The 235,685-nt window shown below is 41.1% G+C and overlaps 8 protein-coding genes across 15 annotated transcripts; 3 read left to right on the top strand and 5 right to left on the bottom strand.

Moving 5' to 3' along the window:
- The first annotated feature begins 15,312 nt into the window (after positions 1-15,312).
- ATP2A2 (ATPase sarcoplasmic/endoplasmic reticulum Ca2+ transporting 2) lies at positions 15,313-73,535 on the top strand. 2 transcript variants are annotated; one of them, XM_045534853.1, is made up of 21 exons: positions 15,313-16,098; positions 16,823-16,840; positions 16,931-17,013; positions 23,580-23,684; positions 27,919-28,057; positions 47,371-47,451; positions 49,150-49,235; positions 50,856-51,320; positions 55,224-55,312; positions 56,155-56,257; positions 57,083-57,214; positions 62,848-62,970; positions 63,053-63,271; positions 63,933-64,268; positions 65,171-65,391; positions 65,789-65,991; positions 67,422-67,507; positions 67,733-67,866; positions 68,473-68,590; positions 68,680-68,800; positions 72,736-73,535. In XM_045534853.1, exons 1-21 carry the CDS (start codon positions 15,981-15,983, stop codon positions 72,747-72,749), a joined length of 2,994 nt encoding a protein of 997 aa, XP_045390809.1. In that variant the 5' UTR covers positions 15,313-15,980; the 3' UTR covers positions 72,750-73,535. The 2 variants fall into 2 exon arrangements, with proteins under 2 accessions (XP_045390809.1, XP_045390808.1); XM_045534852.1 differs by lacking the exon at positions 72,736-73,535 and having other exon boundaries at positions 68,680-69,786.
- An 11,429-nt stretch (positions 73,536-84,964) lies between these two features.
- Positions 84,965-105,516, bottom strand: ANAPC7 (anaphase promoting complex subunit 7). 2 transcript variants are annotated; one of them, XM_045534850.1, is made up of 11 exons: positions 105,315-105,516; positions 102,071-102,257; positions 99,304-99,423; positions 95,392-95,503; positions 94,930-95,083; positions 93,887-94,029; positions 92,318-92,435; positions 91,227-91,423; positions 88,324-88,548; positions 87,512-87,662; positions 84,965-85,816 (listed from the first exon to the last, which is right to left on the bottom strand). In XM_045534850.1, the coding sequence occupies exons 1-11, from the start codon at positions 105,413-105,415 to the stop codon at positions 85,627-85,629; spliced, it is 1,698 nt and encodes a 565-aa protein (XP_045390806.1). In that variant the 5' UTR covers positions 105,416-105,516; the 3' UTR covers positions 84,965-85,626. The 2 variants fall into 2 exon arrangements, with proteins under 2 accessions (XP_045390806.1, XP_045390807.1); XM_045534851.1 differs by having other exon boundaries at positions 102,071-102,187; positions 105,315-105,385.
- Positions 105,517-117,552: 12,036 nt separating this feature from the next.
- ARPC3 (actin related protein 2/3 complex subunit 3) lies at positions 117,553-126,764 on the bottom strand. The gene is made up of 7 exons (XM_045534849.1): positions 126,655-126,764; positions 124,408-124,507; positions 121,400-121,476; positions 119,743-119,811; positions 118,773-118,899; positions 118,350-118,444; positions 117,553-117,860 (listed from the first exon to the last, which is right to left on the bottom strand). Exons 1-7 carry the CDS (start codon positions 126,658-126,660, stop codon positions 117,798-117,800), a joined length of 537 nt encoding a protein of 178 aa, XP_045390805.1. The 5' UTR covers positions 126,661-126,764; the 3' UTR covers positions 117,553-117,797.
- A 2,933-nt stretch (positions 126,765-129,697) lies between these two features.
- GPN3 (GPN-loop GTPase 3) lies at positions 129,698-140,109 on the bottom strand. Its single transcript, XM_045534845.1, has 8 exons — positions 139,963-140,109; positions 136,629-136,737; positions 133,120-133,287; positions 132,133-132,257; positions 131,120-131,235; positions 130,875-130,971; positions 130,570-130,698; positions 129,698-129,892 (listed from the first exon to the last, which is right to left on the bottom strand). The coding sequence occupies exons 1-8, from the start codon at positions 140,008-140,010 to the stop codon at positions 129,830-129,832; spliced, it is 855 nt and encodes a 284-aa protein (XP_045390801.1). The 5' UTR covers positions 140,011-140,109; the 3' UTR covers positions 129,698-129,829.
- A 487-nt stretch (positions 140,110-140,596) lies between these two features.
- FAM216A (family with sequence similarity 216 member A) lies at positions 140,597-149,464 on the top strand. Of its 2 annotated transcripts, none has more exons than XM_045534847.1 (7): positions 140,597-140,853; positions 142,350-142,390; positions 145,128-145,180; positions 146,317-146,450; positions 146,547-146,711; positions 147,272-147,354; positions 149,101-149,464. In XM_045534847.1, the coding sequence occupies exons 1-7, from the start codon at positions 140,762-140,764 to the stop codon at positions 149,217-149,219; spliced, it is 687 nt and encodes a 228-aa protein (XP_045390803.1). In that variant the 5' UTR covers positions 140,597-140,761; the 3' UTR covers positions 149,220-149,464. The 2 variants fall into 2 exon arrangements, with proteins under 2 accessions (XP_045390803.1, XP_045390802.1); XM_045534846.1 differs by having other exon boundaries at positions 140,601-140,853; positions 146,317-146,446; positions 146,528-146,711.
- An 870-nt stretch (positions 149,465-150,334) lies between these two features.
- VPS29 (VPS29 retromer complex component) lies at positions 150,335-159,257 on the bottom strand. Of its 2 annotated transcripts, XM_045534843.1 has the most exons (5): positions 159,105-159,257; positions 156,689-156,700; positions 154,267-154,458; positions 151,099-151,334; positions 150,335-150,851 (listed from the first exon to the last, which is right to left on the bottom strand). In XM_045534843.1, exons 1-5 carry the CDS (start codon positions 159,105-159,107, stop codon positions 150,734-150,736), a joined length of 561 nt encoding a protein of 186 aa, XP_045390799.1. In that variant the 5' UTR covers positions 159,108-159,257; the 3' UTR covers positions 150,335-150,733. The 2 variants fall into 2 exon arrangements, with proteins under 2 accessions (XP_045390799.1, XP_045390800.1); XM_045534844.1 differs by lacking the exon at positions 156,689-156,700 and having other exon boundaries at positions 159,105-159,209.
- A 23-nt stretch (positions 159,258-159,280) lies between these two features.
- RAD9B (RAD9 checkpoint clamp component B) lies at positions 159,281-182,347 on the top strand. Of its 4 annotated transcripts, XM_045534840.1 has the most exons (12): positions 159,281-159,447; positions 161,503-161,573; positions 162,330-162,479; positions 162,689-162,803; positions 165,267-165,366; positions 168,137-168,243; positions 170,902-171,008; positions 171,102-171,166; positions 171,707-171,829; positions 173,030-173,270; positions 181,065-181,173; positions 181,846-181,850. In XM_045534840.1, exons 1-12 carry the CDS (start codon positions 159,411-159,413, stop codon positions 181,848-181,850), a joined length of 1,230 nt encoding a protein of 409 aa, XP_045390796.1. In that variant the 5' UTR covers positions 159,281-159,410. The 4 variants fall into 4 exon arrangements, with proteins under 4 accessions (XP_045390796.1, XP_045390795.1, XP_045390794.1 ...); XM_045534839.1 differs by lacking the exon at positions 181,065-181,173 and having other exon boundaries at positions 181,846-182,347; XM_045534838.1 differs by lacking the exon at positions 181,846-181,850 and having other exon boundaries at positions 181,065-181,632.
- Positions 182,348-183,628: 1,281 nt separating this feature from the next.
- PPTC7 (protein phosphatase targeting COQ7) lies at positions 183,629-224,022 on the bottom strand. Its single transcript, XM_045534842.1, has 6 exons — positions 223,516-224,022; positions 199,873-200,052; positions 194,341-194,539; positions 190,581-190,704; positions 188,565-188,694; positions 183,629-187,502 (listed from the first exon to the last, which is right to left on the bottom strand). Exons 1-6 carry the CDS (start codon positions 223,736-223,738, stop codon positions 187,444-187,446), a joined length of 915 nt encoding a protein of 304 aa, XP_045390798.1. The 5' UTR covers positions 223,739-224,022; the 3' UTR covers positions 183,629-187,443.
- Positions 224,023-235,685: the final 11,663 nt, after the last annotated feature.

The following is a 235,685-nucleotide window of genomic DNA, read 5'->3' as shown; positions in this document are numbered from 1 at the left end:
TCTCCTTGATCTTTGGTCCGGGTGTTGGACATTCGGTTCCATCAAGTTTTCTCCAGATGGAAGCAGAGAGGACTTCGGAGCCCTGCAGGTTAGGGAAGTGGCTTCAGGACTGGACAGTAAGACCTTCCCTCAGACTCTTTTTTTTTTTTTTTTTTTTGTATTTTGATATTTTAATTTGTAGCACTGCCCCAGTGAATTTCTCCTTGTCTCAAAGCATTTGGAAGAGACAAAGAAGTAGGGAGGAAAAATCTTCCAAAAGATGGAGGAGACTCGAATAGCACTGAGTGGGTCTAAGAGGCTTTTCTGATCTGCTCAGTGTATACAATTTGAAGCTACAAACCCAAATGAAGAATATCATGTAATCACAAATTCTCAAGGGAGATTTTTTCACCCTCCTCCACAAAGTGCCAAGTTCAGAGACATTTTCCTCACAGTCCCCAGCGTGGGTGGCGGGCAACGCGGTTTTACAGCTTAACCGTGCACTGAGGGTTTAACCTGTTCAGATCTCAGATTTGTTTAGGGTCTCCTGGTAGACTCCGCCCATGCGTGCGCAGGCCCTGGACTTTGAGCCCGGTACTCTAAGCACTAAGGAGCTGTGAGAAGATAAGTTCAAGTTTAGCAAGTTTGGCAAATTGCCTCAGTGCTGGTTCAGAGGCCTCTTAAGCCTCTCAGTCTCACTTGCTGATCTAAATATCACCTACTAAATCTATCCAGCTAATTGATACAGTTGCAAAGTTTTTCTCAATATTTAACCCTTTAGACTTTGGGGTTTTGTTTGTTTGTTTGTTTGTTTCTTCAGGATGCCACCTGACCAGTAAGAGGAAGAATAATAGTACAGCTTTATAAAAAAATATTTATGGTATAGCAAGATGACATGCTTGCTTGCTCATCTGGGCATTCTTTTCCCTCCTTTTCCCTTTGTTACTGAGTGCTTACTATGTGCTAAGCATTGTGCTAAATGACTTTAAATATGCTATCATCTGATGATCAAAAGAGGCCTTTGAGGCCGAGTGCGGTGGCTCACGCCTGTAATCCTAGCCCTCTGGGAGGCCGAGGTGGGTGGATCGCTCAAGGTCAGGAGTTCGAGACCAGCCTGAGCAAGATCGAGACCCCCATCTCTACTTAAAAAATAGAAAGAAATTATCTGGCCAACTAAAATATATATAGCAAAAAAAAAAAAATTAGCCGGGCATGGTGGCACATGCCTATAGTCCCAGCTACCCGGGAGGCTGAGGCAGTAGGATCGCTGAAACCCGGGAGTTTGAGGTTGCTGTGAACTAGGCTGACGCCACGGCACTCACTCTAGCCCGGGCAACAAAGTGAGACTCTGTCTCGAAAAAAAAAAAAAAAAAAAGAGGCCTTTGAGAACATCCACTTTTCTGGCAATACAGTGGGCAAGTACCTTAGCCACTCCAGACTCTTGATGTGCATAACTCCTGTGTGTTTTTACATCAAGATAGTGTCTTCAACTCTATTCCCTATTATGAGTCCCATTTCAAAAGGCCCCATTCTGTTATTCTAGCATATCTCAAGTCCCAGCCCACCAGGGTTGTGGGAGGGTGTTCCACGCCATGAAAATGTTGGAGCTTGTGAAGGGACAGGAATTATGAAATGCATCAGAGAGCTAAAGATGGCACTCCACTTAAGCTGGTAGAACTTCCGTAGTGTCATCAACAAGAGTGTGTTCTCTGGGTAGAGCAGAAATTAGAATTAAGGAAATAAAGATGGAGAAACAATGGTTCTGACCCTTAAGGGGGCAGCAAGATAAAAGTGGGCTGAAGGCCAAGTAAGTGGTCACTCACAGCATTATGTGAATTCAGAGGTGGGTTTCCCAGGTAGCCGGGAAGGCTTCCTGGAGATAGCTACTTGAGGTGGACCATGAACGCAAGACGTAAGACTTCAACAGTGGCCTCTTGGAAACACATTCCTGCAGTGGGTAAGGAACAAGCAAAAGCACAGATGTGGAAATGCAGCTGGCACATTTAGGAATTGCCAGATCATTCTGGCTGCTACAGAGCACATGTGTGGGGTACTGCTTCAGGCAGGGTTCTTTGAAGCCAGGTAATGGTAAGTAGGGTGTTATTAGACTATTTTTCCCTACTTTTGTCATGTTTGAGGATTTCTGTACTAAAAGCTTTTTTTTTTTTTTTTTGAGACAGAGTCTCACTCTGTTGCCCTGGCTAGAGTGCCGTGGCGTCAGCCTCGCTCACAGGAACCTCAAACTCCGGGGCTCAAGCCATCCTCCTGCCTCAGCCTCCCGAGTAGCTGGGACTACAGGCATGTGCCACCATGCCTGGCTAATTTTTTTCTATAGAAATTTTTAGTTGTCCAGCTAATTTCTTTCTATTTTTGTTTTTTAGTAGAGATGGGGTCTCACTCTTGCTCAGGCTAGTCTCGAACTCCTGAGCCTGTCTCAGCCTCCCAGAGTGCTAGGATTACAGGCGTGAGCCACTGCACCTGGCCTATAATAAAAGCTATTAAAAAATATTAAGCTGCCAGGATGTGTATAGGATAAACCAAGATGGGGAAAGATTAAGGGGAAAGGGACCCAGTAAATGTATTGTTACCTTTTTATGGAGGTAAAGATCAATGGAGATAAAGATCCCATTATCTTTCTCTATTCCCAGTTCTCCAACTGGATGTCTTTTTGGTAGAAACTTAGGATCCACAGAGGTAAATTAGGCTCAAGAATCCCCTTTAGGAATGACACCTCATTTTTCTAAGATTGACTCAGAATAGGTCAGTTCATTGGTACAGGTTTCAGCCTGCGCGTGTTTCCACCAGACATAGCCTCAATAAGTACTTCACTCAAGAATTCTCAGGCTGAGAGGTAGACCAGAATTTTTAGAACCTTTTCATTCTACTCTGTCTGCAACTCTATCCATCACTGAAACCAGAAGGTCAGGTTCCAGCAGGCAAGAATATGTCTGCAGGTCTTTGCCACCCTCCCCCACAAGCCTACGATGGACCTCTGGACACTAACAGATCAAATCTCTGGCTGAAGCGGAATGAGACAGGCACAGGTGGGAAGGAAGCTGCAGGTCTGGACTGACCCTGGTTAGAAGATGATTCAGGAGTCGCCAGCTCAGGACCAGCAGTGAGCCAGCTCGCTTGCTGGTGGGGAGGCTGTACAGAAAAGAAATAGACTCTAACTTTCTGGTCTAAGGTGGCGTGTCAAGGGAAGATCTGAGCAAGCGCTGCATCTTCTGTGACTTGGGAACTGAATTGTGCACAACTCTGGGCCTTTCCCTTTAAGAGCTCAGTGCTGTTGAACCTTAGAGCCACAGGTAACCCTGAGGGGCAAGAGAACTGACAAGTTTCTACAGTTTAGATTCTGTGCACTTGGGCCTCTGAGAAACAGTTTTATCCTTTTTAGTGGACTCAAGAACAGAATGACAGAATGAGGTCAACAGACTCTGTCTGACAGTCACATCTCCCTCCTTAAGAAAGAGGAGGAAAATAAGAAACAAGTGGCAATGCTTTGCAGTTTTAGAAAGTGAGAAATAGCTGGTATGGAATCTGAGCCTTCCTCTGGAATCACCCTCGGAGGCCAGGCCACGGGGGCTGGACGGGGTGCAGCTGCCAGAGCCCACAGTGCCTAGTGTAGCCAGAGTTGAATCACAGGACAGAGAGCAAAGGTGAAAGGCGAAAGGTGGGCTTGTCAAACTGCGGGGTTGGGTAGTAAAACTTAGGAGCAAGACAGTGTAACAAAGGAGGTGGGTACCACCACTGTTGGTGGGAATGTAAAACAATACGGAGGTTCCTCAAAAGGTTAAAAATAAATCAGGTGTTGTGGCTCACGCCTGTAAACCCAGCACTTTGGGAGGCCGAGGCAGGAGGATCACTTGAGGTCAAGAGCTTAAGACCAGCCTGGGCAACATAGCAAGACCCTGTCTCTACAAAAATTTAAAAATTAGCTGGCCATAGTGGCTCATGCCTGTAGTCCCAGCTACTCGGGAGGCTGAGGTGGTAGGATCACTTGAGCCCTGGAGTTTGGGTTGAGCTATAATCACACTACTGTAATCCAGCCTGGGTGACAGAATGATACTCCATCTCTAAAAGAAAAAAAAAATTAAAAATAGAATTACCATATGATCCAGCAATCCCACTACTGAGTATATATCCAAAGGAAATGAAATCAATATATCAAAGAGATATATGCACTCCTATGTTCACTGCAGAACTATTCACAGTAGCTGAGAGGTGGAAGCAACCTAAATGTTCATCAACAGATGAATGGATAAAGAAAATGTGACATATATACACAATGAAATACTATTCACTCTTAATGAAGGAAACCCTGTCATATGCTACGACATGGTTGAAACTTAAGGATATTTTGCTAAGTGAAATAAGACAATCACAAAAAGACAAATATAGTACTGCATGATTCCACTTAGAGGAGTCGTAGTCAGACTCCTAGAAGCAAAGTGGAATGGTGGGGCTGGAGGGAGAGGGAAAAGAGTTGTTCAGTGAATATACAGTTTCACTTTTCTAAGATGAAAAAGTTCAAGAGGTCAGTTGTGCAACAATGTGCATATAATTAACACTACTATACTATAAGTTTTAAAATGGTTAAGGCCGGCCATGGTGGCTCATGCCTGTAATCCTAGCACTTTGGGAGGCGAAAGCCGGATGATCACTTGAGCCCAGGAGTTGGAGCTTGCAGCGAGCTATGATGATTCCACTGCACTGTAGCCCAGACAGCAGAGTGAGACCCTGTCTTAGAAAAAAAAGGTTAAGATGGTAAATTTTATATTATGTGTTTTTGACCACAAACAAGGGAAGTGAATCTTGGTAAGTAGGGGGTTATTATACTATTTTTCCCTACTTTTGTCATGTTTGAGGATTTCTGTAATAAAAGTTTTTTTTTTTTTTTTTTTTTTTTTGAGACAGAGTTTCGCTCTCTTGCCCGGGCTAGAGTGAGTGCCGTGGCATCAGCCTAGCTCACAGCAACCTCAGACTCCTGGGCTTAAGCGATCCTACTGCCTCAGCCTCCTGAGTAGCTGGGACTACAGGCATGCACCACCATGCCTGGCTAATTTTTTCTATGTATATTTTTAGTTGTCCAGTTAATTTCTTTCTATTTTTTAGTAGAAATGGGGGGGGGTCTCGCTCTTGCTCAGGCTGGTCTCGAACTTGTGACCTTGAGCCATCCTCCCGCCTCAGCCTCCCAGAGTGCTAGGATTACAGGCTAGAGCCACCACGCCCGGCCAAAACAATACAGTGTTTTCATCATTGTTTATGGATCTATATAGCTGTAGTAAAACAATAAAAATATTCATGAGAATGATAAACCAAACCCCAAGTTCAGGATAGAGGTTACCACTGGGGAAGGAGGAGAATAAGTTCATGGAGCACCCGAGGAACTCCTGCTGTACCCATAATGTACACCAGTTATTTCTAAATGGCGGGTATATGGGTGTTTATTGTATAATAATATTATTGTGCTTTTTCCTATGCCTGAAATATATCTCACTAAAAAAAAGAGGGAAGATATGAAGCCTCCATATCCTCAGTAATGTTAATGGATGTATTTGTTGTTGTGAGATTAAACCCAGTGGTTTGTTTTAGGAAATCTGGGCCTTAAGATCAGCCTAAGGTAAAGGTGTGTGCCACATCTCTCTACTGCTTTTACCAGGCGTGTGCATGAGAAAATAGGGTCACAGGTTAAGTAGCTTGCCTAAGATCATACAGCCATTACCTGGTGGCTGCAATTCTCTGAATTTATTTTTGCACAATTTCCAAGAGTGATGTTTTGAAGACTGTGATGACACTGAATCATGTAGCTGGAAGAACAGGACAAATCCCACCTACTGTGTGACATGTGGAAAATCCTCTCTGAGGATTATCATGAGCCTGAAGTTTGGCTCTAAAGTACCATACTAAGCCCTTTCCCTCCCTCCCCACCTGACTCTTTTTAATTGACATTTAGTTGCCTGCAGTCAGATTTTGTCCAATCTCTGTGCTTTTGGGCCGTCATTTGGGGGAGTAGGAGAGCTAGACCTATCTTTTCTTGGATTTCCACTGACTTCTCATTAAATTATTATTCCTGGGTACAATGGGCTCTGTGTGCACATCTCGTTTTATTTTCCCTGTAAAGCACCCTGCTTTAATTGGGCAAGCATAATGCCTTTCTCCCATTATTGTTGGTAGGGAAGTAAGTAATCAAACTTTCAATTTTAAAACTTCTGTAAAATGAGGTCAGCAAGATGTGTGGGTATTGAGATGGCACCCAGCAAAGGAAAATGACTCTCGGTGGCTCACATTGTTGTGGGGCTTGTTTGCGTTGCCGTGCAGTTGTAATGGAAAACGAATAAAAATAAAAATCCCGGGGCCCTTTTTGGCCAGCACTTGGGAAGTTAATCCCACTGTCCTGGCAGAATTCCAGCTCAGGTCACTGCATTCTGGTGGCGGAAGCCTCCTCGTGCAGCTTTCAGTGGCTGTAACCCTGCTTTGCGTCTCTTTCTCAGCGCCACATGCTGTGAATGAAACAGCTGTCCTTCCCCACCCTGGAGAGGGCTACGCTTCAGTGGGACTCAGAAAGATCCTCTCTCCCCTTATCACGGTGGGGAGTATGCCCAGCCCTCCTAAAACATAACCACTCGGTTTAATGTCGCAACAACAAACACATCCATTAACATTATTGAGCATATAGAGGTTTCATATTTTCTCTCTCTTTTTTTTAATTAAGATACATTGTAGGCACAGAAAAAAGTACAATAATATTATAATAAACACTCATATACCCACCACTTAGAAATAAAACAGCATTGGTAGAACAGGAGTTCCTTGTGTGCTCTTTGAACTCATTCTCCTGGGATCAGGAAATTAAACTGGTCCAAGGACCAGCCAAGGAGATATTTGCTACAATCAAAATCTTTGTGTGTATGTGTCTCTCTCTTTGAGTGTTTCTACAGAATCACAGATTCCTAGCATTAAAAGATTTTTCAGGAAACATCTAGTTTATTTCTAAAACTTCATGTATATATTCCCTCCGTTTGTTTTATAACATTTTATTATGCAGATTTAAAGTGTTTCTATATCTGAAACACTGAGAAATTTCTCTCTCCTCCACACCTATATGCTTTTGTTGCTTCTTTTAATTGCTTTACAGATCTTTTTTTTCCTAATGTTTAACTCTCTTTCCCATAGGAAATTTATTGCATTTCATGGTGTAAGGAATGGATCCAAGCTAATTCTTCTCCATACAAATAATCGTCTATTCCCAACAATATTTGCTGAATAGTGATTTCTAATTGTGTGACTTCAGCAAATGGCTTAACCTCTTTGAGAATCAGCTTTCAGTATCTGGAAAAATAGGAATGATAATGACACCTACCTTGTCCTAAGGATGGAATGAGACAACATGTGAAAAGTTCCTGGCAAACGTATGCATGCCAAGTATATGTCTAATAAATGGCATCTTCTGTTTTATCTCTTTTCCTTCCTTTTTATCTGCATCAGTGTATTTTTTTTCTAGAACGTTGTTAGGTACCAATGAAATCCAACCTTGCTGGAATGGTCCAGAGGTTGTCTATCCCAGGTTTATATTGGGAAGCTACTAAGTATAACAGAAAGGTTAGGGAAGGGGAAGGGGGTGAAGGCACTTCGTGGGAAAGACCCACCCTAGGGACACATGTACTGTAACTGCACCCCCCCACCCCCCTACCCCCGCCACCTCAGGTTAGAGAATCCTAACTCCCCTCCCCAAGTTGCCATGTTAGATCTTTGGGGGAAATCTGATTTCTGAGGACAAAGCTCTAGGTGTGGGTTGTTTTATTTTGGGGATTGGGTGGGGGTAGGAGTTGGCCGTGGGTTTGCTGCATTCCAGGAAGAGGGAGGACTGCTCTCCTCTGATGAGTCATGGAAGAGAAACGTCTAGTGTTTGCAAACGTCCCCAGCCAAGCCTCTGCTTTCTTGTACTCCACCCATCCCCCACCCATGCACATTGGACCCACCTGAGAAGATTTAAATGTTAAGCTCCAAGGCCGCACAAGAGGCCATGGCTCTACCACCATCTGAGGCGGGAGGCAGCTCAGAGAAGGGGAACAGTGGTCTTGTACCTCTGGACTCCAGCATGTGAGACACAGGACAGGACCTTACAATGGGTGTATCTGTCTCCAAATCAGGACATACTGTGGGCGGTGCAGGAGGATCAGGTGAAAGAACTGGACTTTCACAAGGGACCTGACATCTGCAGAGGGCTGGGAGAGAAGCCATGGTTGGAGAAGGAGCAGAGGGGACTGCAGAGAAGAAGGCAAGGGCTAGGGAGTGAGGGGAAGTCTTGCAACTGGGGGAAGCTGTGAGCTGCTTCTTTCAGGGGAAGATGAAAGATGAGCGGGCCTGGAGGGACGGAGCAGGTGGGGGTGTGCTGCCATGGACCGCCAGCCTCAGCCTCAGCAGAACGCTGGAGCCAGATGGGGCTCGTGATGCGTCCTCCCAGATGGAACGGATCGGGCATGTCAGACATGCTTCTCTTAGGATACACGGTGTCCCCCTCACTCCCTCGCTCCGAAATCAGGAGAGAATCACAAGGTGACTTGGGAGGGCAGCCAACCCCCTGGGATCTTTTGTGAACTATCAGGTAACTACAGCAGGATCACAATCAGAGACCTAAACATGCCTCCACCGCCCCCCCCTTTTTTTTCTATTGTGGGACATCAAGGGAGTGAACTGGTCAGCTTGGGAACAAAGATCCTATTCTAGGAATTTGTCCACAGCAACCCTATCCGCTGCATGCACCGTCCTTGGATTTCTGCCAGACTGAAACTCGACCTGCTCAAGGCTGCCCCCACTACCGCAGAGCAACACCCTGGCCCGGGCAGCGAAGGGAGAATCAGAGAATCTCATCATTTAAAATTCAAATTGCATTTAATCACTCTTCATTTTTCCAGTAGGCTCAGGAGGCCATGTCATCTCTGCATTTTAAGTATTTCTCTGTTTAAGGTCTAAGCACCTTGGGGGGTGAGGAAGAAGGGCAGCTGAGAAGAACTTTTGAAATCTTTCCACAAAAATCAAAGAACAAACTGACGGGAGGGAAAAATAGCTGCTATATTTAAACTACATTATCCCATCAGGGAGCTATGGTTTTGAGAACCATTCCGCAGTACTTTGCTTGGCACTGCTATATGGGTTTCTCGTTTTTATTTCTCTCTCTTTTTTTTTTTTAAGATGGCAACCATTTTTTTTTTTCAGAGCAGTAATTGCAAAGGAAGTACCGGGCTTCACTAATTAATTTGGTAGATATTGACTGAGCATATGCTGCATGCCTGGCACTGAGCTAGGCTCTGGGGACACAAAGCAAATAAGGGAGCACTCAAGGTCCTCAATGCGAATAATCATCATGCATTTATTCAGGAACTTTTTACTGTGCACCTTCTAAGTGCATGTGATCCCTGTTCTCCCAGAGTTTGTAATCTGGTGGAAGAAGACAGACAATAAGCAAGTGATTTAGGGTGATAAGTGCTATGAAAGAAAGAAAGAGTATTATTCATACGTGCATTTGCCCATTTGCTCTTCCCTCTGCCCAAAATGCTGCTCTTCTCAGCTCTGAATATTCAAATGGTTCCATTTTTATCCTTGGCTCACTTCTCGGGGGGAGGTGACCACCAATACTGGCCCCCCTCCTGTCACCCTCGCATGTGAGTCTGTAACCCAGTCAAGTGGAGATGGCAGGTGCGCAGCTGGATATGTGAGTCTGGACACACAAATGTGCATGTCATCAATATGTAGGTGGGGTGTAAAGCAGTGGGCCCAGGGAAAGACTGTAGATAGGGAAGGCTACCATGTCCTGAGCCCCGGGACACTTCATATTTAAAGTTAAGTAGCAGAGGCACAAGAAAAGAAGGTTGAAAAGGACCAGCTGGAGAAGAAGGAGGAAAACTGGAGTTACTATACTAGCGTTAAATAATATACAAAGTGCCGTATGAGACACAGAAGCAGTGGCAACTGATTTCTAGGGTGGTAAGGATGGAAGTGATGGAGAAGGCCCTATCAAGGAAGGCTTCCAGGGAGAGGTGCAATTTGAGCCTTCATCTTGAAGGATGATAGGGGTTCACCAGGCAGATCCAACAGCCTGAGCAGAGGCTCAGAAGAACAGAGAAGAGTTCAATGTGATAGGAGCTTAGGATTGAAGGGGAGGTTGTGTGGATATATGGCGGATGAAACTGAAAACTGCAATGGAAGAATCTAGGGCACCTCCAAACAAGGTTTCCAGTGTTCTGTGCTAGTTATTTCTGCTTCCTGCAAAGCAGTTATATCTTTGCCTTTCCTGTGAAGTGAACATCTTTTGTTTGGAAGATTTAACATTAGCAGACCCTTCTGATAACAGCACCAGGGTTTTCCTCTGGATCCTTGTTTTCCAGGATGTGGGTTCTGAACTAGCAGCATCAACATCGCCTTGGAACTTGTTAGAAATGCAAATGCAAATCCAGTAGGCCCACCCCAGACCTACTGATGAGAATTCTGGAGATAGGGCCCAGCGATAGGTATTTTCAGAAGGCTTCTGGGTGGTGCTGGGACATGTCAAAGTTTCAAAACCATTGCTGTAGGGAACGACTTCCCCACCGTGGATGCATGCAGTTCAGAGACTGACCACAGTCTCTGCTTCCAGGGATGGGCACATGACCCAGAGAAAATCTAAGGTCTTTCTCTCCAACAAAAGTGCTAAACCGGTGAATTGTAAACTGGAGATGCTGGGAGCCATGTCCGCCACCTGGACAGAGCCTGCCTGAGAGTAAAAAGCAAAGGAAAGAGACAGCACCAAGAGATGCCCAGTGACTTTGAGCGCCTGCATCAAGCTGTTCTGAATTTGGAGTATACTTCCAATGAGTCTCTTTTTTTTATAAGCATTAGATACTGAGTTGATGAGCCTAGGAGTTCAAGACTAGCCTGAGCAACATATGGAGACCCTGTCTCGACAAAAAATAGACAAATTAGCTGGGTGTGGTGGCACCCACCTGTAGTTCCAGCTACTTGGCAGGAGGATCACTTGAGCCCAGGAGTTCAAGGCTGCAATGAGCCATGATGATGCCACTGCACTCCAGCCTGGGCAACAGAACAAGACCCTGTCTCAAAAAAAAGGGGGGGGAGGTGGGTTTTTAACATTCAACTATCAAAAGAATGCTTATTTAATGCACAACATGGAGGAAGGCAAATTCTAGCAAAGACGTTAAGTTTGACAAATTCTCAGATGTTAAAGTTATAGTTTATAGGCATGTAGAAAATTGGTGGTCACTAGGGGCCAGTGTGTGTTCAGTAACCCAAGCCATGCCCCAGTGCACACATTTCCACAAAAAGATCACTAGAATGTGGATTTGGAGACTGTTGTAGACAATGTATCTGAACTGTATATAGTCCTCTCAGTAAGTTCTTAAGGACAAAGTAGAGAAATATGGGCTACATAATAGTGCAAGAGACTAATGTCTGCAGAATGACCTCAGGTGAGGTCATTAGACAAAGAATTTAAACAGTGCAGGCAATCCTGCCCATCATTTTACTCAACAAGCATGTGTCCCAGAGTAAGAGATGACAGATGTGACTTTGTTGGACAGCCTTAGTTCTCACCACTATCTCATTGTAAGCATCTTACTGTGCCAATTCTGATTCTATACAGAAACAGGTATTTTTCATATAGCATGACCCTTAAATGAAGTTGACTACATCAGGTGCTCAACCAAAAGAAGAATGATCTATTTATTCCAACACTGTATAATAAAGTATTATGGGAAATAAGGAGGCAGGGAGTACTTTATAAGATTTTCACTTTACTGACTTTGGGACCTGGAGTCAAGTTGATTTATAACAGTTGAACAAGTAAATCTATTTGGCTGGTTATTTTCAGTCTGGAATGAATGTGTAGAAGTTCTATTGGATAGAGATATAGAAGTCACGCTTATCAAATTTGTATGTAACCCAAAGCTGGGATGTATGGCTAAAATGCTTGAAGATGAAGACTCCAAAAGGCCAGAATAGACTCTCAAAAATGAGTACGAGACCATTCAATTATAGGCAGAGTTTGGTGCCTGGGTTAAAAAAAAAATCAACAGTGCAAGTACACGATGAGAAGATTTAACATGACTGCAGTTTATACTAAAAGGACTCAGTTTTAAGTTGATAACATAAATCAGCAACGTGCAGGGGAAAGGATCCAGAACAGAGGTGGACAGTGAAAAACTTCACTGCAAGACTGTGCCCAGACTTTGGTGCTCAGTATCGGGTGCCTCTAGAACTGAACAACAGAGATGCTGAGGGATCGCAGACTCATCCCATGGGGAGAGCAGCTCAGGGACTGAGCTGTTCTTTTCTAACTGAGAAGAGAAACTTTTAGCACAATAGATATCTTGAAATACTCAAAGGGATCTCACACAGAAGAGGAATTAAACTTGTCCAGAGTGGTTCCAGAGGACTGACAAGAACCAATGTATAGAAGAAGTTAGCTAATGGGAGGTGGATTCAGCCCAGAATGAGGTGGCGTTAATGATCAGAGCTGTCCAAATATGGAACAGACTGCCTTTTGCCATCTCTGTCACTTTACAGGAGGGCTGCAGAGGGTCGGGAAGTTGGCTGGGCCTCCTGCAAGTCACTCTTTTCCACTGGCCTTTTCTGTCTGACTAGCTTTTTGAACTACCTGCCTTTTGGCAGCTAATGTCCCCCTTTATTAATGCCTTTGAAGTTCTTTGATCAAATCGTTCATCCTTCTGAATCCATGGTTTCTCTTCTTTTTCTCTTCCTATCCTCAACTGATTGAATGAATATGACTGCAATCCTTGCTGAAAAATACTATTCTTACTTTTAAGAACCTTGTTAACAAGAAGCAAGTAAAACATAATGCATAAAATAAAGTGAATCCAAGTTTTTTCTACATATGAGAAACTAGATATTTCTGCCTTTGGAAGGCTGGGTTATGATACATTTTGGCAACCTATAAACAACAGGTTTCAGAGACATCAAAAGGTTGAGGAACCAAGGGCATAATTATTATGATAATGTACAAGGGGCCAATTCTGGGCTAAAAATCACACTGTTTCAGTCAAAGGGAGTATTCCAGCTTCCAGTAAATAGCTTGCAAAGATCAGTCAAGGAGGGCAGTGGCAACGTGGTAACAGCACCAGTGTGAACTTACACCTTTCTCATCTCTGAGAAACCTATAATGCTGTTTAGCTTTGATTTTGTCTGTTTTAAACCTAATTGTCACCGCCATTCTCATGAGGCAAGTAGTTCTGAGGCCTTCTAGTTTATTTCACAAATTGGAAATCGATGAACTTGAGTTCAGCAAAAATTTCCTGAGGCCCTCCTGTGGGTGAGGCCTTTTGCAAGTTACTGATGGGTTGGGTATGGTGGGACTCATTCATTCCAGCAGCAGGTATTCAATACATGAGTGTATACCAGGGACTGTTCTTTGTACTGAGGATGGACAAGGTAGGCAAGCCCTTGTTCTCGTGGAGCTTACAGCCTAGTCCTCCAAGAGACACCAGGAGACAGGCAGTTAACAGCTGAACAAAAATGCACCATCAGAGGTAAGTGCTGTGAAGAAAATAAAACTAATGTGACAGAAGGGGAACTGGGGAGGGTAGCCACTTTAGATAGCCAGCAAAGACATCTCTGAGGACGGGGCAGTAAAACGAGATCTGAATGAAAAGATGGAACAACACCTGTGGAGATCTGTGGGAAGAGCATTCTGGAATCGTGCAAAGGCTGAGGTCAGGAACTCCTCCAGGAGCTCAGAATTGCACCAGAGGTGCTTACAGCCCCTAGCAGAGACTGGGCCACAGAATAGAGATTCAAAAATCAAATGTCTAAGACAATTTCCAGGCTGAGAAAGGTGACAATCCTCCTCCTGCCTGCAGAGCTTCTATCCATGCTGAAAGAGCGAGGTGAGGTAAGGCCGTAGAAGCGGTAAGAGGTGGTGCAGAGCTGGTCTCAGAGATAAAAGAACCGCCAGCCCTCCATGACCACACCCCCCATGCAGTCACGTGCCGCTCCTGAAGAGGCTCTGATCCTGTGACCTAACCAGTTTGCACCTTGCTTCTCTTAGTGCGTTGCCATACACTAGAATTTTTTTTGTTTGTTTCGTGTAGGGTTTTGTTGGTCCTTTTCCAAGTATCAGTCAAAACTACATGCCAACCTCCACTCCTTGGAAATAATTAAATGGCATGACTGATTTTTTTTTCAGCCGGGTGATGCACTATGATTTGCATCTGTGAAAGGAGTTTATCTTAAGTCGTGAGGCTGAGCCATCGGGGACAACTGAGCTGATTTTTTGCTCTGCTTTTGCTCACGTGGATGGTGCACTACTGCTAAACACAAGAGTGAACTAAATGCTTCGTTCTGCAACCTATTGATTAATACTTAAGCTGCCCTTCTTTGTGAAGCGGATATGTTCACGTTTGGTTCATGAATTCGATGCACTGTCCCTTCCCCTTGTTAAGTAGTATGACTTCTTTATATTGGTAGAATTCTCTTTATCTTGCTGGGACCTAGGCTTTGTACAAACCTCTCAAGCAGAGCAAATTATCTGTGGTTTAAAAACAGGTTTTGGATTAAAGTCCTTTTTTCTCCTGTTGGGGGTGGTGGGAGTCCATAAATCAACCTTCATCTTAATGCCACAGCGAGGCACCTCCTAGCACAAGTCTAGCTGCTATCCAGCAGCTACAGTAGCATAACCTGTGACTTCTATGCAGACATGTATCAAAAGCTGTGTGGGCTATTAAAAATGAAATAAAACCGCCTCCCTCCTCCCTGTAGAGAAGGATTCCCTCAGTCAGGGCGCAGAACCCGCTGGGGAAGAGCTGGTGTTGGCGTGCGAAGCAGCTCTGGGCTTGGGGGTGTGGGATGCGGTGTTCCTGAGGCGACAGATGAGGGATTTTGGCTGCGTGGGAAGGGAACTGCGGAATTCCTCCTCTCGGTTCCTGAGGGGGGCTCTGAAGGAGACAGATTAGGATGCAGAGCGCGGCCCGGGCGACTGAGGGCGAGGAGGCGAGCCAAGGACACCAGCACGAGCGCGCTTCGGGGACGCCCCAGGCGGACTGTGCCCAGGTTCCTCGGCCTCGCCTTCCAACCACCCAGCCTGGTCCCAGGCAGACCCCGAAAGGCAGGCAGTCTCTGGGGGCCCTTCACCCCACGTCCGCTGACGGACGGCCCAGAGAACCGCACCGCCAGAGGAGGGACCCAGCATCCCCCTCTGCTGGCCCCGGCGCCGCAGCGCGCACTGCACGGGCGCGGCGCGCGCGGCCTCGATCCGGGTTCCTGGGGGCGGCGCGCGGGAGGGGGCGGGGCCTGCTCGGCGGCGTGGGCGAGAGGCGCGCGGGAGGGAGGGCGCCGGGGGGAGGAGGCGGGGCCGCGCCGCCCGCGCCGCGCTGGGCGCTCTCGGCCAATGAGCGGCGTCCACATGCCGCGGCGGCGGCGAGAGGGGAGGCAGCGGCCGATAAATGCTATTAGAGCAGCCGCCGCGGAGCCGTCCCCGACGCCACCTCGTTCTCCTCCGCCGCAGTTTCCTCCGCCGCTGTCGGGGGTGCGGAGCTGAGGGACCTGGGCGAGCGCGCTGCGCACCGCCCCACCGGCTGGCCTTCCTCGCTCCGTCCCGCCCTCAGGGCTCGGCCGTGCGCCCCCTCCTCCGGCCCGGGCGGGGCCGCGATTCACCTCTGGAGAGCGGGGAGGGGGCTCGGGGCCGCGGCCTGCGCTCCCGGCGGGCGGTTGAGGGCGAAGGAGGCCCTCCCTTCTGACGAGGGGAGGGAGGGTCGGGAGCCCCCCCACCCACCCGGCAGCCAGGGCCGGGCTGCCAGAGGGGCGGTTGTCTGGGGGAGGGGGCGCGGGGTGATTCAGCGCCCGGCGAGGCGGAAGCGGCCGGAGGAGGAGGAGGAGGAGAAGCCAGTCCGCGCCTGGGCGCCCGGGGTGGCACGAGCCCGCGGCCCGAGTGCGAGGCCGAGGCGAGGAGGCCGCGGGGACGGGAGGTGAGGCCGGTCCGGCCCCCCGAAGCCATGGAGAACGCGCACACAAAGACGGTGGAGGAGGTGCTGGGCCACTTCGGCGTCAACGAGAGCACCGGGCTGAGCCTGGAGCAGGTCAAGAAGCTCAAAGAGAAATGGGGCTCCAACGGTAGGTGCCCGGCGCCGGGGCTGCCGGGGCCCCGCGCGGCCCGGCGCGAGAGCCAGAGCCAGGGAAGATGGCTGACCGGGCTCCACCTCGTGGGTCTCGGCTCCGCGCCCGCCGACGGCTGCGGGCGGCAGACAGGGCCCGCGAGCCGGCCCCGCGGGAGAGAGGTTGCAGGCGGGGGGCACCGGGGTCCGCGCCTCGCCTCCCTTCCCCTCGAGCTCCTCGCGTCTCGAGCCCGTGACCTTCCCGGCGCGCGGCTAGCTCGGCGGCTTCCCCAGCAGCAGCCGGCCCGGGTGGAAGGAAGGACGAGTCTTGCAGCTGGGTCGAGCCCGGCGAGACATTTTCTCGTCCCCAGTCGATTCACAAATCGACTCATAAGGCGTCGTTGTAGTTGAGAAAGCCTCTGATCGTTCTCGTACTACCCAAAGTTACACATCTGGCAGAAGTGATGACATAGCTGAAACGACTCCTTGTTTCAGTAGCCCTAAATGATCTTACGCTCCGGGCTGGAACCTAAAGCCATTGATTACAAGAAATAGTGCATATTTTCTTGAGGTATCGTTTTTGTATGCTTTCTTTAAAAAAATTGAACGTTCATATAACTAGGTGTGTTTTTCAAAGACATTGTTGCTTATAATTTTAGCAGTTCTTTTTGGAAAGACAGAATACTAATTTTTTTTTTTTACCTCTCTCGACACGTTGCCTGACAAATTTCTGCATTCTACAGAGTTACCTGCTGAAGAAGGTAAGTAATCTTAACATGTTCTATCCCCGCCCCCCATTTGTGTGCTGATGTTAAGATGACAATTACAACAAATATGTTTGTTTCTGACAGGAAAAACCTTGCTGGAACTTGTGATTGAGCAGTTTGAAGACTTACTAGTTAGAATTTTATTATTGGCAGCATGTATATCTTTTGTAAGTATAAAAAATTTATTTCCTTTACCCCAGTAAAGCTGAAAATATACCATAGATAAATCAGAAATCATGCTGTCCCTTGGGTGAAAACATATTTGGAGATAAAAGCTGTATTTACATGTTTAAAATCGAACAAGACAACCTAGATATTTTAAAATTGTAAATAAAATAATTCAAGCCATTCATGTTCAGAAAATAGATGCCTCACATTTACCATGCAGTTAGAAATTGTTCCCGAATGTATTGGGGTCTTATAAATTTTTGTGGTTTGTGATTTTAGTATCAAAAAGTTCTTCATTGGAACCCTTTTGTGTTTTGGGTTCTTCCATTGTTATCATGTTGTAAGATCATACTAAGATGATGTTGGGCTCTTTGTAGTCTGTAAATAGAACTTACAAAAGGAATATTCCAGTTGCTTTCCCTTCCTGGTAATGGCAAGGTGACAGTTGTTCCTGACAGTGACAAGAATGATGACGGCAGTGATGGCACCACTGTTGACCAAATTTGGTCACTGACCTTTAGGGTGGTATATTTATCTAAATTGGACCCCTCTCTTGAGTGATTCCTAGGTTGAGAGAACAAGGTTTAGTACAGTTGGTTCTAGATCTTGAAAGGAAAAAAAAAAAAAACAGCATAGTGTTTTTTTCTTGTTCTCTATGTGCTTACCCGCTTGAGTCGTGTATGGTTGCTAAGAAACTAGTGAAATGCAAAGAACTACCTCAGAAAAAAGGTGATGGGGGTGGCCAGGATATTTCTAGGTTATTAACATTTTTTTTTTCTCTTCAGTATTAATTTTGTTGCATTTTTTTCTCAGGCAATAGATTCCTTGGTAGTTTTCCTAAAAATGGTCATGAATAGGACACAGATGTTCTTAATCCTAACAGCATGAGATGCCTTTTGTTCTTGAATTACAGCATTTTGTTTTTACAGAAACCACTGTGGGAAGTGGCATTTACCTAATGCAGTACTACTGTCAAGTTTCACAAAATTGACACAGCTTCTAAGTTTTAATTTTGTGTGTTTATTATATATGCAAGTCCCAGGGATCTACCTCAGTTTTTATGACAACCATACCATGGACAGCTATTTTGAGAGTTAAACACAGCAGTGGGCATTTATTTAGTTCAGGTGAGGGAAGGATTAATTTCATACCCATCTTTTAAGCAGTGTCAGCAAGAGGTAAACTTTTGGAGTAATTTTTACATAAATTTTGCCATAAGACTTTACTATGTCATACTATGTTAGCCAAGTGGTTATGTAGCCATTAGTAGTTCATTCTCCAAGAATCTTTTCTGTGATTTTCATTGAATAAAATTAAGACTTTCATAGCATACCATTCAGCATACTGAATCAATCGCTCCGCACCTCTGACATGTCTGCCTGTCTTTGATTAATTAAAAAAAATTTTGCTTCCAGTAAATGGCTGCTGTTTTACCAATTAAGATAAATGAGTAGAGCTGTTTGATTAACTATAGTTTCAATACATTGCTATGGGGGAAAATAAGTGATATATTTGGAGGTAATATAAGATTTATATTTAAGCTGTCTGCATAATTAGTTCCAAAATAGTCTTAATTTTGGCAGTTAATTGTTGGAATGCAAAAAGGTGATCAGTGACTAGTGTATACAAACCAGAGGTAAAGTAAATTTTTACTGAATTCTGTGTTGCAATTTGAAGCAGTGTTGGAAATAATGCCACTGATGTTAAAATAAACAAGATGTTGGCTATTTGGGTTGTATAGGGTCTCTTGATTTGAGTGACTTTATATTAGCATTTTGGATTAATGATGTGTGTGGATTTTTTTTTAACTTGGAAGTAATTAGGAATTTATAATTTAAAGGCATTTTCAAATGGATTTTAAAATGCTTTAATTTTGTTGTAATGTAGGGCATTGGCTTTTTAGAGAATTATAGAGCTATATTTTGGAGCTGAAATTGGAGTTCCTTTTTGGTAACTACTTGGAGTTATTGCTCAGGAAATGAACTATGTTACATTTTTATTTTATGGGTTGCGAAATAGAAAAAGTGTTTAGGGAGTGCTTTTGCTATAGAATTCACTTAATTTGCTTTGGTTTGTTTGGCCAAGAAATTGCGGATATAAAACCTGTTCAGTTGATTTTCTTCATGTGGCATTGGCACGGCTACTACGTTGTACTTGACCTTTTCATTCCTCATTTCTTTATCCTTCAAAAGAAAGAGCACTGAGTCTTTTTTGTGGTAGCCAGTTTATTCCTATTGGCTTAACAGGAAAAACATGGTAGAATATTCAAGTTCTTTTGGAGAATTGACAGTTCTTATAATGTATACATAATGCATCATTGGGTCATGCTCAAGTTAAAAAGAATATTAGTGATTTATTTCAAATATCAAACTGACTAGTAAACTGTTAACCATAGTTAGTATTCTGCTCTGGCAGAAAGTAGAAAACTGCATTAATGTTTTACTCTTGTGACTGTAGGGATGAAGTTTAATTTGTAATATTTGCCAAAATGTTTTTTTTTAAAGGTGAATTGGATTGGATGCAGTGAACTTCTCCATCTCCCAGTGCATATGAACATTAGAAATTCCTTAATTTGACAGTCAAGTCACCCCTCTCCCCGAGTATTTCACTTTGTCTTTCCATCCTCCTCTTGGTTACCAACTTTGCCCCAAATGTAGCACATCATATGGTTGCCTGACTGGAATGCCGGCTTCATTAGGTATACCTGGAGGATGGTGCTGTTGAGAAAAATCAGGGGGGCTTGGAAATAAGGGAGTACAATTCTCAAATAGGGTGTTCAGGAAAGTCCTCAAAGAAGGTGACATTTGAGAAAAGATGCAAAGGGGGATGAGCATAAGGGTCATGTTGGTCTCCCTCCCGTCTGTCTAAATCATAAAGTCTTCTCTGATAACAATTTGCTTAGGTTTCTCTACTATCTACCCGTTTCCTACCTCAGCTACTTAGATTGACCCTAAAATGCTAATAAAACATCTTAAGCTTTCAGTTACATTTGAATAATTGTGTATATGTCTTCCTACTGAACCTTTTGAAAAGGATTCTTTATTCCTTAGAGTTAGTGCTTTTGATATCACATATGTTCGGGTGAGTTTGTTTTGATAGCATTTTCAAAATACATGGGATGTGTTTACTTTGGTTTTCTCAGAATAGTACATTAAGAAAGTATTTGATACTGCATTTTGTAGTGGTTTAAAATTTTCTAATGTCTGTTTTCTGTTAATATTTTAAAAATGGGATAAAATGGGCAATTTACTGATTATTTAGAACTTTTCTTAAAATAATGGTTCAGAAGATGAATTTTTCAAATACAGTATATATTACTTACACTGTACTTTTTTAAAAACGATTGTATTCAAATTTGAAAACATTGAACAATGTTTTTACATAAACTTTGTGTCTGGATCAGAAACAATGAGTTCTAATCCATGTTGTTTTTAATGGCTGAAAGGATTTTTATTTCCCACCCCAGAAATTGCCATAACATTTGTTGATAATCTTTTGTATCATTTTTGTGAACTGTTTAATTTACATTTCCTCTTTTTAAAAATTTTTTTTATGTAAGTTTCTTCATTTATTGAGCAAGTGTTTGAGTGCCCAAAGGCACAGTACAAGTTTCTGCGAATACATGGAGAAGCAAAATGTGCTTATTATCTTCTATTTTCTTATTATGGTCTTGTTAAGAGCTCAGTCCATTATCCCAACATAGATAACTGAGTCATAGTATCAAGACTGTCTCCCAGTTTTACAGCAGAACATGCCTTTTTACCTTGGATTAAAATTTGCTCTATTGTAGTTCCTATCAAAAGTTAGGAGTGCTGTACAAGATTAATCATGTGGATAATAATTGAAAGATGCCCTAAATTGAAGTTGAGTGTTCATTAGCAAATGGTTACTTTGAATAAGATTGGCAAATTTGAAACTTTGAACTTCTCTGAGCCAGAAAACAGTTACTGTATTAGTGCAAAGCAAAGGGGAAAAAGAAACACTGTTTATGTTTTTAAATCATTTGCAGTAGCCTTTTCTTCCACCCTCCTTTGCTATTTATGAAGTTGGTTACCTTTTTGCTCCTAATGTTTAAATTCATGTACTGCCACTTAGGGTCTTGTATCTTAGAAGTCATATGAGATTTTGTTTCATTAATTTATGCATTTGTTCAATAAATATATATTGAGTATCAACTATGTATCAGAAGCTCTAGGCCCCTAGAGATACAAAGTTGAACAAAAGGCAATGTAAGCAGATAATCCTTTATATTCAACCTGTTGTCAAGATTTTTAGAAACATTTTCCCTGTCTCCTGTGTAGGTATACTTTGTGTAATTTCTGGTAAATTAATTATGAACTCGCCTTATTACAGTGCTAATAAGGCATCTTGCCTTTTGGTAACATCACTCATCCAGTTTTCCTCCCCTTTCTTCACCCCTCTCCCCATCTCATGGAGTCTTTTATTTGTCAGCAGTCATCTTCCCACTTAATGTGAGGACTCAAGAGGTTTTCTTATCCATAGAACAAAACCATGAAAGACTGCCCACCATGATATGACATGGTTGCTCTTAATTTGGGGCTGTAGTATTTAATTCTGTGGGTTATTTGTGATTTCAAAATAGACATTTTTTAAAGTATTCAGGAAATTAGTGATTGTCAATTTTAAATAGGTTTGGGCAGCATCTAAGATATGCCCACTAGTTTTTCATCAAGCGGTAATTTATTTGTAGAACCTTCAAATAACAATACGAATGCTTATGTTTCTTACACATAAACATTTAAAGTAATACAGAAGAAAAGGCTACTACATTGTGCAAGTTAGGATTCGTACATTATTGATGAATACTTGTGAAAAGGAACTGCACGTTTTCTTGAAAAGTAGAGGTTTGCTCTGATAGTTATGTCACTGCTTCCTTTAGTCCTTTCCTTTGCTCTGGCTGTTACAGGATGTTGCTTTAAGTTTGTTCCCCAGGCTTGGCTGCCAAGAGGGAAATTCATACCCACTTTAATAAGGTGTGAAGCTTATCTTACAGTTGCTAATGCCTCACTGACCTTTTGGAAAGGTCCTAGTTACTCTTGAAGTTGAGCAGTTTTTCTCCCCCAAAAGCTAATTAAGTTTTTTATTTCTGATATACTCTCCTTGGCAAATGTTTGAAAGGCTAGTATCAGAGCAGCTGTGATCCTGCATCTTTCAAAATTTATAACTTCCTAGAGAAGTTTTCATTCTGGCATTAGGCCTGGCCTTAACACTAAGAATGCCCTGTTGAAAGCTTGTAGCAGCATTTGTCATATTCATTGTGGTTTTCTACTTAACTCTAGTTCACTAGATGTCAGTGGTGATTGACATCTGTCAGGACCTGGTCCTGGTGTCTCCCTTTTTTTTTTTTTTGTTTTTTTCTCCCCTTCTCCCCCTCAAATTGTTAGTTCTTGTTAATTCATTGTTACCCTCTTGCAAGATTCATGTTGGGCCTTGCCTTAACGTCTTTCTTATTGTTTGCTTTTTGTGTAAAAGCTCAGTTTATAGTATTCCACTAAGTGCAGATATACTCAGATGGTTTCACTATTGCCATAAGTCATATCAAAAAGAGTACTTTCATTGTTGACTAGATAGATCTTTTAAAGAAAAGATTTTATTATAAAATATGCAAACATTTTAAGCAATGTTTAAGGAAAAAAATGCAAATCCTGCCTCCTAGATTAAATCCTTAGATCTGTTTAACACCATTTCTGGATTGGCAAGTTTCCACAAAAATTGGTTGTTAAATTTTTAACCATTTAGATTACTCTTTACCATTTTCTTTAAGATTCATTGTGTTGGGTTCTCTTTTTACCACCTTTGACAGTTGGTGGATTGTGAAGTACAGTGTGGCCCTTAATTTATAGCTTCTAAATCTTAACAAGGTTAGAGTTGTATGAGCTAAAGTTTAAATCCTCTGCTCATTTTTCTTGGAGCAGCATTCTGTATCCAGTTATATTTTTGGACTTACCTCTGAAATGCTATGGTGCTGTAGTAGATATCATATGGAAGATAACCTTCAAGATAAACTCCTGATCTCAGAACAGCATTGGAGTAATTCTGAGATGACCTTTAATAATACCACTGAAAATAAATGGGGGATTAACAGTTTATGTACTCTAAAATTTGAGTCCATAGTCAAGTTTTACTGTGAATTTATATACTACATATGGATATTATTTGATATGAATATTAGCCAAATCAACATAGCTTTGATGATCACTTTTTACTTAAATAAAATCAGGAATTTAAGTTTTACTTTTTCTCAATATATACATATAAAATGAATGGAATTTAGTTCCCCCAAAAGTATTTTATTTGGATTCTAAAATGGAATTATGATATCAAAAAATTAACTCTTAAGGGTATTAAGTATAGTTTTGACTACCAAGAATTACAAACAGAACGTAAGTTATTTGTGTCATTATATTTTGCTGCCATTTTTTCTAGAGAAGGTAACAGAATAGATTTTGTCTATTATAATTCCTTTAGTGCTGGCCACTTTTGTTATCAAGTGGTACTAAGCCTGAAAACATAATAATTCTAACACATGGCATTTTTCTTCTAGGTTTTGGCTTGGTTTGAAGAAGGTGAAGAAACAATTACAGCCTTTGTAGAACCTTTTGTAATTTTACTTATATTAGTAGCCAATGCAATTGTGGGTGTATGGCAGGTAAGCAAAAATTCTTGCAACACTAAATTTTAGTAACTGTAAGTGATTTGAATTGCTTTAGTCTTTCTGTTTTATTTCCTGATGTACTGAGGAAATATGTGGAAAGTCTACATGCATTTTTTTGTTTTGTCCATTAATTTATTTATTGCAGAATTTTAGACCTCACACATGTAAACTTTGCTGTTAAATTGCTCAGCCTTCATTGCAAGGAGTTAAAATAGATGAGAGAAACTACTTAAGGAAACCAGAAAATGTGGAACCAGCATATATTGTCTTTATATTTCTTAGTTGCTTCCTGTGACGTCATAAACTAAATTTCATGTTTATTCTCCTTGGATTTTTTTTTTTTTAGTGGGATTAGCTGTAAAAACTATTTAAGCCCTAAATTGTTTTCCCCGTAGTGCTTACTCCTGGCTGTGTTCCCTCAATTGCCCAGGCTTTTGTTATAGAATGAAAGCTAATTTTACTACAGAAACATAAGGGTATCTCCCATTCACATAATTGTTCTGCTGCTACGGTCCCCAAGCCCCAGGCTTCGGACCAGTATGGACCAGTATCTTGCTGTGGACCGTTAGGGACAGGCTGCAGAGCTCTGCGCGGCACACCCCCCTCATCCCCATTGGAAAAATTGTCTTCCATGAAACTGGCCCCTGGTGCCAAAAAGGTTGGGAACTGCTGTTCTGCTGCAGATATCTAGTTGAGGACTTCAATTTTTTTTAGGATCATCGATCTGTTTGAGGTTTTTTTGGATAGATTTTAACAGACTCTGACACTAGTACTTGAATGAATTTGAAGTACTGATCTTTTAGGTTTTTGATGGATATAGTCACCCCTTTGAGGACTAAAATAGAGTGTGCCTGTTGTTCTTAAAGTGGAAATGTCTTATAAACACACGTAGTCCTGCTGGAATTGTAAACTAATGATCTTGGTAAGTGTGAAGGTCTTTATGTGGTAGGTTCATATAGAAAGATGGCGTTACTTAGAAGAAATTTTTAATTGTGCTATATATTCCTCTTATTTTTTTTTGAGCAGAAATTACCCCCTTATGAATAGGCAAAAGAAACAAAATAATACATAGCATTACGTTTTCCTTATTTTCAAGCTAATTTGTATTTTTTATTAAATGATTTATGCCAGTTACCATGGTAGGTACTTCACATACATTCCTGTTTATTTCATCCTTACTGTGGTCTTGTAAGGTAGATGATATTCCCCTTTGATAGATGTGATATTGAGGTTCAGAGTGATTAAGTGACTTATTAAAGGCCATACAGGTGAACCCAGGCCCAGGTTGATCTAAATTCTAAAATAATATTTCATAATGGTTTTCACGAGACTTGTAGATTTGTCTTAGCTTTTTTTTTAAAAAAAGAATAGCATTCTTTTTTTTTTTTTTTTTTTTTTTTGAGACAGAGTGTCGCTTTGTTGCCCTGGCTAGAGTGAGTGCCGTGGCGTCAGCCTAGCTCACAGCAACCTCAAACTCCTGGGCTTCAGCGATCCTACTGCCTCAGCCTCCCGAGTAGCTGGGACTACAGGCATGAGCCACCATGCCCGGCTAATTTGTTTTTTTTCTATATATATTTTAGTTGGCCAGATAATTTCTTTCTATTTTTTTAGTAGAGACGGGGTCTCGCTCTTGCTCAGGCTGGTCTTGAACTCCTGACCTTGAGCGATCCACCCGCCTCGGCCTCCCAGAGTGCTAGGATTACAGGCGTGAGCCACCGCGCCCGGCCTAGAATAGCATTCTTAAGTCTTTTTTTTGAGACAGAGTCTCACTCTGTTGCCCAGGCTAGAGTGTCGTGGCATCAGCCTAGCTTACAGCAACCTCAAACTCCTGGGCTCAAGTAATCCTCCTGCCTCAGCCTCCCGAGTAGCTGGGACTACAGGCATGTGCCACCATGCCCAGCTAATTTTTTCTATATATATTTTTAGTTGTCCATATAATTTCTTTCTACTCTTAGTAGAAACGGGGGTCTCGCTCTTGCTCAGGCTGGTCTCGAACTCCTGAGCTCAAGCAATCCGCCCGCCTCGGCCTCCCAGAGTGCTAGGATTACAGGCGTGAGCCACCGCACCTGGCCCAATCTTAAGTCTTAATTCTATATCCATAGTATACTGAATAGTCTGACCAATTTTAGAGGTTTCTTGCCTCTTCAGAGTAAGGAAAATTCTAGTTACAGTGTAAGGTAGTATGGGGGAACATTATTTCTGATCAGTGTCATCAAGAAAGGCTTAGAAGCGGTGATAGGCAATTGGGAACTAGATACAGAAGTGGAATGTTGTGGGTGGAAGCTGGAGAGATCATTCCAGAGAGGAAGTGGCACGAGCAGAAAGGTATGAAATGTGTTTTGAGGAATGATGAGCCAATTCAGGTTCAAGTAGGAGATGTAACTGGGGGTTGGGGGTGTATGTGAAAACTTTCAGAACTAAAGGAAACTTCAGAAATCGTGTAAGTTATCCTTTTGTTTATAGCAAGCTAGGTATATTTGTATTTCCCCAAGTTGACCTGTTTGTGGTGTAACCTATTTAAATTTATGATTATTCAATTCCTTTTCTTAATCCCTACACTCTATTCCGTTTCATAGTTTGAATTGAGCGGGGCAGTGAAGACTTTTTCAGTGGTTTTAATTGTCATCTTTGTCCTCGGGGTCTGAGATAGTTTAAGTGCATGCTTCTAATTTAAATGTGTCTTGGCTGGTTTTTAGTAGGAGCAAAATACAGTGCTTTTGGGACATCTGCTTAACTTTGAGCAGTCCAGTTAAATTCTACCTGACATGACCTTGAAGAGTGAGAAAAGAAAATAAAACTGCTATGATTCATAAGTTTACAGGGGGGAAATCCTATGGAAAAAGAAGTTTATTTTAAATTTGGCCGAGTACCAACAATGCCCAAGAATGTATTCTTTCTCCAATATCAGTAACATTTGAATTTATTCCAAAGGACCTTTATAGTAGTGACATTAATTATGATTAAATATCCTAGTATTTCTGCTAATTATAAGGTGATGCAGATAAATTCATTCTTTAAGTACATCTGATACGGGATTGAAATTAATGTTATCATGAATTTATCAAATTTAAGATGGCCGATACTTTTTCCCAGGGTGCGTACATCAAAATTGAGACTCACATACTATTAGCTTTCAGTTTTGTGGGAGTCAGGTTTGATTCTGTTATACATCTTTGATTTTAAAATTGAGAGGAAAAACCGAAGTCTTGATATGTTCATATATGATATGCTACGTATAATTATGTGACTGGCAGTGCTCTTGAGATTCCAGCTATTCATTGGTCTTTACCACTGGTGAGATAGTTCTTACAATTTGTGAGATATAACTTGATTTACTTAATTCATCACTCTAGCATTTACTGTGTGCCAAAATAGTCTAAAGGCATTTTACAAATAACTTATAATCCTCACAAGCATTGAGGTAGGTGCTATTAGTGTCTTCATTTTATAGGCAGTAAACCTATGTGTTTAACTTACCCACGGTCACATAGCTGTTAAGTGGAAGAGCCCAGATTGAACCTAGGCAGCCTAGCCCCCCCTCACTGTTAAGCTGTACTATCTTTTATGCGAGACAGGATCGATTTAAATGCTGTGGGTATGTGTGGCTGGAGGTATATGTTTAAGGATAGCAGATTTTTTTTTTTTTTGAGACAGACTCTCACTCCGTTGCCCTGAGTAGAGTGCCATGGTGTGGTGTCAGCCGAGCTCACAGCAACCTCAAACTCTCAAGCAATCCTCCTGCCTCAGTCTCCCAAGTACCTGGGACTCCCAAATTAGCTACGACGCCTGGCTAATTTTTCTATTTTTAGTAGAGACTGGGTCTTAACTCTTGGCTCAGGCTGGTCTCGAACTCCTGAGCTCAAGCAATCCTCCCACCTTGGCCTCCCAGAGTGCTAGGATTACAGGCATGATCCACCACGCCTGGCCAGGACAGCAGATTCTGTAACAGCTTTTCCTTATATGGTTCCCAACTCCCCCCCACCACCTTTCTTGGGGGTGCTTATCTTTTCATTTTTAATACAAAATCATAAGTGCCCTTATAAAGTGTTTATTGCCTTAAAATGTGAGTTTAATACAGGTGTTATTAGTGTGCTACTTGCTCGCGCTCTCCCTCTTTCTTTTTTTTGTTGTTGTTTTTAAAGAGTAGAACTCTAAAATTTTATTCCTTGGGCTAGAAATACTTAACGACAGGCAGGTGTTTACTACTCTTCTGTTTTCTTTTATACAGGAAAGAAATGCTGAAAATGCAATCGAAGCCCTTAAGGAATATGAGCCTGAAATGGGCAAAGTATATCGACAGGACAGAAAGAGTGTACAGCGGATTAAAGCTAAAGACATAGTTCCTGGCGATATTGTAGAAATTGCTGGTGAGTTGAGTTTGTCATTTCTCTTGTATTCTAGATTGTATTTCTGAATGCCGTCCTTTTCTCAAGGCTTATAATTATAAAATGATTGTCTTTGTGTATCAATTATACTAACACATTTTAGTGCCATTCGTACAAATCTTATTTTTGGTAAAATTTTGAAGTGTTTCAGTACCTCCCTTCATATTGTTGGTAATGTTTTTTGTTGTTTTTAAACAGATGTTCTGAATTCTTCTACTTAACTAGTTTAGGTACATTGTAAAACACTAGTGCTGGAGAGGTAAAACTTAATGTCTATTTGACAGTTGTGAGCAATTTGTTAGAATACTGGTTAATGGCTACACAGTGTTTTCTATTTTGGGTACTTGGTACAAATGTTAAGGCATACTTGTAGTTACCAAATTGAGTTGATGGTTAAGAGTCATTTCATGAGTCTAAAAGCTATGCTTAAAAATACTTTTACATCACACTGAGCCGTGTGTCCTTACCTGGACTCCAGGGATCAGTTTCAAGGAGTATGTGAATCTACTGCGAGTCCTGAGCTCTCCACAGACCTCCCAGGGGTCAATATGTCACTGCTGTAGATCACTGCCATATTTCTGAGACCCCAGAATTGGAGTACCCCTGGGACCAGCCAGAACAATCTAGATGGTTTTTTGGTTTTGGTTGTTTCACTTATGAAGATTCATTACATAGGATTATTCAGATTATCATGGCTTGTCATACCCTTCTGAGTTTAGTGTACTCTTTCTTTTTGTAAATTGTCTCATAGTAATTAATGCTTTTCACTGTCTTGGGGGAGGTATGCTTTGTCTTTATTGTCTTACTCATTTGAATGAAGAGAATTCAGAGAGCTGCATCTGATAGCCTGTCTTCTATAGCTTTGGCCTCTGAAAAGAAATTGCCTTGTCATATTCTTACCTGTAAATTTTGTTCTTCCAGAAAAAAAGGATAGTGTTGCATATATGCTAGTAAGTTGATTATTTGGGGCTGCTGTGTGTGGTATGTGTGCGCAAATGACTTAATAGCTTACTTAAGAATAGCGTTAGCCGGGTTGATGGCTCACGCCTGTAATCCTAGCACTCTGGGAGGCTGAAGTGGGAGGATTGCCTGAGCTCAGGAGTTTGAGACCAGCCTGAGCAAGAGTAAGACCCCATCTCTACTAAAAAAAAAAAAAAAGAGGAAGAAGAAGAAAAAGAAAAATTAGCTGGGTACAGTGGTGTGTACCTGTAGTCCCAGCTACTCAGGAGGCTGAGGCAGGAGGATCGTTTGAGCCCAGGAGTTTGAGGTTGCAGTGGGCTATGATGACACCACTGCACTCTAGCTGGGGTGACTGAGTGAGACTCTGTCACAAAAAAAAAAAAGTGTTAACAAAAGTACAACTCAGAATGGAAGTGTTCTGGCTATGGGAGTTTTGGTTTGGTGTAGTGTGTGTGTGTGGTTGGTTTCTTTTTGTTTTTTTTTTTTTTTTTTGAGACAGGATCTCACTTTGTTGCCCTGGCTAGAGTTCACTGACATCATCATAGCACTCTGCAACCTCAAACTCCTGGGCTCAAGATTCTCCTGCCTCAGCCTCCTGGGTAGCTGGCACTACAGGTGCATGCCACGACACTCAGCTAATTTTTTTTAAGTTTTGTAGAAATGGAGTCTTGCTATTTCCCAGGCTGGTCTTGAACTCCTGGCCTCAAATAATCCTCCTGCCTCGGCCTCCCAGAGCGCTAAGATTACAGGCATGAGCCTATACCACACCTAGCTTAGATTTTTTAAACTCTTTATTTTGACATAATTTCACACTTGAAGAGAATTTCCATATAACCTTCACCCAGATTCTCCAAATGTTAACATTCCATCACACGTATATTATCATTGTCTTTCATTCTATGTCTATGTATGCACATTTTTGTTTGAACTATTTGAGAGTATGCTGCAGAAATGATGCCACTTTACTCCTAAATACTTCAGTGTTTATTTTATAAAGTCAAGGACATACTCTTATATAACCCCAGTGTAATTATCAAAATCAAGAAATTGATACTGTGAAGACAGTATTCATTATTCAGAATTTACCAATTGTCACTTTTTTTCCTTTTTTTTTTTTTTTTAAAGAGGACTGAGCCAGCCAGGAGCCAAACTGTCACTTTTTTTTTTTTTTAATAGCAAACTTGAGTTAGGGAATTCTGATGGTGATGTGGAAAATATAGGTCAGGATGGGGAAGGCTGGAGGTAGGAAGGCTATTTTAATAGTCTAGGCAAGAATTAATGAGGGCAGTAGCATTAAGGATAATGAAGGAAAGATTTTGAGTTTATGCATAGTGGTTGTCAGGCAGGGATGCACATCGGAATCATCTGGGGGCACTCTTTAAAAGTTTTTACCAGGTCTCAACTCAAAAGATTAACTCTGAATCTTCCTTGGGTATGGAATTCTGGTCATGTGTAGTTTGAAAAGTGAGCCTCTGACTTAGATGCAAAGCAACAGATTTTGTTAAGTGAATGGATGTGGGGGTGGATAAGGGTAGGATGTAGAATCAAAGATAACTAGTAGTATTTCTAGTTTAGGTGATTGGTTGTGATGGTACTAGTAACTGAGGATGGAAATATTGGAGGAAAACAGTTTGTCTTTCCACAAATGTATATGTGGTAGGTGGGGTTGGAGATGATATCACCTAAATGTGTATATGAGATTCTGTTTGACCTTATGTTTATCATTGCTACAGCTTCATCTGGTAGTATACTCTTTAGTTTCTCAAGATTATTTTAGGCATTTTTAGGCTAGTTGGGTTATTTTATTTTTTATTGGTTTTCCCTCTCCTCCCCCTCCCTAGTTGCGTTATTTTAATGTTTTGAGTCTACTTAAAGCCTTAGAGAAATTACCCCCAAAGTGTTTGTCCTTAGTTTGCATCAGGAGATGGCAATGGTAAACAGCCTCAGAGGAAATCATAGCCTTGATACCTTAAGGCCTTATCCCTTTTAGAGAGATAAACTAAGTCCAGCTTCTCTTGGTGGTTTTGGTTTCTGTTTTCCTCTGAGTCCTGGTTCTTGCCAGTCTTTCCCATCTTGGTAAGTTACTCTAACAGTTTTTTCTTTTTTTTTTTTTTTTTTTCTTTTGAGACAGAGTCTCACTTTGTTGCCCGGGCTAGAGTGCTGTGGCGTCAGCCTAGCTCACAGCAACCTCAAACTCCTGGGCTTAAGCAATCCTACTGCCTCAGCCTCCCGAGTAGCTGGGACTACAGGCATGTGCCACCATGCCCGGCTAATTTTTTTTCTATATATATATTTACTTGTCCATATAATTTCTTTCTATTTTTAGTAGAGACGGGGTCTCGCTCTTGCTCAGGCTGGTCTCGAACTCCTGACCTCGAGTGATCCACCCGCCTCGGCCTCCCAGAGTGCTAGGATTGCAGGCGTGAGCCACTGCGCCCGGCCCACTCTAACAGTTAATTACAAGAAACTTGGAAGTCATCGTGATTTTTCCCTTTCTTATCCTCTAATTTGTCTGAGATCATTGATTCTGTCTCCAGAACAAAAGTTTGTTAACTTCACTGTTTCCTCAGTCACCACACCAGTCCAGCTATCATCTCACACTTTGGCATCATGTCCTAACTAGGTTCTGGCTTCCTTTGTTGTCTTCTTCCAGTCCATTCTCCACACAACACCACAACAGCCAGAGCTGGTTCTTTTTTTTTTTTTTTTTTTTAATCAAATCAGGGTCTTGTTCTGTCACCTGGGCTAGATGGAGTACAGTGGCATCATCATAGCTCACGGTAACCTCAAACTCCTAACCTCAAGCAATCCTTCCACCTCGGCCTCCCAAAGTGCTAGGATTACACACATGAGCCACCATGGCCAGCCACTTTTGCAGTTTTCAGTACCACCAAACTCACCTTTTTTGTAAGGGTAGGGAAATTTTAGGGAGTTTATTAATTTTCCCAGTGCACAGATCTTGCAGTGATGAAGTTTTGGTTATAACCCTGATCTGCCTGGCTTTTCCTTTTCCCCCATGCTATGAAATTTCATTCCCTATATTGTGCAGTTTTGTATGTTGAATTTGATAGTTTAGGAAGGACAAATGATATTTGATCTATAGTGTGTGTGACCTAAGATTTGCAGTCTTCTGGAGTTTCCCTTTCTTATTATTTATGTTGTAGAATATACATAACATAAAATTCACCAGGCTTTTTTGTTTTGTTTTGTTTTGTTTTGTTTTGTTTTGTGTGAGACAGAGTCTCACTCTGTTGCCCCGGGGAGAATGCAGTGGTGTCATTATAACTCCCTGCAGCCTCAAACTCCTTGGCTCAAGTGATCCTCCTGCCTCAGCCTCCTAAGTAGCTGGGACTACAGGTGTATACCACTGCACTCAGCAAACTTTTCCATTTTTAGTAGAGATGGAATCTCACTCTTGATCATGCTTGTCTCAAACTCCTGAGCTCAAGCAATCCTCCTGCCTCAGCCTCCCAGAGTACTAGGATTACAGGCGTGAGCCACTGTGCCCAGCCAAAATTCACCGTTTTAACCATTTTTTTAAGTGTGCAGTTCTGTGGCATTAAGTACATTTACATTGTTGTGCAAGCATCATCACCATCCATCTCTAGAATTTTTTCATCTTCCCCAACTGAAACAGTTTTTTTCCTTAAACACTAACTTCCCATTCCCCCTTTTTCTTGTCCCCTGGCAACCATTCCTTTTCTTTTAATATTAAAAAACAATAGCTGGCATGGTGGCTCACACCTGTAATCCCAGCACTTTGGGAGGCCAAGGTGGGAGGGTCACTCGAGACCAGCCTGGGCAATATAGCAAGACCCTGTCTCTACCCCCCCAAAAATGGAAAAAATTAGCTGGGCATGGTTGTGGTGCCTGTAGTCCCAGCTACTAGGGAGGCTAAGGCAGGAGGATCGCTTGAGCCCAGGAATTGGAGGTTATAGTGAGCTGTGATCAGGCCACTACACTTCAACCTGGGTGACAGAGTGAGATGCTGTCTCTCAAAAAAAAAAAAAAAATCCCTCATCTCATAAATATACCACTACTGCTAAGTAATACACGTATTTTAATCCATTTCTCTTTCACCTATTTCTGAATCCTTCATGGGTAGTGTTAACAGATCCTGATAGTTATTTGCCACTTTTTTCCTCCAGCTCTTTGCCCATAGTATACTAATTGCTAAAAAACATATATAGTGCTTTGACATTGGGCTCTCATATACTACTCTGTCTTTAATTTCGACCATTCTGAGGGATCTAGTACAGAGGTGATAATCTAGGTTTAGATAGATACAGACAGCCCAGGTGTGGGTGACTCATGCCTGTAATCCTAGCACTTTGGGAGGCTAAGGTGGGAGGGTTGCTTAAGGCCAAGAGTTCGAGATAGATAATGGACATTTTATTAAACACTCTTATACTACTAGGCAGTGAGCACCTTAAGAGCAGAACTCTGTATCACGTTGACTATTGTAACCTTCTTGCTGAGCATGTCATAAGTTCTCCATGAATAAAGACTGAAAACTTGAAATCAGAAATATGGGGTAGATTCAGCTAATGTAAACATGCTTATTGTGCGACATGCTGTGCAGAACATTTGGAGTCTGTGTGTGTGTGTTCAGTAATACCTAAACTTACAATGTATGCCAGATACTGTGATAATCTTTCAGATGTTTTATTTATATATATTTTTAAACCATCAACCATTTTAGATACATACTATTACATTTTTACAGTTGAAGGAACTGAGTCTTTGGGATTTATTGCCTCTGGCTTAAACTATAATTAATTTGCTAGAGAACATACAATATACTTTATAAATATATACGTAGCATGTGTATCAGTCATAAAGTCCACTTGTCTAATATTTGTTGCTTGTGCTTTGGTGTCATATCTGTGAAAGTGTTGCCTAATCCAAGGTCACAAAGACTTTGTATATGATGTGAGGTAGGGATTCAGCTTTATTCTTTTGCACATGGATATCCAGTCATCTCACAGCATTTGTTGAAAAGATTTCATTGAATTGTCCTGATACTCCTATCAAAAATCAGTTGATACAAATGTAAGGATTTATATCTAGATTCCCAGTTCTATTCCATTGGTCCCTATGCTTGTGTCAGTACCATACTGTCTTGATAGCTATAGCTTAGCATTAAGTTCCAAAATTGGGAACTTGGAGTCCAACTTTGTTGTTTTTCAAGATCATTTTTGGTCCCTTGCATTTTGATACAAATTTTAAAATTCAGCTTGTCAATTTCTGCAAAAACATGCTGGAATTTTGGGTAAGAATTGTGTTGAGTCTATAAATCAATTTGGGGAATATGGCCATCATAACAATATTAAGTCTTTGGATCCATGAACATAGGATCTGTTTTTTTTTTTCCTTAAATCTTTCATTTCTTTCAGCATTTTGTAGTTTTCTGTGTACAAGTCTTTTACTTTTGTTAACTTTATTCCTAAGTATTTTATTGGTTTTGGGGGGAGCTATTTGTAATTGGAATTTTTTTTTTTCATTTTTCAGGTTCTTTGCTACTATATAGAAATATAGTTGACTTTTGTGTATTGATCTTGTACCTTGCAATCTTGCTGAACTCATTTGTTAGTTTTAGTAATGTTTTAGGAGTTTCTTAAGATTTTCTAGGCTGAGTTCAGTGGCTCACGTCTATAATCCCAGCAATTTAGGAGGCCAAGGCAAAGGGATCACTTGAGTCCAGGAGACCAGCCTGGGCAACATAGTGAGAAACTGTCTCTACGAAAAAATAATAATAAAAATTTTCTATATACAAGATAACACATGTGCAAATAGAAATATTTTTACTTCTTTTCAATCCGGGTATCCTTTATTTCTGCCTGATTTCCCTGGCTAGAATCTCCAGTACAGTGTTAAATGGAAATGGTAAGAACAGATAATCCCTGTCTTGTTCCTGATCTTAAGGGGAAAGCAACCAGCCCTTCACCATGAAGTATGATGTTAGCTGTAGCTTTCATAGATGCCCTTTATCATGTTGAAAGCCTGGTTTATAGTTTTCATTTTTAGGTGGTTAATATGCTCTGTTTGGTGACATTACATGGTGTTTGTGTACTTACATACAAATTAGAAATGATAGTTAACTAGGTTACTAAGACCATTGAATTGGATAGGATGTAATCCTAAGGCATTTACAATGAATTATATGGAATATTTTTGAAAAACATATTGTGGCTATGTGATCTGGGCCAGATAAATAGGTGTTTATTTTATTAATAAGACTTTTAGGGTTATACATGTTGAGGCTTTTAAACTTCTATTTTTGTTAGAATTAGTAATATAATTGACCCTGCAATTTGGCCTTTAGCCCAATAATTAAGTTCTGTGAAAAGTATAGAATTGAACTTCAATTCTAAATTTTTCTTAATCTGAATTTTTTGTCAGTTGAAGTCTTAATTGTCTGCATAGTCTGAAAGGATATATGGCATGAATTGTGCTTTTAGACATGGTAACTTTTATGTTTTTATTTAAATTGTGAAGTTGGGCATGAAGGGGTCTTTCTGATGTTTTGGAAAACTAGAAAATATCATAAACTATTTTGAAGTTGAAAACAAGTACTGACTTAATATTTTGATACTTTTACAGAAAGGAACAGACCTTTTTGTGGTCATTGGAATGTAAGGGTCAGGTCCTGATTTTAGGTGATAAAGTTCTTTTTGTCAGCTTTTGGAAGATATTTGGTAGGATAAGTTCTCCTGAATGTTCTGAAGGCTAAACTGGACTAGGTGGGTTTTTGAGGGAGTGGTGGAAGGAGTTAAGGAAATTAAATTTTAGATGTTGTTGTACCAGCTTATAACCTTTCCAAAGGGAAATGATGTAAGCATACATGGCAAATGCCTGTGTAAACCTTAAAAGTATCTAGAACACAAGAGCTAAATAAAATTGATTTGGCAAGTAAGAATATGGTAATGATGACCCACATGTTCACACTGTGAAGCCACAGTAATTTTACATTATCTTAATGCTGGGAAAATACTTCTCTAGATAGATGGAAATCAGGAGAAGTAAAATTGTGTATAATCTTATGTTAAATGAATGGCAGTGTTTTTAAGCTTTCTCTGTTATCTGCTTTTATTATGAAGGAGAATCAGGCTATGATAACCATAAAAGTTTTAATTTTAGAATCTTAGGGTTTTTAGTATGTGCCCCAGGGGGGGTTACTTATTGACTTCTCAGGGGCACTTGTTTTCAGGATTGTTTAAAACAAACTTCATGTATCTTGGTAACCCAGGGTTGACGGAATAGCACAAGGACATAAATATCCTCAGATGACTTCTGTCTTGTAATATACTCTGAAGCAAATAAGTATTTTAAGATTATGTAAGTGATGGAAATGACACAATCTTAACATAAAATTTCATTTGCTTTAGAGTGTCCATAAAAAATTGATATTTTTATTTCCTAAAATGAAGACTAAATATTCAACAGTAGTGCCAGCAATTTCAAGATTTATTCAAGAATAAAAAGAATAGGCCAGATGTGATGGCTCACACCTGTAATCTCAGCACTTCGGAAGGCCAAGGCAGGAGTACTGCTTGAGGCCAAGAGTTTGAAACCAGCCTGGGCAACGTATTGAGACCCCCATCTCTATGAGAAAAAAAAGCATGGTGGCATATGCCTGTGGTCCCAGCTACTTAGGAGACTGAGGCAGGAGGAGCGCTTGAGCCCAGAAGTTTGAGATTACAGTGAGCTATGATGACACCATTGCACTTTAGCCTGGGCAGAATGAGACCCTGGGCAGGGGGAGGAAAAGTACAGTTCTTAAACTTGATGGCTATTTAAAGGAAGGAAAGATTCAGTTTTGATAGTCAACTTTTGATAGTAATGAGATTTTCCAAGCAGTTGAGTAAAACGATAAGTTGTGAAATAGATGACTCAGTTCGTATAAGAAAACCTATATTGGCTGGTCCAAAGGTAGTGAGTTATCTCACTTGGTTGTTTGCAGTCACAGGTTGAACTCCTTGTTCTACTACTTTCCCCCTCCTCCCTACTGCACTTGACTAGTCAAAAAAAGAAAAAGAAAACCTAGATTATTTTCCTAATTCTGCATGACATTGGACAAAGTAAATTAACCTCTACAGAATCAGGTAATTGGAGTAGAATTTTTTTTCTTTGTAGAGATGGGGCCTCACTATGTTGCCCAGGGTGGTCTTGAACCCCTGGCCTCTAGTGATCCTCCCACTTCAGCCCCACACAGTGCCAGGATTAGAGTCATGAGCCACTGTGGTTGGCCAGAGTAGACTCTTCTTCAGGAATCTTCTCGCTGTAACAAATGTTTGATTCAGATAGTGTGGCTATGAGTCCATATGCGTGTCTTTTGCCTTTTAGAAAGCTGCTCAATGTTCAAAGGCAGTCTGCTCCAACAGCACCAAACGTTTAGTCCTTACCTCCTGAGCTCCCTAATACAAATATTAGATAAGTTAATTCTGTGTTGTAGAGCAGAGGAGTTGGCAAACTGTTATTGGAAATGTCCAGCTAGTAAATAATTTTAGGCTTTGTGGACCACAACAGTCTCTGTAGCAAAATCTTTTTAATAGATAACCCTATTAAAAGTGTAAAAATGGGCCAGGCGTGGTGGCTCATGTCTGTAATCCCAGCACTTTGGGAGACTGTGGCAGGAGGGTCGTTTGAGACCAGCCTGGGCAACAGTGAGACCCTGTCTCTACAAAAAATAAAAATTAGCCAGGTGTGGTGGTTTGTACCTATGGTCCCAGCTACTCAGGGTGATTGCTTGAGCCCATGATTGTACCACTGCATTCCAGCCTGGGCAAAAGAGTGAGACTCCATCTCATTAAAAAAAAAAAAGTGAAAAGTAAAAATGAGGACCTTTTTTTTTTTTTTTGAGACGGAATCTTGCTCTGTCACCTGGGCTAGAGTGCCATGGGATCAGCCTAGCTCACAGCAACCTGAAACTCCTGGGCTCAAGCAATCTTCCTGCCTCAGCCTCCCAAGTAGCTGGGACTACAGACATGCACCACCCATGCCCAGCTCATGTTTTGTATTTTTAGTAGAGATGGGGTTTTGCTCTTGCTCAGGCTGGTCTCGAACTCCTGACCGCAAGCGATCCTCCTGGCCAGACTTTTTTTTTTTTTTTTTAATGGCCTTAATGATTGGCCAGCAATTTGTACACTGCTTAGAGCATTGCTTCTCTAACTTCATGTGCACAGGAATTGCCTGGGGATTTTGTTAAAATGTACATTTTGGTTCTTTAGGTCTAGAATGGGACCTGATTATTCTGCATTTCTAACAAGCTCCAAGGTGGATTATGCTTTGAGTAGCAAGGCTCTAGAGCAGTTTTTAATCATTTCCAGATCACGGTCCCTTTGAGAATTAATGAAATCTATGGACTTTCTCTCCAAAGATGCATATTCAAAATCTTGTATACAATTCCAGGAGTTTCATTTGCCCTCCTTTCCAGAGTTCTACCCCAAGATTCTAGCTATTTGGTTTTAAAAATTGAAGTATGGTTTAAAAGTATAATTACATAAAATACTGTCTGGGTTAAGCAATTTACATAGTGTTGATGTGTAAATAGTTTTTACCTGTTCTTAAAGTGATAGACATAGATTAGAGAAGTAGAAGGAAAGATGTGTGACCAAATAAGGTGTTCACCATGTTTGTTCTTTTTTGTCTTTTCCCCTTATGTGTTATTGTTTCACAGAAAGGAGAAGGATAAGAGAACAACGGCTAATTAGAGATGCAGGTCAGAGACATCTATCTTTAGATAACAGTAGAAATCATTCTTTTAGTTCCTGTGAATCCTGGAAACTGTATCTCTTTTCAAAACAGATTTGTTTGTTTGTTTGTTTGTTTTTGAGATAAGGTCTCACTCTGTCCAGGCTGGGAGTGCAGTGGCTCACTAAAGCTTTGAACTCCTGGCCTCAAGCGATTCTCCTGCCATGGCTTCCCAAAGTTGCTGCAATTAACAGGTGTAAGTCACTGTGCCTGTAAATTCTTAATTTTTAAGCTTATATGTAGGCAGAAGAGCAAAGTAGTCTAAAACAAAAATCAGTGTAGATGTACTAGAAGCAAAGTTTTGAGACCTGGTGCCCTTTAGCACTGTCAGGATAGCTAAGAAACAAAGAACTATTAAGACATGAGGGACTCTGAGAGGTCTTCCCAACCATCAGACTATGATGGACCTGTTGATCTTGAAGCCTGACTTGATTTTTGATTGGGCTGGCATTCCCTGATTTCCTGTAATCAACTCCTCCCCACCTTCCATGACTCAGTGGTAGTCACAATACAAGTAAGTGTCAACCTTTCTATTCTTGCCACTGAGATTAAGATTTTGGAAAAAGTAGAAGAAACCACATGGCCTGGGATCACCTTTCCTAAGTGTTATAAAAAACTACCAAGATTGACAGCTTTGAGTATGAACAACTTTTATGTGGAAGATAATAGGACTTTTGGAAAATAATCAAAGTGCTTGGCATTATCAGTGCTCAGAAAAATACAAGATTGAGAGTATAAGGAAATGGCAGGGATATAAATTTGGTGGGAGTGTACATTTGTAGGGAAGTTTTGCTTCTATGAATCTATTTTCCAGAAGTAAAAGATTTGCAATGTAAGAGGAAAAATTAGAATCACCTTAGATGGCCGTGAAAATGGGGAGTGATTGAGTTCATGTATGGCTTTAAACTACTGTGCCCTTGAACAAGTAGCTTTCAGTGCCTCATTTTCCTCATCTGTAAACAGGGAATGAAGATATTAGGGCAGCCACCTTTAGAGCTGTGAGAGCCCTTACACAGCGGTACCTGGTACAGAAGTAGTAGTCTCCAAATCGTAGTGGTTATTATTACTGTGCAGCCATTAAAAAAGAATAAGATTGATCTGTATATACTGATGTAAAAGGAGGTCTGATTTTGTTTTAATGAAGTTTTAGTAAGTGTTACTCATAAAGCTCCAAAATACAGATACTGTTTCCTGTGTATTTGTTGAATGAGGGGGAAAGGAATTTGGGTTTCACTTTTTAAAATCATGTTTTACTTTGTAATTAAAAACAATCTGTATTGGTGGGTATTGTTATGGTCTGAGATGTGAGAAATGACCACCTAAAGATTGAATTGAGCCAAATTAGGAGTCTTTATTAGCTGGCCAGTGACTGCTCTCTGTACTGCCAAAGGTGGTGGCACGGAGAGCAGCCTTGAGCCTTTGAAGCAGAAAGCTTTTATTGTGGGTGAAAAATTATTGGGGCAGAGCAAGCATGATTACAGGGGCAAAAAGCAGCATTATATTACTCTTATGTCCTGGTGCAACAGAATTTGGGCAGTTTAGGGCTTGGTCATGTAGAACGTGGGTGTTTTATTTCTACACTTGGGGCACTGTCTTTAGCAAGTAGTTTTCCAGAAGCGAGATAGCAGGTTAATGATTTTTTTGGCGCGAAATTTACACTGTGACATTACAGAAATAGCTTTGACAATGTTAAAATTTTAGTCTTTAACATTATATGGCCAAAAGTTATAACAGTCAGTAGTCTTGAAGCTTTTGGCCCTTAGCAGGTATGCCAAATATTGTGCCCTCTAACCTTGCTTAGTGCATGGTTGCCTCTGCAACACCTAATAAGTGGTTATATTGCTGCTGCTTATACCTCTAGTAACTGGAAACTTGCCTGCTTAGGACCAGCGTGCCATTTTTAGTCAGTTTTATTATAAAATATTTGTTGTGAGCTAAAATATACTTTTCTGTTCTGTATGATAGCTTTTTGCTTTGGGGCCACATAGAAATTTGATTCATCACCATTTTAGAGCTGGATGGGAGCTCATGAGACCTTATTTTAGAGATGAGGAAACTAAAACTGAGAGTTTATAACTTGTCCAAGAGCATGTGGCAGTTTGTAGTAGAATTGGGAGTGTCAAGGGTTAATTAACATTGTGGTGTATCCTAAAATTTTTTCATTTCCTAGTTAGTCTTAGATCTTTCAGTTGATTCAAACCCTTTACCATCTTGGTAATTCCTTTTTGGTGCTCAGATTGAATGCAGTTATGTAAATGGAGTCTGGTTGACATTCTAGACGCATTTTGTCTGCTTTTACAGACTAGAGAAACTTCTTTGGCAGCCTTAATTGTAATTACTCTACCAGCTAAAACCCTGGAGTCTTTCTCAAGTATTCTTCTCCCTTGTGCCCCCTCCCATCTCTAATCCTCTACTAGCATTGATGTTTTTTTGGTTTTAGTCCAAATGTAGAATTTAAGCATCTATCATTAAACCTCAGCTCAATCTTCTTGTGTCCTGATTTTGCATTGTTTCTAGCTTTGTGATATCTGATGCTTGTATATTAAAGGATATACGCATGCCAAGTACTTTATTTATTGACACATTTTATTTGGCACCCACTGTGGGCCACGTACAGTGCCAGGGGCTAGGAAATCAGTGGTGACAGAGTGACTTTGCCTTCCTGGAGCTTTTGGTCTAGTGGGGGAGACTCTATCAAGTGTGAGTAAGGCCAGGCGCAGTGGCTCACACCTGTAATCCTAGCACACTCTGAGAGGCTGAGGTGGGAGGATTGCTTGAGCCCAGGAGTTTAAGACCAGCCTGAGCAAAAGTGAGACCCCGCCTCTACAAAAAAAAAAAAAAAGTGTGAGTATAAGGAAAGGACAAGATGTTCTGTGGGCACGTTGTAAGGAATACCAGCCTAATCTGGGAGCTCAAGAAAGGCCTGGCTGTTTGTGGGAAAAGTGAGGGTATGTGAAGGCCCAGAAAGAAAAAACAATGTGTGCAAAGCTCAGAGGGAGATGAGAGTGGTAAGAGGCCAGTACCTAGTGGTGGTTGGGTCAAGGAAGGTTGTTGGTGGGATGCCAAACCTTATTTCAACTCAAGTAGGAAGAAGCTTTTGAAAGATTTTAAACAAGACAGTGATATCACATTTGCATTTTTAAAAGATCATACTCCTCAAAATGTAGTATGGCATTCTATAGTGTCCTTCCTTGCTCACCCTGAGACCTGGAAATAGTTTTAAGTAGGCAGGTAGCACTTCTCAAGTGAAGAATTCATTCATTCTCCTAGAGTACAAAATTTATGACTCAAATTGGAAACAGTGAAAACGTTTGAGTCACAGTTACTTGTTTAAGTGTTTTGCGATAATTAATTCTATCATGGCTTGCTTTTCCTAGGAACCATTTAAACTCAAAAACAATAGTGGTATTTAGGAGGCAATCTCTTTTTTCTTTTTTTTTTTTTTCCTTTTTTCCCAAGGCTATTCCATTCAGAGCAATTTCTGATCTTACATAGTTTTGTCTTAGAAAAGATTCGAATAACTCTCTGGTGGCCTTTGCCACAATAAATTAGATTTTAAAAGTTTATACATACAAGTGAGATTAATAAAAAGGATTTTCTTGAATAATGCTGATTTTAACCACCGGTATTTATATTTGACATACATGGTGCAAATAATGTTTAAGTATCATGGCTCATAAACACTCCTTATAAAGAAAGCTTACATTTCTAAAGTGTGGCAAAGTGATAATTTCTTTTAACTGTCTCTTGCACTCATGGTGAAGTAAACTCTGAGGATTGTGTTCAGAGTGGAAATCTTCATTGTGATAGCAAATTAAAGAGCTATGGACTTAGGGAGCCAAGAGCTGAATTTGAAAAATGTCAGATATTAAACAAATGGAAGGTAGTCTAACAGAGTTTATTCTTTTATAATACCTGCCTCAACCCAAAGACTCAGAGGAAAAAAAAAAATTGGAAGAAAAGATTGCAGAGCATCCCCTTGGCAAGTGTAAGAATTTTCCACTACTACTTGCCCTAAGGGCACTGACATGCCTCATCAGGGAAATATCACTGGATGTGATCATCGGAACAACACTGCCTGCTCCTCTCGCACAAAACCCTCTGTCTCGAATTCACAGAAGCCTGTGGACAAAGGGAAATTGTTATGTCTTCGTTTGAAAAGTATTTGGTGGATCTTTACTGTCCTTGTATCTTAACTCCTTAAGAGAACCTGCTTCCTAATAGTGTCAATCCTAAATTGACTCGGTTACAGACAAAAAGAATGAAGCTGAGTCACACAGCAGGTTAAACAAACTTTTTCATTGCTTATGTTTCCTTAGGTAAGACTCCTTTTACTTCCTGGCCTGAGTTCCTGTGTGTAAAATGAAGGGATAATGGGTTGGTCAAGATAATGTGAAAGGCCTTCTAGCTATAAAACCAGTTTGGATTTATGCTTGCTTAGTATCTTTATGTGAAGAGATCAGTTGCTAATGGAAACGAGTTAAACTCACAGTTTTAAGGTAGCAGCACATTTCCCAAGTGTTGGGGGGCTTAGGGGCCTGTTAGCTCAGAGCTAGGGTACCTGGTACGTGAGAAACAGCACAGTGTAAAGGCTGCTCTAAACAAGCTTTTCACAAGATCTGTGACTCTAGTTGTTTTTTACCCCTTGCATTAACTTTTTTAGTATATTTGGAAAATGTTTTTAAAATGTGGATTCCTAGACCCCACTCCAAATGCATCAAAACGTACTCTGAAAAATTGGGTCCTGAAAACCTATACAAGGCTCTCAGATCAACTCTTCTGGTAATTCCTATGTATTTAATTACCTCCCAATTAGAATGGAAATTGTAAGATGAAAGAAAAGTTAAGAGCTTGAGGCCAGTTTTTAGGGGCTTCCCAAGCCATTTATTCCTCGAGCATTTGACATTTGAGGTGTTCCTCAATATTTGGCCAACAATTAAGTGTTTTTGTACAGCAAAGAGATACCCTTCATATATTTCAGCAGACTTTTAGGGAAAGAGTCTCTGTTGGTTTCTTTATAATGCCACTATAAATACAACTTTTCACGCAGCATACATACAGCATTGGTCCTACCTTACACTAATAGATATAGGTTGAGTATCCCTAATCTGAAATGCTCCAAAATCAGAAACTTTTTGAACACCAACATGACATTTAAAAGAAATGCTCACTGGAGCATTTCAGATTTTGGGTTTTTGGATTACGTGTGCTCAACTGGTAAGAAGATGGAGCAAATATTCTAAAATCCCAAACATTTCTGGCTCCAGGCATTTTGGATGAGGGATGCTCACTCAACCTATAATTCCTGTGTTACCTGGGAAATTTAACCTTAATATTTATTGCCTCAAAAGTACATTTTCTGTTCATTTTAGATCCTCAGAGCTTCCACTGAAACCCAGCAGAATAAATGCCAAGACATTGCCTTTGCATCCTCTTATAGGTTGTGCTCAATTTGAATATGAGATTTGTTGACCTTTTAAAACAGTCGTGTGAAAGTATGAGCTAAGGTTTACGTGTGAAATTGTTTAAATAGAATTACCGTGTATGTTCAGCATTTGCAGTGCAGAGATACGATTGAGGGGCGTCTGTGCCACATTGGGCAGAACTCTTACCTTCTACTCCCATACAGTCATGACATAAATCGCCTCAGACATCAAAGGAACATTTGCAAGTAAATTTTCCATTTAGGATCATAACACTCAGCATTGAATTGTGCTCTTTTCAGAATGTTTAAGGGCATGTGAGATCAGGTTAATTATGATAAGCAGAAATAATAATACAGTATAGGGCATTTAAGCTATTGAAGACCACTAAAGTTTAGAATATGGTTGCTTTGTCTTAATCATCTGTTAGATGTCTTCCCTTCAGTGTATTATGAGCAGAGATATTCAAGTGAAAGGTTCTATTTTGTTCAGTCAGAATATTGCTGTTCATTGCATAAGCATTTCCAGCAGGAATTTCACCTTAACTTAAATGTCCCTGCAGTCAAATGCAGGGATGATCATTGCCTCTTGAGATTACATATTGACAAACTCTTTCTGTGCTGCCTCATGACCACATTGCCTACTTATGCTATAGAGTTGTTTCATGCACTAGAGTTAAAAAAGCAAAACCATATTCTCCCTAAATTTAAAAGCTCTGAAGTGCAGAAAAATCAGAACTAAATTGAAAGTGGAACAAGTTTAACGTTTCCTTCTTGGATGGGATGGCTAGTGGAGACTGGGTCTTGCTGTGTTGCCTAGGCTGGTCTCAAACTCCTGGCCTCAAGTAATCCTCTGCCTTGGCCTCCCAAAGGGCTGAAATCACAGGTGTCAGCTACCTTGCCCAACTGCCATTTCATATGTAACTGGTTACAATTCAATGTGCAGAGGAAAATGAAGATTGGCTTAAAAATACTGTCAGCAGTTACAGGGACAATTTACGTATTCTAATTTTTAGCTACCCCCACCTAAGAGTTCCAAAACCACCTTAATTACCTTTCAGGAAATAATGCAAAGCTGTTTATACTTACTTTAATGTCCAGCTGCTATAATGTGGATGTATACTCATTCAGCAATATTTGAAACCAACAATGGTCTGGGCACTGTTCTCAAGGTACATGTGAAACATTGGCTTTACCTGTTACTAGGTCTATGTTGTGGCATTTTACTTTATACACCTCAAGGAAAGGGGCTGAGATGTGGACCCTTCAGGGGCTAGTAAAGGAATTCATTGGCCCAGGAAAGAAGGCTCAGTTGACTTAAAGATTATCTTCAGGTTATGGAAGAGGTTTATTCATTTATGTGATAATTCAAATTTTAAAAGGTACCAAAGGGTATAAAGTGAAAAGTCTCCCTCCACCCATGCCCCACCTAGCCAGCGTTACCAGTTTGTTAACCTTCCTGGAGGTATTTTATTGTAGCTTTAGTAGCCCCGTATAAGTGATATTTCACATCTTGCTTTTCACCTGACTTAATACACAGTGTATCCTAAGAAATTTTCACTTCAGTATGAAGAGTTGTCTCATCTTTCTGCTGTTAACAAAAAACTATGCTGTGAATACATGTTGTATGAACCTATCTATAGAATAAATTCCTACTAGTGGAATCTGAGGGGTAAAAAGATTATGCCTTGCAGTTTTGATATATTGCTAATTTGCCTGTTAGAGTTTACAACTGTTGTTACTTTTATATGTACGCAGCAGCACGTATGGGAGTAGTAGACACAAAGTCTGGAAGCATAGGTAAACTATTAAATGGGCTGTTAGCATTCCATGATATAGCATAGTTAGTGATGTTACATTAATCTCTGCACATGTACCTGATGAGTTGCCTCCAGTTATGTGTACCTCTGATTTTTTTGTTTTGAGACAGAGTCTCACTCTGTTGCCTCGGCTAGAGTGCAGTAGTGTCATCATGGATCGCTGCGACCTCACATTCCTGGGCTTGAGCGATCCTCCTGCCTTAGCCTCTCGAGTAGCTGGGACTACAGGCACATACCACCATGCCTGCCTGATTTTTCCGTTTTTGATAGAGACAGGGTCTCGCTCTTGCTTAAGCTGGTCTTGAACTCCTGACCTCAAGCCATCCTCCTGCCTCAGCGTCCCAGAGTGCTGGAATTACAGGTGTGAGCCACTGCGCCCAGCCTGAATTTTTTTAACTTTAACTGATTAAAACTGCAACATTTTCAAGCCTTGTGGTCATGCTGTTTAAGAATTCCTGTTTCTCTGATATTTGTACTCTTACTAAATAATTTTTAAAAAAGAATTCCCATATCTATACATCGTTGTCAACTGGGTATATTTTCTCAATTCTTGTCAATTTGATAGTTTCTAAGAGTAGCATTTCCATGTAGTTTTATTTTACATTTGTTGTGTGAGGTTAATTCATTATCTTTTAAAAGATATGTTTCATGTTCATAGTAATTTAGCTATTTTGGTGGAATGAACCATGATATTTGCAACTTAATTCCCCTCACTGTGCCTCGTATGTATGTAGTAACCCTAAGAAAATGTTACACCGAACTCTTTCTTTTTCCCTTTCTTTTTTTTTTTTTTAAGTGACAAGGTTCTCTCTGTCACCCAGGCTAGAGTGCAGTGGCGTCATCATAGCTTACTGCCGCCCTGAACTCCTGTGCGTAAGCAATTCTCCTGCCTCAGCCTCCAAGGTACCTGCAGTTACAGGTGTGCACCACCACACCCAGCTAATTTTTAAAAAATTTTTTGTAGAGACAGGGTCTCGCTGTGTTCCTCAAGCTGGTCCGGAACTCCTGGGCTGAACCAATTCTCCCACTTTAGCCTCCCAGAGTGCTGGGATTGCAGGTGCCATCCCATCGTGCGAGGCTCAAACTCTTTAGAATAATGTGTACTTAGGTTTTCCTAAACATCATTGTCTTCCTCCTATGTAATTCAAATCTTGGTATCCATCCACAGTTTTTCTGACCCTGAGATAGGTGTGTCACCTTGCTTGTTTTAGCAGAATTTGATATATTGGTGCTATATACAAGTTACTTACTTTCTTTAAAAATTGTGTTTGATTTACAGACAAATTCATCTGTAGGTTGCAAAAGTTGCTTATTTTAGTTGCCTTTTTTCTCCCAATTAGTTGGTGACAAAGTTCCTGCTGATATAAGATTAACTTCCATCAAATCTACAACTCTAAGAGTTGACCAGTCGATTCTCACAGGTAAATATTATATATTGGAAGGTCGTTGAATTTGTGAAGCCCCCTCATATCCCATGCTAATAGTTGACTCTTCCCCCACTGACCCTTTACAATATCATACCAGCTTAATCCTAAGATTCTTATTTCTTAGTGCTTTATCAATAAGGTTTTTTGCCAATACGGGCTTTAAAGCCATGATTTAGAAACAAACTTGGCTTTTATCTCATAAGGCCCCTATTTATCTTTTTAACTTTAAGAAAACATTATAATTTTTATTTTAAAATAAAATCATTATGTTTTTATATTCTTAAAAAGGTTACAAATTCCTTCATTAGCAGAGGTAATAATCTTAAGGTTGAAGTGTTGTCTTTCTGTTTTGTGGAAAGTGAATTACTTATTCGGTGTTTTTTTTTCCAGGCAGAAAAATAGATTCCAGTGCTGTAATTTTTTTCATTGGAGGAATGTTAATCTTGCAGCTATTGTACTTTACAATAATAAAATGTACAATTAACAAAAGTTAATTCCCCTAAGAGGTGAATGTTTTGCTACCTGGAGTTTGTGCACACTCAGATTTTAAATTGTTTGAAACATTTTCCCGTTTTTGTGTGATAAAGGCACAGTCTAGGGTGGAGGGTTCATAGTAACTGGAAGTAAGGTTGTCAGAAGATTAACAACAAATACAATGCGAACCTAGATTAAATAGTGAGTAAATGTAAAACCTAAAGGCTTTATCTGATTATCAGTTTTGAAAAGCAGCTAATGTCTTGGAGATAGTGATCTGAGTAACCTGGGCTCTATACTTTTTAATTGTTTCTTTTTGAATAGCTTTATCTGTTAAAACTCCCATTAGCAACAACAAGCTGAAAACCAATGAAGCCATAAAATGTTGGGGAAGTGATCGGGTTGTATATATGAAATTCTTAATGGTGTGCCTACAAAAATAAGTTCTATTTTAAAATTTTATGAGCTTCTTGAATGTCCACATCTTTTTAAAATTAATCATACTGTGGTTTTAGGCTAAATTGAGGAACCAAGTTTTTGGGTCAAATACTGAGAGTGAAGTTTGCTACCTAAATTAACAGTTGCAGACATATTTCACTTTGCAGATTGACCCTGATAATATATCTCTTCGGTGACATTAAAGTTGAAACTAAATTCAACAAGACGTTTTAAAAGTTCTGAAAAGTAGTTCTTTATGCCATGTGATCCTTTTAGTACAATTACTAATTTTTTAAAATTTTGCTTCATTGAAGCAGAGTGGTCTGATTAATGCATGCAGACATTTCTGACACAGTGCTTTCGTTTCTAGTCTTTGGCATTATTGAACAAAACAGGTTTCCTGGTGGATCATCCTCATAAGTGCACTACAGATATATGTAAATATATATTCATAGTATCAGAGTGTAAAATGATAGCAGAAAATAAATTAATTTGAATAGTTACTCCAGAAAATATAATTGACTAGGATTTCACTTGAAAATTTTAGTTTATGTTGAAATGGATTGATTTTTAATCCTAACATTCTTTGTACTTAATGTCCATTACTAAATTTTCCTAGTTTACCTCTTTTGAGGAAACTAGGTAATTGGGCCTTTTGTCCATTTTCCTATACTGAAAATACCCTGAGAGTGGTAAGAGGTTGGCACAGATGAAGAATTCTAGGTTCTAGGTGAGAATCACACAGATCTAACCATTTCTTTTGTCTCACAACCTGCTTAGGTGAATCTGTCTCTGTCATCAAGCACACTGACCCTGTCCCTGACCCACGGGCTGTCAACCAAGATAAGAAGAACATGCTCTTTTCTGTAAGTACTTTATCAAACTTGTTTTATTATCTTTTTTCAAGAGACACGTTTGCACTGTGCCAGCCTGGCCTCAAACTCCTGGGCTCAAGTGATATTCCTTCCTTAGCCTCCCAAGTAGCTGGGATTATATGCACGGGCCCCCGTGCCTAGCTCAAATGTATTTTTATTTGGATGCATTCCCACAGTTTTAACGTTCCCCAGATTGTATGTTTTTCACTGCCTACCTTCAGTGGGCAGACTTTAGAAAGTATTGGCTATTATTGCAAAGAATAATTCATACTCTTCATGGTCAGTCTGTCAAAAAACATAAATACCATGTAATGGTGTAATACATGACTTAGATATCTTTGTTGTTTTTTTTTTTTTTTTCTTCCTGAGACAGAGTCTCATTCTGTTGCCCAGGCTAGAGTGCTGTGGCGTGAGCCTAGTTCACAGCAACCTCAAACTCCTGGGCTCAAGCAATCCTTCTGCCTCAGCCTCCCGAGTAGCTGGGACTACAGGCATGCGCCACCATGCCCGGCTAATTTTTTCTATATATTTTTAGTTGTCCAGATAATTTCTTTCTATTTTTTTTTAGTAGAGACGGGGTCTTGCTCTTTGCTCAGACTATTCTCAAACTCCTGACCTTGAGCGATCCACCCACCTCGGCCTCCCAGAGTGCTAGGATTACAGGCGTGAGTCACCGCGCCCAGCCAATGTCTTTGTTTTTGAGGGTTAAAAAAAAATAAGGTCAAATATCTTTAAACTATATAAACATAGTTGAAAAGTAGATTTGTTTAGAAAAGCCTTAGCCTATAAAGGATGATGTGGATATGTAGTTCACAATAAAAAGGTATGTGTTTAGAGAGAGCAAGCAAATGTGGCAAAACATTAATAATAGTGAGTCTAGGTGAAAAGTATATGGATGTTTATTGTACTGTTTCACTTTTTCTGTTGATTTGAAAAATTTTTTGAAGAATGGAGTAAATGCATGGATTTTGGTTGTTTGGAATCTAGGATGATTTTCAAGTTGTGGGCTTTTGTGGGTTGGTATGAGAGCCTAACTACCTGTAGTAAGTAAATAGAGGTACAGTAAAAATAATGAAGCCATATCCTTCCAACATAAGGAATTAAAGTGGGGTGGGAAGAGAGCACTCAAACTTGATTTCATTGATTTTGAGTGCTTGTGCTTGAGTAGAGGTGCTCAAAATAGCCCATGGGGCTGGTCACCCTTCTTATAGCTGACAAAAATAGGGAGGGCTGAGCTTTTGGAGCCAGAGGTAGAGAGTGCTTAGGGTTGAGGCTGTATGGAGTTTGAAAGATTGCAAATGCAGCTGGTGTGTGAGCCAGGCTCAGTGTTATGAATAGAGACCCAGGTGAGTCAGTATAAAGCTGCTCTGGGTTAAGTAGGTACTCCATGGAATCAGAACTGGGGAGAGATGTACCACACTGCCTGTATGAGGTATTGGTGGTTGTCACCATTGTATGGCTGGTTGCCTGAACAGTAAGTAGCTACTGGAAAGGTCTAGTAGGATGTATGTGGTGAGAGAATCTGGGTGCCCTGGTCAAAACCCAGTATATCAGTATTTAAGTATGGATATGCTGTTAATCTTGTGACCAGTTGTCTACTTTCTGTCCTAGGGTACAAACATTGCTGCTGGGAAAGCTATGGGAGTGGTAGTGGCAACTGGAGTTAACACTGAAATTGGCAAGATCCGGGATGAAATGGTGGCCACGGAACAGGAGAGAACACCGCTTCAGCAGAAACTAGATGAGTTTGGGGAACAGCTTTCCAAAGTCATATCCCTTATTTGCATTGCTGTCTGGATCATAAACATTGGGCACTTCAATGACCCAGTTCACGGAGGCTCCTGGATCAGAGGTGCTATTTACTACTTTAAAATTGCGGTGGCCTTGGCTGTAGCAGCCATTCCTGAAGGTCTGCCTGCTGTTATCACCACCTGCCTGGCTCTTGGAACTCGCAGAATGGCAAAGAAGAATGCCATCGTTCGAAGCCTCCCTTCTGTGGAAACCCTCGGTTGTACTTCTGTTATCTGCTCAGACAAGACTGGTACACTTACAACAAACCAGATGTCAGTCTGCAGGGTAAGAGGGAGAATCTTTCCTGTGGTTGTTCTTTGTTTATCCAACCGATATACCTTCATGCCTTGAAACCTTTGATTTGTAAATATGATACCCTTTTGTGGGTTGTGTGGATAGCCTGAGCTCAATTTCTAGGATTTCAGATAAATTAATCATTTAAGTTCTAAAAACTATTTCATGAAATGTAGGATATCTACACAGCTGATCTACTTGTGTTAGGGAGCAAGCTGGAGGCATTCTGTACATGTGTCATGGACTGTGCTTCCTTTTCTACTTTCCTGATCCTCTGTCTCAAGGTGTATGTATGTTAACACACAATTTCTAGAGGAAGCTGCTAACCTCCCTTCCCGACATCCTAATTGGTGTTTCTATAACATGTTGAATGAAGCATGCTTTCTTCCTGAAAAGTAAATACAGTTGTCCCTCAGTATCAGTGAGGAGTTGGTTCCAGGACCTCCCTCAGACACCCAAGTCTGCAAATGCTCAAGTCCCTAATATAAAAAGCAATGTGACCTGTGTGTATCCTCCCATATACTTTAAATCATCTCTAGATTACTTATAATATCTCATATGGTATAAATGCTATGTAAATAGTTATATTACTATATTGTTTAGGGAATAATAATAACAAGGAAAAGGTCTGTACAGACACAGTTTTTTCCACCCAAGATTTGGTTGACTCCACAGATACAGAAGGCCAACTGTAGTTGTTTTTAATATGCTTCATTCTGTGTGTTCATCCTTCCTGTTATTGTTTGATCACCATTTAGTAAAAAAAAACTTTTAAACCTAACTTTAGAATAATAAGAACTGAAGAAATAATAATGATCCAACTGAATTAAGTTTTTTTTGTGTAAATCAGTTTCCCTAGGTTGTACTTAAACAACTTGGTACAAGTATCAAAGTATAGTTTTCCATAAGGCACACATGACTCATGCAAATATAGAATGGATAGATTGTATTCAGCTCATTTATCAAGGGAATCTATAAAACTGGTTATAAGAACATTTGAGGAAGTGTTGAATATTAGGATTGGATTGCTGAATTAGTTTACAAAACTGGTTAATGTCCTATTTGGGAAATAAAATTAGTTATTTTGCAGGACACAAATCAACTTGACATAAAATGAGCCCTTATTAATACATAGCACAATGTTATGTTTTTCTAGAGTGGGCCTGTCAACTGATACTTCTGTATGACACTGAAAGGATACAGTCAGCCCTCCTGGCCTTATTGCCAGGTTTTAGATAATTTTTTTTAGCATTGGAAATTGTTTTTGTTTTAATCAGTTAAACCCTATGAATCTTTCTTTATCTTGCCAATTTTAAGTTCATGATGATTTATGGATACAGACTCCATTCTCTCCAAACTACTAGTGAAGTCCAAACCCAGATTTAGATTTGATGGACAGCTGTTTAAGACAAATTGGGGTGTTCCACATCTCAAGCGGTAAGCTTCTAGGTTTCTCTCAGGTTTCTCCAGGAGATGAAGTATTTGACTTGACTTACCTAAGTTCTCACTCCTTGAAACCAAAAGGTTGGATGAATTGGCTAAAAGCTAGTTTTGTCATACTGGTTGTTTAGGGAAGAGAGAGGGAATTTCACATTTATTTAGTTTCCTGCCAGTAAATTATTTAAACTTAGCCTGAAAGCTTTAATTCTTCAGAATAGTCGTTATGTCCATCAAAGTAAGCAGTGGCAATATGTGAAATTGTATTTTTTTAAATTTTCATTTCCTAGTTCATTATAAAAATTTTTTTTTTGTTCTTGTATTCTTTTATTCTCCTTTGAATGGCTTGATTTAAAGTATTTTCTCATAGTGAAGAAAAGGCCTGCCTATAGGCATTCCAAGTGTTTCACCTCACAATAGAAAGCTGATGCTAATTGGTATTCCACAGGAGGCTTCCTGCAGTGGTATTGCGTAACTACCCTTGACAGGAAAGTTTTCATCCCGCAGATACTAAGTGGTTGACTTGCTCACAATCTAAAATGCCCAAGCACATTTAGATTTAGCTAATGTGGATTAGAATTCTCAATGTCTTTTAGAATATTTTAGACTTTGGTATAGACCCAAAGAATTTTACATTTATAAATATAGTATCAATAAATAGCATGGTATGTAATAATGATACCAGCTTGCTTTGATATTGCTTAGTGCAGTTAATTTGTTTCCCACGTGACTTTAAATCATATGGCAGTCCTGCTCAAGAAGTTAAAAAACTGAGACTCTGAGAAGTGACATGTTTGAGGGTCACACAGCTTTTCATAAAAAGTAAGGTAGGAAAGATTGGTAGTTAAACCTGGTCCTCTCTCTTTCATTTTTTGACAAACTTGATTTTTTAGGTATTGTATCTGTTGGGAAGAAATTGTAGGAGTTGAGGTCTTACTGTTGGTCACAAATCTTGTCCTCATTTGACAAACAGTATTTGAACTAGAATCTTTTGTCAGGAGTCGTCACTGTTTTTAGTTTATTTTTTTAAAAACTGTTTTATAATGTCTCACTCATAGCTTTTTAGTTCTGTTCCGAGGTTGATTTAGTTCTGAGTATGCTTTTGAATTTAAAAGTATTTGCTATATAACAAGCAAATATTGTGAGACAAAAAGAGGTTATTTTAAAATAAAGATTTTCTTACTGAATGTGAGCCGAATTGCTGAGATGGTGTTTTTAAAGTATAACATGGCCTTTTTGACTTGTTTTAGATTTTAAAAATTGCTCATATTTCAGAGAGATTTTGGCATTCAAAAGTATAATTGAGATCACTTTTCATTTTTTTGAGTGTTTTTCTTTTTTTTTTTTTTTTTTAATGAGAAGTTGTACACGTTTCCATCTGTAATCGTAACTGTAAGTCTAAATCTTACTCTTCCAAACTGGACTTCTGAATTATAATTTGTGAAAGCAAACCAAAGGGGGAAAAAACCATCTTTAAGAAAGTAGCTCATGTCATTTTATTCTTCTATAAAATTAGAAGTTCTTTCCTAAGCATGCTTCTATCTGTATTGTCTAGGGAACATCAGTTCATTCAGCTCTGCAAGCTCCTTACTGTATACGTGTAGTTATACAGCTTCATAGAGAATGAGCTATTGCCACAAAAATAAGTGGGAAGGATCAGAGAAGCAGTTTGTCTCATTTTACTCAGGGAATGTTTATGCGACTCTAAAATGTGAGTTTATTCTTCCCAAGCTTTTATGCTTAGCTCTAAGGACTTCCTAACATCCCTTCCTCAGCCATCCATTGAAATTCGTAATTCTGATCATTCTATAGAGTAACCTGTCTTTGGAATTGATCTTTTGCTGACCCAGCATCCTTAATACTTGGGTTTCGAGCAGGTTGTCGTCTGTGTCTTTGGTACCACTGCTCATTATTGATTCAGCAGTATGACAGCTAGTCAAAATAAAGGATAATACTTTGGATCCTGAACCTCAATGAGTTTTATTAAAGTAGTTTTCTTGAGTTCTTCTGCTCAACTACCCCTCGGTGGGAAAGTTCAGGCTGAACATTATGAGGCACTGCCTCTAAAGAGGATGATCAGTACATTTACGGCAGGGGTTTTGCGCTCAGTAGTTCAGAGGCCCTTGGGTAGACTATGGACTGACAAAAGCTGTGGAGTCTTACTGTAATAGATAAGAATCAAGGCCCTGAAGTTGCCACAAGGACTAACAGCAGGAGGACTTGCCTAATTCATGCCTCAAGAGCACTAGGGAGTCAGTGCAAGTGGTATCTGAAACCTGTAGAGCAGAAAGCAATTAAGTCCTAATTGCCAGAAAAGCTTCAGATCAAAAAATGCAAATTGTTTTTATTTAAAGATGGTGAGAAAGTGTTTTCATTAAAATATATTTTAAATACCAAAAAGTTGTTTTCTAAATACTATTATTTTGCCTAAATACTCTTATGCATTTTCCCCTATAGATGTTCATTCTGGACAGAGTTGAAGGTGATACTTGTTCCCTTAATGAGTTTACCATAACTGGATCAACATATGCACCTATTGGAGAAGTGTGAGTAACCCTCCTTATTTAAGGTCCATTGTGGCAGTTTAGTATTTATATAGATTTGCAGTTTCTTTAAAGTTTAGATAGTTTTCTGAATGTGGCTCAAGTCAATACTTACTATAGTAGTCCAGTTTTTTTTCTTTTAAACAAAAACTTTGAAAGAGAAAGGTTATAAGCCAATCATCTATTAGTTCCCTGTTAGAGCCCAGGTTTTCAGTGCTTTCTGTTCTTTACTGATACCAGTGGTGAAGGAATTTCAGTGAGTAAGAATTTCTGGTCTTTTACTGATTAATTCCTAAGAGAAGTGCATTTTCTGTTTTATTTTTGTCTGATACTAGCTCCAGCAGCAGATTTTGAGTAGCCATCACACAAATTCTTTTTTTCTTTCTTTCTTTTTTTTTTTTTTTTGAGACAATGTCTTGCTCTGTTGCCCTGGCTAGAGTGCCGTGGCGTCAGCCTAACTCACAGCAACCTCAAACTCCTGGGCTCAAGCAGTCCTCCTGCCTCAGCCTCCCTAGTAGCTGAGACTACAGGCATGTGCCACCATGCCCAGCTAATTTTTTCTATATATATATTTTTAGCTGTCCATATAATTTCTTTCTATTTTAGTAGAGACAGGGTCTTACTCTTGCGCAGGCTGGTCTCGAACTACTAAGCTCAAGCAATCCGCCCGCCTCGGCCTCCCAGAGTGCTAGGATTACAGGCGTGAGCCACCATGCCTGGCCTACACAAATTCTTCCGAACACTTTCCAGTCTGTTGTCCCCCGAATTCCATTTTCATTATTAAATAGGAAAAAAACCAAAGAGATGACTACACTTTGCTCTAAGAATGTTTTCTATTTTGACAGGCATAAAGATGATAAGCCAGTAAACTGTCACCAGTATGATGGTCTTGTAGAATTAGCAACAATTTGTGCTCTTTGTAATGACTCTGCCTTGGATTACAATGAGGTAAGGCTCTTCATAAATGAGAAGAAATGGCTGTTCCTAGTCCAGGGGTGGAGTAGTAGGTGGAATGAAAATCCAGCCTTCTTCCTCCCTTACAAAAGTTAAGGGTTCCTGATTTTTATTTCCCCTTTCTCTTCAAGAGCCTGTATCAGGTCAGCATGACCTAGCCAAAGAAAGCTGAGAGCCTTTCATACGTCGTCTGTGACTGAGCGTTGTAGTTACGTGACTAAGAGTTGTAGTGTATGTGATGTTCTTGCTTGTTACAGCACGACTGGCTACTCTAAATGAACAAAACCCAGGATAGAAAATGTTTACCTGAAAGTGTAGGGGATTAATCTTGCTTAAGATGGAATAGCATTATGTCCTTGAGGGCAAGTTATGGCTTAGAGGGTCATTTTGATGGTGATGACGATAAAATGATAACATAAAACTTAACCAACAAAAAACCTTTTTTTCCTCTTCTTTATAATTAGTGAGGTAAATTACTTGGTTTCTACCACAAAGGCAAGTCCCATACCCTGTCAGAGATAGAATGTTAACTCTTCGGAATGATAAGCAGTGATGTGGAATTACAGATACTATTTGAAAGCTCTCTTTGAATTAATAAGTACTGTGATCAGTGGATTCTTAAGGGAATTGAAGAGCCTAATTATTAGAATAAGACAACATGCCCACTTGTACTTCTAGGGTCATCTCCAGAATAGGATATAAATTGGCCCATAGAATAATGATGTAATTGAGGACAGGTTGTTCTTCTTTGAGAAAAAAATAGAAATTTACCTGTTTACTTTTCCCTTATTCTGCTTTCTATGCTTTTACCCAATACAGGCAAAGGGTGTGTATGAAAAAGTTGGAGAAGCTACGGAGACCGCTCTAACTTGCCTGGTAGAGAAGATGAATGTATTTGATACCGAATTGAAGGGTCTTTCTAAAATAGAACGTGCAAACGCCTGCAACTCGGTCAGTGTTTGAGTTTGGTATATGGTTTGTGCTGTCCATTAGTCATGTATACTTAGTCCATGCACTCACTCACCTGTCCTCTTAGAAAAGTAATTATGCCTTATCTCCTCAGACTTGCAATATCTCCTTCCCCATAATCACTCTCACATAAAATGATATTGCTATCTGTTTGACCAAGAAAATAAAAGCACTCAATGGATAATTTCCACGGCCACCATCTATACCCACAAGGCTGCCTTCTCCCCTGGTGCTATGAATGGACTGTCCTTGCTCCTAGCACAAGCCATGTCTATCCTGTGCTGTTTCTATCTTAAAACTTTCTTTTGACCTTATTTCCCCTTTCAACCTCCACACTTCTTTTCCTGAATCTTCTCCAGTCAAGCTCTTGCCTCTACCAGTCTATCAGAACCTCTTGTCCAAGTCATCTGTGACCTTGTGCTAAATCCAATAGTCAGATCATTAAAGTACACGAAGCAAAAATTTGCAGAAATAAATAGACAAGTTGCAGAGTTTAATACACCTATCTCAGTAATCAGTCTAATAAGATGAAAAAATCAGTAATATAAAAGATTTGAACGACACAGTCAGTATATACTCAACATTTGTATTTCTGTTATGCTATTTGCTATGCTTTTCAAATGCATTCACCAGTGTAGACTATTTTGCTGGTCCATGAAGCAAGATGCAACAAATGGCAGAGGATTGAAATCATACAGACTGTGTTGTTGACTGCAGTGGAACTAAACTATTAATAACTAAAAGAAAACTAGAAAATTCCCAAAATATTTGAAATGTAATATTTTAAATAATCCATGGATCAAAAAAGAAAAACCGTGGTGGAAATTAGAAAATATTTTGAACTAAATATTGAAAATACCATATTATGCAGAGGCATCATTAAAGGGAAATTAACAGCTTTAAGTGCACTTATTAGAAAAGGTTAAAAATACAAGCTCCCATCTGAAGAAAGTAATAGGATCAGATACCATTTATGAGCAAGTTTATAACAATAAATTTGACAACTTAGGAAGAATAGACAAATCCCTTCAGTAACCAACTTTTAATGAATCTGTTAACTTAAACTCCTCCCACACAAAAATTCTCCAGGCCCAATTCTGCCAAACATTTAAGGAATAAAACCCATTTATGCAGACTTAGATAATAAGAGGAAGAGGAAAATTGAAGCATTTGTCAACTCATTTGATGAGGCCAGCATAACCCTAATACCAAAAGTCAGTCGATGTGGTGGCAGAGGTGGAGGGCACAGGCATTGTCTGGGAGTCTGCTGAACCAAATGAGTGGACTCTGAGCCCCTTTCCTCTTGCCTCGCAGAGGCTTTGAGGCAGGGCTCACTCAGCCAGCATCACTGGGGCGAGGCCAGTGGCAAGGGTAGGAGCCTCCAGAGTTCGGCCTGAGCCTCAGCAATCTGGATGAGGTTGCTATCAAGGAACAGTGGCTCACCCCTCCCCTGCAAGACCACCATACTTGATCTGTCCTGCAACGCTATCCTTAGATTTCTGTGGCCTCACAAGCCAGGTGAGGCTAGACCCGAGTAAAAATAGTGTGCAACAGCTGCTGGCAGACACTAGCCATCTGTTCGGCCTCCAGCACCTGGATTTCTTCAGCAACAGACTGGTCACCCTGCCTGTCCCTTTGCTCAGTTTAAGAACCTGAAGCTGCTGGATCTGAATGATAACTCCAAGTGGTGGGTTATTGCTTGGATGATAAGTGGCCAGACAAGATAGCACGCATGAGGGCTTCGTGGGTCAACCAGGAGCGTAAGTGGAAAGGGGAGTGGGAGAGAAGCAGCATGAGGCTAAGAAGCAAGCTGTGGAAGCTCAGGAATGGGAACTGCAGAAACCAGAGAAGATGTGTTGGAGGAAGGAGTGTGGTGCCCTCAAAGCAGCCGAGGAGCAGGAGAAACTTAAGGATATAAGTCAGGCCACAGGCCGGGCATGGTGTCTCACGCCTATAATCTTAGCACTCTAGGAGGCCGAGGCGGGAGGATCGCTCGAGGTCAGGAGTTCGAGACCAGCCTGAGCAAGAGCAAGACCCCGTCTCTACTAAAAAATAGAAAGAAATTAACCGGACAACTAAAAACATGTAGAAAAAATTAGCTGGGCATGGTGGCACATGCCTGTAGTCCCAGCTACTCAGGAGGCTGAGGCAGGAGGATCACTCGAGTCCAAGAGTTTGAGGTTGCTGTGAGCTAGGCTGGCACCATGGCATTCTAGCCCTGAGTAACAGAGTGAGACTCTGTCTCCAAAAAAAAAAAAGTCCGGCCACAGAGTCTCATCTGGCTCCTACCAGAAGCCATCACCAGAGAAACACACCCAGCCCAAGCAGCTGCTGCTTTTCTGTGTGGCAGACAGGCTGGTTGATTGTTGGGCCACAGAGCTGTTGCTGCCCCAGAACCCCTACACTACACCAATGTGAATACCCGCTATCTGCAGTCCAGGGTCTGCACAACCATGAGACCCTGTAGTGGGTTCTCCAGACCAGTTGCCAATAGAGAGCTTGTCCTCAACGCCGACTGCTTCTGAGCCTTGGAGCTCACATTCCTATGGAATTGGGCTCTGCTGGACAGAGCCCACCTGCCTGTTGTCACTGGGTGGCTGCTGATAGGTACTTGAGGCCTCCTTGTAGAATTTCTTAGTAACTTAGTGTTCCCTGGTGGAATAAAGAGAAATGGGAGAGTGGAAAGACAGTTACTGCATGCCTAAAGGAACAGGTTTGAGGGAGGGGAGAGAGAAAAACTGAGCCTTTTCTAGTTCTATAAAGCTATGTAAAGGCAAGACTCACTTCTACTGAATGGTCACGTGTCGCTGCACCTCCCTGGATAACCAGGACAGATCAGGAGGCAGCACCACTGAACAAGTACACCCTAAGCTGGGGGAGGGAGCACCCTCATTTTCTTAAGGACCTCAGAGATTCAAGCACTTGACTGACCACACAACATGTCAGGCTGTGAAAAGAAATTTAAGATCATCCCGTCTGATTTGCAGGAAGGGACACGGACACCAAGGCCTTCCTTGACTTATGTGTGGTAGACTACACTCCCACTCCACACCCTTTCTTTCCTTGAGACAGTCTTACTCTGTCACCCTGGGTAGAGTGCAGTGGCATCATGATAGCTCACTGCAGCCTCAGACTCCTTGGCTCAAGTGATCCTCCTGCTGTAGCCTCCTGAGTAGCTGGGACTGCAGTCGTTGTACCATAATGCCCAGCTAATTTTTCTACTTTTAGTAGAGACGGGGTCTCGCTCTTGATCAGGCTGGTCTCGAACTCCTTAGCTGAAACAATCCTCCTGTCTCGGCTTCCCAGAATGTTAGAATTACAGGTGTGAGCCACTGTGCCCAGCTGCACCCTTTTCTTTACACCATTTTGCCTTTATAATGTCCTGAGAAAACAAAATTCACACCAGAATTGGCGATGTCTCAGCTGAAGTATAGATTCTGTGATTCACAAATAGCAGTCTCAAAGCCATGAAGGCCTTGGGAAGCTCCTGTGCTTTCCATGGAATAGGCCCTTGCCTCAGTTTCAGTCTATTCACTCCCCAATTGCCAGCAAGCAAGGAGGGTGAATCCTTGCAAAGCCACATTGTCTGTGCCATCTCTGTTAGTGGGTGTAACTTAGTATCTCAAAGGCAACCTGAAATCTCAGCTTCGCAGTCTGAGGGTTAGATTCGCTGGATTCTAGACCTATAGCTGTACCTACCTGCTCAGTGAAGGGAAACAGGTAGCATCAGGGTCTCAAAAGTGATACATTAACTGGTGACCAGCACAGAGAAATCTATCTTCTCATCTGCGAGATGAGGCATCTCTTTGCTCTGTGGCTCCTTTGCCTCATTTCGTGTCAGCTTGGCAAGGGGATCAGAAATGCCATGGTGCTCGTTCACTGAGAGTCCCAAACTCATGGCCCTCTCTCCCCACCTCAGAGCAAGAACCTCTCCTCATTGAGAGGCAGAGCAGGGCCCAGCATTTTAGCCCTGTGGCCCATGTGGGTAGGACAATCACTTGGCCAGCCTGGGACTGGAAGAAAGGCCCTGTTCTCTCCCCGAAGGACATCTCACCTGTGTAGGTCCACATGTTACTCAGTACACGTTCCTTTGGTACAAACACTTGATTAAAGACATGTAAGAAGTACGTTTGATTCAGATGCTGCACAGCTGTCAGCACAGCACTCAGACCCCTGTTCCTCTGCGCCTGAGGCAGCTCCGTGGCTGACAGGGTGGCCTCAGTATGTTGAGCCCAGTCTAGCAGCTCAGCAGACTTCAGTTTCCTAGGTTGGATGTGAAGATTCTTTGGGATTTTGACAATTAAGTATGTGTTCGAGTGAGAGGAAATCAGTGTTATTCACCACATTAACTAGATAAAGGTGGAAACCTGTAAGATCATCTCAGTAGATACAGAAAAGACACATGATAAAATTTTATCTCGGCCACATCAGACTAGGAATAGAAGGGTACATCTTCAAGCTGACACTATCTACACATAGCCCACAGGAACGTCATGCTTAATTCCCACCCAGCATTTCTACTCAGTACTGTACTGGCATTCCTATCCTGTGCAAGAGGCAAGAAAAATATAAAAATGGTAGAGGAAAGGGGTATCTTTATTTGTAGCTTAACAGTCGAAAGCTATAGGTTCTCACTCCTCATCTGACCTGACCTATTGGTTGGTGGTGTTGCTCCCTCCCTCTGAAATACTCCTTCACTTGGCTTCCACGGCCCCATGCTTGTTCTCCCTCCCTGGCCTCTACTTCAAGGTCTCCTTGGCTGGATGTTTCACTGGCTCTGGGAGGTGGAGGCCCCAGGCCTCACCCTCAGCCATTTCTGTCTGCAGGTTACCCCCATGATTTCCGGTCTCTAAATACTGTCAAGGTGCTAAAAGTCTAATACAGTAGCCACCAGCTACCTAAAGCTATTTAGAATACTTAAAAACCATTCCTTAAGTGCCCCAGTGACATTAATTTCAAGTGGTCAGTGGCCATGTATGACAGCTACGTGGATGGTGGCCACAGAGCAATGCCATCCTTGCAGAGTTCTGATGGACAGGACTGCTTTGGACTGACCTCTCCTCCTCCAGTGCCATCACCCACATCGAAGTTGCCATTGTTGTACTAAACGGGGTTGTCTCCCTTCCGCCTGTTAACACAACAGAGCCTGAAACCTGCCCCTGTCTTTTCATTTCACTTGTTAGAAGAGCCAAATGCCCCCCAGTGACTTGAGATCCTACAACCTGTCTCACCTTTTTCTCTTGTAAACATTGTGGCAGCCAGGCTGCCCTTCTGTCGTCTCTGCCTAGTGGGCCACACTTGCACATCCTTCAGGATTTTACGCAAGTGGTGCGGCCTTCTGACCACTGTATGTAACAACGCAATCTGTATGTACCCAAATGTGATGTCCCCCCTCCCTGCCTCATCCTCTTCTCCACAGCACTTTTATTTTACTTTTGCATCCTACTCTTGGAGAAACTAGAGGACAGGTTTCGTGAGGGCAAAAACTTCTCTGTTTTGTTTATTGCTATAATCCCCAGTATCTATCATGTAACAGGTGCTCAGTGAATAGTTGCTGAAAAAGAGAAACACGTGCAGAAGTTGTCACCCAGTAATATCTCACATTTTCTTTATAGGTCATAAAACAGCTGATGAAAAAGGAATTTACTCTAGAGTTTTCACGTGATAGAAAATCAATGTCAGTTTACTGTACACCAAACAAACCAAGCAGGACATCGATGAGCAAGATGTTTGTGAAGGCAAGTACAGCAAATTAAGATGTTCTTACCAGGGTCCCTGTGGGCTGATGAATAAAATTGATCTAAATTTGTACCATTCCAGGGCGCTCCTGAAGGTGTCATCGACAGGTGCACCCATGTTCGAGTTGGAAGTACCAAGGTGCCTCTGACCCCTGGAGTCAAACAGAAGATCATGTCTGTCATTCGGGAGTGGGGTAGCGGCAGCGACACCCTGCGATGCCTGGCCCTGGCCACTCACGACAACCCGCTGAGAAGAGAAGAAATGCACCTTGAGGACTCTGCCAACTTTATTAAATATGAGGTTAGCGAGTGAAAAGTTTCTTCATCCACACCCTGTGTGTTGCATTGTGTTGAAACAGTACTTCTCCAGTAGAAAGGTCAAATGTTCTTGCTTTTGCCAAGAAAGAGGTGTGGTTATTTGTTTTTCTGCAGGCCAAATGCGTCACTCTTAAAATTAGGTTGCTGCTTCAAACATACGTAGTTACCAATTTAATACAGGTTTCTTACTTTCAAAGTAATCAAAATGAGCTTAAGTAAACTTGTAAAACCCATTTTGCAACTCATGTAAATTAAGATTTTCTAAAAACTGGGGATATTTTTAGACTATTCATTAGTTATTGAAGGTTAAAATGTCGAAGTTGGAGATTCCTGCCACTTTGCTTACCTAAAGTAGAATTCTTTCATCCTAAAGCTTTGAACAGAAGGAACAAGCCTTGGTACTGTGAGCCACTCGAGTGGCCAGTGTCATAATGTGCTTATTCCTCAGTGTGTTTTTCCCCATTTCAGAATATTATTGTTTTGAGAGTCAAAGAATGATTTGGTATCAAAGGTGTAGTGACTTTTTTTTCTCTAATAAGAAAATTATAAGAAACCTTTCCTTATAACGTATGACTGGCCATTTTTCAAACTAGAGGAAAAAACAGAATTTTCTGCCTTAACTTAAAGTGATCCTCTTACCTTAGACCAACCTGACGTTCGTCGGCTGCGTGGGCATGCTGGACCCCCCGAGGATTGAGGTGGCCTCCTCCGTGAAGCTGTGCCGCCAGGCAGGCATCCGAGTCATCATGATCACAGGGGACAACAAGGGCACTGCCGTGGCCATCTGCCGCCGTATCGGCATCTTCGGGCAGGATGAGGACGTGACGTCAAAGGCTTTTACAGGTCGGGAGTTTGATGAACTCAACCCCTCAGCCCAGAGAGATGCCTGCTTGAATGCCCGCTGTTTTGCTCGAGTTGAACCTTCCCACAAGTCTAAAATCGTAGAATTTCTTCAGTCTTTTGATGAGATTACAGCTATGGTGAGTATGTTTGGACAGATCCAAGTGATTCAGATGATATAAACACAACAGATTCTAATTTTGACCATTGAATTTTTAGTAGCTGCTCCCTAATTTGGAACTTCTTTTGTAATGATCTGGGCTATTTCTCTAGAATTGTGTTGATCAGTAGTAGGCATGCTGCATACAACTTGTAGAGAAGACCTAGAAGGGCCTTCTAAGTCAGTCACAGAGGAGCTATTTGGTGATATGTAGTCTTTGTCTTGGTTAAAGTAGACATGTTTGTATCTTTAAGTTTTCTAAAAATTGGTTCAGGATATAATCCGTCAGTGGTTTATCACCCGGTGTTTGGATAGTCCTTTAAGTTAGTGTTCTTTAAGAGCTAGATATTTATGAAGCATTTCCAGTATTACTCCCCTTGTCTGATTTTCTTCACCCAGATGTGTTAACATTGTGTTTTGCTTTCTGTCTGTAAAACTTCGTTTTAAAGGTACTACAGGTGTTCTCTCCTCCCTTTCTCCTCTTCCTCCCTTCTGTTTTTGAACTTTATAATGTATGCACTTTTGCAGTCTGTACCTTTTTCTACTTGAGATTTATCCATGCTGGATATAAGTACTTCATTCTAACTGCTATCTAGGTTGTATTTTTGGTTTTGATAAAATATAAACAAAATTCAGATAAATTTGAAGTTCCCTGGGTTCCACTTCCCTCTGAAGTCTCTTCGGTAAGATCATTTGGCAGTTTTGCATTTCCCAGATAAAATGTGTTTTATGACACCAAATTATAAAATAAATTCTATAACTCTTCACCAAGAGTCCTGCAGTTCTATTTGTTTTCCTTCTGCTTCCCATTCAGTGAGCCTTTGCTCAGGGGTGGGAGTGTTCCCTGGAGTTGCCTGAACCAACCTCCGCTTTCCTTTTCAGACCGGCGATGGTGTGAATGATGCTCCTGCTCTGAAGAAAGCCGAGATCGGCATTGCTATGGGCTCTGGCACTGCGGTGGCTAAAACTGCCTCCGAGATGGTCCTGGCAGATGACAACTTCTCCACCATCGTGGCTGCTGTCGAGGAGGGGCGGGCAATATACAACAACATGAAGCAGTTCATCCGCTACCTCATCTCATCTAACGTGGGGGAAGTTGTCTGGTGGGTCTCTGACAGTCTGGCCTAAAACTGCGGGTGGTGATGGCCAGTTTTCCCAGTTTGCTCTCTCCATGTCGCAACAGCTTGGGAGGGTGGGGTGGACAAGACACGGGAATCCCTTGTGAAGGTAAATGGTACTTGGGCCCCAAGGAGGGTTGTCTGCGGCAGCCGCAATGTGCAGAGAATCCTATTTAATGTAGAAATGAGTTTAAATTAACCAGATAAAGTCACATAAAATTCTTGGCCCTCTAAAAGTTAACTTTAATTCAAAACTGAGTGTAAATGTTTTATGATCACCAAAAGTTATTTCAAGTCATTGAAATGAGGGGGTGGTAATGCGATTTAAGTAGTGGCCAAAAATCATTTGGGATCTTTGTCTTCTTTCCCTGGGTGGAAACAGTATTTTCCTGACAGCAGCCCTGGGATTTCCTGAGGCTTTAATTCCTGTCCAGCTGCTCTGGGTCAATCTGGTGACAGACGGCCTGCCTGCCACTGCACTGGGGTTCAACCCTCCTGACCTGGACATCATGAATAAGCCACCTCGGAACCCAAAAGAACCGCTGATCAGTGGGTGGCTGTTTTTCCGTTACCTGGCTATTGGCTGTGAGTACAGTTTTTTATATTGCTGATTTTTAAACTGTGGGCCAAAATTTTGTAAATTCATCCCTTAAAAGCTTAATTTCTTTTATCTGCATATTAGGGTAGCACAATAGAGGTTGTCTTCTTGCAGCTCAGTGAACTGTACACCCAATTGACTAAAATCTCTTCATGGTTGTGTGGCTGGTTTTTGCATCTTGCCCTTCTTGGGCTGTTGTGAATGTGATTAAATGTCAGGGTTTTCAGCTTTAGCCCTTTGTGCAAAAGGACACGAGGATGACTCAGGCTGGGTCCTGCCTTCTGAAAGCTCACGGGTGGGACTGAATAGATAATTACCACCAAGATAAAAAACTAAGTCCCCGTTGCCTTAAGAGAAGGGCACTGTGGCTGGTGCACGCACAAGGGCCCGCTGTACCTACATCACCTCTGACCTCATCCTCCTGACCTGGGTGCCAGTTCTTCCCCATTCTGTACATCAGGAAAGTGAGGTCCAGAGAAGAAATCATTTCTCTAGGACCCCATAGGAGGATATGGTGTTGTTTTAGTAATATGTTCACACAATTTAATTAAAAAGCACAAATGGTAATGGTATGGAATGGAAAGGCTCTCGCTAGTCACTTTGCTCCAGTGTTGATGGTTTCTTTTATCCCCCCCCCCCTCCCCCAGTACCCTTCGAGAGATGTTGTGGCATGCTGCGCTCACCTGCATGCTGACCTTTATCTAACCACAGGAAGAAGTAAAGACAATTCTGTATCACTACATATCTAGCTGCCTAAGGCACCATTGTAGTTCCCGGGTTAGCGGGTATATGCACTTATGGATGGATGCTACCATGTGGGGACATTCTCTTATTCTGAATTCTGTATTCTCTACCACAGCTTGTTGCTGTTTTAATAAACTTCCTCACGTCAAAGCTAATAGAGAGAAGGGCTTAGTCCCAGAATATGCTTTGGGCCATGGCTTGTCGCTCGGTGTTTTGCACTAACTGCTCTGATGGCGTTTCCATAAAAAGATTCTGCTGGGCCTTTCATGGAACAAATATATTCATATAGTACAAGGTAGCATCAGTTTGCCTAAAAGTCATGGTGTGATCTGGTCCCATACCACTGTTTGGCCTTATGTGGGGAACACAAGTGCCTGCAGGCTTAAAGCTTTCCCTCACTAATTAGAGAAGGCACAGCTAGTCAGCAGTGCGCAGGGTTCAGTAGGTTCTCACTCATTCTGGAGGAAAGGTTGGCCAGTTCTATACCAGAAATGTCCCTGTCCTAGCTGCTTGGGTTGCTGGGCACGAGCAGTTGGGTAGGAGCCCCTCAGGCTCCAGTTACCATTGACATCAAGGTCTTTGTCCTCCTGAGGATTGGCCCCCAGGCATCACCAGCAGTGCGTGCCATGGGGCACTTCCCCAGGTGCATCAGCGTCATCGTGTTTGTTCCCAGGTTATGTCGGCGCCGCTACCGTGGGTGCTGCTGCGTGGTGGTTCATTGCTGCTGACGGCGGTCCAAGAGTGACCTTCTACCAGCTGGTATGTGGCCACTGTTCTTTCTGTACCTTAGATGTGAAGTGTCTGTCAAATAATCTTAAGGTTCAAACAATAAACAGTTGCATCTAAGACTATTCTGAAGGACAGGCTTCTCTGGGAAATGGGGTAAACCCTCACCTGCTCTGCACTTGGGCTGGTCTGTGTTCTGGGCTTGGTGTGGAATTGGTGCCTGGACTTGATCAGAATTTGATTGGATTTTTGTTGCAGAGTCATTTCCTACAGTGTAAAGAGGATAATCCAGACTTTGACGGAGTAGATTGTGAAGTCTTTGAGTCTCCGTACCCCATGACCATGGCGCTCTCTGTGCTAGTAACCATAGAGATGTGTAACGCCCTTAACAGGTTAGTGAGTCTTCCTGGCAGGCTGAGGTGAGAATTCTGACCACCAGGGCCCTGGGGGATTAGTGTGTGTCATGGTTGATTGAGGATCACAGGAAAGTTCTTCCCTTTCAAAAAGAAAGGAGAACAGGCAACACCGGTTTTAGAAGCACCTTCAGGAAGTAGTGGGAGTGCTTAGCCACGTGTTTAAGAGCGCCTCCTTAAAAGAAACAGTGGAGGCCAAAAATAGGAACCTTGGTACCTGTATGCTAGTACCCACAGGGAAGGAGCCCTCACCTTTAATACTGAGACAAATGGTATCATCCAATTAAGTGACAAAAATGGAAATTTCTAAATAGCCTAAGTGTCCGGGGCAATTGGAAACAGCTTCGAACCTGCTGGGATGGGATCTGCTGTGCTGAGCCGAGATGTAAAATTGGCAATTTGTCCTACATCTGAACATCCTTTTCCTTACCTTTGCCACTGTAGAAACTTTAGTCAGAATTAGGTCAGTGGAGAGTGCCAGGTTAGCGGCTGCCTCACTGAAACGTCCGGCACGGTCTCTGACTGCCCCTTGCCACACAGCCCTTGCCTTTTGGGTGAGCTCACGTGCCTTTCCTCGTGCTGCAGCTTGTCTGAAAACCAGTCCTTGCTGAGGATGCCCCCTTGGGAGAACATCTGGCTCGTGGGCTCCATCTGCCTGTCCATGTCGCTCCACTTCCTGATCCTCTACGTAGAACCCTTGCCAGTAAGTGGTCGTGGGACCAGGGCTGGGACCGACTGCCTCCTTCCTGGCAGGTCTCCAAAGCAGCATGACGAGGCTTCTTTGTGTTTCAGCTCATCTTCCAGATCACACCGCTGAATGTGACCCAGTGGCTGATGGTGCTGAAAATCTCCTTGCCTGTGATTCTCATGGACGAGACGCTCAAGTTTGTGGCCCGCAACTACCTGGAACCCGGTAAAGAGTGTGTGCGTCCTGCCACCAAATCCTGCTCGCTCTCGGCATGCACCGATGGGATTTCCTGGCCGTTTGTGCTGCTCATAATGCCCCTGGTGGTCTGGGTCTATAGCACAGACACTAACTTTAGTGATATGTTCTGGTCTTGACTGACAGTTTTCCATAAAGAAGATGTTTAACTTAATCAATTAATTTTTTATTGTTTAAAGCAACTGTCTATTTCTGCTGAATTTTCACATGAACATATTGGCTGGTGACGGAGGTTTCATACTCTAGATTTTGTTTTGCTTTTTCTGACTCCAGTGGGGCAAGATTTTCCTTTTTTATACACATAATTAAAGTGGCCATTGACATGTACAGAGAACTAACACTATTTTATGCAAATATTTTTTTGTAGATGAAAAAGCATGTACAGTGTTCTGTTTAATACTCATCCTTGTATAAAAAAATAGTTGAGCCAGCAGACATTGTCAGCAAATTAATTGGCAGCAGATTTTAGGAAATGAATGTGTGTGTTTTTTTTCTAAAACTAAATAGCATGTATTGTGTCTTTTGCATGATCTGGATTTAATTTGATATCACAGTCTAATTTTTATTCATTAAGCCAATTTTTCTGCACTGAGCAGAGTCCTGCTACCTCAGTCAGTATTTTTGGTTTGCCACTTCCCTCACCCCCCCCTCGGCCCTCCGTTCACCCCACCCCACCCCCAGCCCCGCTCGGCTTCTTCTGTAGGATTTTGATGGTCCTGTTTACATCAGTCGTTTTAACAAGAGGTATGCCTGTTCTCGCTTGTGCAGAAAACATTGCTCCAGATTCAATCGACTGGGTTTATGTCCCTTCACATAGTTTTTAAGGTTATTTATTTAAATGTCTAATGTATTTTATTGTAACAGACATTGTTTTGCGCCAACATTGCCTATTTCAGGGGCACTTCACAATCTAGTATAAAAAGAAAAATAAAACATTTTAAATGGACAGAGAAAAATAACTGTCTTGTTTTTAACTCTTAAGTGGCTTACCTTGATCTAATAGGTATGTCCAACTTTCTCTTAAGTTCTTAGCTTAGAACTTTAGTTTTACTGTGCTTGAGGGGAAGAAGGATCCTGTTCTGCTGCATTAGGTAGTTGTAGGAATTATATTTTTTAAATGTATAGGCACCAATTGTCATCTGTGGTAAACATTTTATGCAAGTTTCTGCTGGCCTGTTCTAGCCTGGTGTAGAGAACATAAGGGCAAGTGTGCGTGTGTATGTGCGTGTGTTTTGTAAAATCTGTAAATAGCACATGACCAAATGAACATATTGTATAGAACTATTTTTATTTGAATGTGGCACTAACCACCACCATCTTTGCGCATGTTCGAGATCAGTCTTACCAACAGTATATAAGTCATTAACAGTCCTAACTGTGGTGTTTTCCTCCAATGCCTTCCAACATCCATCAACTAACGTGAGTATTTCTTCCCTGGGATTTGGATGCTTTAGCCTAAAGGTGACTGCCACCAAATGTGATAACTATGTCACTAACGAATAAGCCCCCTTGTGTCAGACACTGCTGTGTTCCATGACTCCCATGAGCAGTGCAGGTGCCGATGTTGGCCCCCCAGAGACTCTGTGTGGCATTAGCTAGCTGGAAGTGTGACTCCCATAGATTTCCACACCCTGCCGGACAGTGGCTCAGCAAGATGTCAGGGTGGGCTGAGCCAGAAAAAAGGCCTCAGGGTAAGAGCCTCATTCTGTTTCGGCCACAGCTGTGCTGCCTCTAGTGCTGAAATGAGGATTCATGAAAACCTGGGAGGGGGCTTTTGATCTTTGTTAGCTGCAAGGAATCATCCCAGAACTTTGCTTTGTTCATGAAAAAGCAAACATGTAGGGAAAGCTAGTAACTAACTGAACTGCTGGGCATCAGTAGGTTCATCTTAAATAGGCCACCCTCCCCCCGCCCCCTTTCTGGGTCATGTCCTCGATGGCTAAGACTTAGCTCTCCAGGGCATGTCAAAGCACAGTTACCAGGGCATGGCTCGGCTCAGCCCAGAACTGCCGGCCGAGCGGTCAGCCAGGTGAGGACGCCTGTGCAGAGCGCCAGCCCTTCCCGTGAGACCCTGACTGTGCTCGAGCAGCTGCTCAGGCTCAGGATACTGGGGCAGCCAGGAGATACGACGCAGATGCTTGGAGGTTGGGGAGACGTGGAGGGTGTCAAACAGGACAAGGTGCTGTCAAGTTCAGAGGTCCAAGTTTAAGGGGATGGAAGTAGAACATAGAGACTGACTCTAAAAGCACAGTCCTGGTCGGGCTCGCTACGCCGCCTCCAGCTGCTTCTGGGGAGCGGTATCTCAGGAAGGGAGGCTGGGTTGCCCAGCAGAGAATGTTGGGGCAGGGGGTGGGTTTCGCCAGTTTTGGCATCGTAGAGTATGAAAAGAAATGGGTTGAGTGGGTCAAATGCAAGGAGTGTGTCTGAGCTGCAAACTGAAACAGGATGTCTGAGCTTGTTGGGTGGAACACTATTCAGTGGAAACAAAACTAACCAAATAGCTTTTCCTGACTCAGTTCCTTGACTTAGCAGCCTTTACAAAGAAAGTTGAATGGTGTGGGCTGCAGGAGGAGACACACCCGACCCCAAATGGCCCTGGGTTCGCTGTTGGCCTTGCGGTTTCTCAGCTTCAGCCCCCTCCAGCCCAGAGAGGCCATTTAGGCACCGGCTTCCTTTGGCCCAAACAGCTGACAGCAGGTTAGCCCCACTGCTGGCTTTAGCAGGGCCACTTGGTCCATTCCACATGGGCCTTGCTGGTCAAACACATTACAGCATCTACTCCTTGGGTGAGTCAACCCACAAAGACCAAGTCTGGTGCGTGGTCTTGGGCACATCCCTGGCCTCAGGTGTCCACGCTGCAGTGAGGGCCGGGTGCTCACCCAGCACCCTCAGGAGGGGACAGAGTAAACGGAGAGTACGGGGTCAGCCTCAGCCCCACAGCACCTGCTTGTCAGGCAGCTCTTCCCTGAGACTCAGCTTCAAGTTCTTACCTGATGGGCAGGTGGCTTAAGAGCTATTTCTGTCACTTTCTGCTACCCCATGCCTTCCCTGCCTCTTTGAGCTTTGTCCTTTTCCCAGAAGACCTGCAGTTCTCACACAGCCCCTAATGGGGACACCACGGCGGCTCTGAGAAACGCAGGTGGTCCGCTCTGAGGGAGCGGTCCTGAGAACTCAGTGAGCGCCCAGGCAAGCAGGGCAGCCAGCCAGCCTCTCTCACGACAGCTGCCACGTCACCCTCTGGCTGGGGCCTCAGCCCAGTGAGTGAGGTGCAGAGACCACGGCGTTAGCTCAGTGTCTGCCAACCACCTAGCCACAGCCTAGAGCCAGAGCCCGCTGTCTGCAGTGCCCATGAGCTAAGTCACTGGTTGCCCTGTGACTGTAACCACCGAGTTCTGTTCAAACAACCTCCCTACAGTTACTGAGAAAGGTGGTCCTCAGCCTTCCTGACTGAGGGGAGTGGTGATGAGCCACCAGGACTGGGCGGAGCAGGGCCTGCGGCCCAGAGGCTAGATGAGCCACCAGGACTGGGCCGGGAGGGCTGCGCCACTGCCGTGCTGCTCACTCCTCCGTCAGCCCCACCCTCCGCACCGCTAACCAAGACCTTGTCCTTCTGCTTGTCTCACTGCTCTAGCACCTGCCATGATGTTACGTGTCTGCCTCGGGGGTTTCCTCCCGAGCCTTTGCTGTGCAGCCAGATGGCGCGAGGGTCTGTGTCACAGAGTCAGTGCTTCTAGATGCAACCCTGTGTGGGCGGCACCTCAGGGACAGTTAATCAGAAATGCTGGTCTTGAAATCAAGCTGAATATTCTTTTTCAACTGTCACTATTGATCTTCATCTTAAATAGTTAATCTAACATTTCCTCCTGTATTTCATGAAGCTGATTTCCTCTCTCTTTCCTTTTCAGCAATACTGGAGTAACCACTTCCTAAACCATTTTGCAGAAATGTAAGGGTATTCGGTTGCGTGCATGTGCGTTTTTAGCAACACATCTACCAACCCTCTGCATGATTGATGTTGGGGGGAAAAGAAAAATAGAAAACAGTTCCCAACTCATTGTGTGTTATGTGGAGGAAATGTGTATTACCAATGGGGTTTTTAGCTTTTAAATCAAAATATTACAAATGTACAACTTAGCTTAAGGAATCAGAAAGCCTCTCCAGAGAAGTTTGGTGTCTTTGCTGCAAGAATAAGGTTCTAAAACCTTATCCATGAACTTAGAAGCCATCAGCCAAGTCACCACATTTCTCTGCAGAACATCACAGCTTATATAAATGTACAATATTGAATTGTAATGCATGCCTTCAGTTGTAAGTAGCCAATTTCTCTACAGTGACATTGAAACATGCTACTTTTTAATTGGCCCTGTACAGTTCGCTTATTTATAAATTCATTAAAAACACTACAGGTGTTGAATGGTTAAATGTAGGCCTCCAGTTCATAACTTTGGTTATTTTCTCAGTGTGCAGACAGCTATTTCGCACTGTATTAAATGTAACTTATTTAATGAAAGCAGAAGCAGTAGACAGATGTTGGTGCAATACAAATATTGTGATGCTTTTATCTTAATAAAATGCTAAGTGTCAATTTATCAACGCATGTTTGACTTTAGACTGTAAATAGAGATCAGTTTGTTTCTTTCTGTGCTGGTAACAATAAGTGTTGCACAGACATGGTTTCAGGTAAATAAATCTATTCTACGATAAATTCTCAGTGCGGTGGTGACTGTTCTGTGGGAGGGTAGAGGAGGGTGGTGGGCACCGAGGTTCTCCAGCCTCGTGCCTGCACCTCTGCAGGGAGGCAGGGAAGGCTCAGTGTGAGCAGAGTGGCTCGCGTGGGTACAGGGGGTGGAAACTTTGTGGATGTGACTTTTTGCATAGGGGAACAGACTGGTAGAGGGGCCGCCTGTGAGAAAGGATCTGTCAGAGTCCTGCCCTGGCTCCTTGCCCTTCAAGGACGGGAAAGCTAAGTGTGCATCACCAGTGGGGCCTTCAGAGAAGCAGGGCCTCACTAGTCAACACAATCAAGAAAGCTGAGGCCCCACCCAGAGTTGTCGGCAGCCTGAAAAATTTTGGAGACTGTAGCAATGGAGAGATGCTTCTAATAGTGTTCAGATGCAAAATGTAAAATTCTGCGTTCCCTATTATTGACAGATGTAGAAGAGAGAGTTGAAATGTAACTGAAACAGCTACTGGCATTCATCCCTTTGATGGACATTCAGTGCTTATTTTCTAGAGACGGGTTCACAGTTGGGCTTTTCTCTATTTTTTGAATTCCATAAGATGGTTCTTTTATTACTTAAAATTATCAGGATGCAAGAATAATTGGATGATTTTATAAGTCTAATAAAACACGAGTCCTATAAACTCTGATGTAGTAAAACTTGATAAAATTTAACATCTATTCTTAAAAAGAAAAAATGTACACCTAAATTCCTATTAAGTAGAACAAACTTAAAAGTAAACCAGAAGTGTTGAAACACTTCAGAATTACACTCAAAGTCCACCATTGCCCACTACTTAACACTCTGGAGACTTGACTCAATGTAATCAGAGAAGAACAAAATGCTTTGGAATGAAAAAAAAGTAACCAAGGGTCATATCGGATCAATGGAAACATCTTGTTCTTAGATAGGAAAGTTAATAATTCAGGGAGAACTGCTATCTTAATGTGAATGATCTGTAATTCATATTGATACATGGAAATGCCAACGGTGGTTTTAATCAGGCAGATTGATTCTAATAACGTGAGGGGGACAAAGTGTTGGAGTGTGCCAAGCTCTTAACTACACACAGAACTGTAGTAATTATGGGCACAAGCAACCATTAGAAGACATACGTTATAGTATTTGATAGTACAACAGGGAAATTACAGTTAATGATTTATGTTTCAAAATACCTAGAAGAATTGTAATGTTCCCAACACAAAAGACAAATGTTTGAGATGATGGACATCCCAGTTACCCTGATTTGATAACTATGGGGGTTATTAAATGCATAATTTGAAGGACGGTGTTTCAGCTTAGCAAGTAAAAGTTGGCTTCTTACATGGGTGGTCATCTTGGAAAAACAGCTTGTATCCCTCATACCCAATAAATTGCAAACGGTTCAAAAGATTTGAAAAATGAAACTACACTCCTGAAAGAAAAGCAGTTAAATGATATAAACAGGAGAAAACTTGAATGGTTTATAAATGTGAAAAGATGCTCAACCTTTGCTGGCAAATGGAAATCACAAGATGTCATTTCATGCCTGTCAGTTGACAAAAAAATGGATCTTCTGATGCTGAGGATGTGGAGCAACACATCCTCCGTACCATCCTCCCTACATGGGAGGCAAGCGCTTGGGAACAAGATGCTCTCCACACCCATCCTTCCGGTCCACTCCTAGGTAACCTAGACACGTTCACACGTGCAGGAAGAGCCATACCCAGAGTGTTACAGGAGAAAAGTGAAACAACTATTTTACCAGTAACAGCAGCAGGAAAATGGATAAGGACATTGAGGCATATTCAAATCATACTCGACAGCTACGAAAATAAACTAGAACTACAGGCATCAGCTTAGATAAACCTCCCTGAACAGTGAAGCCAAGTGCAGCAACACAGAACATCTACATGTTATATTTTAAATATAACACCACCACCATACTATAGTCTCTAAATACGGCCCATGGGCCAAGGCAGGCTGCTGAGAAGGTGCGTGCACCAGAATGGAAATGAACGTGGACTGGTAACAGATCAGTAACAAGAATTTGCAGATAACAGGGATGAGAAACCCCGAATCAGAAAGTGGTTAGTTCCTTGAGGGGGAGTGGGTGAGATGAGGAAGGGCGGGCAGGGCTCTGCCTACCCAGGATGCTTGGGTGGTATGTACAGGTGGTCATGCCTGTTTGTGTGTCAGATTTTTTTGAAGTACACTATAGAAGTACTATAAGAAAACAGAAGATGAAAGGCCTTTCTAAGCATGACACAAAATCCTGGAAGAGTAGTGATAAATTGGCTACATAAAAATGTCAAATTTCTGGATAGAATACACCGCTCTAAAGTCAAGAAAGTATATATTTGTGTTGGATATAACAAAGCGAATTTCCTTCACATCTCATTTGCAGTAAAAAAGGTTGATCGTGATCTCTCCTTTGCAGGCGGCATTGGGAAACAGGTATGGGTACACTGAGGGTGAGGAAATGGGTGGCCCAGTCTCCAGAGGACAATTTAACAATATCAGATTGTGAATTGTCTGCACTCTCCGATCAAGCGCTTCACTTTCACGAAATCCTCCCATATGTTCACAAAACAAGTATCCCTGCTGCGCTGCTGTAGCAAAATATTGGAAATAACCTGCATGCTCATCAATAAGCAAGATGTTGAATAAACTAGAGAACATTCAAACCATGGAATATTGTCCAGCCCTCAGAAAAGACAAGGTAGATGACGTGTGTGTACCAGCAGGAATGATGCCCAATACACGTGTCTGCCCAGGGAAATAGTCATGTGCACAGCAGTTGGTACCACAGTCTACCGTTCATGCTAAAAACAGGAGGAAGTTCACAGTTCCTATTATAGCAAAGACGGTTGCCAAGAATAACTGCTGGGATATAGACGGCGGGTGGTGGGAGCCAGGTGTGGCAGACAGGGCTACAGAGGAAGCAAAGGGGAGGAGGTGAGAACGGTCCATGTGGTAATGAACTTGAGGTGGAGACACCAGGCTGAACTCACGTCAGCTTCCTATCGATACAGAGGGTTCCACACAGAAATACTGACGGTGATGTGCACACGTACTTCCTTACATCATCAGCTGAGAGGGCGACAAGCACACTTAGCTCCTGGGTTTAGGTTTCTAACACCATCTCCAGTAAAAGGAATCAGGGCTTCTTGGAGAAATGGCTGATTCCAGGCTTGGGGCAGAAAATACACAGCACATGCCTGGAGAATACCGCAGTGCCAGAAAGTGAGGAAATGCTCAAAAATAACTGCAAAAACATCCAAGCTGGGGTTATTGTCAAAGGGACACAGGAGCCAACTGAAAAAGCTCCAAACAGCCCAAGCTGGAACAATCTGAGCATCAAAAGAAAGTAGTATTGGGTTATAATCCAAAGCATGAAAATAAATATCTACGAGTCCATACTGATTATAAATAGTTAAATAAGTAAATGGGAGTGACTAGCAATCCGTAAGGGAGAGCTCCACATCATCGCTGTAGATGCTCTGCCCTCAGGGTGAGAGATGCTCCCCCTCCTCGCGGGCTGCACGGAGCGCCTTCCTGGGTGCACACACAGTGGAACAGGGCAAGAGCGACTGTACGGTGGGGAAACCCGACAGACGCCACCTCACCAGGCGCCCCAAGGTTAGCAAACACGACCTCAGCCAAGTGATGTCATCTTGATCTGAAGTGTTGAAAATGGCATTTTTCCTCTGTGGTCTTTCTCCCAAAGCACATCACCTTAGTCTAATCATCTGGAAAACACCTGACAAATCCCAAAAGATAAAACCCTGACCAGCATCCCTCAAAACTGTCAAGGTCATCAAAAACAGGAAAGTGTGAGAAAAGTACAGTCACCAAAAGTAAAAGCTTGCTGGATGGATGTGGCCTCAGCGTTGACAAAGCAAAACAATGAATGAAATCGTAGAGGAGAGAAAATTAACTAAAATGCAACAAAGAAAAAAGCTGGGAAATATGGAAAAAGGTTAAGATACCTGGAAGACAAGCTGAGAAAGTGATAAAGTCAAATATATAATTACATGCCACTGTAACTTCAGAAGACTAGAGAGTGTGAGAGCGGTACTATTTGAAGAGATAATGGCTGAGAATTTTCAGAACTGATAAAAGACAGCAATCCACAGATGCAAGGATCCAAACAGGATAAATAAAAAGAAATCCAAGCCAAGACATAGTATAGCAAACTGTGAAAACCAAAGAAAATCTTAAAAGAAACAGGAAGGAGAAAAAAAAGGCACTGCCTTCAAAGGAGGGACAGACCAACACTGGCTTCACTACATGAGCAATGGAAGCCTGACAACAGTGGGGTGACAGCTTCACGTGCGGAAAGAAATGAATGGCAACCTGGGGAAAATATATAGTATTTAAGGAATCGGGGTGAAATAAAGATATTTTCAGACCCACTAAGGGCAACTCCAGATGGGGACAGATAAAAGCAGAGTTTGAGTGATCTGAAGGCGTCTATCTTCCAAGAGGACAGTAAAGACCTCACTTAACTTCAGGTGTGGACGTGGGCCAGCACGTTGCCATTCCTAGGGCAACTACTAAGGAACAGAAACACGGGCAAAACCAACTAACCACCCAACCAAAGGAAAAAAAGAAAGAAACCTAAAAGGACATAACAGGATAAAATTATAGGTTCTAATCTCAAATATAATCAATATCATAAAAATATACTAAATATGTTATTTCTGTTGCTCTGTTTCTGAAATGGTGATATTAGTATGCCTCAGATGTTCCTATTTTGAAAAGCAATCTTACTTCTAACATGAGTCCACGTGGCAAGAAGAGATACAAACATGTCCAGTAGTCAGCTAGTGAGTGTTGGCAAAGTTTAAATTGCTTATTTTTCTAACAAAATTAGTAGAAATTATAAGATGTATTTTGTAAGTTTGGAATCTACCTTGTAAATCAAAATACCTTGATTTGGGATTTAAAAAGTTCAAAGTTTAACGTTTAAATTTCTTTGATATTTATCAATCAACTTGTGAAAAAACATTTCATTGAAAACTGTGACTTTACTTTTTAAATAAACTCTGCTGATGAACTGTACAAATATAAAAAGAACGGTGGCATATAAATTATGTGATTTCAGATTATTTTTGGAAAAATAAATTTTGGTTGCTTCTAGGGAGGGAGCTAGGAAAAGAAAGGCAGGATGACACTGCTAAGAATAAGGTCAGGGGTCTTGCCCTTGCAAATGGCAGTAATTATTATAAAGCTACAGTAATAAGCCACTGCCTTATTGGTGCTGGGATAGACAAACTGACCAACAGTACGAACGGGAGTTCTCAGAAACAGAGTGCACTTCTACAAATGCCTCATTTACAGCCCAGATGACATTATAATTCAGCCAGGGGGAAAAGCAATCATTTTTTAAATAATTGGTTGCTATTCATTTTTAAAAATACGTTTTTAAAAAATCAATAGTTTTTTTAAAAAACTGGATACCTACCTCACACATAGTGTACATTTTGACCTTGAGATAGGGAAGGAAGGATTTCTTAAGAATTAGAAAACACAACATAAATATTCAACTCCATTAAAATTAAGACCCACTGTTAATCAAAAGATACTATATAAAGAATGAGGCCAGGCACAGGGGCTCACACCTATAATCCCAGCACTTTGGAAGGCCAAGGTGGGAGGATCACTTGAGGCCAGGAGTTTAAGACCAGCCTGGACAACATAGCAAGATCCCGTCTCCACAAAAAATTTAAAAATTAGCCGGGCACACTGTGGTTCCAGCTACTAGGGAGGCTGAAGCAGGCTCACTTGAGCCCAGGAGTTTGAGGCTGCAGTGAGCTGTGATCATACCACTGCACTCCAGTCTGGGTGATAGAGCCAGACCCCATCTTTAAAAAATTAAGTGAAATTTGGAATCATGGGTGCCTTTGGCAGAGGTTGGGGGATGGAAGAGAGAAGTAGGGGATGGGGTCTGAGCCCAGGGTACTCCTGGGGTGATGAAAATGTCCTATTTCATGACCTGTGTGGTGTGTACACGTTATACCTGTGGGTCCTTAAACACTACCTATGTTTTCATATTCTTCTGTATGTATGCTGTAGTTCACAAGTTTTACATTTTTATTAAAAGAACAGAAGAGATACTTGTCAGCCCCTGGGCGGACTCTTGGCCTTGGCGCACGGGCAGAATTACTCTGAGCAGAGGCCGCCCTCCCAGATCTGCTTAGGGGTCTCCACAGGCCCTTCACCTCCCCGAGAATGTCAGAAGCTTGGCTTGTGTCTCCACCCAGCATTCTGGACAATGCTCCAGATGGGGGCTGTGTGTAGGGGTCACCTCTGTCCCTTCCCATCACACGCGGTCAGGCTTAGCAAAGCAGCAGCAGGTGGGGCGTGGGAGCGCCTGTCTGGGCCTCTCAGGACAGACCCCTGCTCGCCACGATTCCCACTGGATTCCTGGCCCAAAGCCCTGATGCCCCGTGGGGACCAACTAGGGAGGGGGCCCGTGGCGAGGGGCTGGTGACTGCAGTGGTGGGTGGAGGGTGATCCGAGACTCTCCGGGCCTCAGGCCCGCGCAGGACCAGGACCAGCACTGACAGGCTCAGGGCAAATCTGCTGATCTAGCGCCACAGGCGGCCCAGCCCCGGGGGGAGAGGACAAGGCCCCTGTCCTCAGGGACACTGACCCTAAGGACCAAGGTTTAGCCGTCAAGGGCTGCTCCCCATCCACACGCTCCACTCCAGGGCACTGAGTGCTGACGTTCCTGCCACAAAGCCCTTGTCTGACGACAGGGAGAGAGGACTCAACCCCCATGGAGGCACAGAGAGGCTAAGGGAGCTGCCCACGGCCACACAGCGTAACAGGCCATCCCTCCCACCCCGAGAAGCCTGTGCTCCCAGCGGCTCAGCCCTCCTTGTGGGGAGGGTGGGTGACTCTGAGGTGGCAGCTAAGGAAGGAGGGGGGACTCGGGTGACACAGCGCCGCACCCACCCCCAACACATAGCCTTATCAGGTAGACTCCCTCAGCCCGCACGCAGCGGGGGCTGCTCTCGTCCAGGGAAGCCCCAACCCAGAGCCAGACCAAGGAAGGGCTCCAGGGACGCTCAGGGGGAGGCCTCGAGCCAACCACGGCTCCCGGGAGGCGGGCGGGCACCCAGAGACCGGAGGGCGCCCGCTTGTCCCCGCACCTGAAGCCCATAGATGGGCTCCCTGGGGGCAGCCGCCCCTGGCAAGTTCCAACACAGATCCCAACACTCTCACTCTCAAAGTCCCCGCTAGGAATTTGCCCAAAGAAGGAAAAAGTTGTGAACACAAAGGAGGTCACCAGAGGGTTGTTTATACAGAGACAGACGCTGGAAGATTTAAGTGGCTGGCGAGAGCTGCGTCGTGACGGGCTGCTCTTGCCAGACTGTCTGCGGCCTCTGAATCCAGCAGGGCTGAGGCCCCAGCGACAGACAGCGAGGTGTGCTTACGGTGGCTGTTTTCTCGGGAACAGACCATAAAATTGTGGAGAGATCACGGTGAAGACCGTACTAAAGCTCCAGGCAGGAGCCTCTGGACAGACAGAAACAGCTAACATGTCCTCCTGAGACTCAGTCTGCTCATCTGTGAAACGGGGCTAACCCCACCTCCCCAACCTCAGCGGGTGAGGCTGAGATGACGGGCCCAGATGAGCACTCAAGTGGCAGCAGCTAAAGCAAATCAAGACAATGGCACATCTGCCCCACCTGAGACTGGCAAAAAAAAATCCGAAAACACTTGATGCTGCCGGCGAGGATGAGGAAAATAAGCACCCACCCCCAGCTGCTACTGCCAGAGAGTAACCCGACAGCGTCTGTGACAAACTTCACGGCGCACACTGAGACCCAAGAATTTCACAAGGAACTTGACCTTTGCACGTGCTTGGAATATCAGGCCAAAATATGTCCATGACAACGCGGACTGTAAAAATGACAGACAAGACAGGAAACAAGCGTCCACCAGTAAAAGGGTTACAGATACTGTGTCACCCGCAGCCTGGAAACGAATGAAGGGCGCACTGACGTCGCTGGCACAGAACATTTCTGTGCCCACGAGGACCTCTTGAGTCGCTTTGCATAATTAGGCAAAAGTACTGAACTGTTTTTCCAAAGGTAGAATGAGACACTTATTTTGGGGAGGGACACTGGAATTCCAGAGATGTGAAAGTAGATGTATTTTTAATTTTATACCTTTGAATTTTTTTAACTGTGTAGTTTTCCTAACACATACATATTACAAATATATATTGTATTTCACATAAATTCAGATGTGTTAACAGGGTGATCCAGAAGCAGGCTTACAGCCCATTTCTTCACTGTTTTTTACTGTGGTAAAATACATAAAACATAAATTTTAGCATTTTAAGAATTTTTTAAAACTTTGTAGAGATGGGGTCTATGTTGCCCTGGCTGGTCTCCAGCTCCCAGGCTCAGCAATCCTCCTGCCTCAGCCTCCCAAAGTGCTAGGATTACAGGCATGAGCCACCACGCCCAGCCTCATTTTAACCATTCCTAGGAGTACAGCACAGTGGCATTAAGTATATTCACAGTGTTGTGCAACCATCACCACCATTTCCAGAACTTGCCAAATATTCCAAGCAGAAACTCTGTCCCCATTAAACACTCATTCACTCCCTTCTCCTGCCAGGCCCAGCAACCTCTCATCTACTTTCTGTCCTGTGAATCCAACGACACTAGGTACACCTCAGATAAGTGGAACCAGACAGTATCTGTCCTTTTGTGATCAGCTTCCTTCATTTAGAATAATGTCCTCAAAGCTCATCCACGTAACAGCACGCGTCAGACTTTGTTTAAGGCTGACTGCTATTCCACTGTATGGACACACGCGTCCCATTTTGCTCATCGGTCAGTGGACATTTGGGCTGTTTGAGTCCTGGTTTTCGATTCTTTTGGGTGTAAACGCTGAGCGGAACGCCAGGTCACGCGGTCATACTGTTTCGGAACCGCAGACTGTTTCCCACAGTGGCTGCGCCACCCCACACCGCACCAGCCAGCGCCGGCCCTCTCGTTCCCAAATTAATGTTTTCCTTCAGCGGCTGCTCAGGCCACCTGTGGGCATCTGGCTGACTGCGGGCCCTGCCGGCACGGTGCGGTCTGTGAAGTAAGCGACATGTGCTGTGCTGCCAGCGACCTTCCACAGGGCTGGGAAAACCCCACACCCCGGCCCTGGCTGGTGACAGCCCAGGTGTGGCCCAGGTGCGGCTGGGGCGGGTCTGCCGAGCCTGCACAGGCCTGGAGGCGTCTAGACGGCAGAAGCCTGCCCTTCGTGCACCGAGGGGAGGGAAGTGGAAAACCTTAGTGTGGCACTTACCTCCGGGGTCCCTCCCAGTGCCAGGGATTCCTGGTGACCTGCCCAAGGCCGCTGTCCCCGAGGCTGCAGCGAGGTGGGTGTGGAGTCCGGCCTCCCTGCCTGACGTCAGCAGAGCCCGCAGCGGCGCGGCAGGCCCGAGCGCGGCCAGGGAAGAGCACTCGGAGAGCTCTGGCGGCGTCTCCCCGCGGGCCAGCGCAGCGCAAGGCACAGGTGCGGCCTGTGGAGGCCGGCAGCTGCGGAGCCCCAGGTCCTCCGGGGTCAGGCCTGCGGCTCTTGGGACCCTCAAGCCCCCTCCCAGGCTTCTCAGTTTGTATTTGGTCCAGGGAACACCAAGCAGTCAGGGTGGGACACGATTACAGACACAGATTCCTGGGCCACGGGCCCTGCCCTGGATTTAAACTAAAGTTTGGTGCGGGCCTGGAGTCCACACAGCAGAGAGCTGGGCGAAAGCCAGCCTGGCTCTCTGGGCAGGACTCGCAGGCAGGAGTGTGGCCCCACGCGGCGCTGGCAGCGAGAGCTCCTGCCATCAGATGTGTGCAGGGGCCACAACCGCCGGGTCCCTGTCACCCAGCAGGGGTTCAAAAGTGGAGAAAGGTCCACACCGAACTCGTCACCCTCCTGCCAGCCCAGCCACAGGCCCTCCAGCAGAGAAGGGCAGGAGGGCTCCAAAGCGATACCGCCACCCAAGTCCCCAGGGAGGCTGGCACACCCCTGGTGACGAGCACCATGCTGGCCTCCTCACAGGCTAAATGCCCACCTGGCCACTGATCCCCAGCAGGTCTCTGAATCACCTGGAAGGCGGGAAATGGCAGGACTCAGTTAAAACAGCCCCCACTGGCTGCGTGAGCCACCAAACACCAGAAGGTACTGTGACTGCGGGCATTTGGGGGCCGGCCCCGGTCAGGTGCTTGGTCTCCTGCAGGTGGCTCAGTGGGAAAAGCCCTTCTTGGGGCTCCCTGCCCTTCTGAGCTTTTCGTTTGTGAGAAAGTGACCGTGGCAGTGCCAGGTGAGAGCTTCCGCACCCTCCCTCCCAGTCGGACTTCTCCCATCCTTTGCTGTGGACCAAGAGCGTTTTCTCAAATGTACGTGAGGTAGTTTCAGCTGCCTCTTCCAACCCAGTTGTCACCATCAGGCTGGAGCTGCAGGTGGGAAGGTCCTGGGAGTCCGGCCTGTGGTGCAGCTGGGACGAAGGGGCCTGGAGTGGACAGGCCACAATGATCGAGGGGCTCCCCGCAGAGCCGAGGTGCCCAGCGATGTCTCAGGGCCTGGGCTCCAAGACACTGATCCGATGGGACTCTTGCTCCAGCAGGTGAGCTCATGGGAGAAATGAGAGGGTTGGGCAGGGCTGGGCTTCTGCCTGGAGTCCAGCAAAGGCAAAGGTTTTGCCTTTTCTCTCACCGCAGTACTTACTGCAGTAACAGGGCTGAGGCGGCCCTGGAGGCTGCATCGGGGAAAGAGCGCTAAGGCCAAGGGGCAGCGTCTTCTCAAGCCCAACTGCCTGCCGGCCTCCTTAGAGAGGCTCAGATGAAGCCCTGCCGTGCTGTGCAGGCTTCGGCTCTTGTGCTGAAATACATTTGCACAGAAACTTTTTGCCCATTTTCAAGTGCAGCCTTCAGATATTCTGAACTTTCCAGGTACATCAAATTCACATCTTAAAGCACCTTTGACCAATTTTGTTTTAATGAGAGTTTAAGGTCAGCTGTGACATCCCCCCTCGCCTCCAATTAACTGTGTACTCAAAAGGCAGCGCATTTTAAGACACAAGGGGGACGGTGGGTGAAGAATCCCCCAGCACTAGAGCTCAGGGTGTGGCACTGCAGGCTGACCCATGCCAGAATGCTGAAGCCAGACCCTGACCTCAGAGCCAGGTGGACTGTCTGGAATCTGGCCAGACTCTCAGGTCCCAGGAAAATTCACCATCCGAAAATGCAAATGGATGCACCAGCTGAGGGCTCTCTGAGCTTTCCCACCCCCAACTCCCAATACTAGGGGAAGAGGAGAGTCTATTTATGGCAAATAATTCTGGGGCTGAATCAATGATTCTCAATGAGAGACCAAAAAACCAGGACTCTGCTAAAGGGCTTCCGTTCTGATCACCCCAACACCATGACTGTACAAACCAGTTTTATTAGGGAACCGCCCCAGGTGCGCCAGCTCATGCTCTCGTCACACCCGTTTCTCAGATTGGCCAGGCTCAGAGGCAAGTTACCAGCTTAGCAAAGAGGAAAACTGTTCTGCAAAATAGCAACTGTCAGCTTAAGGCATTACTAATGTTGCAGAAGGGAAGCATGGTTACTAGGGAAGTCTGGACAGCCCAGGCGATGACTTCTGGGAACAGGAAGCCCTCTGGGGCCAGACCGTGGGGCCATCGGAGCTGGGAGATGACACTATCACTCTGGGGCAGGGGGTCACTCCTTCAACCCCCTCCATGTCACAGACAAAACACCGTCTATTCCTTGAGCTTTTCGATTTAGAAATTAGTTATATAAAAAGTGCTCTTGGCCCAGAAGCCACGGCATGTTGCGGGCCTCAGGGTGCTCCCCCAGTCCTCCCTGGCTGGAGCAGGGGAGGATAGAGATACATGGAAGGCTGGTCAGGCTCAGTTTTAGAAATGAAGTCACAACTAGGAATTGGGAGCCAAGGGGCCGAGACCCCCGTTGCAATCACATGCTGAGTCCTTGTCCTCCCGAGAGCAGGTGCCTACGGTTCCTTCAGTCCACGGAAGAGCTCAGAGCAGGGCAGGCCAGTGTGGCCCCGCAGCGGCCGCCCTCACTGCATGCCGAACCACTGCTCCTGGTCAGCCCACTGGGCCGCCTCACTGTCGCTGCCCTCCAGGTCCCCTTCTTCCCCACTCCCTTCCATGTCGTCCACATCCTCCTCCTGAGTGGCATCCGTGGGACTCTCCTCCTTCTCCATCTTCTGCATCCCCTCTAGAGACTTCTGGTCATTGGGGTCCAAACTAGGGGACAACAAAACAAAGGAGAGGCCTGAATCTCTGCCTTGCTTCTTGCTGGCTGATTCGTCATCTCCCTGGCCCGGCAGTGAAATGACCACACAGTCACAGAGAGACCGCTAATGCCCGGCCTCTCCAAACAACTCCGGCTTCCAAGGCTGGGTCGAGGGAGTCCACCACTAGAAGTGAAAAAAGGCGTCTTTTCCTAATTTTTAGAATTCTCAATCTGAGTTTTCTCCACAAATTTCTTAAACCTTTTTACACCTATTACCCCTAGCGTTCTGCTAGAGGAGGCTCCCAGATAACATTATGAGAAAGTGGCAAACAAACATTAACAGGCAAATTTAAATGTAATTCCCTGAAAGTTGGGTTTTTGAGCTATGGGGTTACAAAAAGTAGTTATTTTTCTGTGAGTATAACTGTTCCATGTTCTTACAATATAATTAAACATATCAGCATTTCAGTAGTCAGCCAAAAACATCACACTATACCATGGAACACATCTGTAAACTCCTAGGTTAGACCCCAGAACCCAAGGCTACCCCTACCTGAGTATTTGCATTTAGCAGCTAAGAGTCACCATGTGCCAACCCCACAAAGTTCAGAAGCTCCAGAACATTCATTTATTTGTCTCCTAAGCCATCTTTCCTCTTGCTTTCGTGACCATCACCCAAGCCTCAGCCATCCCATCCCTAGCAAATCCCACATCTAATGAAAGTCTGGTGTTTATTTTCTCGCTTGTTTCTGGGCATCTAAAACACAGCTAAAACCCATGTTGGAATTGTTTCTACTAGTATATATGCAGATCTGTAACATCTCATCTCTGAAGCCTTCCATACAGCTCTTACCCACTCCCAGGGCCCCCACCCTCTGGACTCCCACCTTGCCTTCTACAGACTGCTATGAAAGCCCTTAGCACGAGGTACGGTCAGTCTGCACGTCTGAGACTGACAGCTCCCGGAAACGCAGCATCCCCAGGGTCACTGAGATGCCAGGCACATGAGTGGTGCTCAACTGTCTGCTGAACAAGTAAACGGATGTGATCAGAGTCATTAAAGACAGCCCTTGACCTTACAGACACACAGACAACCCTCAAAGAAATCACTTCTCTATTAAACAGTAAGAATACCACTATTTATTTAGTATTTACTATGTACCAGGCACAGTGCTAAGAGCTTTACATGAAATAATCATTTTAATCCTCAATCATTCAATATCTAATAAGGTAGATAGATATAGACAAGGAAATCTGTTAGTAACTTGCCCAAGATGACAGGTGGTGAAGGCAATAATCAAACTTCAGAGTTCAAGTTCTTAACTACTACAGTAGGTAGAAACATGGGAAGTACTTACAATACTTTGATTTGAAAAAGCAGAATATAAAATATAGACTAGGTATAACCCTATAAAAATATGTGTATGTGTGGGCAAGGACAGGAAGATGATCCATACAAATGAACAAGCATGTTATAGAGGTGTGGGCTGGTTATGAGTGAAACAGTTCTTCAATGTTGTTAATATACTTTAAGAAAAAATTTTTAGAAGTCACGAATTCACAAATAACTCTTCTATCATTACTGTTATTATTCTGCTTTCAACCGTGGGCACAGAGTGTCTGTGTGTCTCCAGAACGCCTGTGACAGCTCACTGCCTCCTCTGCCCTCCTTATCGACCTTCCCCCGCGGGAGGCCGGGTGCCTACCTTAGTGCTATACTATACTGGTCCATTGCTTCCTGATACTCATTGACAGCTACAAGGAAATCTCCAAGGATCCGATGCAGGACACAGTCACTCTGATTGGCCAGTGCATTCCTCAGCAAAGCAATTCCATCTTCATATTTCTGTTCTCTGCCTGGAAAAAAAAATGACCCGCATTGTCCTAGTTCAACATTCTGAAAATATATTCCCATCCTAAGTCATATACACAAAACCATAATTATCACAGTCTAACACTGTCTTCGCAGATGTCCTCAAGAGAATGGCAGTGAGACACAAAGTGAAAGAAAGCAATTCCATCTGAGTTCCTACTCCGTTAGAAAATCTGCAGTTTGAGTTCTGATTTTTTAAAAATGTACTCTTAACCTTAATTCAAATAAAAAGCCAAATTGCATTTTATTTGCCAAACTAGCCCAAACCCAGGAGTTCATAAGTCAGGACTAAAAAAACAAGGCTAAAAGGGAAGTCAAAAGAGAATCCAGATGGTTTAAAACAGTTCAAACTGGCTAAAACCAGTTAGTTATATTCAACCCAAATTAGTTCAGGACAACTAAAACCAGATAAAATTGAGCTGAACAGGTACCAGCGAACAATAGCTGGTTTGAGCTAATTCAAGCAGGTCTGAGCCAGCTACATTTGGCTGTGCTAAATATAAACCAATTCAAGCAGGCTCAGACCTGCTGCAAAAGGCCCACACCTGTCTGGTCATCTGTAACCAGGTGGGACTGAGGAGTCCAAATTAGATCAGGTTTCATAAAAACTAATGATGAACAGGGCAGAAAATAAGACACACTTACTAAGTAGTTCTGCTTTTTTCACCACAGCCTTAATGTAATCCGGCCTTTGAGTCAGGGCTTTATCTAATAAAGTTTTGGCTTTCTCCTGTGTCACTGGGTCTTCAAGACAAACAGTGGCTAAAAGGGTAAGGGTCTGTGCATTGGCTCCTAGAGTTTTGTAAACGTTGTTAGCCATCACCATTGCTTCCCGAATACTGTTGGAGGCTAAGTAACATTCGATGAGACCTGAAAAAAACACACAAAGTAATTCAACCACATTACCATTCTAAGCCATGCTTCTACTCTGACAGCCCTCCAAATTGCAAACCTTTGAAGTTTCAGAGAAAGGGCAGGCCAGGGGAAAACTCGGATGGTGAGATTAGACGGGAGGGTATGCTGACAGAATAGCTAAGAAGTGTTCTTCCCCAGAGCACTTGACGGACATGGAAAAAGCCTGCCCTGCAAAGGTCAGTGAAGGAACAAGCATGCGTGAGGAAACCGCAGCATGTGAGCTGCCCATCTGACTGCTAAAGGAACAAACGTGACACTAATGATTAGTCTGTCATATGACCAAGAGATTAAAGTAGTGAGAGATGTTTCCAACCAAAACCAAGGTTTCACTGCCTCTTAACAAGCTGTTATTCTCCAGCTGTGTTCAGTCACCTGTTTAAGAGGGGGGACTAAAGTGAACGTCCAGTTCTACAAAGGAAAGGACCTGTCAAGCAACCTAAGGAGAAAGGAGGACGCTTTCATTTGAAACAACAGTTACCTTAACCCTATAGTTACACAACTATTAGGTACCCATAATAATTAAAAAAAAATTTTTGGTTTTTTTTTTTTTTTTTTGAGGCAGAGTGCCATGGCGTCAGCCTAGCTCACAGCAACCTCAAACTCCTGGGCTCAAGCAATCCTCCTGCCTCAGCCTCCCAAGTAGCTGGGACTACAGGCATGCGCCACCATGCCTGGCTAATTTTTTCTATATTTGTTTAGTTGTCCAACTAATTTATTTCTATTTTTAGTAGAGACGGGGTCTCGCTCTTGCTCAGGCTGGTTTCGAACTCCTGAGCTCAAACAATCCGCCCACCTCGGCCTCCCAGAGTGCTAGGATTACAGGCATGAGCCACCGCGCCCGGCCTAAAAAATTTTTTTTCCTTTCTTTTTTTTTTTGTCATACCTGGATGTGACAAAAAAAATTTTTTAAAAATTAAAGAAAACCTAACAGTTATCTCAAAAGGCTGGAAGCTTTCCTAAATTAGAGGGACAGCACTTAATCAGATGGACCAAAAGTACCGAGAATGGCAGCTCCTGCCTCTCTTCCCACCCACAGGGAGATGTCCTATGGGGCCACCAAGAGAAGTCAACTCTCAACTCTTCACGCCAGTAAGTTCAGAACAGAGAAAGAACTTTTTGGCACAAGGCACTTATCAAAACAGAAAAACAGCTTAAACCCCAAACCCACACAATCCCTGTCAGATTTTCTCTGCATACTCCTCCACCCTAGCAGCATTTATAACATTCATGCACACTCTTCCACACACTATGGTTACCTAACTAGACATTACCTAACTCTGAAGGCAACGTGTTGGCCTCCAAATACGGTCGCTTGCAACTAGTTATTTATTAGTCTTACTTTCCTGCTAAAGCCCCCCTGGAACTTCAGAAGGAAATGGAAAGAGTGTACTCCACTAACCCAAGGCCTTCACCAGCAAAGTAAGGAAGCTCCGCTGGAGACTGCAAGAAGCATCGGAGAACATAAACAGAGTCCTCCTGATCCAAACCTCCACATGGCAGCTTGAGAAGGCAGCTGGGAGGCCTCACTGGCCAACTGGGGCACATCCTCTGCCCAAGCACTGTGCAAAGGGGTCACTCAACTCATCTCTCGCTCTGGTGAAACAGGCACGCAACAGAATGGAATCGGCATGACAAAAGCAGCTAGGAGGCTAGGGATGTTATAGTTTCAGGATCAAGAATTAATCTGCAACCAAAGGCTTGGTTTACTGGAGTTTCTTTAAAAGAACAAAGCCACCACAGGCATAGGCTCTCTGGCTATATAAGCAGATTTGTTCTCTCCCCCAACTTCCAAATTTTATTTCTCAAATTTGAACTCATCTTCCTGTTAACAGCAAGTCACTCCTAGATTCCGGAGTTTATTTTTAAATTCTTATAAAAATATGTTTTGGAGGAACTGCATCTTTTAAGATCTATTTTAATGTCTATGACTGAGTCACCAAATGTTGCTGAAGCTGGCATAGCTCCTTTGAACTCCTAGGGTCAGTTCACAGGAACTTGAAATATTTCATAACAAAACAAAGTTGGAGCCTGAGTCTGCCCACTGGGGGTCACAATGAACACACCGGTTCCCACAACCAACATCGTCATATGGATGTGGACTTACCCTATGAGTAATAGCTCTGGCCCAAGGTAGGACGACTGTGAAAAAGAATAAAGACATAACCAAGCGATCCAGAATGGTGCCTGGCACAGGCAGATTCACATTAATGAGTGGGCTGCATCTGAGGCAGGAAAAAAAGACTATCCCAACTACCCTTTCACCAAAAACAAAAACAAAAAAACCCCAAAAACAACAACACAGAAAAAGAGAATGAGAAAAATGGATTCTGAAAGCATGGGGTAAAAAACTCTAGTGAAACCCCTAAATGAATGTAAAATGCCTAATGCACGGTTTCCAAACTTGCTCTCACATTGGCAATACCTGGGATCTGTAAAAGGTACCGATGCCTGTCTCCCAACCCCACAGATTCCCATCTATACTAGAAAGATCCAGCATCAGGATTTTTGAAAGCTTCCTCAGATGACTCTAATGTACAATGCATCTTGGGAAGTGCTGGCCCAAGGAAACCTTCCATCTGAGTGCCGTTGTCACCCGAGGGATTCACAACATTCATGTATATTTTCTATCTTACCTTCGTAACAATCTAAGCGACAAGGTGCAAGCCGTATGGCCTCCCGAAAATGTATTATTGCTTCTTGGACTCTGCCCATGTTCCTAAGCGCTGCTCCCTTAAGTAGCAAAGCTTGAACACTATTACTATTCAGCTGAATGGCTTTGGCTCCTAAATAGAGGGCCCGAGAATAGCGTTTGCTATAGAAGCTGTGACACCTGGAAGAAAAAAAAACCATGAGAAGTTATCCGAGAGAAGACTATAAAGAAACTTTATCTAAAGTATCTAAAACTCAAAGGGAAGGCCCTATGCATGACTGTTGTAATAAACTACACTTATAGCTTTAACCTAAGAGATTAGTGGAAAAGTGAAACCAACCAAAACATCTACCTTTTATTTTTAAGGGGGAAATCTTGATATGGAAGGAAAAAATTATGGAAAAGAACCTGATGATCTGGACATGTTATTAGCTGAGAGACATTCAGAGAATTTGTAAAGCCAAGTCAATAACAAAGGAGCATCTTTTGGCCCCATCACTGGTGGCCCAGTGCTAAGCACAAGGCATTCACTATCTCAATCAATGCTCACTTCTAGAGGTATGGGGTTAGTAGCCCATTTTCTAAATAAGAAAACAGACTCAGGGAGGTATTTGTTTGTTTTTGAGACACAGGGTCTCGCTCTGTTGCCAAGGCTATAGCATGGTGGCGTCATCATAGCTCACTACAACCTCAAACTCCTAGGCTCAAGCAATCCTCTTGCCTCAGCCTCCTGAGTAAGCTGGGACTACAGGTGGGCACCACCACACCTGGCTGATTTTTCTGCTTTTTTTTTGTAGAGACGGGGTCTCACTATGTTGTTCAGACTGGTCTCAAACTCCTGACTTCAAGCGAACCTCCTGCCTCAGCCTCCCAAAGTGGTAAGATTATGGGCCTGAGCCACCACACCTGGCCCAGAGAAGTAAATAATGCATTCCAAGTGACAGACTATGATTTGAATCCAGGACTGATTACCTCTTAAGTCTGTGTGTTCAACCTATATTCTCTTCAGGAGGAACTACAATCTCTTAAACAATCTACTGAAAACTGGGGAGAAAAGGAAACGCATCAACATACCCAGAGACCACCCATGGTTCTGCATGCTGGTCGGAAATATTGAAAAGGCGGCAGCCAAGGTTCTCCACGTCCTCCAGCCGCCCTTCTCGTGCCAGCAGGTAGCCATACACATCCATTCCTAGTCAGGAAGGTCACAGCAAGAAGCGGCTCTTTACACAAAGCAGCAAGGGTCCTTTCCACAGGAGCAGCACCCAATGTCAGACCCCATGACGAGGCCCCAGCTCCTGCAGGGGCTGAGCCCTTCCCACCATCACAGGCTCCCCCCACTAGTATTTCCAGTTTCCTAAAAAAATAACTATAAAAAGCAAAATCCATCCCTCCCCCCAAAAAAGCAAAGAAGCAAAAAGACCCACCTCACAATTTGAAAGCCTGTTATTTCCAGGAACTCTATGTCCCTCTATCCTGTGGTATGATACACACAGCTATCCTAACTCAACCAGAAAAGGCCCCAAAAAGGTATAAAGTATCTAAGAACTCTAGACAGACAAGACTACACATTCAATATGCTGAAAAAGCCAATTAGTCTCAGCAAAGGCTGGCCTATTCCAGAAAAAGCTTCGAGTTCTTTCTGGAATGCAGTTTATCAAAGCTCACTGTCTCCCAGACCCCCGCTTCATTCTCACGTTCTACAGGAAGGGCCCCATGCTTGCTGCCACCCATCTCTTGCCACCATTCTCCATTCCTTGCTATCCCTTCAGACTCCCAGGAAAATTCCTCTCAAGCCAAGATTACTACAATACTCCCGCTTGCCCCTGGACTCAAGTCTGAGCTTCCGACTTCAAATTGCCAACTACTGCCAGACTAGTATTTCTAACACCATTTTCATCATTGGTGCAGGCAGCTTGGAGAAAAGAACACTGTGCAAGAGGGAGATCTTGTGCAAACAAACCCATCTTTCTAGACCTGCTTCCTCATCTGCAAGCTTGGAAAGGACCCCTAAGAGCCCATAAGACTATTTATTGTCACAAGGACCTATTTTTTGGATGGCCTTTTTCAGGCCTTTACAAATAGACATCAGCCTATCTGACCTTCCTTCCCACTAGTCTTGAGCATTCACTGCCAGGTCCCATCTGCCACCCTTTGGAGGTCCCTGTGGCATACCTTTCAGCTGCAATCTTCCTTCAGATCAGTGATTTTTATGTTGTACACTCCTAATTACTTACTGCCTTTAATCTCCTTATCCCTTTCTCAGATTCTGTTCACTCATCCTCCTTTAATTTTACTACAGACAGAATCAAACTAAATTCCCTAAAAGGATGTTACAGTTCTGAGGATGCCATCCAAATTCTCAGTCAGACACATCATCAATTTATAAACCATAAGGTGGGGCTGTGATCCCCCTCAAAAGAAAAAAGGCCAAATAATGATCTGTGGAGAGATGAAGCAAAAACACTGTTCAAAATGGAATTACCTGAGTGTTAGAGACACGTGTCAAGACTTTAGAAAATATTGTAGTAAGTTTTACAAACTATTTCCATGAAAATTGGTTATTAGGAGTTCATGCTCCATTTCCTTTCTATCTTCCTTACTCTCACCAGCCACCCTCTCTCTGCCCCAAGAATTATTTACCTTTTATCAGATAAGGATCCAACATCTGTGCCTGTTCAAACTTGAGGACAGAGTTCTTATTGTCTCCAGCTCTGAAGTACAGGTCTGCTAAGCTTCCCAGTAGGTCCACGTTATCTCGCAATAAGGACTTTTTCTCTAGTGAACTGTAAGATATTAAACATTGAACCTTAAAATCTATTATAAATCCTCTTGGTTGTTGAATCTGAGTGACTAGGCATATAGATACTATTTTCTTTTGTGTATGTGTAAAATTTGTCAGAATAAAAAACTTTAAAAATGAACTGTGCACCACAGATTTTATTTTGAGCTTATGATTTTTAAAAAAGTATAGGATAAGATAGCAAATACATGGAGTAAAGCAGAAATCACTCACTACCAACAAAGAACTTTCAGGATGCAGTGTTTCAGAGGACAACATACGCTACACGGTGTTAAAGGTAATGTCATTCACAAGCGACAGATACTTATTACTCAACTGGGTGACTTTGAACAACACAATCCCCAGCCTCTTTGTCCTTGGACTTTATCTCAATAAAAAGAAAATCCCAGCCTTTTTGTTAGGACAAGGGGCCCGTTCATCCTCTGTGGTGAATATCTTGCTCTTGCTCTGTAAACCTATCTTGTCCTTCCTCAATAAACTTTGTTTCACACTTAAAAAACAAAGAAAATCCTAGTCCTAAGAAGAATACCTAGGTCAGATGCTGTAATATACTGTTTCAGGGATGGCAGGGTGGGGAGGGATCCAACAAAGTTTTCTTCTAGGTTCAAGAATGACACACCAAGGCAGTGTGCTTTGCGAGAGTCATTGCCTTTGCATGCACAGAGTTGAATTCAGCCCAAGTTTACAGTTTTAAAGGTCCCCACAGAGATTATTACATTTGGGACCAATTCAGTACATTAAAAAGACTAACACAGCCTGGAGACAACTGGCTGCAACACCAAGAGATAAACGTCTCATTTTTCTGTTTTGCTAATTCAGATACATCAGATTTCCAGACAGGGAAAGGGGCGCCAGAACACTGAATTAACTTTGTGGCACTCACCAGATGGTATTGATTGCTCTCGAGTTGTCACCAGTGTGCACAAAAGCATATGCTTTGATCCACACAGAGAGCCAGTCCAGGTTAGGCACAGTTTGGATCACGTTCATTGTCATTGATGCCACCTCTGCACCTTTTACAGAAAGGGACAGCAAACCTAATCCAACACAGAGCAGGACAAAGGTGGTGAGGCACAGCGTCTCTCTTCCACAATGCAAGAAGCAATGGGTTCTATTTTCCCTAGGCTACAAGGCAACCCCTTCCTTATTCTAAGCAAGATGAATATGACAGAAAGGCCATAATTTATTGATAATATTTCTTGATCAAATATGCGATAACAGTAATCCTATTGAATCATCTCTGGTGGAAACTTTTTAAAAATAAACCTATTCTAATGTACAATCAAGATTGAGAACTACTCTGACAGTAAACACTCCGTGAAAACAAGCAGAAAATGATCAATACCTAGAATGGCATCCAAGGCTAACGGGCACTGCCTCAGCACTTCCTTATAGCTGGTGACCGAAGGGCGCTCCTGACCAGCCTTCTTGTACAAGTTTGCCAGCATCATGTTTATCTGTACAGACACAAACGGTGCACAGTAAAATAAGTATACAATACAAAGAAAATATCTCATCATGAAAAAGCCCTGATGTTCATCACCAGCTACTATACCACTTTTTACAGAAAACCCTACCCCTGGCCCTGTGCAATAACGGAAGACCAACCCCATTTTTCAAAAGAAACAAGAAATTATTACCATTGCCTTCCTAGGTACTCCCATCCCTAAGAGGAAAGTCACATTACTTTCTCACTTAACCTAACCAAAAGGGCCAGTAATACCTGGACCAAAGATGCTGACTCTGGAAACAGGAATAACGTTCACTTAAGAAATGTCACAGAATGCTAGTTACCTTGATTCTTTCTTGATCTTGGACAAGGTAGAAGATGAGCTACCTCAGTAGTGCTCAAGTTGATATATCTTAAATTTGGTTAATATTAAGGTATGAGACTGTGAGGAACTCTTGACATAGCTAGTTAAGAAGGATCAGATGAGTTTCTCCCAAAAGGAAATGAGACAGAAGGACAGACACAGAAGTACAACACTTGGCTTTTCTCTGATAATTAGACTTGTGGCTAGACTCTAGCCTTTCTGACACTTAAAGCTTTAACCCATAGGTATTAACTTGCTAAAGTAATATTACAAAAATCAAACTCAAACTGATCTCCAGAGATGATAATGATCCAGAGATCAGATACACTATTTAAATCACTGAGTGCAGACATCTGCACTTTAGCACAATTTAAATATGCAACTTACTGAAGCTAGTTAAAAATAATCCTACCTAAAAATGCAACTGGGAAAATTTGAGAAAACCTAAAAGTTCCAAAGAATGTAGAAGTTATAGATAAGGGATAAATAACCTTCTCAATAGTACAAAGAGATAAATATAATATTCCAATTTAAAATTATTAGATCTTAAACACAACAGTGTTTGCTAGATCATTAACCTAAGGAAGCAGTCAATGTGAGGGCACAAAAGAAAAAAAGTCAATCTCCAATCTCTTCAATTATCTGTGGCTTGGTATGCCAGATATTAAGTCAAAAGAGTAGCTCTGAAGATGAAGAACATCTGCTCCAATCATAGACCTACAGTATATAAAACAATCTAGCATAGCATTAATCCACACTAATTCAAACAACGAAATAATGAAATACTAGAAATAAAACTATTTTTTATTTGGCCTCAGATTTCCCGTATTAGGCTATTTTGAAAATGCAAAGGAAGGTACTTAAAGGAAAACTCCAGTATCGGTGTCAATCCTTAAGAGAATAAAAAGTTAAATTTAAGATCCTTTCTTGACTGCTAGTTACTAACAAACTGACTGATGGACCATGTGCCTCAACAAATATCAAAATTTCCTTTAAGCTACTTGACTGTCACTTTGAAAGAATGAATTTTGAATACTGCCTAGTGAAAAAGTTAATTCTTTTAAAAACAGAGCCTTATTTGAACATCATAAAGCCACATTCCACCAGTTATAAACACAAGCAGTCATCATTTTCTGAAAACTGAGTAAAATATTGTATGTTGGTAAGTTTACTCTTAAAAGGTAAAGATTTACCTAGATTTTATAATCTAACACTGGAATTTTCCTTTAAAATGTGAGGGAATGTGTGGCGGTGTTTACCATACATTAACAGATGTTCATTAAGACGTATTTTGACTCACTTCCTTGTCCTTTACACAGACTGAGAAGCCAGTTAACTCCCTAACGGACAAGAAAGAAAAACTGTAAATATTATAGGTTTACGTCTGAGGCACACATCTTTGCTTGCGCCTAGCCGCAAGAGCTCTACAGAATGAAGAATATGTTTTCCTAACAAATGCAGACAGACTCCGCTAGTCCCTCTTAAAATGATGGCTGTAAACACCAAACAGTGGATACTACAAAGCTGAGCTTCTTTGCCATTACCCATCTTCCAAAAATGCCTCCGAAACACCCACAGGTCATTAAGAAGGAAATTATGGTATATTTCTAATAAGATAAGGAATAGTAACTTTCAAAGTTTATTGTCAAAATGCCTTCTTTCAAAAGGAAGACACCTTGACTATAGCAGCAAACATTCTTCACACATGCAAAAAAAAATTATTCTTGGGGTAAGAGACGACTTTCACAGGGTACCAGAACACAATTTTGTATACAGCAACCACAATTATTATGAGACAGGTTAGTTCAAAACATACTTCCAAGTGGGTTTTTTTTTTTTTTTTTTTTGAGACACAGTCTCGCTCTGTTGCCCTGGCTAGAGTGAGTGCCGTGGCATCAGCCTAGCTCACAGCAACCTCAAACTCCTGGGCTTAAGCGATCCTACTGCCTCAGCCTCCCGAGTAGCTGGGACTACAGGCAGGCACCACCATGCCCGGCTAATTTTTTTTTTTTTTCTATATATGTTTTTAGCTGTCCATATAATTTGTTTCTATTTTTAGTAGAGACGGGGTCTCGCTCTTGCTCAGGCTGGTCTCGAACTCCTGAGCTCAAACAATCCGCCCGCCTCGGCCTCCCAGAGTGCTAGGATTACAGGCGTGAGCCACCGCGCCCGGCCTCCAAGTGGGTTTTGTTTTTTTAGCTCCAAAGATTCACCTCGAGACTTCTAGGTGTTTTTAATAGCAGCCACCATCACAAAATACAATGTAGAAATACCTTAGTTTTAAAAACTCAGAAAACAGTAAATAACTCCTCAATATGAGCTGCTGAAATATGTTCTCATTAAATTTGGTTACTTTTAAAATTCAGTACCATTTGGATAAAACAGCACTAATTAAAATACACTCAAATACAATCTAAGCAGTCTCTACTGCTTAGATTACCTCTTTTAGGGGCAGGAGGATTTATACATCTTTACCAATAAAATTCCTTACTATTAAGCACACGCTGCACAGAACAGTTTTTCAACGAAGTGAGGAGGGCAGGTGACATGACAGAATATGTTAGAATATTAAATACTGATATGAATTCAATCTTAAGAGCAAAGATTCTCACTGTTCTACACTGCGGTTTGAAAAAAACCTGATCAGATGCCCAGTGTAACACTCCTTACAGAATAGTACTTTAAAAAGTATTTTCACATACTTTTTAGATTTTACAAAAGTTAACAAAGAAAATCGTTCACAGCCATACCACCCTGAATGTGCCTGATTTCGTCTGATCTCAGAAGCTAAGTAGGGTCGGGCTTGGTTAGTAGTACTTGGATGGGAGAAAATACTGTTCTCTCTCATTTTACAAATAAAAGAAGAAGTAAAAGCTCAGAGATTGGGAACTTGCCCAAGTTCACACTACACACAACTTGTATGCCCTAAACTCAAACAAGACATCAGATCTTTTGATTTCAGTTAAAGGGGTTCTCTTGGCTACAATACACTGTCAAATCAAACACAAGTACATAATCCACACATAAATAAGTACAAAGGGATCTTACAGTCTTAATTTTGAAAATGAAGGGATTAATAAAACCATTCCCATTAACAAATGGGTATACCTATGTAAAGCAAAAAATGAAGTTCTAAAAAAGTGTTTTTGCCACTTAGAACTGTTTTGCAAATAAATATTTCCTACAGTGAGAAACACCAAAGAATAAGCACTTGTAGTGTTCTCCAGCTATCATTTTCATCAGCTGAATTTTCAGGGCCTCATAAGTCATTCGTCTATCTTTCCAAACCCTTGCTCCTGTAAAAGGGGAAGCAAGTGAGCATGACAATCATGAGTAAAATGCTCAGATGGGCTCCCTGATGCATGTTTATGAGAAAATATAGAGGGAGCAGGGTTGGAAGAGCTGGGGAGGAGAAGAACACATAAATTCTTCATTTGACTTACTTTGGGAGTTCTCTGTCTGGAAGGGATCCCATCGAGTATAGCAATGGCATCTTTATCTTGTTTTAGCATTGTATAACACTCAGCCATTTTGTATTTCACTTCAATTTCAGATGGAAGACACTAAGAGGCAATGAAAACATCTCTTCAAAATATGGTTTCAACAGAATGGCAGTTCTCCAAAGTGTTAAACAGAGTTATCAAATGACCCAGCAGTTCTACTCCTAGGTATACAGCCACGATAACTGAAAACATCTGTTCACAAAAAAACCTGCACAGCATGTTCACAGCATTATTATTTTTATTATTATTATTATTATTTTGAGACAGGGTCTCGCTCTGTCCCTCAGGCTGAAATATAGTGGCATGATCACATACATCACTGCAGCCTTGAACTTCCAGTCTCAAGCAGTCCACCTGCCTCAGCTTCCCTAGTATAATAGCTAGAACTACAGGTATGCACCACCATGCCTGGCTAATTTTTCTTCTTTTTTTTTTTTTTTTTTTGAGAGACAGGATCTTGCTATGTTGTCCAGGCTGGTCTCAAACTCCTAGCCTCAAGCAATCCTACCACCTCAGCCTTCCAAAGCCCTAGGATTATAGGTGTGAGCCACCACACCCAGCCTTTTTCTAAATATTTTCAATCCACAGTTGATTGAATACATAGATACGAAACCTGAGGATATGGAGGGCCCACTATATATCTCAATTTTTTAAAAAATTTCATGACTATTTAATGTATTAATTCATATTAAAGGTTTAGCATGGTGCTTAGCATATTGAATACTCAACAAATGTTAGCTATTTTTATTATTGAACCTATCTGGACAATATACATGACTTCCATTAAGTGTTCAAAAACAAGAGAAAACCCTGGCAATTAGCTCATTAATAATACAAGCAAAAATTTTATATAAATAGAAATAAGATGAAGAGCAGCAGGCCTTAAAAAAATCAACTACATCAATTTGTGTCTTCTTTTAGATATGGAAAAATACAGGACCTATAACTTCACTCCTAGTGCATTCTGACATTCCTTTTAATTTTTTTATTTGACATTCCTTTAAAATATAAGTAGCATGCGTTCAGCTAGGAAATTTAAAGACAGGTTCAAATTGAAAAGTAAAAGTTCCTCTCCCCCTACAGCTTTCCATCGTTAAATTTATTTCCTTCCCACACACAAAATCTTTCAAGCTTATTATCCATATATATTTAGTAGACGTATACCAAGATATATAAAATCTTTAAACTATTCCCTTTTAACAAAAGGGGTACTGAATACACTGATTCAAACCTTATTTTCTTTACAAATATATAGAGGAGTTCTTTTCAAATTAGCACATATACCTCTATCTCCTTTTTCATTTTTTTAACTCCACCTTTTTCATTTTTTTGGCTATAACTTAACCAGATCCTACACACACACACACACACACACACACACACACACACACACACACACACACACACACACTTCTTTGAGACAGTCTCACTCTGTTGCCTGGGCTAGAGTGAGTGCTGTGGTGTCAGCCTGGCTCATAGCAACCTCAAACTCCAGGGGTCAAGGGATTCTACTGCCTCAGCCTCCCGGGTAGCTGGGACTACAGGCATGCGCCACCATGCCTGGCTAATTTTTTCTATATATTTTAGTTGTCCAGCTAATTTCTTTCTATTTTTAGTAGAGATGGGGGTCTCACTCTTGCTCAGGCTAGTCTCGAACTCCTGACCTCGAGCAATCCTCCCGCCTTGGTCTCCCAGAGTGCTAGGATTACAAGCGTGAGCCACTGAGCCTGGCCCTTTTTTTTTTTTTTTTTTTTTGAGACAGAGTCTTACTCTGTTGCTCAGGCTAGAGTGCTGTGGCGTCAGCCTAGCTCACAGCAACCTCAAACTTCTGGGCTCAAGCAATCCTGTTGCCTCAGCCTCCCGAGTAGCTGGGACTACAGGCAGGCACCACCATGCCCGGCTCATTTTTCTATATATATTTTTAGCTGTCCATATGATTTCTTTCTATTTTTAGTAGAGACGGGGTCTCGCTCTTGCTCAGGCTGGTCTCGAACTCCTGAGCTCAAAGAATCCTCCCGCCTGGGCCTCCCAGAGTGCTAGGACTATAGGCGTGAGCCACCACGCCCAGCCCAGTTTTTTTTTTTTTTTTTTTAAGAGACCAGGTCTCACTGTCACCCAGGCTGGAGTGCAGAGGGATGATCATAGCACACTGCAGCCTCAAACTCCTGGGCTCAAGCAGTCCTCCCGCCTTGGCCTCCCAAGTAGCTGGGACTATAGGCATGCACCACCATACCCAGCTAATTTAAGAAATTTTTTTTAGAGATGGGGTCTTGCTGTTGCTCAGGGTGATCTCAAACTCCTGGGCTCAAGCAATCCTCCTGCCTCAGCCTTCCAAGTCACTAGGATTACAGGCATGAGCCACCACACAGGGCTTAAAAGTTGTGTTTTCATTAAAGTTATAAGCACTTTACATTTTGAGTCTGTTTGTGTAAAAGTGAGGAATGCATGACTTTGTTAAAACCTAGACAATGCATGTTTAATTCCATTTTTAGATTCATCCATACAGTGAATTTTGCTCTTAGCCTTTACTGTTTGGTTGGATATGTTCTTACATTTAAGTGGTTTTTCATCTTTGTTTCCCTAATCAGCTTCCCTTTAAAAATTACTTTTTATTTTACCATCTTCTACATATAATCAGCCATCTTCTAAATTCTTTCAGTCTCTCTCTCAAAAAAAAAGAAAAAATCACAATTCTATCTCCAATTACCTGACTTTGTGGAGTAGATGCAGAATTTCCAGTTGAAGGTCTCACTTTTGAAGTTTTACTTAGAGCTTTCTTCTGCTGTAAAGCCATGGTATACTTACTCACAGCATTCCGATATTCCTTATCATGAAAGAGAGAATCTGCATGATACACCAAAAGCTGGTACTTCTGAGATGGGGAGAATAACTCACTAGAAAACAAAGAAAGTATATCCCCTACATAGGTTACTTTGAAATGTTAGAAAGAACACCTTAGTGTCCACATAAGCTTAGCACAAAGCCTTGTATTGTTTATAAAAAAGTCAATGTACCATAAGTGCTAGTCCCTGAAGTGAGAGGCATGAAAGTGGAACTCCATGCTAATATGGTCAATACATCTAGGATACTGCCTGAAATTGTTCTGTTTTAATATAATTTAATATTTTCTTTGCTTAATATAAAAGCAGTAATACCTATAAATCGAATCCAGTAATATAAATATATATACAAAACATAATACATCTTTTCCTCCCCTTCTTTAATCCAAGCCTTCTTAACAGTTTGATATATAGCTGTCCATACTCTCTTACACTAACATCAAGTTTTAAGGATAATATAGACAAAAGAGAGCAACCACAATGACTTAACTAATATTACCAAAGAAGAGTTAAAGACCTGGGAAAGAAAAACCTCACCACTTTTAATTCTTTTCAGGGAGAGGCTGAACAAAAAGAAGTTTGTAGACCTGAAAGCTCTTTAAATACTTAAGAAAATATGGGAAAAGAATAAGAGTGAGCCCCTATGTCTACCAAAAGCAGAAAAAATTAGCCAGGCATGGTGGTGTGCACCTGTAGTCCCAGCTACTTGGGAGCCCAAGGCAGGAGGATTGCTTAAGCCCAAGAGTTTGAGGTTGCTGTGACCTATGATGATGCCACTGACTCAGCCTCAAGAAAAAAAAGAACAGGTACATTAGTGGTTGCAGGGGAAGGGGGAAATTGGGGAGTAACTACCAGCAGACACAAGGTTTGTTTTAGAGGTAATGAAAATGTTCTGGAATTAGATAGGAGTGATGGTTGTACAATCTTGTGCACATACTAAAGCCCACAGAACTGTGCTGTTTCTAAAAATTAATTTACTTAAGAGACAGGGTCTTGCTATGTTGCATAGGCTGGGCTCGAACTCCTGGGTTCAAGCGATCTTTCTGCCTCAGCTTCACAAGTAAATGGGACTATGTGACTATAGGCATGTACCCAGTTGAGAATTATACTCTTTAAAAGGGTGAATTCTATGGTATGTGAATTGCATATATATTTTTTAGAAAAAACGACAGGCAGACTAAACACTGGATATAAAGTTACAAAAAAAAAAAAATGAAAGGAGTGAAAAGTATAGTCCAGATAACTTAAGATCTCTTCCAACTCTGAAATTCTATGTATTTAGTGAGAAACAAATACTTGATGCTTGTATTAAAAAATATTATTATATTCACAGAAAGCATTCAGATATTTATATATTGTAACATACATGCCTACTTATGCATGCATAAATTTGCTCTGGAATGACACACAAAAAATTTATAGGTGCTGCCTCTGGAGAAGGGAAATGCGGGTACAGTTCAAGACTCAGGGACAGACACTGTTCTGCACATCCCTTCTCTACAGTTTGAACTTTTTTTAACAGTGTATGTACTGCTTATTCAACAAGAAATTTTAAAATACAAATGATGAAGGTCAGAACTCAAAACACCTCCTAAGAAACTGCCAGTCTAACTTAATATGAAAAAGCGTGTGCTAATTAAGTCTAGCCAGGGGATTAAACTGCTTCCAACTATCCTGTAACATCTTTGAGAACAAGAGTAATGACTAACGGGTACATAAATCCCCAAAGGTGGAAACTGTATGCTCTGACAAAGAACCAAGTGAAAGGCTCCAGAATAAACACAGAAGGCTGACAGAGACCAGAACTCTTCATTATCAACACTAAGTGGATGGTAGCAAAGGATGAGTCTCACCAGTGAGGTCCAAAGCACACTAATGGAAAGGAGGAAATGCAGAGCGGCAGCTGCAGGCACTTAAGGGGCCTTTCTTTTCTGATCTAGGCCAAATGTTAATGGATCCACACACAGAAGATCCCATTAAGATGCCATTCGGTGGTAGCAGACAGTGGTGGCTCAGAATGGAGCTAGAGAGGATCAAGGTCCAAACATCATTTATAGAGGTGTGAACTTGGACAAGATATTTTACCTCCCTGAGGTTGTACTCACTTTCTTAGCACATTCGATAAGCGTGTGTGTGCTTACTGCACACTGCCACGGTGCTGACTTCAATAGGTGCAAGGAGTGATGCAGAAACAAAGCAGACCAATAGGTAAAAAGTGAGAGTATCAGATCATTCTGGTGGTCAGAAGGGCTCCCCAGGAGGGACATATGAGCTGAAACCTTAATGAGGAGATAGCTCTGAGAGAAAGACCCCAAGCAGGAACAGCAACTGCAAAGGCCCAGAGCTGAGAACAAGCTTGGTGCGTTCACGTAACAGAAACAACAGCGAGAGGCTGGAGTGAACAGAACGGGATGAAGTCGGAGAGAGAAGAAGGCATATGTCTGCTGGCTTCGCAGGCCATGGGAAAGATTTTAAGTGCAATGGAGGATTTTAAGCAGGGAATTAGCTGGAATTAGCCCTGTGCTCCATGTGTTTATAAGACTCAATAATCGGCAGCTCTGGAAACAAGAAAGGCGCCACTCCCACCCATCAAGGGAGTCTCCCGTTTTCAAGGGTTTGTCGAGGTGAGAAAGTGGACCCTCCTGATACACTTAAGAAGAAAAAAACTAATCTCAAATAGGAGGCGAAGATATTAACAGAAAACCAGGGGACTGGGTCTCTCAGAGCTGCAGCGAGCGAGAAAACGTTCTTTGGGAAGGAGCTGAGAGGGGAGGATTCAGCCCAGAGATATGACAGTCGTTCTGCCCTATGACAGGTGCCTCAGGAAACCCTAGTCAGGGTCGTCCTCAAAGCCTCCGCCTTCTATTTCTCGAAGCTGCCGCTCAATCCCCCGCAGGGAGCTCATCTCGGCGATCCGCACAACGCCGGCACCCAGTGAACTCCACTTGCGCTCCGAAGTCGGCTCCGCTTGACGAGGCCCTCGCTGACCCCGGAGCCTCAGCTGGGGCCCGCGGCCGCTCCTTCCCGCCTGTTCCCACACGCCCTCAACCCAGGCTCCCAAACCGCCGCCGCTTTCTCCTCAGTCCCAGGCCGCTCCCCGCCTCAACTCACGGGTTATTATTACTCATTGTAAGTAACAAGCTGCTGAGGAGCCGCACGTTGGAGTGCAGCCCCGCGGCCGCCATGTCCCGCACGTGGTCTATCACATTCATTCTGCCCGACACGGCCGCCGACAGCGGCAGCAGCAGTGGCCGCTCGAAAACCTTGTACTGGCTCCTTAGGGAAGACTCCAAAATGGCGGCACCGCCGGGGTCCATCGGGTCCACATGCGGCACCGCCCCTAAAAAGAGGTAACTACTGAAATGCCTGAATAAAAAGAAACTTCAGTTTCCTTCTTTCCCCGTGGTCTCTCTAGGTGGAATGATTTGTTGTTTTTACGCAAAATTACGCCATCATCCTAAACTGAAAACTTTACTGAGGGCCTCCACGGAGACAAAAGTCACCTCAGTAAGAGTACATGGTCAATAGGGATGAGTCTGCGAGGAATTTTTGTGCCTCTCAGAAATTAATAAAAATGTGCGGGCCTTTACCATACATAAAAGTAAATATAGTAGGGTGATGAAAAACTCCCCAATATCTGGAATATTCTAATTAGGCGCCAGGGGCAGACCTAAATGCTTTTACAGTCGCGCATGCGCACAAGGCTGAAGGCGCCACGCCCCCTCCTCAGGTGTTCTCTGAGAGAGGCTTCTCGCCCTGGGTACGCTCCTTGCTGCAAAGGGCGTATTTTGCCTTGTGAAACGACTCACTAGATCAGTGTGAATAAAGGCTAGGTCCAAGAATGAGTTAATACCCATATTAACCAGCATTTGTCTGACACAATTAACATCTTAAAAAAGTTTTACATGAGTTATTGGATGCTCCATAAAGTTGAAATTTTTGTTCCCTTTTCACAGGCTAAGAAACTGAAGCTGCCTGCTTAAATTTTGTGCTCACGTTGTTGAATGGTTGGCTTGGACTCAGACATTCTGACTTCAAATCCCTTGAATACACGATAGTTAAATGTTAATATTTTGGATCTCAGACTCCAAAGGGCCAGGGACGTAGTTGAGTGAGTCAGTTTATGTGTTTCAATTAAACAGAGTTGGAATATTCTCCACTATCAAAATCGCTGCCCACCCAGCCACCCAAATATGGCCCGTCTCTCCTTTCTTGAAGGAGACAGTCGTCTCGGTCTGTTTTGTTTTCATTTGATTTTACAGAAACGGATGCGGAGAAATACGTGTATATTTAGTCTGAAAAAAAATCACGGCATAAGCGTTTTTCTAAATGGCAATTGACGTTAGCACTCAGCACATTGGGAGCAACAGGGAAGTGGGAATTGTGGCAAACTGGAGTGTGCGCTATCTAAATAGCAGCTGCAACTTTATTTCAATATGTGTGTCCCATGTGGGAATTTTCTATATCATTTGACTTTTCAAGAGAACTCATAATCATAAATCTGGACTTTAAAATTTGAAGTATCCCAATTTTTAAACATCAGCTGAGATGAAAATAATAACAACAGAAGGGCAAAAACTTGAAAGATCTAAACATTAACAGGAGAATGGATAAATTGTGCTATATTCATGCAAGGGAATGATTTAAACGCTATGCAGCATTTAAAAAATAAATGAACTCCAACACGTGTATTAATATTAACATGAATATGGCTTTCTTTTTTGATGAAAAAAATTAAAAATTAACAAATGAACAAATATTAACATGAATAAGTGTAAAAGCATTGAGACGATACAGTTGTAGACTGTGTCATTCTATATCATTTAAACAAAGTTTGAAAACATACAAGAAATACTAAATGTTGTTTAAGAATATATACATAATTTTAAAAAGTATAAAAAATTTCACAGAGATGATAAACACCAAAATCAGATTGGAAGTTACATAGAGAATGTAGTGGGGAAAGGATATATAGAAGCTTCAACTGTGGGAAAATATTAAGAGCTAATAAAGTTAAGTGGTTAAAATACATGTTATTTTTTACATTGTCCTTCAGAAATGGCACTGGGTAGTGGTTAAGAGGATAGACAGAAGTACTAGATTGCCTGGGTTTAAATCCCATGTTTGCCACTTAGTATCTTAATTAGAAGCGTCACTTGACTTCTCTGGACCTCAGTCACCCCATCTGTGAAATGGGGATGATGATAGTACCTATTTTATGGGATTGTTGTAAAGATTAAATTAATTCATGGGAGACAGCCTACTGGGGCAGGATGGTGGAAGTGATTCACACCAGGATATAGGTAAGAAATGAGTTTATTATCTGTAGTGGATTTAAAAACAATAATAAAATGAAATAATAGTCTGCCTTTTTTTTTTTTTTTGAGATGGCATTTCACTATGTTGCCCAGGCTGGTCTCAAATGCCTAGCCTTAAGCAATCCTCTTGCCTTGGCCTTCCAAAGTGCTGGGATTACAGGCATGAGCCACCACACTGGCCTAAAATCTTGTTTTTAATTGACACATAATAATTGCACATATTTATGGGGTACAGTGTATTAAAAAATCAAATCAGGGTATTTAGCATATCTATCCCCTCATACAGTTATCATTTCTTTGTCGGGAGAATATTCAAAATCCTCTCTTCTAGCTGTTTTGAAGTATACAATACAGTACTGTTAACAGGAGTCACTCTACCCTGTAATAGAACATTAGAATTTATTCCTCTTATCTAACAGTAACTTTGGACCCCTTCACCAATCTCTTTATCCCACCCTACCCCCAGCCCTCCCCAGCCTCTGGTAACCATTATTCTATTCTCTACTTCTATGAGATCAATTTCTTTAGATTCCATGTACAAGTGAGATCATGCTTGACAAAATATCCTCTAGTTTCATCCACGTTGCCACAGATATTTTTGTGGCTAAATAGTATTCCATTGTGTATATATACCACATTTTCTTCATCTATTCATCCATTGATGGACACTTGGGTAGATTCCATGTCTTGGCTATTGTGAATGGTGCTACAATGAACATGGGAGTGCAGGTATCCTTTTGATATACTGATTTGCTTTCTTTTGGATAAATACCCAGTGGTGGGGTTGCTGAATTTCAAATGGCATTTTTAAATGGCACTTTCTATAATGGAAAATTTCGAATATATTTAACAATAGAAATATTAGTGTATTAAGTCTCCATGACCCCACCATCTGGCTTCGATGATTATCTATTCATGACCAATCACGTTTCCTTTGAATCCCCTGGCAGTTTCCCTTCTCACCCTCCAAATAATTTGGAAGTAAATTCCAGATTTTAGGTAATTTTTTTAGATTTTATATAATTTTATACATGAATATTTTATTCTCTAAAAGGGAAGGACTCCTTGTGAAACAAAACAATAGAACCATGATCACATCTGAAAACAAACAATAGTAATTCCTCAATGTCATCAGCTATCTAGTCATTGTTCATATTATCTCATAATTTTGCTGTTTTATTGTTGGTTTACTTGAATCTGGACTCAAAAAAGGTCCATTCTTGCAGGTAGTTGGTACATCTCTTAAAATACATAGGTTCCTCTTCTCTTTTCTTTCCCCTTGCAATTTATTTCTTGAAGAATAAGATGGTGTTTAAAGCAGTGCAACTGGATCAGATCACCAAGATGGTGAATAAATATCATTAGAAAAGAGGTTTGAGGACCCAGTAGTCAATAAAACAGGTCAATGTTTAACAACTGATGAGAGGGAAGCCATAATTTGTAGTCTTTGCCAATTTCTTTTTTTTAAATTAATTACTATTATTTATTTTATTTATTTATTCATTTATTTAGAGACACAGTCTCACTCTGTTGCTCAGGCTAGAGTGCCATAGCATCAGCCTAGCTCACAGCAACCTCAAACTCCTGTGTTCAAGTGATCCTCCTGCCTCAGCCTCCCCAGTAGCTGGGACTACAGACTCGAGCCACCACGTCTGGCTAATTTTTTCTATTTTTTGGTTGCCTGGCTAATTTTTCTCTATTTTTAGTAGAGATGGGGTCTCACTTTTGCTCAGGCTGGTCTCAAACTCCTGAGCTCAAGCGATCCTCTGGCTTCGGCCTCCCAGTGTTGGAATTACAGGGGTGAGCCACCTTGCCCGGCTGCCTTTGCCAATTTCTATGGTATAAACATCGTTACTATGGCCAATTGTAAGCTGCCAACTGCGTAACAACTGGCTGGCAAATTTCCTTAAAATGTAACAGTTGGCTCTCTCTGCTTGGGCCAGCCTAAGCACATCACTGGTCCTAGGGCATCCCACCAGTAAGAGGTCTTGGAGAAGAGGAGAAACATGCAGCAGAGACTGAGAAGGAATGGCCAGTGAGGTGGGGAGAACAGAAAGAGAGGTTGGTGTTCTGGAAGCCACATGAAGCATGTGGTTCCAAGAAGGTGGGAGTAATCAACTTCGTAAAGCGCCAGTGAGGGTTCAAGTAAGATGAGACATGGCCACAGTATTTAGCAATGTGAAGGTCATTGGTGGAGTTTTGGTCAAGAGAGAGTGGGAGGAGATCAATGTGAGACAGTGCAGATAGAAAATGCTTTTGAGTTTTGCTGCAGAGCAGTGGTTCTCAACTGGGGGTGATTACACCCCCAAGGGGTCATTTGGCAATGTCTGGAGACCGGGGTGCAGCGGCGGGGGTTACTTGCAGCACGTAGGGGTAGAAACTAGATGCTAAACATCCTGCAAAGCACAGGACAGCTCCCTACAGCAAAGTGGAGCAGAAATTTAAATTTATACATTTAAATATCCATTCTAAAATGTCAAAATGTCAAGGCTGAGAAGTCTTGTAAAGGGAGGGAGAACGTGGGTGGTAGCAGGTGGGAAAAATAGAGGATTTTTTTTTCAGATGGGAGAAATAACATGTTTTTATGCTAATGAATGAAGGAGAACATATCATATATCGCTGACTAAATGGTAGGAGAAAAGTTGATAATTTCGGTAAAGAAATAGTGCTAAAACACACTGTGGGACTGATAAACCCACACAAAGAATGCATGAAGCAAAAAATATTTATAGAGAATGAATACACAGGCAAAGGTGAATCTACCTCCCCGGTAATGTTTTTATTTTCATCTTGAAATAATTCAAGATGAATTATTACTTCATTTTGAAAATTAACCAAAAAGAGGATAAGTTCCATGGTTAAGTCTCATTAACCTGATGTAAGTCACGTCATGCTAATATCAGTAACATTCAAAGGGCATGGCCGGCATTAAACTAACTTGGACACACAGGAGGCTATACCCAAGGAAACAAGGCCTCCTCTTCCTCATGGAATTATCTTCTAAAATGACAATTTTGGAACTGGAGGGCACTTGAGAAGTTATCTCATTTTCATTTTTCATTTTATATGAGGAAACTGAGGCCCTGGGATGGTTACTGGCCGTGGACCTTTAGGTAAGCCGAGTAACAGATGCAGAATGACGTAGACCTCGTGGAGCACTGAATCAAATACGGTGGAGGAACAGTTTATATATGTAAATGTTCTGCTCCACTTAAGTTTATCTCTAAATGTCTAGCAGCCTCCCAAGAATGAAAATCTTTCCCAGCTGCATGAGACATTTTTCTTAGATCTGTCTTTTGTACAGGGGGAAAATTGCTCTAAGGGAAACATTACTTAACATCCCATAAGTGTCTGCTGGCAGCGATGGGCTTCTTTTCAGTGGAAAAGTAACTTCAGGACAAAGACTTTGCCTGAACAACTGCAGGCAATATAGACGGCCATCTTTCTGACCAATTTTCCCTCTCTTCAGCAATTCTGGGATTTCAAGATGTCCAGGTTGGCATTTTATTTGTAAAATAGACAAGTAAGCACAGAGCCCTCTCAGACACAAATGCAAAGCCAGGAGGGCTTGCCCCAGTCAGAGTTCAACTGCCATGAAGTTTCCTGGAGACTTTTGTATGTGAGCAGCCCTCTTCGAGAAACTCCTGTGATTCCCACACTTAACTAACCAATCTCTTATTTCTTGGGCTGATTCTTTTTTGATTCCTTTTTTCTTTCTGATTCTTAAATGCTGATTTAGCTCAAGGATCTGATTCCATCTTCTAATGCCACAAGAACCTCCAGTCTCTCCAGTTTTTATTTCTACTCCTGATCTTTCGCGTGTATTTCTATTCACCCAGGCCATCAGCTACCTCCTCAAATTCAGTGGGGTTGGCGCTATACTCATTGCCCTTCAAAGGACTCCAAGCCCCACTGCCTATTCTAGAAGTTTGCCCTGCACAATCTCAGTTTATGTCTGCTGCCTCAGCAGAATTAATCACAGCATGCTCTTTCATGCTAAAGAGCTTTGGGCACAAGTTATATAGCCATCCAAACATATTTCCATCAAAGGCACTGCTATTTCCCAACTCACCTGGACTCAATATCTCAACCTAACCTTCAGCCGCTAAGTCCAGTGCAGTAGAATCTTCTTTTAGAACGTCTCTCAAATCTCCCTTTATTTTTACATACTTAGTAACATTCCCCAAGCCCTTACACATCTGGGTCACTAATAAAGCTTTTACTCTCTGATAATTCTGCCTCCCATCTCTCTACCCTCCAAACCATCAGATGCATTGTAACTTGATCTCATAAAAATCTTGATTTTATCCTTATTCTCCCTTTCCTTGAAAATTTATTTAGTAAGTCAGTTTTCTCAACTGTAAAATTATCTGCTTGAAAATTCTGGGCCAGGTGAGGTGGCTCACACCTGTAATCCTAGCACTCTGGGAGGAGAGGTGGGAAAGTAGCTTGAGGTCAGGAGTTTGAGACCAATGTGAGCAACATAGCAAGACCCCTGTCTCTACAAAAAATACAAAAATTAGCCAGGCATCATGGCACAGGCCTGTAGTCCCAGCTGCTTGGGAGGCTGAAGCAGGAGGATTGCTTGAGCCCAGGAGTTTGAGACTGCAGTGAGCTGTGACGATGCCACTGCACTCTAGCTAGGGTAGTATGTTTCTTCATGTCTATCTTGTTATACACATTTCACATCTTGTTAAGGTTCTGGAGAGCAGAGACCACATTTATATTTCTTGTACATCCTGTCAATAGTGGGCATGGTGCGACAAACAGAGCAACTATCAGTCTTGTTGCATGAATGTATCACTGAAAAACACGGTGTTGCAAAGTGACCATATTTTGGCTGAGAGGGCCAGCTCTGGATTCAAAGGTACTAGGTTTAATTGCCAATTCTGCCAACTTCCAGGTGTGTGAGTTTGGGCAAGTTATTTAATTTCTATAACCTCAGCTTCTTCATCTGGAAAAGGGGATAGTCTTGCATCTGCCACATAAGGTTTCTGCAAGGGTCAAATAGGATTTTAAAATGTAAATTGCTTAGCATACAGCCAGATCACCTGTAAATTGGAGCTGCAGAGTTAAAGCAAAGTGGAAAATCATGACGGATGATTTATCTTAACATCAACACAGAGCAGATGTGGCCCTAAAATTACACTCTCCTAATGGCATGGTCTTCCAAACATTTATAAACAAAAATGAAGGGGAAACAAACCAAATGGCTTTGGTGTAATAGTATTACATCCCTTTCTGGACACAGCTCCAAACTTTTTATTAAGGGCTTCAGTACTAACAATTTTGGGGAAAAGGAAAATTCACATAGATCTTGTTTAAGTATTTCCATGTACTGTAATCTTTCTACACATATCATAGTGATTAGAGGCATATTAAAATGATGAATGTGAACAGGACACTTAAGAAAAAACAAGGTGATTCATCCTCACACTGTTTTTGGATAGTTTGATTTTTTAAAAATGTGATCTTCTATCTTTTTGTTTTTTAAGATGATCTCAAAGGACCTTTCTAGGTGCATTTATTTATCAGTAGAGACAGGATCTCACTGTGTTGCCCAGCTTGGTCTCAAATTCCTGGCTGCTAGTGACCCTCCCACCTCAGCCTCCCAAAGTGCTGAGATTACAGGCATGAGCCACTGTGCCTGGCCTCTATCTTTTTTTTTTAAAGTATTTTTTTCCCCTGGTTATTAAGGTAACTTGATGTACAACTCAGAATGCATAGTCCCTGTAATCTCTCCTACGCCAAGATAATCATTGTTAACAGTTTGGTGTATGTGCTCCCAGTTTTTCCTGGAGTACATAACAATTAAATAAACAAGAATGGGATCATTCTATAATACTGTCCTCAACTTTTTTTACTCAATGATCTAGCCTAAGAAATCTTTCTGTGACAGGACAGATAAGATCGTTGTTTTTAACAGCTGGATTATATTTAATTTTGTGGCTGTATTATAATTTATTTAAGTCCTTATTGAGAGATGGCTGAATTATTTTCAGGGGTGTGTGTGCATACATGCGTGTGCATTTTTCCAGCATTCAACAATGACTGAAGTTGAGTTGCTGGATCAAAAAGAATGAACATTTAAAAATCGAATAACTATTATTAAATTGGCTTCTCTAAAAAATTGTACCTTGTAATAATCTTTTTTAATGTCAGCATTACATTTTGATTAAGCTGTATTTTTAAATCCATTATACTATACTTCACATATAATTTATTCTAAATCCTTTGGAAATTGTTTTTTCTCATATATATTAAAAACCAAAACAGAACAAATTATCTACTATTTTAAAGACTCCAGAAGCCAGGTGCCCAGCTCCTATGGCCTGTGCGCCCCCTGTTGGCACTGAATGAAACAGGCCCCAGAGTACGTTGGTTTTCCATCCACAATTTTTTCAAAAAACACATTTGTTAAAAACAAACCTTTAATCTTGAAATGAATCACTGTGGATTTCTTTCCTTCTTTCTTTTTGATATCTCTGAGTCTGTAGCAGAAGTTCCAACCTGGCCAGGTGCAGTGGCTCATGCTTGTAATCCTAGCATTAGGGAGACTGAGGTAGGAGGATCGCTTGAACTCAGGAGTTCCAGACCCCTGTCTCTACTAAAAATTAAAAAAAAATTAGCCAGGTGTGGTGGCACCTGCCTGTAGTCCCAGCTACTCGGGAGGCTGAGGCAGGAGGATCACTTGAGCCCAGGAGTCTGAGGTTGCTGTGAGATATCATGATGCCACACTGCACTCTAGCTGGAGCAACAGAGACTGTGTCTCAAAAAAAAAAAAAAAAAAAAACAACGTTCCAGTCCAAACACCCAAAACCTGAAAGAGAAAAACCCCAGCTGGAGCAAGGAATGGTGACACATGCCTGTAGTCCCAGCTACTCAGGAGGCTGAGGTGGGAGGCCATGTGAGGCCAGGGGTTCAAGGCTATAACCATGCCTGTGAGTAGCCACTGCACTCTAGCCTGGGCAACATGGGGAGACTCGGTCTTTAAAAATTAAGAAAACAAGCCCACAAACAATCCAACGACAGCTCTCTTTTGGCTTCAAGATGGCTGCTTCTCTTTCTATGTCCTTTGGCACTATCTGAGACTTCCAGGACGCTATCTTAGTCATCACAGGACCTGCCGCACAGGGTTTAACTGTTATCTATGGAGTAAGACTTTACACATCCATCCTTTTGAGTATGTGAACTGTTTGTACTCATATTAATTAGTCCATAACACGTCTTCAGTGAACAGATGCTCAAGAGCATTTAACTCACACATTAAAATTACTCCACCCATAAAACCAAACTGGAAATACTCTGGTCACTCAAGTAACATTGTAAAGTTCCAGTTTTAATAAAAATTTAAACTTAGTTTTGCTCCTATATAGTCTTCCCTTTGTCCTTAATAACACAACACAAATAATGAAGGTGGCAGCCACATGGCCAGTTAAAATGTCCCCTTTTCCAGATTCCCTTCTAGCTAGAGGCCTACGAGACACAAGAACAAGTCTCTGGGTAGGATTTCTGGACAGGGTCATTTCCAGGCAGTACTCAGCCGCTATCCCCTTCAGCCTCTTGCTTTCCCCCTTTTCTTCCTGCCACACCTAGAGATATGGGAGCCATCTTGACACCATGAGGGTGACAGCCACATGCAAAGGAGGGTGCAGAGGAAAAGAGGAAGAGCCGGGGTTCCCAGTGACATCCTTAACTGGCTCCATTCTGGGGCTACTTCTGGACTGAAAGACAAAACCCCCAAGGCACTCTTTTTGTACTTGTGACCAAATATAATCCCAACATAGATACTAAAACAATTGCCTCTTAAAAGCCAAACACAAAAAGGTCCAACACAGATGGCACTGCAATAACTTTATGTCCAAAGGGCTCAAGGCACTTGCTGAAATATAAATTTACCACTTTAACATACCAGTAAATATGTGGTCCCATAAGTTTTTGGAAGAACTCCCATAATAGGTACTTCTGTGAGCCAAACAATGAACACGTTTTATTATTTTATTTTAAAAAGGATTTTAGAGACAGTGTCTCTCTCTGTCATCCAGGGTGGAGTGCAGTGGTGCTATCAGAGCTCACTGTAACCTCAAACTCTTGGGTTCAAACGATCCTCCTTTCTTAGCTTTCTGTTTAGCTGGGACTACAGACACATGCCACCATCCCTGGCTATTTTTTTCTATTTTTTAAGAGACTGGGGTCTCTTACATTGTCCTGGCTGGTCTTGAACCCCTGGCCTCAAGTGATCCCACCTCAGCCTTCGGAGTTGTTGGAATTACAGGTGTGAGCCACTGTGCTGGGCATCAACTGACTTTTGACAAGGAAGCCAAGACAATTAGATGGGGAAAAGAATAGTCTTTTTGACAAATGACTCTGGGACAAGTGGATAGCCACAGGCAGAAGAATGAAACTGGATCCTTACCTTAGTTCCTACATAAAAATTAACTCAGAATGGACCAAAGACCTAAAGGTAAGAGCTAAAAGTATAAACACTTAGGAAAAAACATAGGCATAATTTAACACTTCGGATTAGACAATGGTTTCTTAGATTTGACACCAAAAGCACAAGCAACCAAAGAAAAAATAGACACACGGGACTTCACCAAAATTAAAAACCTTTGTGCTTAAAAGGACACCATCAAGAAATTGAAAAAACAACCCAAAGAATGAGAGAGAATTTTTGCAAATCATCCTCCTGATAAGGGTTACTGGAATTCAGAACATATAAAGAACTACAATTCAGCAACAAAAAGACAAATAAGCCAAGTGAAAAATGGGCAAAGGATCTGAATGAACATTTATTTCTCCAGAGAAGATGGCCAACATCCACATGAAAAGATGCCCAGCATCACTAGTCATTAGAGGAACACAAATCAAAACCACAAGGAGACTCCACTTCATACCATAGCAAAAAACAAATAGCAAGTGTGGGTGAGGATGTGGGGAAATTAGAACTGCCCTGTGTTGCTGGCGGGAATGTAACAGGGCAGCTGCTGTAGGAAAAAGTCTGACAGTTCTGTGGAAAAAGTTAAACACAGAGTTTCCCGGTGACTCAGCAATTCCATTCCCAGGTATAACCAAAAGAAATGAAAACATACGTTCACACAAAATTTGTACACAAGTGTTCTTGGCAACACTGTTGCCAAAAAGTAGAAATAACCCAAACCTCCATCAACTGATGAATGGATAAAACAAAATGCAGTGTATCCCATATAATGGGATATTATTTGGCCATAAAAAAGGAATGAAGTTCTGATACATGCTACATGGATAATCCTCAAAGACATTTATGCTAAATTAAAGAAGCCAGATACAAAAGGACATTGTTTGATTCCATTTATATGAGATACCTAGGATAAGCAAATTCAGAAAAGGAAAGTAGATTAGAGGTTACCAGGAGCTGGGGGTTATAATTACCAGGAACTTAAGGGTTATAGTTTCCATTTTGGTAATGAAAAAATTTTGGAAATATATAGTAGTGATTGGTGTACAACATTGTGAATGTAATTAATGCCACTGAATTGTACACTTTAAAAAGTACATGGTTTATTTTTACACTTTAAAAAATGGTTAAAATGGGAAATATTGTGTTATGTATAGTTTATTGCACACACACACACACAAAAAAAAAAGGAAAAAAAGAGAGATAGAGAAGTACTGGTACGTGCTATAACATGGGTGAACTTGGAAAACATTAGGTGAAGAAAGCCAGACCCAAAAGGCCACATATTGTATTGTTCTATTTATATGAATTATCCCAAATAAACAAATCTGTAGAGACAGAAAGTAGGTCAGTAATAGGGGGAGGGCTGGGAGAGAGAAGAAGGGCTGGGAAGGAATGTGGGGTGACTGCTAAAGAGTACATTTTTTGGGGGTGATGAAAATGCTCTGGGATTTAGGGGTGATGGTTGCAAAACTTGTATATACTGAAAACGTGAATTGTACACTTTAAAAGGGTATTACGGTATGTGAATTTTACTCGAAAACAATTTTAAGTGAATGTCTAAGATGAGCAATAAAGTTTTTCTGACATGAAATGCTAGAAATTTTTTTTATTATTTGTCCGTATTAAGCACCAGCTTAATACTGCAGAAAACTTCTATCACTGTTGACAACGTGCTCTCCCCTCCCCCACCCAAATTCTTGATCAAAAGCTTTTCGAGTACAGACATGCTCTTCTCTCTTCTGTATAAAACTTTATGAAATAAAAGCAAAAGATTGTGTACATCTCGCTAGAAAATGCTGCCCAGGGCTCTGGCGACAGTGGCTGTCCCGGCTCCCTTCACTGTCCAGGTCCTGAAAGACTCTTGTTCATGAACTGTCTCTTCACAAAGCAAGTCCACCACTAACAAGGAAATGAACAGTGGGGGTCAAATCACAATGCAATTTGAAGGCAAAGTCAGAATTCAAATTTATTAAATAATAAAATATTAGTCTGGCATCTCTTACGTTATAAACTCCTCCAAGGCACATGTAAAAAATTTTTTTAAACTTACAGGTCACTCAAAATGACAATAGTATTAATGTAATACATACAAGATATCTCACACAAAAAACCTGTTCTATGGGTTTACAATGCCCTGGCATAAGAATACATAACTAAAATTTTATTATATGTTATTCAATATTCAGTGTGACTCAGTGAACTCCCAACACATTCTAGACACATACTCAGAGTCAAGCAACACCGCAACACAGAAACTAAAAAATATTTAGTTGAAAATATTTTTAGTAATAAAAAATATTCTTGCGATGGAAGACCTTAGTGTGTTTAATGGTGGCTACAGGATAAAAGGTAATTTACCAATTAAATAAGCAAAAAAGAGGGTCTTACCTTGCTGGGTTTATCATTCTGAGGGTCGAAAACTTTCTCACAAAGTCTCAGTCCAGTCTCTTGCCTTAGCTGTTGTAAGTAGGCTCTCATCACTTCTACAACAGAATAAAAAAAGTATAATTAAGAATATATCCCAAATGTGCTGGTTGCAGGTCTGGACACTGACGTTAGCAATACATTTTTGTACACTCGAACAGGGTAAGAAATAGAAATGACAGTCCAAATGGTTTTATAACTATATTCATTTTGCTTCAAATGATTTTCTTCGTGTTAGAATCATTGCCGAGATTTGTGAAAGTGACTAGTCAGGTAATGTACTCTCCATCTGTGTGTCAGTCAAGGCAAGAAAAGGAGGCGGGCAGAAAGTCAAATGGAGAAAATCTTCTTGTGCCAGGAGAGAAAGGATGGAGACCCTGTTCTTACCATCTTCCTGTTTGTTTGCAGGTTTGGCATAAATTGCATTAAGTGGAAAACCAGGCTCTCCAGGAATAGGAAAATTAGTGATTCCCAGTGTATACATTTCTTTCTCGCCTTGGCTTTTGGAATTGCACTAAAAAAAAAAAATTATAAACACAGATATTTTACAGGGAAAGGAATAATAATATTTAAATTGCAAATTTTTAGTCTAAGTATTAACACCTAAGGCTGGGGTAAAACGTTTTTGGTGCCCAAATCTGCAATCAATAAAGCCTGTGAACCCCTTCTCATAACAATGTTTCAAATGAATAAAATAAATAGAATTAAGAGAAAACAATTATAGCAAAATACACTAATTAAAATATTAAAAACCAATGTATGACACAGTCACACATGTGTTCTTGATTAATGCACTAAATAGTAAGATTTAGCAGTGGGCCTAATAACTAAATTTTGAAGTAGTGATGCTTACAAACAAAATTTCAAAATATCTTCTAATGCAATTAAAAATACCACGAATTCTTCTGGGGAAAAGTCACAGGTATTATTATTAATACTGTGGGTTGTTGCCTACATTAATAATTGAAATAAATGCTAAATTTCAGTTAGAAGTTAACTGAAGGAAAAATACAATTTTTTTCCCATTCAAGTTCGTGGACCCTTGAATTATATCCTTGGACCCCAGGTTAAGAACCCCTGACTGAGTTAGGGGCTTAAAAGGAATTTCTTTGTCAAGATTTCTGTCTTGAGAAAATACATGCAAAACCTTAAAACACTAACACCTTTATCTTCGTGTTAGTCAACTACACTATGAGTTCAGAGAACTGCATTCATATTTTCCTCCTAAGTCCACGCTCTAAGTGAGAGGAAATATTTTCTATTTATTCTTAGAATCTCAAGAAATCCAGATGGCTAGGAGGGTAAATACCCATCAGTAACTTGCTTTCTTGATATATGATCATCCAAGTTTAATTACCTTTTGGAGTTTTTTAAGACACTCAGAAATGTAGAGAGTTACATATATCAAGGTCCTATCAGCTTCATTCTATAGGGAGGAAAAGAAAACTTAAAAACGGTCCTCATGAAAACATAACAATCACATGCAATGAATGAAATTCAATCTTTATCTTTGATTATCTACTGAAAACTGAGATATAGCACAGCTACTACAGCATCAAAAATTCCCACTCTCCAAATGCACAATCTTCTCAGACTCCTTTTCTGTCCCCCTCTCCAGGGAGGAGCCACCAGCTTCCAGCTTCCACCCTGAGCTGTGCGGGAACTCCCCTGGCGCTGGGTTCCTGAGGGGCTGTGCCAACAGCCCCTCACTCTGTGTAGGAAGGAGAATTATTAACAAAGCTGCCTGGAAAGCCTGAGGCACACCATATGGTTGGCTAACTTTTAAAAACCCTTTCATTTCAGGATCTCTGCCAAGAACAGAAACATTCATTACTCTAAAGGAGGAAGCAATTATTTCACATGTGACTGTAAAAAGCTCCATAAGCCCAACGCTTTGACCTCACAAAAGAAAGACGTGGAGAAGATGAATGGATGTTGATCAGATGTGGCACAAACTTCAGGTCCAATTTTATATAGATTTATAGGCAAAAAAAAAAAAACCCTTAAAAAAACCCTATACATTCCTTATTTTTTAAGACATTATCATATATGGGAAAGAATGAAATGTGGCAGAACTGTCATATTTATTTATACCTATTACAATATAATACTTGGTAGACCACCCATTAGATACAGAAAACACTCTATTAACACCACAGAATATTTAGACTATAATTCGTGCACCAAAAGCCTACAAATAAAGATTTCACACCCTGTCTGATCCCAAAAGGTCAAAGTTTGGCAAGGAGGGGTTGAAACTGTGTATTTTAGAATACCATTGAAAAAATTTGTTGACATTCCTTGTAACTTGCTCACAGGAGGAGCACAGAGAACTTTTTTGGTTTTCACTTTCCCCTCTCCTTTTCTGCCACCACTTCTACCTTCCCCTTGACCACCCACCTCACAGGAACTAGCAGCAGAAAGGGAGAAAAGGTGGTTCAGGGAAGGACCAGGGTCATTCAAGTTTATTTCTCCATCTCAGGTCCAGGACATGGAAGCATGTTACAAAAAAAAAAAAATAACAGCATGTAGGATTTTTTGGTTGTGGATTAGTCCCAAACAAAACACAGGGCTGGCACATAATAGGTGCTTAATTAATGTTGAATAAATAAAGATGTATCATGATCCAGAGTTAGCAAACTTTCTCTGTAAAGGGCAGAGAGTGAATATTTTAGGCTTTGTGGGCCACACAGTCTTTGTCACGATTACTCAACTCTGCTGCTGTGGTGTGAAAGCAGCCATAGATAACATATAAACAATAAAACTTTATTTACAAAAAGAAGTGGTGGGCTAGATTTGGCCCTCAGGCTATGGTTTACCAACCCCAGGTGTAGACTGTGGAAGAAAAAAGATAGAAACTAATATTTATAGAGTCCAACATTAGGCACTGTTCTGAAATTTAAAAATCATAAGCTCATATCATTTTATTTTCTCCTCACAGCAAACCCTGACTGCAAGGTAGATATTATCCCTATCAGAAAACTAAGTTATATATTAAAAGCTCTGTAATTTACCTTAATTTCATAGTTCTTAAAGAAGACATTGGCCTTGAAGTAATAGATGGCTTCATCCACAATATCTGTATCTTTTGCTAAGCAGGACACAAGGAGAAGGAAAACAGAGAACATTAGCCCAATGCAAAAAACATGAAAGGTATAAAGTAAAAAATTCCATCCAGGCTCTGTGGCTCACATTTGTAACTCCAACACTTTGGGAGGCCGAGGTGGGAGGATTTTTTGAGGCCAGGAGTTTGAGACCAGCCTGGGCAACACTTGGAGAACTGGTCTCTACAAAAGATGGTGGCATGCGTTTCTCGTCCCAGCTACTTGGGAGGCTAGGTGGGAGGATCACTTGAGCCAAGAAATTTGATGTTACAGCGAGCTGTGGTCAAGCCAATACTCCAGCTTGGGAGACAGAGTGAGATCTTGCTTTGTTTTGTTTTGTTTTTTAAAAACGAAGAAGAAGAAGAAAATTCAGTCCAAGCTCAACTGTCAACAGTTTTGGAGTTGGATAAAATGAAATCAGGCTACTGAAATATAAAGTTTTTAGAAATAATTTCTAGAAAAATAAGATGGTTTATTTTTATAGCTTTATTGTTTTTGTAAAAATTACACATGCTCATCAGAAAAAGAAAATCAATACAAAAGAAATTTTTAATTGTCACCCTAAATGCCACTACCCAGAAATAACTACTATTAATACCTGGTGAACATCATTCGAGATCTCTCTCCATGTATTTATAGACTAAGACATACATAGACTAACAAAATGCTTTTTCTTAAAAAGTATTCAATATAATTTTATTTGAACTTACATACTGTAGTTTCAGGGGGAAAAAGTCTCCATTATTTAGGAACATGTTGGGGCTCAGATAGACATCTTTCTTTTTATAAAAACTATGACTTAAAATATACTTGTACCAGCTGTTCTAGGTGGTTACAGACTGAGAAAAGCCAGAAATACTGTCTTGACAAAGACAGATCTCATTACATAATTTCTCTGGCAATTTTTGTTTCCTTTTTTTAATTTTTGAAAAGGTCAAAATCCCAGGGTCTTGATATCCGGCAGCTGGTTTCAGCAATGCCGAGACAGTTATTTATATTTCTTGTCTGTGACTGCTATCCCTCTCACGCAGCAGAAATGCACGGTAACTCTGAAGCTTTAGTACTCTGCAATTCAGTTGTCTTCATCCTAGCTCAAGAACTTCAACAGAACTCTAACTCTAGACTTGTGTTCCTTCCCATCTATTTTCTTATCTGTGAACAGTAAACTTCCTCAGAGGATCCTATAGTGTTTACAAAAACCAGCTAGTTCTTCTAAATGCAATGCTGGCAGGCGGTGGAGGCCATAGGATTCAGAACCTAGAAGAATACTTGGCACACAAAGGCATTCAAGAGATACCTACTGAATATAAATGATTCGATTAATGCTAAGTTATTCAGCTCACAGCACAGGCTCACTCCAATTCAGTGCTAATCCAGTCCCTTGAGGAACAGCAACAAGGTCATTCCTTGTGTACAGAAACCATAAAGATCTGGTTTCTTAGGGTATCATTTTCCCTTTGGGACTAAAAAATTGCAAAAATGTTAATCAGATTTATTCCATCCTTAATCAACTGCATCTTATGATATACTACATAGTATTTATAACCATCGGAAAGCATTCTTCACAAGGAATCTGGACCAACACTGATTCTTATTCTTTCTTTGCACTGTAATTTTTTTGTTGGAGACAGGGTCTCACTCTGTCACCCAGGCTGAAGTGCAGTGGCCCAATCACAGCTCATTGCAACCTAGAACCCCTGGGCTCATGCAATCCTCCTGCCTCAGCCTCCCAAGTATCTGGGACTACAGGCGTGTGCCAGCACACCTGGCTATTATTTTTTAAAATTTTTTAGAGACAGGGTCTCACTATGTTACCCAGGCTGGTCTCAAACTCCTGTCCTCAAGCAATCCTCCGGACTCAGCCTCCCAAAGTGCTGGGATTACAGGCCTGAGCCACCACGTCTGGCCATGTAATTCTTATGTTAGTTTTCTTCCTTCCCAGTCTCTTTTTTTATCTGTTCCTTTTTCTCAGAATCAAGCAAAGACTGTGGTGACTCACCAAATTTATTAAGTTTCCTGAGCTTTCAACTGGTGTTAAAAACAAAATTAAATTAAGAAGAGGTCAGGTCAAATAGCCTGGCAGAGGAAAGGAGACAGGACCAGCACAGAATTGGTAATTATAACTATGGTCTTGGAAACCATGAATGGAACTCAGTTTAGACCCTCGCTGGGTGCATGGAAACCATATCTAATATAATACAAATTACAGTGTTGGCAGAACATCTCAGAATGTGTCAGAAGAGTCTCGGACAGTGTCTGAAAAAGAATAGGGCTTTCTGAACAGTAAAATGTATTTCAAAAAGCAGAGTACCAAAAAAAAAAAAAAAAAAGCAACAAGAAAGAAAGCAAAGAAATAAAATTTAGAAAAGTGAGAATAGAAATCAGTAATGTTACATAGTGCACTCAAGATTTAAGACTGAGGTACTGCTAAAAATGAAGATCCGGAAGAATGGATAGGAAGCAGATTTAAATGAGGAAGAAATAAAATATTTTTTGTTTGTGTTTTCCAGCTTGATGACAGAGAAAGGATGAGATACAGCATTCTACAGTGGCAGCAGCAGTAGATGAGTTTGAAAGAACTGATAGTAATTACAGGAGTAGTGTCCAGAATTAAGCACATTTCCTCTCTCCTCACAATAAAATATCCTGGAGACATTAAAGCATTAATACGGTTTCCTATTTTTTCTTTTTATTAGTCCTAAGTATTCCGAGTTTCAAGAATTTCCTATTAAATGCAATATATAACCATGATCTTGAAAGGTCTAGAATGTAGTATCTATCAAGCAAACAGAATTTTTGAGCAATTACAAGAGCAATCTGAGACAGAAGACTGAGCTAAGAATTTCCCTGATGTGATAGTATCAGAGGGTTGCGGGGCATTTCATATCAAAATTTGAAAATAATGGGTTTACACTTACTCTCTCTAGGGGCAGGTCCTTTGAACTGACTTCTGATAGGTAACAGTGCCATGTTTCCAATGAGTTTGGTGTCAGGGTCCATGAGGGAAGAGTGGTAAGCCTGCAGAGGCAAGGCAGGAAAGAATATAGAAGCAGAAATACAGCCAATGTTGCCGGGGCAGACAACTACATTCCCCCAAAGGAAAAAAAGAGTAACCCACCCGAGATTAACGAGGGGAGGGAGAGGAAGGAATGGCACCAGCATTGTGCTGGAGCTGCCTCTTTCTGGCTCACCAATTGTTAAATTTTGATGAATTCTGCAAGCGGTTGTTAAACACAGCCATTCTCAAAAATTATACAAATTTACAATTAAATAAATTATATTAAAAACAAAGGTAATAAGTACTCATCACCTCCTAAATTTTTAAAATTACATTTTACTGTTGTCTACTGTTCTTCAGGTTATTATAGAGGAAATACTATTAATGGGGTGCCACTGGGCATCTCTTCCAATTCCATGTTCAGTGACATCACACTGGTGCCTCGTAGGAGTATTTCCACTACAGAAAGGCAAACGCCATATAAATGAGGGAAGTATCCTCCAGGTAAACCAGGACCCAAGCACTAGCTTTTCAGCTCTGCCACTTCCTGGCTTTATGTCTTTGACCAAGCCATCACTTTTCTTCTCTTAGCCTGTTTCCAAATTTGTAAAATGAGGAGGTATACTGCCTTCAGTAAGTAGGTGTGAGTTAAGGGACGGGGGAAAATTACATTTATGAGAGCAATTTGTATGCTGATTCCTAGTTCTGCTTTTTACAAGATGTCTGGCTTTTTACAAGGCAACAGAGCCCATTCACGTATTCATTCATTCACCAAATGATTGCTAAGCACGTGCTATGTGCAAGACACTGTGATATGGTATATACAGACCAGTATGACTCTCATCCTTGAAGAACTTTCAGGCTAATGGAGAAGGCAGACACAAAATAAGTAATCACAAGGTTAAGTCCAAGGTGCTCTATGTGCAACTACAATCAGCAAAGGACTTTAAAGAGTCCTGGCTTAAAATCTGGCTTTACCACTAGTATGCAACCTTGTGCAAGTTACTTAACTTCTCTGAGCCACAGCTGCCTCTTCTGCAAAATAGGAATGATAGCATCTACTTCATAGGGTCTGTGTGAGGATCAAACGCGATATTTTATAAAGTGTGTAGCTCAGGGCCTGCCCGGCACTCCTCAAGAGTCAAATGGTAACTGTGGAATTCATCAGACATATATCTCTAACTATACCTTGCTCCTTTTCATCACAGGTATCCTTTATGTAAAGCAGCCTCCACCTTCCCGTTCACCAGTGAACTGTCTTGCTATTCATTCATCTCTTTCCTCCGCAGCATTTGTCACTATCTGAAACTATCGCTATCTCCTTTACTCATGTTTACACTTTTATTGTCTTGTCTCCTCTCCCCTCAAGAGTAGGGATTTGTTGGCCTTATTCACTGCTGCAATAGTGCTCCGCTATAGATGCTCAGTAATGTTTGCTGAATGTAATCACATGTCACCGAACCACCTTTTTCCTAATCCGCAAGATGGAGACCATGATGGTGGTATATCTCCCCCACAGCTCGGCTGTCAGAAACTAAGGACAACCAGACCATCATCAATTTTTACTCCCACTCAGATGCACACGAAAACGGAAACATTTGGAAGTCAGGCGCCGACCCTGACTCTGAGGGCCCTAAACCCAGCTGGCTCTGGGGGTGGCCGCCACTGCCGGGGCGACACAGGAGTCCGGGAAGTGGGTTTTGACAGATGACAAACAGCAGGCGGGCCCGTCCCCTGGGGCGGAGGAGGAAGTGGGTCCGACAGGAAAAGGAGAAGCTGGACCGTAGACTTGAAAAATGAAAAATAAGCGCAGCCCTTGGCTTGGCGGCTCTAGTGAGGTTTTGGGAAACCCGCGGGACTCGGGGGGAGTAGAACAGGCGAGAGAAAGACTTGGGATCGTAAAGAAGGTGCCGGGAAGGGCTGAGGCGGCCTCCTCACACACCCCGGGCCCCTGGCCCCATCCAGCCGCGCCCCCCGCCTCCAAGGCTGACAGCCCGGGGGCCGCCCCAGTCCTACAGCGACAGGACCCTCCTCCCCTCGTCTCACTCCTTCTCAGGTCCCCGCTTCCTCTCTGCCTTCCTCAGCCCGCTTCTCTTGGCTCACGCACGATTTCCAGCGCTTCTCCCCAATCCTGGCCATCTCCCCACCCCCCAGCTCGAACCCTCACCGGCATCTCAGCGGTACTCGGGTCTCAACCCAGCTGAGCAGGATCGGGTTAGAGCGCAGCGCTTCCGGTCGGCGGGCCCAGGCGGGGTAGGCGGAAGTGAGCCGGAAGGGGAGGGCGAGGGGAAGACGGCGAGTTCCGGCCTCGCTGTCCAGCGGCTGGCTGCTGCGGCTGCGCGGATCTAAAGGCATGCCAGGTGCTCGACCACTAGGCGGGGCTCTGAGTGTCGCGCATGCGTAGTACGCATGTGGACTAGCATGGGTCTTGGAATCGGAGAATCCCAGCGATCAATCGCCTCCTTGGTTTGTTTTTTTTTTTCAAAGATCACCTTTCCAGTGAAGCATTCCCTGGTCATAGTATTTAAAATTCAATTCCAATTCAACCCCCTGCCTTGTTATTCTCTCCCGCTTTTTTTCCTTAGTTCCTGTGATTCCCTTATTAACTTTTGGTATCTGTCGCCTGTGTGCTCATCCATGTGAACGTCAAAGAGGCAGCGACTCTGTCCGTTTTGTTCACTGCTGTATCTCCTGTGCATACACAGCGATGGTACATAGTAAGCATCAGTAAATATTTGAGTGAATGAATAAATCCCGCTCCCACCCCTCACTGCTTTTAAAAATGGGGAAATAGCCTGGCGTGGCGGCGCGCGCCCGTAATCCTAGCTACTCAGGAGGCTGAGTTCGAGGTTTCAGGGAGCTATGATAGCGCCGCACAGAGCGAGGCCCTGTCTCAATAATAATAATAATAATAATATAAATTTATTTTTTAAGCCAGTCATAATTTAGCAGTGGGGATTGTATATCAACTTTAGTGACAACTAATGTTAATAAGTTCTGATAACCCACTACCATCCCACAGGCCAATAATAATAAATTTAAAAGTTAAAAAAATAAAAATGGAGAAACAGAAGAGCACACAAAAGAAGGGATTTGTGCATTATTCTGTACTGCAATTCCTCGTTTAATGGATGAGAAAGTGGTCTCTGGGTTTGAATCCAGCTCCAACATATACTAGGTGTGTAATGTTGGGCAAGTTAATTGACTTCACTGTGCCTCAGTTCTTCGCCTGGAAATGGAGATGACAGTACTTACCTCCTAGTTTTGTGAGGATGAAATGAATTACATATAAAGTGCTTAGAACTCATTCCTGGAGCATACTGAAAGCTTAAGAGTTTTAAACCTATTACTAGAAAGCACCTCATAGTAAAAGTCAAGTTCATTGCTGCCTCAGAGCCATTTCTTCTGCCAGTTCCTCAGCCTGGAATACTCTGCCCCATGTTCCCACATCTGAATTCTCACATAGGTAGGTCTCTGGCCAAATAGCACCTTTTAAAGGCCAGGACTTTTTTGACCAAAAGCCCAAAATAGCCCCTTGGTCACTTTCCATTTCATCTGTTTTCTTCCCCTCCCTTGTCAGAGGTTTCCTTGCTCGAGGTCAGTCTCACAGGCCAGCATGGCAGCCCCACACAAGTAAGGCCTTGTCTGCCCTGAGCATCCCCATCCTATTGCCAGTGCCTGGCATGCACAGAACCTCGGTAAATTTGTGTGAAGAGTCATGACAGCCTTGCCTATGAGACTGAAATCCTTGGAGATTGAAACTGCCAGATTCATCTTTGAAACCCCAGTGTCCAGAAGGGAAGGCAACAGAATCTGGCCCTTCACTTCTTCCCTACAGGCACATACCAGACTCTCCAGAAGCTAAGGAAGGGAGGTACATAAGGAGTACTAAAGAGGGCAAGTAAAAAGTTGCCTCTTCTTTCTTCTCCCACGTGACAATAAAGTTTCTAAGAATTAGTGACACTGGGAGATCAGGTGTTTCCACACTTACCATGCTCTAAGGGTCACAGGAAAGTCCTCTAGCAGCCCAGCACATCCCCATGTTGCCTACTCATCACGTTCTTCCCTGATTGGCCCTGTGAGAACAGCTCACACCAATGCACCATGGTATAGATACCTGACTCTTCCCTCTAGCCTAGACCCCAGGCACAAGCTACCACTGATCCCTATGGGTCCTCACATTTTGCTTCTTTAATTAAAATGGATCAAATTTAACACTGCATGTGTACTTCTGCTATCTAGGCCCAAGAAGAATTAAAAATGTAACCTGAGTTGCAGGTTTTCTGTAAGGGCTTAATTTGTATCAGCAGGAAAATCTGTCACCAGATGACCACTGGAGGCTGGGCCTGTTACGAGGATTAAATGAAAGATTGTGCAAAATGCTTCCTTGCACAATGCCTTAATATATGAGATTTAGCCTTGCTTTAGTAGGGCCTGGACCATGACGGGTGCTAGTTGACAGACTACTATTCCCTGGGGCCTGCTTTCACACCCAAAACAAATGAACCCAGAAATACTGAACAATTCAATCAATGTGGCAAGAAGTTACAAAGAAAAATTATGTCTTTTGTATTTTTGTATGTATTTGTTATTATTCAAGGAGTGTAGACATTTTTAAATGCTCAGGGACTATAAACTGCATTCCTAAAAACAATCACTGCCTATATTCTGACACTTGGGGAGATTTATTTATTCAGAAATTTGCCCTGAGTATTTAAAATTCTGCCTAGAAAATAACAGTGTAATGAAATGTTAGTGCTACCTTTCTGTTTCATACATATATACACACATATATATACATACACACACACATATATATATCTCAAAACATACTTACTTTTAATTTTTTAATTATATAAATAATATATTTTCAGTATAGGAAAACGGTAAGATACAAATTTATCTTTTTGTGATTAAAACCATTGTTCATCAATGATGTTATCTATATCTTTCCAGATTTTTCCCTTGGACATACATATGTACATGTTATAATAATTCATGCCCCCTCAAAACAACGCAAACAGTAAAAATAAGGTTAGACTGGCCTTAACTCTAGCACAGGTAATAATTTATATTATATACAATCCTATATGCAATCATTTCAATTTTGACTTTTAAAATCTAAATTGATGCTGTTGAAATAATAATAAAAGATTCCACTTTAAACAGCAGCAGTTTCAGAATAACTCAGAACTTGATTCAGACATACTGCTGATAAACAGCCAAGTACTATTTTTTTTTTTCATTAAAATAAATAGCTTTCTACCATTGCATCCTTTGAAGAGAAGGTTCTGCTAGTATGGCCACAGCTCTTCATATCCAATTACTTTTTAGTAAACTCTTCATTCACCCTGGCATTCTTGAAAATATTCATCAAACATAGAGGAAGACTCATCTTCACGTTCCTGACACAAAGGAAAAACAAAATAGAAAACACACTCATTTCCCCTCAGAACTAGTATGTGTTTAAATATTTTCAGGTAGTGCTCTATATGGAACTAATACCCAGCACCAGTTCCAGCTGTTGCTCATAGGTAATTGTTAATAGTAAGAAAAGGCATGGTTGATAGGATTTTTCCAACTATATGACATATGTGAGGGCAGCCTAAATTCTATTGGATTTTATCTCCTCTTGGCACATACACCCAAACTCTGAGCACAAAGAGACTTAACTCAATAATATCCCCTCAACGAAAGGTGGAGTAAAACTGGTACCACTTGTTGAGCATAGGTGTCAATTTCAGAGATCGCCCAGAAAAGCCCAGGTAACTGCCACCACTAAGACAAAAAACTAATTTAGGCTGGGCGTGGTAGCTCACGCTTGTAGTCCCAGCTACTCGGGAGTCTGAGGCAGGAGAATCGCTTGAACCCAGGAGTTTGAGGTTTCAGTGAGTTATGATGACACCACTGCACTCTAGCCTGGGCAACAGAGTGAGACCCCGTCTCAGAAAACAAACAAACAAACAAAAAACCACCCAAACAAAAAAAAAATTTAAGGAGTTGCCTAGATTTTGCAGGAGGCCAGTGAGTGATGACAAATATTATTATCAAAAGCCAATAGACACCCTGAATCAGAAATTACCTTTGGTTCTTTAAATTCCAAGTCTTCACCATATTGAATGGCAAAATCAATATGTTGTAATATGATGTTCATGCTTTCTTCATCTGACTGATCATAAGGTAAAAATCGAACCATGCTGTAGTCATCAATCTATGAGTTGGGGATTTCAAGAAAGGTTTATTCTGAAGTTGTGTAAAAAATACAATTTTCAACTTACATTTGAGTTTTACAATCATTTGTACTTCTGATTACCACCCTCCCTATGACTGGATGTGGGCAAACACTTGACCAGGTCATTTAGAAAAAACTAAATATAAAAAGCTTACCAGTCCACATATAGCTTTAGTCAATTTTTTGAATTTTTTGCTTCTTAAGTTACTTGTAGAATCTTCTAACAAAGAATACATGTCTGGATCTAGAAATCTTTAAAAGAGAGAGAAGACTGATGAATAAAAGGAAAAATAAATCAGGAAACTAGATTTATAGATTCCCCAAACCTCACATCTAAATAAAACAGAAGGTTTGTCTCTGCAGTTGAGATTTGATAACAACAGAAAAACAGTGAACTCACTTCTCAATTTCCTTTTTCGCTTTCTTACTGAGCAGATCCATTTTTGTCATGATGTTAACTTGTGGAATTTCTAGAGAGATCATGGCACTCAGGGCTGCCAAAATGCCAGAAATAAACTGAAGGAGGAAACAGAAAAGGGAAGATGAATCAACTGTTGACAACAAAGTTACCTGGTCTCTGCATAAAGAGAGGCTTTGACTTCTCACTAGAACAAAACTTGCTTAAGTAAAAGAAATGCTATTAATAATATTAAAGAAAAACTGGCTGGGTGCAGTGGCTCACGCCTGTAATCCTAGCACTCTGGGAGGCTGAGGTGGAAGGATCACTTGAGCTCAGGAGTTCCAGACCAGCGTGAGCAAGTACAAGACCCTGTCTCTACCAAAAATAGAAAAAATTAGCCAGGCATGGAGGTGTGCTTATAGTCCCAGCTACTTGGGAGGCTGAGGCAGGAGGATCATTTGAGCCCAGGAGTTAGAGGTTGCAGTGAGTTACCATGATGCCACTGCACTCTAGCCAGGGCGACAGAGCGAGACTGTCTCAAAAACAAAAACAAAAAACCAACAAGTAATAAAGAAAAACTGTCCCTTGTTCCTTAAGCAGATGCTCGACCCCTGGTTCCCAAGGATAAGGTGGAAAATGTAGATTTTCTACAGTGATCATAAATATCAATTTAGACAGTATTACTATTCCCATTTAATATTCCTCAAGAGCTATCAATAAAATTTGATGTATATAGTTCATAAACTGGACAAAAAGTCCTCAGAAAATTAAAAACAGACTATTTTATAAAATAGCCATCTGCTTCAATTTTTTTTGGTAAGCAGTTCCCTCAAATCTATTATATCATAATTTACTATTTTTGAGTTAAAAATAATTATCATAATAATTTAATGATAAGAGATACTAAATAATTCTGGAATAGTTTGTGAAATGTCCAGAATCCCACAATTAAAGGAGACTGTCATCTACTTGTACCCATGATTGAAAAATCTACAACAGATTTATCCACAGACCTTGAATGACTCCACCATGAACTGCGAATCAACAAGAAAAACTCCACAGACTCGGAACTCCCACTGTTCCAGCTGCTGGACCAGCTGTTTCATCACAGGCAGGTGAGTGTACAACTCAATCTGACCTACATAAAGAACATTACAAGAATATTATATGTATTTTTTTATTCTTTTATTTTCTATTTTTATTTTTTTGAGACAGGGTCTCACTCTGTCTCCCTGGCTAGAGTGCAGTGGCATCATCATACCTCACTGCAACCTTGAACTCCTGGACTCATGTGATCCTCCCGCCTCAGCCACTGTGCCTGGCTGATTTCCTCTTTATGATGCTTTGGCCACACCAGCCTTTTCAGTGCCTGCAGCCCGCCTTGTTCCTTCCTGCCACCAGTGTCAGCATGCTGTGCCCTCTGCCTGGGCCACTATCTCCCTAACCTTTCGATCTCCGGCCCAGCCTAAAGGCCACACTGGATCACAAGCCTTCCTAACCTCCCTGCTATGTGACTATCTGTGCTATTCCTATAGGATACCTGTCAAAATGAATATTAAATATCATTCGGGTGATTTTTGTTCATACTGTCTAGAACTCTGCTGGACTGTGAGTTCCCTGAGGGCGAAGAATACAGCTGCCACGCTCTCTGTGGTATTCCCAGTGTACAAAGTAAGCACTTGATAAACTCAAAAATGAATTAGAGGCCGGGAGCAGTGGCTCACGCCTATAATCCTATCACTCTGGGAGGCCAAGATGGGAGGATCACTTGAGCTCAGGAGTTCCAGACCAGCCTGAGCAAGAGCGAGACCCTGTCTCTATTTCTAAAAAAAAAAAAAAAGTTAAAAAAAAAAGAAAAAAAATGAATTTGAGCCAACAAATGAGAGCTTGGTACCTGACTGCAGTACAGTTTAGAGCTACAAATGCTCACTCCACTTTCTCCCCCTGAGAAGAACTATCACGACTTCCAGGAAAATGACACACTGAAATTACTGACTTACCTGGACAATCAAAAAGGATGTAGTCGTCCTCTACATGGCCAAGACAGTTCTCTAGCCAGTCAAAATTATTTGCAAAGTACTCCATGCAAAATACCAATCCTCCATTGGGACCGAACCTCAGAGAATCATCCTCCATCACATCATCCACCTCGATCAGCTCCCGGATGTCTGAAAGGGACAGACAGAGCCCAGAATATAAGTGTCCATTTGAAAATTGTTATCCTGACTAATAATTATTAATAGGGAACTGAGCAAGTAAATTACTATACAGCCAGACAATGGAATACTATGCAGCCACAAAAGGGGGAATCTCTGTAAGTACTGCTATAATACAATCTCCCAGGTATGCTGTTAGACAGAAAATGCAAGGTGCAGAACTGTGTAGGAATGCCATCATTTGTAATACAAAAAAAAAAAAAGACAAAAGTTCACTATGTATGCTTAATGCATATATGTATTGCATTTAATATGCACAGACTATCTATGGAAGGACACACCAGAAACAGGTAACACTGGCTGCCTCTACCAAGGAGAGCTGATTGCTGGGATGCAGAGCTAGGATGGAGATAGATGTTTCCCTCATACTTACTCTTTTATACCTTTTGCATTTTGAACCATGTGAATATGTATTACCTATTCCAAAACAAGTAAAACAAAACCAAAGAAAACCAACTACCATTTCTTAACATAATGATCCTAGAGAAGCTACTTAACCTCCCTGGGTCTCACTTTCCTTATCTTGGGGTCAAAGGGTATGAACTATATATCTAAATCACCAACAAGAAGGGCTTAAAAAACTCTACTCATAATATATGTGTGGTTTTCTTATCAATTTTTGGAAATCAATATTTAGAATTTTCTACCTTAGGTTTTTATTTATTTAATTTAATTTTTTTTTTTTCTTCAGAGACAAGGTTTCACTCTGTTGCCCAGACTGAAGCACAGTGGTGCAATTATAGCTCACTGCAGCCATGAGCTCCTGGGCTCGAATAAAGTGATCCTGATCCTTCCGCCTCAGCCTCCTGAGTAGTTAGGACTCAGGTGCATACCATCATGCCTGGCTAATTTTTAAATTTTTTTGTAGAGACAGGGTCTTGCTATGTTGCCCAGGGTGGTCTTGAACTCCTGGCCTCAAAAGATCCTCCCACCTCAGCCTCCCAAAATGCTGGGATTACAGGTGTGAACCACCATGCCCAGCCTAGGTTTTTATCTATTTTTGTGCTCAAACCTACAATCTCTGTTCACATAGAACTGAGCTTCATTCACAAATTTATACTGATGATATCTTCCTACTCCTTCCCCCAGGGATAAACAACTGACCCAAATTGGGACAATAAAATTGGTCTTCTAAAAGGATGAATCAAGGACACTCATCTGTCAATAAAACACCTGGACCAGAAAGTGATATGAACCAGGGGTTGGAGGGGCCTTGCTGGGTCACATGCATCCTAAAGCAAAGAAAGCTGGTATGTAAGGGGGAGGAAAAAGACAGAGACAGAAAGCTGGTCTTGGTTCCTGTTTCTGTGTTTATGGTTCTAGTCTCTCATAAAGTTTTGTTTTTAGCTTTTTTGAGAGGTCCCCTCATTCCTTCTAATGAATCTTCTTTTTATTAAAGCTAGCTAGAGTGTTTTCTGTTTGCTGCAACCAAACAGTCCCAAAGTAATTCAATGCCATTTTCTCAAAGAAGATGAGCATTTCATATCTCCTCCTCTCCCTTCAATCTGTCTCCCCCAACCCTACCCACTTGCAGACACTCTCAGCTGACGACCACACCACACATCATTAACAGAAATCGGAAGCCAAGGAAAGAGAACTTCTCATATTCCCACATGACACCTACTGCCCACCTTCTCTCCTGTTCCAGTGAAAGAAACACCTCATTTCTAGCAAAGGCAAAAGCCCCCACTTCTTCGGGATCCCCTCTCCCTCCTCATTCTGGCAGTCACTCCTGCAGTTATTTTCACTCTCTCTGTCATCTTTAGTTTCTCTTTCTATTGGATCGTTCTCTTCAGCATGCAAGCATATAAGCATCTCCAATCTTAAAACTAAACCTCCTCTTACTCTCACAGTCCCCTCCAGTTGTCAACCCGTTTCCACCTTCTCTACCAGACTTCTGAAGATCAGAGGACTTCAAGGCTCGGTCTTGGGTCCTTTTCTCTAACCACAGCCCCCTGCCCAAGGTGATCTCATCCAGTCCTGTGGCTGTATGTGCTAAATGCTGCTGACCTCAACTTTATACCTCCAGGCCAGCCCTCAACTCTGAATTCCAGACTATTACATCCAATTACCTATTAGATATCTACCAGACATCTCCAACTCAGTCAGTGCAAAGACAACTGCCCCAAAGCTTACATGGCTTGTCCCCTCCTTGGTAAATGATACCATGTACTCAACAGCTCAAGTCAGAAACCTACGAGTCACCCTTGATTCCTCACTTTCCTATACTGTCTTGGTTCCATCCCCCATAAAATGCTCTTTATTCTACTTGCAAAATATGAACAGAATGTGTCTACTTCTTTACATCTCCACCATGACCACCCTGTCACGGTGGGCACCAGGACAGCTACAACAGCTGCATTGCTGGTCTCTGCCTAACACTTGACTCCCCAGAGTCCATTTTTCACGTGAGAGCCTGAGTTATCTTTAAAAACACAAATCAAATGTCAATCCTCTCCTCTGCTTAAAACCCTCTAGTGGCATTCCACTGCTGACAGGATAAAATCTAAACTTCTCATGTCCTGCTACTGCTACCCACTTCTTTCCCTCACTCACGCTTCTGCTCACTGACATCTTTGCTTTTCTGGAACATACCAAACCCCTTCTCACTTCTGGGCTATTTATCAACCTTGATGTTCCTCATTTTGGAAGGTCCTTCCCCAGCGTCATGAGCACATTAGCACCCTTCAGGTCTGGGCTCAAAAATCGCCTCCTCAGAGACACCATCCGTGATCACCCCACCTGAAGCAACCTCTCCTGGTTAGTCCTTCTCATCGGCTTGTCTGCAGTCCTGACCACATTCTATAACATGTTTATCATTTTGTTTACTGCTTATCACCCCCACTAAAAGGGTGACGAGGACAGGGATGGTGTTTGCCTTATTCTCTGATATAACCCCAGTGTCTGGCATAAAACAGGTGTTCAACAGACACTTGAATGAACAAATTAAAAGAATTTTAAAAAACAGCAGCCTGCTCCCTTATAGTGATCAGCAGTAAACCAGATTCACTACAGCAGGACCAAGCATGGAAGGGACAGAAGGAAAGGGTGCTGAGAGAGGAGTGCACTCACATTTAAGTCTTACATCAAAGACCAAGAAAGGATATCATTATACACACATTACCATGAACAGATGTCACCAAATGACTCTTAGCCTCATGCTGTTCACCATGAAACCAGAAAACCAGACTGTAATTATTAATTTTTCAGCTTCTGTGCTGAGCAGCCAGCACTCACTGCCTCTCCCACCCTACTGCTCCTGCAGGAGGGGGAAGGCTCAAATGGGGACTTACCAGCCATCACGGGGTAGTTGAAGTGTTCTGCTGCTGGATCTAGGTTTACAACTTGGACCGACCTGTTGAGGGCTTCACAGTGCTGGACCATGGTGGCACAATAGGTGCTCTGTAACGTCACAAGGCATGGGAGGTTAGAGCAACAGGTAGCGTGCTACCCTCTACACCCCCAGAAGGATTCTCCATCCCTTTTGGGGCAGTGTCCACTAAGGACAAAACTACACCTTCTTCAACCAAGACGCTGACTGAAAACAAGGGAAAAAGACAGGGGGCTGGAGGTCAGGAGGCCTGACTGGGCTGCAGATCCAGACCCAGATTAGACTCATGGTTAACTCTGAGGAAGTTGCTTCTCTACTCTGCCCATCAATTTTCTTGTCTCTAATTGGTGTGTCTTTTGTGATCACTAAGGCTCCTTACTGTTCTAATGTGTGACAAGTGGTATTTAAAGATTGCCAGGCATGGTAGCTCACGCCTGTACTCCCAGCACTTTTCCAGGCCAAGGCAGGAGGACTGCCTGAGGCTAGGAGTTCTAGGTCAGCCTGGGTAACATATTGAGACTCTGTTTCTACAAAAAATTTAAAAATTAGCCAAGCGTGGTGGCGCATGTCTGTAGTCTCAGCTACTTGGGAGGCTGAGGTGGGAGGATCACTTGAGCCCAGGAGTTGGAGATTACAGTTAGCTATGATTGGGCCATTGCACTCCAGCCTGGGCCACAGAGCCAGACCCTGTCTCTAAATAAATAAATAAAGGGAATATTTCTGCTTATATAGTGCAGTACCTAGCAGATAGTATCTCTACCAGAACTTCTATAGTTTATTTATTTATTTACTTTTGACCCAGAGCCACGCCCAAGAAGCCTTGAGCAAGTGGACTCTGGCTTGTATAGTTTAAATAAATAGACTGGAGGTGGGCTATCAGTTTGTAAATTATCTATCATGTAGTTATTACTACACTATGTTAAAATCTCTAGGCTTGGCCAGGCATGGTGGCTCATTCCTGTAATCCCAGCACTTTGGGAAGCTAAGGTGGGAGGATTGCTTAAGGCCAGGGTTCCAGACTAGCCTGAGCAAGAGTGAGACCCTGTCTCTACAAATAGAAAAATAGCCAAGCATGGTACTACCCAGGAGGCTGGGGCAGGAGAATTGCTTGAACCCAGGAGTTTGAGGTTGCAGTGAGGTATGATGACACCATTGCACTCTAGCCTGGGCAACAGAGAGCGACCCTGTCTCAAAAAAAAAAAAAAAAAAAAAAAAAAATCTCTAGGCTACTTGTCTGTCCCACCCTCTCCATCCTCTGTTTAAAGGAAGACATGTATCTTATTCAGTTTTGTAAGCCCAGGGACTAGCACAGTGCCTGGTACATAATAAATGCTTGGTAATTATTTCTAACTGACCAATTTTTATGTTTGAATATAAGCTCCACAAGGGCAGGGATTTTATGTGTGTGTTTTGTTCCTCACACAATCCCCAGGGCCCAAAACAGTGCCTGCCATAAAGAACATGCTCAATAAGTGCTTCTGATAGTAGGCATAGACCATTTATAGGAAGATCTAACACAATCAGTCCAAAATTAATCTAGAATATAAAAACAACCTCCAACAGGCTTTCCCCCTCAGTGCCTTTACACACTGTCCTCTGCCTGGATGCCCTCTCCATGCATCATACTGTGTCTTAATTGACAAGCCACCTGTCTGTCTTCCCAAACAGACTACAGGCCCTGGATAAGTAAGAGCCTTATCTTAGTCACATATATATGTCTTGTACCTAGAATAGGTCAATGGCTTTACAACAGTGTGTTTGTTAAAGAGTGAAATTACACAATAGCTCCAGACAGTTTTCCACACTTGTTACTTGATCAATATCTTCATTATTTCTACTGTATTTGCATGCCCCCAACATTATTCCCTTAATGTTTGTTTACAACAGGCCGGGCGCGGTGGCTCATGCCTGTAATCCCAGCACTCTGGGAGGCCGAGGCGGGTGGATTGCTCGAGGTCAGGAGTTCCAGACCAGTCTCAGCAAGAGCGAGACCCTGTCTCTACTAAAAATAGAAAGAAATTATCTGGCCAACTAAAAATATATATAGAAAAAATTTAGCCGGGCATGGTGGCGCATGGCTGTAGTCCCAGCTACTGGGGAGGCTGAGGCAGTAGGATCGCTTAAGCCCAGGAGTTTGAGGTTGCTGTGAGCTAGGCTGACGCCACGGCACTCACTCTAGCCCAGGCAACACAGCGAGACTCTGTCTCAAAAAAAAAAAAAAAAATTAATTAAATAAAAATATTTGTTTACAACAAAAAAATTTCTCAATTGTAAACAGAAAACTAGTTATATTTATCATAATGTCAAGGTAACTATAAAATCATATAAAACTGTAAAATGATTTTAATTCTAGCTAAATACAGGTGTCTATTAAAAGCTATGAGTCTAAAACCTGCTCTCTGAAAAGACATAGAGATTAAAGAAGTGATGAAGATACGCTAGCACCATGCACAATTTCACCTGAATGTGAAGAACTGAAAGAGAATTGAAAAGGGAACAACTTTCTCAATATATAATTTTTTTTTTTTTTTTAATATACAGGGTCTCACTCTGTCACCTAGGCTGGAGTGCAGCGGCACAATCATAGCTCACTGTAACCTCCAACTTCTGGGCTCAACGGATCCACCTTCTGCTTCAGCCTCCTCAGGACTACAGGCACACGCCACCAGGCCCGGCTAATTTTTCTCCCTTTGTTATTTATTTATTCTTTTGTAGAGACAGGGTCCCGCTATGTTGCCCCGGCTGGTCATGAACTTCTGGCCTCAACCGATCCTCCCGCCTCCACTTCCCAAAGCACTGGGATTATACATGTGAACTACTGTGCCGACCTCCGATGTTTCTTAATGGCAGGTTCATGCACCACCAAAAATCACCTCAGAAGTCCATGTTTCCAGCTCTGAGAAACAGTAATTAAATGAGATCCCACTTTAATCTGCTGGGAGCGAGACAGGGCCGGATTCTGGAGTTAGAAAACTGGATTCAAATTCTGACCGTAACTTACTAGTTGTGCGATACTGGGCAAAGAAAACCTTTCTGTGTCTCATTTTCTGTAAGATGGCAATAACAGGATCTATCTCACAGGGTGGTTGTGGAAATAAATGAGGTGGGAGCATAAGTATTCTATAAATATTAACAACTATCACTGCTCCCCCTTTTAAGACAACAAAACGGGGAGTGAAACAGCAGAAGCGAGTTGCGCCGTGTCTCTAGGGTCACCAGCACACACACCCGGCGGTCCCTCCCTCGGGACTCGAACCCCCGCTTCCCACGAGCTCCGACTCTCCCCGAATCCTCACCTTCCCGCTGCCTGCGGGGCCCATGATCAGCTGCGCGTAGCGAGGCATGTCTGCTCCCCGGGTTACCAGACCCTCCAGCCACACTCTCTCCCTCCTTCGCGCGACACCCACTGAATTCCGGGAACGTGAAGTGCGAACCAATCCCAATCCCAATTCCTTTTCTGCCTCCCGTTCTGCCACACCTCTGACTACGGAGCATCCCACAGGCCAAACTTCATGAGAACCTCGTCCTGAGGAAATAACGGCGTAGAGCGGGGTGGGGGGGCGGAGGAGGGGGTCTTGCGCGTGCGCAGAAGTAGTTGGCGAGAATCGGGAGTTGGACTATACGCTAAGCCCGGTTGCCTAGGTAATAACGGTCAACGGACAACGCTCAGCATCCCTGCGGCGGGTGCTTTGGTCTGTGGTTTGCATACTGGCGTTTGACCTATATGGTGACACCCAAGATTTGCAAATGTGCTGCGAATCTGGAATACTGAGGTGGAAGGCACCTCTTGTTTTAGGGTCCTGTATATCTCCCCGCCGAGGCGCATTCCTCCCACGTAGAGATGCAGACGTGCACACGAGCAGTCTACCACAGACCCCTCCCCCCACCCCTCCCCGAAGTTAACTCGGGGTCGCGAGGCTGCCCTCGCTCTCCCGAAGCTATTCGGGCAGGGTCCGGACGGCCTCGGAAGGGACTGGAATCCGGCGCCATCCGCCTCTTCGCCCCAGTACCTCGCCGCCTGACGCACGCGTGCTGACGGCGCGGGGAACGGGGACAGCTTCTCCCGCACACAGCTCGCGGCCGGCCACTGCGGAGATGCCGGGCCAGGGCCCAGGGTCCGACTGGACCGAGAGCCCCTCTTCCTCAGGGCCGCCCGCAGCGGCCGGGACCGAGGGCGGCGGCGGCGGGTGAGGCTGGGGCCCTGGGGGTTCGAGAGGATGGCGCCCGCCCGGGGTCGCAGGCCCCCTGGAGCGGGGGGCTGGCTTCTCCTCTCACGATCTGGTCCCCGATGCACTCACGGGAGAGGCGGGGAGACCCTTTGTTGTGGAAAGGGTGGGAAATATGGAGGCTGACTGGCTGCTGAGGGGAAGGGCTTGTGAGCGGAGAGGAGCGTTTGGTGTATTGACGAGACGCGGTGACTGCGACAGTCGCCTGCGTGCTTCCTTCTGCCCTGAGGAGGCGCTGCGAAACCTGCCGGGGACATTGCCGTCTGGCCACGGTGCTGAATCTACAAAAGGCCAGGACGGCGGGGGACAGAGGAGATAGAAAACGTCACCCAGCTTAATGGGGGCTTCCAAGTCTATAAGCCAGTTGCTTGTGTGAGACAGTAGCCACCTTTCTGTCAAAGGAGGGTTTCTGTTCGCCAATTTGACAGACGACTGACTCTGTGGGGTTTTTTTTTTCAACTTTGAAAATTTCTTTATTTATAGACGTTTCAGGATCATTTAAATTAACAATGAATTTCTTTAGACATAACATACCGTGTTTATCTTGAGGTACGCATGGGGCCCACTAGATAATGCTCTGGCAAATAACGCAGCTGTTAACCGGTAGTTAAAAGGCACCTTGATCTTGACATTTTTTTCTCACTGAAGTTCCGGTCTTCATAAATCCATTTCATTTTGAGCAGGTTCTTACTGCTGTGCCTAGATGAAGGCAAGTAGCTGCTGAAATCACTGCTGGAAGCGATATCCCCTCGCCTCCTTTTATCCTCTAAAAGCACGAGCTGCAGGGCGTTTGCTGTCCAATTCAGCCCACAGTCGTGGCCCTGCTGCACCCAGGGCCATCTTTTACATATCTGGTGCTACTGAAGACTTCTTAGAAAAGATGGGATGGGGTCTTCTGTTCTGTTCTTCGCAGCCCTTGGCAGACAGCTGGATCCTAGTTTATTAGGAGATCAGTGAATAAATTGCAGGAAGAGGGAAGGAAGTGTGTTTCGTTTTAATTTGAGAAAAAAAAAAAAGAACTTGTACGAAATTAGAAACATTACAGACTAACTTATCAGTTTCAACACACCTTAAGTACTACTCAAAGGATAGTCTTTTCAATACTCAACTTGCTTTATTAAAGATAAAGACAGCAAGAAAATATGGAAAAAGCACAGGAGCCCAAACTATTTTATTGAGCTCACTGTTGGAATTAGATTAGCAAGCCATAAAATTAAGAGCAAATCTGGCCTAAAATAAATCCTTTCTATCATTGAAAAATCTCAGATAACTCACGTTGAAAAATCTTGGAACCTTTAGGATTTAACTAGAATTACAGGTGAAAATTTGCAAGACATTATGTCTGATAGAAACATGAAAAGTAAAAAGCATATGTAATACTTTTTTCATTTGAAATACATTCTTTAGTGCTTATAAAGCTGTCAATTATTACATATTTTTATATAATTTTTTAACAGATCAGCTGGACATTCTTATTACCAGAATTCTAAAGGTACTGGTGAGTATTGAATATAAAGCAAGTAATACGTATAAATAAATGGTTCAGAGAATCTAATTTGCCTGTAACTACTTATACAATAGAGTTTTAAAAATAGACTTTATTAGCATCTCTGCTGAACTTAGTCTTTAAGATTTCAAAGAGCAATCTGGCAGGTTCTTTCTCTTTTGTTAATACAGTCTATCTCACATCAAACATTTTTGAAATTAACAATGAATCCTAAAAGACTATGTTTATAACTGATGTTGGTTGAAAAGCACCAAGCACAGCCTGGGGTTTATATATAATTAAAGGAAAAATTCTAAATTGAACAGCTTCAAAGAACATAAAATATTTCTCATTGCTGATATTTTTCTCTCATTTGAAATAAAAGAGCTTTCAAATACCTCTTCTTTGCTGGAGTTAAGAGAGTAAGACAAGTTCCCAGAGGCCTCTCATTAATTGCATTTTTATCCCTTAGGAGAGGAGGTGGAATTAACTGACCTGAGGGGTGTGTGTGTGTGTATGTGTGTGTATGTATCTTTAAAGTATAGTAGGTATAATAGCTTTTAAATGTTTCATTTAAATTCAGTGATATATAAAACTGGGCTCATTTTGTTTTTCTTGTAAAATATATACTCTTTACAGTTACCTAGGAAAAAAATATACACACATATACATAGGCATATATACATATGTAAATAAATAATGTGGCCATTTTTAATATGTGTTACACTGTAGGTTCATTAATTTAGATTTCTCATCAAAATTCTTACCAACTACAGTTAAATGTAAAAATAAACAAAACACAAACAGAAAACAGAATTAACACAATATATTCCATCCCATATTTAGAGTGAAATAATAAAAGAAGAAATGTTAACAATGATCAGTATATGAGGTAAATTGGTTCAGTTATATGAAAGCAAAATTTCTAAACAAATATCAAAATAAAAATGAAAGGGTTATATATCATAGGACCCTACTCAAACAAACACAGAGATGGCTCACCTCTGTAATCCCAGTGCTTTTGGAGGCCATGGCAGGAGGATCGCTTGAGCCCAGGCATTTGAGACCAGCTTGGGCAACATATAGCAAGACCTCATCTCTACAAAAATTTTTAACAAATTAGCTGGGCACAGTGATGTGTGTCCATAATGTCAGTTACTCAGGGAAGCCAAGGCAGGATTGCTTGAGTCCAGGAATTTGAGGTTACAGTGAGCTATGATTGTGCCACTGCACTCCAGCCTGGGCAACAGAGTGAGACCTTGTTTCTAAAAAAATGAAATAAAAACAATACAGATACGCCTAGTAAAACCTCTGAAAGACAATATATCACAATGTTTAAAAATAATTACTAGTAGATGGTGGGATAAAGGTTTTTTTCCCTTTTTTTACACTTAATATACTTCACAAATCTATAATGGACAATGTGTATTGCTGTTTATTATTGGAGGAAAACAGAGCTAGTATTCAACAAGTGTTTTATTGTTTCTCTCTGTATTTAGACTTAAGGTCTTTTTTTTTTTTTTTTTTTTTTTTGGAGACACAGTTTCACGTTGTCGCCCAGGCTAGAGTGAGTGCCATGGCATCAGCCTAGCTCACAGCAACCTCAAACTCCTGGGCTTAAGCGATCCTACTGCCTCAGCCTCCCGAGTAGCTGGGACTACAGGCATGCGCCACCATGCCCGGCTAATTTTTTCTGTATAGATTTTTAGCTGTCCAAATCATTTCTTTCTATTTTTGGTAGAGACGGGGTATCACTCTTGCTGAGGCTGGTCTCAAACTCCTGACCTCGAGCGATCCACCCGCCTCGGCCTCCCAGAGTGCTAGGATTACAGGCGTGAGCCACCGCGCCCGGCCTAAGGTCTTATTCTATTATTTAATGTAAACAGAACAGCCAACTCCTGGCATTGAATCTAGATTTTTTTTTTAAGACACAGGGTCTCACTCTGTCATCCAGGCTGGAAGGCAGTGGCATTATCATGGCTCACTGAAGCCTCCAACTCCTAGGCTCGAACAATCCTCCTGCCTCAGCCTCCAGAGTAGTTAGGGCTAAGGGTGTGTACCACCACGCCCAGTTAATGTTTTAAAAAATTTTTGTAGAGACAGGATCTTGCTATATTGCTCAGGCTGGTCTTGAACTCCTGGTCTCTAGCGATCCTCCCACCTTGATCTCCGGAAGTGCTAGGATTACAGGCATGCCACCAGGCCCAGCACAACTTTTACTTTTACTACAAGGCTATTCTTTTATTCTGCCTAAATCCATATTAAAACAGTGAAATAACTGAAGCTATGTAAAACTAAATTTTGATACATTTCTACAAAGCCCATTTTGATACTATGTCATTAAAGGGATAAAATTTGTATTATTCTATCTTGAGTCTAATACAGACTTTTAATCAAGTCAAATGAAAAATGTTGTGAATCTTTAAAGTACAAATCCTGCATTTATGTTTCCTCTTTAGTATGTTTCAGGCATGATTAAAAAAGTCTGTCAATATTTTCCATCTCAGCTGAGTTCCAAATAATGTAGTCCATATGTAATGATATATAGTTATAGATACAATATTTATAAATTTCTTAGATGTTTGTGTGCTCTAAAACTAAATGGCATATCATACAATCTCTTCAAATTTAATAGTCTGATAGAAATAATACTATTCCAGGACACATGTAACTATATAGATCTTAATAACTAAATGTTTTGAACTTATCTTCATCTCTGAAATTCCCGTGATAATGTCCTTGCCTACAGATAGAATCAAAGATGGACACAAAGTGGACTCACACATAGCCAAGCTACAAGAGGTATGGAAAACTCCTCAAATTCAAACAATTCACATCCCTAAGTCAATGATGGATGCATGCTTTCTAAAGGTATGCTAACAGAGAAATATTTAAATACCAGTACTCTTTGTATTCAGAGCTGAACTTTTTACTAAAGATAAGCTACTTGGATGGTAAGGCACTGCAGATGACAAGGTATGTCCAGCATGTTATCTAGGAGTCAATAAACTTAAGAACGAATGCAAGGGTTATAGATCCCTTGTCATAAGAATTCTTTCAGGGCTTATGATGCTGCGGATCTAATGTATCTTTACTCAGGAAGCTCAATGCCCCAACAACAAAGATGCTCAAGGAAAGTTCCATCTTAGAAATAGAAACCCAACCTTATAAAGATTTCCCCCAAGGACTACAAAATAACAAGAAAGCAGGTAAAGAAAATGACAATAAGGATTTTACAACTGTTGACTTACACTACTCATTGAAGATCATAACTGCTAAAAGTATCATCTCTAAGGCAATGTGAGAATTAGGGTAAAATTTTGTAATATTTTGACTTTTCCCTGGATTTACTACCTATTCAGTAAAGTAAATCCTGTGTGTATGTATACATGCATATATAGTGGAGTCTTGCATCTTAAGTGAGCATTCTAAAATCAGCAAGTACAACGGATATCTCAGTCAAAATTACCTAGATCACAGACCAGCATACTATCCCTCAGTGTGTCCAACACAGTTATTCTTACGGTGCTAGAAAATACTTTCTTTAGTTCAGACTAAGTTGAGTAACTGGGTTGCTTTTAGGTAATCTTATATCTAAAAAAGTGATATTGAGAAGGCAAGATGTCCACACTGAGAGGCACACAGGAAGTAAGACTCGATGACAGAACTGCAGAGTCACTTGTTCTTTGTTCCTCTAGGCAGTGGGTTCTTGAACTTTATAGGGCATCTGAATCACTTGAGTGGAATGGCAAGCAGAGCCACTTGCACTGCTTAAATGACCATTTCTTTCTCTTTGGGCCAAGTTAACATGGTTGAATTAGCTTAAGTAAAAGGTACGGATGGTACAACTCTTCTGAACATTCATCCTTTCAGATAAAGAATATTGCCAACTTCTGTTCTACAATGCAGACTGTAAATCCTCTTATTCCATGTTTTAGCATCCAGACCTCACTGTAATCCAGAAGCGTTATCTGTGCAGTATTGCTAAGATGTACAATGCAAACTATCTGAAGGTGTTAATGAAGAGGCAGTATATGCATGTGATTCAGCGCAACTCACCAAAGCCAGGCAGGTACACCTCCAGTTGGTTTCTCACTCGTTCTCATAATTAGTGAGAGGGTCTTCTAATAGAGGTGATTTGTATGACAGGTGTCCTCACTCATCACAGGAGCCGCCTCAGCTCTCATTACTCACAGAAACAGCATTATCCCTGTACTACATGGCGACACCAGCTGGAGAGAGAGGACTCAGGGCCTTCTGACGTTGCAGCTGCATCTGCACCTGAAATGATCATGCAGCATTCCCTTTGGCGACCCGTCAGAAACAAAGAAGGGTCTGTTTCTTATTGTGTAAAAGGGGGAAAATGTACGCATTTTATTTGAAAGGCTACGTGATATTACAGCTTGTGCTCCCTAATATGTTCACTTTGCTAAATTCAGAATAGGCTGAACAAAAAGCACAAATGGATAATACTTTCTCTTTACTGAGCTGATTGGAATATGCCACTTTTTCAGAACACATTTTGTGAAGTTGTAAAAATGTCTTGATCAGCTAGAGATATGGACTACTGCCCTTTTCAATATGATTCTCACTCAGATTCAAAATAATGCAAATACATCCAAAAGGAGAAATATATGATTGCTTTTACACAGGTGAATACTATAAAACAAAAAAGGCGAGGAAAAAAAGAGATTAAGGACCCTGAGCATTCACACTGCTCTATAACAATTAGCTTTGTATCTCACGGTTAATAAATCACAGGAGAATTTGGGGGCTGAAGATTTCTCTTTGGTGATGATGGCAGCTAATAAAAAGAATTTGTGTGATCTTCCACAAGCACTAGGCAGCTGTTCACTTTGCTAGCTCCAATTAAGATATTTCCCTTTCTTATAGGTTAAAAACTGGATGTGCATCTAAAACAAGATGTAAGTCACTGAAGATTTTTAGAAAACCAGGCCAACTGGTCATGCAACCAGGTAAATGTGGACTTTTAAAAAACATAGGCATTTTTGAAGATCATATACTTAAAGAATATTAAACCAAATATAGTTTCATTTCTATCACGAAGATATCAAAAAATTTAGAATGTGATTTTTTTATTGCTCCAAATACAAAATTAAACATGAAATATAGTTTATGTTTTCATTTAAAAGAACACACTGCTCACGGGAGTGAGATTCAAGGTATTTCTAATTCTAAATAAAGATATTTACAATATCAAGGTCAGAATTTTTTAGGACCCAGAGCTAGAAACATGACTTTTTCGTGCCATAGCACTTCTTTTTATGAGATAGTGCCACTTTTGGATGAATGACATATTTTGTATAGCGTCTAGTAGTCTACAAAGGGCTATATCACTTACAGTAGCCTCCCCCCCCTTTCCACAGGGGATGTGTTCCCCAATGGATGCCAGGTATATACTGTGTCTTTTCCTATAAATACATACCTATGATAAAGTTTAACTTATAAATTAGGCACATTAAGAGATTAATAATAAAACAATTACAACAACATACTGTCATAATAGTTACGTGAATGTGGTCTATCTCTCTTAAATTATCTTATTGTATTGTACCTCCGGTAACTGAAATCACAGAGTGACAATGAATAAGGAGGGACTACTGTATACCATTTTGTTTGATATTCAACAAACCAGTAGAGGCAAGCCAAGCAGGTGATGTTATCAAAATTTTACTCACGCAACTCAAACAAATCCAGTCTTTGGAAGGATCAGCATAAAGGATCCTTCTGCCGCAAGTACAGAATACTGCAAAATGAAAAAGTCAAAACAGAAAGAAAGACTGAATGATCAGAAGAATTCCTCAGAATTGATAAAGTGGAAAGGATTAAGCAGAAGTTAAATAATTTCTTAATTATTATAGTGGTTAAAGAAGTAGGTAGGAAGTAGGAAAATTAAGACTTCTGAATCGATATCCCATCACTGTGACAGTGTCACCCAGCTCTGCTATAAATATCATACTATGCCTGTCCAAGAAATGAAGGAAAGGGCACCAGAGAAGGTAAGTCTGGTTCCCAAAATAAGTCAGAAGAAACTCCACATAAGGGAGAAGGCCTTGTTGGTCCCCAGCAGAAGAGATGAGAAAGTGCTAAAGGCAAGTGGAGAGACACTGAAGATATAACTGACCACTTTTACTTTCCCCTAACCAAAAGATTTTGAAAATCAATGGGAATATGGAATATAGGACTTAGTAACAGAAAATTCGCTATACAGTAACTTGGGTAGAACATAATACTGCATATCTATTTTTTATTTTTTTCTTTTTGAGACAGGGTCTCAGTCTGTCACCCAGGCTAGAGTACAGTGACATATATCATCATAGCTCACTGCAACCTCAAACTTGTGGGCTCAAGTGATCCTCCTGCCTCAGCCTCTCGAGTAGCTGATACTTACAGGTGCATGCCACTGCACTTGGTTTTCTACTTTTTGTAGAGATGGGGTCTCTGTCTTGCTCAGGCTGGCCTCAAGCCATCCTCCTGCCTTGGCCTTCCAAAGTACTAGGATTACAGGTGTGAGTCCCCATGCCTGGCCTCCTACATATCTTATTTTAAAGAGTAAGATATCTGGGGGAAGATGGAGGGGACTAAGAGTCTTGAATATTTGTCTTTGCTACAAGCTTATTAATGTGCTAGGTCATTTTGAAAGTTGTACTTAAAACTTTGTTTCCAAAACAGACATTATAAACTCTTATTTTTTCCTTCAGTTTCTTCAAATGGTTCCGAATCATACATGAGTGAAGAAAAAAAGGAAGAAGATTTACTAAATAAGTGTATGCAGTCAATGTCAATCGAAGAACAGGGAGAACATCTGATGTTAACTTGATAGTCTTGTCTTGCATATTTAATTTGTGCCAAAGGTGGGGGGAAAGTTGTGAAGTGTGTCCTCTCTACACTTAGGATAGTATTGTTATTCACGATTAAGTCATTAAGTAATTTTGCTTTGTTCAGTAACTTTTACAACAATGTAATTGGTCTGATATAGTTCCATATTTGTGTAATAAAATTTATGTGTAGTATATGCTTGTATTTCTAGCTAGATACAATTAAAATGTTTCTTGTCACTTAAAATTGAATTAGTTTTCTTTAAATCTGACAAATGCACTGTATAATTCCTTCTTTCTGTGCTTACACTAAGTCCCACAAGAGCAACATTAGAACATCCTACACGTATTTTCTTGAGTGGGCTAAGAAAAACTTTTAAATATTCAGATATAGAATAGCATTTGATAGAGATGATGCTCTAACTTGCAAAGCAGGTGCTCAAAAAATATTTGCTACTTGAATACAACTTAAAAATGTAAATACAGATTTGCCCTATCTTATAAGAATTGCCACACAAATGCTTGGACTCACAAACTAGATTAAGTAGCTGCACTACTGTTTTTGGGTTTTTTTTTTTTGAGACAGTCTCGCTCTGTTGCCTGGGCTAGAGTACAGTGTCACAATGATAGCTCACTACAACTTCAACTCCTGGGCTCAAGCATTCCTTCTGCCTCAGCCTCCCAAGTACCTGGGACTACAGGTGTGTGCCACCATGCCTAGCTAATTTTAAAATTTTTTTGTAGAGATGGAGGTCTCACTGTGTTGCCCAGGCTGGTCTCAACCTCAAGTGCTTTGGCCTCCCAAAGTGTTTAGGACTACAGCCATGAGCCCCAGCACCTGGCTTACTCTTTACATTATATATTACTCCAGTATGCTTCTCTGGTAAGCTTTAAAAAAAAAAATTTTGTGAAACCTTGAAAAATGAGAGTAGCGACAGTTTGGAGAATCACTACTGATTTAATGTCAACTTAGTATATTATTTAGAAAATAAAATTTGGGTCTAACATTATGACAGAGAGCTCTGAAAGGTTACCTCTTCCCTTTAATACATTTATCTGCAGCTTCATGTGGTCCCTCTTTATGTTTTTTAAAATTAAACACAGGTTATCAAGAAAGTATAAATGAAACGTAAATGTTTATTATTGGAGAAGAGAAAAATGTACACAAGAAAGTCTAGATTCTTTCTCCTCATGCACTACTTTTAGAATAAAGTTCCAAATATCAACTTTGAAGATATTTACAAGGATAAATTTTTTTCTCATCACATGACCATTTACTGTGTGGTGGACTTTTTTTCATAGAAGCCATATACTGTAAACTAAATAGATTCTTATAGTTTACAAGAAGCTTAGAGCAATAATGTATTAACAAAGAAGATGGTATTATATTTTACTGCAAAATATTATAAAAGTGATATAATTTTGTGGCTCTTAAATGTTTAATTACTTGATTTGAACAAAGGAATGAACAACAACAAAAAAGACACCCAGAAAAATCATCAAGACAGGGCTGGCTTTAAGATTTTTTGTATTCGATTCTTTCTACTTTCACATCATCTCCAATGAGCTGATACACATAAGTGACCACTGTAGAAGCCTGGATATCCATTAACACAAATGATGGAATAATGTTTCTAGAAGAAAAAATAAATAATGTCAGTGTTTTGTACTAAAAAGAAGCAGCACCACAAATTTTAATTTAAGATGACAATCTGGATTCAAGGAGAAATGTTACTCACATATTAAAAAGAACAATTACCAAAAGATTGCCAAAAAGGCCAGAATTATTTAAATGGCTACATTTCGCTTTCTATGAATTGTAACACATGCAATTCTTAATTTTACTAAAGCCCCCATATTCCCAAATTGTACATTACTCACGTTTCCAAGGCATTATATGCTCCAGTGGCAGAACCTGGGTTGATGTAGAATTTATTTTCATGTTCAAATGCTTCAAATTTGTGTGTGTGTCCTGAGATAAGAATGTCCACATCAAACTGCCTCTGCAACAGGGCTAAGCTGGCCATATCTCCCCATGGAATAACTTGATGTCCATGGATCAAACCAATTTTGAACTGTCCAACAGTCACAACTTTCTGTTCTGGATAATTCAGATTCTAATATAAGAAACAGACATAAAGAAAATATATATTTTAGAGATACTGATGTTTAAAAAAGGAATCTGCTTATACATTCAAGCTCATGTAGATGTTCTGATACTCTGCCTCATAATGAACACATTTACAAATATTTAATTTCTTCTCAGTCTTTAAGGCTGCAACTATACTTAAAGCATAAGTTACTCAATGTAAACTGGAATTTATCATTTAATCCTTTTATTGTGTTTATTTTTATAGAATACAGGTTCTTTTGTACATGCTGTAAAAAATAATTATCCCCCTAACCTGTTATTTTCTTCTACATAAGGCATATAACCTGTAAATTAGGGTGTGTTCAAATTATATCCCAGGCCTTAATAATTATATGGATAGCTTGAAATAATAATAACTAATATAGCACTTAGTATAAACCAGGTACTACTGTAAGGGTTTTACAAATACCAATTTATTTAATATTCACAACAATCCTAAGAGGTACGTTTTATTATGATCCCCATTTGATGGATGAGGAAACAGGCACAAAGAAGATAAATACCTTGACCAAGATCACAAAATAGTAAGTAGTTGAGCTAAGATCCAAACCCTGGTAGTATGGTTCCAGGGTCTATGAATTTAGCAAACTAAAAAATTTTAACTCTTGATATTAAGCTGTCTTTAACATAACACAAACAGAAGCTCTAATATAAAATGTTATACATATATATACACACATAAATGTTTTTAATAAACCAGACCTATGTTCTAATTATTAGCAAGTTTGCCCCTTCCCTTATTCATCCCCTCCTGCATGTCACCTCTAGTTGTTTTTTTTATTTTTTTGGAGACAGAGTCTCGCTCTGTTGCCCGGGCTAGAGTGCTGTGGCGTCAGCCTAGCTCACAGCAACCTCAAACTCCTGGCCTCAAGCGATCCTCCTGCCTCAGCCTCCCAAGTAGCTGGGACTACAGGCATGCACCACCATGCCCGGCTAATTTTTTCTATATAATTTTAGTTGTCCAGTTAATTTCTTTCTATTTTTAGTAAAGACAGGGTCTCGGCTCTTGCTCAGGCTGGTCTTGAACTCCTGACCTCTAGCAATCCTCCCACCTCGGCCTCCCAGAGTGCTAGGATTACAGGCATGAGCCACCGCGCCCGGCCTGTCACCTCTAGTTTATTCAAACTTTTTTTTTCTTTTTTCCAATCATCTTTGGGGAAATATTAAACTCTTTATTATTTTTATTTATTTATTTATTATTATTTTTTTTTAAGACAGGGACTTGCTTGGTCACCCAGGCTAGAGTGTAGTGGTACAGAGTGCATAGCTCACTTTAACCTCCAACTCCTGGGCTCAAGCAATCCTCCTGCCTCAACCTCCCAAGTAGCTGGGACTACAGGTATGTGCTACCATGCCCAGCTAATTTCTTTTTATTTTTTGTAGCGAGAGAGTCTCACTATGTTGCCCAAGCTGGTCTCCTACTCCTGGCCTCAACTGATCCTCCCTCCTTGGCCTCCTAAAGTGCTGGGATTACAGGCATGAGCCACTGCACCCGGCCCAAACTCTTTTTTAAATCCACTAAATAACAGAAGACAGTATGCCCATTCAGTCTGGTATAAAAGAACCCAATTAAAGACCATCAACCAAGTTTAATCTATGAAAAGCTTATATTCCCAGAAATATAAAATACAAATTTCAAACTGGAATCAGGTTTATCATGCTAAATCATACAATGTTAGCACTGGCAGGCATCTTAAAAATCATCTATTCTGGCCGGGTGCGGTGACTCACGCCTGTAATCCTAGCAATCTGGGAGGCTGAGGCAAGAGGATCGCTTGAGGTCAGGGGTTCCAGACCAGCCTGAGTAACAGTGAGACTCCATCTCTACTAAAAATAGAAAAAATTAGCCAGGCAACAAAACCCAGAAAAAATTAGCCGGGCGTGGTGGTGCATGCCTGTAGTCCCAGCTACTTGGGAGGCTGAGGCAGGAGGATCGCTTGAGCCCAGGAGTTTGAGGTTGCTGTGAACTAGGCTGACGCCACAGCACTCTAGCCTGGACAACAGAGTGAGACTCTGTCTCAAAAAAAAAAAAAAAAAAAAAGGAAAAGAAAAGAAAAATCATCTATTCCAATCATATTTACTAAGGGTGAGAAAGGGGAAGTATTACAACTAATTGATCACAACCAGTGACAGATTCCTTTTTTCCTTCTCCACTCCCATTGCTTCGCTTGACCAGTTAAAAAAAAAAAAAAAGAGAAGTAATTTGCCAAAAATTTCATTATTAACTAATGGGCAAAGGTGGAACTCCAGAGCTCCTTATTTTTTTCTTTCAAGTCAGGTTTACTGAGGCATAATTTACACACATAAAATCACCCTTTTTAGTATACAATTCAATGGATTTTGACAAATGTACCCAGTTGTTGAACACTACCACATCCAAGATACAGAGCAGTTCTCATTCCCTCAAAACTCCCTCATGCTCTATAAAGTCAACCCTTGAGAAAGGAAGCCACCGGAGAGTTGCCAGCAGAGCAATGATGTGATCTTATTTCACTTAAAAGGATCACTCTGGTTGCTACTTGGAGAACAATCTACGGAAGGAGGAAGGGTAGGATTAGGAAGTTGGAATACAAGAAAGTGATTTGGTAGCTTGGAACAGAGTAGTGGTGGTGAGAAGTTCATAACAAAAACTTCATAAACTAAATGATAGCACTACCAAAAAACAATAACAAAGCCACTTTTACCCAGTATCAATTTTACTTAGAACAAGTATTAAATATGTTTACTGGGTAGTTTAAATTCAGTGATTTTTCAAACAGTGAGGGAGGAGCATATATAGTAATTTTACATTTGAAAAAAAGAAGATCTTACTAGCTGAGGAACTCTCATCTAACGGATAAAGCTTATGTAAAAATCAAAAAAGGAAATATTTGGGAAGGGAAAGGAAAATACATCACCTCATCAAAGTCTCCTCTTACAATATGAACATCACCAGCCAAAGTCTTGAGATAGTCATAACTCTCTTTGGTGCAAAGGTTTCCTGTGCAGAGAATGTGCTGAATCTTTCCCGGCACCAGAAGCTTTTTGAATTTAGCTGGCAAACTGTTGCACCGGTGTGGGATGTGCAGGTCTCCTAACACCAACACCAACTTTAAAGTGTCAAGGTAAGATAAAGCGTAATGTTAAACATGACATCAAAATAAAATATTCTCCTCCCACAATTCCCCTTTTAAATTAAGCTTATCAGTGATCCAGAACTCCACATAGCAGAAATTATTCATACAGTTCCTATCCTGACCATTTAAAGAAACATATTGTAATGTACTCTGTTCTAAATCAATTTTATTTTATTTTTGTCATAAATGGTTGTACACACACAATATAGGTAATCATTCAATTTATTTACCAAGAATAAAATCAAGCATTCTAAAGTGGTTCATTTAGAGACCTATAAATTACACTGAATAAAAAAAAAATTGTAAAAAGAAAGGAATACTACTGAGCCCTATGGAATTTGGCATTTTAAAAAACTGATATCGTAATTTATATTTTTGCAGTTATAATGTGAAACCTATATTAATTCTAGAAACATTATTAAAAGGAATTGTTAAAAATGTAATGGTAGAGAAAAAAAGTTAATTCTATAATTTATGTTTACTAGACTGACAACTATTTAGAGGTATAGTAGCCAAAATTTACCATTTTTGTTACTTCAAACTATCAGCTATGCATTACAAAGGCATAAAAATAGCCTATGTTTCAGAATTTGAATAGGTAAATATGTGCTTTTGATTTATAATCTTTGATATCTTCACTTTCCTTCATTATTAGAAATCCTCATTATCATATTTTATTGTCTGGATTAAATTGCCTACGTACCCTCAGTATAGTTCCCAAATTAAAAAAATATTTTCATAATCTTTCATGTACATTAATTAGAGCATTAAGACAAAAAAGAGAGCTAGATAAGTGATGAATTTAGTATGAGGTGGTTTAGAGTTCCAACACAGTCTCAGATGACAAAAATAAATTTTGCTCTTAAATAGAAAAGAATATAAAACCCCAATCCTATAAGATTTTAATTTTAAAATTTCAAGATTTGAAAAACATTAAATTTAGCCATTTAACAGAATAAATGTTAGAAAGATCATTTTAAAATAATAGCTGTCCTTCAAAGGACAACAGAATCAATTTCTTCATCTTGATTAGTATAAGCACCTCCATTCCATACAGGGTATTTTCAGATATCCCATTCATAAATGTACATGCCCTTTAACTGCTTTTAAAGGCATGACTATTCCTTAATATTATCAAAGAAAACATTAAATATGTAATAGGATAAAACAAAATAGTTTTGTCACCACAGACTTCGTAAATTAAAATTAACCAAAAACCAAAATGTGTAAAATTAAAATGATTACTAAATCAAGCTTGATTCATTTTGCAACAAAAATAAAATGACTGCAAAGAAAAGGAACTGTTATCAGGACACAGAGTAACTGAAGTAACACAAGGTTATAAAATTAGCACACTTTAAAATAAATTGTTAAACAAGTTTCTTCTTTATAAAGACTAGTTTCAGCAGGTACTTGTTCAATGATCTGTATTAATTGTTTCAATGCAGATCTCAGTGGACAAAACATCCCTAAAACTAAAAACCACTATGAAGTTTCCACCCTCACTGGTAACCAGTGTAAAAGTAGCTGGATATAGAACAATCTTCATTTTAGAAGGGGATCCCTTCACATATGGATAGTTAATGTGAGAAGCTGGCATTTGAGAAAAAGGTAAAAAATTGATTTCTATATTTAAAAAAAAGAAGAAGAATCCCAAACTCATAAAAGAGTATATGTCTATAACAGGTTGAAATGTTTAGGACTAATGATCAATGATCTGTTCAATCTGAATGTACCAGAAAGAACATTAGTAAGACATAGCACTTTATAATGACTGATGACACAAATTCTATAAAGTGAACTCAAGACTATTAGCAGTCTAAAGATATAACTGTAGGAATGACCATATAGAAATGATTTCAAATTAGTAAGGATCCTTAGGAGAACGGAATCCTCTGGTTTCCAGCTGGTGACAAAGTTAGAGGAGAAATAGTGTCACATAACACATCATACTTTGAGGAGTGTCCTTGCCCAAATTCCACACTTTGAGAAATCAGATTAAATATAGATCATATAGAGTCCTTTAAGAAAGGAAAACATCCTGTAAACGGCAGTCTTATTAAATTCAAATAAAGAACCAACCCAATCAAAGGATGGGAATTTGGTTATTTCCTATCTGATAGACCTTAAAAGGCGGAGGAACCCAGTCAGTAATCAGCCACCCAACCACCATTGTTAGTAGGAGCTAAGAGAAGGAACTTACTCTGTGCCCAGCCTTAGTGGAATGAAGAAGTTGATTGCAGACAGGGGGATGAAAAAAAAGGGTGAAACATGACCAATGTTAAAAGAAAGCAACGAAAGGAAACAAATCAAAAAAAGAACAAAAAACCCATACCAAATGAAAATGCAAACAATTGTTAATGATTTCTGAGTGTTATGAAAGAATGTGTTAAAAATCAGCTGTGCTCTAAACAATACCAAAAGAAACATTTACTGTTTTTTAAACATGACACAAACAGACATATACTCTTTATTATAAATTTTTCCTGTCAATTTTTTTATAGTTTTCCTAATCTAGTTATCCATATTGACTTCCATCCCTTTTGTTTTCCATTCTGTTTAGATTTTTATAAAGTTTTATAAAATAAAATTATTAGGCCAGACCCGGTGGCTCACGCCTGTAATCCTAGCATTCTGGGAGGCCAAGGTGGGAGGACTACTTGAGCTCAGGAGTTCAAGACCAGCCTGAGCCAAGAGCAAGACCTAATATCTACTAAAAATAGAAAAATTAGCCGGGCAGGGTGATGGGTGCCTATAGTCCCAGCTACTTGGGAGGCTGAGGCAGGAGGATTGCTTGAGCCCAGGAATCTGAGGTTGCGGTGAGCTATGATGATGCCACTGCACTCTACCTGGGGTGACAGAGAGAGACTCTTGTCTCAAAAAAAAAAAATTATTAATTTAGATGTTTAGGAGACAACTTGTAAAATTCACCAGTAATAGCTTAAAGGTTAACATTTTCTGGATTCTTAAGGTCTAATTATTCCTCAAGTATACTGATTTTAATTCATTCAAAATTCTAGTAGTTGGAAAATTTTGCCACATCTAGGTCGTCATTTTTTATAGAGGATGTAACAGAGCACTGTGAATACATTATCAAGCAATAAACATGCCAACCAAAGATGATAAAGATAATAAAAACAAATACATTCATTCAGTTAAAATTGGACCTGAATTTGTTGCCCATAGACTTTGGACACTGCAGTGAGTGTCTTGTTTGCCAAATAAAACGCTTTTAAACATAAAAGAATTGGCTAATGCTAAATTTTGCCCAGTTCTTTCTATTTCATATGAAAAGTAACATGCCAGTACAACTACCCTAAAAAATAGTGTTCATCTCTCAAAACTTCAGAAACATGACGATGGAATCATGGCAAGTAATGATTACATTTTCTCCTATGGATAGGTGTCTTAAAATTACTGTAAACTGGATTACTTTAAACTGGAATCTGTTCAGAAGCAAAAATCAAAAGCGGCATTAAAGCCTTTAAAGAAACATACACCATAAACCTTTGGTCGCTGCGTCTATAAGCCACTCTTGAAAAGGCATTATTTGTCAAGGAACAGTAATGATCTTAAAAATGCAGCTGATGCTTATCAGAGACAGAAGTCACTTTACGGATAACCTCCACCAACACAAATACCAAGATAATCACAGCTCCTCTTGAAACAGTGGACTTTTCAGAGTCATGGGCACCTTTGAAAATCTGATTGCAGCTATGAGTCCTCTCCCTTAGCAGCATCCCAGTTTTTACGTAGGAAGGTCTTAGGGGTATCAATTTATTGGCGGAGGAGGGGTGATGGCTTGAAGCTAGCTGGAGACTGGGGAAGTCTGATGAACGAAAGAGGTAAAGCTCCCCAAAATACTCCTTGGCGCGAACACTGGCCCTCTCCCCAGAAAAACGTACATATATTCACACCATTTCCCAAACAATTTCAAGGAGTTCTCAGACCATTAAGGACTCCTACTCTAAAGGGTCGCAGCCTCTTGAAGAAACGACTAGTTCAGCAACCTTAAGGGCCAACTCCTGCCCTCTGGGAGCACACGTCCACATTCCAGTGGCACATGCATGTTACTTTGGGGACGAAGGGGATGTTTTTTATTCCCTTTCCCTGCATGGCAAACGTAAAGGGGCAGGGAATTCTGCTCGCTACTTCCCACTTTGCATCCGAGAGGCCAGCTTTTGCCACACGGAGGTGGTAACCAGTACACCCCAACCAGTGGGAGGTAATTTTTGCGGGGAAGGAGGAGGGAAACGTCTGGAAACGGAGGAGGACCGTGCCCCTTCCTCGGGGACGCTCGAGTCATAGGACCCAAAGTCTTCCCTGGCTTGGGCGAGCGGATCTCGTGGTGGGACGAGGAGCTAAGAGGGACCTTCCTCCCCGACGCCCCCGGACGTCCTCTGGCGCCTGGGGCCCCGGTGCGAGGCAAGGGCCGGCCGCACCCAGAGGTGGCCGCTCCCTTCTTTCCCCAGCCCTCTCGTGGGCCTTCTCCAGCCAGCGCCTGGGCCGCGCCCGCTAAGGGCTCCGGCATCGCTCTCGCCCCTAGACTCTAAGGGCTCCCAACGACACAGCTCCCCGGCCGAGAGCCAGGCCTTAGTCGCCGCAGCTACCGTCCTCACCATCCTGTCACCGGGCTCCGCTCAGTCACCACAACCGCCGCAGCCGTCTTCCTCAGGCTCCTAGGCGTCCCGCCCACCCCGCCCATAACCAATGAAAAGCGAGGTCGATAGAAAACTGCCGTACGGAGGCCCGCAGAGGCCCTTCCCCGCCGTAAGGCGAACCTGCGCTCTTGGAATTAGCGGAGGCATAGTGGTAGGGTGGGAAGATGAGATAGCGAAACTTCTAAGAGCGCGGGAAACATCCGGGCACCTGGGGCCGTCGAGCCGAGGCTTGCCTTCCGACCTTGCCTTTCAGAGCCCGTAGCCATGCTGAAGTGTGTGATGAGCGGCAGTCAAGTGAAAGGTGGAGACGCCTTTCTTGCCTTGCTGGGTAGAAGAGGGAAAGCAAAGCTTCATGGGGCATCTCCACCGTCGTCTTATTTTTCCAGTTTGCCATCGTGCACAAGGACTGAGGACAAGAGCCCTTGCCACAGCCAGCCCCCTCCCACCCCGGGTCCTGTTAGCTTCTGAGGGGAGGATGAAGGCCCATCTCCTTTTATTATGCATAATATTTAATATGGGTGGTGTCTATGAAATGATATCTTATCAGGCCTCGAACTTGGGATGGTGAGGACTGTGTGGGGAGGAGTGGGGAGTATAATTAATGCTTAGCAAAAGTGTTTTTGTGCCAAGAGAAAAGCATAAAGCTGGTTTTTCTTCCTGATTCTACCATTTTTTAATGTTCGGCCTGGGACAAGTCACCAAATCATTTTGGGGCTCAGTTTCCTCATCTGTAAAATGAGAATAATAACCACACCTTCATCATAGGGTTTGTTTGTTGTAGGCATGAGATAGAAAAGCATGTAAAAATCTCAGTAACAGATGGGAACGTACAGGAGCTATTACCATTATTGTAAATGGCACTTTAGAAATGAAGGTTACTCCAGAAAGTATTTAGAAAAGCAATGATTTCCTAAAGGTTGTAACCTGAAAATGGTCATTGAGTGGTACCTTGTGTTGTGGCAGGCTTCTGGAGTGTTGAGGACAGCTATGGGGCAGTGTTAATGAGCAGGAAAAGGAGGCACAAGTTCCTGACTTCTGCATGGTCTCAGAGGACTAGGAAGTTCTCTTTTGCAGTGTATGCCTCAGTTGTCAATAAGCAATTATTTGTGTGATTGTTTAATTTTGTTTTCCCTCCAAGACTGTAAGCCTGTGGTTCCCCAACTCCCAGGCAGCTGACTGGTCTGTGGCCTGTTAGGGACAGGGCCGCACAGCAGGAAGTGAGCATGGGAGCAAGCGAAGCTTCACCTGTATTTACAGGCGCTCCCCATCGCTCACATCACGGCAGATCAGGGGCTGTATTAGATTCTCAAAGGAGCGCGAACCCTACTGTAAAGAACCCTACTGTAAACTGCCCATGGGAGGGATCTAGGTTGCCACTCCTTATGAAAATCCAATGCCTAATGATTGAGGTGGAGCTGAGGCAGTGATGTGAGCAATAGGGAGTGGCTGCAAATACAGATTATCATTAGCAGAGAAGTTTGACTGCACAATAAATGGAATGCCCTTGAATCATCCTGAAACCATCCCCCATTCCAGGAAAAAGTGGTGAATGTCAAGGGGTAAAAAGGGACAAATATCTTTACTTTTTATTTTGGGTCATCCTATCTTTCCCACTGTACACACTTGTGATTCTTAACCATTGTTATCTGATTTTATGGTCTGGAATTATTTTTCCTTTTTTATACTTTTGCATGGATTGAAATGGCCATCCATTTGTATTGCAGCATAGTGTCAGATATCAGTTTGCCATGGAGTTTACTTAGTCATAACTCATAAGAACATTAACAGTGTCATACGGGATCAGACCAATATTTCATCCAGCCCTAGCATCTTTTTCTGACAGGGCACCTGAGTATGTTTGATGGGAAAGTCTGGCATCTTCCATGCTGCCCTCAAACACCAGAGATGCATCTTGAATATCCATAATTTCTCTGTCATGACTTGTTTTGACTTTGCTGTCTGTAAAGCTATTAAAAAAACACTTCAAATCATCCTCTCCATGCACTGTTTTCACAGTTTTTTAGGGAGGGGCACATATATTTAAACAAAGTTTTAAAATATATTAGTATGGAAATTGGCTTGCCATAGTAGCTCCATGCAACACTACAAACATATAGGAGGAAGAATTTTGTTGAATTTTATCATTTCACACACTCTGCAAATTTAGCGTTCTTACTATGTGTCTGGCATTTTGCCAAGGGTATTATACTATATTAAAGCAATGTAGCATTAGTCTATAAAAGTGTTTTTTTTAATGAAGTTATCTTGAGTCCTCTGAATGCTGAAGTAGTCCTATGATTTGTTTTTATTGTTAGAGGGAAAGAATGTGAGCAAGCACCTTTTTTTTTCTCCACAGTATTTGGGAAAGCAATCCAAGCTTTATCACGAATTAGTGATGAGCTGTGGCTAGACCCATCTGAAAAAGGTGTAAGTAAGAAAGTTAAGTAATAGACGATGTATTAAGACAAGAAAAGATATTTAAAGATCCCAGTCAGATTGAATGTTAACCAGGAAATCCAGAAATTGTAATTATACCTTTCACTGTGTTTTATTTTATATATCTGAATACATTTCAAGCATAATAAACTTGAAAATCATATAGATAAACATAACGGATTTAAACCAGAAGTCATAAACTTGCAGTCAGGAGACTAGATATGGCTTGCAGAAATGTTTTGTGGAACTGCACCTGTTTTGTAAAAATTTGAAATAACTTCTAACATTTAAAACTTGAGACAGTCCAATTTTTCCTGCTTCTCATGAAAATTCAGAAGACATGACCATTTTGGGCCTACATTCCCAGGTGGAAGTAGTTGGCTGAAACTGAGTAACGGTTTCTCCCCTTAGACGAGGTGTGAGCTGCCCATATGTTGTAAGTCCCCTGTACATCGCTTTCTGCCACTTCAGACATTGAACTTAAGACCCCTGTAGGCATTTACTATTTTAAATTTTCAACATGCAAGATTTAAGATTTAACACATATGCATATTCAATGTAGATACGTACACATGTATGTACATATGCAAATTCAATACACACCAATTAATGAAATCCATAGTTAACATTCCATGGTCTTATTTAAACATATTTAACTGTGATGTTAAACAATGGACTTTTAAAAATTAAACAATTGTTTGAAGAAAGTTGATTTTCCGCTGACTAGCCTTTATCTTATTTTTCCAGCTTTCTCTAAGATCTGTGAATTCTTGTCGGTCAGCATACGGATGTATCCTGTTCTCTTCTGTGTTTTTTCAACATTATCAGTGGTCAACCTCAGTGAATATGAATGGTAATGATACCACACTGAATTTAAATTGCAAATTGGGAATGAAGGTAAATATAAGTGGACCTGGTTTTCTCTTACTCTGTAGAAATATTTGTTATGCAGAACATAACATGTATTCTATACTTAATAGTTTAAATGTCACACAGGACAAGTCCATTCATTTATGAATACACATGCTTTTGTCAGTTTTTAAAAAAACTAATCAAATAACTATATTAAGTATGTGCTTAATATGTATAATTTATTTGTGTTACAGTCAGTTGTGCCCATCTTTAAATGTCTGAATTCCCTTGAAAGAAATGTAGAGAAGTGCAAAATATTCACCAGATCTGATAAGTGCAAAGTAGTTATTCAATTCTTCTGCAGATATGGTAAGTGTAATTAAAAGTGCTTTAAAATGTTGTGGGTTTTTTAAAAAATATTTTTCATGTTTAGAATATTCAAACTGCATATCAAGACTTTGCGTCGCACTATTGCTTAGAACTTATGTAATGATGCAGTAGGGCAGTTGTAAGTATTGTCTTACCTGTATTGTCTTACCTGTAGCTGTAGAAGTATTGTAAGATGTTTGGTATTAATTATTTCCTTTTTGACTTGTCAGTGGCACAAACTTTACAACCAATTTTGTTTTTTTTTTTTGAGACAGAGTCTTGCTTTGTCACCCCGGCTAGGGTGCTAGAGTGCGGTGATGTGATCAAGTCTCTCTGCCACCTCAAACTCCTGGATTCAAGGGATCCTCCTTCTTCCACCTTCTGAGTAGCTGAGACTATGGGCACGCACCACCACATCTGGCTAATTTTTTCTATTTTTGATGGAGATGGGGTCTTGCTCTTGTTCAGGCTGGTCTAGAACTCCTGACCTCAAGCGATCCTCCCACGTTGGCCTTCCAGAGTGCTAGGATTGCCGGCGTACCATGCCGTGCCTTGGAGTGATTTTTTATGCCCCAAAAGCTAATGCAGCCTGGTATACAGTAGGTGTTCAGTAAATATTTATTAAATTAATAAATGTTGTTGTTATTAGTTCAGTAGAAAAGAAACTACATAAGTTGAGAAATGTTATTTCTAATGAGCTTTGATTCTCACCACAACATTATCATGCTGTAGAAAGTTATAACCCACCTGGATTTTATTACATGGGTTCTATGTGCAAAGGTAGATTGAAATTCTAGTTGTACTTGTTAAAATATTGTGTCCTTGAAAGGTCACTTAATCTCACTGAGCTATAGTTTCCTCTTTTGAGATTAAGTCTTTACCCCATAGAATAATATGAGGATCAGAGAGACTATATGGAAAATGTATGCAACAGTTCCTGGCACATAGGGCCACACCCATTATGGCTACCCCTTCTCTTCCTTTAAAAGGAAAATAATTCACAGACCAGATGTTGAAGTCTCACTGCCGAAAGTCCTATCCAGAAATATCAGTCCTGGACGAAAGTTACTAAAACAGAATCATAGAGATACGATCTGTAGTGGGTAGTCACTATTTTACACACCATTAAGAAACTGTATTTTGGAGAGTTCTCAAAAACTACAAATCAAACTACCATACAATCTAGCAATACCACTTCTGAGTATTTATCTAAAGGAAAAAAAAACAGGATATCAAAGGTATTCCTGCACCCCCATGTTTATTGCAGCACGATTCACAATAGCAAAGATGTGGAATCAACCTACGTGTCTATCAAAAGAATGGATGAAGAAAATGTGGTATATATACACAATGGAATGCTATTTGGTCATAAAAAAGAATGAAATCTTGTCATTTGCAGCAACGTAGATAGAACTGGAAGTCATTATGCCAGGTGAAATAAGCCAGGAATAGAAAGACAAATATCAAATGTTCTCACTCATATGTGGGAGCTAAAAAGTTGATCTCAGGGAGATAGAGAGTAGAATGGTAGAGAGCAGACAGAGGCTGGGAAGGGGAAGTAGGCGGAGGTGGGGATGAAGAGAGGTTGGTTAATAAGTACAAACACATCGGTAGATAGAAGGTATAAGTTCTCACTTTCCATAGAGGAGGTAACTGTAGTTTGCAACGATGCATTGCAAATTTCAAAGTAGCTGGAAGAGGGGACTTCAAATGTTCCCAACACATAGAAATGATAAATACTTGGAGGTGATGGATACCTTAATAGCCTGACTTGATCACTACACATTCTATGCATGTAACAAAATATCACACATGCCTCATAAATATGTGCAAATAACATATATCCACAACAAAAAATTAAAAATAAGGAGCCGGGCATGGTGGCTAACTCCTGTAATTCCAGTGACTCGGGAGGCTGAGGCAGAAGGATCGCTTGAAGCCAGGCCTTCGAGACCATCCTGGACAACATAACATGACCCCATCTCTAAAATTTTTTTTTAAAAATTAGCTGAGCATGGTGGCATGAGCCTGTAGTCCCAGCTACTCAGGAAGCTGAGACAGAAGGATTGCTTGAGCCCAAGAGTTTCAGGCTGCAGTGAGCTATGATTGTACCACTGTACTCCAGCCTGGGTGACAAGAGTGAAACCCTGTCTCTTAACAGAAAAAAAAAAGGAAGAGAGAGAGAGAATGAGAGAGAGAAAAAAAAGAGGAAGGAAAAAGAAACTACCTGTATTTCAAAGGGATTTTGGAGCTCTACTGCCTAGGGAGAGCATGTGACGTGTTGCTTGGTGTCCACTAGGGAGCGACACACACATTTCATTAAGGATGCTCTCCAAGCTATATGCACCTGCTGGATAGGAAATGTTAGTTTATTATTTTAGTTGGGGTGTAAAACTTAAAGACTTTTAAAATCTGTTCATTTTACACTTCAAATTATTAAGAGGTTGCTTTATTCTTTTTAAGGTATTAAAAGAACTCATAATGTATGTTTTCAAGAAAGTCAGCCTTTGCAAGTTATTTTTGAAAAGAACATGTGTACTAATACACTAGTGATTCAACCCAGGTAATGAGTTCTCTGTTGTCTGTTTTTGTTTTTCGGAATATAGTATGGTCACAGAGTAAAGAATGAATGCCATAGAGCTTTGCAATTAGTCACATTTTTTTTTTAAGCTAAAACTTGACTTGGAGAAATCACCTTACAGGGTCAAGAGGAAACTTTGAAAAAGATAATAGCAGATAAACTACCTAATGGTAGCAGTAATAATTTACTGGCCAAGAAACTTCTAAAAATGTCCCATCAGTGGCTTTCTACATCAAGTTCTAGCAAAAGAGATAAATATATTATGTCCTAATACTTTGCATTTATATGGTAACTATCTGAGTCTTAGAACACACTGCTTTTAACATTTTTATGTGAACTGATTTTATCCCCAAGTGTTACATGTTTTTCTGTAGATAGTAAGTGAAGCATATTTATCAGTGAAAGTATGCCCTGTTGTTCAGTTCAGCGGTAGCATTAAACATTAATTAGCATTACTTTGTGACCCAAAAGATGTTTTATCCTCATTTTTTACATTACAAAAGTGATACATGCTCTTTTTAATACATCCAAAATATATAGACGACAGCAAAGGTACTAAATGTGGTCTTTCTCCTCCACATGCCCTGTGCGCCACGCAGCAGGGTAACCTCTAGTCACAATTTGGTATCTCTGTAACTCTCTCTGTCCCTATGGCTGTGGCTATTTCCTCCTCTGTACCTGTCTCTCTCATTTATATCACATACTAGACACATAATTTTTTCAAAGAAAATGTCCTACGATCCATGTTGTTTTACAGCTTGCTTGCTTTACTTAATATATTGTGAGCATTTTTCTATATCAGTTCACTTAAATCAGTCTTACTCTTTTGGATGGTTGCATAATTTTCGTTATATGACTGAATCATAATTTACTTACCAATTACCTTATTGGTGCAAATTTAGGCTGTTTCCAACTTTATACTAACTCAAACAATGCTGCTAGTGGTACATAGGCTAGTGTATTAGACATCTATTGCTGTGGAACACATTTCCCCCAAATTTAGAGCCTTTAAAAATCAGACATTTATTACTTTATAGTAATAAGTGTGACTTAGCTGGGTGCTTCTGGCCCAAGGTCTCATGAGGTTGGAGTCAAGCTGTCAGGTCAGGCTTCAGTCTCATGTGAAGGCTCGACTTGGGGATTCACTTCCAAGCTCACTGATGTGGTTGCTGGTAGACCTCAGTTCCTTGCCACGTGGGCCTCTCTGTAGGCTGCATGAGTGCCCCCACAACATGGGAGCTGGGAATCAGAGAGAGAGAGAGCATGTGTGAGCGCACCCCTGAGATGGAAGCCGTGGTCTTTTTATAACCTAATCTCAGAATTTCCATCTCACTACTTCTGCCATTTTCTCTTTGTTACAAGTGAATCTGCAAGTCCAGCCTGCACTCAGGGTTGAGAGGATTATATGAAAACATGAATACCAGGAGGTGCAGTCATTGGGGCCATCTTTCAGGCTGCCTAACACAGATAGAATCATATAAAAGGAATTATTGGGTGGGTCAAAGGCTGACACAAATTTTAAATTTGCATAGATACTGACTACCCAAATTGCCATCTCAAAAGTTCGTGCCAGTTTACGTTCCTACCAGAAGTGTAGGAGAATCCTTTTAAGTAGAGGATATAATCGATTTTTAAATAATTTTGCCAACCTGATAGGTTTGCCAACCTGGTATTATTAGATGTTCTTTATTGTTGTGTTTTCTTTATTACTAGTGAGTTTGAATATTTCCATATATTTATTAGCAATTTGCAGTTTTCTTTCCTTTTGCATTGCACATTCATGCTGTCAATTTTTTGTATCAAGTTATTTGGAATCTTGTATAACACTTCCCCCTTAACTGGAAAAGTTCCCAAATGGATTTGGTAGGTGTTCTTGACATTTTGACATCAAGAAACACTGCTAAGCTAATGTCTATCATCAGCTTGACACCAAGATTACATAAATTCAGAAGATTTCATTTTTATCTAGCAACACCTCAGTTTCAAAAGGAATGCAGAACTTACAATGCCCTAATAAAAAGACAACCTAACTAAAAAGTGAGCAAAGGATTTTATAGACATTTCTTCAAAGGCGATGTACAAATGGAAAAGCACTTGAAAAGATGCCCCATATCATTGAGTTATTAGGGAAATGCAAATCAGGCAACCTTAAATTTGTGAATTGTGTTGTATGTGAATTACATCATCTCAGTAAAGCTTTTTTTTAAAAAAGGAAGCTCAGGGTAAAAGGACATTTGGGATGTCGAGAGAAACTTGGAAGTAACAGATAACACTTGAGAGAAGTAACAGAAGGAGAGAATACAAGAGCAGACTGCTTGTAAACCTCTAGCTCACAGCTGAGTCCCCAACAGATTATAATTCATTTGATCTGTGTTTGAACAGCGGTATTTTCTACTATCTACCTTTAGAGTATGATTTCATGTCAATTTTTAAAAATATATTGGGCACACAAAAACATAGAATTAAAGATATTTTATTCTGGTGTTTTGTTCATACTATAGCTTTCACATGTTTTACTAAGGATATATTTTGCTATTCTCTCAGCCTTCAAATAGAGTTACTATTTAAAAATATACTAAAAATATAGCAGTTCATATATAAGAAAGAAGATAGGCCTTTTGGGTAAATTTTTCTAAATGCAGGCCAACCAACCTATTTATTTCCAGATTAAAGATCTGAATCCCAGTTAATAAGGTGATATTTTTCTGTTTATTTTGCAAATGATGTTAATACTGTTCTTTACATTTTATAGATTGCTTGCTGAGGCAATTGTTCTTTTTACGTCTGGTCAAGAGGAAGTTACTCTTGCTGTGACTCCACTGAATTTTTGTCTCAAGAGTTCTAATGAAGAATCAATGGGTAAGGGTTATCTGTCATGGTGCTTTGATGGATTATTCCTTCCTGGCTCTCTTGATCACTAACCATACAGTAAATATTGGTGGCATAATATTTATTATTGTCTAAAAAGCAGTAAGATGTAGAAAGGTCAGAAACATTATAAGAGATCCAGAAAGTTTAACACAATCAGTAATTAAAATATTTGGCTTTGAAATTCAGTTTGTTTTAAAATCAGAATAGTTACAGAGAAAAATATATTTTCAGTTAAGATTTTAAGGTCTATTTCTCTTTCTTTACCCTGCTCTGTGTTTAATATAAAGAAGAATTAAGAGGCCACCAATCCCATTGAGATGATTTAGATGACATAAGAAAAGGCAACTTTGAATTAGAAATGTAACATATATTCCAGATAGCAGATACATAGGGCAGGAAATGTCATTACTCTCTTAAGCCAGCTCTTCCAAGAGTTATCTAGATGGAATGGAGAAACTGAGGCACAATTAAATCAGGAGTTTTGGTATCAAGAAAATTTGCTAGGGTCTTTTCGCACCACAAGCTGTTTGAGACTCTTTGCTCCTGGATAATTTGTTTTTGCTGAAAGCAGTGAAGAGAAAATGCAGGGAAGGAACCGCATTATTTTAAAGTGAAAAATCAGTGGAACCAGGGCTTAAATTGGGTCAGATGACTGTCGTGGTGTTTACTTCGTGCCAGGTTCTGTTCTAAGTCATTTACATTTATGAATTCATTTGATCTTCGTAACAACTCTGTGATGTAGGCGCTATTACTGTCCCTATTTGACACATGACGAGGTTGAAGCCAGAGAAACTATGTGCCTTGCCTGGTGTCACACAGTTAGCAAGCGGTGGCTCATGATCTGCATTCATCGTGGGCTCCAGGCAGAGGCTTGTTAACACTGTGCTGTCCTCACTCCCCTCAAGGCTCATCCAGCATTCTGTTTGGGCCCTCAGGAGGGCACGATCTGGAAAATACATGCTTGGCTAGTGAAAGGGTCTGTTTTATGTTCCATCATGCCATCTCTCAATAAAGATGGCCGTTTAGTAACTAGGAGACACTGTCCCTGTGAGTAGCTTCCTAATGAGTAGTCATAGTTATGGTTGACTGGGGACCCAATTATCTAATATTATTGTATTTCTTCTCTGTTAACATACTAGGAGTGACATGAACCTTCTTGTTTGAGATTAATGTATATTTATAATATTGTCTGGTCCTTTTAAAAAATACATCATTTAACCTTTGTTCTTACTATTTACATAATTCATGTTCATTGAAGAAAATTAAAACTATAAGGACTTATTTATTTATTTTTTTTTTAGAGACAAAGTCTCTGTCACCCAGGCTCGAGTGCAGTAGCGCTATGATAGCTCACCACAGCCTCAAGCTCCTGGGCTCAAGTGATCCTCCAGCTTCAGCCTCCCAAGTAGCTAGGACAACAGGCATGTGCCACCACGCCTGGCTAATTTTAAATTTTTTTTGTGGAGATGGGGCTTGCTTTGTTGCCCAGACTCGTCTCAAATTCCTGGCCTCAAGCGATCCTCCCACCTCAGCCTCCCAAAGTGCTGGGATTATGGGGATGAGCCACTGTGCCTGGCAGCACTTTTTTTTTTTTTTTTGGAGACAGAGTCTCACTCTGTTGCCCCTGCTAGAGTACAGTGGTGTCATTGTAGCTCACTGCAACCTCAAACTCCTGGGCTCGAGTGATCCTCCTGCCTCAGCCTCCTGAGTAGCTGGGACTAAGGGACGCACCACCACACCTGGCTAATTTTTCTATTTTTTGTAAAGACAGGGTCTCGCTATTGCTCAGGCTGTTCTCAAACTCCTGAGCTCAAATGATCCTCCCCACTTAGCCTCCCAGAGTTCTAGGATTACAGATGTGAGCCATTTCGCCTGGCCCACAATTAAAATTTTTAAAAATTCACTTTTTAAGCCATGTTTTATAATTTAGTATGCCACATCTATTTTATGTTAATATTTTTAAAACAAAATGGGATCTAATGAATTAAATAAAATATAATGACTTTGTTATTATATGTAAACTCTATTCATACATAGTAGTTCCTTTTAGAATAAATTAGCTTTTATGGTATTCTGGCCATTTATTGCTTATAACAAGCCTATAACTCCAAAACATCGTGGCTTAAAACAATACTTTATTATCTCTCATGGTTCTGTGTGTTGATGGGGCTTAGCTGGGCAGTTCTCACTTGGGGTCTCTCATGCAGCTGTAGTTAGTGGCTGGGGCTGGAATCATCTGGAGGTGTGAAGGTGGTGTACTCACACGGCTCATAATTGATGCTGGGGTCTCAGCTGGGCTGAACCAGAGTGTCTACACACATGTGGCCTCTCCACGTAACTTGGACTTGATGTGGCATGGTGGCTGAGTTCCAAGAGTCAGTGTTTCAGGGGACAGGAAGCACAGCCTGCCAGTCTCTTAAGGCCCAGAAACTGCCACAGTGTCACTTTATTGGTCAGAGCAGTCCATAAGGCCACCCAGATTCAAAGGGAGCAGACATAGACGTAGGCCCCACCTCTCAATGAAGCAATGTCAAATAATTTGTGGCTAGATTTAACCTACCACTTATGGTTATATTTTTGTATTAAAATTTAAGAAATAACCTCTGGAACTAATTTTATTCTTTGTTTTCTTGTAATATTGAGCAGATTTTACCAATTCTGTGTACAGTGAGATGTTTGTTGGCCCGGAAGAGTTTGACTTCTTTCAAATTGGAGTGAACACTGAAATAACATTTTGCTTCAAGGAATTGAAAGTAAACAAATATGTGCATTAAATTAAAATTCAAATTTTCACTTGTTTTTAATAAAGATTTCAAGGGTTTTTTTTTCTTCTTTTCTTCTTTCAGGGAATGCTGACATTTTCAGAAGTTACACATGCTCCTATATCTATTCATTTTGATTTTCCTGGGAAGTAGGTCCTTAGCAACTTTTCTGAGTTTGCTTCTTTTCTTTTGTTATATATGGATAATAAAACCCTTTGGATCATTTTGAAATTGATTAACACCTCAGGAATTCCTTAACTTCCCTAGCAACACTTATCAAACTAAAATTTTGAAAGATGCTGCTAACATTGGCATTTTTTAATTGGTAACTTGATTGAAATATATTCTTCTTCAGAGTGAAACATTCATAAATGTCACATGGTGCTGAATAAATTGCTTAATTAGAAAATTATGCATGGCTTAAACAAGTTAGATCTCTATGAAACTATGATACTGATATTTCAGAACTAACATTTTAAATGAGATTAGATTAAGATGTGTTTTATAAAATTGGATCTGATGATTTCTAAGGATCCTTTCAGCTCTCAGGACTGTGTTAATTTGTGAAAACACAAAAAGGATATCTACTTCTGTTTCTTTTTACTCCAGAATTACGTATCATTTTCTAATGTGTTCCTAATGTCCACCAGAAAATGAGTGTTATTTTTGCTCTGACTTTGCCCTTTTAGGCCTATGGCTTTAAGTATTGATGATATGCTAGTGGAAGCTAACTTTATTTTGGCTACATTAGATGATGAGCCAAGTAGGGCATCCTCGCCACAATCCCTGTGCCTTTCACAGAAGCGAAAAAGGTAAGGCTGTGTTTTAACTTCATTATTGGTTGGGAAAAGCCATCACAGTCTTATTCTGAAATAATTCAGTGGCATTCACCTAGGAAACAGCTGAGGAGTGAAAGATTAGAAGCTCAGAACTTTTGACAGAATGTGGAGGAGCTGTAGTGATGAGATCTCACTGCAGCATAGAAACATCACCAATCTTGCATCAGATGTTTGCTTTTTCTCTTCTGACCAGAATTTAACAGGACTGTCTGGTTTATCTGTGTTGTTACCCAAAACTCATTTCCAATTTTTAGTTTTTTTTAGGAGCGATAGTGTTAAGTTTCACAGGAAAGTCTATATTTACTCCCTAGAATTTGTCCTCAAATATAGGAATAGTTATTGTTTTTCTTTCTTCTTCTTCCTTTTCTTTTTTTTAAGAGGCAGGATCTCACTGCTTTGTCATCCAGGCTGGAGTGCAGTGGCCTGATCATAGCTCACTGTAACCTTGAAGTGCTGGGTGATCCTCCTGCCTTGGCCTCCCAAGTAGCTAGGACTATAGGCACCTGGCTAATTTTAAAATTTTTTGTAGAGATGGGGTCTTGTCATGTTGCCCAGGCTGGTTTTTATTTATTTATTTTTTTGTAATAACTTTTTTTGGAAGAAAGGGATGCTTCATTATAAGTAAAACAAAGTTACTGTGGGAAATTTGTAAAATAGAGAAAAGTACAAAGAAGAAAATAAAACTTGCCCCTAGCTGCACCACCCAGAGATAGCTACTATGAACTTTTTAGCTCATTGTATTTTCTTTCAGATTTTTTATTTTGCATATACTTATATTTTAAAACAAGATTGGGATCATGTAACTATCCTTTTTTTCCCCCATAAATATATTGTAGGCTTGGTCTAATATCACTAATTATGACTTGGAAACATGATTTTTAATGACTGTATAACATTTTATCATTTATAATTTATTTAACTTTTTTTCTAACTTGGTCCTGTTATCATATCACAAGATGTCCCAGATTGCTTTACTGAAAGATTCGAATCTGTCAAGAGAATTTCTAAAGTATCATATATAAAAATCTTAACTTTCAATAATTAGTTCCGGGTTATTTCAATACATTCCCTAAACCAGTGCTATCATTGTCATCCCATATTGCTACATTAGTTATGTAAAAATATATTTCAAAGTAAGCAGTTCATTTATTTAATCCCTGGTTAATACTTCAGGTCAGATGGGAGGCAGTCAGATGCAAAGGCTGATGAAGATGTAACCAGCCAGGCCCCGGAGTGTATCTCGAGGAAAGCGACACCCAAAAGGCTTTATCCTGATGAGACTTTCACAAACAACTCTATGTTGGGAAACTCTGGCAACTCTATAATGGAAAGAGCAGCTGGAGACATCAACGAAGTACCAGAAAGCAGTGTCAGTGACACAGAGGAAGTGCCGGGGTCTCCATATCTCAGGAAGGTAAAAACAAAGTGTTGAGACACAACCACGTCTCAGTCAAGAATTCTCATCATCTGTCTCCCTTTGCAATCTCCCTGCCCTAGCCCACTCCTAATATCCTGAATGAAGCTACTCTCAGATGGAGGAAAGTCTAGTTCATAGAATATCAACAGAAAATAGTTAAATTGCTCAGTCATTAATTTCTAACAAAGCATATTCAAGTAGAGATTTAGGTCACTTGTCTTTAAGAATAAATTGTGATTGTTTATTGTATATCTTTGAATACAAGTAATATGCTAAAGTTATATAAATAAGGTTTCCTGAAATAAGTGTCCTTCTAATTTTATTTTTCAAATTTGATTGAGAAATGCTTTATTCATAATAGTATACATGTAAATGTCATCCCAACAAATATCACAGATTCCTTCATAGCGGTGTCCCCGTTAATAACATTTGGTTACATTCCCAGCATTTTGCCAGAGAGGTAATAAGCTTCACAAAATACTATACTGTTAGACCTTATGAAATCCATTAAATTGAAGATAAACATAATTTACTGGAAGCTTCCAAAGTATCTCAAATGTTGATAATCCCAATTTTACATGTTTAATGTTTTATTCAAGCTCATTTTGCTATTGCTATTATTAGGGATTTGGAAATACGAGTTTCTTAGAATTAAAATTTGAAAGGAGAAATAATATTTTTGGAAGTCACCATCTTATGCTAAATATGACTTTTGGGGCAGAATTGGGTGGTAAACTCAATTTAATCATTTTGATGCCATAAGTGTTTATTCAGTACCTGTTGTATGCCCAACACCTAGGGCAATTTTCTTGTGTATTTACTAGGTTGGCCTAAAGCAAAACCTGAAATCTGTGTTCTCATTATACAAAAGCATTTACCTCTACTGTTTTTTTGGCCACACGTATTGTGCTTACTTTTTCACAGGCAACAACAGGAAATCATTTTCCTGCTATTCCAGGTCCCTGAAATTCACTAAGGTTGGCAGTTTCCTCACTGGGGAAAGTGACATTCAGAATCGTCAGCTCCATGAGCACCATTGCAGTACCCTTTACTCCGGTTTCCCGTCCTATCGCTAAATTCTAAAAAGAAGGCCTTAATGTGGCAAATTCCTGCAAAGCTGAAATTACATTATGGGTAAATGATGTAGACCCTGATCAAGTTCCACCTGAACTACTATGGCCTCCTGCCCGGCTCCCTGCCTCCATCCTCCCCCACGCTGGCTCTCCTGCACTGTGCACTAATAGATTTTGTCCAAACCTTAGATCTACCACGAGACGTGGATTCAGAGCATCGGCTCTAAAGTTCAGCTTCCTGGGTTCTAACCTCCCTCTTGCCACTTATTAGCTTTGTGATTTAGACAAGTTACTTACCTTTGGCTCTGTTTCCTTATTAGTAAAATGGGGATAATATGCTCATTAAATGGAATTGTGAAAATTCAGCTAGTAGATGTAACTGGCACATAGTTGTGCTCGATAAATGTTAGTTATTATTGTTACGTATCACTCTCCTGCTTCCGAAACTCTTAGATTATTATGCTTCTCCCATAAGATTAAGCCTAAACTCCTTGGAATGGCATTCAGGGGCTTTCCTTGGGGCATTTAATATCATCTTCACATGGCTTCCCTCTTTTCTTCCCCCACCACCATATAAAACATACCCTATGGCAGGAATAGCAGATAGGTTTCCTCTCTGGTACCCACACCAGTCATTTGGTTGGTCAGGCTGCGCTGAGAATGACGTCAAAGCTCTATCTCTACTTGATTAGCAAGGTCTGCCATGCATACTGGAGGCCACTTGTCCTTGAACCCGACTAAAGCTATAGCCATTATGATGCTAGTAACATTCTTATCGTCATATGGCCCACCCTATTTGTTTGCTCATTTGTTAACTATTCTTTTTAAAATAATTTCAGACTTTTAAAAAGTTGCAAAAATAGTACACGAATTTCTATATACCCTTCTCCCAGACTCTCCAAATGTTAACATTTTATATAACAGTGCAATTACCATTTCATTGAAGAAAAGTCAGAAAATACAAATAAGAGATAATGAAAGATAATCACTTCAAATATTTTGCTTATTACTCTACCTTTTAAGACTTCTTTCTATGCATATACACATACACACATGCACATGAAATTTTAATTTTTTAAGTTTTAAGATATAAATTCAGACTCATTTGCAAAAAGAGTACAAAGAATTCTCATATACCCTTTACCCAGATTCCTCGAATGTTAACATCAGCTGGGCACGCTGACGCACGCCTGTGGTCCCATATATTCAGGAGGATGATGCAGGAGGCTCACTTGAGCCCAGGAGTTCGAGGCTGCAGTGAGCTGTGATGGTGCCACCGCACTCCAGCCTGGGCGACAGAGCGAGAGACCCTGTCCCTTTAAAAAAAAGGGGGGCGGTTAACATTTTAGGTTAGCAGAGTCTCCTTTAATCTGGAACATTTCTCAATCTTGCTTTGTCTTTTTCTACCTCAACACTTTAATAAAATGTCCCTGAATTTGTATTTTTCTGATATTTCTTCATAATTATATTTTAACTATGCATTTTTGTGAGAATGCAACAGAGTGGTATTGGGTTGTTTTTATGTCTGGAGACACATGTTGGAGATTTGTCTCCATATCTGTGGTGTTCACTTCTGTCATCTGGTTAAGATGACATCTACTCACTCTCTGCTGTCAAGCTACTGTTTTTCTGTTAATGAGAATCTCGTGGGGAGATACTTTAAGACTATGTAAATATCTTGTTTCTCATACTTTTTCCTTTTTTTTTTTTAAGAATCCATTGATGCTTTTTTGTCAGAAATAGTTATTACTGTGATGTTTGCCAAAATGGTGATTTTCCTTTCTTTTCTCTTTTCTTCTCTGTCAGATCTATTATTTTTTCTATATTAATTAGATGAAACCCTACTTTAAGAAAGGCCTTCCCATTCTGCGCCCTTTATTTGTTATTCAGTTACTTGTTTGTATTACTGTGTCCTCTTAGATATTCATTTTATTCTATGGGTCATAATCTATTACTATCATTATTTATTTTGTTGCTCAAAATGCTCCATATTTGGCCACCAAGAGCCTATTTGGGTTGAGTCTGTGTCCCTTTGATATGTCTCCAACATTTTTTGAGCACTTCCTTACTTTTTGGAACCTTCAGGTATTCTAGCCCTTTCTTGTACTTCCCTTGCCCAGCCTTGGAGTCAGCAATTTCTCCTAGGAACCCTGGTTCCTTTTATTGGAGATGATAGAGACCAACTTTTGGGTGTCAGGTGTGCTCTTTTGTATGGGGGTTTCACTGCTTCTGGGCCCTTTCAGCAGACACAGCTAGTTAATATATATATGCATGCATGTGTGTATGTGTGTGTGTGTGTGTTGATGTATTTATTTATACACACACACACACACACACACACACTTAACTTTTTAAAGACAGGGTCTTGCTCTGTCATCCAGGCTGGAGTGCAGCGGTGCAATCATAGCTTGCTGCAGCCACAAACTCCTCGGGGCTCAAATGATTCTCCTGTCTCAGCCTGCCGAGTAGCTGGGACTATAGGCATGTGCCACCACACCTGGCCAATTTTTTAAATTTTTGTAGAGGTCGGGTCTTACTGTGTTGCTCAGGCTGGTCTTGGAACTCCTGGCCTCAAGCGATCCTCCCAAAATGCTGGGATTACAGGTGTGAGCCACCACACCTGACCTGGTTTATCTCTTTTATTTTTTCCCAATCACTGCATTGTATTGCAAGTGTGAACGTACCATAGTTAATTCAACCATTATCCTCTATGTGGGCGTTTAGATTTTCCCCTCAGTATTTTTCAATAATAACCTTTTACACGTGTTTTTTCATAATGTCCAAAGAGTATCTTCAGAGTAAACTGCTAAAAGTGGGACAGCTGGTTCAGAAAGTGACTGCAGATGTAGTGTTGTGAGGTTCTGCCAGATTCCCCTCCAGAGGGGCTGTGCCAGTTTGCACTCCCTGCGTGGAGAGGAGTGCCCTTCCCACAGCCTGGCACACAGCATTTGTCAAACTTTAAAAAAAAGTTTGCCAAACTGATAGTTGGGTATCTCAGTATGGGTTTTTTTTTTTTTTTTTTTTTTTTTTTTTGAGAGACAAGGCCTCACTATGTTATCCAGGCTGGTCTCAAACTCCTGGGCTCAGGCAGTCCTCCCACCTCAGCCTTCTGAATAGGTGGGTCTACAGGTGCAAGCCACTGCACCAGCTCAGTGTTATTTTAATTTTTATTTCTCTAATTGTGAGTGAGTTTAAACATCTTTTCATGTGTTTAAAGTCCATTCTATAATTTTTGTGAATTGTTTATTCATGTCTCTTCCCATTTTTCTATTGGTTTTTTTTTTTTTTTTTTTGAGAAAAAGTCTCGGTTTGTTGCCCAGGCTAGAGTGAGTGCCGTGGCGTCAGCCTAGCTCACAGCAACCTCAAACTCCTGGGCTTAAACGATCGTACTGCCTCAGCCTCCCGAGTAGCTGGGACTACAGGCATGTGCCACCATGCCCGGCTAATTTTTTTTCTATATATATATGTTTTAGTTGGCCAGATAATTTCTTTCTATTTTTTTAGTAGAGATGGGGTCTCGCTCTTGCTCAGGCTGGTCTCAAACTCCTGAGCTCAAGCAATCCACCCGCCTTAGCCTCCCAGAGTGCTAGGATTACAGGCGTGAGCCACCGCGCCCGGCCTCTATTGGGTTTTTATAGGCATTCTTTATATATGGGGATATTAGCCATTTGTCTATGATATATAGTGCAAATATTTTCTCCCACTTTGTCACTTGTATTTTAAGTGTTTTTTTGCCATGCAAAATATTTTCATTCTATATAGTCCAATTTATAAATTAAAAAAAAATTCTCAGTGGGGCTGGGTGCAGTGGCTCATGCCTATAATCCCAGCACTTTGGGAGGCCAAAGGTGGTGAGGCCAGGAGTTCGAGATCAGCCTGAGTAGTGTGGTGAGACCTCACCTCTACAAAAAATAGAAAAATCAGCCAGAGATGGTGGTACATGCCCGTAGTTCCAGCTACTTGGGAGGCTGAGGCAGGAAGATCACTTGAGCCTGGGAGTTTGAGGTTACAGAGAGTGATGATGACATCACTACAGTCTAGCCCAGGCAACAGAGCAAGAAAGACCTTGACTAAAAAATATATATATATATATATGTGTGTGTGTATATATATATATATATATGAGCTGGGTGTGGTGGTACAGGCCTGTAGTCCTAGCTACTCAGGTGACTGAGGTGGGAGCATCACTTGAGCCCAGAAGTTCGAGGTTGCAGTGAAATGTGATTGTGCCAATGCACTCCAATCTGGGTGACAGAGTGAGACCCTGTCTCTAAAAAAACAGGAATTGTCAGTAGTTAGAAAGCTTTTCCAACATTATTTATTTATTTATTTTGAGACAGAGTCTCACTCTGTTGCCTGGGTGAGTGCCGTGGCCTCACCCTAACTCACAGCAACCTCGAACTCCTGTCAGTGATCCTCCTGCCTCAGCCTCCCAAGTAGCTGGGACTACAGGCATGCACCACAATGCCCAGCTAATTTTTTCTATTTTTAGTAGAGGCATGGTCTCGCTCTTGCTCAGGCTGGTCTCGAACTCCAGAGCTCAAGCTCTACCTCCCGCCTTGGCCTCCCAGAGTGGTAGGATTATAGGCGTGAGCCACCGTGCCGGGCTTCAACATGGAATTGAAAGAGGAATTCATCCATGTTTCCTTCTAGAACTTGTAGGTTCCTAAACCTGATTCTAGGCTGGTCCAAAGGTAGTGAGTTATCTCACTTGATTGTTCACAGTCAGTTACAGATTGAACTTGTTCTACTACTTTCCTCCTTCTCACTACTGCACTTGACAAGTCTTAAAAAAATAAAATAAACCTGATTATAGATTAGAGGGGGTATAGGGTATCAGGACTAGGGTCTAAGATATAAAACAAAATAGTCACATGATTAAATAAATATATCTGATAAGTTTTTAAAAAGCTGATATGTTCAATAAAGGAAAAGCTCAGGGTGCTTTGAGAGGATTGATGGTAGTATTGCCCCAATCCAAGAGGTCAGAAAGTCTTCCCTTTCAAACTGGTGTTTGAGCTGAGCTGGAAGGAGAAAGTAGTGGGCATGGGAGAAGGAGCCTCGGGAGGGAGGGAGGGAGGGCGGTGGTTCTAAGGAACTGAGGGTGGCCAGTGTGGTTGGAGATCAGACAGCTACAGGCTGGCAGCGGCACAAGGTGAATGCCAAATCACGCCGGGGGAGTTCCGTAAGCCACGTACAGGGCCATGTGAAGCGCGTTGGTATTTAAAGTATTTGAAGGGTTTTAAGAGGGAGGCCTGACACAGTGGAATGTTTGCAAGATAACTTCAGCTGCAGCTGCTTGTACTGGGGTACAATGAGGCAAGAATGGTCCCCTGGCCACAGCATCTGAGAGATGGGGATTCCTTAGATGAGAAATGGAGAGAAGCAGCTGAGGTAGACAGTTAACTTAGAAGGTAAAACTGGCAGGACTTGGTAATGGATTGGTTATGGGGGTTAAAGAAGAAGGGAGGTATCAAGGGTGACTTAGGTTTGGAGAACTAGGTTCAAGGCTTACTAAGATGAGTTCAGTTTTGAATATGTTAAGTTGCAGAAATCAAGTAGGTAGTAGAATCTGTGGATTGACGTTCAGATTCTAACTTGAAACTCCCTGGATACAGGTGGTCATTTCAGCCAGGGGTATGGATGAAATCTCTTGGGGAGGGAGACAGAGAAGACTGCCATCATTGAAAGTAGTGGTTCTCAACCAGGGGTGATTATATGCCCCAGGGGAACTCGGGCACTGTCTGGAGACATTTTGGATGTCACAACTCAGGAAGGGGGTGCTACTGACATCTAGTGGGTAGAAACCAATGATGCTGCCCACCATCTGCCAACGCCCAGGACAGCCCCTACAACAAGGAATCATCAGGCCTCAAATGGCAGTAGTGCTGAGGTTGCGAAACCCTGGTTCAAAGTCTGGCTAGAAGAGGGCAAACCAGGTGAGCCGAGAGCAGCTGGGAGAGTTGTGGCATGAGGAAGGCACGTGAAGGAAGTGTCAGAGTGAATACCAAATGGGATACAGACTGAAAATAGGCACTGACTTTAAGGATGTGGCAAATTCTGGTGACCATAATAGCAGTTTTGGTGATGTTGGGGGGCCAGAAACTTTTTTAGATAGGGCTAAAGAGTAGGAGAATGAGAAAATGGAGACAGTGAGTGTAGACAACTCTATAGGGGAGATAAGGCAACAGCTGGAGGAGGGAATGGGATGAGCTTAGATTATTTCTGTGTTTTAAAGATGAGAGACATTTGAGCATTTGAAAATGCTAAGATTCCTGTCCAGTAGAATAGAGGCGTGGGAGAGGCTGGGATGCAGAGGCAGGCAGGGGCGGGAAGGACTGGCTTTAGTCTGGAAGGAAGGGCGGCTTCTGCCCTAGCAGGAGGGGAAGGGAGAAGACTGCTTGGTTCATCCACAACAGCCTGCAGAGGCTCCCTTTGCCCCTCACAGCCCTCGTGGAAGTTTTGACGGCAGGAGGAGGGGAGTCAGCAGCGGATTGTTGATCCCAAACCGAAGACTGTCTTGTGCCTTTGAAGTCAGGGAGAGGTTTGCTTTTAGGATGCATTGATTGGGCCAATAATGAAGGTTCTGGGTGTTCCATCGCCAACAAAGATAGGCATACCACACTGGCCAGGATTCTGAAAGGGGCTGTCACCTGGAGCATTTAATGAACAAACTTTCACTTTGGAATCAACAATGCAGTTACTTTTTTCCCTCCAGTTTTCTTGCATGTTCTTTGGAGCATTTTCTTCTGACCCACAAGAACACTTCAACCACCCTTTCGACAGCCTGGCAAGAGCAAGTGACAGTGAAGAGGACATAAATAATGGCAGTTTCTCCACATTCTAATGCTTAACGATAGCTGAGTCGGCTCCCAGCCCAGTGACTGGCTCACTTGCACCTGGAGCACAAGCTTTCACATTTAGTGTGTAAAAGATGTTGTCCTGGACTTCCTTGAAATGGAGGATGGGCTTCTGCTTTTCCAAACATCATCTTGTACAACAACCATATCTAGAAATAGCTGCTTGTCAAGTGTATGTAATTAGCTTTAAATCCATTATGCTACTTGAGAGGCAGAAGAGTTTTCTGTGCAGGAAAAAATCCCATTAGAGTTCTTCAATTCAATGCACATTCCCCCAAAAGCTTTTAACATTTTCTTTGCCAGTTTTATAAAGGTATTTAAACTTTCCTCGGCAGCCATTTGGAGTGCATCAAGATGGCTTGCAAGAGTTCTGTCATTAGCAGTCAGGTATCTTTTGTATTTGATTGCCAACATTTGGGTTTTAGTACTTTCAGAGATAGCAAAAAGTTATGCAGTCTTTTCTCATGTAATACCATGACTTTTCGGTCCATTGTTTTTAATATTTTAAGTAAAGTAACCCCTCGAAAAAAGGTCAATAAAAATATAGTTACCCCTCACTTTGTCTTTTTATATATTGCATAATTTTATTTCATAGCTCTAAATTGTTCTGATTTTCAGATGTGATTTTTTATTTTGCAGTGTGATGCAGAAAAGAATTTAATGGAAGCGATGCCAAATAATTCCATATTATCTGACGCAGAACAGCAACCTCCACTGCCAAGAAAGCCTGGGTTTGGAATGGAATGAGGTGTAAGACAAATGTCTCTGCTCTTGGGCCCTTTAAGAATTAGCTTTTTACCTGCACAAATGGACTAAAAAAATCTGGCTCAAAAACATTGTTATGTAATATCTTACTGTGTGTGCCTTCCCCTCCCCCAAACCTGTTTACAGTCGACTATAACCTGACAAAGGAGACTTCTGTAATATCTCATTGTTAAATCTTGTGAAACCATCAAACCCGAAGTGTTAACTGGCAAGCAATTATACTTCAGATTTTGTGAGAAATTCATAAAGGTGGCTGAGTGGATTAGTATGCTTTAGAACTGAATAGAGTTCTCACTGAAACCAGAATGAATTTGGCTCTTGTAGCTTAGTAATGAGTCATAGCTACCCACAATAACCTAATAAAAACTCAAGTTCATCCCAAGATGTTCCTCAGTGAATGAAAATGGGCTTTCACCAAGCTTTTTGTGGAAATTGGCAATGCCCACATAATTTCAACTAAGTCCTTTCACATTGTAGGATGAAGATATTTATATGTCTTATGCTTACACTGATGATTAACACTGAATTTCGGATATTCCTAAGACATACAGTGCAGTAGTGTCTTCATAGTTCACTGCAACCTCAAACTCCTGGGCTCAAGTGATCCTCCTGCCTCAACCTCCCAAGTGGCTGGGACCATAGGGACACGCCACTGTGCCCAGCTAATTTTTTCTACTTTTGGTAGAGACGGGGTCTCGCTCTTGCTCAGGCTGGTCTGGAACTTCTGACCTCAAGTGATCCTCCCGCCCTGGCCTCCCAGAGCACTGGGATTCTAGGCTGTGAGCCACCAGGCCTGGTCCACAGAGAGTTTTTATACACAAGAGTAACACTGTAGGGTCTCCTTACTGAAGATGAAGTTTCCAGTTCATTTCCAGGTCTTGAAAGCATCATCATCAGTAACAATCTGGTTACACTGTTAAATTGTATACACTTTGGATTTTAGAACGCAGATACAAGAGTGCTAAGTTTAAATACAATCGTGCACTGTGTAACTTTTCAGTCAACTGACCACACAGATGACGGTGGTCCCGTAAGATCATAATGGAGCAGCCCTGTACAGGTGTACCATTTTTAAATCTGTTATTTATACCATATTTTTACTGTACCTTTTGTTTTGATATATAAATCTTTATCATTGTGCTACAGGTGCCTACAGTATTCAGTACAGTAACATCCTGCACAGGTTTGTAGCCTAGGAGCAACAGGCCACACTGGATAGCCTAGGTGTGTAGTAGGCTATACCGTCTAGGTTTGTGTAATTCACTCTGTGACGTTCACAGTGACTCCACGTTACTTACCCACACATTTCTCGGAACATATCCCTCCTGTTAAGTGATGCGTGACTGTACACCAGATTTTTTGGGTAGCTTCACTCTATACTGTTCGGTAGGTGCAAAGCCTCAGCTGGGAAAACCTCTATATTTTATGTTCAATTGTCAGTCTGTTTTGATGAAGTTTTGAGGAAGCTAAGTGATGTAGTAAACCAGCTGGTGAAAAAGAGCTAAGGCAGTTATAGTAATGGACGGAAAATGACAGCTCTCAAGTACAGATTCACTGCTAGACTGACATGAGGACTTGATAGAGACCAACAAACTCAGTCAGCATCAAAGGCTGGTGTCTTAATTAGTTACTATTCAAACCAAAAGGAGTATATAGATTAGTATAAATACTATATTTATTAAATATCTTTACAGTTTATTTAAATGTATTTACAGAACTATTCCTGCATAAGTTTATATTTCAGACATCCAATTCAGGTAATTGCATCTTGGGTAAGACAAATAATGATAGTCTCAACAGAAAAAAGCAGCTCATTAGTATACACAGATTCAAATTTGCTTCATTATTTAGCCATCTTTGCCACAAACTACCTGCTAACAGTTAAAATTTTGACATGGACACTTCTTAGTTGAGAAGTTCGATTTTGCAAAGAAATTAATTTTTTTTTTTACAAATAGAATCCAAATATTTTCTGCTTCGCATTTTGTTTTATGTGCAGATTTTGGTTGATATTGTAAAATTGGTTAAATGCAAAAAATATGATACAGTTTCCAGAGAAACCGAATGCTGTAGCTTCTACCAAAGATAGCTGGTATAAGGTGACAAGGAACCATGAACTCATCCACAAGTACAAACGTTTACAATTCTAGCCAGTCTTGTTTACAATCTCCCAAACACTCAAAGCTGACTCAGCAAATCCCCACGATTCCTGCCTTGTTACTAGATGTGGTGGGCTGGTGGTACTGAAGGTGGTTTCCATCTTCAGGCTACTGTTCGATCCAGAACAAAAGCAGCTGATAGGAGAGCACGCTTTCCCATCATGCAAAGCTTGAAATCGAGCTTCTAATCTAGACACAGCCCAACCTCTAGACATTCACACCTGGAATGGATTCTTCTGTGATTTAGTACCCATCAACCACGTCAAGCGAGTACAGTAATTCAGGACACATAACTTGTTTTCTCCCCCCTCATTTCTTCTTTCAGTTTTTAAGAGCCTATGGACTCTACTGCATCTCCATTTGGTAAGATTTTTTTTTTGTGCGCAGGCAGCTTAAGTTCATAGGAAGAAATAAGGTTCTGATATGTTTAGAGTGCACATTTTAAAACAGAACAAAATAAAAATTTCAAGCATGTGATAAAAATATTGATTTTTATAATACAGTATTGCTTTATAAATATAGATGGAAAAGCTATAAACTTTACTGGTCTTTGGTGCATCCAGAGAGGGATAAATAATTTGCCATTTGTAATTTAGAAATCCAAATTTTCTCTTTTGTTATAAAAGTCCATTACATGAGGCAAGTGTGTGTGTGTATGCTCACGTGTGCATACTGCTTGATTTAAAATACAATTAACACACATCGGGATCAGAATCAGACCCACCAAGTGGTATAGCTGAGTCACACTCCATGGAAGCTTAGGTCTGTGACCTGGAAAATTCTACTATGGGTCCAATACAGTCTCTGACCACTGAGAGTAGGAGGAGAGTTACTTGTTAAGCAGCACTCCCCCTGACACCCGGCAGTCATCAAATTAAGTGCATAACACAAAAAGGAGACGGGGAAGAAGAAAATGGAGAAAATATTTTATGTCACTAATCTACAGGCCAGCTCCAAAGTCAATTCCACTGTGAAACTCAATTCTTGTCCCACTATTTTCAGTGTCACTGGAACAAACACACTGTCAATTTCTAACAATCATTTCTCAAAAAAGTAAGTTGATTAAATGAGTTACGTAAAACACCACCAATCTAGCTTACAAAGATTGTGTTTGATAGGTTAAATGGGAGCAGAGAGAAACCAGTAAATTGACCAGCTCTGCTCTTACCAGGAATTTAATGTAGGCATTGGAAAATGAATCCAAAATATATCCAGATCACAAATAAGGCTACAAACCTCTGACCAAAATTAATTAAAAACCCAAACAAAAGAGCTGAAGTTGTCAGTCCTAATATAAATGTATTCCTTCCAACAAAACCCTTCTGGATGCAACTTCCTTTACTTTTTAAATACACAGAGACTGCAAATAATTTGTGCAAAATAAATACCCCACCACTTGCCACTCATGCTTCCATGTTTTATCAGAGCATGATGACTTCTCCTTATTTAAATAGTCTCCCTCCACACCCTCCCCTCCCCATCTCCTTTATCAAAGAATTCTGTTTTGTCAAGTTAGGGTAGTTAAGGCATTCTGACATGTAATTAAAGGTGATTCAAAATAGATATCTAACATTATGCCAATTTAGGAATAGTAGATAAATTACTGAACGGCTTACAAATGAATAACTCATTCTTATTATAAATGAAATGCCTGTTACAAGCATGATGCATTGAAATATAGTAATGACATGTACATGGTACATGTTAAACAATTTTAAATAAAACAAAAGCTTGACAGTTACTCAAATATACAGTACAAATTCACAAAACAAAATCTTTTAACACAAGTTGAGGTAACCTCAAACATAAGTTTTAATGCAATAAACCAGGGAGTCAGTATCTCCTTTAGAGAAAAAGACTTTCTATATTCTCAAGTAGATTCTCATCCGGTTTAATTGCATTCTCATCTATACACCAATGTTACCTGACTTATATATAAAACATGGCTTTAATTTAAGGATCTCTAAGTATATATAATTTTCTACCACCAAGTTAATGAAGGAAAAAAACTGACCCAAAAATATATATCTTTACAGCAGTCAACTTGTACACAAACCTTAAAAATAAGTTTGAGCTTGCAGATAATGGGAAAACTGAATGCGGGGTAGTTTTATAAGGAAATATACACTGCAAAATGGCTATTTGGAAACTGTAAACATTAAGCTTGATTCAGAAACCCCTAAATTTCTGTTGGGGGCAATTGCAAATGTCAGATCATCACTAGGAGTCTTGCTTGTGGAATTCTGTGCTGCTGCCATTGCACACAGTGCTCTTCCCACATAGACTCATGGGATTTAGTGCATGCTCTATAGAAAGCAAGGCTACTAATAAAAGGTCTGAGAGCAAGACTATGGGTAGGTAGCATGACCATTAAAAGCCAACAAAATTCAGTTACAGCTGTCTATTCTGAACCCATTAGGCCTGTGGGCCTAGTACTACCATACAGGAGCATCCTATCAGACAGCTGGGAGGAATTTTAGCCATAACATTAAATTTCTAGGCTTTGAGGAGTTTTACAGTCTTGAGTAATATTTCCATTGAAAAATATTGGTATGGAGTCTCCCCCACCCCTCCGGGAGGTCAGGTCACAGCCTGTGATTTGGGCTAATCAACAAACTGCCAAAACTTATTCATAGGAACACAAGCACTTTTTTTTTTTAAAGCATGACATATTTGCATCCATGGAACTAAAATGAATTTTTCTTCTAATCTGTAACAAAAAAGCTCCTGGGATCAAAATTTTATAGCCCAGAGCAATGTTTTAGAGCAGAATTATAAGCCCCCGAAAAACAGGAGTTTATAATGAAAACATAAAGCCACACCCAATTGTCCTAACAAAGACTATGCCTGTGTAGTACATGTGTAACATTTCTTTTGATGAATAATGTATGCTTCTCATAGATGTATCATTATGTACGATTTGTGTTAGACTTTTAAAATCCCTTTAGCACACTAATTTTGAATTCACTTTACCAACATTACTAATTTTCAATGCTTCAACTACTTTTGAAAAGTAATAGCCACAGTGGCTTTGAACACCTCCATCCCCATCATGGAAAGGACAATGGGAAATGAAGGCCAATCTTCAAATCTTGATTCTCTTCAATTGCTGCCAGCAGACACGAGCTAGTCAATGACAGTAGTGGTTCTCAACAAGGATCTCAAAGGGTCTCAAAAAGACAGGCAAAAGGCTTACATCACTGGCCATTGAGATCAGTGGCAAAGAAACGTGGTCCTGCCAGCAGGATCAGCACACACGGCAGGGGAAATTTAGGATGATGAAAGGAAAGGCAGGAGTTGACACCTCGGTGAGTCAGTCTGTATACTCAGCCACTATTGAAAGAAGGACGGTAATGTCATCTGGCTTTCCACCTACAACACAGATAAATCAGTGTATTTTAAAAGGAAAGTCAATAATAAAAACCGTGGGCCTACATAAGTACTAGGAGACGGATGCTTGCATTTTAGGCAGTTTAGGTTTGTCAATATACCCCTAGTAGAAAAAAGAAAAATGGTTAAACAAAAAACATGAAGAAACTATATGTAACTTAACTGAAGCTTAAAAACAAACAAACAAAAAACCCCAAAACCTTCCCTGCTCCTTTAGAATAGAAGCTTTGTTAAATTGGCCAGTACGTCCTCTGTTTACATCAATCACAGTGAATCGGAGGAGAGAATTACGAGCTTCTATCCACAATCCTAATTTGGACAAATATATCCAATGTTTTGAAACTAGGAATAGCCTTGCATTCTAATCTGCCAAACAGCTATGGCATGTGCCTTTTTCTATTTTAACATTTCCTGGAGGGCTAAGAAATGTTTTACATGTCATAATATTACATCAGCAAGAAACTGACCAATTCCACTAGTTCTGATATGCTAGCACCAACAGGTCCTGCCCTGAGACTGAGCCACTCACTGGCTTGCTCCCAAAGTCACACACATATCATGCAGGAGATAGAAGGACTCTTCAGTCAAGGACAGTTTCACATTGCTTCCCTTTTCAAAACCTGCTGTGGCAATTTGGCAGGCAAAGACTGTCAACGAGTCCCACAAAGCCAGAGGAAGGGAGAAGTGAAATGTCAGACACGTGAAGGGCAGAATGTTAAACTGTCAGGAATGTCCAGGCCCTCCAGGCAGAGCTTGGAGGCCTTCTGGGCTCAGGTCCAAGCAGTGTGGTGGTGGCAACAAAGGGCTTCAGGTTCTGCCTGCCTCTGTAGCCAATGAAGTCCGGTTCTGAAGGGCACCCTCTGAGGGGAAGGCATGACCACATGCACTTGCTCTCACTCTCCTGACCTTGCTCAAGGCCACTGGTGCACAGCTGGGAGGCTAGGAGAGGACACCTACCCAGTCCCACCCAGAGCCCAGAACACTCCCGCTCCACTGACATGACGTCCTCAGTTAGTCCCTATGACCTGCCCAAAGAAAGCTTACCTCTCACATTCAATCCGTTGTCACATGCAAACTGTGCAAAAGGTGACATATAATTTGGATCATAGGCCAGCTCGTGAGCTTGCTCAGCAATGCTTCTTGCAGTCTGTTGTATACTCTCAAAATTTGAATTCTAAGATGAAAGGGTGAGGGAGTTATTTTTACCATAATGCTTCACATGACTTCTGCATGGAAGTGTATTTCTTGCAAATTATCACTTTTTAAGACAGTAACATTTATCTAACCACATTTTCCACTATTGAAGTTTTTTGAGTTTTTTTTTTTTTTTTTTTTTTGAGACAGAATCTCCTTCTGTTACCTGGACTATAGTGCAGTGGTGTCATCATAGCTCACTGCAACCTCAACTCCCGGGCTCAAGCAATTCTCCTGCCTCAGCCTTCTAGGTAGCTGAGACTATAGGCACACGACACCACACCCAGCTAATTTTTCTATTTTTTGTAGAGACAGGGTTTCACTCTTGCTCAGGCTGATCTCAAACTCCCAGCCTCAAGTGATCCTCCCACCTCAGCTTCTAAATGTGCTAGGATTACAGGCATAAGCTACCATGCCAGGCTTGAAGTTTTATTCTAGTTAGAGAATACATTAAAACATTATGCTAGTGCTGCCTGCATAGGATATCAATCAGAAAGTCCTTTGCTAGGGTGGCCTTGGACCCTGAATTTGGATTTTCATTTTGCTTTTCCCCATTTCAAATTCTTAAGGTATTCGTGCTAAAATGGATAGATTGACAAGGCAGATTCTGATACCATTTTAAGGCTGACTTCAAAAATTTCCCTGCTTGGGAATGTACCACTGGCCAACCACAGTTTGCTCTCCAAGTAAGAGCTGCCAGTTGCCCTACTGAAAATACCTTCAGAATTTTATATCATGATGAAAGATTTCTGTCTAGCTGTGTCATCTTGAGCCACACCTTTATCCTTGCTGCTTCAACTTCTTCATCTATAAAATGGGATGGGAACACGAGGTCCATTTCAGCTCTAACGTTCTAAGGTTTCAGTATAAGTAACAATATATTACTTATACAATATCAGGTCTCTGCTTCAATGTCACCTCCTCAAAGAGGCCTTCCCTGACCAATCTATCTAGAGTAGCAGCACTCGCTACTCTCTATTCCCTTATCTGCTTTATTTTTCTTATTAACCATCAACATTACATCAGATTTACTTTTCTGTATTATCTGTTTTTCCCCACTAGAATGTAAGCTCCATGTAGACAGGGACATGTCATTTCTGCTCACCACCATTGCCAAACAAGCATCTAACATTGACTGAAGGCGGCAGACAAGGCATAGTACCAAGGATTTCCTATATACAGTGTTAGTCAATCCTTACTGTAACCCTATAAAATAGGACCATTATTGCTCCTCATTTTACAGGTGAGGAAAATATTGCTTAAACAGTTTTAAGAAACTTACCCTAAGTCATACTGTTCAGAGTTAAAGAATCATGAGAAAAGATTCATTTTTTTCCAGAGTTAGTACATTCACAAAGCCAGGAATATATGGAAAGCCTGGTTTTTACTTCCTTCCACCCTCTGTATGGGAGAAGGCCTGCACTGTTTCGTAACTGGTGACAGCTCAGGCCACATCAAGGCTCCTAGCTGCCTGCTGCCCTTGGCTGGCTCTGGTTTGACTGTTTCCTATCTTTCCCAGCCTCAATACCTGCTGGGTGTGTTATAAGAGTAAGAGGAGAAAAAGGTAACCAGGAGCCAACACTATTAAACATCATTAAAATACAAATAAAAGCACAAACAAGAAATGTCTTCATCTGGACTTTTCCTACTTTTACCACCCCTGTGAAGGGCTCTTTTTCTCGCAAGTTCTCCAATGGTAAATATTTCTGTTTATAATTGCTTGAAAGATTAGAACTATTATTATTTTCCTAAAGTTCACAAAATATTCTTTTCCACAACTACAAAGAGATAATGCAACTGAGTCAATAAAACTCAGCTGTCCAGAGAGGACCACTGTTTCCAAAGGCTAACCTTTGAGTTAATTACCTTTAACTTTTTTAGCTCCTGAAGGATCATATAATCAGGCATGTTGTCAAAGAGTCCATCTGTTGCCGTCAGGATAATGTCTCCTAACTGGACATCGAAAGAGGTACTATCAGCAGCATCTGGGCTGTGGCAAGGACAGAGGGGCAAAGTTAAGAAAGCCTAGAGATACAGTTCAAAGTTTCCTACAGGCAATATTTTACAGTGCAATAAGGCTTCTTTAAGAAAAACTAATTTGTAATAATGGAGCCAATTTTTTTAAAAAGTCATTCTGAAATTTCTAACCCTGAAAAAATTAATTGAAAACTCTAATATAAATGTTTCAAAAGTTTAACTGAAATTACCAAATAAAACTAAGTCTGACGATTAGTCATATGTGGCTTAAAAGGAAGAAGGATTCTCTTCTCTAACATGCCTCTAAACAAATGTCTTTATTTCCTAATTCTTTAGAGCCAAATTCCATCCTCTCTTATTCATTTGTCACTCACTAGTTTCCCTGCACGCCTGAATCTGGCTCTGAGGGTGCTCAGCACCCTCAGAGACAAGCACACCAGTCCTATAAGAAGTAATTCACAGGAAATATCTACAATGGCATAGTAAGGACTGCATGTCTCCCATGGGTCACAAAGGTGCCTGGCACATAGTAAGTCAAGAAGTATCTACTCAATGACTAAAGAATGAAGGTATAAAGTATGTGACCTTCCAAATTGGGGAAAAAGTCTTGAATATATTGTTATGGGAAGAAACAAAGTGTTTGTTTTTACCATTTCTGTAAAAAAAAAAAAAATGCAGGAAGACACACAGATGTAGATGCTTCTATATGCAGAGAATAAATCTGGAGAGTCAAAGAAACTGCTCCCAGCAGCTCCCCTGAGGAGAGAATGTGTGACTGGGGGCAGGGATAGGAGTTAGATTTCTCATTACAGTTTTTTTTTTTTTTAAGACAGAGTCTCGCTCTGTTGCCCAGGCTAGAGTGCTGTGGCGTCAGCCCAGCTCACAGCAACCTCAAATTGCTGGGCTCAAGCAATCCTTCTGCCTCAGCTTCCTGAGTAGCTGGAACTATAGGCATGTGCCAACATGCCAGGCTAATTTTTTCTCTCTCTATATATATACATATATATATTTTTAGTTGTCCAGATAATTTCTTTCTATTTTTAGTAGAGACGGGGTCTTGCTCTTGCTCAGGCTGGTCTCGAACTCCTGACCTCGAGTGATCCTCCCACCGCAGCCTCCCAGAGTGCTAGGATTACAGGTGTGAGCCAGCACGCCTGCCCTCATTACATTTTTTTGTGTATAACTTTTTAAAACACAGATGGGAGATCTTTTCCTCAGATAATGCCTAATGAAAGCAGAGATAAGAACGGGGAAATGCTAGGTGGGGAGAAAAGATGATATAGTCAGAGTTCATGGACTCTTCCGAGGCTGGTTCTCAGCCATTTCTGAAGGCCAGTTTCACTGTTTCTGGGTTTGTAAGGGGAGGGCAAGATGAGATCCAGTAATCTGCCTTAACATGTAATTAGGAAACAGGAGCCAGGAAAAAAATGCAGACATTGACCTGGAAGGGAGGGGCCTAGGCCAAAGCACCGTAAGGCTTGACAGAAAAACCTCAACACTTGTGTATGTGACATGTTATACAATTTGTGAAAAGAAAGCATAAAAACAAACAAACAAAACCACCTATGCCTGCTGGAAATTTACACAAAGTGTATTAAGAACATTTCTGGTTCATCTTCACTTAACTAAGGAAAAAAGTGGCACATCTCAAGTTCTGTGATGTGCTGTTGCAGGGGACAAATTTTCACTTGTACATTTATATAATAAATACTTTGTAACAACAGATATTAAAGGAAAGCCTGTAAGTTAAGGTTAAAATAAAATTCTGTAGATAGAGTGACAAATAAATAAAAAGATACATGCAGCAGGGAAAAAAAAAAAAGACTGTAAAACTGGTAGAAATCAGGTCGATTCCTTCCCTGGAATAAAGAGAAACAATGCAAGACACACTTCATCTGCTCAGTCTTTGAAAACTAATCAAGATTAGTTTCTAGAAGTGTAGATTAATGACCAGGTTGGCACCGAAGCTCTATTTTATGCTGAGGTTTTTCTTTCCCTAGGAGTGTCTTTTGCTATTCTGCCTGTGAGAGACTTGCTCCCATTGGACAGTTCGTCCTCTCCTAATACTCCCACCCATGAGCTTGGTGTTCCGCCAGCTGCAGTTTTGCCCATTTTGATTGAACATACTGTGCTGCTGGAAACTTTTGACTGCACTGAAACACGAGCCGGAATCACATGCTTGCGAGCTGTCTCTGGGCTCCAGGGGAAGCCACCTCCACCTCGTTGGCAGGCCCACAGAGTGCTGCCCTAAGCAAACTGTCCCAAAGACAGTGTGTGAGATATGGCAGGGCCACTCCAGCAGTTACAAGCCAAAACAAGAAGAGTCAAATGAAGGAAAATTAAAGTACCATTTTCCAAAAACTGTTATCTGAGCTTGGTATCTATTGAAGCCTTGGGGTTCTGAGTTCTCCCCACTCCCATATGGCTAATAGTAATGTGTATTAAAGCCAACTAAAAAAGAACCTATAATCAAATACTCTTCCAATTATGGTAATCTGCCCAAATCTGAAAGTAAGAAGTGCTTTCCCCTCTCTAGAAGCCAGCAGCAGACTTTTTAGATGGGCAATACTGAATACCTAATTATATAATATGCTCATTCCAGTTTAAAAGATGGCAGTAATAATCATTATATCTTAAGTCTAGACTTAAGAACTGGTTTAACAGGAGCTATTAAGTAGAGACAACAAGCACTTCCTAGAATGCTTCTATTTTTACAAAAGGTTCACTACCCATTTAATAACATTTATGAATTGCCAATGATACTTATGCCATGTTCTATAAGGTCACTAAAGGCAGTGAAATCTGAGATGGTCTTAGCCTTACTCTGGACACTTATCTAAGAAAAGAAACTATAAAAGTTAATTCAAAGAGAAAAAAGTACCAATTATCTTGGAAGGTTCTTGTTTTTTTCTTTCTTTTTTTGGAGAGGGGTCTCGGTCTGTTGCCCAGGTTAGAGTGCAGTGGTGTCATTATAGCGCACTGCAACCTTGAACTCCTGGGCTCAAACGATCGTCCTACCTCAGCCTCCCAAAATGCTGGGATTGTAGGCATGAGCCACTGCACTGGCCAGAAGGTTCTCGACAATTTAAAAATGAACTGAGAGAAGACGTCAGAAAGAAAAAGAACACCTCAAAAACATTACAAAGAACATATCCAAGACCATTTTTTATTTCATTTCCTATAAGTTCTATTTGATGCATGGTAGTAGAAGGTCCAAAGAATCAGGAAGTTATTCTAATAAATAAAGCAGATGTCTGCCTGTGTTCTTCCCTAAGAATGTATGCAAAATCTTGCACAGGCAATGGCATGCATGAACAGTGACTCACTTCTCCAGCACAATTTAACAAATATACTGTATGTACCATGTGGTACTGGTATGAAAAATTGATATTCTGTAAACCAGAAACAGTATTTCAGTCTTGTCAAATTATTGGGTATTTATCAGAATTTAATTTAGCTTTATTATCTAGTTCAAGCAAAACAGCTTTCAAAGTCAAAATAAAAAGTCCTTTTGATGACAACATTCTCAATGTGTCTTCTTTTCTCACATTAAAATGGAAAATGCCTATCTTCCCTGCATTCAAGGGGGACAGGAAGGGACCTGTGGATGAGCTCATGCTCACACTTCCTGGCTGAGAGGGGAGATTACCTGTCACTCAAGACAACTCCCTCGGCCTCTGGGGGAGCAATTGAGAGCTGGAATGGAGTGTTGAAGTAATGCTGCTGCTCATCTGATCGGTGCACAACTTCGCCACCCCTGACAACCAGAAAGCCTGAATCGCCCAGGTTCGCTGTGTGCAAGCGGTGGCTAGTTCTGTCCAGCACCACGATGCAGGCAGTGCTGCTACCTAGAAACAAAAATGATCTCCATTTATTTTCTCTTCCTAGGCTGCCTCTGCATACACATTTTAATCACATAACCCCCAAAAAGCAACATGCCATAATTTCAATCTCCTTTCCCTTAACAGAATCTTTCTTACTCTCCACATCCCCAGTAAATGTCAATAATAACCTGATCAGGGTAAACATGGTGGGAAAGAAAAAGGAGCTTACATTATACATGGTAAGTGAGTCACTAATGATCGGAAGTCTTCCATTTGCAGAGATCAAAATCAATAAAAATAACTGGTATTTAATCACGCTATCTCATTTCAACAGTGCTATAATCTATGCCAAATGCTCAAAAGCATGTTTGTAAGATACTAAGTTTTAATACTTAAATGCCACGATGAGGATGTTATGCTTTCCCAACATTTCTCATTAGTCACTGGCAGGAAGCCCTCTCCATGAAATTCACTAACATTTACGACAGGGCACATAAATGCAATTTTAATTTCCATCTGTTGAGGCCACGAAGAACTTTTACTATAATGACTCAATATGAAGTAACAAGACCAATTTTTGCAGGTAGCTTGTGGAATCAACCTGTTCACTGTTCAGAGACTGCTAATGTCCAGAGGGAAGAACCCACATTCCAAGCAGCAAAGAATTCTGCATGCTTCTGCTGCACACGGCTCGCACCATCTTCCCCAGACTAAAAGACTGACTGTACAACCAGTAGACATCACTTTCACATGATAAAATTTAGATCTATACCTACCTCTACCAGAAAAATGGTACAACAGAAAAACTGTCAGCTGACCAACAAATAAATGTAAATAGTCTGTAAATATATGAAAAAAATGATCATCTCAACTAGTAACTCTTTTTGCCTATTAGTTTAATAAGAGTCAAAAGAAGATAATGCGTGGTGTTGGCAAAAGTGTAGGGAATATATTCATTCTCATTCTGTGGTGATGAAGAATAAAATTAACCTTTCTGAAGGGCAACATAGTCCTGAAAAATGTACCTGTCCTTTGATCTAGCAATTCCACCTGTGAGAAGTAATCCTAAGAAAATAATCAGAGTGGCAAACAAAACTTAAGTACAAAAACTTGTTTAAGATCAGGAAGAACTGAAAACAATCTAAACATCTAAAATTAAGGGAGTTGTTACATAAATTACACTACATTCATATAGTGCAAAGCTATGTACTATCATGTAATACTTAGAAGTAAAGACTCCAGAATCAGCCTGCCCCTGAATCCTGGCTCTGCTACTTGCCTGCTATGTGAGTTGGAACAAATTACTTAACCTCTCTGTGCCTCAGTTTCCTCACCTATAAAAATAGGGACAGCAGTAACTACCTCATAGAGTTGTTTCTAAGGATTAAAATTAGTTAAGTCATATCAAACACTTACAACAGATAGTGTTAGCTATTTAATAGCCATTAAAATTATGTTAAAGAAATATATTTGAAAAGGAAAGATGATAATTTAAGTGAAATAAATAGATTACAAACTAGCATTAAACTTTTCTTAACAACAACAAAAAGGATGTCAAAACTTAAAGAATCGTACATCAAAAAGAGTAAAGTCTACTAGGTAAAGTCTAAACTGTTGATAGTTAAGAGCAAAAGGAAACAGGCTGTGGAACGAGCTGTGTTAAACCCAGTATGGCATCATTTTCTAGCTGTGTGACCATGGGCAAGTCACTTGCTCTCTAGGCGGTTTCTTCCTAAGAAAATGGGAAATAAAATTAAGTACCTATGTATCTACCGCCATGCAGTTGCTGAGAGCACACAGTAGACTCAATTCAAGTTATCATTATCCTATGCACATACACAGAAAAAAATCTGGGAGCATAAAAATAAAATATTAATAGTTTTCTTAGTGGGATTATGTGTAATATTTGCTGAAAGGTGGCCTTACTAATAACCTATCTAACAGAAGAAAATAAACTAACAGAAAGTAAGGGAAATAAATTCGTAACACGTAATTGCATCTTTAAAGAAAAACTCACAACTACCAGCCCCTTGTTTTGCTTTAAACACCTGTGGCCTAACTTATTATCTCTTAGAGTTTGTCTCTCAGCCTTGAAGAGCCCTAAGCAGACAGCACAGGTGTGAGCTCCCCACTCCAACTCTCTGCCTCTGTTCCTGACAAAAACACATTTCAAGGACTCAGATAAACTGTCCTCACAGAAAAAAAGAGAAAAAAAATAAAGAAAGAACATCTGCAACACCTTCACAGCCCTTTCTGTTATCAGTCTGCTGAAGCAGATGGGGAAATAAGCCATTTTTACCCTTTAAAAACTCCAAACATCTTTTCCTCAGATGTAGGGCACTTCCTTCCTTCCTCCATGTGCCATGGTCACTCCCTCCTTTTCTCTCTCTCTTTCTTGGAAAAATAAACAAACATTTTACTACTTTTAATGTTAATCTTTGTGTGAAAAACCTTTCTCTGCACGAATACAAATTTCCCATCCTTTCATTTGTTATTAATTTTGACTCAATAAAAAATGTATAACTTAATAATTTAAAAATACTTAAGATATACATCTTTCTCATCCTAATTATTTAGAAATTCCATTTCCTTGTTATCTATAGTACATGCATTGGTACTAACCTGACACTAATGCTAAGCCATCTAGTCCCTATCTATTAAATGTCAAAGGAAAAACACAGGTATTGTAACTCACTGGTGGTGCTGTTGATAACCTGCTCCATAGCTTACAGTAAAGATTTACCTTTCCTTCCTAACTCAGCACATAAAAACTCCAACCATTTATCATTAACAGAATTACCACCCAAAAGATCTTCTGAAAGCTGATGGGATTACGTTCTAACTAAGAATGAAAACTTACAGAGTAGCAAAGCCTTGAAAATTCTGCTGCAAGGAGGACTGATGTTGACTCATAATTAGTCACTGACAAACCCAGGCTATCACTTTGCTACCCCTGTGGCAGTAACTCGCTGAGTTAGAATCAAAATGGTCCTGGTGAGTGACTAATCTTTAGTATCCAAAGCAGCACCAAAGAATGCAAGCCCAGCCTTACAGAATCATCTGGGCTTGAAGCTTATATCTGCCTCCTCAGATTGCCGACATGTGCACGTGGCTCAGGCCCAGAGAGCCTAACGTTGGGAAAAGAGCTCATCATCCTCGTGTGAAGAGGAACAAGCAGGCAAAGAAGAGCAAGAAAAGAGGCGCTGAGAACGGCAGTGCTGGGTGTTCAGACGGCTGACCCATACAGACAGGCACCCAGGCAAATCTCTCACACTAAAACGGAAATATTTTTATCCCTCAGCCCCTTATTTTGTAAACTACTACTACGGCTTTTGTGCAGCAGAGAAAGAGATAACTTTATTGGGACTGGGATTCCTTTGGAGGCTTTTTAGCAATTGCTGGATTTAAAAAAAAGATTACCTAATCTTATAAGGTTATTATTATTTACAATTATATCTAACTAAAGTTCAGTAAAACTCAGCAGCCTGTCTTTGCCAAAATATGCTTTAGTTTAGTTACAAACAACCTAGAGATGTATAGATTTTGTGAAAGAGACGTGTATGTTTGTCAAACAGGGTAACAAAGGATTATTTCATTATGTCTTTCAGGAGGAAAAAGTAATAATAATATTCAATGTAAGAAAACCTCTAATATGTCCTGAAATTAATTTTATTAATATCTCCTAATTACATGAGGGTGAATAGGAAGGGAAGCAGGAATAGGGAAAAAACAGGAAAAAACACAAAGCTTTTAAAGTACAAAATCAGGATAGTTATGTGTTTTGTAACTGGTTGTCCCAAGTCAAAGTAAATGACGGGGCGTCAGGGGGAGAGATGGTATCAGAGGAGGCACTCCTGGGAACATGCAGGAGGCAGCCCCCTAGAATCTGTGTCCAGGGGCTCTCCCTTCATTTAACATATGATGCAAGGAAGTCACAGGTTAAGTGGTTGCCCAAAGTAATACAGCAAGTCAACAAGAGGTGCTAGGAATAGAATGTAGAATGCTTCAATGTGTCAGGCAATCTCCAGATTACATGTCCAAAACGGGGGATATTAAGACAAAGCAGTATATACTGAAACTGCAAGGGAAAATTTCTCTTCAGTTAGGAGGAAAACAAGCTGGCTAATCACAGCACAAAGAAGACAGCAGTGATAAAAAACCCCTTCTTACAAAGGATTTAAATTGAAGGCAAATTCTACAACTGTGGCACTTCCCATTAACACTGAACAGAGGCTGATTTTAATGTGGATGGTGACTGGAAAAGAGGCCTTCTAGTAACCAGAAAGACGCCGGCAATTAACAGAAACTTAATAATACCCTTTCTGAGAGCCTGCTTAGAAGGCTGGGTATGTTCCCAGGAAACCATTTAACAAACAAATGTAGAAGCTTGCCGATAGGATGCTCCACTAGCATTCTAGATAAACAAACCCCAGGTATTTGGCTGTAAGTTTTCTAATACAAGATTAACAGAGATCTAATTTGTGCCAAGCTAGTTCATGAACTAATCAGCTGTTAGCAGTCTGGGGTAAATGTCTGCAACTTGAACTCATCACAGGTAATCAAATGAATTCTGCAGATCAGATCCTACCCCCTTCTTCCTTTACAACCTCTTGCTCTTCTTTCTTCTTTTACCATATTTCAGAATCTCTCAACAATACAGTTTTAACTTTTAATGTTTCTGAACCTGAAATATACGGAATCAGACTGTTATGGAATCTTTTCCATTCACAACAAGTTCCTGAATATTGCCTGTAGTTTGAAGTCATTCCTTTTCACAATGCATTTTTCTCCTACTGATAGACTTTTAGGCTGTTCCCAGTTTTCTGCTGTTATTGACAATGTTGCTAGGACCTATCTCTTGGTTTATAGATGTGCAAGACTTTCCCTTGTCTAGGGTAAATACCTATAAGTGGGATTGTTGGGGCATACTATACATTCATGTTTACTTTATTTGGTAATATCAAGTTGTTTTCCAAAGTGGTTGTACTACCTATTTACATTCCCTCCAAGTAGTACTAAGTATTCTGGTTATCCTACAGCTTCTCTACCAAACTCTGCTTAGTAGGAAGAGCCTCAGAAAAAAGCCGGGCTGATAAATTATTTTCTTGGTTTTGTTTTAGCCATTTAGTGGGGTTTTTTCTTTTTCTTTTTTTTTTTTTTTTTTTGAGACAGGGTCTCACTGTGTTGCCCAGGCTATGGTACAGTGACATCATCATAGATCACTGTAACTTCAAACTCCTGGGCTCAAGGGATCCTCCTGCCTCAGCCTCCTGAGTAGCTGGGACTACAGGTGTGAGCCACTACACTGGCCTTAGTGGGCTTCTTTAAAGATGAAAACACACAGGATAGCTACTTACCAAGCAAAGGTACTTTATTTTGCAGCAACTCACAGTAGCTTGTGGTGAGAATTCCAATGGGATTACTTGGTACGAACCGTCCTTCTTTTACTAAACGTTCACACGTTCGCATTAAAGTCCCTGAGAACTGAGACGGATCAACTCCATAGTCTCTCCATCCTCCTACACCATCTGCAACCCCTAAAAAATAAAAATAAAAAAACAAATTAAACAACAGTCTCACCAACTTCTCAGGAATTCTTGCCCCTGTCTCCTCCTAACAGTTAAGTTCACTAGACGCTAGTACATATATTTACCCCCAAATTCAAAATAAAAAGTGCTCAGGTTTAATGTATTATACACTAATATTTCTAAGCCACATTGTCTACTATTTGGTCTTTCATATACTGATGAATAAACTTTTGAGCTACCACAGGGTGGCATTGCCTAACAGCCAAGAGTTCCATTTCAGCTGGATTATCATTTTTGTATAAAAGCATGTGAGTTATTAATACTCTGTTGTATTTATAAGAATGAAAATTGATTTTTTAAAAAGTGCTGATGTTAGTGATAACACAACTGAGTCAGAGCTGGCAATCATTAAGAACACCAAAAGCGGCAACCTTTTAACTTCAAATATTGGTCAGTAACTGTGAAATAAAAAACAAAATTGAGAACATATCCTATCCCCTTTCCTCCACCCTAAGAGATAACCACTACCCTGTACAGGGCGGTGCTGTCCAATACAATAGCCATTACCACATATGACTACTGAGCACTTTTAAATGGGGCTGGTTCAAACTGAAATGTGCTGTAAGTATAAATAAGATACACACTGGATTTTGAAACTTAGTATGAGCAAAATAAGTAAAATTTTTCTTTAATTTGTATATTGATTACATATTGAAGTAATCATATGGATATAATGAACTAAAGGGAATATATCATTAAAATTAATTTCACCTTTCTTTTTATTTAATGTAAATACCAGAAAATTTTAAATTACATATGTGGCTCGCATAATATTTCTGTTGGATAGCACTAGTATAGAGATTTTCACAGGTCCAGAGTTGTTGAGTTCACAGTCTCCTTAAGGCTTCCCTAAGGTTCCTTTATCAAGAGGAAACTAGTGTTTAAAAAGGTCAATAAAACAGCAAAGCCAACATCATACAATCTTCCATTCAAACCCCTTGCAAAACACCAAGCTATTCTTTTCAACATTAAAATCAGTTTCTGTCTACTAAAGTCAAAGAAACTCAGAGAAAATGTCAAATATACATTATTCAGGCTTTAAATGGCCTTTCCAGAAGGATCTGTAAGAAATTAACAATACTTACTTTGGAAATAAGAAACTGAAAACGATCAATGAACAAAAGGGGAAATTTTGCCTTTTATTATACTTCATACCATTCTCTATTGTTTGAATTTTATTTTTGTCACAAGCATATGATGTTAAAAAACAGAAATTTTATAATCTTTAAGACTTTCTGAGCATGAAACATCTTCCCCATATACACATCTACGTTTTTGTACATTCAACTTTCATACACATCTTGTACTTTTGGTACAAAAGTAGGACAGTGTCTGTGTATATACCCTTGAAAAACAAGCCTAACATGAAACAGACATGTGAAACTCTGTTTTTCTGGGGATGGCAGTTATCAAACAGAAAGGGAACATATTCTCAAAAAGTAAGAAGAAACAGGAATGGAAGACAGAAAAGAGGGTGACAACTTTATCACCACTGGGACAGCAACTTTCCCTACCTTATGCAACTAATCAATAAACAAAATTTCACTTCAGGGCAATTTCAAATAAGCTGATTAAATGATACAAAATTTGGAATTTGTTTCAAAGTACCTGGGAGATTGAAGGGGGTGTGATGGAGGAGTAGATGAAACAAGATTGGGCATGAGTGGATCAGTGCTGAGGTTGAATGAGAAGTACTCTCATCTCTCTACTTTGATATACATTTGAAATTTTCTGTAATACAAAGTGTAAATGATAATAATGAAGATGATAATAATCAAGTTTAAAAAGATAGACCCTTCTGCCTACTGTGTGGAGAGCGAGAGTGGAAGTAGGAGGCCAAGTAAGTGATCTGTTTCAGTTGTGAAATGCTGGCAGTGAGGTTATAGGGCGCACACATTCGGGATCTGTGAAACAGGACTCACATGTGGATTTGGGGGTCAGGGTGAGGAAAAGAGAAGTATCAGGGATGACTAGAGATCTACCTTACCAGGAATAAGTATCACATTTTACTCTATGTTTTTTAAGCAGCTGTGAAGCGATCTGGGAAACTATTACAAGAATTTAAGGTAGTTTAATCGGAACTTCTTTTGAGGAATTCTTATTTTTTTTTTTATTTATTTATTTATTTATTTATTTATTTATTTATTTATTTATTTTTTTTTTTTTTTTTTTTTTTTTTTTTTTTTTTTTTTTTTTGAGACAGAGTCTCACTTTGTTGCCCGGGCTAGAGTGAGTGCCGTGGTGTCAGCCTAGCTCACAGCAACCTCAAACTCCTGGGCTTAAGTGATCCTACTGCCTCAGCCTCCCGAGTAGCTGGGACTACAGGCATGCGCCACCATGCCCGGCTAATTTTTTCTATATATAGTTTTAGTTGTCCAGATAATTTATTTCTATTTTTTTAGTAGAGACGGGGTCTCGCTCAGGCTGGTCTCGAACTCCTGACCTTGAGCGATCCACCCGCCTCGGCCTCCCAGAGGGCTAGGATTACAGGCGTGAGCCACCGCGCCAGGCCAGAATTCTTATTTCCACTGGGGGTAAGATTTCACCACAATGTAAAATGCAACACTTTATGTTAAAACACAGAATACAATTATAGTCCTTGCCACATCATCTGATGAATCATTCATTCTTTTCAAATTACTGCCTGCTCCAGAAAAGAATTTCTTAACCAGTCTCTGGTCCAACAGCCACAATTAACTTTAAACACAAATTGGTTTCATCTAAAATGCCCTTCACAAGAAAACCATTAAAATCTGAGATAACGTTTAGAGTCGATCCTGGCACTCACTAAATAATCTGTCAGCAGGTTGAGTCTGACCTGACACAGACCTTCAACATTAATCAGATTTCTCCCAGAATAGAGCACAACCTTTCAGGCACCTGTTAGCTTTTTACATGGGCAAATGATGCCAGACAAAATTCAACTGGCCAAATCTCTTTAAGGGAAAAGGAAATTCAAAAAGCATATAAACTTTTCAATAAAATCGTGGGGAAAAAGGCTTAATGCAGCATACATCTGTAATTTACTTACAAAGAACAAGCTATAAAAGGGTGAAGAGTCACATTTGGGATCAGAATAAGGCTAAAACCAGAATAGCCTATCACATGTATATTTGAAACCTAGTTTTATTCATACTAGGTTATTAATATGTCCTCTCTTGCATAAGCAAAAGCTTCAGATAACAAAGAGCAAGAATACCTTTTAAACAGTGGAATTGATCCAGATACAAAGGGAAATTTCACTCAGAATACATTTCAAAGATAAAGAAAACAACTGTTAAAGGAGAGATTGCTTAAGATCCCAAAGGTGTCAGCGGTGCACCTATCAAACAGCAAAGGATAAGAATATCCCCAAGAGCAAATGGAGGGCTCACTGTACTATCACATCACGTACACTGCGCTAGGAGTAAGAGGGCCAGGGGAGACACAGCCTGCCTCTAAGAAGCTCCCCTGCTAGTGGGGAGCTAGACTTCTCACACAGGAACCAGACAAATGGCTCCCATAAATGCTGCTATGGGAGGGTAAGGAGTGAGTGGTTAGTGCTTACAGGACACCGCAAAGATGAAGTGGCGTCCAGATATAGCCCCTGGTGGGTCAGTCAGATGTCCACAGGCAAGGAAGGGAAATGAGAGGAAAGGAATGGCAGACAAGCGGATGTGGCTGGGGCTTGGGTGAGCAGGGAGAAGTTGAAAATGCAAGGTATGAGCAGAAGGCACAGAATGCCAGTCTGAGAACGCTATAGTTCCTTATGCTACAGACCGGTGCGCCGTCTACCAGGGGAGTCACTAGCCACAGGCTATGGAGTTTGAAATGTGGCCAGTTTGGATTAAGATGTGCTTGCTGTTAAGTGTAAAATATACTCTGGATTCCAAAAATTTAGTACAGACAACAGAAAAACTGTAAAATATCTTAGTAATAGTTTTATACTGAACATATTAAAATATTTTAGATCCTACTGGGTTAAATATATTAATTAAAATTGCATCAGTTGCATTTCACTTTTTTAGATGTAGCCACTAGTAAATTTAAGATTACATGTTAGTTTGTGGCATATTTCTACTGGAAGTGCTGCTATAGACAGGAAAAAGTTGGGTAGAAGTGATATAAGCAATCTATATTTTAGAAAAATAATCCTGACAGCAGCATAGAGAATGGGCTGGAAGAGGGAAGAGGTTGAAATCTTACAGGAGTCAACTGCAAGATGTTTAGATTAGAGGTAATAAGAAAGTAGAATCAACAATGACTGGAAATACAAAGGAAATAAATACAAAAAGACACCTGGACTCTACTGTCAATACAGGAGTTCCCCTTATCTGAGGAAGGTACCTTCCAAGACCTCCAGTGGATGCCTGAAACTGCAAATAATATGGAACCCTATATATACAGTTGGCTCTTCACATCCACAGGCTCCACATCCGCAGATTTAACCAACTGCAGATCAAAAAATATTCAGGGAAAAAAAATTGGGTCTGTGCTGAACACTGTACAGACTTCTTTTCTTGTTATTATTCCCTAAACAATACAGTATAACTTTTTTTTTTTTTTGAGGCAGAGTCCTGCTCTGTTGCCCTAGGCTGGAATGCAATGGCATGATCACAGCTCAGTGCAGCCATGAACTCCTGGGCTCAAGTGATCCTCCTGCCTCAGCCTCCCCAGTAGCTGGGACTACAGGTGCATGCCACCCCACCCAGCTCCCAGCTAATTTGTTTTCCATTATTTGTAGAGACAGGATCTCACTATGTTGCCTAGGCTGGTCTGGAACTCCTGGCCTCAAGCAATCCTCCCTCCTTGGCCTCCCAAAATGCTGGGATCACAGGCATGAACCACTGAGCCTGGCCAAATATTTTTACATAGCATTTATAATGTACTAGGTATTATAAGTAATCTAGAGATGACTTAAAGTATACATTAGGACGTGCATAGGTTATGTGCAAACACTACAACATCATTTTTTGTCAGGGACTTTGAGCATTCACCAATATTAGTATCTATGTGGTAGGTGGGGGTCCGGGAACCAATCCTCCATGGATACTGAGGAATGACTGTACTGTTTTTTCCTATCCATACATACCTATGATAAAGTTTAATTTATAAATTAGCCAAAGCAAGACATTAACAATAACTAATAATAAAATCAAACAAATAATAAAAGTGTGAATGTAGTCTCTGTCTCTCTCTCAAAATATCTTATTGTAATGTACTGTGGGCAAACTGAAACCTTGAATAGGGGGGAACTACTGTTTCTGGACTTTCAGGAATGAGAAAGCACTGATTAGATGATTCCACAGTAGGCCAGGGTGTGTAAATGCCTTTAGGAGATACTGTCTTGGGTATGTCAAGCTTCAGGTGCCATCAGGGCATCTTAGTGGAAATGTTCTGTATGATGTCAGGAACTTTTGAGCCTGCAGCTGGCAAGGCGATTCAGGGCAGGAACATCTGAGAATTGACACCATAGTGGTGAATGAGATGCTCAGGGAGGGTACAGAGAGTAGTAAATTCAGGGTGCAGGTGGGGTGAGGGGGTGTGGTGCTGATTTTATTTTAGGAATGAGAATTCTTAGCCAAATAGGTCACTTGTGAATTGTATTAATATCTTACTCTAGGCATCAAATTACCATCACAGATATATGATAATTGGTTAAGGAACAGCCAAGTATCCAGTTTGTCAGAATGATATAATCTCTACAGAGGTAGAGAGAGGTGAGGCTGAAAAGACAGGCTGAGTTAATAACTCGAAAGGCCTTGAATGCCAAGATAGAGGTTGTACTGAATATAGAAGCTATTTCCTTTAATTCACTGTAATCATCTTATGTCTCCATTAATAACATTCTGTGAACACACAACTAGCTTAAGTGTTTCCTTTGACCCCCAAATCCAATTAAAACCATTATTAGATTAAGATAATGGTTATATATCAAAAACAGCTGAGCAAAAGGCTGAGAAGAGACTAAAGGGCACAGAAAATTCCTTCAGCTTTATTATTTAAACAGAAATGTCAGCTTTACAAAGTGGAAAATGATCAACTAGAAGATATTTATGATATTTATGCGTTTTTACAAAGTATGTTAAGTTTTTCATAGACTGATTTTCTAAAATGAAGAGTTAAAAGAGGAGAAATAATTCTAGTATGTCTCTCATGATTTAAATGTATCTTTTTATAAAAAGAAAATTCTTAATCCAATTTTCATTTTTCTTTTTTAAATGAAATTCAGTTAGCATGTTTATTCATTTTTTTATTTCAAAATATTAAGTGATACAAATGTTTTTGGTTATGTGGATTGCTTTTATAATGCTTGAGTCACAGGTATAAGTATGCCCATGACCCAAATCGTGTTCATTGTGCCCTTTAGGTAGGTTTTTGCTCATCCCCACCTACCCCCTAAATTTTCATTTTTCTAATTAACTAGCTTTTGTCTTTTCAAAAATGGTATATTATAACCATATAAAATGGTAGCTATAACCAAATTATAGTTATACAAAAAGTTTCGCTGTACTTAAAAAAAATCACTTAACATTTTATTAATTTCAGAATTTTACTTAATAGCTTTGTTCTAGGCAAAAAAATTCAAGGAAATAATGTTTGATTAAGTAAGCTCAAATTGTGGAATGTTAAAAATCTATATTCCCAATTACACACAGTCACCTAACTATGTAGTTGCAAAAGGCCCACCTAAAGAAAGACTTTGGAACTAGCCAACATCAGCACACATCTCTCCAGTATCATCCTCCATCATCAGCCATCAGCACAATGATACCATTCTTCAACCCCTCCTACTATACTCACCTTCAGACTGATATTCAGTTACTTACAAACATTTTCTAGAATAAAGTGATGCCCAGAAAACAAGTACTAAATTTCAATATATAAGCATCAATGAAGATAAACTTGGCAATTTTATTCAAAAATGTATTTAACATAGACTCTGGCAGAATTTCAAATATTGTTAATACTAAGTACCCCAAAGTAATAAATAGCTTTATTCTCTGAACCCTTGATGATCTCCAGGCATTTTACATCAGGCCTCACACTCCAATGAAGCAAGCTGGTTCTACAGGGATTGTTTTTCCATCAGTGAAACACATCTCCTGTTTACTAAGATGGGTACTTGATAATGAACCGAAACTCCAGAAGAGAAACTGAGTAACACTCTGGCTGGATCACAAGAGTTAAATAACAGAAGTAGCAAGAGACCCTCTTTACTCTGAGGAATAAGGGTATCTGCTTTTGCAGACTTTCTGCAACAAGGGTCCACTGATGCGGAATTGGCTAGGCAATACAGTGCAGTGCAACAGCCATCTTCTTTTCAGATGCCGAGGCTCTTCTCCAAATACTATAATCTAGTGTTCTCAGAGCCAAACTTATTTGCCTAGAGGCATTATAGTCCGAAGCATTATAACTAAAGAAAAATGAGATAAGAGCAGAAACTCAATTTTCTATCAAAAATGGAACAGATCACATTTCTATCAACATTTCTTCAGCCTCAACTATTTGGGCATTTAAGAACATTCCCCTATGATTCAGGACTGTGCAATGTTGTATCTGCAAATATTCCAAAGGGAAGGAAAAGCAGGATTACTGAAAAAATATATTCAACAGTCAAATTATTCATAAAAAGTGCAATTTGCTTTGACTAACAGTCCTTTTGGTTCTCTAGAGGTGAAAGTACATAGATTATGATGCTCTCCCTGCTTTAACAAGCAAGTGATATATTCCCTTTGCAAGAAGTTTCCCCAAAGCAACTATTCTGCATTAATCACAATGAAACCTGTGTCTTTTGATTCTACAGAGACTAAGTCTACAACAGGAACTCAAGATCTCTATTTAACTTAAAAGCTGAGGCAGTGAAGCTCAAAGGATGGAAAGGAAGAAAGGTTCCACTCTGCAATAAAATGTATGAAAATGGAACATAAAAGCAAAACTCAAAAGTAAGGGAACTGTCCAGGATAGTTAACAAAACTCAAGGAATCAAAGCAGGAATAAATGGTCCATTTTATGTTTTAGAATTCCAAACAAAATAGCAAGCTATTTGTTGCTGGCTTAGTAAATATGAAATTAATTAATCAAATTAATGAGCCCACACATATACATACTTACATCTATTGTCCAGAATACTTGATTTTAAAGAAGTTAATTTCCAGACCATCTTAGGCAGTTACTTTGTCTTAAAAAGCAGTAAAAAGTGCTGAAATGAGGATTAGGAAACAATAGTGTGAAGGCGAAGAAACTTAAAAGTCAATCTTTTTAAAATAAAAATGTTCTTCTTCTAACTTTAGCTCTTCTGTTTAAACAACAAAGACTTAATGTGGAATTATCTATTCTGGCTCAACTGCGGCTTGGGGAACTTGAGTAACTTAGAGACTTGGTATGAATCACTAGCCTTCCTTCTATAAACTGCAAAGTTGAAGGTTAAGTCACTGAAAAGGTCACTTCACTCCTTTCTGGACTGCCACAGTATCTTCCTCAAATGTTAAATGCTATCAGCCATGCTTCCTGAACAGGGAAAGCAACAAACCAACCACCTGGGAGGTCATACTTATTTTAAGTTATGAACAGTATAGGCAGGGCACGAAATGTGTACGAATTAAGGGCCTTTATTAAAGCTGTGGCTTCTGTGAGGTTTTTTGGTATTAGGAAATGTTATGTAATGCCAAATAATTTGAGATTTAAGTAGGGAAATGACAAGCAATTAAAGGCTAGCTATCTGATATGCACCTAGATGTACTGGCCCTTTAGGCTGAAAGATTTTCCTTCTGTTTATAATTTACAAGATTAGATCTAGAATTCTAGTCAACATAATATTTATGCCAATTAAACTATATATCCTTGACCTAACACCAAAGACGATACTATTTACCCCTTGCTTTCTTCACCTCTCTATAAAAATAAGGGCTGGCCTTGACTGAAATACACACCGTCTGGGAAACGTCAAGAGTCACATGCAGCCCTGGCATAAGTGTTCCTTTTTATGTTTTTCCTCTCTGAGAACATCATTCTTTTGAATAAGCCTGCCAAAGTGGAGAACTGTCTTTTAATTTCTGAACACTAGCTGTATTTTTACTCTCCGTAATTTTCAATTAAGTACCTATCTTTAAGTAATAAGACAATAAGCAATTTTTTTCTTTTTAATTTTCCATACTTTCCCATTTTTCAGTAATGAGTACATATTATTTTTATGGGAGGAGCAACAAAAACTATTTATATAAGGCCGGGCATGGTGGCTCACGCCTGTAATCCTCACGTTCTGGGAGGCCAAGGCAGGAGGATTCACTTGAGCTCAGGAGTTTGAGACCAGCCTCATCAAAAGTGAGATCCCTGTCTCTACCAAAATAGAAAAAATTAGCCAGGAGTGGTGGCATGCAGCTGTGGTCCCAGCTACTGCGGAGGCTGAGGCAGGAGGATCCCTTAAGTCCAGGAATTTGAGGTTGCCATGAGCTAGGCTGACACCACGGCACTCTAACCTGGGCAACAGAGCGAGACTCTATCCCAAAAAACCACAAAACAATCTATATAAATCCAGTTAGAACTACATTCCATACTTACATTTAGTGTTCAAGTTATTCAACATATTTTATTGAACATTTACTGTATGCAAGACGTTGTGGTGAAAGGGAGCTAAAGGGACTTGGATGTAATAAAAGATTTCCTGTTCATGGGAATTTAAAATCAAGTGGTAATGATTGTGGTTGGAGAATGGGGTTTGGAGAGATTAAAGGTAAATGACTATAATAAAACAAAATAAACATGCACCAATAAAACAAAAGCAAAGAGAGATGATATGTAGCTAAAAGAATCAAAAAAGGATCCATGAAGAAGAGAAGTATCTGGAATGAACCTTAAAGGATGAAAGAAAGCATGAGTTGTGAGGGAGGAAGTTGAGGAGAGACGTATTTTGAGGAGTTCTCTACAATTTGACTAATACGGATAAAGTATAAGTCATTAACAGGTGAGAGTTCTAATAGCAGAGCAACCTGACCGCCAGGTAAATGCCTATTACACCTGTGCCAGGAACCTCTCACTGTTCATCAGCACAGACAATGCGGTGCAGGAGTTAAAGCACTTAGGAAGGAGGTCCCTAGAAGGAAAGGCTGGTCTGAGGCTACCAAACTCAACAAGGCTCCTGAGGCCTTTATTTGTTTTAATTAAGGGGCTTTGCTCAACTATTAGCTTAAGCATAGCTAACAACTAAATAGTATTCAGAATCAGCAAAAATTACCTCAGTAAAAGTTTTAAATGATCATTTCTAACATGAAAGGCAGTGTGGTATAATGGGCAAGGGCATAGGCTCCGGAGGCAGATCTGGGTTCAAACTCCAGCCCCAGAACTAGGTGTACCTGTAATCTGGCCCCCTTAGGTGTCCTCGGGCAGCTCTCTGAGCTTTAGCATCTTCGCCAGTAAATGGGAATCATACAGACTTTACTGGGCCTGTGTGAGGAAGGAGGATAATGTGCTCAGAGTGCCTGACACAATGCTCACCTCCCAGCAGATGGTCAGTGAATGAGTTAGGCCTATCTTAAGACCAAGGAGGGCCAGGCACAGTGGCTCATGCCCATAATCCTAGTACTATGGGAGGCCGAGGCAGGAAGACTGCTTGAGGCCAGGAGTTAGCGACCAGCCTGAGCAAGAGTGAGACCCCGTCTCTGCAAAAGTTAGCTGGGTATGGTGGTGCACAACTTGGGGAGGCTGAGGCAGGAGGACTGCTTGAGCCCAGGAGTTTGAGGTTGCAGTAAGCTATGATGATGCCACTGCACTATAGCTGGGCGATGGAGTGAGATCCTGTCTCAAAAAAAATTTTTTTTTAAAAGACCAAGGAGCAAGTGGCAAATACGCCAGTCTAGCCTGGAGCAATCAGAAAAAAAAGAATCTTTGACCCATGTTTGTAGGCTGCCAGCTCTACAAACACTAATCAGTGGTAACAACCAAAAGACAATGCCTACTCACAGATAATGTATAAAAGATGAGTGGTCCATTCAGTTCTTCCAGTCACACATCTACCACCATTCAACATCCCATTAAACATTCAACAGTAACATTTGCAAGTACTAAGGAATATATATTCGTCTCCAAAAATACACAAGAAAAAAAAAGATTCACTTGCATTTGAAAAAATGACTTTTTTACCCAGAAGTGACTCTGAAGTAACCTATTTAACACATTTCCCTTCAATGCCTGGGGCCTCCTGTGTGCCAGGATTCAGACAGAGATTTCTCATTTTAAATGGGAAATCTTAAAACAACTAATAATAACTAAATGAGCCTAATCATTTTCTTAGGCCACTACAATAATGCCAGTGCCTTTGTTGTGATCTTCTCCACTTCTCTTTCTAACCTCTATGCTGTGAGCCCCCAGAGGGCCGAGTTTCCTTCACACTGCTAACCATCACTTTGTCCCCACTGGCTAGCCTGATACTGGCACAACAGTCAGTCCTCAACCCTTGCTGCACACTGAGATTACCTGTGGAACCCAAGCCCCACCCTCTGAGTCCTGAATCAGTGTGCCCAGGGTGAGCCTGGGCCGCTCAGCGCAAGTGATTCTGTTGAGAATCACTGAGCCAGCTGGATGCAAGCATTCCACAAACCTGATGTTTCTGCCTCTGGAATGCCTCTTGCACCAAAAAAAATCACCTGTTTTCCATTCCTGAATTTGATCCTTCATCTTGCATTTCCCAGCCTTATGAATGGTAGCCCAAACACCTATACTGTCTAGGCTAGAAACCTTAAGCAATCTTCCAGGTGCAAAACCTCAAAATCAACTTCACCTCCTCTATGACCAATTATCACCAAGTCTGCAAGGTGTCTGAAGCCCAACTACTTTCCACTGCTCTAGTTAGAGACTTTCCAGCTCAATTTCAGTAAGTTCCTAACTGGTCTTTTGCCTCCTATTCTCCAATTACACCCCCCTATCAGTTTGTTTTTTTACAACATTGCTATATATCCATGTTACTCATCTAGACAAATACCTTCCATATGTATATACTTACTTGCTTGTGTATGTAAAAACATTCTTTAGAAAGATACCCAAGAAACTAGTAACACTGGTTGCCTCTTGGGAGAGGGACTTTGTAGCTTGGCGACAAGAGTGAGAGGGAGACTTTTCACCTTATACCCTTTTAAATTCTGAAATGTGCAGCCTCTTCAAAAACAACCAAACTATAAATGACAAAAGCAAAAACATCTTCTATAGCTCCCTACCTAAAAAACAAAACAAACAAACAAAAAAAACACCCAACTCCTTAACATGGCAACTGTTGACCTTCAACAATTTGGTCTCAATTTATTTTCTAACATCAATTCTCAACAGTATCCTCTATACTGACCCTGCAAGCCACAAGACAGCTGTAGTTTGGGGAATCTACTTTGCCTTTGTTGATCCTCCAATGTGGAGAGTCTTAGCATTCTTCTCATTTGCCTCACTTTACTGGAAAATCCATCTTGCAAGCCCTGACTCTGCTTCCACAACACCTAATGTGCACTCTTTCACACTGGTCCTGTGCTTATGTTTACCTTCCTCACCAGACTGAAAATTCAGAGTTAAAGTCTGTTTTGTTCATCTTGGTTTCTTCACAGTACCTGTCAAGGACTAACAAACAGGAAGCAACCAGTGAACAATGAATTCAGTTGACTCTACCAAAAATTTAGAATACCAACACTACTCCAGTATAAAAACTTTCAGCCAAAAACTCCAAAAAGAGAATGAACCTTGTATCAGATCCTAGCATTGCACAAGGTATCATTCCCTGGGTCAGAACTCGCTACAAGATGCTCCTATTAAAGAGAAGGCTGCTCTTATACAAGTGTACAAGATGCATGCTTGTAGTCCCAGCTACTTGGGAGGCTGCAGGACGATCACTTGAGCCTAGGAGTTCAAGACTGCAGTACACTGTTATCACGCCTATGAAGAAAGAGCCACGGCACTCCAGCCTGGGCAACACAGTGAGATCCCATCTTGAAAAAAAAAAAGAGAGAGAAAAGGAGAGAGAAGGCTGATGGAAAGAGCATTTGAAAGGAGTCTGGAGATAACACTACTCCACTAACTGGGGCTAGGACACTGGCCAAATTACTTCTCTAAGCTTTAGTTTCCTCATCTATAAAGTGAGGGGCAGGAGGACACATCCTCTCTAGAGTTCCTTTTTCAGGTCTAAGATTTTGGGACTCTAAATCACACAGCAAGAAAAAAGAGCCCGTTCTAGAAACTCTTTAGAAAATAATGGTTAACAAATACAGCTATACTTTATGTTTCACATGCAATACTACATTTACTGCATGAACCAGTTTTGAAGCAAAGGTTCCATTTCAGGCTTCCCAATTTATCTTCTGTCCCTATTACACTGCTGCATGTACATTTTCAGAGAAATTTCAATAAAGACCCAGAGAAGCGATACACTTCCCCTTGTCCTTTCACGTTAGTTTTAACCACCTGACTAAAATCCTGGTAAAGTTTTTCTCTTTTAAGACATTAACAAAAAGTCAGGTCAACCATTTGTCAATTTGAAATTCTAAAAAAAAGAGTAAAAGGGATACAAAAAAAGGTAAAAGATGGTTACAAATTAGTATCACTTGACTTCACTGAATTCAAATGATCTGTATATAATACGTACAGAACACATACTAGACCCCACTTATTCGAGGTTTTGCTTCCCAGTTGCAGTTACCTGAGGTATAGTACAAAACAGTTTGAGACCACATTCACGTAACTTTTATTACAGTACAGTTATAATTGTTCCATTTTATTATTGTTGCTGATCTCTAATTGCGCTTAATTTATAAATTGAACTTTGCTGTGTTCATGTTACATACATATAAAAGTATGAATTTATGTATGTATGTAAAGGAAAAAACATAGTACATGTAGGGTTAGGTACTATCCACTGTTTCAGGCATCCACTGGGAGTCTTAGAACTATCCATCTCCACGGATAAAGGAAGGACTAATGTATTTATAAAACACACTAACCTTGTTATTCAATGCCAATGATTGAATTCAACATATGTTAACAAGAAAAACAGTAAGATCAAAGTGACCTCTCAAAAACCAAGAGAAATGGATTTCTAAAAACAAGGCTTGGCAGGGTGCAGTGGCTCACACCTGTAATCCGAACACTTTGGGAGGCTAAGGCAAGGGAGGACTGCTTGAGGCCAGGAATTCAAGACCAGCCTGAGCAACATGGCAAGACCCTGTCTCTACAAAAAATGGAAAACAGCCAAGCATGGTGATGTGCACCTGCAGTCTCAGCTACTCCGGAGGCTGAGGCACGAGGATCACTTGAGCCTGGGCATTTGAGGTTGCAGTGAGCTATGATGATGCCACTGCACTCTAGCCCAGGCAACAGAGCAAGATTCTGTCTCAAAAAATAAAAACAAGGCTTGCGTAAGACATCCCTGTTTAGACTTTCTCATTTCATATAAACACTAATGACCATATCACTCATGGTCAATCTACAGGCCATAAATGGTTGCTAACTCTTATGGAAATAGCTTAACACATTAACTGCCAGGTAAGTTGTATTTAACTCATGCTAGTTTTGAACCCCGGGTCTTGTGAAGCATACGTAACTCACTCATCTCTACCTTGGAAGCTGTGTGAACTAATTTTCAAATTGCATATAACTCATGCACAGAAAACAATAAAAAGTAACAAATTTTTCATTAAGTTAGAAAGGATTTTATTCTTAAAGTTTTTATTCTATTTTCATAATAAAACACCATGGCCCCAAGGAAAAAATTTTTTTCTAGTGTGGCAGTCAATGTGTTAAATCTATTTTCTTATCCAAAACTGCTATCCAAGGCCAGGCACGGTGGCTCACGCCTGTAATCCTAGCCCTCTGGGAGGCCAAGGCGGGTGGATCGCTCGAGGTCAGGAGTTCGAGACCAGCCTGAGCAAGAGCGAGACCCCGTCTCTACTAAAAATAGAAAGAAATTATCTGGACAACTAAAAATATATATATAGAAAAAAAAAAATTAGCCGGGCATGGTGGCGCATGCCTGTAGTCCCAGCTACTGGGGAGGCTGAGGCAGTACGATCGCTTAAGCCCAAGAGTTTGAGGTTGCTGTGAGCTAGGCTGACGCCACGGCACTCACTCTAGCCTGGGCAACAAAGTGAGACTGTGTCTCAAACAAAACAAAACAAAACCAGAAGCACTTCTGTTTGCTTCATTCAGCACATCAACCTTTTGCATCTACCTCAAATGACAGCACAGACTAATTCTGATAAGTCAAAAAACTTGCTAGACAACAGTATCCTTGAAAGATCAAAGTATAAAGTCATAGTAGTCCAAAAAGAGATAAATTCCTTTTCTTTTCAAAATAGTCTGCTGGCTGGGAGTGGTAGCTCACACCTGTAATCCCAGCACTTTGGGAGGATTCTTAGGCCAGAAAGTTGAGATCAGCCTGGGCAACACAGCAAGACACAGCTCTACAAAAAATGGGGAAAAAAAAATTAGCTAGGAATGGTCGTGAGTACCTGTAGTCCTAACTACCTGAAAAGCTGAGGCAGGAGGATCACTTGAGCCAGGAGTTGAGCTATGATTGAGCCACTGGACTCTAGCCTGGGTGATAGAGTGAGACCCTGTCTCTGAAAACAAAATAGTCTGTTAATAGGTAAGAGAAAAATCAATGCAAAATGTGTTGGAATTGGCCCCAGTAAAAATAGTACTGGCCCCCTTCAAAAGAAAGCACTCTTTGTAGGAAGTCACTTTTGTAGTCTCTGGCAAAGTTTTTGCAGCCATTTTGTAGTTCTTGGGATTCATACCAACAATTCAATCACTTCTAGAACTATTCACCTGCTACAAACAAACTTCTTCACCTAAAAACAACTGTTTAAGAACCTAAAAATTTATAAATTGTTAAATGAGACAGACTCAAGATCAACAATAAGCTTAATGATCAGAGCAATTTCATAGCAGTTGAGAAAGTACGTAGTAGTATAACCTTTCTGGAGGGATCTATGGTAATATTTATATCAGAGAAGTTGTAAATGTTCATAGCCTTTGACACAGGAACTCATATTCAAGGAATTTTCCCTAAGGAAATATTCAGATGTAAAGAGATATTCACTCTAGTGTTATTTATATAGAAAATTAGAAACAAAAAAGAGGACAAGTTTAATAAATTACGGACTATACGTGCAGGAGAATATGATACAGTTATGCTTATCAGTATGGAAACATGCTCAACCTACCTTTAAAAAAAAGCATTACAGAGTAGAATACACATTAACCCAATGCTGTTTAATAATGTGTATACATACAATTATATACACAATGGCTAGAGGGAACCACACTGACTACAGCTGAGTTCTGAGTTACAGGTGTTTTATATGGTACTCTTCTGAACATGTGTAACTTGTGTAAGCACAAAACAGAACCATTTATTTAAAAGCACTAGACCAATAAGCCAGAGACCTAGGTTCAAGTCCCAATGTCATACTAACTATACCAACCTTACTGAGTCAACTTCATAGATGAGGAAATACATTCAGATTAAGTGGAGTTAAGAGCAGCTACTTCATAGAGTTATAAAGATTAAATAAGTATAACATTAAAAAGCTCCTTAAATCTAAAGCACTACATAAAGCACTGGTAAGATGGTAGAATCGTGTTTTGTGATAGATATTGAATAACTGGCTTAGAAGAAACAGAGTGACGTACTTTCACTTCTTAAAGAACAAATTCTGTCCCTTTTCCTCCAAATCCTGTTTGGAATCTTTTTCAAAAACATTTAGCATCTCTCTTCTTTAAAATTTTTAAACTAAATTGAAAGAGCTGTACCAACTGCCAACTCAGGTTTATAAAGTTGTGTGTTAGCCCAATGCTCTCTGCAGTAGGTCTGCTTTTACAGAAAGTCTTGATTTATGACATGCAATTTTGTGAACTGTTTAACAACAGGAAACAAATTATTTTAGATCAAGGAGATAGAAAAATCCCTATCAGATTTTTAAAATATATGACAATTCCCAAACAAGACAGAAACAGAAATTTCATCACTAACGACAAAAATCAAGATCCAAGGCACTTCTTAAAAACAGCCCAAAAATTAACAACTCATTTTGAAAGGCAAACTCACAAGGCACACTATTTTCAACTGACTAAAACTTCTGGTTTGACAAGTCAAATTTTTTTAGAAATAAAATACTGTTAACTTATTTTTCCAAAGCATTTTTCTGAAAATTCTGAACCTAAAGCCCACGTAAGGCCTATCTAAAAGTTATGACGATTTATATAAAATGAATTTGACATTTAGCTTGAACTTGATGTGTTTGATCTACTCAAAGGACATGGTTGTAGGTCATATTCTCAGCCAGTGTAGTGCTTCTGGAATCACACACTAGTACAAACTCCATTTGGATACTGTTGCAATCATTCAGGTTATGTATTGCCCAGTTTCATAAAGCAATGCTGAAGTTCAGGGTACAGTCTCCTCCCACCCAGCAGCCAGCCCCCCGCCCCCCGAAAAAAACCTCCACGAAAGCCTCCATCTGTTACAATTTAAAATCTCTTTATAAAAATATATCTTCTAAAAAGTATAAACAGTTACGCTTCTAAAACTCAACTGCTTGCTCTACAAAGCAGTCATCCATAATCCTTTAAACAGATTATTAACAGACTGAGAAAGAAGCTGGAAGTTGGGAAAATTTAAAACTAAGCTAGAGAATCTCTAGATTAAAGATTTGTGAACAAAGAAAAACTAGCTCTGAAACTATTAACAAACAAGGAAATGACTTTAAAAAAAAAAAGCTACCTTATAAAAAGTACAATACACCTATATAGCAAAATGAGAAAAATATCCAGGAGCAGGAGTTTAAAAAGCAAACAGTAAACTTTGTCTATCCATCAACCTGTAATCTTATTACAGAATGAAAGAACACTCAGAATAGTTAGCATCTAGTCAGTGGCTTCTTAAACCATGCTGTTTCATTAGTCCTAGACGGCTCTTTTACTAAACCCACATTCTCACACTTAACATTTCACAATTTTCTCCTGAAAGTACATGAATATTATGAAATCAGGCACATTTAAAGTACTGATTGATCTCAGAACTCACATTTGATTGTTGCAATTTGAAAAATAACCTCCATTATATAAAATAATTATATGTATATTAAAACTATATAAAAAACTATACTCCTCACAAAGTTAAACAGAGTTATAATATGACCCTGCAATTCTAACCCCCAAAATTAAAAACATACATGGTCATACAAAAGCCTGTACAGGGCACTATTCACAATAGCCAAAAAGTAGAAACAACCCAATGGCCATCAACAGATGAATGGCTCAACAAAATGTGGTATATTCTTACAATGGAGCATTACTCTGCCATAAAAAGGGATAAAGTACTGACACATGCTCCAACATGGATGAACTTTATAAACATGCTAAGTAAAACAAACCAGACACAAAAGGATTCCATTTATATGAAATGTCTAAAACAGACAAATTCAGAGAATCTATCTATCTTCTGTTTGTTGCCAGGGATTGGGGTGGGGAGATGGAAAGTGACTGCTAATAGGCAGGAGGTTTCAGGGGGAGTGATGAAAAATGTTCTGGAACCAGACAGTGGCAGTGGTTAGACATCTTTGTGAATGTAAAAACTACTGAACTGTACACTTTAAAAGGGTAAGATGTTATAGCATGTGAATTTCACATCTCAAATTTTAAAAATACACTCAAGGTCAGATTTGCTATCAACAGGTAGATAAGGCTAGAATTTGATTTTATTACAACTGCTTGAAATCAGCAAATTCTACCTAATCCATCTACTTTTTTTTTTTTTTGAGACAGAGTCTCATACTGTCGCCCCAGCTAGAGTGCAGTGGTGTCATCACAGCTCACTGCAACCTCCAACTCCTGGACTCAAGGAATCCTCCTGCCTCAGCCTCCTGAGTAGCTAGGACTATAGGCCATTCACTTCTTAAATAAAATTGAGATCTTAATTTTGTTCACATAATCTTTATACTGTTTATATCTTAAAACAATTAGTTTTAAGGCTGACATTACTCACAAAAATACTCCAAAATTCTTTTTTCTTTCTTTCTTTTTTTAAATAAGATGGGTTGAAACACTCTAAAATCCTAACCACAATCAAAATCAGATTCAAAGGCTGGAATATGAAGTTGTTTTAATTTCATTTTTAGGTTTCAAGTTTAACCAAGCTTAAATAAACAGTCAACAGTTTTATAAGAATTGCTTTACAACTCAATACTCAGAGGTCAGAATTTACATGGCAGAGACCATGCTGCCATTTTTAAATAAGTGGTTTCTGTAAACTGTGGTTTAGCATGCAGAGGAGTTTTTGTTGCATTTCAGTTATGAGTCAGAATGAATAAAGAAGTTATAAACATACACACACACATACACATGCCCAAGGGGGAAAAGCATTAAAGGATAAAGGTACCAGGAGATGGACTGGTTCTGAATTCACATGTATCGTCAAGAAAACTTGACCAGTGTTGTAAAAGACAGAGGACTGGGATGAGGAATCTTAAGTGCTAGTCCCAGTTCTGCCAATAACTAGTGCAGTAACCTTGGGAAGTCATTTGACGCTCTGTAGGCCTCTGTTTTCTCATAAGTAAAATGAAAAAACTAGACTCCAGTGTTTCTAAGTCTTATAATTCTCAACAGTCTTTGATTCTATTGTTAAGTAGTTCAGAGTTATGGGAAGCCCAGTGATTATACGAGGCAGCTCTCATATTTTTGTGTACCTAGGAAGCCACACCATATAAAGACTAATAAGAGAACTTGGGATTAGCCACAGGGAAGAAGGAACAAGAAAAGTGTACATAGCTCCTGCTGGGACTGGTTTACTCCTGTTGGACCTAATAAAGAGAAAGCACCTTTGCCAATTTTCTAGAGGATGATAGGAGTGGTTCCTATGCTTCACCACACCCACCATAGTTGGTTTTTCCTAAAAGAAACCCACTAGGGACTCTACAAAAATGTTGTGAAGCACAAAGTACTATTAGTCACTGCATGACTAACAGGACAGATCAATTCTAAACTAAAGAAACAAAACAGCTTTCTCTTTCTCATACAAAAAAAAATAAACAGGCTTCATTCCAGTCAAGGAGTCCTAGATGACCACAGTAAATAAACTGAGGTGCACAGATACTTAGCAATGAATATAATATCAAGCCTAAGAAAATGAATTATCTATAGAACTAGAGGTTCAAAAGCACTGAAGTTCAACATAACTTTATTTACTACTCAACATAGCCTTTTAATGTAATTTAGTGTGTAACTCCAACTTCTAGAGTAGAAAGCAGTATTAAAGACTTGCTGAGACTCATTACTTCTTTCACAGCAAGAGCTAATCAGATCAGCCTGTGATGGAACGGTATCAATAAAAGAGAAGTCAACCATCATATGAACGCATTCACAGGAGCCAAGGATCAAATGAGGCCAACTCATGAAGTTATTTCACATGGCTCCCATGGATCCCAACCAAGATCACTTTCTGGAAGAGCTCTTCCACAAAAGACAGTCCTGGAGAACCTGTCCTTCACTGTGCCCATCCCCCCACCATCTGCACATATGCCTGTGTGTTCATGCTTGATCTTTGTCAAATATGGCTGTCGACCATCCCTTGGCCATATAAGCAACCACCTGTCTGGCTGTGCCTGGTGGCATTCCTTTTAAGAAGCGTAGGCCAGGCGCGGTGCCTCACACCTGTAATCCTAGCACCCTGGGAGGCCGAGGTGGGAGGATCGCTTGAGCTCAGGACTTTGAGACCAGCCTGAGCAACAGCAGGACCCTGTCTCTACAAAAAAATAGAAAAAAAATTAGCTGGGCATTGTGGCCCGCACCTGTAGTCCCAGCTACTCAGGAGGCTGAGGCAAGAGAATTGCTTGAGCCCAGGAGTTTGAGATTGCAGTGAGCTATGATGATACCACTGCACTCAACCCAGGGTGATAGAGTGAGACTTAATCTCAAAAAAAAAAAGTAGTGTACAGAGCTGGGGTTCTTAATCTAATACCATGCATGAGCTTCTAGGTGGTACATGGATGGACTTCACATAGTCAGTGAAATCCCTGAAAGCCTATGCAAAAATTTTGTCTATGAGCACATTTTTTCTGAGAGAGTCCTTGGGCAGTCAAAGATCCTCAGAGGCTGTGACCCAAGGAAATCTAAGAACCACTGGTTTAGTCCTAGGTACAAAACAAAAGAAATCTACAAAAAAGTGCCTATGTGAATGAGATAGAAAGTAATGCCTGTTACTTGAGGTGCAAAATTAATAAAAGGTGCCATCTATTCAAAGCAAAAGGAAACTATGACCTGATGAGCAGAAGCTATAGTCTCTAGGGCCAGGTAGTCCATTCCATTCATCCTCTAGTCTGGAGAAGGAAAATGAAGAGAGGATCTGCCCAAGACCATAAATCACAGAACTACTAAGTGGCGAAGCTGAGCATCAAAGTAGGCCAGGTTTCTGCCAGGATGCCAGACCATGAAAATATGTTTATACTTTTTTAGAATGAGTTTGATCAAAATTCTCCATATCCATGTAAATATCCCACTCCATTAAGAAAGCACCTCTCTAAAATTTTAAAATCAAGCTTCAGTATAGGGATTTGATACATTTAAACAATCTCAAATCATCAATCAAATCACAGATCTTTCACAAAAGCCAGCACATAGCAGATTTATAAGGTGAACCTTAGAGGCTCATTATCCCTATCCTGTTGAATTATGAATGCAACTTAAAAAAAGCAGCATAGGTCACAAGCTCACTGAGTGAGGCACTTCTAAATGCACTGGGAAAAGATAGCTACTGACAGCCCTTTAAAAAAGATAGAGTCGGTCATGCTAACTTCAGAGTGGATCTGTACAATTTCAATCTGCAAGCTCCCGGACCTTCTAAGTTCTTTCTCTCTCAAAGGTTAATATCAATAGCATTGCCTAAACAGTAAATGATTTTTTTTCAACCCAGGTAATGCGGTCATTCATAAATTAAACTGAGAACAACCTTTCTAGTCCCATGTTCACAAACACTACATGTGGTAGAACCAAAGATACTAGGCAATTATTTTGAGATCAGATTAAAAAAATAATTACAAGCCGGTTGTGGTGGCTCACGCCTGTAATCCTAACACTTTGGGAGGCCGAGGCTGGAGTACTGCTTGAGGCCAGGAGTTCGGGACCAGCCTGAACAAGAGAGAGACCCCACCTCTACAAAAAATAGAAAAATTAGCTGGGTGTCCCAACTACCTGGGAGACTGAGGCAGGAGGATCACTTGAGCCCAGGAATTGGAGGTTGCAGGGAGCTATGATGATGCCACTGCACTGTAGCCTGGGCAACAGAGTAAGACGCTGTCTTAAAAAATAATAATAGTAATAATAATTACCGTCATAAGAAAGTTACAGAACCATCTGTTCCAATGCCAAACTTCCCCTGGACACATGAAATTTAAAGTGACCACAAACTCAGTCTCAATTGAGAAGTGAAACCAAAGTGACATTTGAACCCAAATTCAATGACAACATGTCCTTCAATTTCAAAGGAAGTGCTTTATTTAGGCAAGAAATTTTAATAGCATACTATTCTACGGTATACACAAAGTCTCCACAGATGTACATTATCGTAAAGTTTCTGATTGCAGCTGAATTATACTTAGCCTTTTCTGCAAGTTCTGTCCTTAGTCTCCCACCCCCAAAGGTGTAACTGGAATAGGCCTTAGGAAGCACCTGTGGCCTGAAAACGCTTTGACCAATTCTCAAAGCTTTCTTGGCTGCAGTCTACAAGTAGGTTCGGCTATTCTATTTTGGGTCAAGGAGACTGACTGACTCTCTGTCACCCCCCAAAGTGACCGCAAGTGGACAAGATCAGTTTGGGAGATTGCACTGTGAGAGTTTTCCCACCAAGCCCGCAGCCCCCCCGACTGTGAGACACCAAAAAGGATGAAGATTTGGTCACGATCCAGGCGGCGAAAGAATACGAGTGGACTATCTGGGGGCTCACAGCTGCCAGGGATCCGGCAGCCTGTGGCCGGGCTGTGGCGTCAGGAGCACGCGAAGCAGCAGGGATCCCCGGGGCACGCAGAGTGAAGAGGGAGGGAACCAGAGCGAGGTCAGGAACCCGCAGGTGTCACCGAGGAAGGAGAGGAGGTCGCCCGGGGCCGGCAAAGCCAAGTGACTAAGAATGTGGCTCTGTATTCGGGCAGACTGGCCACATTCTCAGACTGTGACCTTGAGCACGTGGCTAGACCGCTCTGCGCCTCAGTTTCCCCATCTCTAAAATGGGGGTTGTTCCAGCGGAAAACGCGCCTCAGAGCGCTTGGCGCGGCGCCTGGCGCATAGTAAGCGCTCCCTACATGTGAGCTCTCTGGCTCCGCTCGCCGCCCGGAGGAACCGGGGAAGCCCCGCGCAGGGGAGTCCCCAGGAGGCGGATCTGGGGCTGGGGCGGGGGTATCCGGGCCGCGGACTTACCGAGCACATCGGCAGAGCGGTGCCGGGCCACGAAGCACGCGTCGTCCCCGTAGCACGCGCCCTTCTTGAGGAGGCCCTTACGGAAGTCCTTGCCGAAGCCGCAGCCGGCCGTCACCAGCCCGTAGTCGCCGCCGCCGCCGCCGCCGGCTCTGGGGTCGGTCTGCGAGAGGCCGCCGAGCACGGCGCGGGCCACCAGCCGCCCGTACGAGAGGACCGAGAACATCGCCGCCGCCGCCCCCCCGAGGAGGCGGGGGGTCGGGGGAGCAGGAGGACGCGGAGGCCCGGAGCCGGCTCTCTCCTCAGCCGCAGCCGCGCTGCCGCCGGGGCGCTCCTCAGGGCGGCGCGCAGTAGCCGCCGCCGCCCCTGCCCGACGCGCGGGGCCTCGCACACGCTCAGCCGCGCGCACCGGAGCCAGAGCGAGGTCAAAGCCGGCGGCTCCTCCGCCTCAGCCCAACTGGGGTCCCGGCTGCAGCCGCCGCTGCCGCCGCCATCTTCCGCTCCACTAGCGTGTTCCGGGCCGCGCCGACAGGGCCGCCCCCCTCTGGCCCCGCCCCTAGCCCCGCCCCCGATTCGCGGTCCAGGCCCAAGCCCCGCCCCTCGGGCTTGCTGCCCTATGCAGTCACCGAGGTCGAGCGTGCGCAGAGGATGTGGCCGCAGTGTCTTCTGGGAGTTATAGTCCTGGAGTTGTAGTCCCTTTTGACTTTGCTGCTTAGGCTCTAGGACCTGAGGATTTCCCATATGAAGGACTTAGATTAACTTAGTGAGAATTACAGGTGGGCTGCTTGACGATTTTTCTCTCCAGTTTTAACCGTATCTTTTAAAGATTTTTTTAAAAAATAAGAACGCTGCCATCCCTTTAAACAAAAACCTGAAACCAGGGTAAGGGTCACATATTGAGAAACAGGTACACAGAAATCTAGTGGCATATCCACAATTAATGTACTGGAAGCGTTTTTAGGATGGCAATCTGTTTGGAAAGAAGAGACTTTTTGCATAGTCTTTTAGGAAAAATTAAGAAAATGTAATATATCCCTATCAGAGTGGGAGGGGACACTGATGGTGCCTTGTCCCTTTTGCTCTAGCCATGCTCACAGCTGCCTCAAGACCTTTGCCCTTGTTCTTCTTTCTACCCATTAGAATTTAATTCCATTGTCTGAGAGTCCTGTGTTTTTTTGTTGCTGTATCCCCACAAGACGTGGGCACACAGTAAATATATAAATGAATGAAAGAATGGATGAATATCACACTAGATTCTAAGTTCCCCAAGGGTACGAATCATCTGCCATTGAATTATTAGAATCTAATGCAGTGCCAGGCACACACAGTAGGAGAGTGTATAAATATCTGTTAAATAAAAAAAAGAAATAATAGAATAGGAACCATAAATAATAAAAGAACATAATGTTTGTTGAATAAAGGAGAATGAATGGGGTTCACAAACAAAAGAAAATTGACCTTTGAGGCAAGTAATCCAATTTGAAATAATTGGATTTTATTGAAACATAAATATATGTTACTCAGAAACATTGGTTCTTTTCCAGTTTGCTTTTGACAGGACCATAGTTACTTTGGGGATTCCCATCTTGTTCTTAAATAATTCTTTTTTATGCTTTCTTAATATGCCTGAAATCCTGCCAACCATCCACTCAATTCACATTATTCTGTTATCCTAATTACTGTCATCATTAAACATTTTTGCAGTTCACAGTGTGCCAAGTACTCTCTCTATATGTTTCTGTCCTCAAAGGTTTTCAGCAAAATTGGATTGAATAAGTCACTTCACATAGTGAGGAGCTTTTTGTCAAACATACAGACCCCCCAAAATATTCATTTACTGGATAAGAGGTATAGCAAGTCTAATAAGGCAGTCACACCTTGCTATTTTTTTATGGCACAAGAACTGGAGAGTGCCCAGAAGAGGGGGTGGTGCCTCTCGAAATCCTCTGCTTGGCATTTATGTCTTTGCCAGCTGTGCTAAAGGTTGTTCTTTCAAGCGTATACACCACTACCAAACCCCAGCCAGCCTGTCAGGTAATTCTACCCCAAGGACAAACTTTTTAAAGTAGTATGTCAACCCCTATTCCTTGCCTCCTCAAACTCCTTCTGACTGTTCCTACCTCTCATTTTCAGGGTATATATTATCTAATTTCCATGTCAGTCACAAGAACCGGTTAGATGAGATGAGTAGGAACATAAGATGTGACTCTAAGGTCAGTAACCACTGCTCTGACAGGGCTGCTGCTTTCACAGTTAAGCGATACGAGTGCCTTCAGTTTCTGGCAAATGAGTTGCTCACAGATGCAAGTTGCGAACAGAATCCTTTCTCAAAGCTCCTTTGCGCTTTTTAAAAGAAGAGGAGACAGGGCCTCAGGTTCCCTTGAATCATTTATTCCAGAGCCAGCTCTGGAGTTTCACCTTTGTTAGGGAAGCCTGGAGAGGGTACTTTGAAAAACACCTCCCTTTCCCTCCCTGAGCAGCACAATTCATTTTGACATTTTGCTAGACTTAAAAAGCCCTGAGTTTTCTTCCTTAATAGAGTTACATTCCTAGCACTTCAAGGATTCCTGGGAGGTCAGTTGCCCCAGAGGCGAACAAGTGGTGAAAATACCATCTGTGCTGCCAGGGCACCTCTATGGCATTAGCAAAGAGCTTTGCACTGGAGTCACCCCCAGCTCCTAAAACAGCAAACAAACAAACAAAAAAGTGCATGAATTTCCTAGTGAGATTTTTCTGCCAGACTTGTACACTGATCCCTTTGGGTTTCTTTTGCTAACCTCTTCAAAAGGAGCACTGATTAGTTTATGGCAGTTTATGGTTTCTCGACCTTGGCACTATTGACATTTGGGGCAGGGTAATTCTTTTTTTTTTTTTTTTTTTTTGATACAGAGTCTGGTTCTGTTGCCCAGGCTAGAGTGCAGCAGCACAATCATAGCTCACTGCAACCTCAAACTCCTGGGCTCAAGTGATCCTCCTGTCTCAGTCTCCCGAGTAGCTGGGATCATAGGCACATGCCACAATGCCCTTTTTCTTTTTTTTTTTTTTTTGGTAGAGATGATGAGGTCTCACTGTGTTGCTCAGGCTGGTATCCAACTCCTGGGCTCAAGTGATCCTCCTGCCTGTGCCTCCCAAAGTGCTGCAATTACCAAACAGGTGTTAGCCACCTCGTTTGGCCTGGGCAGGGTAATTCTTTGTTGTGGGGGCTGCACTGTGTATTGGAGGGGGCTTAGCAGCATCCCTGGCTTCTACCCACTAGATACTAGTAACACCTCCCTTTCTACTCCCAGTTGGGACAACGAAAAATGTCTCTGAGGAGCAAAATGGCCCCTGATTAGAATCCCTGGGTTCTTGCAATGCAATGCAAGTGAGCAAATATTTGTTGAGTGCTTGTTATGTTCATGGCTTCAGGCTAAGGATAAAAAAACAGTCGGTGACTTCATGGCAGTCACAGTGTAGTAGGAAGGTTAAAAGTTAGTAAATATAGAGAAAAAATAAGCACCAGCAGTTGAAATAAAAGAGGGATCTGGGAAGGGGAAAAATGAGACCCAGGGCGATGGAGAACACTCAGGGGCCCTTCACAAAGACCTGACATTTGTGAGAGGCCTGAATGCACAGAGGTCTGAGAAAGGGGTATAACATTCCAAGAGGAGGAAATAGAAATTCAACAAATGCAGGGTGTGATTGGAGGAGGGCAAACAGTCCAGTGCAACTTGGCCTTAGGATTTGGAAGACGAATAATAAAAAATGGGGCTAGGAACTGGATACGGTGGCTCTTGCCTGTAGTCCCAGCTATTCCACAGGCTGAGGCAGGAGGATCACTTGAGCTCAGGAGTTTGAGGACAGCCTGGGCAACACAGTGAGATACCTGTCTCTGAAACAAACAAACCAATATGCTAAGTTAAAGGACCCAGACACAAAAAGTCAAATATTGTATGGTTCCAATTATATGAAATGTCCACAATAGGCAAATCCATAGAGACAGAAAGTAGATTAGTGGTTGCCAGGAGCTGGGGGGAGGAGCAAATGTGGGGAGGGACTATTCATGGGTACAGGATTTCTTTTTGGGGTGATAAAAGTTCTGGAATTAAATAGCAGTGATGGTTGGACAACCTTGTAAATATGCTAATAACCATTGAACTGTACCCTTTTGTTTTTTTTTTTTTTGAGACAGAGTCTCGCTTTGTTGCCCGGGCTAGAGTGAGTGCCGTGGCGTCAGCCTAGCTCACAGCAACCTCAAACTCCTGGGTTTAAGCGATCCTACTGCCTCAGCCTCCTGAGTAGCTGGGACTACAGGCATGCGCCACCATGCCCGGCTAATTTTTTCTATATATATTTTTAGTTGTCCAGATAATTTCTTTCTATTTTTAGTAGAGACGGGGGTCTCACTCTTGCTCAGGCTGGTCTCGAACTCCTGACCTCGAGCGATCCACCCGCCTCGGCCTCCCAGAGGGCTAGGATTACAGGCGTGAGCCACCGTGCCCGGCCTGAACTGTACCCTTTAAAAGGGCAAATATGGTATGTAATTTCTATCTCAGTTAAAAAACAGTTTAGGACCTACAGCAGGGGGCCTTATATGGCAAGCTGAGGGTACTTAATGCTGGAGACAACAAGGGGTCCCAAATTCCTTTAATATGCTAGGTAATAATAATGATAATAATAGCAATGAGAGTGAGATCAATAGATACCGTAGATTGCGCACTTACCACATGCTCTGCGTGCAGTGTCTTCTCTGACCATCTATTTAAACCACCCAACAGTCCCATTTGCATTTTTCTTCATAGCACAGAGCACTTATTTATTTTGTTTAATGTTTGTCTCCTCCTTACTAAATGATAAGTTCCATGTGAGCAGGGAATTTTGTCCATTTTATTCATGACTACCTCAAGTGTCCAGAACAGTGCCTGGCATATAGTAAGTGCTAAATAAATACCAAAAAGGTGAAAGCTGCTGAATGAAAGAATCTGAGAGATCCCAGAGAACAGCGACTTATTCTACAGCTGAGGAAAGGGGGTGAGTAGTATGTTCATCCCACAGGAAGCTAGTAGGCAGCGCTGGGCTGAACTGGAGAGGTGTCCCTGAGACACTTAATGCCTGCCCTGCAAAGTCCTTTTGAAGGAACTAGCCATAGGCTGTTCTTTCCATTGCACTCATCTTGTTTTGTGTCATGTGTGATGGTCATGTTTTTCCTATCTAGAATCCATTCCCCTGCTTCTCTGATTATAGTATTCTGATTTTCCTTGGAGGAATAATCCAACACCTCCTAGGTTGCTGTAGTGTGGATGGAACTGGACCAGGACTCCAAGAGTGGATGCATGAGGCAGGTCTGGCCAATTATACCATTGTATTCTCTTGGTCACAGCGATTGGTCCAGGGAAAAGGCACATGACCCAAGTCAGACCAATGAAACTCAATTATGGGATTTTGCTAAATGTATCAGGAAGGAGGAATTATCACCAAGGTTTCTAAGCTGGTAGGATGCAAGCTTGGAACTGCTGATGGCCATCTTTGTTACTACTTGGGAAGAACCAGCCTGAGAATGAAGCCAATACAGAGAGAAGGAGAGATGGTAAGAAGCAGAGGCCTGGTAAAATGAATCAAACCAGGCTGGGTGCGGTGGCTCACGCCTGTAATCCTAGCACTCTGGGAGGCTGAGGCGGGTAGATCATTTGAGCTCAGGAGTTCGAGATCAGCCTGAGCAAGAGCGAGACCGTGTCTCTACTAAAAAATAGAAAGAAATTAACTGGACAACTAAAACTATATAGAGAAAATTAGCCGGGGGTGGTGGTGCATGCCTGTAGTCCCAGCTATTTGGGAGGCTGAGACAGGAGGATTGCTCGAGCCCAGGAGTTTGAGGTTGCTGTGAGCTAGGCTGACGCCACGGCACTCTAGCCTGGGCAACAGAGCAAGACTTTGTCTCAAAAAAAAAAAAAAAAAAAGAGTCAAACCTCTGAATCCAGTTTTGACTGAGGGAGGATCAGTCTCTGAACTCATATGAATTCACTAGTTTGCTTAAGCCATTTTGATTTTGGCTTGCAATGCAGTGAATCCTGACAAACACATCATGTGATCCAGGTACTATGGCTACAATTATTGAGTGAAGAACAAATTCCCAAACCAAAGGCAACTGTTAGAAGGGGACTTATCCTTCACTTAGTTACACAGAGGAGAGGGAACTTCCACTCTTCAGTAGAGAAATTATGGAAGGAAAACTTCTGACCTCTTTCTTTGGTACCTCCGTGAGATGAGGAGTGATTTGTCTGAATGGTGGGTTTGAGGGAAGATGCTGAGCATGTTGTCTCGTCACTTTTTCTTTTTTCTTTTTTGCCATGGCATGACCTTTATACACTTGTTTTCTTCCTCCACCATGGGGAGCCTATTCCTATGGAAGAGGCTTGCAGTCACCCAGCCTGTGACTGGGTAAATCAATTTAATCCAAAGGTAGATTGGGTACATAATTAAGCCATGTTCTCCAACTAGCCTTATCAAAGCTGATACTTTGAAGTTCTAGTTGCCTGATTCGTGTACCTACTTCTCTGTGGTTTTGGAATTTGTAAAGGCTGAGAAAGGTGTAATTAACACCCCATAAAGCCCCAACATGATTTTTGTTTGTTTGTTTGTTTTTTGTTGTCGTGTCGTTTTGCTTTTTGAGACAGGTCTCCCTCTGTTGCATGAGCTAGAGTGCAGTGGCATCAACATAGCTCACTGCAACCTCAAGATCCTGGGCTCAGACAATCCTCCTGCCTCAGCCTCCTGAGCAGCTGGAACTACAGGCGTGTGCCACCACGCTTGGCTAATTTTTCTATATTTTGTAGAGACAGAGTCTTGCTCTTGCTCAGGTTGGTCTCGAACTCCCGGCCTCAAGCAACCCTCTTGCCTTGGCCTCCCAAAGTGCTAGGACTACAGGCGTGAGCCACTGAGCCCACCCAACATGTTAATTTAAATTTTCTCTTTAGAAAACTTTGAGAGACAGACACAAGGACTGACCTATGGGTGCTAAAATAACACGTGGAGATCAAATTTCTGATGCCATCAGGGCTCTAGGCTTGAAGGTAATTATGAGTCCCGTGTGTTCTTGACCTGGGTAGTTTGTGACTGTTCAGGTGTTCAGCATGATTCTAACTGGCAGGAGCCTGAGTACAAGGGCCTCTGGGGCCAGGCCTTGACCTAACCGGTGTGAGCACAGCTTTGACCTCAGCAGGCAGCTGGGACAGGAATTCGATTATTGGGGAAAAAGGCTTTCTGACCCAAAGCAGGCTTGCCTTAAAGAGGGCAGAGCTTTAGCTTACAAACCTTTAGGCTCTGGTGGGCAGATTTTTGCTTCTTGTAGTACCTGCTTCAGCAAAGCTTTTGGCCAAGGAAGTTGACTCTGATTTGTTAATTGCATAAGCTTTGACCATGGCTTTGGATTAGGGGAGTTCAGACGCTGACTTTGCCCATAGAATGGGGGTATTTTTATTAATGAAAACAAATGAAAAGAACAGGGTGCTTATAGGAGATATGCTTCTTTAGAGAAAGTGAATGAAAACACGTAAGCTAAGAGGTCAGTTAATGAGGCTTATGCCTGGACACTTTTGTCTCAAGGTTTGCTTGAGAAATCAAGGAGGACCTGAGTTGTTTTTTAAAATATGCTTCTGTTGTGCTACCAGGACAGAGTGGACGAGCAAAAGACAAATAAAGGAAGACTGGCTGACTAAACTGGAGGAAAGCAGGTGAAAGAGAAATGATTATTTTTTTTTTTTTTTTATTTTAGAGACAGGGTCTTGCTCTGTTGCAGATTGGAGTTCAGTGGCACAATCACGGCTCACTGCAACCTGAAACTCCTGGCTTCCAGCGATCCTCCCACCTCGGCCTCCCAACGTGCTGGGATTACAGGTATGAGTCACCATGCCTGGCCTGGGGCTTGCTTTAAAAAGTTGATTTGAAGAGGCTAGGAATTTGGGACTAAAATGTGGAAGTACAATCCTAGAGATCAACTCTGAGACTGCATGAGACAGAATGATTTCTTTCATAGTCCCTTATTTGAGATATAAAGAATTATGCCTTATTGGGGGTGGGGGAAAGAGAATTTTGGGAGAAATTATATGGGTTTTTCGTTTTATTCCTTGCCAAGGCACAAAAGCTCTGTCCCCATTACAGAGGGTTTCTGTCTTCTCCTTTGAGTTTGACAACAGAATGGGAAGCAGTTCCTAAGTTCCTCCTTTTTTTTACCACTCTCCACAACACAGGCATCTTCCTTAGTTAATGGATTTTACTGAATTTCTAGGGAACAACAAAAGCATAGTAAACAAGAATGTCAAAAATTAAAAACGTGACTCATTCACATAAGGAATGAACACATGTCAACAAAAGTTTATTCAACTTGTCAAAGAGGAAACAGTAAGACGGGAAAGCTGGGTCAGAGCACATTTTGAGGAAGTAGGTGTTTGAGGAAGTAGGAAATGTTGTTAGATGCAAAACTAGTTAATCTTCCACAGGGTAATAAAAACTATAAGCTAAGGGTTCTGTTTTGTACTAGAGAGAAATAATTCACAACTCGACTGGACAAAAATCTGGGCAATAAATAGTGAGGCAAACAAAGGAACATTCCCTGGCCTGTATGCCAAATCTGGCCCTGTTGCTTGTGTTTATAATGAAGTTTTATTAGAACACAGCCACATACTGCTTTTGCTGTGTAGCGACTGAATACTATGATGACAGAGTTGAGTAGTTAACAGCCTGCAAGTAGCCTGCAAGGCCTAAAGTATTTACTATCTGGAACTTTATATTAATGTTTTTTTTTTTGAGACAGCGTCTCGCTCTGTTGCCCAGGCTAAAGTGCCGTGATGTCAGCCTAGCTCACAGCAACCTCAAACTCCTGGGCTCAAGGGATCCTCCTGCCTCAGCCTCCCGAGTAGTTGGGACTACAGGCATGTGCTGCCTGCCTGGATAATTTTTTCTATATATATTTTTAGTTGTCCAGCTAATTTTTTCTATTTTTAGCAGAGACACGGTCTTGCTTTTGCTCAGGCTGGTCTCAAACTCCGGAGCTCAAGCGATCCTCCCACCTCAGCCTCCCAGAGTGCTAGGATTACAGGCGTGAGCCACCGTGCCCGGCCTGGAACTTTGTATTAATAGAAAAAGTTTGCTGACCCAGGCTAGAGAATTAAATAATCTTTGGGTGAACTTGTTAAACAATGTCCTAAAGGACATTGAAAGGAGTACACTGCCCTCTCTTGGTCTTATTTCCAAAATTTGGATAATTTTTCTTAAAAAGCAGATGTTTAGCTTAAAAATTGGGGGGCATTTTGAGTTGTTATCTCTGGCCTATGCTTCCTAAATCCTCCTTCCCACTCATCCCACAACCCCACCACCCTCTTTCTATGTTAAGGAACATCTCAATGCCCCTTAGTCAACCTTTTATTTTTATTTTTTAGAGACAGAGTCTCTGTTGCCCAGGGTGGAGTGCAATGGCATCATCATAACTCACTGCAACCTCAAACTCCTGGGCTCCAGCGATCCTCCTGCTTCAGCCTCCCAAGTCACTGGGACTACAAGCATGAGCCACCTGGCTCTACTTAAGCATAGAGTTTATTCCACTGCACAGCTTGAGGATAGCCACCTGGGAAGCACAGACTTCCAAAGGGATGGGATCAGTGTTCCAAAGTGGGGAAGCTAAAGTTTCACTTACACAGGCAGAAACAGTTTTAGCCAAGTTGCAATACTTTCCATACTAGACCAGTATATGTTACAGCAATTTGATTAGCACAGCTTGCCACATTCCAAGAAAGATGCCATTAACATTCCATGAGGGGCAGTAATGTTAGGGGGGGGTGGCGGTCTCATCTTTGGCACTGCTTGGTCACTTCTAAGCATTTATAGGAAAAAGTAGAAATAGCAGCTGCATTCTATGTGACTCAGGCTACACAAGCATATTCCTCTCAAGACTTGGAATAACTTAAAGTTCCAACAGCTTTAAGTTTGAATTTTACATATCCCAACACTTTTCTCAGAGGGTGGAGCTTATGAAAACCCAAATACAAGTAGGCCTGAAAAACAATTGATGGTGAGTGATGTTTTACAGCAGCATTTTTGCTCAAGAGGGCATTCTATTTCTGGGTAAGGACTTCTGCAACATACTGGCCCATTCTCATGGAAGGTTTTCTTGGGAGGGCCCCTCAGCTTCTTGGAATGAAGTTCTAGAGCTGTTGCTAACCAGAAGTTCTGAGAGGGAGATAGCAGTGTTTGCTTGACCATGGCTGTTTCTGGATCCTGGCACATAGTAGGTGCTCAGTAAATAGGTGTCGCGTGAACTAGAGCCAATGAAAGAAAGAATAGAGTTTTTCTCCTCCACTGAAGCCCTGAGAGAGGACCAAGTTTTGGTGACAAATGCTGCCATCTGCAGGGAAAAGGTGAAATGGCAAGATTGAAAACTGCTAAGCCCTGAGGAAAATACAGCCAACTTCAAGGCAAGATTAACACAGAATTTTTCTCCTTTCATTTTGTTAAGAATTAATCAACACCATTTTGTCCTTTTCAAATAATGAAACCCACACCCCTTCTCAAATAATATTTTTAAGCTCTCTGAGTATTTATTAAGTGCCCAGCGCCATGCTACAAATATGTAACTTTGTTTCCTTGGTATCACGATTATCCACATTTTATAGATGAGGAATCTGAGCATAGAAAGCATGCCCAAGATTACACAGCTAGCAAGTGGAAGAACTAAGGATTTGAACCCAAACACTCTGGCTCCAGAAAGTGTGCTTCTTTTCTCCCAATAGACTATTTTTTAGAGCAGTCTTAGGTTCATAGCAAAACTGGGCAGAAGGTGCAGAGATTTCCCATATATCCACCACCCCCACACATGCAGAGCCTCCTCCATTGTAGACTATGTGCTTTTAATTTCACTATATTACCTCTTCACAACTGATATGGAAAATGTTTACATAAAACATATAGAAACATGGCAGATTGAGCCCCTGCAGTTACCTCTGCTCTCTCCTGAAACCCTCCTAAAATTATGGTAAAGGAATTAAAAAGGTACAAACCCACAGAGAATGGAAGAGAAGACTGCTCAGGAGAGACCTCACATCCTTTTTGGAAGATAGGAAGTGGATGAATCGATTCACTGAGTGGAGAAACCCTAGTTCTTGCAGAAGGAGATGCCAATGAGTAATAAACCAGTTGGAGCTCATAAATCGCCCCTCAAAAAGGCTCAGGAATTGAAGGTTGAAGGTCCCTGGGGTGAGAGGTAGGACGGAAAACAGATAATTAATTGAACGTAAATAACATATTGGGAATGGTTAGACCCCAGATTCCCCTCCTTGTGAATCCCTTGCCCTAATCCCTGCAGAAGGTTGGATATTTATTCTGTAGAGAACGTGAACCAGAGAAGGTCTGGGTTTAGGGATAGCAGTCAGAGAAAAGGGTGGAGATAAGGTAACATCCTAAAGTCAGAGGGATTAAGTGAAAAGTGTGCAGTTAAGAAAATCTTAATCTATTTTTAATAAGCATCTGGTTGGTAGTAGTCTTAGTATTATTCTGTATTGCTATTGGCATTGTTATTCTGTTATTAGTATTGTTATTTAGCACTATGCTAAATGTGTATTTGGGGATAAAGCAAATAATAAATTATGTTGGAATTGTCGAGAACCAAGCTTTATGGTGTAAGAGAAAAGAGATACACGTGCAAGATCAACCTAGTTAAGAAAAACCTCTGTCATATTGATTTTAATCGGAAGCATCAGTACGATGGATTTTATCTTGACAGAGTACATAATTCTTAGTTCTAGCCATTGAAACAGCCTGTCAATAATAACCTACCATGAAAGGTCATATTTAGCAAATAAAAATACAGGACACCCAATTAAATATAATTTTCAGATGAGCAAACTTTTTTTTAAGTGTATGTCCCATACATTGTTGAGGACAAATCAAGTCAGTTGTGAGAGGTGGCATGTACGAGGGACATTTAGGAGCAACTCTTTATGGAGCAGCTACATGCTCCCAGGCCCTATGCTAAGTGCTTGTGTACCTTAATCTAACTCTTCAAAGTACTCTCCACAGTAGGCATTTTCTCTATTTCTCAGATGAAGGTATTGAGGTTCAAAGAGGTTAAGTAACTTGCTCAAGGTCACCCAGCTAATAAGGGATGGAAAAGGATTAACCCGGACTGTCTTGCTCCAAAGCCCATG

The sequence above is a fragment of the Lemur catta genome, chromosome 21 (genome assembly GCF_020740605.2).
Source record: "Lemur catta isolate mLemCat1 chromosome 21, mLemCat1.pri, whole genome shotgun sequence".
Taxonomy (NCBI): domain Eukaryota; kingdom Metazoa; phylum Chordata; class Mammalia; order Primates; family Lemuridae; genus Lemur; species Lemur catta.
The sequence above is the reverse complement of the archived record's forward strand: the minus strand, read 5'-3'. Positions and strand labels throughout refer to the sequence as shown.

What these genes read in the sequence shown, in the direction of transcription:
- ATP2A2 (XM_045534852.1), top strand. Translation starts at nt 15,981, where the DNA reads ATGGAGAACGCGCACACAAAGACGGTGGAGGAGGTGCTGGGCCACTTC. An exon ending in CGATATTGTAGAAATTGCTG is followed by an intron (nt 28,058 to 47,370) that starts GTGAGTTGAGTT and finishes TCTCCCAATTAG; the next exon opens with TTGGTGACAAAGTTCCTGCT. An exon ending in ATGTGTAACGCCCTTAACAG is followed by an intron (nt 67,867 to 68,472) that starts GTTAGTGAGTCT and finishes CTCGTGCTGCAG; the next exon opens with CTTGTCTGAAAACCAGTCCT.
- ANAPC7 (XM_045534850.1), bottom strand. Translation starts at nt 105,415, where the DNA reads ATGAATGTGATAGACCACGTGCGGGACATGGCGGCCGCGGGGCTGCAC. An exon ending in AGCCTTGGATGCCATTCTAG is followed by an intron (nt 95,084 to 95,391) that starts GTATTGATCATT and finishes GTGTTGGATTAG; the next exon opens with GTTTGCTGTCCCTTTCTGTA. An exon ending in AGAGCAATCAATACCATCTG is followed by an intron (nt 94,030 to 94,929) that starts GTGAGTGCCACA and finishes AATATCTTACAG; the next exon opens with TTCACTAGAGAAAAAGTCCT.
- ARPC3 (XM_045534849.1), bottom strand. An exon ending in TTAAGAACTATGAAATTAAG is followed by an intron (nt 119,812 to 121,399) that starts GTAAATTACAGA and finishes TCCTCCCTATAG; the next exon opens with AATGAAGCTGATAGGACCTT. An exon ending in TGCAAACAAACAGGAAGATG is followed by an intron (nt 118,445 to 118,772) that starts GTAAGAACAGGG and finishes ATTCTGTTGTAG; the next exon opens with AAGTGATGAGAGCCTACTTA.
- GPN3 (XM_045534845.1), bottom strand. Translation starts at nt 140,010, where the DNA reads ATGCCTCGCTACGCGCAGCTGATCATGGGCCCCGCAGGCAGCGGGAAG. An exon ending in TCATGGTGGAGTCATTCAAG is followed by an intron (nt 131,236 to 132,132) that starts GTCTGTGGATAA and finishes TTCCTCCTTCAG; the next exon opens with TTTATTTCTGGCATTTTGGC. An exon ending in CTAAAGCTATATGTGGACTG is followed by an intron (nt 130,699 to 130,874) that starts GTAAGCTTTTTA and finishes CCCAACTCATAG; the next exon opens with ATTGATGACTACAGCATGGT.
- FAM216A (XM_045534846.1), top strand. Translation starts at nt 140,762, where the DNA reads ATGCCGGGCCAGGGCCCAGGGTCCGACTGGACCGAGAGCCCCTCTTCC. An exon ending in GCGCAACTCACCAAAGCCAG is followed by an intron (nt 146,447 to 146,527) that starts GCAGGTACACCT and finishes TTTGTATGACAG; the next exon opens with GTGTCCTCACTCATCACAGG. An exon ending in CCAACTGGTCATGCAACCAG is followed by an intron (nt 147,355 to 149,100) that starts GTAAATGTGGAC and finishes TTTTTCCTTCAG; the next exon opens with TTTCTTCAAATGGTTCCGAA.
- VPS29 (XM_045534843.1), bottom strand. An exon ending in TAAGAGGAGACTTTGATGAG is followed by an intron (nt 151,335 to 154,266) that starts GTGATGTATTTT and finishes TTCTTATATTAG; the next exon opens with AATCTGAATTATCCAGAACA. An exon ending in GCATATAATGCCTTGGAAAC is followed by an intron (nt 150,852 to 151,098) that starts GTGAGTAATGTA and finishes TTTTTCTTCTAG; the next exon opens with AAACATTATTCCATCATTTG.
- RAD9B (XM_045534838.1), top strand. Translation starts at nt 159,411, where the DNA reads ATGCTGAAGTGTGTGATGAGCGGCAGTCAAGTGAAAG. An exon ending in TAGACCCATCTGAAAAAGGT is followed by an intron (nt 161,574 to 162,329) that starts GTAAGTAAGAAA and finishes TTATTTTTCCAG; the next exon opens with CTTTCTCTAAGATCTGTGAA. An exon ending in TTTGCTTCAAGGAATTGAAA is followed by an intron (nt 171,009 to 171,101) that starts GTAAACAAATAT and finishes TTCTTCTTTCAG; the next exon opens with GGAATGCTGACATTTTCAGA.
- PPTC7 (XM_045534842.1), bottom strand. Translation starts at nt 223,738, where the DNA reads ATGTTCTCGGTCCTCTCGTACGGGCGGCTGGTGGCCCGCGCCGTGCTC. An exon ending in CCGCTCTGCCGATGTGCTCG is followed by an intron (nt 200,053 to 223,515) that starts GTAAGTCCGCGG and finishes TTTATTTTTTAG; the next exon opens with GGGTTGCAGATGGTGTAGGA. An exon ending in AGGAGCTAAAAAAGTTAAAG is followed by an intron (nt 188,695 to 190,580) that starts GTAATTAACTCA and finishes CTTTCATCTTAG; the next exon opens with AATTCAAATTTTGAGAGTAT.